Source organism: Scyliorhinus torazame, chromosome 13, assembly GCF_047496885.1.
Source record: "Scyliorhinus torazame isolate Kashiwa2021f chromosome 13, sScyTor2.1, whole genome shotgun sequence".
NCBI classification, from domain to species: Eukaryota; Metazoa; Chordata; class Chondrichthyes; order Carcharhiniformes; family Scyliorhinidae; genus Scyliorhinus; species Scyliorhinus torazame.
In genome coordinates, this window is record NC_092719.1 from 19,023,435 (window position 1) to 19,250,379 (window position 226,945).

Genomic DNA, 226,945 nt, shown 5'->3' on the forward strand with positions numbered 1-226,945 from the left:
ATCTCAGCCTTAAATATACTCAAGTCTGAATTTTATTTCCCGGTGGCAGTTGTACTGGATGTAAACATCTCCAAATTAAATCAGATAATATTAAAGTCACCTACCAGAGTCTGCTGTTGTGTGTCAAGAATCCTTTGTATTATGGTATATTGACTAGCCACTGAAACAAGAAAATAAAGGAAATTCACCCTGAAAATATGATTGCATGAAACTTAAAGGCTCTTTGTGGCCAGGAGTAGTTACAGGGCCAGCCCCTTCGAAGGCATGTTTCCTTAAAGAATTGAATATATCACACAAGATTCAGCATCTTTCTAATTGTTCCACCACTGCCAGATCTGATATTTTGCAGCTCAGGGTCAAGAGGGTCTGCTTTATCTGATTTTCCGGCTGCCTACATTGTTAGATTAAGGTCTTAAATATGATTGTTAGTGACAAAATGCTGTTTTAACAGAAGCATTCACAATTTTATTTTGAATAGGTTACAACTTCTGTTAAAGTGGCAGGAATTGTATAGAAGCATGTTAAACATGTGTCCATGAATTTAACCAACAGTAATTGTTCGGCATAGAAGTCAAAATGGAATAAATTGCTCGCATATTTAATATTCTGCCTTCAGATATCTTAACAGCTATACTTTAGGAGAGCTAAACTTTTTGCAAGAGCATACTTAACATAAATTTATGAAGCTTTATTTTATGCTAGTCGCCTCTGGCCATTTGGTAATAAACATTTTTTATGATTTATTCCATGCCACCATAGGAGGGATGTGATATATGTAATAATAAGAAAACTAAGCCCGAATGGGAATGTTCTAACTGCCACTGGCATATTTAGCAAATATTGTTGCAGAAGTCAATGTTGTTCAATACAAAAAACAATAGATTGGCCATTCATCTAAAGTTCAAACCACTGTTGTTGATCCTGTGCTAGTCTTGCCACTTAATTAATATTTATTACAGAAAAAAGGGACTTGCCAAAGCTTTTCGCACTGCACTCATCAGGACGCTTTGCAAGAAGGCCAGTATAAGTGGAAAGCATCAATTAATACTGTTTGAGAAGCGAATGCTTATTGGTTGGATTGGATTGGTTTGGATTGGATTTGTTTATTGTCATGTGTACCGAGGTAGTGAAAAGTATTTTTCTGCGAGCAGCTCAACAGATCATTAAGTACATGGGAAGAAAAGAAAATACATAATAGGGCAACACAAGGTATACAATGTAACTACGTAAGCACCGGCATCGGATGACGCATACAGGGTGTAGTGTTAATTAGGTCAGTCCATAAGAGGGCCATTTAGGAGTCTGGTAACAGTGGGGAAGAAGCTGTTTTTGAGTCTGTTCGTGGCAAGTTGACTCTGGTAGAAGTGATGCCATGCAGAATGCACCAATTGATGGTGACTGACAGATAATAGCCTTTACCAATCAGGGTCCATTTGCCAACCAATCAGTATCCTTTTGTCATACAGTATAAATCGCTGCCCCCCCCCCCCCACCCACCCCCACCCCCCCCAACCCCACCCCTTATACTGGTATTCTAGCAAAGTATCCTGCTGAATGCAAGACTGAAAGGTTCAACATATCTCTTTTTTCAGCAATACTCAATGTTTTGTACTATCAAATACCGAATAATTGTTTCACAGATTTGGGCTAAATTACAGCCACTGGCAAAGTTCCAGATGTGAAATAGTAGCTTTTCCTCTTTTAATAAATTCTTGACTAGAATTTAAAACCTGAGAAAACAATTGAGCAAGTAAAGGGTTAACAATAGTCCAAGTAGTCTAGCTTTTGCCTTCAGGCCTGAACAATATCGACCAAGGCAATCTGCTATTATCTTTCATTGCTTGAATATACCATTGTATTTAAAGAAGATGAAAAAGAGTGAAAGCAGTTACACATGAGCTTTTTACTATTTAATCTTGAAAAATTAATCGAAACCTTAATAATCAAAATAAATTTGCCCAAAAAAGCCCTTCTCCCTATTCAATTAGAGTGTGGCCGAGAAACAGATTTGAAACATTCCAATTCTCTGTAAGCATTACAGAGCCATCAGGTGTGCAGAATTGTCAAAGGTGCTGAGCGCCGGGGCAGCACGGTGGCGCAGTGGTTAGCACTGCAGTCTCACGGCGCCGAGGTCCCAGTTCGATCCTGGCTCTGGGTCACTGTCCGTGTGGAGTTTGCACATTCTCCCCAAGTTTGCGTGGGTTTCGCCCTCACAAGCCAAAGTTGTGCAGAGTAGGTGGATTGGCCATGCTAAACTGCCCCTAATTGGAAAAAAATAATTGGGTACTTCAAATTTTTTTATTTTTTTTTAAAAGGTGCTGAGCGGGATTCTCTGAACGACGGCGAAATCGAGATCGGCGATTGGGCAGAGAATCGGTTTTGACATCAAAATCATAACGGCGTCGGGTTCACACCAAATCGCAATTCTCCCATGCTTCAACAGCAGTGTCAATGTACTCTACTTCACACATACAGTAAACTCCATTCGCATATCATTAGCGGGCCTGCTCCGGGGGCCTCCGCAATTCCTGACCTCCACTGGGGGGAATTTCCAACGGCGAGGTTCACTTCTGCTTTTAAAAATCAGGAAACAGGCGCCGTGGCTGATGAAGGACAGAGAGGACATGCAGAGGTGAAACCGTGGGTGAGCTGCTGGTCTTGGTATTGGCTGTGGCTGGGGGACGGTGATGGGGGGCTGGGGCTGGGGTGAACCCCCACGAGACTGGGACGGTGTTCATGCATGGACCGCCATTGCCACGGCCTGCAAGGCAGCCATCTTGCTGCGCATCCCACTGACCACCCATCTTGGTCCCTAGTTCTGCAGAGTGCCACCGGCCGTATGGGTGTCCCAACCCCCCACCTTCCACATCACCAACTCACCACCCCCAACACCACCAACCCACAATCCTCAACTGGCCGTCACCTGCAGTCAGGGCACCAAGCTGCCCTCCCAAGGGTAATGCTCACAGTAGCCACTGCAAGTGGGTGCCGCGAAGTGTACTGCTGACATGGGTAGCACAGCCTCCGGTACAATTGGCAGCAGGGACTGGTGCCAGGGCCAGAGGCCCCCACAATGTCGTGCACTGACAGGGCCAGGGGTGCAGAGAGTGGAGTGCCAAGGGGAATGGCTGGGTGTAAGTGTGGGAATGGGGGTGTAGGGGGACATACGGGGGGCAGTGTCTGTAGTGCAGACGGGGGCCACCGTGTAGCCCAGTTACGGTCCATGCTAACATGTCTGACTTTCATCCCCTGCAGACAATGGACTTCGGAATTCAACCAGGTATGGTGGCCTTCATCCTAGTCGCTGCAGCCCTGGGGATGCACTGAGTCTGTATGAGCTGGAGTTGCTCGAGGGGTACCCAGCAGCAGCAGAGCTTGCCCCAGAGGAACAGGAGGCAGCCGGGTATGGGAGAGGACACCCGCTCACGGTGGCCGTCAAGGTGATGGTTGCCCTGACCTTTTACGCCAAGGGGTCCTTCCAGGTGCTGAGTGGGTACATGTCTGGAATCTCACAGACCTCGGTGCACACGTGCCGCCATGGAGGCCCTATATGCCCGGTCAGCGCAATATATCAAATTCAACATGGACCGAGCCAGGGCAGCGGGGTTCGCAATCATTGCCAAGGTGCCCCATGGTGATCGACAGGATGCATGTCGCCCTTCGAGCACCGGCCCATGACGGGCCAGTCTTCACAAATTGAAAAGGATTCCACTCGATGAACGTGCAGCTGGTGCGTGAGCATGAGATGCACATCGTGCACGTCTGCGCCCGATACCCGGGTACTTTGCAAAATGTCTTCATCCTGGCACATTCAACGGTACCTGACCTCTTTGAGGGGCACCCCGACTGGATAGTTGGCACCTGGCCGACACGGGTTATCCGCTGTGGTGATGGCTGGTGATGCCTATTCGGAGGCTGCAGACCGATGCAGAGATCCGCAACAACGACGCACATGCTGCGACCAGGTGCATGATCGAGGAGTGCTTCGGTATCTTGAAGATGTAGTTCAGGTGCCTGGATCACCCTGGAGGGGCCCTCCAGTATAGTGCTAGGAGGGTCTCTCACATTGTGGTGGCCTGCTGCATCCTCCTCAACATTGCGCATCAGAGGGATGATGTCCTGGAGGAGGGGGATGAAGCCAGGCCTCATCCAACGAGGAGTGGGGGAGGAGGGCAAGGATGGGCAGAACATGGGGCACGGACAGGCACAGGAGGCCGCACAATATGTGCGGAACGCTCTAATCGCCTCCAGGTTCACCGACTAGCGAGCCTGGCCAGCAGCATGGACATCCCTCTCCCCCTGCCACCACCAGCCGGCCAGCCCTTCCCATGAACACCCTCTCTGCGCCCCACACCCCACACCCTTGCAAGACCCTCTGTGATTTCTACCTGCCTCACTACAGGGTGCAGGCCTTCGTTGGCAGTAACAGCAAGTCTGGTCCATGGGGAGGAGGATGATGATGACCTGTTTAGGAATGAGCTCTGGCGCACAGCACCATTTGACAACGCCTGACTCCTGCCCATGGAGCACTTTCCACCATCCACCTGGGTGATCCCTACATGCGAGCTGGTCATTCCATCACACTGCCCCATCGACCCCATGGGGTGGGGGGGGAGACGCAGAGTGATGGGACACCAGAACGGTGAGCGCTGGCTGAACTGGGGTCCTGGCCCAAGCAAAACGCCAATATGCTCCCCCCCCCCCCCCGCTCTCCCTCAGCGTCCCTCTGCGGCCAGCCCAGATCAGCCCACCTCTCACACCCTTCTGACAGAGCACTGAGGCACGTTGTAACGTCATGAACATGGGTATATTGTGAACATATACATATATATATATATATATATATGTTTGTGCCCTGGCCCCTATGTGCTGCACCCATGACAACTTAACTGATGACTACCTTTCTGGCCTTACTGGCTCTAATGCTACACCTAGGTGGTTTCAATGGTACATCAAGAATGGAGGCAGCCTGCAGCAATTCCCGCTTTGTGATCTGGGTCCTCTTTGGCGGCCATCTTCTCGGGCTACCGGGCCTGGATAGGCCCGGCTGCTGCTCGGGTGTCCCAGGTGGCATGGTGCTGCCTGATCTGCCCACTGCCCACCAGATGCACCAGGAACAGGAAGGGGGGAGTCTGAGGCGCTGTGCTGTTCTGGCACCTTTCCTGTGGGAGTCATCGACACTGACCCCATCACCTGCACCTCCCGCGGGCTACTCCATGGAATGGGGTGCTACCAGAGCTAACCACTGAGGCTCCCCAGCCACCTGGGACAACCAAGCACTGTGACTGGGCCATGCTCTGGAGCGTTGCTGCAATGTCCAGTTGGCCCTGGCACATGGCTGCCTGTGAGAGGACAGCCCTGTCCTGGGCCTCGGCCACTGTCAAGGTGCCCAGGCGGCACTGCCAAGCCAGCAGGAACACTGCCAGGGTTGCAATGCAAGGGTACCTAGATGCCAGGACCCAAGGGGGCCATGCCCATGAAAGGAGGGTGGAGGTGTGCATGGAGGATGCGAGGGTGAAGCCTTGGTATCCTGGAAGCGGGGGCCTGTAAGGGGGCATGGGGGGCCTGAAGAGGGGGGCCCTAGGGACCTCATAGCGGGATGTCCTCATTTGGGGATAGTTGTGGGGTAATGCCCATGGGTGGGGGGTTGTGGGGGATCCACAAGCTCACTTAGAGATCGGGGCATCCTTTCAAAATAACAGCCTGATCTCAGAGTTCAGCTCCCCAGTGATGAAATTATTCGAAGTGAGGGTTAAACCGGTGAGAAACTCCCCAGGTCCCCAAAAAGTGACTAAGGCCGGAATTCTCCGGTTGTTGCAATTCAATTTTCCCGCCAGCACCGCAGCCCGCCAGTGAGTTTCGCGGCGGTGTGGAGTGGTTACAATGGGAAATCCCATTGACAATTGGTGGGAAGTGGAATCCTGCTGCCAGCAAAGGGCATGCGGCCGAGAAACAGATGACTGGCGGACGGAGAATCTCACCCTTAAGTGTCGTTAGATCGCGCGGGGAACACGCCGGCAGAACTGGCAGGTAACTCCCAACAAAACCCCGCCACAAATGACACAGGACTTTACCATTAGATTGTGTCCCTTATTCTCATTTGTTACTGTGGACATTGCTTTCAGTCATTCTTCATCCTAAAACATGTCGCTTTACTATTATTAACAGTGGTTAGTACTTTTAAATGAATTTTGTTCCACTATACCAGACAGGTTAAGGTGAGCTTTGTCTTTCCAGTTACACTTCAATAAACTGAATGATTGAATAATTGTGGTGGAATTTATTCAAAGCAATCCATTATTCTCTTTATTTTACATGACTGTAAATTGAGATGTTATCGAGAACTCGTAAATGTAGCTCTTTTACATAAATCTGGTTAATTGCAAACTTTTTCCTTCACTCTGGCTTGTATGTCACAGGATTTAACTTCAGATTCTGCATGAGATATTTAATTTATTTGATTCCATTAATGTGTTTTTGTAAAGCCTATTCCGCTGAACGCCTCCAGGTAGAAGAAGTAAATACATTAGCTAAGATTTCTACAATAACAGGTGAAATTTTCACATATGTCAAAGTGCCATATTTGGTGAGAAAATTGGTGCGATTCCCCCCGGCCCCAGTGGTGCAATCCAGATCGCAATCCCCACGTGAAAAAAAACGCATCTGAGGCACAAAAGCCGGGTTGGAGAATCCCCGGGGGGAAGCGCGAATCCCGCCCCGCCGCCGGCTTCTCTATTCTCCGGCGCCGTTTTTCGGACACCAGTGGGATTCCCGTCGCTCCAGTCGGGGGCCGTTGACAGGGCCCCCCCGGTGATTCTCCGGGCCGAGTGGCCGATGGGTTTTGGCCAGTCCTGTCGGCGTGGATTACTCACCTCACACACGACGGGACCAGGAAGGTAAGTGTGCGGGGGCCTTCCGGGGTAGGGGGGGGGGGGGTGGGGGGCGCGGGGGGATCCGACTGTGGCGGGGGAAAGCTCCCCACGGTGGCCTGGCCCGCGATCGAGGCCTATTGATCTGCAGGCGGGCTGGTTCCGTGGTGGCCTACTTTACTCCACGCCGGGCCCCTGTAGGTATCCACCATATTGCCCAGGGGCTGGCGCGGAGAAGGGAACCCCTGCGCATGCGCGGAAATACGCCGGCCATTCCGCACATGCGCGAACCCGCGCAGGCCGTTCGGCGCCGGCTGGAGCTGCGGTAACCACTCCGGCACCAACCTAGCCCCCTAGAAAGGGGAGAATTCCTCACTTTCGGGGGCTGTTGATGCCGGAGTGGTTGGCGCCAGTTTTCATGCCGGGATGGGGACATAGCCCCATTATTGGAGAACCCCGCCCAAAATGTCTGATTTGCCAGCCCCGGGGGCCATCTGAGCACTTCAATCAAGGGGGTGCTGCATTTAAATAGCTCCACAGTAGTTGCTCAGAGTCAAGCCAGGAGGATGGCGGCCAAGAAGCCAGCTCCACAATTCACCGAGGGGAGCCTCACAAGAATGTTGGATGCCGTGGAGGAGAGAAAGACAACTATCTCCCCTCAGACAGACTGGAAACCATCCAGCAGCTCCACTTGAGAGACAATGACAGCACTGGGACGGAGTGCATTGTCAGAAGAAGATGAATGATCTACTCCAATCAGCAAGGGTAAGTGCTCCCTCTCTCCTCTTGGCACTCTGTCACCCCCAGAATATCACCTGGAATCCGTAAGCTTCCATCTCACTGGTTTCCAGCACTCGATCTCCTTGAGCACCATGGCTGAAGGGGTTCAACACCATGGTTCAGACAATGATGGGCCTCCAAGACTGGCAGCGCCAGACGACACAGGCTTCCGGAGCTCACTCCAGCTCTCCCCCATCCCATGGAGTAACTCAGAGGCCCAAGAGCATCCGGAGGGAGGAGTAACCATTGGAGCACCTCCACTCAGGAGAGCATTGGAGTGACCAGCCCTTCTGAATCCCCTCTTCCTGATCCTGGTACTGGCGCACCTCAGACGGAGCAGGCAGAACAGGGTGATGCTGGAACACCAGTACTACCCAAGAGCAGGCCAGGGCCCAACAGGCCCCGACACTTCAGAGGACACCTGCCAAGGGTATCTCAGGCAACAGGACCTGGAAGACAGAAGGTCACCTACACTGATGATTTGCGTCCTGGGAATACACCTGGATGTACTGGGAAGGTTTGCAAGTCTCAGGAATTGTAGGGGCACAAGTGCGCATAGATAGCTGGGGGTCTTTATCAAATGTCACAAGTGCACATGTTGTCACATTAAAAACTCTTGTTCTTCACAACCTTTTACCGTCATTAACCCTCCTCGTGACATAGTGCTCCACCCAATCTGGACACAGCGTCTGGCACAAGCTTGGAGGTCCGATGGGCCTGTTCCTGTGCTGTATTGTTCTTTGTACAGCTCTTCTCTCAGGCCCTCAAAGTCAGGCAAATGGTTGGGCCCACTCAAAGTGAAAATAGCAAAATTCTTGAATGGACTTGGGCATTAATCAGTGAGCCCTAGATTCTCACCCCCTAATCCCCCTCTAGTGCTATGGAACAAGGGGATCTAGGGCCTAAACTCACTCGCACATGAGCCAGTGAGTCTGTGTTCTGGCAACAGACCAGGCAACATAAGCAATAGCTGAGGACCATCACAGAGCTTCCTTCACTGTGCGTCATCACCCTCTTGCATTTTCTGATCAGTCGGCACAAGAATTCCCCAGGCCAAGCACCCTGATGAATAAGATTTACTGCGACCCACAAAGCGATGCGGGCAGCCCTGGTCCTTCTGCTCATGCGAACACTTGCTGCCACCTATCCCCTGGTTCCTCTCTAGCCTCTCCCTTCCCTCCCTCCTGGTCTTCCTCATGAGCAGGGGTAACTGGACGGTTCTGTCCAGCTCGAGGGCTAATGGATCGTCAATGGTAGGCGCTCCCTACCCCCATGAGGCACTTTTACATAAATCTCGTTAATTGCAAACTTTCCTTCACTCTGGCTTGTACATCACAGGGTTTAACTTCTGACACTGCATGAGAATTGGCACCATATTGCCTTCTCTTTCGGGGTCTCATTCACCCCTTATGTGCACCTCTTCATCCTTTTCTGTCTTCCCCCTCTCCTTTTAATTGGATCGTAATTTCACATGGTCTTATCAACCATGTAAATGCTCTGGATTTTCTCAGGTACTTAGTTCTAAGCTGAGTTGTATGTATCAGTTTCTAGAAGCCAGTTGGACTCGTGTCTCCTAATAATACAATGTCGCAATCTTTGATCCTGGAATTATCAAACACCTGAATTAAAGCATTAATGAATTATCCTGAAAGCATGAGGGTTGTCAGCTTTTTTACCGAATGCTTTGCCAGTGTGGTTGGTCTTGGAAATTTTATAAAATAAAAGAAATTTTATAAAATAAAAAATAAAATAAAGTGTCACAGAGGCTGTTCAACACTGCACTTAAAAGGCTTGACTGTATTTATAACTATACTTTTTTTATAAAAAGTCTTTGAAAGTAAGGATTTCCAAATTATTTTGAATTTGCAAGACCATCTTTTGAAATATTGTTTGGTGCCTGTAGTTTTAGAATTGTGTGGCTACTGTGTACATCTGAAACAAATAGCTTTGTTCTCTTTATGTCAGTTTAACCAATTTGTACGAGGACATCAGTTTTCCTTTGGTTTCAGCACCTTTTATGGCCAGAAAGCACAGTAAAGTTTCTTAAAATATAGGTGCTGAGAAAAGACAAAGGAAACGAGTGGTTCAGTGGGTTCAAGAATCAAAACTAGTCCACATTAATACAATGAAAGTCTTCTCTCTTTATTCAAAAATGTATAATAATAATAATCTTTATTGTCACAGATAGGCTTACATTAACACTGCAATGAAGTTACTGTGAAAATCCCATAGTCACCACACTACAGCGCCTGTTTGGGTACACTGAGAGAGAATTCAGAATGTCCAATTCACCTAACAAGCACGTCTTTCAGGCTTGTGGGAGGAAACCGGAGCACCTGGAGGAAACCCATGCCGACAAGACTCCACACAGACAGTGACCCAAGCCGGGAATTGAATCCAGGACCCTGGAGCTGTGAAGCAACAGTGCATGGAACAACAGCCCAACACTGCCCATAATACAATACTAATTGACAGCAAGATAGCATGCAGATGATTTGTGCAGAAAGTAAAATGTTGCAATTGAAGTTATGGCATGTTGTGGGACTAATTCTTCTGCCACTACATGTGGCAATATTGTAAATGTGTTCTTCTCTGTTTAGTGCTTGTTTATTTTTTCATTTCCGGGAAGACAGAAGTCAAAGTAAATCTGATTTCACCAAATACATGCTAACCAAAGTTATCACTTTTTAAAATTATGCACATACTCACCCTAATTACAATTTTTAGGCAAAGCTTTTAAAAACCAAAGTGTTTATTAGACCTTAATTTCAACACTATTTTCGATGAAGCACTCTAATAATGAAAAATCGTTTTCATTATGCTTTAGAATTATTACTGCTGTGCCCATAGAATCGTAACTATATTATTTTGAAATGCATTTACAATGTGACTACACATAACAACCAGGGCATTTTGTCTCTCTGCATTGAGCTGAAACTGCCTGATAGCAAGGAGCATTGGCTGCAAAAAAACCAACAAATATCATCATCCTTTTTCCAAACATTTGCTGAGTATGAAACTCACCAAAATATAAATTAAGTTGATAGTTCTACAGGAGAAAACAATCGAAGCTCAGGCTGCTTTTTTCTGTCAGTATTTGTCAAGATATCTGGATTTTTAAACAAGCTATTTTCTTTTATTTTTACATCTGTTACATAGATCCATCTGGTATCAAGTACCTTCAGAGCTGCTTCTCTGATGAGGCAGATCCGGAACAGGATCCTGTATTAGCAAAATGATTTATGGAAGCCTATATTTTAACTTTTCTAGTATCTGTCACACAAGCCGAAGTCCATATTTTGGAGAAGAGGATGGATGTGATTATCATTTTGTAACTGAGCAAACATTTCAAGAAATGATTCAACTGGTAAGAACTCTCTTGACATTGGAGACCCATGTAAGGAATTGGACATAATGAATTCATAATGTTTTTTTCTTTAACACCTTGGGAATTCCAGAATTTTTAATAAAGTGGAATTGGTTGTGGGTTTCAGTTCAAATGTGCCAAATACGCTTTATTGCATTTCCTTAAACAATGAGGACATCTGTTTGAATGCCTTGAGTTTATCTCTCATCATTCACTTTTCACTTCCTGTCAGCCTTACACAGCACCAAGACTACTTGGTCAAAGATGCCACTATTTGACTCCAACTCTGGTGCCTTATCCTTTTTTGTCCTTTTCAAAACCTCTCTTTGATTTGATACACCACCTCCATCCTTCTGGAGTCTTTCCATTCAATGTCTACCTCCATGGTACTACTTTTTCATGATTTCACTCATATATGTCTCAGTTTGCCAGCACATTTGCAGTGGTTTCGTTGCCTATGCTGATACAGTCTTTGCTATCACGCCACAATGCTCCACCCTCCTAGCTTTTCTATTCCTCCTAGCTTTTCTATAACTCAATAACAATGCAGCAATGTTGATTGTTACGATCCTAGTTGATGTTATAGTTGGACAGGAAGATCCCAGAATGGCTCATAAGACCATAACTTTTATTATTTTTATAAAATATGGAAGAACAGAATCACTGGACTGCTAATTAGTTTTAACAACAAGATTTTTAAAAATTAAACATGAAAAAATTGGACGATGATATAATATGCGTGTCATAATATACACCAGTATATCATGGTGCAGACACACACTAATGGACACACAGTGGGACCAATCAACATACACAACACCGCAGACAATCACCAGTGAGAGCACATGCACTATAAAGACAGGAGACATCAGAGTTCCCGCGGATTCGAGTAGCAGCTAGCTAGGAGCTCACAGCCTGCAACACAGACATTCCCCATGTGCTGAGTGCATTAACAGGTTAGGACCATGCAAAGGTCTTTAGATAAAGCTGGTATCGTATTTACCCACAGTTCAAGTATGTTTAAATAGTTAACTTTTTAATAAAATAGTGTTGCATTACTTCAAGTGTTGGTGACCTGTATGTGACCCAGAACACCCAACACATCATGATACCAGGAGTGGTTGCATACTAGCACTTCTTAGACGGACCTGCAAGTGATCTGCCTTCCGCCAGCATTCCGTCATTCTGCAACATGGATAACATCAGCCCACCGCCGCCGCTCCGCATCGCCGGCAACCTTGGGGCCAACTGGAAGATTTTCAAACCTCCAGCTCTACCTCGAAGCCACTGTGGTGGTATGTATTAGGGGTATTACGGTACCCTGTGATGCCGAGAGGCTATTGGTGGACAGACACTGGATCCTGATTGGATTTCCCGTCTACTGGCTCCACCCAGTAAGGTGGATGGCTCCACCCAATAAGAACCCGGGTTCTCCCAGCAGCCGCATTCTGTAACCAAGCTGCTGGGGAACAAGTCTGCGTAATAAAGCCATCGATTGACTTCATCTCATCTCGGCTCGTGAGTGATTGATTGTGCTACAATTTATTATGCACAGTTTAAAAGACTATGGAGCTCCAGATCGCCCCGGAGTGTCTGCAAATTAGCCCCCATGCGGCAAACTCAGAGGCCACTTTTAAACACTGGCTAGCGTGTTTTGAGGGATACCTCCGAACAGCCACTGGCAGACCTACAGAAGACCAGAAAATGCAGGTCCTGCATTCCAGGGTGAGTCCGGAAATCTACACGCTCATCAAAGATGCGGAGGATTTCCCGACGGCGCTCACCATGCTGAGAGGGATCTACAATCGGCCCGTCAATCAGGTCTACGCACGCCACCAACTCGCGATGAGACGGCAAATCCCCGGGGAATCACTGGACGAGTTCTACAGCGCGCTGATAATACTGGGAAGGAACTGCAACTGCCCACCGGTTACGGCTAACGAACATACGGAACTCCTAATCCGGGATGCTTTCGTAGCAGGTATGACCTCATCCCAAATTCGCCAGCGACTGCTGGAAAGAGACTCAGTGGGGCTCACGGAGGCACGGGCCCTTGCTGCCTCGCTCGATGTGGCATCGCAGGACGCCCGCGCTTATGCCCCCGACCGCACAGCATCCCCTTGGGCTCCATGGACCCCCGCCGCGACTGACTCCCCGGCACCCCCCATCCCCCCGCAAGCCTGCGCGCCAGAGCACCAGACCACCTGGGGGGGCATGCTGCTACTTTTGCGGGCAATTGAAACACCCCCGGCAGCGCTGCCTGGCCCGCTCTGCCATCTGTAAAAGTTGCGGCAAGAAGGGGCACTATTCAGCGGTGTGCCAGTCCCGGGGGGTCGCCGCAATCTCCAAGGGCGAACTGGGACCACAGACTCAACCCCCCCAACGATCCATGTGCGGCCAAAGGGGGCTGCCATTTTGGGTCCCGGACTTCATGCGGGGGGGATGGGCGCCGCCATTTTGTCGCCCCCGACCGCGTGCGATCGATGGACGCCGCCATCTTGGCTGACAGCCAAGGACCCCAGCATGGACGGCTCCACGGGGCCTGAAGAAAACGCCCCGATGCAGCAACCGCGACTGGCTTGGTGACCCTGGACCAGTCGTGGCCCCGGACGCTCCAAACGGCAACGACGACGGTGCTGGTTAACGGGTACGAAGCGCCATGCCTGATCGACTCTGGGAGCACGGAAAGTTTTATCCATCCGGATACGGTAAGACGCTGTTTTCTTTCGATCCACCCGATTACCCAAAAGATTTTCTGGCAGCGGGATCCCATTCCGTAGAAATCAAAGGGTTCTGCATCACGAACCTCACGGTGCAGGGGAGGGAGTTTAAGAATTACCGACATTATGTCCTCCCCCACCTCTGCGCTCCCACACTCCTGGGGTTAGATTTTCAGTGTAACCTCCAGAGTTTAACGTTCCAATTCGGCGGCCCTATACCCCCACTTACTATCTGCGGCCTCGCAACCCTCAAGGTTGAACCGCCTTCCCTGTTTGCGAACCTCACCCCGGATTGCAAACCCGTCGCCACTAGGAGCAGACGGTACAGCGCCCAGGACCAAACATTTATCCGGTCAAATGTCCAGCGGCTGCTGAGGGAAGGCATAATCCAGGCCAGCAATAGTCCCTGGAGAGCTCAAGTGGTAGTTGTAAAGACCGGGGAGAAGCAGAGGATGGTCATAGACTATAGTCAAACCATCAATAGGTACACGCAGCTGGATGCGTACCCTCTCCCGCGCATATCCAACATGGTCAATCGGATTGCACAGTACAAGGTCTTTTCCACCATGGACCTTAAGTCCGCATATCACCAGCTCCCCATCCGCCCGAGCGACCGCAAGTACACTGCCTTCGAAGCAGATGGGCGGCTCTACCACTTTTTAAGGGTTCCATTCGGCGTCACTAACAGAGTCTCGGTCTTCCAACGGGTGATGGACCGAATGGTTGACCAGCACGGTTTACGGGCCACGTTCCCATACCTCGCCAACGTCACCATCTGCGGCCATGACCAGCAGGACCACGACGCCAACCTCCGCAAATTCCTCCAGACCGCTAACGCCCTGAACCTTACCTACAACAGGGAAAAATGCGTGTTTAGCACCGACCTTCTAGCCATCCTCGGCTACGTAGTGCGTAATGGAGTCATAGGACCCAACCCTGAACGCATGCACCCCCTTATGGAGTTCCCCCCCCCTCACTGTTCCAAAGCCCTGAAACGCTGCCTGGGCTTTTTCTCTTATTCCGCCCAGTGGGTCCCCAACTACACGGACAAGGCCCGCCCGCTAATTCAGTCCACGATCTTCCCCCTGTTGACAGAGGCCCGTGAGGCCTTCAGCCGCATCAAAGCGGATATCGCAAAGGCCATGATGCATGCGATCGACGAGTCCCTCCCCTTCCAAGTTGAGAGCGACACATCCAACGGAGCTCTGGCGGCCACCCTAAACCAAGCGGGCAGACCCGTGGCCTTTTTCGTCCGTACCCTCCACGCTTCAGAAATCCGCCACTCCTCAGTGGAAAAGGAAGCCCAGGCCATAGTAGAAGCTGTGCGGCATTGAAGGCATTACCTGGCCGGTAGGATATTCACTCTCCTCACTGACCAACGGTCGGTAGCCTTCATGTTCGATAATGCGCAGCGGGGTATGATCAAGAACGACAAGATCTTGAGGTGGAGGATCGACATATAACTATGAGATTTTGTATCATCCCGGAAAGCTGAACGAGCCGTCCGATGCCCTATTCCACGGCACATGTGCCAATGCACAAGTGGAACGTCACTCCCGGCCTGGCTGGCAGTCCCGGGACCCATCTTGCTCCAAAAGCATGTGCAGGCGCACAAATCGGACCCGTTGGTCGAGAGGGTTCATCTCCTCCATGCGAACCCTCAATACGCCTACGTGACATACCTCGACGGCCGACAGGACACGGTCTCCCTGCGGGACCTGGCTCCCGCCGGAGCTCCCAACAACCCCCCCCAACACCAATCACCCACTCCCTCCCGCCGGCGCACCCCACAGCCGCTCCCTTCTCGGGTGGATCGGTCCTTCTCCCATGCCCGCCCACGAGTAGTGAAACAGGAACAAACATCGCGACGCTCCCAGAGACGACAGTGCCCGAGCCAGGGCCTGCACCACCACCAGGGCTGAGATGATCGGCAAGGATGACCAGGGCATCCATTCGACTCATTGAATCTGCGTGACAAAGCAAGAGCTGTAAATAATTCCATGGCCCAGTAAAAGCGGCATTGTAAATAGTTAACAGTTGATATCGATGCATAGCTACTGTATTAAAGGAATCCCAGTACCGACCTTGTAAACCCCTACCACCATACGACCCACCACCCCGCCGGGTTCTTTTTTAACAAGGGGTGAATGTGGTGGTATGTATTAGGGGTATTACGGTACCCTGTGATGCCGAGAGGCTATTGATGGACAGACACTGGGTCCTGATTGGATCTGCCGCCTACTGGCTCCACCCAGCAAGGCGGAGTATAAGAACCCGGGTTCTCCCAGCAGCTGCATGCTGTAACCGAGCTGCTGGGGAACAAGTCTGCGTAATAAAGCCATCGATTGACTTCATCTCATCTCGCCTCGTGAGTGATTGATTGTGCTACAATTTATTATGCACAGTTTAAAAGACTATGGAGCTCCAGATCGCCCCGGAGTGTCTGCAAATTAGCCCCCATGCGGCAAACTCAGAGGCCACTTTTAAACACTGGCTAGCGTGTTTTGAGGGATACCTCCGAACAGCCACTGGCAGACCTACAGAAGACCAGAAAATGCAGGTCCTGCATTCCAGGGTGAGTCCAGAAATCTACACGCTCATCAAAGATGCGGAGGATTTCCCGACGGCGCTCACCATGCTGAGAGGGATCTACAATCGGCCCGTCAATCAGGTCTACGCACGCCACCAACTCGCGATGAGACGGCAAATCCCCGGGGAATCACTGGACGAGTTCTACAGCGCGCTGATAATACTGGGAAGGAACTGCAACTGCCCACCGGTTACGGCTAACGAACATACGGAACTCCTAATCCGGGATGCTTTCGTAGCAGGTATGACCTCATCCCAAATTCGCCAGCGACTGCTGGAAAGAGACTCAGTGGGGCTCACGGAGGCACGGGCCCTTGCTGCCTCGCTCGATGTGGCATCGCAGGACGCCCGCGCTTATGCCCCCGACCGCACAGCATCCCCTTGGGCTCCATGGACCCCCGCCGCGACTGACTCCCCGGCACCCCCCATCCCCCCGCAAGCCTGCGCGCCAGAGCACCAGACCACCTGGGGGGGCATGCTGCTACTTTTGCGGGCAATTGAAACACCCCCGGCAGCGCTGCCTGGCCCGCTCTGCCATCTGTAAAAGTTGCGGCAAGAAGGGGCACTATTCAGCGGTGTGCCAGTCCCGGGGGGTCGCCGCAATCTCCAAGGGCGAACTGGGACCACAGACTCAACCCCCCCAACGATCCATGTGCGGCCAAAGGGGGCTGCCATTTTGGGTCCCGGACTTCATGCGGGGGGGATGGGCGCCGCCATTTTGTCGCCCCCGACCGCGTGCGATCGATGGACGCCGCCATCTTGGCTGACAGCCAAGGACCCCAGCATGGACGGCTCCACGGGGCCTGAAGAAAACGCCCCGATGCAGCAACCGCGACTGGCTTTGGTGACCCTGGACCAGTCGTGGCCCCGGACGCTCCAAACGGCAACGACGACGGTGCTGGTTAACGGGTACGAAGCGCCATGCCTGATCGACTCTGGGAGCACGGAAAGTTTTATCCATCCGGATACGGTAAGACGCTGTTTTCTTTCGATCCACCCGATTACCCAAAAGATTTTCTGGCAGCGGGATCCCATTCCGTAGAAATCAAAGGGTTCTGCATCACGAACCTCACGGTGCAGGGGAGGGAGTTTAAGAATTACCGACATTATGTCCTCCCCCACCTCTGCGCTCCCACACTCCTGGGGTTAGATTTTCAGTGTAACCTCCAGAGTTTAACGTTCCAATTCGGCGGCCCTATACCCCCACTTACTATCTGCGGCCTCGCAACCCTCAAGGTTGAACCGCCTTCCCTGTTTGCGAACCTCACCCCGGATTGCAAACCCGTCGCCACTAGGAGCAGACGGTACAGCGCCCAGGACCAAACATTTATCCGGTCAAATGTCCAGCGGCTGCTGAGGGAAGGCATAATCCAGGCCAGCAATAGTCCCTGGAGAGCTCAAGTGGTAGTTGTAAAGACCGGGGAGAAGCAGAGGATGGTCATAGACTATAGTCAAACCATCAATAGGTACACGCAGCTGGATGCGTACCCTCTCCCGCGCATATCCAACATGGTCAATCGGATTGCACCGTACAAGGTCTTTTCCACCATGGACCTTAAGTCCGCATATCACCAGCTCCCCATCCGCCCGAGCGACCGCAAGTACACTGCCTTCGAAGCAGATGGGCGGCTCTACCACTTTTTAAGGGTTCCATTCGGCGTCACTAACAGAGTCTCGGTCTTCCAACGGGTGATGGACCGAATAGTTGACCAGCACGGTTTACGGGCCACGTTCCCATACCTCGCCAACGTCACCATCTGCGGCCATGACCAGCAGGACCACGACGCCAACCTCCGCAAATTCCTCCAGACCGCTAACGCCCTGAACCTTACCTACAACAGGGAAAAATGCGTGTTTAGCACCGACCTTCTAGCCATCCTCGGCTACGTAGTGCGTAATGGAGTCATAGGCCCCGACCCTGAACGCATGCACCCCCTTATGGAGTTCCCCCCCCCCTCACTGTTCCAAAGCCCTGAAACGCTGCCTGGGCTTTTTCTCTTATTCCGCCCAGTGGGTCCCCAACTACACGGACAAGGCCCGCCCGCTAATTCAGTCCACGATCTTCCCCCTGTTGACAGAGGCCCGTGAGGCCTTCAGCCGCATCAAAGCGGATATCGCAAAGGCCATGATGCATGCGATCGACGAGTCCCTCCCCTTCCAAGTTGAGAGCGACACATCCAACGGAGCTCTGGCGGCCACCCTAAACCAAGCGGGCAGACCCGTGGCCTTTTTCGTCCGTACCCTCCACGCTTCAGAAATCCGCCACTCCTCAGTGGAAAAGGAAGCCCAGGCCATAGTAGAAGCTGTGCGGCATTGAAGGCATTACCTGGCCGGTAGGATATTCACTCTCCTCACTGACCAACGGTCGGTAGCCTTCATGTTCGATAATGCGCAGCGGGGTATGATCAAGAACGACAAGATCTTGAGGTGGAGGATCGACATATAACTATGAGATTTTGTATCATCCCGGAAAGCTGAACGAGCCGTCCGATGCCCTATTCCACGGCACATGTGCCAATGCACAAGTGGAACGTCACTCCCGGCCTAGCTGGCAGTCCGGGGACCCATCTTGCTCCAAAAGCATGTGCAGGCGCACAAATCCGACCCGTTGGTCGAGAGGGTTCATCTCCTCCATGCGAACCCTCAATACGCCTACGTGACATACCTCGACGGCCGACAGGACACGGTCTCCCTGCGGGACCTGGCTCCCGCCGGAGCTCCCAACAACCCCCCCCAACACCAATCACCCACTCCCTCCCGCCGGCGCACCCCACAGCCGCTCCCTTCTCGGGTGGATCGGTCCTTCTCCCATGCCCGCCCACGAGTAGTGAAACAGGAACAAACATCGCGACGCTCCCAGAGACGACAGTGCCCGAGCCAGGGCCTGCACCACCACCAGGGCTGAGATGATCGGCAAGGATGACCAGGGCATCCATTCGACTCATTGAATCTGCGTGACAAAGCAAGAGCTGTAAATAATTCCATGGCCCAGTAAAAGCGGCATTGTAAATAGTTAACAGTTGATATTGATGCATAGCTACTGTATTAAAGGAATCCCAGTACCGACCTTGTAAACCCCTACCACCATACGACCCACCACCCCGCCGGGTTCTTTTTTAACAAGGGGTGAATGTGGTGGTATGTATTAGGGGTATTACGGTACCCTGTGATGCCGAGAGGCTATTGATGGACAGACACTGGGTCCTGATTGGATCTGCCGCCTACTGGTTCCACCCAGCAAGGCGGACTATAAGAACCCGGGTTCTCCCAGCAGCTGCATGCTGTAACCGAGCTGCTGGGGAACAAGTCTGCGTAATAAAGCCATTGATTGACTTCATCTCATCTCGCCTCGTGAGTGATTGATTGTGCTACAGGGAGGGCGCCTCGGACACCAGAAAGATTGCTCTTCTCCTCTCCACGGCTAGGGACCATGCCATCCATATTTTCAACTCTCTCACCTTTGCAGATGACGAAGGCATTGACGAAGTTCAAGATGGTTCTCCTCAAATTTGACACTCACTGCAGCGTTGAGGTGAATGAAAGTTTTGAACGCTATGTGTTCCAGCAGCGTTTGCAGGGTAAGGACGGACCTTTCCAATCCCTTTTAACGCACCTCTGCATTCTTGCGCAATCTTGCAGCTACGGGCCCACCTCCGACTCTGACGTGGCCAGATCGTTTTCGGTGTTCAGTCAGACCCCCTACGTCAGCAGCTCCTCAAAGTAAACCAACTCACCCTAGCGACCGCCATCGAGACCTGTGTCCTACATAAAAATGCCACCAGTCGGTACTCCCATTTACAAGCGGCTGAAACGGTGCGGCAAGGTCCCCATGAGGCGGAATGGGTCCAAGTGATTGAGCACCTCCAGGGCCTCAGCCTGGATGAGGGCGGCCATTTTGCGCGCTTTTCGCGGACTCCCGCGCTTGTACGCACCAAACGAGGGGACGGCGACATGGAGGAACGTAATGCGCAGGCGCGCACCACGCAGGACCGCACCGTGCATGCGCGGTGGCGCAGCGAACGTGCTGACGTCACGACGTGCGGCAACTGTGGCTCCGCCCATTTAAAGCGGCAATGCCCCGCAAAATCTCGACAATGCCTACGATGTGGAAGACTTGGCCACTATGCTGCCTGCTGTCGAGCAGCTCAGCCTTCCAAATCATATCGCTTCAGCCAGCCTCGCAGGAATGTTCGGGCAATTCAACCCACGGTCACCGAGTCCAATTCCGACCTCCCACACAGCGTGACACCGAGGACCCGAAGGAGCCTTTTCGAGTCGGTGTCGGAACGAAAAACAGGCTGTCCCCGAGCAAAGACACCAGCCGCTGTCGGTATACAGCATCGATCCAGACGATGAGTGGTGTGCCACCCTGACGGTCAACCGGTCCCAAATACGATTCCGCCTGGACGCTGGTGCCTCCGTTAATCTCATGGCGTTGTCTGCTTTCCAAAACCTTCGTGTCAAACCAACCATTCTCCCATCGGCCTGCCAGCTATTGGACTACAATGGCAACATCATTCCTGCTACCAGCTCATGCCAACTCGAAGTGACGCACAAGTCACAAAAGCCATCCTTCCTTTCGGGTTTGTGGGCTCCTCGAAGGACTCTGCTTGGCGCACAGGCGTGCAAATTGCTAAACCTCGTTCAAAGAGTTCACTCTCTCTCTCCTGATGACACATCTGCCTTCCAGGATGCTGACTTCAGGGCGCAACTCAACGCCATCATCGTCCAGCACCGCGACGTCTTCGAAGGCATGGGCACGCTCCCATTTACTTACAAGATCACACTCAAACACAACGCCACACCTGTGGTGCATGCACCTCGCAGAGTCCCAGCACCCCTCAAGGACCGCCTCAAGCAGCAGCTGCAGGACCTCCAAGACCAAGGATTGATCTCCAGAGTTACGGAACCAACCGACTTGGTCAGTTCCATGGTGTGTGTAAAGAAGCCTTCCGGCGAGCTCAGAATCTACATTGATCCAAAGGATCTGAATGGCAACATAATGAGGGAGCATTACCCAATCCCCAAGCGCAAAGAGATCACATGCGAGATGGCTCGGGCCAAGCTCTTCACCAAACTTGACGCCTCGAAAGGATTCTGGCAAATTTAATTAGACAGATCCAGCAGGAAACTGTGTAACTTTAACACCCCTTTTGGGAGATATTGTTACATCAGGATGCCGTTTGGGATCATATCGGCGTCAGAAGTATTCCACAGGATCATGGAACAAATGATGGAAGGCATTGAAGGTGTTCGCGTCTATGTTGACGACATAATCATTTGGTCCACCACCCCGCAGGAGCATATCAGTCGCCTCCAGCGTGTGTTCAAACGCATACGGGAGCAGGGCCTACGCCTCAACAGAGCTAAATGCTCCTTCGGCCAGACGAAACTCAAGTTCCTAGGGGACCACATCTCCCAGTTGGGTGTGCGGCCGGATGCAGACAAGGTGGCTGCCATCACAGCCATGAAAAAGCAAGAGGACAAGAAGGCAGTACTCCGATTTCTGGGCATGGTCAACTTCCTGGGGAAGTTCATCCCTAACCTCGCCTCTCATACCCCAGCTGTCAGGAACCTGGTCAGGAAGACGACAGACTTCCAATGGTTTCCTGCTCACGAGCGCGAATGGAGAGAACTTCAAACCAAACTTACCACGGCCCCAGTATTGGCCTTTTTTGATCCAGCGAAAGAGACAACAATTTCGACCGATGCCAGCCGATCTGGCATTGGGGCAGTGCTCCTGCAACGCGATGAGGCCTCATCATGGGCCCCGTTGCATACGCGTCACACGCCATGACCCCCACGGAACAGCGCACCGCAAATAGAAAAGGAGTGCCTGGGCCTGTTGACCGGTGTCGTCAAATTTCATGATTATGTGTACGGCCTTCCCCAATTCAGCGTCGAGACCGACCATCGCCCGCTGGTCAATATAATACAAAAAGACTTGAACGACATGACGCCTCGTCTCCAGCGCATTCTGCTCAAACTCCGGCGATACGACTTTCAGCTCGTATACACCCCGGGCAAAGACCTGATCATAGCCAACGCTCTGTCCAGGGCAGTCAACACCCCGTATGACCCAGCAGGATTCGTCTGTCAGGTTGACGCCCATGTTGCCTTTGTGGCCTCCAATCTACCGGCCATGGATGAATGCCTTGCCCAAATTCGCCGCGAGACTGCGGCTGACCCCCTGCTACAGTGTGTCATGCGCCACCTAACAGACGGGTGGCTCAAGGGCCAATGCCCCCAGTTCTACAACACCAGAGACGATCTGGCGGTAGTCGATGGTGTCCTCCTGAAGCTGGACCGCATTGTTATCCCGCACAGCATGCGCCAGCTCGTCTTGGAACAGCTACACAAGGGCCATCTTGGCGTGGAGAAGTGCCGCCGATGGACCCGAGAGGCAGTGTACTGACCCGGCATCAATGACGACATCGCCAACACAGTGCTCAACTGCCCCATCTGTCAGCGGTTCCAGCCGGCCCAACCACGTGAGACCCTATAGCCCCATGAGTTGGTCACGTCCCCTTGGTCCAAGGTCGGCATCGACCTGTTCCACGCGCTGGGCAGGGACTATGTTCTGATTGTAGACTATTTTTCAAACTACCCGGAGGTGGCACGTTTGCATGACATCACATCGTCTGCAGTCATCCGTGCCTGTAAGGACACCTTTGCTCGTCACGGCATCCCACTCACTGTGATGTCAGACAATGGCCCCTGCTTCGCAAGCCAGGAATGGTCCATCTTTGCCAGGAGGTACAACTTTGTGCATGTGACATCCAGTCCCCTGTACCCCCAATCCATAGTCAAACGGCTCCTCTGCAAGGCTGCCAATGCGGGATCCGACTTCTACCTCGCCCTGCTGGCCTATTGCTCAGCCCCACTGTCCACTGGCCTGTCGCCAGCCCAGCTGCTCATGGGTCGCCCCCTGAGGACGACGGTGCCATCCATTCACGTCCCAGACCTCGACCACGTTCCGGTCCTTCAACGAATGCAACTGTCTCGTGCACAGCACAAGGCGGCTCATGACGCCCGTGCAGCTTATCTCCCTGCTCTGGCTCCAGATGACAATGGCCGCATCCATCTTCCGGATGGTGGCTGGTCTGCAACTACTGTGGTTCTTCGGCAGGTGGCTCCCCGCTCGTTCCTGGTTCGTCTACCGGATGGTTCCATTCTGCGCCGTAATCGGCGTGCCCTTCATCTCGTTCCGCGCTCACTACGTGATCCTCCGTCAGTGCCACGCCCTCCTGTTGCCCCTGACCTGGACTATGCAGAGATTCCAGTTACTCTGCAGCCTCCTCACTCTGACGCAGTCCCGCCCGCTCCTCAGCTGGTGGCTTCTGACCCACCCTTGAGGCGGTCAACCAGAATTCGTCACCCACCTCAGGGACTTAATTTGTGAACTTTGCACTCATGGACTCTCTGGTCTGTTCTGTTCTTCCGTTTAATCGTTCAAGTGGTTTGTATATAGTGTTCATCTCGTTATTTGTGTGACACACTGTTTTTTTTCTGCACCAGGCACCTTCCCATGTAAATAGCTTAGTTTTATGTACATAGTCCTGTAAATATTTTGCACACACGTAGTCAGGAACATTCACCACACACTATTTATTGTCACGCAGGCACATTTTTTCATATAAAAGGGGGATGTCATAATATGCACCAGTATATCATGGTGCAGACACACACTGATGGACACAGTGGGACCAATCAACATACACAACACCGCAGCCAATCACCAGTGAGAGCACACGCACCATAAAGACAGGGGACATCAGAGTTCCCGCGGATTCGAGTAGCAGCTAGCTAGGAGCACAGAGCTCACAGCCTGCAACACAGACATTCACCATGTGCTGAGTGCATCAACTGGTTAGGACAAGGCAAAGGTCTTTAGTTCAAGCTGGCATCGTATTTACCCACAGTTCAAGTATGTTTAAATAGTTAACCTTTTAATAAAATACTGTTGTACTACTTCGAGTGTTGGTGACCTGTATGTGATCCAGAACACCTAACACATCAATGCGTTAGCTTAATAATTCCACAAAGGTTTTATGATTATAACGGATTAGAAAGTACATCTTAATCAGAATCATCTCATCAACACAAAGTCCCTTTTAAGCATACTACACGACTGTGGGCGAATAAACTCTCCATTCTGAAACACAAGGACTGTTTCTGGATACCGCCTCAGAATCCCCCGCAGATCAGTGTCACATTAGAGTTTCCAAACTCTACTTCCAAAAACATGCTTTAAAATCTTCTCTCATAATTAGCATTTTGCATTCCGAATTCCAGAAAAAGTTTTCTAAATGACAACAAAGCTTACGCTCCACTTTTACCACCGAATTCAGTTCAGGATTTTACACCAACTGCTGCGCAAACTGCTTATAATTGCGGCAACTCTCGATTCCCAGACTGTGGGCATGATTCAGCGGACTTCAAACTAAGTCCGCTGTCAAGTGCATTTAGCCGGATGTTTCTTGGCGGCTGTAGTGTCCTGAAACATCTTGCAGTCGAATGGTTACCTTTGGCCTCAGGGTGTTTCTCTCCACCAAGGCTGCACTTTTTGCTGGCAAGCTTTGATTGGGGTGCCGTTTTGACCTTTGGGAGGTCCCTGGGCATCCTCCCTCACCCACCTCCCCTCCAAGTGGCAAGGCCCCCCTGGGCCTGACCCCAGGCAGTGCCACCCCTGGTGCTGCCAGACTGGCACACTGGCAGTGCCAGCCAGGCACCCTGGCAGTGCGAGGGTGGCACTGCCAGAATGCATAGGTGACACTGCCAGGGTGCCTGGCTGGCAGTGCCAAGGTGCTATGGGGAGTGCCAGGGCATGATCTGGCCCTGTCCCCAACCACCCAGGATCTCCAATGGCCCAACAGACCAGCTCAGGTGCCGTTACGACTGGTCCATGTTTGTGTGGGTCGGTAATAAACGGCATCCTGGCGTGGTTTCTCAGGTGCTGCTGTTGAGTACTGGGCGCCAGATGAATCTGGTGTCCGGGTATTTAACTGAGCAAGCGAGGGCAAGATCCAGATTGTGCTGGGCAGAGTAAGTCGGGTGCCCGGCGCGGATCCCGATTTGGGGCTCTCGCGCGATTCCCCCATTGCGCCTGGCTCTGAAACAGGTGCAACTGTTTCTCCCTGAATTGCTCCCTGTATTAAAATGGCATCAGATATTTGATTTGAAGGCTGCTGTCTCATTTTAAATCTGGTTATTGCAATTGTCTCTTTAAATCACAACACTTTATTTACTCATCCTTGAATTCTTCTGAATACCTTGGTCCCTGTTCACTTAACTCCAGTCATCTTAAACATTCTGTCTGCCCCAAATCCCTGGTTATCTGGTCTGTAACCTGTATTTTAGGAAGCCTGCGTCTTTGCAGCTCCCTTCCTGCCCAGTTTTTCTTCTGGTGGAGAGGAGAGATGCTCACTCCCCAAGGTTCTGTCTCCAACTGTCAACAAATTCAGCTAAAACAAAAACTTAGAACCTTTTTTAAGATCTTTACAAGGGCCTCTAGTTGCTAAGAAACCCCTGCTAGCTCTATTTATTCTTCACACTGTAACCCTCACTAAGCACAATAGAATCACATGTTGGAATTGAAACCAACCCCCACACATACAACATCTTTGTCCAGCATGAATCTAACTATGGGTTTTACACTTCCAGGCACAGAAACATAGGGTGGAATCTTACCATATTTTTCAAAGTGTCAGGCGCAGACTGAAAATCGACATGACGCTCTCCAGTTGCACTGACCAGTCTTCACTCCAGACCTTGAGCCTCTTTAAAGAAAAATATGTGTGGGCATGGTTCACTCTGGCGGGACGAAGCCTGATATAACCGGCACCCGGCTCCACAGAGATCGGGGCACCATTTTAAAGGGTTCCCTGATCAGAATAAAGTGTTAATTTCCCCCTCCCACTATGAGAGTAGCGGGGGCACTCCTCCCTCCCCCCTACCCCCACCACCACCACTACGGAAGTATCGCTTGCATTCCCTCCTTCAGTGCCCGCTTCCCCTGTGCCTGTAGGTGTTCCCCCTCATTGCACACTCTTCTTGCATCACACACAAATGGAAGCCCTCCCATTGGGGCTTACACCAGGGCCCACTCTGGCACAGGGTGGAAGTGCCAGGCTGGCATGACCAGATTGGCATTGCCAGGTTAAAACTGATGCCCCAATCTCTGTGGAGCCGGGTGCCGGTTATATCAGGTCCTGTCCCCCAGAGTGACGGTGTAAACCTGGTGTTATATTCCTCTTTGCTTTTTCTAACCAGAATGGTATGATGGTGTGATTCTCAAGAAACCACCAATCTTCAAATTAAAGCAAAATAGATTTAATGAATAACGAATAGATTAATATTGAGTTTGCACACTCAACAGAACTAAAACTAGTAATCAAGTAATTCAGAATAAAGTATCAACTATTTTAAACTACATGTGCTAACTATGCTGTGATCTATGTCTCTAACGCTCTGCTGTCTCGTCACTCCTGGTTCGAAGACACCCAAGATCCTTTGAGTTCTCATATTCATACAGGAATCTAGTGTTGCCATCTAGTGGTTGTGTTACACTAAGATGTAGTCATTAACCCTTTGTATGTCTCTCTATATATACATAATCACCAAACCTGGCAGTGCCAACCTGTGCCGGGGCAATGTCAGGGCATTGCCTGGGCATTGCCTGGGCATGTCCCACTTCCCCGTGGGCTACATTTACTTTCACACCCTTAGAGGGATCCCCTCAAACGATTCACGTTTTTAAAAAGCTGTTGTAAACCTCACCAACTTGACATCCTGTGAAAAAATATCTGCTATTTGTGCAATAGGCCCCCATAATATAGGGAAACTCACTTCGTTGGGAAGGTTACACTTAGACCTCAGTCCTTGTGACCTGGAATTCAGCGTTTTGAAGTGACAGTTTCCTGTGACTCTTCTTGAAATGAAATGAAATGAAAATCGCTTATTGTCACAAGTCGGCTTCAAATGAAGTTACTGTGAAAAGCCCCTAGTCGCCACATTCCGGCGCCTGTTCGGGGAGGCTGTTACGGGAATTGAACCGTGCTGCTGGCCTGCCTTGGTCTGCTTTCAAAGCCAGCGATTGAGCCCTGTGCTAAACAGCCCTTCCATTCTTTTTCATATTTTAATTCTGTTATTGAAAAGGGAAAACATGACTAAGTTGTATAATGTAATGTATAGAACTTTTTAAATTGCACTTTATAATCCCAGTGTTGCTGCTTCTTATTGGGGCATGCACAATTTTTTCCCTTTGATCATTTGCATTCCCCTTTTATTTAGAAAACAAACCACATCTTCTCTCTTCTTGTCCGTACACAATTGAGTACTTGAGAGACCAGCTCAGCAGGTGGTGCTTTGTCATATCTCCAGGATGTAATAGTTGGGCTGTTTTGATTCTTCATACCTGCTTTTTTGAATCTGCTAACCATCTAACTGACCATGCAATACCTATGTTCAGAGGTTGTGCATGAGACTTGCTACTAGGATTCTACTTGGGCATCTTTGAACAGGAGATGAGCCTGAATTAATGCAGACATGATTCAGCCTTTCTCACCATGAGATAGCACCTTGTATTGCCTGCCTTTATAATTCTCTATTATGGTAGAGCATGGTATACGCTTAGTAAGATAGGAGAATTGTATGTCTAACTCTTAGCATTGCAATACCTGATTAAAATTGACACCTGAGCCCAATTCTGGGGACAAATGGGCGTGGGCTAACTCTCCAAAAACTGCGGTGAAGTGTATCCACAAGTGTCCAGCAAACGCTGTGGGGTGCTCTGTCTTCTTTTGCCAACACTTATTTAGGCCTTCTACGGGGTCTCCTCTGTTAAAGCCGATCGCATCAAGGATCGCTGTGTGCATCTCTTGGAGTGTGCCTCCTCCTACATTCTGTGGGTCGGGAAGGGCTGCTACGACTGAAGGGTCGAGGCTTAAAACTGTGAGCTTCACTTGGGTAGCCTGTTGTTTGACTTTCGCGAAAAATTGGTGGGGGTCTGATGTGGGAAGGAACGGTGTAATTTTTCCACACGCGTCCCGTAATTGGGTTACGGTTAACGGGGTTGTGTAAAAGAAATCTGCTTCTCCTTCTCCTGCGGCCGTGCGGTGTGTGGTTACAGGGTTCATGGGGGGGTGTTCTGCCTGTTCGGTTGGGGGTTGGGGCGCTTTCTTTTTCTGGGGTTTTTCCTTCGTACATGTTCCATATACGTGTCTATGGGCAGTCTCGTTTAATTCCTGCCAATCGGGGCCGTTTTCTTGATCTAATTGGGGTCCGAATGTACTTTGAAATCCATTTTGAACGGAAAGCAGAGATTGCAATTCTGCAATTTGCTTCCGGCACTTTGCGTGGCCTACAGAACTATGCCTTTGTTCCGTTGTGGAAGTATGGAGTGCTCGTAGGGCTGCTTTTAAATCATTGCATTGTTTCTGCAATTTCTCCACTTGCTGTTCTGTCTCTTGTCTTACCAAGACCGCACGTTGCGTGTCCTGGTAGGCCTTATCATATTGCGCCTGAAAACTGTTTAAATGCGGGAGACAAGACTGATGTGCCCTCTTGGCATCATCCACCTTTTTGTCCCTTGCTGCTAACTGCTTTTAAAAATCTTGATTCTCCTTCTATACCTCACTCAGGTCTACCTCACTACTTCTGTCTCTCTCCTCTATCTCTCTATGGAGCGTCCTAACGACCTCCTCTGTGCCTCGCAATTGTGCCAAACAGGACACGATTGCCATCGGCTTGCGAGCTTTTCCCAAGCTCTTCTTGTGGATCTCTGACAGGTTCTCCCACCAAGTATGTCCTATACTCCCAGGTCCTGTTTCCTGATTTTTGCAGAATTCACTCCAAAGGGGCCATCCTTTCCCTTTGAGATATTTCCTGATCTCATCTTCCCAAATGGGTCACTGTCCTACTCTACTGGTCGCTGCAACCTCAAATTCCTGGGGGTTCATAAGGTGTTCCATTGCCTTCATTGCCATTTTCTCTATCTAGGTTCTCTCCTGAATTTGGAACAGGGGGTGATAAAGTGGTGATGTAAACACGGGTACGGCTTACGCTAATTTCCAGCCTACAAAACTCCAGACAGTTTTACGCAACAAAATCTCTCAGGTTTACCTTATATCTCTGTTAGAACGTATGCATTTACACACTTCCGAATCTCAGAGGCTTGATCAGTACTGTTTTGAGGCTTGTGGTTTTTATGTTTTCAATTGGATTCTCAATTCAAATTTTGGGTTCTCTCGGAGTGGTTAGGCCACTTCTAAGTCGAGTCCCGTCAGATGTCGCCAGTAAATGTTGCTAACTTTGGCTGTTTCTTCATTTGGCTCTGTTTAATTACATTTGCTCAAGAGTCGCCAGGTATCTTTCGACACCGCCACAAGGTTCAGAACCGAATACTCGATCAATGACTTGATACACCAGTTAGTAAGTTCAAAAGCAATGCTCATTTATTTACACACAGTCAAATCTACTCATGCATAAACTCTACAAACTAAACTGCCACTATTACTAAAGCCTATACTTAGCTTTGGGTGCCCACTCAGTCAGAGGAACAATGGCCGTTGCTCGGTTCTGAGGCTGCTGGGTTGAGCTGTTTACAGGGTAGCAACTAGGAGCGTCTATCTCATAGCGTGCGTTGACTTGGAACTTACTTGGTCTGATGCAGCTGCTAGGCTGGTCTCTCTCTTCGTTGAGAGCCAAAGCCAAAGGAGGAAGATTCTCCCTTGGGGAATACCTTTTATACTATAAAGGACTTCGCACGCTTTTGGGCGGGCCTTGAACTTGGCCCCAATTAATTAGGTCTTTCCCCAATCATTCGTATCAATCTTCCTCCAATAGAGGGGTGGTTCCCTGATCGCTGGGCGTGTCCTAGGGGACTGTTGGTCTGCTTTGTTTTAGTCTCTTATGGCGCTGGGGTGCCTGCCTTAACATTGTGTATCTAAATGTTTCCCTATTGTCCCCGGAGATGGCTCATTAGTATGTAGATTGCTTGGCAGTTTCTGTCCTGTCTGAGAGCTTAAGGTTCTAATCAACAGACAGAGCTTGCACCTGCTTGTTTCTTAGTATTGTCCAATTTTCCCTGCATTCTTTGCGAGTGTCCATTTTGTAACCGGGACGTGGCCATCCCAGATGGCTACACTTGGAAGCTTACTTTTTTTAAATTTCAGCCTGGCAAATTGAGGATGGTGTTGGTGGTCTCATTGCTGTATAGGCTTAAAGCAATTAATTAGACATGGATTAAGAATCTGAAATAAAAACAGAATATGCCAAAGATACTCAGCAGATTCGGCAGCATGTGTGAAGAGAAAAACAGAATTAATGTTTCATGTCAGTGACCTTTTGCAAGAACTAGTGAATAGGAATCTAGAGGAATATGGAATGGAAGTCAATCTGGGGGTTCTTCTTACTGTGTTTGGGACAGTACCACGCCATGTATGCACTTGCCAATTTTGAAGTCACAACATTTGGCACGAAATCCACTGGCCTTTAGATGGCTAGACTTGTTGGGGAATCTTTTTGATCACACATCGCAATGATTGTGTAATGAAAATGAATGAAATGAAATGAAAATCGCTTATTGTCACAAGTAGGCTTCAATGAAGTTACTGTGAAAAGCCCCTAGTCGCCACATTCCGGCGCCTGTTCGGGGAGGCTGGTACGGGAAGGCTTTGGTGTACACATGGCGATGACTCATAGCTTCAAAAGAGTTTCAAAATTTATCTAATTTGCTTTTATTCGTTTTCTATATCATTGTTTGGTATTTGTCCCATGTATCTGAAGGGTCTAGGGTTATTTATTATTGTTAGAAGTACTGAATAAATGCAAGTTCTCACAGCTTGTATGTTTGGCTATTGACTTGGGTTAGTGGTGTTAGTTTGGTCTAAGTGGTAACTGTCAGCTCCCTTCAGAAGGTTATGGATTCAAATCTCACTCAAGGATAATCTGGGCTGGTAGTCTAGTTCATTACCAAGGGAATGCTAAATTGTAAGAGTCGCTTTTCCCTTCAGGTAAACCTAAATGTTAACGGTATAATGGAAAGGTCGTAGAGTTACGTACTCTGAAAATACAAGATCAAATGCCCCCCCTATCTGAATGTATTTTGTGACCTAGTTTTCCAAAGTGATATATTTAGAATCATGCAGACTTTTGTCTACATCACAAGCCTGTATGCTAATTTTCAATAGACGTTTATCATTGGTGAAATACTTAATTTTCAGCCTCAAGAATTTTTTTCTTTGCCATATATAAAGTTAATATGCTGCTCGGCTTTGATTTTATTTTGGATGTCTCTCCATCCCAACTAAAATTAACCTTTCTTATTTTTGTTTTTTTTGCTGATCAAATGAGGTGATTTAATTATTTTCAAGGATTACCTGCCCAGAATAAAGAATAGGTGTTTTGTTAACTTGTAATAAATTGACTGAATCTTGAATTTCAGCAAAATATGCATAATTAATGCAGACCCTGAGGCTATTCAAATAAATACACATATATATTTTAAGCAGATTGGCACTGAAATCACACATGGGATTTTTCCAGACACTCAGCTGAAAGTCTGCTTTATGGGAATGTTACCTACCTTAAATGGATTAATCCCTCAGCTGAAATTGTAGAGAGAGTGGATTTTCAGATAAATGCTGTGCTTTTGTCCCCTCATATCTTACTGAGTACTATTAGGGCCTTTATGTCAAACTGTTTTTTGCCTCCTGGTGCCAATTGCAGAGTTGCCAACGAGCACAGATTTTCCGTATTTTGTACAGAAAATCCATTTGAATATGGAAGTACACTTTCTCTCATTGCAATACGGGAAAGGAGACAGCTGACTTGCAAGCCACCTCCTGGAACAGGTTATTTGGTTTCCTTGGTGACAGGGGCCTGCACAGAGGCCCCACCCTCTCTCTTCTCCACACACAAACAGCATATGCATGTCTGACATATGCAAGACCGTGCAAAGGGCAGGATCACTTGAGGTGATCACCTGAGGCTTTTTGCTGTGAGCGTGAGACAAAAATGCTGAAAAATCGAACCTGAATCATCATGCATCTAGTTAAGCATACCTTCTGCTTTCTACTTCTTGTGGCCATTCTTTCCTTTGTGCTCTTTCACCTTGACTGTCATAAACCCTGATTTGAACATCAAATCTGTTAGTGCTACTTCATGAAAATATTTTTTGAAAGAAGGAAATGCACTGGATTCCTTTTGTCTATATACAGTTTCTTGTAAGAATTCAATTCTGTCAACCAGCGTTCAGGACAATTTTGAACTTCATGTAAAAAGGTGAATGTTTTGTTCACATTTTTCATTCTTAGATTTACTGAATATTTGAAACTTAATTTGAAAATACCCACTCATGATGATGTACATGTATGAAGCATTGGATTTGCATTTTCCCTTTGTGTTTTAGATTTGTGCAATAAAGATGTCAAGCTATACTTCAGATTGGTGGGCATTTTTACGTTGAAATTAAAATCCGGATTTTCCTGCCAAAACTGATTTTTGGTATCTGGAGTACTGATTTCTGTTGGGAAAGGTTGGCAGCTCTGTGGATGGGTGCAGCTGTACCATACTTTTCTGATCAGAACCTTCACGTTTTGGTGGATTCCAGGCGAGAAGACCAGTCCTCTACCTGGCTGACTGGCATAATCCATTTGCAGCAATCAAGAAGACCTGGATTCAAATTGTGGCTGCAGTGAGCACCCAAGAGACCATCAACGTTCATAGATCTAGTGCCGGGAAAGGTTCAATGACTTGCTGCTTTCCTGCAATATGATTAGCTCCCCTCATCTACAGAGAGGAGCAAAGGAACCTTCCCTTGCATTTCCTCCGAGTGACATTCTACGAATAAAAATGTAAGATGAAAAGGGTCATAATCTGCAGGCAATATATGGCGATTAACTCTGCTTCAACATTGAGGCACATGCGAATGAGCACTATTACGCACCGACACAATGAAGAGCAATATTCCTCCATGCACCTCTTTCAGGCTAACAGAAATTCTTGTTTTGGTTGCAGACCATAAGGGCGAAGAATAGCATGGAGATCATCCAGGCTGGGTGCCCGTCAGCCTTCTTGAGATGCCTAATTTGATGAGATGACCATGGAGATTGCCAGGGTGCCTGACCAGTTGTTTGTTGGCGTTTAGCATGTAGTAAAGGCGTTGCTGAAATCACCTAGGCGCATGGTAGTAATGGTGGAGGTAATGCTGCCATTTCTCTGAGCACAGTGGGATGTTGGCATGAGAGGGAGTGCAAGGATGCGGTTGTGACATATGGGCAATGGCATGCATCAGAGCGTGTTTCCACTATGAGAGCGGCTATACCTAAATAACCCTGCGTCTCACACAGATCTCAGTTCTGCTAACACACCACCTGGGTCAGATCCTCTTGGGATACAAGAGGCGAAAAAGATGCCCAAGGAGGCAGTGTCATAGAATAGAATCATAGAATTTACAGTGCACTTCTGAGGGATGTAGCACATGTGTAGAGTCGGTGGCACAGCGTTAAGGGCACCACACTAGAATACATGGGAAGGTGTCAGAGACATCTGTGCATATACCCCCTCAGAGGAGGGGGAAAGGTCAAGGTGATGCTCCTGTGAGCAGGAACATGGAGCCTCAGAAGTCACTTTTGGGTCACAGTATTTAGATAATCAGCAGCCATGTGCCTCACCCCCGACATGGTCATCACGACTGTTATTCATTTTTGAAAACAGTAGTGATTCATGTCAGCATGACATCATGCCAACTAGGCAGGAGGATAAGGTGTGGCAGAGGTAACAGTGTCAAGGCCGGAAAGTAAATGTTTGGAAATCTGGGGTATGGGCAGATCACAAACTGAGATCTTGCCAGTGCAAATCCCCTTTTGGCCCTCGCGGGATGTAGCGGCCATTATGGAACTTACACCCTAGGCTAGCGTGGCCTCTGGATCATGGCCAAAAGTGTTCCTAATAGTGTTCTGAAAACCAAACTGCTGCAAGAAATAGAAAGAAAGATTTGCATATATACTGCCTTTTTACGACTTCAGCATGTCCCAACGCACTTTGAAGCCAATGAGACACTTTTGAAATATTGTTATAATGTAGGAAACATTGAGAGCCAATTTGCGCATGGCAAGTGATTAACTTGAATGTTACGTTTTTCCCATCTATTTTGATTCGATGAATCCTTTTGTTAAATAATGAGTGCTGTTGGCTCCATTCAATGAGAATTATTGAAGTTACATACAGTAACTTTTTCAGAATTGTAGATGCAACTTTTGTTCTTGGCTTGCAGCCTGAAATAAAATTCTCTGTGCGAGTATTAGTGTATAAACACGTTTGTATGTAATTCTTTGGTCCACTATTTTAACTTAAGAGTTAATCTGTGTAAATAGCAGAAACAGACAGTTCAAACATTCTAATATCTAGACATACTAATATCAAGACATCATAATGATGTTTAATTGATTTCCCACATGGCATGGTTCACTGTTTCTAAAAGCCAAGCCAGATGTTTAGAACCATATTAACTTACAGCACAGAAGGGCAACACTTCATCCATCCGTGTCTGTGCTAACTGATTCAATTTAAAACTAACCTGACTTCTTGGTTCCTCCCCCCCACCCTAGTTCTTCATCTAGTACCCCTTAAAAGATACAGTGGTCTCTACCTTGACTTCAGTCCATGGCAAAGCATGCCATGCAGCAACAGCAGCAACGAAACAGACCAGTTCGCATCTTCAACCTGTTTCAGAATTCAGTGAGATCAGGGCTGATACTGATGAATCTACAAGGCACTCTCTTCTGACTTTAATGCCCTTTCTACAATGGGGCATTTTAAAACTGTTCCTCAGTGTAAAAATATTTGCCCCAGAAATGGATGTGAAACAAACGTAAGAATATTAGATGATCAGGTGTGCTTTTTAATTTTGACTGATGAATCTGTTTTCTGAAGTTGAATTACAGAGCCCAGTTTATCCTCACTTAGCTGGTCCGGCCAGGGATGCAGCACCTTGTTCCCGGTTTGAAGCATGAAAATACATCAAATATCTTACCTGGCCATATCTCTGGTGTTCCAAAGGTGTTCAAATTCCAAAATAGACAGTGTGCAGAAAGAAGAGATGGGATTAATAAAATGTTTTAAATGTGATCTTTTAAGAGTAAAAGCAAACATTGTGGCCAAAATGTTCCTGCCCTTCCCACTGGCGGGATCTTCCCATCCTGCCGATGGCGACCTCCCATCACAGTTTTCCCGGCGGCGGAGGATGCGAGCAACGGGAAAACCTTTTACAGCAGTGGGACCGGAAGATCCCACCACCTGCAATGGTGGGCTGCCTCCGCCACTGCAAAACGTGCTGTGGAGGCAGCAAAAAAAATCCCACCCCCTATAGGGTAGATTAAGAAATATTTTGCTCTAAATTTCCCAAAATTATTGTTGCATCATAGTGGGGAAAATCCCATTGTCACTTCATGTGATTATACAATACATTGAGATGTTGGCTGCCATCTCCATTTTAATCATTTTGTCTTTTTGTGCAGGGGAAATTTATTGAGACAATAAAGTACAATGGAAATTATTTCGGGCTCAGCAGGGAAGCATTAGAAGCTGTCGCCAGAGAGGGCCTGGCTTGCTGTATTCATATGGAACTAGAGGTAGGTGTGAAGGCTATATTTCAATTGATTTGTGGGCTTCTTTGTGAATGATAAAGATGCCTGTAGTAGTGCTGGATACTAAATCCCATCACAGAGAATATTAAAGATAAGCATTTTGCATGGTTGTAGAGATCTTGTGTTGCAGTGGGTAGCGTCCCTGCCTCTGGGCTGGAAGCTCTGAGTTCAAGTCCAACTTCAGGACTTAAAGGCCACGGAAGATGCATAACATGGCCAAACTGATTATCAGCCTGCAAATCCTTCCAATATGCCCAATGGCAGGCAGCAAGAGTGGAAGAATTCTTTGGTCAGCCATACTGCAGAAGGCAATGGCAAACAATTGTTGCGAAGCATAATCAAGGATCAATCCAATGGAAGTCCATAGTCGCCAGTGCCTTCTTCGGGTATGGTACCAAAAACAAGAGGAGGATTCTGCAGTAAACAGCGTTTTGTCAATAAAAGTATTTCAGATTGTGGTAAAGCGGGAAAGGCAATCAGGCCAAAACACATTAAAGTTATATGGCTTTACTTGTGTGATACTAATTCATCACTTCAAATTGCTTCTACCACCACGTACTGATGATGGACCTGCAACAGCTCAAAATTCTCCCTCTGAAAACAACTTTAAAGTTCAGAGGGAATATCCCTTTTATTGCACTGCTAAGTTTTCCCCACATCAGAATTTTATAGTATGAAAACGACGCTAACTTACCACTATGGTCCAGTGAAATTATCATGGTGACAATGGTAAGCACTTACACTTGAGTTGTCCCAAAATTTTAACTATCCACATTTACAGTACTCCCCCAAAACAGGGGGGGGGGGGAGAAGTATTTTCAGTGTACCCACTTCCTCACATCAATCTGTTTTCAGGAAATCTTTCACCCTCCATAGAGTTTTGCTGCATGACAAGCTAGTCTCTGACATACGACTCCCGAAGAGTTGACAGAAATAGAAGTTTGTTTTAACAAGTGAAGATGGATTAAGCAGCCGCCTGTTTTTCACGAGATGGATTAACAATATAAAAGGCTGAGATTTGGGTTTTATTTATGAACAACCACACTTAATTGGTGTCAGGTTACCAGTTTGAGATTGCCATTTAAAGTTAACAACTTGATTCAGTGAGATGTAGGTTCCTGTGATTTCCTATATCTCAGCTAACCTATGCGTGAGAGATTGGAAAGAGAAATCTGAAGAAATTATGAGCGAAGGCCAAACTAGACCACTTTTGCTGCCAATTGTTAAGATAAGTTTCAGTTTTTGTCAACTCTAAGGCAGAGCTTTACTTGATGTCAGTGATTAGATTGCAATACAAAAAACTCTGGGGGCACTGAAAGGATAACAAAAATTTCTGAAAATTGATTTACATCTCCACTCCAATATGAGGGAATTGGTACCATTCCTTTAAATGCATACCAACCTCTGTGCCCAATTCATAGCTTGCACCATGTCCTGTTTACCCATCGGCCTAGTGTTCGCTGACACCAACTTCTGGTCTGGCTTCACCTTGATTTTAAAATTCCATTATTTTTTTTAATTCCCTCCATGATCTCACCCTTCCCTATCTCTGTGGCCTCCTTGAATCTTGCAACCTTTCAAAATTGCTGCACCCGACCAGTTCTAGCCTCTTGCACCATCCTGATTTTAATTGCTCCACCATTATTTACACACAAACTTCCTGGACCAAGGCTCTTGAATTCCCTTTCTAAGCCCCGTGCCTTTCTATCTCTCGTCAGAAATGGGTGTTTATCAAATAGCTGCAGTGATGTCAGTGTGTGGATGGAGCTGGGTTCTGCTTTGCTTTTTATTTTTGTTTTGTGCAGAAAGCTGCTTTTGGCTCTGTGTTTAGTTTCGCTTTCAGTTAGAGAGCTGCATGTGAACCAAGCAGATGTGTTTATTGATCTTTCTCACTACAAGCTAAAGAAAGTCTTCAGCTCATTGATGATTTCAAAGTAATACCTGTTTCTGTAGAGAATTTAAACCTGCTGTCTTTGTTCAAAAGTGTTTTGGGCTTATGGATGTTGTTAGGAAAGTTACTAAGGGTTACCTATAGAATATTGTATTTAGGAAAATATCAGTGTCTGTAGTTGATAAGATGTTTACTGTGTGTTTATAAAGTGTTGACTGAATTCAAAGAATAAACATTGTTTTGTTTTTAAAATACTTTAGATCTCTGTTGCATCACACCTGTAAAGTGGGCCCTTTTGCTCCCCATAATCAAAATCTATTAAAAGTTGTGGGTCAGGTGAACTCCATGATATACTTTGGAGTTTTCTAAACTCTGGTCCATAACACTCTCTCCTCATTTAAGACACTCCTTAATAACCTCTTTGACCAAGCATTGTACCAAGATCTCCTTGCATTGGCCTGTGTCAACATTTGTTTGATACTGCTCCTGTGAAGCACTCTTTATCAAAAATCTTAATACAGTTACAATAAGATTAGTGCATAATTTCACTATGATACTGAATTTAATCACGTGCTGATATGTGTAATTTTTACTTCTCTGTCAACAGATGGAAGGTGAGCTAAGTTAAAGTATTTAAGTTAGTTAAAAATTAGGCTCATGGTGGAGAACAAGTAAAAAATGTGCATTGAAACAGAAAAAAACCTGATTAGGTGACACCATACTTCGGTTTAAAAGTCTGATGTTATACTGGGAAAGATAGACAAGGAGTTCCATTGTGTTGAGATCCAGGTTGAGAAAAAAAAACATGCATTTATAAAATACGGTAACTCATCCCCAGGACATTCCAACACACTTTATGTTCTATGAATTATATTTGACCTATGAATTATATTTTAAATGCAGTTACTGTTGCTATAGCACCACTGTTGTTGATGCACCACTGTCAATGTACCCTGTCGAGTATATTTTTTGTGTACAATGTATGTACTGTGTATGTCCCCTTGGCCGCAGAAAAATACTTTTCACTGTACTTCGGTACTTGTGACAATAAATATCAAACAATCAATCAACACACCAGCCATTGTTTTGGTTGGTACGGTCCTACATGAGATGATTGTTGTTTACTGAATTGTGTGTGAATTTCAGAGTCGTACACTGTTCAAACATCTCTATAGATCCATTGAATCCCTACAGTGCAGAAGGAGGCCATTCGGCCTACCAAGTCTGCACCGACCCTCTGAAAAAGCCTCTCACACAGGCTCACTGCACCGCCCTATCCCCGTAACCCCAGTTAACCTGCAGATTTTTTGACACTAAGGGACAATTTAGCATGGCCAGTGATATCCTGAGCTCTCACCCAGACAAGAATCATCCGCTCCCGCCAGCAATGGGAATCATGGTACTCGGAGCACTTAATTTGCCGTGAGTGAAAAAGTCAGTTTCCTAAAGCTGGGAAAAATCTTTGGAACTTTGTTGTCCGAAAGTTAAAGGAGGACTAAAAGCGAGTCGAGCTTCCCAGTGAGCAATGTCGGGAAGTACATTTGCATTTGTTAGCATGTCAAGAATGCTCATTAAAAAAACAACTTGCTGGAATGATATGTCTTCCTCCACTCTTCATTGAACCGCGGTTGATCCCTTGGTTTGGTGGAAATGATAGAGTGGGGGACATGCCAGGCCATGAGGTTACAGAGTGTGGCTGAGTACAAGTATTCACCAATTCTCACCCATGTGAGGCCTAGCCATCGACAGCTCTGCTGCCCTGTCCCACTTTGCCATTAACCCCGCACCAGCCCCTTCACCCTGGAGTACTGTGTGCAGTATTTATTTTAAATATATATATTTAGAAGCAGTTCAGAGAAGGTTCACTGGACTCATTCCTGGGATGAAAGGGTTGTCTTATGATGAAAGGTTGAACAGGCGAGGCCTATATCTATTGGAGATCAAATGCCTTTTGGAAATCCAAGTACACCACATCTACCAGTTCCCCTTTATCCATCTTCCATGTTACTTTGTTATGGGCCAGAGTTTAGAGAACACAAAGTGTATCATAGAGTTCACCTGAACCACAACTTTTAATAGATTGTGGTATGGGGGGCCCACTCTACAGGTGTGGTACAGCAGAAATGAAAAGTATTTTTTAAAGCAAAACTATGTTTATTCTATGAACTTAACCTTTCTAAAACAAACAGTGAACATCTTAGCAACCAGTAAATCAAATACACCCCCAAAGAATACAACACTAAGTAATCTGTATGCTGTTCTTTTAACACCCAGAAGACTTAACAAACCTTTAAACAGAAGCACATCAGGGTTTACATTCACATGTATACATGTATAATTCTGAATTCACCAAATGACCAAGAGATAGTCCTTCGTGGCAGAGGGAACAGTATTACAGCTGCTTTGTCTGCCTTCAGCTGCAACACACTGAAAAACGAAACCAAAAAGACAGACACACCCAAGCTTTTCTCAAAGTGAAATTAAAAGCAGAGCCAGAGCTCAGCTCCACCCACACTCTGACATCAATGCAGTAACATGAGCAGCCAAACATTTCTTAAAGCGACATTCTCATGACACAGTTATGATTTCCCTTTCACAAAGTCTTGAAAGCCCTGTCTGATCAAATCAGGATTATTTAAGTGTCCTATTTTAACCTCTTTACTAATGCCTCCTTAAACCCAAGACTGGTAGCATCTAATGAGTATTTTCTCTTCCACCACATCTCTTTACTTGCTGTTCCACACCATGAGCCTTGGCTCTTCACCATACACAGCTGCCTTAATTTAACTGATCTTCCACTTTTTAAAAAATAGAAATCTATCCATAAGAATTAGGAGCAGGAGCGGGCATTTGGTTCTCGAACCTGCTCCACCATTCGATAAGATCACAGCTGAAGTGATTACAACTCAGCTTTTCTGTCTGATTTCAATAACCCTTGACTCCCAGGTCGATCAAAAACTTCAGTCAGCTTTGAATATATTCAATGACTCAGCTTCTACTGCTCTATGGGGAAGTAAATTCAAATATTGACGATCCTGAGAGAAAATAATTCTCCTCATCTCACTCTCAAATGAGCGAACCCTCATTTTTAAACTGTGTCTACAGTCCCCACAAGGAGAAACATCCTCTCAAGTGTCCTCAGGATCTTCCTTATACATTTCAATAAAATAACCTCTCATTCTTCTCAATTCCAATGGACAAAGGGACAATCTGCACAATCTTTCCTCATAAGAAAGGGGCTGAGTGCTGTATAGAATTGTCATTTGTTCCTAATTCCACCATTGAATAGGGAGTACGCAGCTTGAAGAAAACATACTTAGAGCCTCGATACATTCTGCTGATCCCAATGAAAACAGAAGAGCACCAGAGAAGATTGCACCTGAGAGGACTGTACACCAAATCACAAATCGATTTTGCCACATCCAGAGTTGAGAGCTATATCAGCATGAACCAGGATTACCCAGGATACTTTGATGCTGTTATTAGCAGTGGTAAGAGACTTTCTCTTTGTTACCTGATTATTGAAAAGAAACAATTGCAAAAAATATTCGCTCCGAAGCAGTTCTTTCAAAACCCCGTATGCCACTTAATAACCTGTTGGATTTGTCTCACTGCTGTCAGTTCAACATCTATCAGCCAGTACTGAATTGCAAAAGTGTTAAGAGTTGAAGTGTGTTATAACAGAAATTCTCCACTTTTCATTTTTTCAGAGTATATTTCTTTTATTCAGTTGTTTCCTCTCCCTTTCCCCAGTAGGGTCATCCAGTGGCTAAGAGATCTTTTCCAGGCCTCTGCTGATGCGATTCTAAAGCTGGGTCACCAGGATATCACTTCGTATTTTCTCATCCCAATAGTATTAAATCGTGAATTTAGCATTTATGTAGGTGTCACTGGTTTACTTATTAATTTTTAAAATATTTCATAGTTTATATTTTTTTGTTATAGATGCCATTCATGGGTCATTTTCTAAATGGGAGGTGAATGAGTACCCTTTTACAGATCCCTGCCTATGATTACTGCCTGGGATGATTGTCTCCTTCTGAAAGATCGACGGCAAAATAGTTATTTTTCTCCCAAGGTTATGGCCAGAATTTTACTTTTGAATGTCAGCCGCATCCTCTATCTGAGCAAATGTAAAATAACATCAAATGACGCTGGCCGTTTTCCCGACATTATCGTGCACAATTTCGAGGTCCGCGGACGCACGGGCTTCCAACAATTACGGCCATTAAAAAGGCAATAGACAGCGATTTTACACTGCTCTTGCGACTTTTAGTTCATCACACAGGCAAAATGGGTGGATGAAAAATACGTTTTTATTATTTCCTCACCCAAGAGTGAAATAAAAGGCCCCTGGAGCACAAACACTTTTTCTGTCATTGCGGTTTCGTCGCTGTGTGACTGCAGTTATCCCAGAGTTTCTTGAAGTTTTGGTAGCTTTTCAAGCCTGCCTTCCTGCATTTGAGAACCTAATCTTCCCTGGAAGGTTTCCCTATGGATTGCGGCACGGTGCTCCCTCTTTTGCAAGACACTGGTCCTTTGCATCTCATCCAGTGGAGATAATGTACTCAGCTGGTGGGACCTCCTCTGAAGAGGAAGAGAGGGGGAGGAGGCCAGGTGAGCATGGCCTGCATCCCAGGGAGAGACATTCAAGAGGAGAGGCATTACCTCAGTTAGTGCAGGGCGAAGAGGGAGGTGAAGGTGTGAGGGTCTGCTGAAGGCGCCATTATCCAGCAGCTAGAGTCTACAGAGCACTCCAGCAACCTCCAAATCTCCGATGCCCAGTACTTTACCAGTTCGTTCCAGGGCTCAGTGGGGGATCTGTGCGACGTGTCTCAATCAGCTGCACATAGTTGTGCCAAGCTGGTTATCTTCAGGCATGTCCACATATTTATCCACTACCGGACAGATGACACGAGCCAGGCTATAATAGATTGCACTCAGGTGGCCATCAAGGCACCAGCAGGTGAGTGTGAGCTTTTGTTAACCGAAGGAGTTGCACTCATGGATGTGCAGATTGTCTGTGAGCACAGGCCACAGATTCTCCAAGTTTGTGTCCATTACCGTGGCAGCTCACAGGTACCAAGGCTGTTCATGGCTCCTGCACAATTGGATGGATGGCTGTTGCGTGACAAGGGCTATCTCTTTCAAGGTGTCTCATGACCCCACTTCGTCACCCAAGAACAGGCAGAGGAGAGATACAGCAGGAGTCATGCCTCCACAAGGGCAGTACTGGAGAGGACCATCAGACTGCTCAAGATGTGTTTCTGATGCCTAGACCAATCAACAGGAGCATTGCAGTGTCTCCCTCATAGCCGGTGGCATGTTACACCCTGCACAATCTGGCTCTGGCAAGGGGGCACCCAGCGGTGGCTGAGTAAAGTGAGGCAGTTCCACAGGCCAGGCAGGAGGACTCCAATGATGGGTCTGAGGAAGGGCCGAGGGAGGTGTAGGGTGAGGATGTCAAGGTAGATGACAGGAACTTTCACGAAGGCAGCGACACCAGAGACGCTTTGATCCTGCAAACCTAGAGCTAGCCATCCAAGGCATCAATGCTTTCTTATGCCAATGGCAGTGTCTCCTTTTCAAACAATTGTTATATAATAACCCAGCCCAACAGTCCAGCACCACACACGCCATAGTTACAAGCCTGTGTTGCATTTGGCACCCAGGTACTCAGCCCATTAAAACTAAATAAATGTTTGGGTTGGGTTTTCTGGCGACGTCATGGCGATGTCTTTTGGCCAGCAGCGGGATCTTTCGGTCCCACTGATTTCTATGGGGCTTTGTATGGCCTCCATCTTCAGCTGCCAGGGAATCCGCCACGGGGGGACGGTTGCCATTGGCTGAACTGGAAGATCCCGATGGGGGGAAAGGTGAAAAATGCCACCCTTTATGTTACTGTACATGAACAGGTAAAGAATGTACAAGGTTGCCATCCCTAACACAAATGTCAAAATAATGAACACAAATAACGTCACCGGTGTTGTTCTCAAATTGACTTAAAGTTACACCTGTGGATGTTACATCTTTGTGCCCCCCTCCCGTGCCTCGCTGGCAGTGGCATTGGAGGCAGCCTGCTGATTTTACTGTCCAGGTAGCCATGATAACGTTGACGGTCATCCTCTGGTTGGCAGAACCTGAGCCTGAATTTATCTAGTTCCTTTTTTCTTAAACTGAGCCAGCGGCCATTGCAATGAGTTGCAGACTGTCCCAACTCTAAGCATGAGTTGGCTATTCCTCAAACTGAGTTTAGTTGATTGCTTCTTCAGCCAATAATCACGGCCTCTGGTTCTTCTATAAATATATCTTCATATCCACAGCAATGATCTCCTTCATTATTTGAAAAAACATGCACCTGCCCTTGTTTTTGTTTGTCCTTGGACCTCTCATCATAGCTCAATGATGTCAATCCAAATTATCTACAGGTCCTGAACTGCCATAGTTATTTAAGTGTGTTCACCTCTAACAGGTAGTGTGTTGCTGTTAAAGTTAAAGGGCCGTATCTTCCTCGAAGTGGTAATCGGCGTCAGATTGGCTCTCTGTGCCCAATTACTTCACATGGATTTTTATTTTCTGCTCCCGTCTTGCCAGACCGTCTGACTCAGGCCGGGAGAGATCCAGGCAGTGCAGCACGTCTTTGAGGCCATAAGACGTAGAATCAGAAGTCAGCCAGTGGGCCATTGAGTCCGCTCCGCCATTTTATGAGATCTTGCTGGTCTGATATAATCCTCAACTTAATTTTCCCGCTTTACACCATAACCCCTGATTCCCTTACTGATGGAAAATGTGTCTACGTCAGCCTTGAACATACTTAATGACTCAGCCTCTACAGCCTTTGGCGTTAAAAAATCCACAGATTCACTGCCCTCTGAGAGAAGAAATTCTCCCTCATCTCTGTCTTAAATTGGTGACCCCTTACTCTGAGATTATGCCCTCTGGTCCTAGGCTCTCCCACAAGGGGAAACAACCTCTCAGCATTGATCCTGTGAATCCCTCTGAGAATCCTGTGTGTCTCAATAAGGTCACCTTGCATTCTTCTAAACTTCAATGAATACAGGCCCAGCCTACTCAACTCTCCTCATAAGAAAATTGCTCCAGACCCAGGATCAACCTAGTGAACCTTCTCCGGCTGCCTCCAATGCCAGTGTATCTTTCCTTAGAAAAGGGGACCAAAACTGTTCACAGTATTCCAGGTGTGGTCTAACTTGGCCCAGCACCGAAGTGCAGCTTAGTCAAAGTGAAGGAGTCCTGTTGGTCTGGGTCTATACAATTATTACCAAGAAGGTAGAAGTGGTTTTAACTCTTCTAACATTTTCTGGGTAACTACTGGTGTAATCCAGTGGAATCCATCCAAAGTTTGAGATTTAAATTGCATTTTGCATGGTTCCCAGTGCAGTGCAATTGCCCAGGGGAAGTTTGCAGTTTGGAGCAATTGCCGTGCAAACTTTACCTGGAACCTCCAAAAGGGGATTCTTCATTGAATTTTTGGGATACCCTCCCAATTTGATGCTGGGAAGCTTGGAAGCTATGGCCCAATATTAAAAATCTGCACAAAAAATGAGGAATATGACATGGTAAACAGCTAAATGCTATTACTAACTACAAATTTTATATACTTAAATAATGTTGGAGAATTAAAGTGATAGTGTTATACTTACTTTTCTGTTTTTCTATGCAGATAATCTTATGCATGCATACTTGCAGCTGAGCCAGCTGCTCAGGGAGTACCTGAGCCTCAGTAATCAAGCAAGCAATGACATTGACAGAGTCATAAAAGGGGACAAATGGCAGGCGTCTGGTGAGTGTGCGCTGGGATGTCAGAACGCTGATAAATAGCTGAGTTTACAGTGATGAATTGAGGACCTTGTACTTCTGTTGTTGCAGTTCCGAATCTCAGTGGTGTTTCTGCTTGCACCAACAGAAGTCTAACATTTGGTTTAAAGATAACTCTTGCATAACATAAATGATATGGTCAACCATTGCATAACACTGAATGCTAAAATATATACAAGACCTTGCAGGCTGCAAAGCCTTTCTCCTTCCTGTCATGTGGTGCGACATGGCACTTTTTGCCTCAATGCAAGTTTTATACTTGTTCCTCCTGTGTGATTAATTATTCTATTCTCACGAGGGAAAGTTCATTGTAGCTTTTTCCTCAACCCGCAAAGATAATTAAGCAAATCTTTAAAACATTTATCTTTATTCAGGCCTCTACTATTCAATTCCAATTGGTACCATGTCCTTTGCTCCAATAGCACAGAAATCATCGCGTTAGGGACAGCACGGTGGCGCAGTGGGTTAGCCCTGATGCCTCACGGCGCCGAGGTCCCAGGTTCGATCCCGGCTCTGGGTCATTGTCCGTGTGGAGTTTGCACATTCTCCCCGTGCTTGCGTGGGGTTTGCCCCCACAACCCAAAGATGTGCAGGGTAGGTGAATTGGCCACGCTAAATTGCCCCTTAATTGGAAAAAATTAATTGGGTGCTCTAAATTAAATAAATAAATAAATCATTGTGTTCCATTCAGTATTTGTTTGACTGCTCTATTTATCCCGGGGGCCTTAAGTCCCAGTCACAACTTGGTATTTACCAAGCTCTTTTTGAAGTAATTACTTGCTGCAGCATCAGCTTGTATTGCTGGCATCCTGTTTCATAAGAAGACCACTCTGTGGTGGAGTAAAAGATTTCTCATCATTGGTCTAAGTCATTTAATACTTCTGTCATAACAGAAATATGACAAAGGGAATAAACCATTAGCTTGTAATACCGAAGATAAAATGAAAATCATGTTTGATGGAAATCTGAGATAGAATCATAGAATTCCTACAGTACAGAAGGAGGCCATTTGGCCCATCGCATCTGCACCAACGCTCTGAAAGAGCACCCTACCTAAACCCACTTTACCCGCCCTATTACTGTAACCCCATAGCACCACCTAACCTGCGCATCTTTGGATTATGGGAGGGAACCAGAGCACCTGGAGGAAATCTATGCAGACACGGAGAGAAAGTGCAAATTCCAAACAGAACGTCATCCAAGGCTGTAATTGAACCCGGGACCCTGGAGCTGTGAGGCAGTAGTGCTGACCACTGTGCTATCTTGCCGCCCCAAAAAACTCAAATATTCAAAATGCTGGAATTGTAGGGCCAGGCCGATCAGTACCTGAAAGAAAATGGGCTATCATATTTGGCTGTACACTTTCGCCATTGTTCATTTTCAGGCCAGCGCTACTTTGTTGCAGCTCTACTTTGTTGGCTATTCATACATAGGGCCAGATCTTGTCGGAGCTGGGCATTTTGTGATATCACCTTGACAACAGCTACCTTCATGATCATCTTTGTTTTCTTCTCTGTTGATCCACAATTAGAACATGATTAAATTAATCTTCATAACTGTTTTGAACTCAAGAGGGCTTAATTTTTGCTTCTAGATTAGGTGCAGAGTAAGGAAAATTCTGAACTCCCCAAAGTCGACTCCACATATTTTCCCCTGGGTGGTGGGGCCTAACTGTGGTCAGGCCTGCTACCACCAGAAATAGTGCGGAGGCGGCCTTGGGCTGCCAAGTGTTGTGGCAGGCTGTTTAAAAGGTTATCCTTGGTTCTCTGATTGAGTTGTTTTATTGTCACATGTACCAAAGTACAGTGAAAAGTATTTTTCTGCGCCAAGGGAACGTATACAGTACGTACATAGTAGACAAAAAAGAATAATCGACAGAGTACATTGGCAAATGGTACATCGACAAACAGTGATTGGTTACAGTGCGGAACAAGGGGCCAAACAAAGCAAATACATGAGCAAGAGAAGCATAGAGCATAGAGAATAGTGTTCTTATTGGGAACAGATCAGTCAGAGTGAGAGTTGTTGAGGAGTCTAGTAGCTGTGGGGAAGAAGCTGTTCCTATGTCTGGATGTGCAGGTCCTCAAACTTCTGTATCTTTTGCCTGATGGAAGGGTCTGGAAGAATGACTGGATGTGAGGGGTCTCTGATAATGCTGTCTGCCTTCCTGAGGCAGCAGGCGGTGTAGACAGAATCAATGTATGTGTGGCAAGCTTGTGTGATGCGTTGGGCTGAGTTCACCACATTCTGCAGTTGCTTGCGATCTTGGGCCGAGCAGTTGCCATGCCAAGCTGTGATGCAGCCGGATAGGATGCTCTCTATGGCACATCTGTAGAAGTTTGTGAGAGTTGATGCAGACATGCCGAATTTCTTTCTCTTCCGTCGGAAGTAGAGATGTTGTTTGGCTTTCTTAACTGTTGCATCAACGTGAGTGGACCATGTCATGTGAGAGTACCTTTAAGAAATGGGTGCTAAAGAAATGTACTTTAAGACATGGGTGTTTATCAGTGATGTCAGAGTGTGGCTGGAGCTGGGCAGTCTGTCAGCTTTTTACTTTCGTTTTAGGCTGTTGCTGCAGGGTGCGTTTTAGATCGTTTTCCGTATTGGAGCGGAAGCCAGACCAAGCAGGTGTACTGCTGTTCTCTCTGACATCAAAAGACTATCTCTTGATCATTTGATGAATTCAGAAATATAAATGTTCTCAATAGTGAATGTAAACCTGATGTGCTTCTGTTGAAAGATGTTTCTTTTGTCTTCTGAATGTTGTTTGGGAAGTTATTAAGCATTACTTAGTGTTGTATTCTTTGGGGGTTGTATTTGAATTGATGGTTGCTAAGATGTTCACTGTATGTTTTAAAAAGGTTAACTTGACACCATAGAATAAACATTGTTTTGCTTTAAAAAATACTTTTCCATTTCTGCTGTACCACACCTGTAGAGTCTGCCGTGTGCTCCCCATACCACAATCTATTAAAAGTTGTGGGTCAGGTGAACTCCATGATACACTTTGGGGTTCTCTAAACCCTGGCCCATAACAACCAGGACACACTGTCGGTGATGGTGACCTCTGGGACTTGTCCCAGTTATAATGAAAACAGCCTGGTGATATGCCTGTGAATAACATTGTGTACACTCAGCATTGCGACCTCTAACCAGCAGGTGGCGTTAGACATCAGTGATGTGACGTCTGGCTCTCGGCAGAAGATTTTGAGGCGTACACCAGGACAGTCGCACATAGGGATAGTTCCAGCAGAGTCCATGTAACTCAATCAGTAACATAGTCTGTACAGCATTCTGATTGTTTCCTTACCACGTGTGCATCAATAAAACATCATTCTAGTTAAGTCACCAGCAGTTCTTTACGAATCACTGCAAAAATAACGCCACAGAATATAACAAACAGTAAGACCCTCTAACCCTCACACCTCCTCACATTCATGTCACCTGATGCTTCCACCCATCCCCATGACTCCTCATACTCTCCATATCAACCTCTGCCCCTCTACCCACCCCTATGGACTCTCAAAGCCTCCATGCCAACTTAGTGCCAACTCATGCCAACCCATAACTCCCACTTATCCCCATGACCCTTCAGCCCTATGCCAACTCATGCCAACCCATTCAACCATGTCATCCACCACCTTTTCTCCTTACACCCTCCATATTAACTTTAAAAGGGTATCTGACCTCATCAAAGAATGCTGGTAGGTTTAGACCTCTTCCTCAAATTCGTAAAGCACACAAGCTTAATTTCAGAAACTTGGGTGATGAAAAGTGCCTCTGATTGAAGGCAGTTGCACATTTAAGTGCTCCATGAACTTCAAATGTATAAAATACATCCTTCCCCTTCCACCCCCCCCCCCCTCCCCCACAACCATATACTGTAAGCATATTGATCCTAGTAACAGCATCCATTGAGACGGTGTCAGTTTCTATATACACGTTGAAACTGAAGACAACTACTTCCACCTATCCACCACCACAATCAGTTGCATGACCTCCGGGCTATTTGGCTGCTTCGCAGAAAGTCATTTGGATGAACAAGGACTGTCTCCAATTTCTATGCCAGGTCCATGATTAGGTGCTGAGTGCCTTTTAATGAGGGGCCCCTTCCCCAGGAGCCTGACAGGGTTTGCTTTTTTGGGCTCCCTGCATTGGTGAATGTCAGTGGCAATGGAATGAGGCACTTAAGTGGGCATTAATTGTCATTATTGTCCACTCGAGGGTCTTAGTTTGTGACAGAACAGGGAGGCCATCAACGCCATGGACCTAATTGGGCAGAGGGGAGAAGTTGACAGGATTCCCACATACCTGCCTGTCTGGTTAAATGTCCCCCACCACCAAACTTACTTTGGGAGAGGGCATTCAATTCTACCCTTACACAGGGCTGTGTTCATGACTCATTAAAGTTAACCCCCAAATTCTGCCTGAAGTGGAAGGGTATAGGTTGTGCCAGTCGCATTACTTGTTTGCTTTTAAAATTCCAACACTTTCTGCTTGTATAGATTTGCCAAAGAGCACACCAACCGAAAGTAACCATTCAAACTGGAGTAAATCATCACCATCCAATGGATTGTCTGTTGGATTTCTGGACTCCTCTACAAGGAACTACTCTTCCAGAATACAGGCTAGACTATCAGCAGAAAAGACTCACTTGGTAAGAAACAAAACATGTGTTTTACATCGAAATCCATAACTGCCTTTACAGCAGGTAAGCTAATTAATTCTTGTCACCAAGAGGTGAACTAACTCATTTTTGTTCACTTTGATTCCTTAACTATTCACGTGTAGATCAAAATGAAACCTGGTAATCTGACGTGTTTGGCTTGTATCTGTAGTGCACATTGAATGAGATGAATTGTACACTTTTATAGTGTACTTCAGTGGACATTTGTATCCAACATTGGGGTGGTTGGCAAAAAGGGAAAGGGGGTGACTTGAGCAGCCCACCCCCTTTCTATGCCAGGTCCGTGATTCGGCGCTGAGTGCCTTTTAATGAGGGGCCCCTTCCCCTGGAGCCCGCAAGCCACGCTGGCAGGGGTTGTTTTTTTTGGGGCTCCCTGCATTGGTGAATGTCAGCGACAATGAGATGAGGCACTTAAGTGGGCATTAGCACAGGGCTAAATCGCTGGCTTTGAAAGCAGACCAAGGCAGGCCAGCAGCACGGTTCAATTCCCGTACCAGCCTCCCTGAACAGGCGCCGGAATGGGGCGACTATGGGCTTTTCACAGTAACTTCATTTGAAGCCTACTTGTGACAATAAGCGATTTTCATTTTCATTTCATTTCATTAATTGGCGTTAATTGTCCACTCGAGAGTCTAATTTTGTGGCAGAACAGGGAGGCCATCAACACATGGATCTAATTGGGCAGAGGGGAGAAGTTGACAGGATTCCCACATACCACCTGCCTGCCTGATTAAATGTCCTCCACCACCAAACTTACTTTGGAGGAGGGATTAAATTCTGCCCTTACACAGGGCTGAGTTCATGGCTCATTTAAGTTACCCCCTAAATTCTGCTGAAGTGGAAGGCTATAAGATGTGCCAGTCTCAGTCAAGGTGAAGCATACTAATAATGGATTCAGGCTAAGGGTAATTTTTTTCACCAGGTGCAGACTTTGGGCAGCCAAGATGAAGAAGACCTAGGAGGGCTAAAAACAGCTGTGAAGAGAGTGCCTCAGGCCACACTCATCAGAGAGACTTTCAGTAATGTCTGATATATCTATGCAACATCTGTAATAACCAGGTTGCAGCACATAATTTAAACCTACAATTCTTTGCAATACATCATTGATCATCACGAGTAGAATTCCCCTTGGGGAAACATTCCTTCTTGTTACAGTGTAATTTCTAAGTTTCCAACAAACGTCATAAGCAAACTCAATATATATATCACAGAATCACAGAATAATACAGCGCAGAAGAGGCTCTTCGGTCCATCGAGTCTGACCTGTCTACCAAATCCCATTTGCCAACACTTGGCCCATGTATGATGTGCCAAGCACTCATCCAGGTACTATTTAAAGGATGTGAGGCAAACCACCTCTACCACCCTCCCAAGCAGTGCATTCCAGACCGACAACATCCTCTGGGTAAAATAGTTTTTCCTCAAATCCCCCGTAAACCTCCTGCCCCTCACCTCGAACTAGTGTCCCCTCATGACTGACCCTTCAACTAAGGCGCAACTCTCTGCGCTGGAAGACCAATAAGTTTCGGGCATTAGGTTGAACTATGTTTTTTTTTGTTAATCATTTATTTTGTTATTTCTGATGACATGGTCTGGGACCGAGAGCTCTCTCCCTCTCCTAAGGTCCTCCTTAAAGCAAGTCTTGCTGTAATTGTACAGGGCTTTGGCGAGACCACACCTGAAATACTGTGCACAATTCTGGTCTCCATATTTAAGAAAGGATATTCTTGCCTTGGAGATGGTACGGAGAAGTTTCACTAGATTGGTTCCTGGGATGAAATGGTTGCCCTACGATGAGAGACTATGTAAATTGCGTCCACACTGTCTAGAGAGTAGGAGAATGAGAGGTGACCTCATGGAAACATACAAGATTCTTAAGGAGCTAGACAGGGTGGACATTGAGAGGTTGTTTCTCCTGACTGGGAGATCTAGAATACTGGGCACAGTGTCAGGATACGGGACAGATCATTTAGGGCTGAGGTAGTGAAACATTTTTTCACTGAAAGAATTGTGAACTTTTGACATTCTCTACCCCAGAAGAATGTGGATTCTCCATTGTTGCATATATTTAAGGCTAAGGTGGACAGATTTTTGGTTTCTCAGGGAATCAAGGGATGGCGGGAATAGGCGGGAAAGTGGAATTGAGGCAAAAGATCAGCTATGATCATATTAAATGGCAGGACATGTTCAACAAGCCATGTGCTCTACTCTTGTTTCTGGTTCCTATGTTCTTAACCCACCACTGGGACTAAGTATTTGACTCCCCATCCTAATTTTTCCTTCTTTGGCTCTGTGTCACTATTTTCTTATCACTCTATGGGGAACCTTGGATAATGTTTCTACATTAAATGTGCTTTATAAGTACAAGTTGTTGTTGACATGGTTGTGATGCTGTTGCTATGCTCCATGGTACATTAATATTTAATTAACATAGTTTAAATGATATGATTACTAGCATACCCTGGGTACATGACTAGTAATTAAGCTTCTTAATGTTGGCAACCATATCTTTTCACTGCAAAGTCCCCTGTTTATATTTGTCATCAACATCAGTACTTAAATACAGTAGTTTTTATTTCTGCAGAATGACTTTGAAGTACATCATATCTCTCGCAAACTCTTTACTGCCCTCTTTCCAGCTTTCGTTCTCTTTGCTAGTCTGTCAGTCTCTTTCGACTTGTATTTATACAGAACGCTTAACATAATTAAACACTCTAAGGCACTTCACAGGAGCCTTACAAAGCAAAATATGATACTGAGGCACAGTAAGGGATATTAGGTCACTGAACAAAAGATTGTACAAAAAGGTAGGTTTTGAGGAGATTTTAAGGAGGCAAAGAATTTTAGAGAGGGACTTCCAGAGTTTCGGGCCTAACGATCCTGAAGGCACAGCCACTGATGGTGGAGCGAATAAAATCAGGAATGCTCAGGGGCCATGATTAGATGAGTGCAGATATCTTGAGTTGCAAAGCCAGAGAAGAATAGGAAGGGTTGAGGCCATTTAGGAATTTGAAAACAAAAGTGAAATTTCAAAATCAAGAGGTTTCTTGACCAGGATCCAATGTAAATTAGCGAACACAGGCATGATAGGCGAATTAGGACTTAGTGAAGATAATAGAGGCAACAGAGCTTCAGATGACCATACGTTTATGGAGGATACAGCAGGGGAAATCAGCCAGGAGCCCGTCAAGTCTAAAAAGTATTGTAACTGTGCTGTATACTCCTAATAGATCTAATGTATTTTTGCTAACTGCTAACTGGGTGATTGCAACATATATTAGTTTAACATATGGTTCAAACCAGTGTCTTATCCAAATTTGCATATTCTCTTTGCTCTTTAGCTCTACTTTAGAGATTATGTTAGGACCAGTTGCACACTATTCAGGTCCAGTATGGTTATCTGGAGAGCTTTATACCCAAATAATGTACTTCAAGCCCATTCATATTTAATCAATTTTTCCATTTTGCCCCGCAGTCACCTTGGAGCCTCTCTGGGTGAGATTGCAATTGGTTTGAATTCACAACAGGTTGGGTCTTGTGCCTTTTCCCACTAAGGATTCATTACAGGCAAAGGAAGCATTTCCCTTTTTTGGGTTTAGAATTGGGTGGCATTATAATTGGGTCCAATATCCATATGCATATTGATGCACGATCAATTGCACAAAGACTAAAGTTGGGTACAACTGTGGCTTTATTACAGTCAGATATGTGGCCCCCTGCTGCAGCTGGCGAAATGGCAGGGCACTGGAGGTCATGCATATTTATACAGTTCTCCGTGGGCGGAGCCAGCCGGCAGGAGCTACCGGCGAACCTGTAGTGCAGGTCCTACCTTACATCTCCTATTACCATGGGCAGCACGGTAGCATTGTGGATAGAACAATTGCTTCACAGCTCCAGGGTCCCAGGTCCGATTCCGGCTTGGGTCACTGTCTGTGCGGAGTCTGCACATCCTCCCTGTGTGTGCGTGGGTTTCCTCCGGGAGCTCCGGTTTCCTCCCACAGTCCAAAGATGTGCAGGTTAGGTGGATTGACCATGATAAATTGTCCTTAGTGTCCAAAGTTGCCCTTAGTGTTGGGTGGGGTTACTGGGTTATGGGGATAGGGTAGAGGTGTTGACTTTAGGTGGGGTGCTCTTTCCGGGAGCCGGTGCAGACTTGATGGGCTGAATGGCCTGCTTCTGCACTGTAAATTCTATGATAATCTATGATTACAGTGGTTCACCACACATATTCCCTAGCGTGGGTCATAAATGGGGATCAAGCATGGCAATACTGATCAGTGAACACATCAGAGACAATTTGGATTAAACCTGGCACCTTTAGTTCTTCTGGTTCAGTTTATGACAGTGTCTTAGACAACTGGGATACTTAAACCTTTTCAAATAATTCTAGCCTTATAGAAGGTTCAGAGGGGAATTAAAAGACAAATAATAGAAGCAAAGAGGGATTATGAAAATACACGAGCAGCTAACATATGGGAATCCAAAAGTCTTTTATAGACATATAAATAATAAAAGGATAGTAAAAGGAGAAGTGAGCCAATCAGGGACCAAGAACAGAATTTATACATGGAGGTGGCCATAGCTGAGGTATTAAATCAAGGAAGAAGATGCTTAGCAGGGCATGGTGAAAGAGGAGGTAGTTCATGCGCTTGGAGGGTTTTAAATTGATAAAGAGAAGGTACTGTCTACGCTTTCTGTACTTAAAGTTCATTCGGACCAGATGAGGTGCATCCAATCTTACATCTCATAATTTTCCAGTTTTCCTCAGACTCAGGGGTGGCAACAGAGGATTGGGGAATTGCAAACATTTCACCCTTGTTCAGAAAAGGGTGTAAAAATAAGCCCAGCAATTACAGGCCAGTCAGTTTAACCTCAGTGTTGAGGAAGATTCTTGAAATGATAATTTGTGACAAAATTAAACAGTCACTTGGAGAAATGCGAAGTAATTAAGGAAAGCCAGCAAGGATTTGTTAAAAGCAAATAATGTTTCAGTAACTTGCAAAAGTTTTCAAACTTTTTTCTTGAAGTTTTTAATTTTAACAAATAACACAACAAAACCCCAGGAATGGTACAGTTCAGCAAAAAAAAAAAAGGCTCAACATGTATATGAATGCAGGAGAACAGCAATATAATTGGCTCAGTGCCATCATTAGACTCAACTTGGTGCCTCTATACACACCACCAGAAAACAAGAGAGAGAAGGATAAGACCATAAAAACATGGTAAAATGGTGCACACCTTCCCACGTGGTGATTTCTCGTAATGACAACGAGAATTCAGCATAATTTGTTCATGCCATGTTTGGGTGCGCACCATTCTTAAAATCCACCATAACAAAAATATAAAAAAACAAAGAAAATACGTGAGAAGCCCAGTTCTAGAAGGGTGTTTTACATATACCACACAACATCACATTATCCCAACCGCAGTCACAGTAGGGAATGATCATCATTCCACATATTTATACAGAGAGGACCAGCAGCTATAAACTCAATGTTATGGTCAGTGTAGTCAGCACTTCCCACACATTAAACAAGAGAAGATAAAAAGGGAGAGCTACAAAATCAAAAGTTCTCAGGATAAAAGAAGACCAAGATACAACCATAAGTCTGTTTTCCTGCATCCCACGCCCACCCCCAAGGATGGAGAAGAGAAAAAGCTGCTCATTCATATAAGGGAACGTCCCAACCATAAGGGAGGCAACAGGATATCAACCACAGGACAGGACTCAGCTCAATCCCATGCCCTTGTACACCCAGGAATAAACCAGGGATATTCAAGCACATCAAAAACCTCAACCTCTCAGGATGTCCCTAATAAGTGCCTTTGAGAAGGGAAGTCCCAAGCATAAGAGGACAACAGGATATCAATCAATGGACTTTGCCTAGTCCAGCATGCTCTGAATCAAACGAGTCAACTTCCCCAAGACACCCAGCTCACGCCAGGAGTCACCACCCAGCCAGCCCTGCACCTCACTAACCACACAAAGGACAGCCCACCGTCCCACCGACCAAAACACCACTTATAACACTTACTCACCCAGATGAAGAGAATAAAAACTCCCCCAATGGAGGAATGCCCAAGTAAACCCAAAAACGTAGGCACAGACTAGCACTGTATGCATTTTAAAGATGTATATTAGGGGACAGGGCAGCATTTCCTCAACAGAGACGAATGCACTGCCTCCCCATGGAAGACCCAACCGTAATGAAGAGGACATTCAGGAAACCAATACATAAGACCACCCGGAGGAGGCCGCCCAACTCTCCCATCAAGCCAAGCACCAAACCGAAGAAGGGTTCTGACAATGCAAAGGCAGAGCATACAGACTCTTGCTGAAACAAATCAAACAGGGCGGTATGGTGGCAAAGTGGTTAGCACTGCTGCCTCACAGCACCAGAGACCCAGGTTCAATTCTGGCCTTGTTTGTGTGGACTTTGCCTGTTGTCCCCATGTCTGTGTGGGTTTTCTCTAGGTGCTCCAATTCCTCTCTCAGCCCACAGATGTGCAAGTTAGCTGGATTGGCCATGCTAAATTTTCCCTTCGCATCCAGGGATGTGCAGATTAAGTTACAGGGTTATGGGGATTGGCCGGGGGCATGGACCCCTCTTTCGGAGGTTTGGTGCTGACTCGATGGGTCAAATGGCCTCCTTCTGCACTGTAGGATTCTATGAATAAAGTGACCATGCCCTGGCATGCGTCACCACTCATTTCTCCCTCCTATCCCAATAGCTCTAAAGATGCCAACCTCAAAAAAGAATCCGAAGCAACCCAGTCCTCTCCAGGTTATTGATCTGCACAGGCCTTCTAAGGAGAAAAGTATGGATTCTCAAAATTCAACAAAATAACGCAATACAATTAGCTCTAACTGGGGGCCTGCCTCAATCCAAGTGAGGACTTATCCACCCACCTCCACACCAACCATCCATCCAACATCCCGCTGAGGCTCCACTCAGCTTCCCTATAAATGAGATAAGAGGTGTCTAAAATGTACTCTCTTCTCATGGAAGCAAGAATTACAGCACATAAAAAAAGGATAAAACTGTGCACAAACCACATCACTTGACCGATTCAGTATGGTTTTTGCTGAAACATGATAACAAACGACCCTCGTCTTCATGCTCAAACATTGTACACCCTTGTCAGGAGGAAAGACAACAACATGAAATTAACAAGAAATAAACTCCAGGATTACTGATGAATTGTAGGATAATAACACCATCTATGTCGCTTGGAATAACCAAGGCCATGACAGGATCGTCATACAACACTCAGGATCTCTCAAAGGTTCCATTGGCCAAAGTGTCTTCACCTCCACCACGCGTCACCCTGACACCCAGGTGGCCAGAAACCCAGGACCTGGTCGAGTGGGCTGACTCGTCATGGCCAGCCACTTCCAACCCCTCACGACGAGCATCGCGGACAGGACAGTATAAGACCAATGGTCTGGGCCACCCCACTCGACCCCAGGCCTCAAAGACCGGATACAATGTGCTCCGTTGAACCTCTCAAGTATCCTTCGCAGTTCTTCAAAGTGAGCACCAAAAACCTTCACCACAGAGCCGAGATCATCATCCAGAACATCATTCGCAATGTGGTCATCATCCCGATGCATGAAGCACCGCCGAGGTGTCGGCCTACTCACCAGCAAAACCACCACTGCCAGCTGGGGCCCCACCCCCGCCATCTCCGGCCACCCAAAACAAATGAGGATTCTGTCTGGTTCAACTCAGCTCTTCACCAGCAAAACTGACCTGGATCGTCCAGGGACATAGTGCAAGACATATATTCCCCCAAAAAGATAATTATGCAATGTGCATTGAGATAACAAAAAAGGATTAAAAGACGAGTGGAGCCAGAACGCAGCTGCCCTCGTGCTCACATTTCATGACCCCCCCCCCCGGCCAACTTGCCAGAGATTACTGATGAGATAACAGAGAGGGTTGATGAAGGTAATTCTGTTGATCTAGTGTACATGAACTTCTGGAAGGCATTTAATAAAGTATTGCACAACAAACGTATGAGCAAGTCAGAGCTCATGGAATAAAAGAAACAGTAACATGGCTACAAAATTGGCAGCGTGACAGGAAACTGAGGGCCGATCTTACCAAAAGGAATAAAGTTCCCGAGCGAGCCGAGAAACACATGGCTATTCAACGAGACTCACTTTGAATAAGGGGACTGAACGGGGAATGCGCGGCCAATGCCACACATATCCCTGTTTTTTACAATGAAGTACTCCACTCGCCATAACTCCCCATTTTAGCGAGAGATCGGGACGCCATTTTTGAGTATAAAAATTGGCAAATCATGTTGCAACTGTATAGAACCTTAGTTAGGCCACACTTGGATTATAGTGTTCAATTCTGGTTGCCACACTACCAGAAGAATGGAGGCTTTCGAGAGAGTGCAGAAGAGATTTACCAGGATGTTGCCTGGTATGGAGGGCATTAGCTATGAGGAGATGTTCAATAAACTCGGTTTGTTCTCACTGGAACAACAGAGGTTGAGGAGCGACCTGATAGAGGTCTACAAAATTATGAGGGGCATAGACAGAGTGAATAGTCAGAGACTTTATCCCAGGGTAGAGGGGTCAATTACTAGGGGGCATAGGTTTAAGGTGCGAGTGGCAAGGTTTAGAGGAGATGTACGAGGCAAGGTTTTTTACACAGAGGGTAGTAGGTGTCTGGAACTCCTGGCGGAGGAGTTGGTGGAAGCAGGGACGATAGTGACGTTTAAATACATGAATAGGATGAGAATAGAGGGATACGGACCCCGGAAGTGTCGAAGATTTTAGTTTCGACGGGCAGCATGGTCTGCGCAGGCTTGGAGGGCCGAAGGGCCTGTTTCTGTGCTTAACTTTTCTGTGTTCTTTGTACTTTGTTCTTTTAAATGGTATCCCGACTTCCCCCCCCCCCCCACCCGAACGCAACATGGGAGGGTCCCCGCCCCCCCTCCCCCGACATTCCCTAACACCCACAGCAGGCAATGCATCCTGATTATGCGCGTGCAAAAAGTGGCAGCTTGGTATCATAGAATTTACAGTGCAGAAGGAGGCCATTTGGCCCATCGAGTCTGCACTGGCCCACACCACCACCCTACGCCCGTAACCCCACATACCTTTTATTTTGGATACTCAGGGTAATTTAGCATGCCCAATCCACCAGAACCTGCAGTGTAGTTGAGTATATGCAATAGGTTTCTCATTTGGATTAATGTCATGCACCAGGTCCCGCAGCATCTTCTTGCTTCAAACCTGATTGCCTTCCGGACTCATACGTCCTCCTGTGTTCCAAGTTCCAGGTATCTAAGAAAACTTTATCCTTCTTTCCGGCTAAAGAAGGAAGCAGAAACAGCCGCCTGAAGTAATTTGCAAGCAGCAAACACAACCTGCAGCTGTGAAGTGTTCTCACAAAGAAAAAGGCCAATTCCTCATTAGAAATAGCCTTCAGCTGTGAAGATAGAGGCTGCTCACAGTCAAAGGGAGTTAAAGAGACCTTCAGCATAGAACCAAGAGCAGGGTTCTGTCCTGGAAGTTTTTTGTAGGACAGACCGGCATCAGCTGCAGTTGCCCCTGTTATGGGTCTCCATAATATTTACAGATGGCTTGAAGACTTCACAGACACAAAGCCTCTCAAGCTTCAGCCCCCTGACCAAGTCCATGCCCCACCCCGAGTGCATGCCAGAATATGGAAATAGCTACTCGCCTCCTCACTTCCCCTCAGCAGCTATTGTTTTTAAAAAGGAGTACTAAACGACACCCACGTGATTTGTCGCTGGGGAGTCAGTTAATTCCTGGGAGGCGTTGCATTCGTCTTCAATCTTGCTAATGAATCATAGAATCCCAGAATTCCTACACTGCAGAAGAAGTCATTCAGCCCATCGAGTCTGCACCGACCATGTGACAGACCACCCTACCTAATCCCCCACCCTTTTTCTGTAACCCCACCTAACCTTTTGGACACTTGGGGGCAATTTAGCATGGCCAATCCACCTAACCTGCACATCTTTGGATTGGAGATGGAATGAATGCAAATGAGGGTTAATGATATGCACAAATTGTGATTTAAAAAAAAATTTTTTTTTGGCCTTTCCCGCTATTCAACCGCTGCAGCCAGATCTGCGCCGGATGCAACGCGGTGGTTAAATCATGCCTCTTGTGTCCAGCTCTGGATGTAGTACTTTAGGAAGAATGTGAATGAACTACAGATAGTGCAAGAAAGATTCATGAGAATGATTCCAGGGAAGAGCAACTCTAACATAGGTAGATCGGTGAAATTGAAACTATTTTCCTTGGAGAAGGGAAGGTTGAAAGGAGATTTGGAATCATAGAATCACGATAGTGCAGAAGGGGGCCATTCGCCCATCGAGTTAGCACCAACCCTCTTAAAGAGCACCATACCTTGACCCGCACCCCCACCCTGTCCCCGTAACTCATTAACCCCATCTAATGTTTTGGACACTAAGGGGCAATTTAGCATGGCCAATCCACCTAACCTGCACATCTTTGGGCTGTGGGAGGAAACCAGAGCACCCAGAGGAAACCCACACAGACACGGGGAGAAAGTGTAAACTCCACACAGGCAGTCACCCAAGGCTGGAAATTAACCCAGGTCCCTGGTCGCTGTGAGGCAGCAGTGCTAACCACAGTGCCACCCCAGGCAGGGGGAATAGAGGTATTCAAAATCACTAGAGGTTTGGACAGAGCAGATTGAGAAAAACTGTTCCATTGGTGGAAGGATCGAGAATGAGAGACCACGGATTTACGGTGATAGGAGTAAAGAAGTGTCATGTGAGAGTACCTTTAAGAAATGGGTGTTTATAAATGAGTGTGTATATAAATATCTGTAGTGAGAGTACCTTTCAGAAATGACTGTTTTTTTACTGCAGTGATGTCTGAGAGTGGGTGGAGCTGGGCTGTCTGTCAGCTTTTTACTTTCGCTTTAAGCCATTTGCTGCAGGGTGCGTTTTAGTTTTGTTTTCAGTGTTGGAGCTGAAGCCAGACAAAGCAGGTGTACTGTTGATCTCTCTGCCATGAAAAGACTATCTCTTGATCATTTGGTGAATGCAGAATTATAAATGTTCACAGTAGTGAATGTAACCCTAATGTGCTTCTGTTAAAAGGTGTTTCTTTTGTCTTCTGGATGTTGTTTGGGAAGTTATTAAGGATTACTTAGTGCTGTATTCTTTGGGGGTTGTATTTATATTAATGGTTGCTAAGATGTTCACTGTATGTTTTAAAAAGGTTAACTTGAGTTCATAGAATAAACATTGTTTTGCTTTAAAAAATACTTTTCCATTTCTGCTGTACCACACCTTTAGAGTGGGCCGTGTGCTCCCCATACCACAATCTATTAAAAGTTGTGGGTCAGGTGAACTCCATGATACACTTTGGGGTTCTCTAAACCCTGGCCCATAACAGAAGCAATGGTGACATCATTAAAACATTTTGACACAGCTGGTGGTCAGGGTCTGGAATGCACTGCCTCACAATGTGGAGGAGGTAGGTTAAGTCGAAGCATTCAGGAGGGAATTAAATTATCATCTGAAAATAAAATATGTGCAGGGCTACAGGGAGAAGATGGGGGAGTGACACATGGTGAATTACTCCTTCGGAGTGGCAGCACAGACATGGACCGAATGACATCCTTTGGTGCTGTAACTATTCTGTGAATCTGTGATACTTTATTCCCCATTCTCAGAATTGGGATCGGACTAACCCTGCAGACTCGCTGTATTTCCTATTTCTGCAGCCCCTTCAGCCCTACATATCAGCCTCTTTCACCGTCCCACCCACCTGTGCTGCAACCCATAAAACCTTTAGCCAACTTGACTCTGAAATACTCTCACTGCCATTTCATATTTATCACAGCTTCAAGCCTTTCCAACCTATGTTTTGGCCTCCAACCTACCTTTTGGCCTTATCTTTGGTTATCTTTTCCAAATCTCCAGCCCAGCTTCTGTTCTCACCTTTGTGAAATGCCTAGGGCTTTAACCACTTTAAGGACACTATATATGAAAAATGTGTTTAGCTGATGCTGGGATCCATGCAACCATATCAAAAATATCATGGCATAATTGGGGCAATTTATATAGAATCACTGCAGTGCCGGAGGCTATTCGGCCCATCGAGGCTGCACTGACCCTTCGAAAAAGCACTCTACCCTTGTCCACACCCCTGTCCACCCCACCCTGTCCCTGTAACTCCATCACCTAACCTGCACATGCCTGGACACTAAGGGGCAATTTATCATGACCAGTCCACCTAACCTGCACATCTTTGGACTGTGGGAGGAAACCGGAGCACCCGGAGGAAACCCACGCAGACACGGGGAGAATGTGCAAACTCCAAACAGACAGTCACCCAAGGCCAGAATTGAACCGGGGTCCCTGGCACAGTGAGGCAGCAGTGCTAACTACTGTGCTGTCATGTCGCCCCTTGTGATTCATTTTATTTTCACTGTGTCTTATACTATGGAGTTACCTTCAACTTCCAGCACTCTGACTTGCTTATTTGCTGTTTTTTAATTGTTACAGTTGTTAGTTTGTCCTTTAATTTATGTATATTAGTTCAGACAATACAAGCACGTACCTTCTTTGAGCCCCCGAACTTGCTTATCTCATGTCACAGTGGTCAAAAAGCTTTAATTATGATAAAATTGCACTCTGTGTATATGGACCAGGATAGAAGCACAGCTGTCACAGTTGTAGTGATATCATTGGTAGCCACAATAAAATTTCCACTTATGTGAGAGATTTATTGGGTTTATGTGGTCATAAAATCTGCTTTTTCCCCCATTGTTTATGAGCTCTACTTTGATTTGGTTACCTCTCATTTAGAGACCTTTTGCGATATCTTAAAGATGATTTTCGTTGTTATTTAGGAACAATGTTCTATTGAACGACGTCAGAAGATGGCACGGGAAGCTGTGAAGGGTCAAGCTGCAGGTCCATACACCTCCCTGTTCAAAAGGTGACCAGCCTTTCCTTCTTTTAATACATGAGATTCAGCTCAACGTGTTGACCAGAGCTGCAGCTCACTATTTTGACATTGCTATATTCCTAATGGAGAGAGTAAGACAAGTTCTGGTTTCACTAGACAAATTAGCAATTTATTTCAATGCGGCAAGAACTGCTGATTAATCTGTCGATATTCTATTATAAAGTCTCTGCCCATTAGCGGCAGGATGCGAGTTTTCTTCCTATTTTTTTGTATGTGGGGCCAAGGTTGTGTAATTTCCCACCCCTAGCATCATTTTCCTTCTTTCTCTGAATATGATAACTCTCACTAGTGAATCAAACACAAATAACTCTGGTAGCAATCTCCGCTCCTCCCATCCTCACTGCTCTTTTGTGAGCCTATACAGCAAATGGTGGCAGGCTTTCCAACAATGAGGTGCTTTGTAAATTATCCTGTTTATTAATACATGGATACAAAATTAACTTTGGATACAAAATTGGCTTGGCCACCAAAGCCAAAGGGTGGTTGTGGAGGGTTGTTTTTCCAACTGGTGGCCTGTGACCAGCGGTGTGCCTCAGGGATCGGTGTTAGGTCCACTGTTATTTGTTTTATATATATATATATATATACATATATATATATATATATATATAAATAATTTGGATGAGAATGTAGGAGGCATGGTTAATAAGTTTGCAGATGACACCAAGGTTGGTGGCATAGTGGATAGTGAAGAAGGTTATATAAGATTGCAAAAGGATCTTGACCAATTGGGCCAGTGGGCCGATGAATGGCAGATGGAGTGGATAAATGTGAGGTGATGCATTTTGGTCGATCAAATCAGGGTAGGACCTACTTAGTTAATGGTAGAGAGTTGGGGAGAGTTACAGAACAAAGAGATCTAGGAGTACAGGTTCACAGCTCCTTGAAGGTGGAGTCGCAGGTGGACACGGTGGTGAAGAAGGCATTCAGCATGCTAGGTTTTATTGGTCAGAATATTGAATACAGGAGTTGAGACGTCTTTTTGAAGCTGTACATGACATTGGTAAGACCACACAATGAATACTGTGTTCAGTTCTGGTCACCCTATTATAGGAAGGATATTGTTGAACTAGAAAGAGTGCAGAAGATATTTACGAGGATGCGACCAGGACTTGATGGTTTGAGTTATAAGGTGAGGCTGGATAGGCTGGGACTTTTTCCCTGGAGAGTAGGAGGCTTAGGGGTGATCTTATAAAGGTCTATAAAATAATGAGGAGCATAGATAAGATAGATAGTCGGCATCTTTTCCGGAAGGTAGAGGAGTCTAGAACTAGAGGGTTTTGGGTGAGAGGGGAGAGGTACAATAGAGACCTAGGGGGAAATTTCTGCACACAGAGGGTGGTGAGCATCTGGAATGGGCTGCCAGAGGCAGTGGTAGAGGAGAGTATAATTTTGTCTTTTAAAAAGCAGTTAGGCAGTTACATGGGCAGGGTGGGTATAGAGGGATATGGGCCAAATGCGGGCAAGTGGGACTAGTTTAGTGATAGAAACTGGGCGGCAAGGACAAGCTGGGCCGAAGGACCTGTTTCTATGCTGTAAACATCTATGACACTATGACTCTATGGCGCTGCCCAATATGATGTTGAAGAATAATGCTGTCGCAGTGCCTCCCCTCAACTTCCTGGGTTGCATGCACAGTAGAGGGTTATTATCCCTGTGTTGTAGCAAAAGCATCAATACAGTGACCCGTAACTTCCTCAGAGCGGCAATCACCGCCAATTGTCATTCCAGAGGGACTTACCTTCGCTCAGATTACAAACCCCTGTCTCGCCAAGCCTTCCTCACCTACCAGGCAGCTTTGTTAACCCATCCACTGTCCTTAATTAGACAGCGAGCATGTTCTCTCTCGCTACTAATTGATCAGATCAGGGAAAATAGTGTGGGAAAGAGCAAAATCCTGCCCCAGAATTTCAGAGGACAGTAATTTACTGATTAATTCATAATGTGTGGCGATGTGTAGTGCAACACCAATGTTGTTGCAATCAGCTATAAATTTAACCGATTTTTCATATAATACTGATGGGTAGTATTTTCCTTTTACTTATTGGATCAATTTTTACAATAGAGGGAATATATATTTGAACATAGAGTGCTGCTGATGGTTTTCAGTTATATGTTGTGGTATGGAGAGATAAGATACAGATTTGAGCCTGTAGTTCAACGATGTGCAAGTTAGGTGGACTGGCCATGCTAAATTGCCCTTTAGTGTCCAAAGATGTGCAGATTATGTGTGATTACAGGGTTGGCGTGGGAGAATGGGCCTAGGTAGGATGCTCTTTCAGAGGCAGACTTGATGGGCTGAATGGCCTCCGCCTGCCCTGTAGGGATTCTGTGAAATCTGAGTTCACTGTATGTGTACCAATAGTACCGCAGGATCTTTTACACCTCTCTCTTAGGTCAGCTATTGTACATTTAAATGCAGTGCAAAGCTTGAGACAGAAACTAAAGGAAGGAACATCTTACATGAGTGTTCCCTCAGTACAGCACTGAAATACCAGCCTAGATTCTCTTGTGGATTAACAGGGACACCCAAAACATTTGTGAACAATTTAATGTACTTAAGCTATTCCATCATCTCATCCATCTCCTCCCTTCCAAGACATCCCAAGTCCATGCCATTCCATCCTCCTCCCACTTATCCCACGATATATCCATTGATAGGAGTAGGCTATTCGATCCATCGAGCTTGCTCCATCATTCAATGTCATTGACTGATCCTCTATCACCTGCTCTCTCCCCATACTCCTTAATGCCTTTAGTGTCTAGAAATCTATTTCCCCAGCCAGTGGAACATCATCCCTGCATCCAGTCTGTAAAGCCCTGACAGGATTTTATACATTTCAATGACATCCCCTCTCATTCTTCTAAACCCCAGTGAATACAGGCCTAGTTTTTCAAATCTCTCCTCCTCCAACGATTTTGCCATCCTAGGAATAATTCTGGTGTGCTTTCACTCCACTTCCTCTATGGAAAGTATGGGCGTGATTCAATGGCCTCATTGTGCCTGCCTTGGTGACACGATGAGGATGTTGAATCATGTGTGAGGCCTTGCACAAAATTCACGATGCCTGAAATGTTTCGCGAGATTTTATGAGATCTTGCACGATGCTGCGATCTGGATCTCGCCCTCGTTGAACGAGGTCCAGATTAACGTATTTAAATGATCCATTCCGCTCATTTAAATACGTCTGTGCCAGATTCTCCCAGGGCCTGGGAACCAATGGGGGACCTCACCAGGGAGCCATTTAAGTCCATAGACCGACCGTAACGGCATCTGGGAGGGTCGCCCAAGCCTTAGAGACCCCCAGGAGGTCAGCTCTGGGCAGAGTGGTACCTTGGCACTCCAGATGGCACCTTGGCACTGCCTCCTGGGTACCCGGGCAGTGACACCCTGGCACTGTCAGGAGTGCCAGGCTGGCAGTACGAAGGTGCCTCGAGTGTCAGGTTGACCGAGCCAGGGAGCATTGACCTTGAGAGGTGGGGTGAGGCGGGGCCGAGGACCCCCAAGAGGTAAATTGGGTGCAGTGGGGGGTCCAGAGGCCGTGGTGGGCTGGCTGAGGGGGGACAAAAGATCGGGGCGACATTTAAAAATGATACCTGCGGACAGCAGTGGCGCAGTGGGTAGCATTGCTGCCTCACGGCGCCTAGGGCCCAGGTTCGATTCCGGCTCTGGGTCACTGTCTGTGTGGAGTTTGCACATTCTCCCCGTGTTTGTGTGGGTTTCGCCCCCACAACCCAAAGATGTGCAGGGTAGGTGGATTGGCCACGCTAAATTGCCCCTTAATTGGAAAAAATGAATTGGGTACTCTAAATTTATTTTTTTTAAATGACGTCTGATCCGCGAATATACTTTCTGCACTGGCGAGCTGTGTTTGTCAGTGCAGAAAATTATGTAAATACAGCCTCGGCGGGGCATTCTTTGTCAAGGCTAAAAAAAAAGGCAAAGTCCTGTTAAATAGCAGGATCATTCTTAGCGCTGCAGAGCCAAGAAACAACCGCTAAACGCACCCAAAACGAGACACTGTTTTGTCCCGTTAAATCATGCCCGACATCTTTTCTTCGATAAGGAGACCAAAACTGGACACAATATTCCTGGTGTGGACTCACTAAGAATCTGCACAGCTGCAGTAAGACATCCTTGCTCCTGTACTGAAATCCTCTTGCAAATGATTTGTTGGCCTTCATTGCCTTCCTAACTGCTTGCTCCACCTGCATGCTTGCTTTCAATGACTGGTGGACATCTCATATCCAATTGTGGGCAGCACGGTAGCACAAGTGGATAGCACTGTGGCTTCACAGCGCCAGGGTCCCAGGTTCGATTCCCTGCTGGGTCACTGTTTGTGCGGAGTCTGCACATTCTCCCCGTGTCTGCGTGGGTTTCCTCCAGGTGCTCCGGTTTCCTCCCACAGTCCAAAGACGTGCAGGTTGGGTGGACTGGCCATGCTAAATTGCCCTTAGTGTCCAAAAGATTAGGAGGGGTTATTGGATTATGGGGATAGGGTGGAAGTGAGGGCTTAAGTGGGTCGGTGCAGACTCAATGGGCCAAATGGCCTCCTTCTGCACTGTATGTTCTATGTTCAATTAGTATGCTTATCATCTCCTCCACCTTCCCATGCCAGCCCTACCAATGCTGCCCCTTGCCTCGCTTGCCATTTCTATCCTATGCCATTACATTCTTCCCATGCCAATCCCCATCCCACCACATCCATATTGATCCTGACCTGCCCAATACCCACCCATACAGCGGTTCATTGGCTGGCATCTTGAAAACCACCCAAACCAAATTTAGTAGGATTGGTTAGGATCATTCACAGAAGGCAATTCTAACTTTCAAAGTGAAACAGGCTTCGCCAGTGATTGTAGTGGAGTTCCCAGTGTGCTGGATAATCCATGTGTCGGCCAAAAAACAGGATCGGCCGTTCCAATGCTCTAGTCCCCCGCTGGTGGCAGCATTGACCCATTTGCATCCAATTAGTGGGCTGAGCACCTGATACTCCAATCTCTGGGCCGAGATTCACATGGGTGAGAATTGGTGCAGGTATTTTCCAGTATGACCCTGGCGTGGTGGACCTCACAGTGGTCCAAGAGGCCAACTCTTTTAAAGAGTTGCCCCAAAGTCCATCGGAGGGCCACCCACCCCCCCCCCTCCCCTGCCACAATGCAAATCCAGCCCACCCCACTTCCACCAGAGACCCCGCCCATAAGAGATACACCACCTGAAACCCTCTATAAGAGAAACTACCCCAGAAGCTCCTCATAAGAGAGACCCCCACGAGAAACCTCCACCATAAGAGAGACACCCACCAGAGACCACCCCATGAGAGAGACCCTTACCTGGAAGTTCCAAGTAAAGGGGACCCTGTATAGTCCCCCTGCCTGGAAGCCCCCCATTACAGAGACCCCTGGCTGGAAGCCCCCCATTACAGAGACCCCTGCCTGGAAGCTAGAGAGCAGTCCAGACAGAGACCGTGAAAAAAACGGGCCAGATTCTCCATCCCGCCAGCCCCGTTTTCTGGCGTGGTGCGCCCCCGGCAGCAGCGGGATTCTCCACTCCTGCAACCGACCAATGGGGTTTTCCATTGTGGCCATCCCTATGCGGTCAGGAAACCCACAGCGTGGCTGCACTGCCGGCAAAGCAGAGGATCCCACCGAAGGAGAACCCCCCAGCACTGCTTTAAAACTCACTTGTGCAATACACCTGCTGGCTCAGGCAGAGAAAGCAACACCTGTAAATTCCTCGAAAGGGAAATCTCATCAACTGGAATGAACCCCCCTCAGATCTTTGAACTGCAAGGCTTTCTTTCATATCAATGTGAAATTGATTTTACTAGGCTGTGATTGCCAGCTTGCACACACAAACTGCCTGGATTGTTTAATCTAATTTCCCTTCATGCTTCAGTAAATTTCAAGTAGCCTGCTGTGAAAGTAACCACAATGTTATAAACATTGCCATTGTCTAGCTATGATTGACAGCTCTTGGACCACATCAAAGTCAGCTAAGTGTTTTCTGCATAGAAAAAGAGGAAGTAAGAGCACTTAAATGGCTTTGATGTGGTCCCAAGAGCTGTCAATCATTGAATTCTTCCTATGCTGCCTCCTCTCTCATGCCATCCACATTGTATACCATTCAATCCTTCCCATACCATCACTCCGATGTCATGAAGAGGTTTACACATTAACAGAGAGATACCTATACACAACTGAAATGGATTTACCGAATAAGCCTTCAAGGAATCATTATTAGCCAGTAATTTATTGTAACATTTTGGATTTTGAGTATTGAATATAACAATATTTTGATCCATCTGATAAAAGGCACTTGCAGTAAGGTCTAAGGTCCATTGTCTGACATGCCTCTGTGTGCACCAGCCTCCTCCCACCAAATCAAATGACCGACCAATCAGAAAAGCATGGACAGACAAAAATTGCATATTATTTATATTATAGATTGTTAAAAGTAAACATGAAAGACTGCTACAAGATTTCTGTTTTGATTGAAAAAAAGGGTTGGAAACATTTGATTGATGAATATTTTGAGATATTTTAAGCGGAGAGGAAATTAATTAAGTGTTAATGAATTATCTTACTGCAGGGTTCAAAATATCTCGTACATCACGAGCACCAGCGGTATTATATCAGATTTCACATCCTACACGTCTCTTATCCCCATTGCCAGTAGCACTGATTATGACCAGACCTCACGCAGTTCATCTGATTTGACCAGGTATGCCTATTCTGATTTAGTTTTGAGTTCTTTGTCGAGAAGGGGTACATTCTTGAAGGTAAAATATACTAATGTTAAGGAATAGAGCTTCACGTATCCCTTGGCCAGGAATAGCACTTTTAAATTCAGATAAAAGCCTTGTTGTTGTAGACAATATCCCAATCTCACAATAGCATCACATACACAACGCCTCCCCCCCAACACGCACACACACATCATACTGGTTGCTGGTGGCAGCCGAGACAGGCAAGAGAAGGCAGCAGCAGTGACGATGCAGGTTGGAGGTGGCACCCCATGTGCAGAGGATCACCGCACACCCTGAAGACCCGGCTGCCCATTTGAATCCAGAGGGGGAGGCCAGCGGCAGCCCAAAGTGTACAGGCATCATTGGTCTTTCGATGAAATGATGGACAGCATGTGCCACAGGAGACTGTCTCAACAAAGAGACAGTGCGGCACCTGTGCTATGTCCTCGCAGACATGGCACCCTGTGGAGAGGACATCCACTCCCGGTGGCTGTGACGGTCACCGCAGCCCTGAACCTTTATGTAACCGGATCAATCCAGGGCTCAAGCAGGGACCCATGCGGCATTTCTCAAGTCACAGCCCACAGGTGGATTTGGGAGGTCATCCAACTGCATCACCTTCAACCTGGAACCAATCCTATCAAGAAGGCTGGGCTGCAGTTCTCCGCTCTTGGCCTGTAACATTGTAGGTAGCAGATGAGGCACACATCAGCCATGATAGAATGGCAGAGCAGACTTGATGGGCTGAATGGCCTAATTCTGATCCTATATCTTAAATTATGAGAATCCCAGTCTATTGAATCATCTTTACGCTCTGCTCCCCAAGTGCTGCACTAAATTGCTGCCATGAGTTGCTTGGGCCTATTCAAAACAAAAAAAAATTCCAAATAGCTGCAGCTGGATTCTCCGCCAGCGGGATTCTCCGCTTCGCCGGCAGCACACTCATGCCTGTGGATTTCCCGACGGCGTGGGGGTGCCCACAATGGGAAATCCCATTGGCCGGCTGCTGGGACGGAGAATCCCAGCGGGGGCGCGCCGCACCAGAAAACAGGAGCGGCAGGACGAATAATCCCACCCCTGGTGTTTCTGAATAATAGATTTCCAGACGGTGGAGGTATTAATTCCGTATTATTGATTGGCTCAAATGAAAACTTACTGTGATTTTAAATTTAATAATTTGATTGCATACAATTTGATTATATGCAAGTTTCTCAGAAAAATGTAGAAAATCTTTATCATTGACAGTAAGACTGATCATTTACTGAAGACTTGCAGTTGAGTGGACTTGTATAATAGTACATGATTTATTCTGTTGTAAAACAGTGTATCTTTCGATTCACCATGGGTAGTGCCTTGCAGCGTTTCTGTAAAACTTGTGTGCCACTTTATCATTCTAACCACAACCTTCCCCAATATCATCACACCATGAGCAGGTTGGGAATTCATCCAGCCCTTAAAACAATCATTGCCAGGAAAAACCATTTGTATTTTCCAACAGCAATACTCTGGCATCACAGACAGTGAACAAAGTCATCTTATACAACATAATGGTACCTCCCGCTGGAAGCCAGCACAGCAAGTTGATAATCATTCATGAACGTTATCAGAAAATCTGAAGTGGGTGTGATGTGTAACGCTCAGTGAAGAGAAAGGGATATTCTCTTTTCATTTGAAGGGAACACTCTCCTTTCATTTTATTCAACCCTCTTGACATCCAGCATCCCAAGAGCACTGCCTCTGCTGTCTCATATTCATTGCGGGTACAGGCTGCTTTTGGGAGGCAATCCAAGTTTAGGAAAGATGATTAATTACACCTTAACGAGATGTCCTTAAAAATATCAAATATTCTCACACATCTCACAAGCCCAGACTGTGAGAGTTATAGCTTTTCACTGACAATGCCAAACAGCTGTAAATATTCTCATGCTATTTTAGACATCAACTGCAAAGATTTTTGTTCTTCTGCACTGCAATTCTGATCTTTATGGGTCCTTCTTTGTGTAAACTATATTGTGATAATATTTAGCATTTCCCCAATTCTGATAAATGAATATTTTCTCCAATGGCCTCTCCTTTGAAAGGAATTGGATTTTGGAGCTTCCAATGACACTGGGGGGATTCTCCAGTCCGCCAGTCACGTGTTTCTCAGCCACACACCGTTCGCTGGCGGTGGGATTCTATCTTCCCTCCGATTAGCAATGGAATTTCCCATTGTAACCACCTCAAGCTGCCGTGAAACCTACTGGCGGGGCTGCGCTATCGGTGGGAGAATCGCAACGACCGGAGAATTCTGGCCACTGAGTTTATTCCAAGGTGCAATTCCACAGATACTACCAGAAGTGCCTTTCCTTCATGTGCTGGTCCTGCTAATGGGCTTTGGTATCACAACCCAGCCTAATCCTATTAACAACAGCAACACAACAACTTTCATTTATAAAGCATAATAAAAACGTCGCAATGTGCTTCACAGGCATGATTATCAAACCAAATTTGACACTGTAGAGGGTGGTTTTCCCAATGGAATCAGAATGCATTTCCTGATTCTCGCCATATATTGCGCCCACATCGCCATTCTCGCTGATAGCTAATGCAAAAATCACCGCCAAGGTGTGGCTACTCTCCATTGCGCACAGAACAGGTTCAATTTTCTTTCTTTTTTAAAAATTATTTTTATCGAAACAAACTTTTTTACATAACCATTAACAACATTTAACAAAAGAAAGTGAATGTTAACATTATATAAAGAAAAAAAAAGCAAGAATATGCAGTGAATGAACATTTCCCCCCCTCCCCGGATTGCTGCTGCTGCTGACATTTTAATGCTCTCCTAGAAAGTCGAGGAACGGCTGTCACCTCCGAGAGAACCCCATCATGGACGCTCTCAAGGCAAACTTTATTTTCTCAAGACTGAGAAACCCAGCCATGTCACCAACCCAGGTCTCCATGTCAAAGTCAATATTTTCGCTTCTGTGGTAGAAAAATTCAACACACTCGTTAAGACAGAATAACACGCTTTATTGTCGAAAACAACCATGCAGTAATGGCTGAAACTTGAAGTAAGAGGGCAGTCAACAAAACTGCTCAGTCTTTCACAAGTTCCGCGCTTTCGCGGAGAATTAAGTCAATATTTATACATTATCTTTATCAAGATTATGTGACAACAGTATGGTCCGGAGTTTGATCGGAAATACAAACGGAAGCAAAGACCAGACCATGTTTGGTCATATCACTCATACCATTATTTAGTCCTCGGAGGGAACATTGAAAGGTCAGAATAGATTTGTTTCTTCCTGAACTTATCTTTGTTTTAAATTCCTACGGCCCTGGGTTATGACGAGTTAGTTTTATCAGGAGTTGCCGAGGTCCAGTGTTTTGGAATGGCTCGACCTTCGCTGATCTTTTCAGACTTCAGGTTATGCAGAGTTGGCCTATGGCCATACTAGTCAGCCAAGTTCCGCACACATGAGTGTGGCCTCAACCGGGACCTGGGATTCATGTCGCATTACATTCATCCCCCACCATCTGGCCTGCAAAATCCTACCAACTGTCCTGGCTTGACACAATTCACACCTCTTTAACCTGGGGTTACCCCATCTCTGGATCTGTAAAGATTTAATCACCTGCGAATGCTCGCATTCCAAGCATTGTCTGGCATCTTTGAATCTGTCTATATATATGTTTCTGGAACATACCTCTTCATTCACCTGAGGAAGGAGCAGCGCTCCGAAAGCTTGTGACATTGAAACAAACCTGTTGGACTTTAACCTGGTGTTGTAAGACTTCTTACTAGTCTGAAAATGGTTAGGGCAGCATTCTTTACCTGGGCCTGGGGAGCTGAAATGAGTAGTTTCAGTCCTTCGGGTATATTGACCAGTCTTCCCATTGACCAGTTTTCCCATCATGCCATTACTTCATTCGTACCATATCACATCCACGCTCGGGGGTTTCGAGTCTCTCCCCATTAAAAGGATCCGTCTCTGGGCTACCAGGGAGGCAAAGGCCAAAACCTCGGCCTCTTTCGCTTCCTGAACTCCCGGATCGTCTGACACACCAAGGATCGCTATCTCTGGACTCGGCACCATCCGCGTGTTTAGGATCTTGGACATTGCCTTAGCGAATCCCTGCCAGAATCCTTTGTGAGCCGGACATGCCCAGAACATATGGACATGGTTCGCTGGGCTTCCCGCACATCTCGCACATTTATCCTCAACCCCAAAGAACTTGCTCATTCTCGCTGCCGTCATGTGTGCCCGATGGACCACCTTAAACTGAATTAAGCTAAGCCTGGCACATGATGAGGAGGAATTAACCCTGCTTAGGGCATAGGCCCGCATCCAGCTCCCCGCCTAGCTCCTCCTCCCACTTGCCCTTAAGTTCTACCACTGGGGCTTCATCCGCCTCTTGTAGTTCTTGATAGATGTCCAACACCTTCCCCTCCCCTTCCCAGGTGCCAGAGACCACCCTATCCTGAATCCTACGTGGGGGTAACAACGGAAATGTCACCACCTGTTTTTTTAGAAAGGCGCGTATCTGAAGGCATTTCCAGGGGGCAGATTACATTTCTCCTCCAGCGCCTACAAGCTGGGAAAAGTCCCGTCTATGAACAGGTCCCCCAGAACAGGTTCAATTTTCATATAGTCCACTAGAACGCAAGGCCACTGTTGGGTCATCGGGACAGTATCACATTAGGGATGATCCAACTTGATCCAGAGGTCCATGCTTTGAAACACCATGCCCCAGAAATGATCCCGTATAAAGACATCCTCCACTGTGATGCTATTTGCAAGATACTTGTAATCTACCACATGAGACTAGATGGCTTGGTACCACTAATGGTTTGTTCTCTGAGAAGAGTACCAATAGACATGAAGCAGAAAGTAGTCAATGAACTTAATTGAATGATGGCACTGTGTCATAACTCCCATAGACGAGGCTACAGAATGGTTTGCAGCAATGGTGGCTGCAGTAGAGAAAAATGGTATGCTCAGGATTGTTTTCTGAAACAAGGTGCTGCTCAGACCTCATCACCCTATGGAGACAGAGGAACAACTGAGAGCAGACATGCTTAACTCCAAGGTGTTGAGCATCCTGGCTGCAAAATGTGGGCTCTGACAGATCACGCAGTTTACTTCAAAGGAGTTTGAGGACTACTTGAAAGAGAAAGGTATACACCATATCAAGTCAGCTCCATATCATCCAGCAAGAAATGGATTGGCCGAACGTTTTGTGTAACCATTAAAGCATTCTATCAAAGCATTGAAGGACCAGGATACATTATCAAGAAGAGTAAACAACTTTCTAATATCTTATCGGAACACTGTACATGCTAACACCGGCAATGCTGTTGTTCAAGAGGAAACTTCACAACAGTTTGATTTGTTAACTCCACCTGATACTTCAGAAATTATCAAACGGAAACATTAAGCTCAAATTGCTACGAGGGAGAAAATCTCTTTTTAAAAATAAAATTAGTATTCCACCAGCGAGAAAATGTTAGCTTGGAATTACACCACTAATGAGAAATGGGTACCAGCTATGAACCTCACGAAGACCGGCCCAATATCAGACGCAGTACAGATGACGGGAGTTTGGCGATGTCCTGCTGTTTCAGAAACCTCTCAAGAGGTTCTACCTTCTAGAAGATCTGGAGAGCTACACTTTGGAATGGAGACCAGAGACAGTGATGAGTTCAGATTCTGTTTCTGAGGACTTTTCAATGTTTATAGTGACAGATATCAAAATGACTACTGAAGAATTACCATCTACAGAAAGGAATGAGGACACTTCTGAGGTCACAAGTTGAAAAACTCAGAATGCTACCAAAAAGCAATAAACGTTCCACCACAGATGTCCACCTCATGGAAATGTATACATATATGTATCAGGGGATCTGTTGTATAAATGTTAATTGTTGACATTGCACTAATGAAGAAAAGGGGAAAGTGTATTGTGTATCTGGGAATATATTCTTGCGTCCCGTGATGTGTAGTGACATCAGCAGTGTTTGCATGGGCTTTATATAGATCACCATCTTGATTGTATTGAGCAACACGTTTATTAAACTGCTCATCTGTTTTGCAAGAATCCAGAGTGTGGCACCTCCATTCCTTTTCCCTTTGCGGCAACAGAAAAATATAACACACTTACAACATTCATGTCTCTGATCAGCAGATATAATTTGATTCTCTCCAGAAGCTTCCCACACTGAACCGGGCATTCGCCATTCTCGCACTTTAACACCGAAAACTAAAATCAAAACCATAAAAGCATATGCTTTTTAAAAAATTCAAGTAAAGGAATAATTTAAACCTTGAGCCTCGGTTATTTCTTCTTTCTTCAAAGTATCTTCTCAAACAACGGTACGTAAAAACTGAAGTAAAGGTGACTTTCACAGCGACCTCACATGGGGAGAGGAAACAAAAGAAGTCTTCAAAAATTCACTTCCAGAACAATCAAAATGACAAAGCTTTTCTTTATAAAAATTGAGTACCCAATTCATTTTTTCCAATTATGGGACAATTTAATGTGGCCAACCCACCTACCTTGCACATCTTTGGGTTGTGGGTGCGTAACCCACACAAACACGGGGAGAATGTGCAAACTCCACACAGTGACCCAGAGTCGGGATCGAACCTGGGACCACTGTGCCGTGAGGCAGCAGTGCTAACCACTGCGCCACCATGCTGCCCAAAATGACAAAAGCTTACAATCACAGCCACATTGCCACGTTACTTTAATGGTCCACAACGAATCAGTACATTCAAAAATCCCACTTTGAAATCACATCAGTTCGAATGATTTTCTTCAATACAAAGCCATCAACAAATTCAAAGTTACACAGGATATAAATGCACCTAATTGTTGAGAACAGTTAATTGCTTATATGTAGTATCTGATGTGACAGAACAGGAAGAACACACAATACTGTACCAGAATCTAGCGTGCATTGCTTTACTTCCAACTTAAGATGCTGAAGAAACATAACAAGCTTGTCACTATTATCTGAAGATCAAAAGGCTGCTGGATTACAGACTTTCTTCGGTTCTTTCACATTGGTTGGATAGGGGAAGGTGTTATTTTCACCACCCTGCTTGGACAATAAGCTGGTGGATCAAAATCAATGGAAATGAAATTCAGGAGAGTTCTATAATGGGCACGCGATCTGCTCTACCAGGTTTGTATCCTATTGATAAAGGAGAAAAGATGCTCTACCATCTCCCACAAGCATTGAACCAAAATGTTTCAGTGTTCAGATGCTGATGGGCCTACGATGCATTTCCAATATTCATTTTAGATTTTCCATGTTTTCTATTTGGCAAATGGAACCAGAAATACTGAGTAATCCCTTTGGATTTGACATGTTCCTTCAAGGTCCATCTCATGAAATTCACCCTTGATGCTGTTGACCCAATTTTTATTTTTTGCCAGCACATTTGTTACAAAGGATGATGGGGGATGGTGGGATCTGAAGCTCCCAATGGTCTTGTGGTTGAACACACTGCCAAGGACACTGAGGACCATTCAGTCAGCAGGCAGAGGCCCATCAGTCTCGGCTGTTTCCAAACACAAAACAATGTTTGGTTCCCATGAGTGTTTTTGCTCTTGTAAATAGAGATACTGATGAAAGTTGACTACTTCCATGTTATCCTGGCTTCTAAACATGTTACTGCTTTCTCCACCAGCTCTGAAGCAACACACAGCACTCCTCGAGTATCATCATTTTCGTCAGCTGAAGTATTTTCAGAAATAATCAAGCCTATAGACCTAGATACTGACTCCTCGACGGACATTGTCTCTCAGGCATTACTATCCGAGTATAAATTCTTGGCTATTCCAGGTATGAAGAAGTCAACAGAAGGTTGGTTTACTCACAAAAGCAAAGGTAGCTGTCAAGTAAGGTATGGTAGGAAGAATTGAGGGGGTAAAGAAGAAAAATTAAAGGAATTTTGTGTATTTTTTTTATATATGGGATTTTTAAAAAAATTAATCCCTTTTTACATAAAAAATTAAAATTACAAGGGAATGTAAGAAATGAAAACTGCTATCTCCTGGCTCATGTGGTACTCAAAACACTTTCAGGAGCGGAGCTGTTGCAGTTAAGAACTTCTTCATCAGTTTTGTGTTGGGCTGACCGTTAGCACATCATCACTAAGAATTACCTCAGCTCTTGGAAAGAACACATGAAATAGCTTGTTGTCTGAAAGGTAATTCTATGTAAGCACTATCCCCTAGGTGTCTCTCGCTCTCCATAGCAGCTCCATTTTGTCAATACGACTTTGGTCATTGCCCTTCTGATACTTTGCTGCTTGATCCTCCTCTTCCATGGCACTATTAAAATCAGACTCCTTGAATTCCACGCACAACTCAGCTCCCAGTAAACGCTGAGGATAATTAAAATATCCTATTCAAACTTTAATTCCCGAATAAATATCAACCAGTGCTCGGGTCTTCAGCACAGCGTCATGGGATCACTGACGACAGAATGAGAAGGTGGATTTGTGACTGGATTCAAACCCCAAATCCTATCACAGTTTCTTTTCAAATAAAGGTGTCGGCTGCATGAAAATGCAGCAGTTAAAATTCCTGCTTGACCATGAGGAAAACTAGGGAGACACTTACAAAACAAAATCCTTCAAATAAAACTTTACCTTAAATTCTCTCGAGGCCTGAACAGGAGAACAGCTTGATCCGATGACAGAAAACAAGAAGGACCCGTAAATCTGGCACTGAGACCGGACACACAAACACCACGATCCTTCTGACCCACACACTGAAAAACCCTGATTTTATAGTGGGTGACCTGGATAACTCAATTACACACGATAGTGTATGAAAATTTGTCTTTTGTTCTTTATGAAAAGAAGGGATGTTTGACTTTTGAAATGCAATTGTTACTATATGTCCTCCCTGGCTTGCTTAGTCGTGTGAGCTCTGCCATTAGGGACTCCTTGCAAGCAGCTTTATTGCATTCAATTCAATAAAGACACTTCATTGGAAAGGCTTCTTCAAGCTCATAAAAGAGCCGATGCCAGCCCATTGAAAGAGCTATAAATTTAGTCCCATTCCTTTGCTTCTCCTATAGTTTGCACATTTTCACAACAGAGTGTCCACGCCGAAAACCCAACGGCGTGATCGGGCCGCTGCCAGGAGTAATTCTGGCCCCAACAGGTTCGCGCCGCTCCAGCTGCCGATCCCGGCGTGAACTGGGCGCTGCGGGATCTGCGCATGCGCAGTGGCCTCCTTCAACGCGCCGGCCCTGGCGCAACATGGCGCAGGGCTACAGGGGCCGGCGCGCAGGAAAGGAGGCCCCCAGCTGGAGAGTCCGGCTCGCCAATCGGTGGGCCCCGATCACGGGTTAGGCCACATTGGAGCCCCCCCCCCCTCCCCCGGGATCAGACCCCCCTCCACAGGCCGCCACCTGACCCTTCAACGTCGAGGTCCCATCGGCTGAGCAAGTTAGAACGGCACCGGCGGGACTCGTTTTTTTCATGGCCGCTCGGCCCATACAGGCCGGAGAATCGCAGGGGGGGGCGCATAGAGCGGACCGCGACTGGCGCCGCGCCAATGGCGCTGATTCTCCGCTCTGCGGAGAATCGCATGCCGGCATCGGGGCGGCGTGGCCAGGTCGCGGGGATTCTCCGGCCCAGGGCCGGGAGAATCCCGCCCGATATTTCTCCTCATCTGTCTCAAATGAGTGGCCCCTTATTTTTAAACAGCAATCCTTAGTTCTAGATTCTCCGACAAGAGGAAACATCCTCTCCACATCCATCCTGTCAATACCCCTCAGGATCTTAAAGATTTCAATCAAGTCCTCACGTCATTCCTGTTTTCTCCATGAATCACCCTAAATGTGTGTCATCTGGTCACTGACCCTACTGTTACCAGAACACCATTTCTCCTTATTTACTCTGCCAAAGCTGTTCATTACTTTGAAAATCTATCAAATAACAGCTTCTTCTCCAGTCTCTCTACATAACTGGAATCCTCCATCCTGGTACCATTCTAATCTCTTCACTGCTGATTTGGCCAAGTTAAAATCAACCACGTCTGAGTGTGAACACATGGAGCAGACTGCCAGGTATATGGAAGTCTTTGCACCATTTAATGCACAAGTGAATGTCTTGATTGGGGACAGGGAGGAATAGTAGGCCTCTTTGTGTCGGTCTTGCTCTCCATGCTGATGTTGTTACTGTGTCCAGCACCAAATCTGGGTTCTTAATCCATTGCTGCACCAAAGCAATTCTGTATCAAAGAATATAAATTTTTATATGTGCGATTGGGAAGGGGAAGCAGAAGAGGGAGTGGCGAGATGTTTTAACAGGTTCATCAGAAAGATAGCTGATTGTTAAATGACGTTGAAACATTTGCTTTAATATATTGCAGGTGATCGGATTTCTTCACTCACTCTCGAGGAAGGATTGGAGTCCTATAAAGAATTAAAGGTTACTTCCAAGTATCCTTCAGTCCAAAATATTCAGATTCCTTCTCCTCGACTTGGATCTAATAACAAGCCCATTCTACCTCCAATTCCATCAGGGCGAACAAGAGCTGAGATCCCAGAAGGCCCACAGCAAGCTGCTTGTACAGCAAAATGAAAGTTTATTGTTTCCAGATTTTAAACTTTCTCTGAAATACTGACATTAAAAGTTTTATTATTGACGTTTCTCTTTTTATTTATCTCTTACTACCTCTGTCTCCACCAGTAATAGCTCATTTATCTGTTGACTTTAGAATCATAGAATCTGGGACTTTCGGTGTCGGTGATATGCTGAGTGGAAGCACATCAGGTGGCTCTCCTCCAAACCAGAACCAAAAAGCCTTTTTAGTCGATTTTACCCAAAATTCAAACACCAAACTACCTCAACAGCACCTGGAGACGGATGGAAGAACTTCCTTATGAAGGAGCTGACCGCCATGAAAGAAACAATCAAGATAGAAATCCAGGTGGCGGTCACGGTGGCGAAGGCGATGGCCACCATGCTGAAGACAATCGAAGGGCTGGGGAAGAAAGTGGAGACCCAGGAGAGGACAATCCTTGATCTGGCAAAGGCCTCGATGGACCAGACCGACAGAATGGTCACCCTGGAAGCAGAAGTGAAAAGGCTGGTGGCGGCCCAGGGGAACTTAAAGGGGAAAGTCAAGGACCAAGAAAAAAAGTCCCGATGGCAAAATATTCAGATCATGGGTCTGCCGAAAGGCATCGAGGGCAGAGATCCGACTGGCTATGTCACCCAAATGCTGGGCAACCTAGTAGGGAGAGACAGCTGCCCCAACCCCCCAGAGCTTGACAGAGCACACAGGTTGCTCAGGCCGAAAGCCAAAGCTGGGGAGCAGCCGAGGACAATCAGCGCAAAGCTCCACTGATATCAGGATTGTGAGAGGATCCTGCGGTGGGCACCTCAGACAAAAGCAAGAACCTGGGAAGGATACAAAATCCGAGCTCATCAGGATATTGGGGCAGATATAGCAAAACGCAGGGCTGAGTTTAACCAGGTGAAGTCGGCCATGTACAAGAATTGGGCACGTTTCTGTATGCTGTTCCCAGCCAAGCTCTGGGTCGCGTACCAGAAGAAAGCAAATTAATTTGTACGAACCAAAGGCCTGGACAAGGGACAGGCAAGGCAATGAGTGTTGAACAGAGAACGATTGCGAAAGAATCAAAGACTCATTGGACAGTGAGCATGTTTCGGCGGGACTGTGCTGCCTCACTCTGATCATTAAAAAAAGACTGGTGCACAGAAAGAAGCGAGAACAGAAGGCAGGTGAGGGTTTAGGCAGCGAAAGCCAACCCAACTCTCCCTTACCTACCCTCAAACCCCTTCCCTGTTGCCCTGTGGTCCTTGACGTGCTTGACCCTCCTAGCTCTATCACTACGTCTTGGTGTTTCCCCAGGATTCACAAGAGGTGGAGGCAGCCAGCTGCTTACCTCATCTCGTGGACTTGGATGTCCCTGGCGGGAGTGCTCTGGGGACTCTAGTGCCTGAGGGCCCCGGCTCAGTTGTCCGCGCATGCTGCCCTGCCCAGTGTGCTGACTACGAGATGCGACCTCATCAAAGGGGTGGAACTTATGGAAGCTGATGCCCACCATCGCCACTTCATGAGCGGTCCGGCTTGGCACCCGGCACCCCCTCCTCCCGATTGGTGCCCTTAGGGAGCTGTGAAGTTCAATGAACAAATAATCTATCTCGTTTGCCCTTGCAGATACCTTACTCATTGAATCGCAACAAGAATCAGAGGCCTGTAAACAGGGACAGCTGTTTATTGCATCTTTGTCTTCAGCTATGGGTGAGAAGGCCTGGACCACATGGGCTTGACATAAGTTGCTAGTTGCAGCAGGGCTTAGTTGCAGCAGGGCTTTGTGTGAAGATGTCCCACATATGGAATTTCTGTCCCTCCCTCCAGTATGTCATCCACAAAACATGGGGAGTGACTGCGTTTCTCAGGGAATATTTCCAGACTTTTCATTTATATAAAAGTCTTAACAAATTAAAATGACAGCAGGGCAATTATTTTGCTGGTGGAAATATTCCTTCAGGTGCACTTCATTGGGTGATGGATAATTCCTGCCTGTTGGCAGCATTGACAAATATTTACAGGTTGCATACAAACACATTCAATTTGTTCTTGGGAGGTGAGCATTGCTGTCAAGTCCAGAGGTTATTGGTCACCCCTATCAGTCCTTGAGGTGTTCAGTTTGTGTGATGAAGGTGCAGTGACCCAGCAACAATGACATATGTCCAGGTTTGGCGAGTTTATGACTTGAGGGAAAACCAGGTGAACAATCTCTCATTTCCCCATCCAATTCCTGCCCACTCAACCTATCAAAATTTCTTTGTAGGCTAAATTGTAGGAGTTTTGCCAGCTTGTGTTTGGAGGGGAGGAGGAAGCCATGAAGCATAAAAAAATGCACTGGTTAGTTTGCCGGTATGTTCCTGCCTCCAGCTCCTTTTTCCAAGGGCAAGCTTGTTGAGGGTGCAATCATCAACAATTTTCTCAACAATTTTATCAGCTTTGTTCAAGCCCCATGCCATGTCAACAGCCAGCAAACTCAGAGGAGGCGAAGCTCAGTAAGATTGCAATGCTATTGAATGTTTACCACCATAAAATGACAAGGATGATAAAATTGCATGTCAAAAGTTTGCATTGAGTGAGGATTTCCTAGTGTCCAATATCTCGAGTAGACTTGGGCCTGATGCAACCACCCTCCTGACAATGATAGTGCCTCCACCGTGGCCATGCTGCTTCTGTTGCCTGGCTCTCAGCAGCATTCTCACTGTGATAGTGAGGGAAGTTGAGCACCGTATAAATGGGGCTGGCTTCTCCTGAACCTATCTGCCATCCCCAATTGGCTGCATCCTATAAAACCTCGCTGGAAGATGCATTGCTTCTTTCAATACGATCAGGATCCAGAAACCAGCTGGCTCATTCCCATTGTGGCTAACATCATCTCCGAAAATTTAATTTCATTCTTCCTATTTGAGTTTCTGCCTTTTCATTCTAACCGGATACTCCACACATAGGGATGGATTCTCCAGCCGCAAGAACACCACAGGCGAGCCCCGTAGAATGGAGAACTCCATGGACCTCGGGCGGGATACTCTGGCTGCCTGGCGGATCCGGCCGGAGAATCCCGCTCATGATGTACACACACCATATGGATTTATTTATACTGTTGACCATTATTTTATACAGCAGCATTTCCATTTCATTATTGTGACTTCACAAGGGGCAGTAGGGTTGCCAACTGTGATTGGACGCATAGCTGGAAGTATAATCACATGACTATCCCCACGCTCCAACGTCACCACATCCATCCTTGTGACACACTGCCTCACTAAGCCAAATGGAAAGCATAAAGACTCATTACCAATTGGATGGTGCTGGACAGTTAGTCAAACAGCACTTTTTCAATCATTTTTAACACCTGGTAAAAGGAAATATTCAAAGAAAATGACAGAATAAAACCAATTTAAAAAGAAATGTCCTGATGATTTTTCTCTAGGGTTGCACACAGCAGTGTCCTGGAGTTTGATCTTCAATTGCTGGATACTCCGAAAGAGTTGGCAACCACATGTCATTCGACCCACTGCGTCACTCAATCCCTCAGTGTGTTTAACTCCTAACTGGGTTTGTCCAAGGATTTGGGTACATTGGAGGCCCCACCCATACCATTGTGTGGGATACTAAAACAAACATAATGCTGAAGAAAAGGTCATGATGTGGAGATGCCTGTGGTGGACTGGGGCGAGATCAGTAAGAAATCTTACAACACCAGGTTAAAGTCTAACAGGTTTGTTTCGATGTCACTAGCTTTCGGAGCGCTGCTCCTTCCTCAGGTGAATGAAGAGGTATGTTCCAGAAACATATATATATATATATATATAGACAGATTCAAAGATGCCAGACAATGCTTGGAATACGAGCATTAGAAGGTGATTAAATCTTTACAGATCCAGAGATGGGGTAACCCCAGGTTAAAGAGGTGTGAATTGTGTCAAGCCAGGACAGTTGGTAGGATTTTGCAGGCCAGATGGTGGGGGATGAATGTAATGCGACATGAATCCCAGGTCCCGGTTGAGGCCGCACTCATGTGTGCGGAACTTGGCTATAAGTTTCTGCTCGGCGATTCTGCGTTGTCGCGCGTCCTGAAGGCCGCCTTGGAGAACGCTTACCCTGAGATCAGAGGCTGAATGCCCTTGACTGCTGAAGTGTTCCCCGACTGGAAGGGAACATTCCTGCCTGGTGATTGTCGCGCGATGTCCGTTTATTCGTTGTCGCAGGAAAGGTGGAAGACGATGAAGAAGGAAAGACTAAAGGATGATGATGGCCTCAAAACTGCTTTTGCATAACATACTGGTCCGGTACCAGTAATTTGGACGTTTTACTGTTTTTCACCTGTGAGTCTTAGGCCAAAGTCAGTTAGGCTTCTGATGATAGGTTGGACACAAGCAAAATGAGAAAAGGAAATTGAACAGCATGAAGTTTATGGAGGCAAGAGGTGGCACAGTGTATTGCACCACATTCGAGAGCACGAATGGACAGGGAGCTCAAAAGAGCAGCCATATCAATGCCTATATTAAATAGCACAGGATTTCAGACAAAGAGATACTCTGAAAGCAATAGTAGCCTCATTGAGATAAAGGCTCTTCTACCGTTAATGTTGCGGAGTTGTTATGACGGCAAACATCTGCATTTTAATCACTCCGTCTTAAGTCATCAGTGTTAATTGTTTTATGCTTTTGAACAGCCAGAGGCAAACAATGTGTGTAACTTCACCTGGTTCCATAAATGAGGATACCTCCTACTTAGCAGTTTATGAAGGGAGGGCAGCACACAAAATACCTATCCCCAGGCAGCAATTTTAAAGCATATAAATCATGGTAACGGAGCTGGAAAAGACAGTCTTGCTGTTGCTCTTTGGTTGCAGATTTTGCACTATGATTTAACAAGCAAGTTTTACTGCGATTGGGGGGGGGGGGGGGGGGCAGACAACATGAGCTAGTGAGAAATAATTTCCCATTTCAGAAAACTGCCTATTACCAAAATCACAAGTGGCAGCATTTCTGAAGATCCCAGGATATCGACAGGTGTAAAACAAACCATTATAATTATACAGCCCCTTTCGCCGTCATAAAAACTTTAAAGCCCTTCATATTATGAATTTCCTTTCAAGCGCAGGAAAGGTAGTGTGGATATTTACACTATTTCTTTAATGAAATGAAAATGAAAAATGAAATGAAAATCGCTTATTGTCACAAGTAGGCTTCAAATGAAGTTACTGTGAAAAGCCCCTAGTCGCCACATTCCGGCGCCTGTTCGGGGAGGCTGGTACGGGAATTGAACCGTGCTGCTGGCCTGCCTTGGTCTGCTTTCAAAGCCAGCGATTTAGCCCTGCGCTAAACAGCCCCTGCCTACGTACAAGAATTATGTGAGCATTCGTTGAGTGCAATACATCTTTTATCATACATCTTCAACACAAAAATAATAAACTAAATCAGTAAGAGATTCTCTCCAACAGGAAACAATATATTCAATTCTGTTTTTTTCACTATCTAACTCGGCCAATTCCATAATATATATATATATATATATATACACACATAGTACATTCATTATTTTATCATGTTGGATCTTTATTTTATACAATAAAATGTGCATTTCATAGTTACTTGATACCGTTTAAGATATAGTAGGCCCACTGCACCATCGCTCAATCTGTCAGTGCGTTATATCACCACATCGCCCAATCTCTCAGTGCGTTAACTCACCGCAGGGCTCAATCTGTCGGTGCATTAACTCACCGCAGGGCTCAATCTGTCAGTGCGTCAACTCACCACACCGCTCAATCTGTCAGTGCGTTAACTCACCACCGCTCAATCTGTCAGTGCGTTAACTCACCACACCGCTCAATCTGTCAGTGCGTTAACTCACCACCGCTCAATCTGTCAGTGCATTAACTCACCACACCGCTCAATCTGTCAGTGCGTTAACTCACCACACGGCTCAATCTGTCAGTGCGTTAACTCATCACACCGCTCAATCTGTCAGTGCGTTAACTCACCACCGCTCAATCTGTCAGTGCATTAACTCACCACACCGCTCAATCTGTCAGTGCGTTAACTCACCACACGGCTCAATCTGTCAGTGCGTTAACTCATCACACCGCTCATTCTGTCAGTGCGTTAACTCATCGCACGACTCAATCGGTCACTGCATTAACTCATCACACGGCTCAATCTGTCGGTGCATTAACTCACCACACCGCTCAATCTGTCAGTGTTAACTCACCACACGGCTCAATCCGTCAGTGTTAACTCACCACACGGCTCAATCTGTCAGTGCGTTAACTCACCACACCGCTCAATCTGGCAGTGCGTTAACTCACCACACCGCTCAATCTGGCAGTGCGTTAACTCACCACACCGCTCAATCTGTCAGTGCGTTAACTCACCACACCGCTCAATCTGTCAGTGTTAACTCACCACACGGCTCAATCTGTCAGTGCGTTAACTCACCACACCGCTCAATCTGGCAGTGCGTTAACTCACCACACCGCTCAATCTGTCAGTGCGTTAACTCACCACACCGCTCAATCTGGCAGTGCGTTAACTCACCACACCGCTCAATCTGTCTATGCGTTAACTCACCACACCGCTCAATCTGTCAGTGCGTTAACTCACCACACCGCTCAATCTGGCAGTGCGTTAACTCACCACACGGCTCAATCTGTCAGTGCGTTAACTCACCACACCGCTCAATCTGGCAGTGCGTTAACTCACCACACCGCTCAATCTGTCAGTGCGTTAACTCACCACACGGCTCAATCTGTCGGTGCATTAACTCACCACACGGCTCAATCTGTCAGTGTTAACTCACCACACCGCTCAATCTGTCAGTGCGTTAACTCACCACATCGCTCAATCTGTCGGTGCGTTAACTCACCACACCGCTCAATCTGTCAGTGCGTTAACTCACCACACGGCTCAATCTGTCGGTGCATTAACTCACCACACCGCTCAATCTGTCAGTGTTAACTCACCACACGGCTCAATCTGTCAGTGCGTTAACTCACCACACCGCTCAATCTGTCGGTGCGTTAACTCACCACACCGCTCAATCTGTCAGTGCGTTAACTCACCGCACCGCTCAATCTGTCAGTGCGTTAACTCACCACAACGCTCAATCGGTCAGTGTTAACTCACCACATGGCTCAATCCGTCAGTGCGTTAACTCACCGCACGACTCAATCGGTATCTGCATTAACTCACCACACCGCTCAATCTGTCTATGCGTTAACTCACCACACCGCTCAATCCGTCAGTGCGTTAACTCACCGCACGACTCAATCGGTCACTGCATTAACTCACCACACCGCTCAATCTGTCTATGCGTTAACTCACCACACCGCTCAATCTGTCGGTGCATTAACTCACCACACCGCTCAATCTGTCAGTGTTAACTCACCACACCGCTCAATCTGTCAGTGCATTAACTCACCACACGGCTCAATCTGTCAGTGCGTTAACTCACCACACGGCTCAATCTGTCAGTGCGTTAACTCACCACACCGCTCAATCTGTCAGTGCGTTAACTCACCGCACCGCTCAATCTGTCAGTGCGTTAACTCACCACACCGCTCAATCTGTCAGTGCGTTAACTCACCACACGGCTCAATCTCTCAGTGCGTTAACTCACCACAGCGCTCAATCTGTCAGTGTTAACTCACCACACCGCTCAATCTGTCGGTGCATTAACTCACCACACGGCTCAATCTGTCGGTGTTAACTCACCACACGGCTCAATCCGTCAGTGCGTTAACTCACCGCACGACTCAATCGGTCACTGCATTAACTCACCACACCGCTCAATCTGTCTATGCGTTAACTCACCACACGGCTCAATCTGTCAGTGCGTTAACTCACCACACGGCTCAATCCGTCAGTGCGTTAACTCACCGCACGACTCAATCGGTCACTGCATTAACTCACCACACCGCTCAATCTGTCAGTGCGTTAACTCACCGCACGACTCAATCGGTCACTGCATTAACTCACCACACCGCTCAATCTGTCAGTGCGTTAACTCACCACACGGCTCAATCTGTCGGTGCATTAACTCACCACACCGCTCAATCTGGCAGTGCGTTAACTCACCACACCGCTCAATCTGTCGGTGCATTAACTCACCACACCGCTCAATCTGTCGGTGCATTAACTCACCACACCGCTCAATCTGGCAGTGCGTTAACTCACCACACCGCTCAATCTGTCAGTGCGTTAACTCACCACCGCTCAATCTGTCAGTGTTAACTCACCACACTGCTCAATCCGTCAGTGCGTTAACTCACCACACGGCTCAATCTGTCGGTGCATTAACTCACCACACCGCTCAATCTGTCAGTGTTAACTCACCACACGGCTCAATCTGTCAGTGCGTTAACTCACCACACCGCTCAATCTGTCAGTGCGTTAACTCACCGCACCGCTCAATCTGTCAGTGCGTTAACTCACCACACCGCTCAATCGGTCAGTGTTAACTCACCACATGGCTCAATCCGTCAGTGCGTTAACTCACCGCACGACTCAATCGGTCACTGCATTAACTCACCACACCGCTCAATCTGTCTATGCGTTAACTCACCACACCGCTCAATCCGTCAGTGCGTTAACTCACCGCACGACTCAATCGGTCACTGCATTAACTCACCACACCGCTCAATCTGTCAGTGTTAACTCACCACACGGCTCAATCTGTCAGTGCGTTAACTCACCACACCGCTCAATCTGTCGGTGCGTTAACTCACCACACCGCTCAATCTGTCAGTGCGTTAACTCACCGCACCGCTCAATCTGTCAGTGCGTTAACTCACCACAACGCTCAATCGGTCAGTGTTAACTCACCACATGGCTCAATCCGTCAGTGCGTTAACTCACCGCACGACTCAATCGGTATCTGCATTAACTCACCACACCGCTCAATCTGTCTATGCGTTAACTCACCACACCGCTCAATCCGTCAGTGCGTTAACTCACCGCACGACTCAATCGGTCACTGCATTAACTCACCACACCGCTCAATCTGTCTATGCGTTAACTCACCACACCGCTCAATCTGTCGGTGCATTAACTCACCACACCGCTCAATCTGTCAGTGTTAACTCACCACACCGCTCAATCTGTCAGTGCATTAACTCACCACACGGCTCAATCTGTCAGTGCGTTAACTCACCACACGGCTCAATCTGTCAGTGCGTTAACTCACCACACCGCTCAATCTGTCAGTGCGTTAACTCACCGCACCGCTCAATCTGTCAGTGCGTTAACTCACCACACCGCTCAATCTGTCAGTGCGTTAACTCACCACACGGCTCAATCTCTCAGTGCGTTAACTCACCACAGCGCTCAATCTGTCAGTGTTAACTCACCACACCGCTCAATCTGTCGGTGCATTAACTCACCACACGGCTCAATCTGTCGGTGTTAACTCACCACACGGCTCAATCCGTCAGTGCGTTAACTCACCGCACGACTCAATCGGTCACTGCATTAACTCACCACACCGCTCAATCTGTCTATGCGTTAACTCACCACACGGCTCAATCTGTCAGTGCGTTAACTCACCACACGGCTCAATCCGTCAGTGCGTTAACTCACCGCACGACTCAATCGGTCACTGCATTAACTCACCACACCGCTCAATCTGTCAGTGCGTTAACTCACCGCACGACTCAATCGGTCACTGCATTAACTCACCACACCGCTCAATCTGTCAGTGCGTTAACTCACCACACGGCTCAATCTGTCGGTGCATTAACTCACCACACCGCTCAATCTGGCAGTGCGTTAACTCACCACACCGCTCAATCTGTCGGTGCATTAACTCACCACACCGCTCAATCTGTCGGTGCATTAACTCACCACACCGCTCAATCTGGCAGTGCGTTAACTCACCACACCGCTCAATCTGTCAGTGCGTTAACTCACCACCGCTCAATCTGTCAGTGTTAACTCACCACACTGCTCAATCCGTCAGTGCGTTAACTCACCACACGGCTCAATCTGTCGGTGCATTAACTCACCACACCGCTCAATCTGTCAGTGTTAACTCACCACACGGCTCAATCTGTCAGTGCGTTAACTCACCACACCGCTCAATCTGTCGGTGCGTTAACTCACCACACCGCTCAATCTGTCAGTGCGTTAACTCACCGCACCGCTCAATCTGTCAGTGCGTTAACTCACCACACCGCTCAATCGGTCAGTGTTAACTCACCACATGGCTCAATCCGTCAGTGCGTTAACTCACCGCACGACTCAATCGGTCACTGCATTAACTCACCACACCGCTCAATCTGTCTATGCGTTAACTCACCACACCGCTCAATCCGTCAGTGCGTTAACTCACCGCACGACTCAATCGGTCACTGCATTAACTCACCACACCGCTCAATCTGTCTATGCGTTAACTCACCACACCGCTCAATCGGTCAGTGTTAACTCACCACATGGCTCAATCCGTCAGTGCGTTAACTCACCGCACGACTCAATCGGTCACTGCATTAACTCACCACACCGCTCAATCTGTCTATGCGTTAACTCACCACACCGCTCAATCCGTCAGTGCGTTAACTCACCGCACGACTCAATCGGTCACTGCATTAACTCACCACACCGCTCAATCTGTCTATGCGTTAACTCACCACACCGCTCAATCTGTCGGTGCATTAACTCACCACACCGCTCAATCTGTCAGTGTTAACTCACACACCGCTCAATCTGTCGGTGCATTAACTCACCACACGGCTCAATCTGTCAGTGCGTTAACTCACCACACGGCTCAATCTGTCAGTGCGTTAACTCACCACACCGCTCAATCTGTCAGTGCGTTAACTCACCACACGGCTCAATCTGTCAGTGCGTTAACTCACCGCACCGCTCAATCTGTCAGTGCGTTAACTCACCACACCGCTCAATCTGTCAGTGCGTTAACTCACCACACCGCTCAATCTGTCAGTGCGTTAACTCACCGCAGGGCTCAATCTGTCTATGCGTTAACTCACCACACGGCTCAATCTCTCAGTGCGTTAACTCACCACACCGCTCAATCTGTCAGTGTTAACTCACCACACCGCTCAATCTGTCGGTGCATTAACTCACCACACGGCTCAATCTGTCGGTGTTAACTCACCACACGGCTCAATCGGTCAGTGTTAACTCACCACACGGCTCAATCCGTCAGTGCGTTAACTCACCGCACGACTCAATCGGTCACTGCATTAACTCACCACACCGCTCAATCTGTCTATGCGTTAACTCACCACACCGCTCAATCCGTCAGTGCGTTAACTCACCGCACGACTCAATCGGTCACTGCATTAACTCACCACACCGCTCAATCTGTCTATGCGTTAACTCACCACACGGCTCAATCTGTCAGTGCGTTAACTCACCACACGGCTCAATCCGTCAGTGCGTTAACTCACCGCACGACTCAATCGGTCACTGCATTAACTCACCACACCGCTCAATCTGTCAGTGCGTTAACTCACCGCACGACTCAATCGGTCACTGCATTAACTCACCACACCGCTCAATCTGTCAGTGCGTTAACTCACCACACGGCTCAATCTGTCGGTGCATTAACTCACCACACCGCTCAATCTGGCAGTGCGTTAACTCACCACACCGCTCAATCTGTCGGTGCATTAACTCACCACACCGCTCAATCTGTCGGTGCATTAACTCACCACACTGCTTAATTCCTCACTGTTAATTCACGTTGCAGCAGGTGCAGAAATTGTCTGCGATAAATGTCCCAATCTGGAAGGAATTGGAGATATTGGGCAGCAATCCAGAGAAAGTGAGATGCTGCACTGGAGACCTTAGTGCTTGTGGTGGAAAGGATCAGAGGGATCATAATTTGACAGTGGGCCTGGAGGTGTCTCAAATATATACTGGCAAGGCAGGGAGCATATAGCCACCGAGGTGAATGCTAGGAGTCTAGCGCCAGAAACTTGGCTGCAGTGTCACAAAAACGTCAGATGACCGGTGAATGCATCTGCAAATGCCATCTCCTACCAACTGCACCACAGTGCCATCAACAAACTCTAGACATCAGGCCTCATACCTAACATTCATATGATCCATTTCATTCTCGCACATGAATACAGCGGCTGCAAACCTCATTCTCCCAGCTATATGTGGCTGGGAGTCATTTAAGTGTGTGGGACATTTGAATTTTTGATAGAGCTGCACGCGTGCGGTAATTTAGAGGCCATTTTCTGCTCAGTCTGCATGAGAACCTCTGGATTGCTTTGCAACTGCTCACAGCCTCCACATACCTCCAGGTATTCAGCTATGACAGGCACATCACCATACACAATGCAATCCACTGACCAACATTCATTCCTCGCTCTTGCCGGATACAAGGGCACATAACAGGAGGAAGCAGCAAACAGGCATAGGCACATGTCCTCAAATGCAGTCAGTACTCAGCATTATTGGTGCAGTTGTCAATGAAACCATCCGGGTTGCTCCTGCTTTATGCACCTTCTGAAATCCCACTTTTACCTACATCCCTCAATTTGGTATTATGAATAAACTGCAGATGGTGTAACCGTGCCCCTCTTACTTTCCACCCACCCACAGCCCCACGCCTTTGTGCTTTCAATTACCCCAAGACCTGCCATCTGGCCAGTCAATGCTGCCCAAGCATAAAGGCCCAGAGGAAGAGTAGACTTAGGAAGCAACAATCTCACTTGACCAGTCACGCACAGCCATCAGCTCAGATACAGGCACAGCATGTACCGTAAAACAGAATTTCGATGCAGTGAATCATTGGGCTGCCAAAGATCAGGAGGAAGGCAGCACATGTGCCAGCTCACCGCTGGGTAAAGTCACAGACCAGCTGTGCTGCAGAGGTCTCAGACAAGGACTTCAATGGGGCGTTGGGACAGAAACAGCAAATGGCACTGGCACAATGCTTTGTGTATTGGCAGGCATGGCAGACAGCCTACTTTCACTATCAGTGAGTGTGGAGGAGTCCAGTTTCAAATTGACACGGAGCTTCGTACAGACCTTGGGTGTCCATTCTTTTCACTCTGGAAATAGTGGCCAACTCCAAGACAATACTCACCTAAGCAGACACGATGTAACACCTGATGGTCAATGTCTCTGCTTCTAATACAGCACAGACAGAAGCCACCCAATAGATATGTACACCAATTGAAACAAGACAGCAGTTTTCTTGTTGCCATGCAAGCCCAGCTTGGTGCCATGGCTGCAGATATCAGTGGTCAAATGAGTGTGCAGGGTCTCACTGCAGATTAATAATCTGTTTGTCCAATAGATGATGAGGATTGTTGAAATGCCACTTCAGGGAATTTCCAGCATCTCCATGAAGCTCAAATCTGTTGTCCTCTCTCACAAAGACAGTATATGTGCTCCTGCCATTCTGCCACGGTCCCGATTGTTACCTTTCAGCAAAGACTGATGCAGAGCTGGTACAGTCTGAGGCCAGGCCCTCAAAGGCAGCTGGAGGGCATCCTGCATAGCCATCTGCAGTCTCCCCCAATGTAGGTTAGCAGCCTTCCACCAGCTATGCACCCCAGTGCTGTAGTCACTGGGACAACACTGTGTCGGCGCACTAGGCTTTTAAAAATTCTTTCCCAGGATGTGACCGTCGCTGGCCCAACATTTATTGCCCATTCCCTTGAACGGAGTGGCTTGCTCGGCCATTTCAGAAGGCAGCTAAGAGTCAACCACATCGCTGTGGGTCTGGAGTCACATGTAGGCCAGACCAGGTAAGGACGACAGATTTCCTTCCCTAAAGGGAAATCAGTGAACCAGATGGGTTTTAACGACAAAATCGACAATGGTTTCATGGTCATCATTAGACTTTAAATTCCAGATTATTAAATTCAGATGTCAACATTTGCCGTGGTGGAATTCAAACACAGGCTCCCAAAGCATTACCCTGGGTCTCTTGATTACGAGCCCAGTAATATTACCAATACACCACCGACTCCCCAAAAATAACTGCTTGTGGAGCAGGGGGGGGGGGGGGGGGGGGAGCAGGGCAGGGATTGGTTACCAGTTGGCTGGAAAGCGGTTTCATTATGCGGATCGGCGGCAACAGCTCGGGATCAACAATTCCCGCACTGGCTGAGGTTATTCATGAAGGCCCCACCTTCTCCACCTTGCCCCTTGTTTGAGGTGTGGTGACATTAATGTTAAATCACCACCAGTCAGTTCTCTCTCTCACCGAGAACAGATCAGCCTATGGGCCTCTGGGATATTGGTGAATTTCATTCATTTTCTGTTCGTGTAACTGCTTTAGAAGCAATTCAGAAGGTTCACTGGACTCATTCTTGGGATGAATGGCTTATCTGATGAAGTAAAGGTGAACAAGTTTGGGCATATCCATTGGAGTTTAGAAGAATGAAAGGTGATTTTATCGAAAGATGAAACATCCGGAGGGGACTGGGTGGAGTGGATACCAGGAAGATGTTTCCACTAGTGGGCGAGACTAAAACTAGGAGGCACCGTTTAAAGACAGATGTGAACAATGTTTTTCTCTCGGAACAGTGTGGAATTCTCAACTCAGGAGGTAGTGGAGGCAGGGTCTTTAAATCTGTGCAATGGCAAGCAAGATAGATTTTTGAGACAATGGAGTCAAGGAGGCAGAGTGGAGCTGAGATCACAACCAGATTAGCAGTGATCTTATTGAATGACGGAGCAGGTGAAGCAGGCTCGATGGGCCAGATGGCCAACTCCTGCTCCCAAATCCTTATGTTCCGATCGAGCTTCACAGTTTGCCCACTCTGCATGTTTCTAGCATATGGACAGGGTGCCAGTGCTATTATACTTCAAACCGTGGTGGTCAGTGCTGGTTGTGCCAGAAACAAACCTCTGGCCATTATTTTCTCGACCCAGCTCCTGTGGCGTCGGAAGCAACAGCACTGCAAAACAACATTTTACAGTATTTTACAAAAAGCAGCTAGGCACAGCACAAAATTTCCAAACTCATCACTAAGTTACTTAGAAGCATTATTTTAAAAGAAACCTTCACATGGTTCGGGTCCTTTTTCAATGGCAGCAACTTCATATCAAACACAGACATGATCAGATCAGAAGTTCAGAAAGGAAATGAGGGAGGAGGCAAATTATACATTTACAAAAATAGAGTTTTCACAGGAAATAATTAAAATTTATTCCTCGACAGTCGCTGATCTTTCTAAAAGGAAAGCATTCAGGATGAATGCCCGAACCTGGCTCCGCTGCTATGGAGAGGATTATTGCTCTTTTCTCTTCCTGTGGAACAGTGGCATGAAAGTTTTCCAAATTTCAGCATAAGTAAGAGTCCCGATAAAGACCACTAGTGTCCCGATCCAATGCCAGAAGGTGAAAGGGTTCTTGAAGTAAACAATGGAGAAGATGAGACTGATAAATTTGCGAAGTGTCACAACGAGCGTGACTGTCAGGGACGTGCACTCTGTTGTGAGGATAAAAACACCACGGATGCAAACGTATCTGAGGAGGCAAGCAGTTAAGGACTGTTGCAATGCCACACAACTAGATTCTTCCACCTTCTTACAAACTGGTGTTTGTTTGGGAATAACCTATTTCTTGAAGTTAATTTGGCAGTCAGGAGTATTTATTGAAAAGCAAATCATATTCAGTGAAGCTGTGTGGCTCAACCTCAGCTGTGCTGAAAATTTAGCTCATATAACATAAGGGGCCCCCATTGCATCTTTCCCTCTATTCCTGCAAATTTCTCCTATTTATCTAATTCCCTTTTGAAAGGGACTATTGAACCTGCTACCAGCCTCTTTTCAGGAAGCCTGCAACAAAAATTCCCATCTCCCCATGATTCCTATGCCAGTCATCTTTAATTGGTGTCCTGCCCTCTGGTCACTGACCCTTCTAGCAGTGGAAACAATTTCTCCTAGTCTATCAAAACCACTCAATTAAATCTCTCCTTTACCACATTTGCTTTGAGAACAACATAGTTTCTCCTCTCTTTCTGCATAATTGAAGATCCTCGTCATTTTGGTCAATCTCCATTACACCCTCTCCAAAGACCTTGACACCATTCCTTAAGTGTGGTGTCCAAAATTGGATGCAATATTCCAGCGAAGGTATAAGTGACGTATAAAAAATTACCACAAGGATTTGGCAGGGAAGTCTAGTCGATTTGGAGTTTCCCTATGGTGGATTCTGAGAGGATACAAACTTGGGGGTAAAAATATAAGGATATGTGTTTCGGTAATATTGGGATGGAAGCGGATGACATTGTGGAGATGGAATGTCTCAAAGATAAGACTTATAGCTCAGGGTCAAACAGAAGACTAAGCTGGCACAGAAGTGGCACAATTGTTTTATCTGTGCAAATCACATGAATTGAGTGTGTTAAAGGACAGAGACGAGGGGATATTTCGAAGACCAGACAGGAGGATGGTGGGGGCTGATGGATTCAGTTTAAATGGGGGTTGGGGATGGAATGGGAGACTCAGTTGCTGGTGAGTATCAGGGAAGATTCAAACCTTTAGCTGGAGGATGTTGCAGCTCATCTCAGACATAATGCTCAACGCTCTTGGATGAAGACAAGAGGTAAGCGCAAGCATAGTGCACACGACAGAAATTAATTCAATGCTTGCAGATTTTTGATAGAGGTGTCATGTGAATGAGGAACACAAGGAATAACCTTGGAATAACAGAGTATACCATATGGAAGGAGAAGCCATTGCAGAAAATATGCTCACTACTTTGGGGCAGGTAGGAATGAAGGAGAGAGAGAGAGAGAGAGAGATTCGGGAGAGGTAAGGCAAGTGTTATGTATAATGTGCAAGAGATGGGAGCGGATTAATATAATTTTCCACTTCATTTAATGTCAGGCAGAAATTTTTGTTCTATCCCTAGTACCAGGAAACTGCAGCTCCAAACTTAACTCCCAGGGATGGAGACACCTCCCCTGTGAAGACAATCACCGAGGTATCAGAATGGATTCTTGGCAGTGGAAAGGATACTGAGTTAGAACATTCATCATCAGATAAAACCACATGATTGGTACAGCGATTCCTAGGAGTGCAATATCCATCTGTTCTGTGGGAAAAAATATGAAAACAAAACACAGGATCACACACCGACATCAAATTTTTAATATTACACAAACATACACGGTGATAGTGTAAAACACACAGAATTATACAGCACAAAAACAGACTATTTAACTCAACAGATATATACCGCTTCTGCTCAATGAACCTCCTCCCACCCATACTTCACCTCACCCAACCAAGATAACATTTTCTCTTCCTCGGGTCTTGATCTTGCTTCCATTTAAATGCATTTATGTTATCCTACTCAACTACCCTTGAAGGAACGCATTCCACATCCTCAACACTTTCTGGATACAAAAAGTGTTTCTCCCACATTCTTATTGGATTTATCAATGACCATCTTACGTACCGTAAATCACAACATACAAGTCGACATTACGTATTGGACAATCGTGTTTTTCTGGCCTCAAAAAACATGTTTTTGCATATACGCCGACCCCCTCCAAAAAAACCTTTCTCAGCCATGACATACTATTCTTCTATTCGTAGTCGGCCTCAATTTCTCACCCCTCAATGTTTTATTTACTGGTACCTTATAACCAGGCATAAGGGATTATGGGCTCTGTTGTGAAGACACACCCACGCACTATGTTAGAAGCAGGTGACATTTCAAAATGGTGACCACCTACACCATCATTTCAATTTCATACTTGGTGCACAAGTTGACTTCTGTTTTTGGGGCGATTTTGAGGCTTCAAAGGTCGACTTGTATGGCAACATCTACAGCATATGGGCTCTGATTCCAGATGATGCCACCTCCTTTATGTCTGTTATATCAATCACCGTCATAATTTTAAAGACCTCCCCTCAGCCTTTTCTGAAAAACAGAACATTACAGCGCAGTACAGGCCCTTCGGCCCTCGATGTTGCGCCGACCTGTGAAACCACTCTAAAGCCCATCGACACTATTCCATTATCATTCATATGTTTATCCAATGATCATTTAAATGCCCTTAATGTTGGCAAGTCCACTACTATTGCAGGCAGGGCATTCCACGCCCTTACTACTCTCGGAGTAAAGAACCTACCTCTGACATCTGTCCTGTATCTATCTCCCCTCAATTTAATGCTATGTCCCCTCGTGCTAGCCATCACCATCCGAGGAAAAAGGCTCTCACTGTCCACCCTATCTAATCCTCTGATCATCTCGTATGCCTCTATAAGTCACCTCTTAACCTTCTTCTCTCTAACGAAAACAGCCTCAAATCCCTCAGCCTTTCCTCATAAGATTTTCCCTCCATACCAGGCAACACCCTGGTAAATCTCCTCTGCACCCTTTCCAATGCTTCCACATCCTTCCTATAATGCGGCGACCAGAATTGCACGCAATACTCCAAATGCGGCCACACCAGAGTTTTGTACAGCTGCAACATGACCTCATGGCTCCAAAACTCAATCCCTCTACCAATAAAAACTAACACAACTGTACGCCTTCTTAACAATCCTATCAACCTGGGTGGCAACTTTCAGGGATCTATGTACATTGTCACCGATGTCTCTCTGCTCATCCACACTACCAAGAATCTTACCATTAGCCCAGTACTCTGTCTTCCTGTTATTCCTTACAAAATGAATCACCTCACACTTTTCTGCATTAAACTCCATTTGCCACCTCTGAGCCCAGCTCTGCAGCTTATCTATGTCCCTCTGTAACCTGCAACATCCTTCCGCACTGTCCACAACTCCACCGACTTTAGTGTCAACCGCAAATTTACACACCCATCCTTCTACGCCCTCCTCCAGGTCATTTATAAAAATGACAGACAGCAGTGGCCCCAAAACAGATCCTTGTGGTACACCACTAGTAACTGAACTCCAGGCTGAACATTTCCCATCAACCACCACCCTCTGTCTTCTTACTGCTAGCCAATTTTTGATCCAAACCGCTAAATCACCCTCAATCCCATGCCTCCGTATTTTCTGCAATAGCCTACCGTGGGGAACCTTATCAAATGCTTTACTGAAATCCATATACACCACATCAACTGCTTTACCCTCGGCTACCTGTTTGGTCACCTTCTAAAAGAACTCAATAAGGTTTGTGTGGCACGACCTACCCTTCACAAAACTGTGTTGACTATCCCTAATCAAACGATTCGGCCTGTTTAGCCTTTCTTGATGGTTGTACCTTCTTGGTTCTGGCATCATAAGACATTGGAGCAGAATTAGGCCATTCGGACGATCGAGTCTGCTCTGTCATTCGATCTTGGCTGATATTTTTCTCATCCCCATTCTCCTGCCTTCTCCCCATAACCCCTGATCCCCTTATTAATCAAGAACCTATCTATCTCTGTCTTAAAGACACTCAGTAATTTGGCCTCCACAGCCTTCTGCGCAAAAAGTTCCACAGATTCACCACCCTCTGGCTGAAGAAATTCCTCCTCATCTGTTTTAAAAGATGATCCCTTCATTCTGAGGCTGTGCCCTCGGGTTCTAGTTTCTCCTACTAGTGGAAACATCCTCTCCACGTCCACTCTATCTAGGCCTCTCAGTATTCTGTAAGTTTCAATGAGATTTCCCCCCACCCCATCCTTCTAAACCCCACCGAGTACAGACTCAGAGCCCTCAACCACTCCTCATATGACAAGTCCTTCATTATGGGGATCATTCCTGCGAACTTCCTCTGGACACTCTCCAAGGCCTTCCTTAGATATGGGGATCAAAACTGCTCACAATACACAAAAAAGGGGTCTGACCAGAGCTCTATTCAGCCTCAACAGTACATCCCTGCTCTAGTATTCTAGCCCTCCCGACATGAATGTAAACATTGCATTTGCCTTCCTAACTGCCAACTGAACCAACTGTTAACCGTGAGAGAATCCTGAACTAGGACTCCCAGTCCCTTTGTGCTTCCGTGTTCTGAAACAATCTCCCATTTAGAAAATAGTGAATGCCTCTATTCTTCCTACCAAAGTGCACAACCTCACTTTTCTACATTGTATTCCATCTGCTTCTTCTTTGCCCACTCGCCTGGCCTGTCCAGGTCCTTCTGCAGCCCCTCTGCTTCCTCAACACAACCTGTCTCTCCTTGGTGATCTTCTTTTTGAACCTAAGCCACTGCTTCTAGATCTCTTTTGTAATATAGGGACCAGAACTGTGAAAGTATTCTGAACTGTAACTATAACGGAAGTCTCAATTCTATTCTAGTTGGTAACTCCACAATTTCCATAACTCCAAACTTAAACTTCCCAAACCCATTTAATTAGATTCCAGTCTATAGTTCACTCCTGGGTATCCAAAATTATTCTCATCAACAACCATCTGGTCCCTTGGATGAGTTGTCAGTCTGTTATTCACTCCCAGGTAGCCAGAATTATTTTCTATACAAACCAACTCATCCGCTTAAATTAGAATACAGCCTGCAATTCACTCCCAAGTTGCAGCATTGTCCACTTTGCTGTGCCTCTCTGCTTCAACATCCGCTCACACAAAATGCCCCAATTTCCCTGCAGTGTCTTTGCCACAGACGCAGATCAGATTGACGTCCAACTTTCATCGACCTCTGCTTGGTAGCACCTGGGGACACCTCCATAACACTTACTGCACTCAAAACCACCTCCTTCACTGTTTCCATAAGCATTTAACTTCATATACACCACTGTCTACATACCATGAGAAATTGAACTTATAAAATAGATTAAAGTTTTAAAAGTATTTTATTTTTTAAAAAACAGTACTCACTGGATTGGTTGAAGAGAACTCCATGATTGTAAATGTCAAATGCAAACAAGAGGAAGGCTGGTAATGGTAGGAAATGCTGAGTGAAGATTAATAGACAGTGAGCATCTGAATCAGCACAAGAATATTTATTGACAGCCCGAGAGTGACAAGTTGACTTTCGCCGAGAGTGTGCTTATCCAGTGTTCTCTTGCAGATGCATGTGACCTTGGCTTGAGGAAGGCATGTTGGACTGAAAAGATGGAATGCCTCAAACTGCTCAGAGACATACAATGACAGGGAAGTCTCCGCAGGAGCATCAGGATTGTGTCAAATTACTTCACAGCCAATTAAGTATTTTTTAAAGCTTAGTCCCTGCTGTAATGGAGGAATTGTGACAGCCGGTTGGTGCACAGCCAGCTCCCAGCAAGAACAATGAGATACTGAACAGTGGATGTTACGTTTGGCCAAAATACACCAGGCAGAAACCTCAGCGCTCTCTTCAAAACAGTACTTCGGATCTTTTACATTCAGCAGAAAGGTTTAACTTCTCATTTGAAAACCAACATTTGGGACAGTGCAGCCCTCCACTAAAACATCAGTCCGGATTGTGTGCTCCAGCTTCTGGAGTGGGGTTTAAAACTACAAGCTTCTGGAGAGGCAGGCTCAATAGGTTCAGGGATACCACACATGGAGCATGCATGTTAAAGACACATGCACACCACACATGGCATTCCGGTTGGTCTTGTGTTCTGGAGCATATGTTAATACTGAACTTAAAATAACTGGCTAAACAAGGAGCCTAGGGCTATCACAACATTTACTTGGTCGATCAGAATGGTAACTTACATTTTGCTTCTTAAACTAATTAGATTACGAATCGGATCTGATTACTATAAAAGTTTGCAGTTATAGGCTTCAAGTTTGACCACATTTACCACCCACAGTTCCAATAAGATTTCATTTTTCCTGGTTAGTTACAAACTCGTGAAGTCCTTACTAACTGCAGAAGGAGCATCTTCTCAATACTTCACCAAAATCAGGAGCAAGCCATCATTAGTGTGGAAATCATTACTCACATTATAAAACAATGCTTCTTTGGCGTGTTTCCCATACTGCTTATATAACGTCTCCTGAAAGAGTCCCATTCTGGCTGACATGAAGAGTGCAAAGGTCAGCATAGCAATACCTCAAGAAAGAAAAGACAAGTGATTTCAATTATGTTTTAGTGGTTAAAGGAGAAGATTAATCCTGCTACAGGAGACAAATTGGAGGGTAGAGCACCAAGCTAACAGTGGATGAAACCTAAGATGCACGAGTGGATATCAGTTAGAAAAGTCTTTGAAATCATAAAACCTTGGACAATCTTTGATTTAGTGAACATGTACAGGTTACAATGGGATATCCAAGCTTTTGCCTTCATGGGTGCACATGCAGTTGGGAGCCACATATAAAAGGTTCAAACTCACGTTCCCACTATTTTGTATTAGCTCAGCCTGTTGATTATCAATCTTTGAAGCTCTCTAAAGCAGGTACATTAGATTTTGTTCTTTGCCAACCCAATCTGACTGTTTTCTCCACTTACCTGAAGCCATTGCTGGGGTTTGGCGGCAGGGGAAGGGGAGGGTGGGGGAAGAGAGAGAGAGAGAGAGAAAGAGAGAGAGAGAGGGGGGAGGAAGAGAAAGAAAGGCAAGGGACATTATCACACAAAAGGAGGAGATATGTCCTCAGCTGGCCAAAACCTATAGGTTTTAAAGAGTGTCTTAAAGAAGGGAAGAGAGGTTTAGGGAGGAAATTCCAGAGCTTATTGCCCTGGCAGTTGAAGACATGGGTAAAAGTAGGGGTGCCCAAGAGAACAGAATTGAAGGAGTGTAGATGTCTGAGGGTGGAGGAATTTATAGAGATAAACAAAGATGAAAACTTTAAAATCGGAGCTTGTTTAACAAGGACCCAATGTGGATCAGTGAATGCGGCTTGGTGCTTGTTCGGTCACAGACTGCAGATCTTTGGATGGCTTGGTGTTTATGGACTGCATCGTAGCCTCAGTCTTGCCTTCACCCATTTTGCACACTTCATTGGTACCCCTATGAGAAGATCAAGAACCTTGGCACATGGTAGGACACTGGGCCAATCAACACCTCCCAATTGCTGCAGTCAAGGGCAGCTAACAGTATAGAAAAATACCCAACCCTATGACCTACAAAAGCTATCTAATTCAGTATACAGGCATTGCATTCTTCCAATGAACAGTCAGGACACGCCCCTCATTAAAATGTCACAAGGATGGTTGGTATGAGAAATGGAAATGGCTGTGACATAGAGTGCACCTCTGAGATTAAGGTTCAGGTACCTTATTGGGATTGGGTACAGGTAGAAGAACCTTTATACCATATCTTGGGGCAGCACAGTGGCTAGCACTACTGCCTCACAGCGCCAGGGACCTGGATTCAATTCCATCCGTCGGTCACTGTCTGTGTAGAGTTTGCACGCACGTTCTCCCCGTCTCTACGTGGATTTCCTCCACAAAGATGTGCAGGTTAGGTGGGTTGGTCATGATAAAATGCCCCATAGTGTTTAAAAGGTTCGGTGGGGATAGGGCAAAGGGTGGTCCTGGGTGGAGAGCTCCTTCCGAGGGTTGTTGCAGACTCGATGGGCCGAATGGCCTCCTTCTGTACTTTAGGGATGCTATGATCCAATCCATAACGTACTCTCACAGGGTTTGGATTTGATTTATTGTCACATGTACAGAGGTACAATGAAATGAAAAATATTGTTCTGCTTCCAGTCCAGACAGATCGTTGCATACATGAAAAAACATCGATAAATACACAGTGTAACTACACAGACACTATGTGAAGCATACAGAGTGTAGTACTACTTAGTAGAGAAGATGTGTGGAGAGATCAGCTCAGTCCATAACAGGGTCATCCAGGAGTCTGGTAACAGTGGGGAAGAAGCGGTTTTTGAACCTGTTAGTGTTTGTTCTCAGACGTTTGGATCTCCTGCCTAATTGGGTGAAAAATATGCATTCCCAAACTCAAATCGACTGAGATATTCAAAAGATCCTCAAAAATAAGGGTTGACAGACAATAAAGTAGCAAAATTGAAGCAATGCAATATTGTTACCATGTCACGGTGCTCCGACCCAGGCAGCTTTGTTTCAGTGAAACTCAATCCAATTAGTCGGACTGGACTCCACACTGATTTCAACAACTTCATACCATGAGCACTGTTCTTCATATATCATTTCTTTTTTTGCCAAGTGCCAGTTTGTATCTCGTTTTCATGTCTTGCTTTCACACACAGCTGTCTACTAACACCTACTTTGGACCAATGCTCTATTTCTTCATGACAGCCATTACTACTCCCCATGCCTTTTGTTCCAAAACATCTTTTGTCTCTCGCGCCTTCTAACCTATCCCTGAACTTTTTTAATTGTCCCCGACCCGCTCCCCAACAGCCCCTTTCCAACAGCATAAAATCCATCACATTTCTATCTCTTTTTGGTTCCAAAGTCATAGAAGACTCTAGACGCCAACTCTATCTCTCTCTACAGATGCTGCCAGATTTTCCAGCACGCTCTTATACCAGGCAGCTTTGACCTTTTTGATGGTCCAGACTGAGAGGTCAGTTCTCAGCATGCTCTTGGAGGGGCACTCAGACCCAACATGGCCAATTCATTTGAACTATTGAGTAAAAAGAAAATTCCATCCGTCAGCTCAGCAGTGGTGCAATATCTGAATGAATTTATTCCATTCTGTACCAGCCTGTCATCTGCATCCCTTTCTGGGACAAGTGACTCTTGACATTTTCTATCCTTGGTATTCCTTGGCTTCTTGTTCTATGTACCTTGGTGTGACGGGCCATGAAAGCTATTCCTGTTTCTACCATTCTTGAAATGTACCAAGCGGTCAAAATCAGCTTTCTTAGATCTTCTGTATAAGCATTTGTTTCTTTTTGCACCATTCTTGTTTCTTTACATTCTGGGTACGCAACACTATTCCTCTTAAGTTTTTGTCTTTGATATCTTTTGCCCATCAATCATTCTCATGTCCATATAATATGGGATACCACTGCTTCATAAACTCTTGCTTTTGTTCTTATCGAAGTATCTTTAGCCCTGCCTATCCTGCGTAATCTTCCAGAAGGATATGCCCAACACTTCATTTGGTGTCTTCATCACAACTCACATCTCTGACATTAATCCACCCAAAGGTCAACTCCATCCCCTCCAATTATAATGTGGACATATGCTGTCACTATTGTAAGATATATCTGTAAGTTGTGACTCAAACATTCTTTTTAATTACATAATTGCTGGCTTTCCAAAATATACAGCCAAAAGAGAAAAGTTCTCGTTCTGCACTTCTCTCCTGTGGTCTCTGCTGACAGTCCAGATCTTTCTCAATCAGCAATTTTCCCTTTTAAAAATAAATCGTTCTCCTGTGACGTCAGTCTCTACAGCATATGGTGCAATCATCCACCTCATGTTCCACGTAGATTGCCTATCATCCTCAGAGAGACTTGTGGCCTTTCTCTCTCTTCTATAGTCCTTTTTTCCCTTGCAACACCTGGGCTATCACGTCACATCGATCCTAGCCCATTTGTCACACTTTCGCAGTCTAGGGCTTGAAACTGCTTAAAGTCAGAAGCTCAACAATAATCACTGTCCTCGCGGAGAAGGCCTTGTACTGGGTAGAGTGGGAGTATCTCTGGGAAGTGCTGAAGAGGTTTGGGTTCGGGGGAGGGTTTATTAGTTGGGTTAAGCTCCGGTATAAAGCCCCGGTGGCGAGTGTGGTCACGAACCGGCGGAGGTCGGAGTATTTCCGGCTGTACCGAGGGACGAGGCAGGGGTGCCCCCTGTCCCCCCTGCTGTTTGCATTGGCAATTGAACCTTTGGCCATGGTGTTAAGGGAGTCGGGGAAATGGAGGGGGGTGGTCCGAGGGGGAGACGAGTATCGCTGTACGCAGACGACCTGTTGCTGTATGTGGCAGATCCAGTGGAGGGATGGTTGAGGTCATGCAGACCCTAAGGGAGTTTGGAGACTTCTCGGGCTATAAGCTCAATGTGGGAAAGAGCGAGCTCTTTGTGGTGCATCCGGGGGATCAGGGAAGAGGGATAGACGACCGACCGCTGAGGAGGGCGGAAAGGAGCTTTCGATACTTGGGGATCCAGGTAGCTAGGAGCTGGGGGGCACTGCACAAACTTAATTTGACGCGGCTGGTGGAACAGATAGAGGACGACTTTAAAAGGTGGGACATGTTGCCACTCTCGCTAGCGGGTAGGGTACAGTCGATTAAAATGGTGGTCCTCCCGAGGTTTCTTTTTGTATTCCAATGCCTCCCAATTGTGATTACCAAGGCCTTCTTTAAGAGGGTAAGCAGGAGCATTATGGGATTTATGTGGGCGAGTAAGACCCCGAGGGTAAGGAGGGGGTTCCTGGAGCGTAGCAGAGATAGAGGGCGGCTGGCGTTGCCGAATCTGAGTGGCTACTATTGGGCAGCCAATGTGGCGATGATCCGTAAGTGGGTGATGGAGGGAGAGGGGGCGGCATGGAAGAGACTGGAGATGGCGTCTTGCAAAGGAACGAGCCTGGGGGCGCTGGTGACGGCACCATTGCCGCTCTCGCCGACAAGGTACACCACGAGTCCGGTGGTGGCAGCAACGCTAAAGATCTGGGGGCAGTGGAGACGACACAGGGGTGCGATGGGAGCCTCGGTGTGGTCCCCGATCAGAGATAACCACCGGTTTGTCCCAGGAAGGATGGACGGGGGGGGGGTTCAGAGCTGGCATCGGGCAGGGATTAGAAGAATGGGGGACCTGTTCTTCGATGGGACGTTTGCGAGCTTAGGGGTGCTGGAGGAGAAATTTGGACTACCCCCGGGAAATGCCTTCAAGTACATGCAAGTGAGAGCGTTTGTGAGGCGGCAGGTGAGGGAATTCCCGCTGCTCCCAGCACAGGGGATTCAAGACAGGGTGGTTTCGGGCGTATGGGTCGGAGAGGGCAAGGTGTCAGTGATATACCAGGAGATGAAAGAAGAGGGGGAGGCTCTGGTAGAGGAGCTGAAGGGTAAATGGGAAGAGGAGCTGGGGGAGGAGATTGAGGAGGGTCAATGGGCTGATGCCCCAAGCAGGGTTAATTCCTCTTCCTTGTGTGCCAGGCTTAGCCTGATACAATTTAAGGTTGTTCACAGAGCACATATGACGGGGGAGAGGCTGAGTAGATTCTTTGGGGTGGAGGACAGATGTGAGAGGTGCTCAGGAAGCCCGGCGAACCATGTCCATATGTTTTGGTTATGCCCGGCACTGGATGGGTTCTGGAGGGGAGTTGCGAGAACAGTATCTAAGGTGGTGAAAGTCCAGGTCAAGCCAAGTTGGGGGCTAGCACTATTTGGAGTAGCGGACGAGCCGGGAGTGTAAGAGGCGAGAGAGGCCGGCTTTCTGGCCTTTGCGTCCCTGGTAGCCCAGCGAAGGATCTTGTTAGTGTGGAAGGATGCGAAGCCCCCCAGTGTGGAAGCCTGGATAAATGATATGGCAGGGTTTCTTAATTTGGAAAGGATAAAGTTTGCCTTGAGAGGGTCTGTGCAGGGGTTCTCCAGGCGGTGGCAACCGTTCCTAGACCATCTCGCGAGCGTTAGATGGAGTTCAGTCGACAGCATCAGCAATCCCGGGGGGGGGGGGGGGGGGGGAGGGATAGGGAAGTGGGGTTCTTCGGGGGGGCATCTGAGCAAGAAAATACATAAACGATCTGGAAAACTGATGTGTACGGGAGGAATCCAATGTACAAAATTCTGTATCATATTAATTTGCCATGTTTATGTCTTGCTATGCGAGTTTTTTCTTCTTTTTTGTTACGGGGGGGGGGGGGGGGGGGGGGAGGGATGTTGTTCATAAGGTTGAAAATTCTGTCAAAAATTCTTAATAAACATATTTTTTTTAAAAAAATCACTGTCCTCACATGGAATCATCACCCGTCTGTCTCAGGTACCCTGGCAGAAGTGCTGAGGCACATATTTAGTTTCTTGTTTAAGGAATAATTTTACCTGGCACAAGAACATATGGGGAGAACAAGAAATAAAAAAATGAATCCTATGTCAGAGTGTTTGAGTTGAAGCGTGCCTTCAGCTGCTAGATTGCAAGCTCTAAACCTCTCTCCCCTTAAGGTGCTCTTAATACCTTCCTCTTCGACCAATGTTTTTGCCAGCTGTCCTAATATCTCCTTCAGTGACTTGGCTATACCTAATAGGCAATTCACAAGGGCATTAGGCACATTATACTATGTTAAAGGTGTTGTACAAATATGGGTGTTATTGATGGAATCAACAATATTAAATGAAGAAATTGGAAGAAATGTAACAAAGACCAATGATGAAGTGAAGCGAATTAATTGAAATGAGAGGAGCCCAATTTGACTGTGCTGAAATCAGCTCAATTTATATTTGGAAAGCAATGGAGGTAATTGAGCAATCAGGTAAAGATTGAACAGTATACATTGGACCGATAGTCTGCTTGTCTTTGTGTATGTGGGATGGAGCAAGAGAATTATTGGTAATTCGCCTCAAGATTAAGAGTTTCTTTTGACAAACCCAAGTTTTTGTATCTGTGTGGAAGTACTCAGACATAAAGCATGTTTCTTGGCAAACTCAAATGCCAAGCAATTTACAGGATACGTTGTATAGGTCCTGAATAGAATTTACTGCATAGAAATTGGCCATTCGACCCAACTGTTCCCATGCTAGTGTTTATGCTTCACGGGAGCACTCTCCCACCTTATTTCATCTAATCCAATTGGTATATGCTTAAATCCCTTTCTCCCTCATGTATTTAGCTAGCTCTCCCTTAATCTATATGTGTATCATTAAAATCAAATTGCACCGAATGCATCAGCTTACCCATCAGCCACTGTATAAATACATAGTAACTGTCATCGTCAGAGGTACCTATACGTGAAGACTGGAACAGAAAAGAAAACGAACAGTAACAACAGCAGTTGAATAGTGTCATACTAAACAGTCTGAATCATAATGCGGAGGAGCATCTCGCCAAGTAGGGCCAACAAAGCTCCCTAATGCCCTTCAGTTCAGTAAACTGCCAACATCATCATCTTACACGTGATGAATGGCCACTTGGGTCAGGTGCAAGAGGAATGTTGTGCCCATGGTGTTGCACTTCAGCGTTTGTACCGCCTAATTCCGGGCCGTGCAAACTGGGAAGGGTCTCTAGCCCATTTATTTAGCTGAGCTCTTTGGGTCAATAAGTGATGCTGCAATTGGCCTCAGCCACATGGTTTACAAAAGGCACGGTGAGGCGGCGGCAGCTGAAGGATATCCAGGATGAGTCCGGGATCACTGTCTTCGCTGCTGTCCAGTGATCCCGGCTGGAACATGCACTTACACACCTGACAATTAGAACACAAAGGGGTCAACAGAAGCAGTAAACAGGTGGGCAGGGACGAGTCACCCGCTATGTTCCCTGCCCGATGCCACTAAGGAAAAACTGGGAAGGATTGGTTGAGGAAGGGAACATGCTGCAATTGCTGCCTATTCTGCTACTCTACATTCCAAGAGCACAAATTCTATAAAAGGGTGTGGGATTGGTGGAACAAACTGCAGAACAGAAAGGTTCTTTTAGATTAATTAGTCAGCAGTAAATATATGAAACAACTGCCTAGGTGAGGGGCAGAGAGCATCAGCAAGTTCAAGGGTGAATGTAATAAATAGTTATCAGAGAAATGATTGATGGATGTGTTGGAGCTTTCAAACTTCAGGAGTGGCCTGGGGGGGTTAGTGGTCTCTCCTGCTTCTTTATGTTTCGAAGTTCTTATCTTCAGGGGAAGTCTGCTAGTTGCAGATAAGCCCTTGCTGTTCATGTAATAGAGACATGTACACAATTCACACATAGCAAACTAGTTGCGTTATATTTTAAACCTGGGTCAAAGGCTCTTATAATTTCAACCACACATACACAGAAATTCCTAGAATTAACAAAATGACGGATCCTTATTCATACAGGAAAGAGGTGGGGTGTATGTGAAAGAAAGATAAATTAGACAGTTATCCAAACAACAGGCATTAGCGCAGAGCATTAATACGATAACCAAACAGCATGACCTTGTTGAGCGAGGATTGAGAGTCAAGTGCACAGTAGTGAAAGACACCTGGAGTGCCAGAGAAAGACTTTTTGCAGATGTTCAAAGTGCGGGGCAACAAACATGTACAATTTCAAAAATCCTTAAGTGTATCACATTCACCTCCTCTACAATCCTATTAGTGACAGGACACACACCTCCTTGTCAAGTGGGTGTAAAGAGGCATCATTTAATTTGAGTAAACCCTCTAGCCAGCACCTTTGGTAAATTATACGTCAAATCCACAGCAATGCATTAAATCTTCTACACATGGCAACACAATGGTTAGCACTGCTAACCATCGCCAGAGACCCAGGTTTGATTGCGACTTTGGGTGACTGTGTGGAGTTGCCACATTGTCCCCATGTCTGCCTGGGTTTCCTCTCAGTCCAAAGATGAGCAGGTTAGGTGGATTAGCCATGATCAATGCACAGGGCTACGGGGATAGGTGGGGTTGGGCTTGGGGAGGGTGCTCTTTCAGAGGGTGGGTGCAGACTCGATGGGTCGAAAGGCCGCCTTCTGCACTGCAGGGATCCTATGGATTATGGAATCTTACAGCACTAAGGTCATTAAGCCCATCATGTTTGCTATCATCCTTTTAAACAGCTGTCCAATTTGACCCTCACTAGGGAATTCCCATAATTCTTCAAATTTTTCCTTTTCATGTGTTGACAATGCTCCTGTGAAGGAACTTGGGATTCTTTCCCTATGTTGCAGGTGCTATTTAAATGCAGCTGATTGATGCTGTACCCAAATATGTTTTGCAAGTCAGTATTAAGTCGGCTTGCACCACCCCTTCAAGCAGCGAATTCCAGATAAATTGTCATGCAAAGGCTTCAATAGATAGACTGCCGTCTTACCACTTGTTTTGCCGACATGAACGTACAGATAAAAATTCCCAAAGAGATCAGGGCAATCGAAATGTACTTTGCCACTGCGTATCTGTGAAGGGTGGAAAAAAAAATAGAATCCTGCTTAATGATGGATGAGTTTGCAGGTTGAAAACTACTGACAGCGACACTAGGTGGAAAATGGGTTCTAGTTTTTCCCCACAGATTGGACGCAGCTTCTCTACCTCATTAGCGGTTAGCAGCTTCTGTTGTTCCGCAAGTACTAGGAATCTCAAGTTAAAGGGGCTCGGTCAATCTAGCGAGACCTGTGGACGTTGGGCACTCAGAAAAGCTCAGATCACTGAGCTATATAGATAGGTCCAACCTTTAGATTTCAGTAATTCATTCTCATGGCGTGGGCATTTCTGGCAGGGCCAGTGTTGGTTATCCATTTCCTTTTCGCTCTTGGGAAAATGGTGAGCCTTCTTGAATCAGTTACGCACAAAACTGTTGCATACAACCAAATGGCTTCAGAGGAAAGAGTTGGACATGTTGGTGTGGGATTGGGGTCACACATAACCTAGATGGGTAAGAACTGTAGGTTTCCTGCTATGGGGAACTCTGGTGTCCTGGTATTTATCCCCCTAACTTTGGATACAATGATTCCTCACATTACATCAGAAACTACACTTCAGAAGTGTAGTTCATTGATTGTATAATACTTTGAGATGTCCTGGGGACCTGAAGTAGATGTTTTAGTGTCTGCCCTTTCTCCCTCCCTGGTTTTCTTTAACGGAGCACTGTGCTGACAGTCTTGTTTCCTTTTTGTTCCGATTTAACTGCATGAAGCTTTTGCTTTGCCACCTACCCATTTCAATCACCTTCAGTATTCACCTGCCCCTGCCTACAATCTTGTGGTTAATGTTGACTTTAAAAAAATGTTTTAAATTACTTTTTCTGAGGTACAAAGCCAGGGCTCAGAGTGTGGGTCAGGGGCGAACCCCTAATCCAGCTCCTCGCCTGCTCCAAAAACCAATTCAAATTGAATCCCATTCATGGTCCCCACAAGAGAGACACACCAGATCTGAACCAAAGGCTCAATCTACATCACACTTGATGTTAGCCAAAAGGCCGAGAAGCGATTGGTTAATGTTGACTTGATCAAAACATAAATCGAAAACAGACACAGCACCAAATAACTGACCTTTTCTTTAAAATGATAATTCCCAATACCATGCTGGCTATCAGGGAGCCCTGAAAAACAAATGTTTTATGTTACGCAAACCAGTTGCACAATTCCTTCATCGGCATCAGTTGCATGCATTCAATCATAAGTAATTGTCATTAAGCTAAAAGGCTAGGAAAGATGGCACAGAACATGGAAAGGTCATTTAGCATTCAACCCATTCCTTGCACAGGCCATTTTCAGTTATTTGTACACCAATGATCTGCTTCCCTGATTACCCACCAAGTCTTTCATTTATTTTTTAAAAATTTTTTAGTTCTCCTCCATTTTCACATTTTCTCCCACATTTACATCCATCAACAATAAACAATAATCAGCAAGATATGTCAGTCCCCATAATAACAACAACGATCCCATCTACCCACCAACCCTCAACCCGCATGTTTACATAAACAAATGACAAAAATAAATCAGGGATTACCCGTAGTCACCCTTAATCTTACACAGCTCTCCCCCCCCCCCACCACCCCAGGTTTCCAGCTCCTCCCGTCCACTGCCTCTTGTAAAACTCCTCTCCCTACCCTCAGTTCCTTCCCCCCCAACTTTCCACCCCGGCTAGACCACTCGGACCCTGTTCTGCCAGGCTCCGATGGCCGCAGCCCCTCCCCCACCTCACTCCTGTTCACTGGCCGGCACACACCTGCCAGCGTGGAGGCCCCCGCCTGGGTCCCTTTCCCACTTGCCCGGCCCCAGGAAAGCCCAAAGATCCCCTTTTAGCACACAAACCCCGCCTATCCACCTACACCCCAAAGAACTCTCATTTTGAGTGAAAGTCCCGTCCCTTCCCTTGTCCAAATATATACCACCTTGGCTCCTTTAATCTCTACACCCGCGCGCAGTGATACAAAAAAGAAGAAAATACAGTCATGAGATTACATCGGCACATGGCCATTCCTCAATTTGTCAGTTCTGCCACAGTTCTTCTGCTTTCGCAAACTCCTCCGCTGCTTCCGCCGTTCCAAAATAAAAGTCCCTGAGCTTGTAAGTCACCCTCAGCTTCGCTAGATATACAATGCCGCACCGCACCTTGCTAATGTACAGTGCCCTCTTCACCCGGTTGAAGGCAGCCCGCCTCCTTGCCAGCTCCACCGTAAAGTCCTGGTATACATGTATACCAGCTCCAGCCCACTGCACCACCCGCTTCTGCTTGGCCCAGCTCAGACCTTCTCCTTCACCCTGTACCTACGGAAGCACAGAGTCACTGCCCTTGGCGGCTCACTCGCCTTTGGTACAGGCCTCCACGACCGATGAGCCCGATCCAGTTCATATCGGGAGGGGTCCTCCCCCTCCCCCAGTAATTTTGCCAGCATCGTGGCAAAATACTCAGTCGGCTTCGGTCCTTCAACTCCTTCGGGCAGCCCCACAATCCTCAAATTCTGTCGCCTGGATCTATTTTCCAGGTCTTCCATTTTTCCTCAGATTCTTGTTAGTATCCATCACCTTCTGCATCTCTTTCCCCATCGAGGCAAGTTGATCACCGTGCTGCAATAACGTCTCCTCCACTTCCTTCAGCGCCTCCCCTTGCTCTCGCACCCCCGCCACTGCGCTCGCCACCTCCGTCCTCACCGGGGAAACCGCCTCCTCCAGCAGCACACTCAAGACCTCCCTCATCTCCTTCCTCACCGTCTCCATGCATTTTGCAATCTGCGCCAACTGCTTTGCAAATTTTGCAGCCATCACCTTGGTTATTTCTTCAGCCGTAAGCAGTGCGGCCTTCCCTGGTGCTCCAGCCTCCATTTTTCCTGGTGACCCCGCGGTGACCTTTCCACTCCCCGACAGACCTCCAGCTGGTTTTTTTTCGGCCGTTTTTGTGCTCACCCTCGACATTTTTCTTTGGGGTTTTATTCCCTCCTGTGTCTTCTCAGTGCCTCCTCCGTGCCTTCTCCCTTCTTCTGCCGCCTCCGCGGACCCTGGGACTGGGCTTAAAGCCCCGAAATTGCCATTCCCGAGCGGGGGCTCTCCATTGTGCTGCCGCCTCCTGCCCGCCATCACCAGAAGTCCTACCCACCAAGTCTTAATTGAATAAAACTTCAAGAGTTTTGTTTGTTTCCTATCTTCACACAAACTTTTTTCCCCTTTAGGGAATTGTGGAGAAGTGTTGGAAGGATTAGCAAGCAGGTTGAGCTACAACATAAATGTTCCTTCCATAGTCAACAAGTCCTGAAGGGGACCTGATCCAGGAATTACTTGCTCTGAGGGGACAGACGTGCTACCTGAGTCACAGGACCTCATTCTACCCTAGAGATGACACAAGTACTTTTCTTTTTGGGGGCGAACGGGGGTAATTTGCCTTCATTGCAATAAACAAAAGATAATGCTGCACTGTACAAGACCAACAACTAATCATTCACTGGTGGTGGAGGGGGGAGGTTCTTCCCAAATTAGTGGACAATAGAGTTCCATTGTATTCACTTTATTTTAGAGAACCAGGTGAAAGGGACAAAGAGAGGAAAATCGGCCAGGGCTTTCATGCCTAATTAATAGTTTTAAGGGATGGGCGAGTAAATGCTCAGTCATCATGAGTGCGAGTGGGACTTCCGGGTGCGGCGATGACCAGCTAAGCCACACGTTTCGGCACCTCCCGCTTCAACGGACATTTGGGCTCTTATCGGGAGCCCCAACGGAAATTTTTTGCGGCCAAACCCAGTGTGAGGTGACAAAGGAAGGAGTCCCTCCGGGTGTGGATGGAAAGGAGCGACAGTAGTGGCCAGATTGCGGAGGATCCTTTGGAGCAGCGGCAGAGAAGAGAAGGGAGGAGCAAGATGGCGGCCGAGGGAGCCCAGATGGTATGGGGCCCGGAACAGCAGGAGTTCCTCCGACGATGTGTGGAGGAGCTCAAGAAAGAGGTGCTGGCGCCGATGTTACTGGCAATCGAGGGACTAAAGGAAACACAAGAGGTCCAGGCGATGGAGCTCTGTGGAGTGAAGGCAAAGGCAGCTGAGAACAAAGACGAGATACAGGGCCTGGTGGTAAAAACGGAGACGCACGAGGCACTACACAAGAGGTGTATAGAAAGGCTGGAAGCCCTGGAGAACAGCTTGAGGAGGAAGAACCTAGGGATTTTAGGGCTCCCCGAAGGAACAGAGGGAGCTGATGCTGGGGCGTATGTGAGTACAATGCTCCATACTCTAATGGGAGCTGAGGCCCCAACGGGCCCCCTGGAAGTGGAGGGAGCGTACCGGGTCCTCGTGGGAAGATCAAAGGCAGGGGAAACACCAAGAGCAATAGTGGTGAAGTTCCATCGCTACAGGGACAGGGAGATGGTTCTGAGCTGGGCTAAGAAGACACGGAGTAGCAAGTGGGAGAACGCGGTGATACGCATATATCAAGACTGGAGTGCGGAGGTGGCGAGAAGGAGGGCGAGTTTCAACCGGGCCAAGGCGGTGCTCCATAGGAAGAAGGTCAAATTCGGGATGCTGCAGCCGGCAAGATTGTGGGTCACACATCAGGGCAAACACCACTACTTCGAGACGGCGGAGGAGGCATGGACATTCATTCAGGAAGAGAAATTGGACTAGACTTGAGAAATTGATGCCCGGAGAGGGGTGGTGGCACGGAAATGTAAAGTGGGGAGAGGGGAGGGCTAATGTATAATACTGTTGGACGGGGAATTTTTCTCCCCCCGATGTGGGGGACATGAAGAAATGTGGGCGCCGGTGGAAAAGGGGACAGGGAAGGGGAATGAGGGAACTGCGCCATTAGGGGCGGGGGCGAGAGGAAGGCGCAGGTATTCTCCCATGCTATGGAAACTATGGCGGGAAAAAGGGCGCAGGAAGGAAGATGGCCTCACACGCAGGGAGGTCAAAGGATGAACGGGGGAAGCCGAGGTCAGCCAGAGTTAGCTGACTACCGGAAGCAATATGGGGGGAGTAATCAAGCTAGAGGGGGATCTAGGGGGGGAGGATTAACTGGGTTGCTGCTGCTGAGAGTAAGGGGGAGCTGATACGAGACGAGGTGGTCGGGACGGGAGGGCGCCGTCTGGGGGACAGACGGGTGCGTGAGACCTGGGTGAGGAGATGGTTTAAAAAAGGGGATGGCTAGTCGACGAGGGGGGGGGGGGGTAAATGGCCCCCCAACCCGGCTGATCACATGGAATGTGAGAGGTGTAAATGGGCCGATTAAGAGGGCAAGGGTGTTTGCGCACTTAAAGAGACTGAAGGCGGACGTAGTAATGCTCCAGGAGACACACCTGAAGTTGGCAGATCAGGTTAGACTAAGGAAAGGATGGGTGGGACAGGTATTCCACTCAGGGTTGGATGCGAAAAACAGAGGGGTGGCAATACTGGTGGGGAAACGTGTATCGTTCGAGGCTAAGACCATAGTGGTGGATAGTGGGGGCAGGTATGTGATGGTGAGTGGCAGATTGCAGGGTGAGGCGGTTGTGCTGGTGAACGTATATGTCCCGAACTGGGATGACGCGGGATTCATGAAGTGAATGCTGGGACGTATCCGGACCTGGAGGTGGGACACTTGTTAATGGGGGGGGGGGGGGGGGGGGGGGGCTTTAACACAGTGCTTGACCCAGGGCTGGACCGGTCCAGATCCAGGACCGGGAGAAGGCCGGCAACGGCCAAGGTGCTTAAGGGATTCATGGAGCAAATGGGGAGAGTAGATCCGTGGAGATTCGCCAGACCGATGGGTAAAGAGTTTTCCTTTTTCTCCCACGTCCACAAGGTATATTCCCGGATAGACTTTTTTGTTTTGGGAAGGGCACTGATCCCGAAAGTGGCAGGAACGGAGTACTCGGCCATAGCCGTTTCAGATCACGCCCCGCATTGGGTGGAGCTGGAACTAGGAGAGGAAAGGGACCAGCGCCCACTCTGGCGATTAGACATGGGACTGCTGGCGGACGAGGGGGTATGCGGAAGGGTGAGGGGATGTATCGAAAGATACCTGGAGGTCAATGACGATGGGGAGGTCCAGGTGGGAGTAGTATGGGAAGCGCTGAAGGCGGTGGTTAGAGGAGAGCTGATTTCCATCAGAGCCCACAAGGGGAAACAAGAGGGTAAAGAAAGAGAGAGATTAGTAGGGGAAATTTTGAGGGTGGATAGGATGAGGTGATCAAAGGAATTGGGAACATGCAAGCAGGGAAGGCCCCGGGACCAGATGGGTTCCCGGTGGAATTTTATAGGAAGTATATGGACCTGTTGGCCCCGCTTTTGGCGAGAACCGTTAATGAGGCTAAGGAAAGGGGGACATTACCCCCGACAATGTCGGAGGCGACGATATCGCTAATTCTGAAATGAGACAAAGACCCGCTGCAGTGCGGGTCATACAGCCCCATCTCCCTCCTAAATGGACGCCAAACTGCTGGCCAAAGTGATGGCGACAAGGATAGAGGATTGTGTTCCGGGGTGGTACATGACGACCAGACAGGGTTTGTTAAGGGGAGACAACTGAATGCCAATGTACGAAGGTTGCTGGGGGTGATGATGATGCCCCCACCGGAGGGGGAGGCAGAGATAGGGGTGGCGATGGATGCAGAGAAGGCATTCGATAGGGTGGAGTGGGGCTATTTGTGGGAGGTGCTGAAGAGATTTGGGTTCGGGGAGGGGTTCATTAGATGGGTTAGACTCTCGTACGCCGCCCCGGTGGCAAGCGTTGTTACAAACAGGCAAACATCGGGATACTTTCGATTACATAGGGGTACAAGACAAGGGTGCCCCCTGTCCCCGTTACTGTTCGCGTTGGCAATTGAATCATTGGCCATAGCGCTGAGGGACTCTAAGAAGTGGAGGGGGGTGCTTAGAGGGGGAGAGGAACATCGAGTGTCACTATATGCAGACGATTTGCTGCTATATGTGGCGGACCAGGTAGAGGGAATGCCAGAGGTGATGCAGATACTCAGGGAGTTTGGAGAGTTCTCGGGATACAAATTAAATATGGGAAAGAGCGAACTTTTTGTGATGCATCCCGGGGAACAGGGCGGGGGATAGATGCTCTGCCGCTGAGGAGGGTAGCAAGGAATTTTCGATACCTGGGGATTCAGGTGGCCAGGAACTGGGGAACCCTACATAAACTCAACCTGACGCGATTGGTAGAGCAGATGGAGGAGGACCTTAAGAGGTGGGATATGGTGCCCCGGTCATTGGCGGGCAGAGTACAGGCGGTTAAAATGGTGGTCCTCCCGAGGTTCCTTTTCGTGTTTCAGTGCCTCCCCATCCTGATTACAAAGGCCTTCTTCAAAAAAATGGACAGGAACATTATGAGCTTCGTGTGGGCGGGAAAGACCCCGAGAGTAAAGAGGGGGTTCCTGCAGCGCAGTAGGGACAGAGGGGGATTGGCACTGCCGAGTCTGAGTGACTACTATTGGGCCGCCAATGTGTCGATGGTCTGTAAGTGGATGAGGGAAGAAGAAGGTGCGGCGTGGAAAAGGTTGGAGATGGCGTCCTGTAAGGGAACGAGCCTAAAAGTGCTGGCGACGGCGCCGCTACCGTTCTCCCCGAAAAGGTACACCACAAACGCAGTGGTGGTGGAGACCTTGAAGATCTGGGGGCAGTGGAGACGACATAGGGGAGTGACGAGTGCCTCGGTGTGGTCCCCGATAAGGAATAACCACAGGTTCGTCCCGGGGAGGATAGATGGGGGATTTCAATGTTGGCAGCGAGCAGGAATTAGGAAGCTGAAGGACCTGTTTGTGGACAGGACGTTTGCGAGTTTGGGAGCATTGGAAGAAAAATATAAGTTGCCACCAGGGAATGCTTTCCAATACATGCAAGTGAGGGCATTTACGAGGCAACAGGTGAGGGAATTTCCGCGGCTCCCGACGCAAGGGGTCCAGGATAGAGTGATTTCGGGGGCATGGGTTGGAGAAGGTAAAGTGTCCGAAATATACAGGGAAATGAGAGACGAGGGGGAGGCGATGGTAGAGGAGCTGAGGGGAAAATGGGAAGAGGAGCTGGGGGAAGAGATTGAGGAGGGGCTGTGGGCAGATGCCCCAAGTAGGGTAAATTCCTCGTCCTCGTGTGCCAGGCTTAGCCTGATTCAATTTAAGGTTCTACACAGAGCGCATATGACGGGAGCAAGACTGAGCAGGTTTTTTGGGGTGGAGGACAGGTGTGGGAGGTGCTCGGGAAGCTCGGCGAACCACACTCACATGTTCTGGTCGTGTCCGGCACTGCATGAGTTCTGGGAAGGTGTGGCAAGAGTGATCTCAAAGGTGGTGGGGGTCCGAGTCAAACCAAGCTGGGGGTTGGCTATATTTGGGGTTGCAGAAGAACCGGGAGTGCAGGAGGCGAAAGAGGTCGACGTCTTGGCCTTTGCGTCCCTAGTAGCCCGGCGAAGGATTCTACTTATGTGGAAAGAAGCGAAGCCCCCGGGCGTGGAGGCCTGGATAAACGACATGGCAGGGTTCATAAGACTGGAACGAATAAAATATGCGTTAAGAGGATCGGCTCAGGGGTTCACCAGGCGGTGGCAACCATTCCTTGACTATCTCGCGGAACGATAATGGAAAAACAGAAAAGACAGCAGCAGCAACCCGGGGGGGGGAAGGATTATTCCGTGTTCTTGTTTTTCTTAGTTAGTTGTTGATATTTGCTTTTTGTTTATTTCTTTTTCCATCTGTTGATAGTTTAATATATTATTTAAATAACGTTTAATGTATATTCCTTTATTAAGTTGTAAAAACGGAAAATCTTTGTTTGAAAAACTTCAATAAAATATATTTAAAAAAAAAAAATGAGTGCGAGTGGACAAGATAATTTACTGTCCTATATATGCACTGGCCCATGCTGCGTGCACGTGCAGGCGAGGACAGAACCGAGCTTGAATGTGGTCCTTTCCATTGTAGAAAATTCTGCTGTCATGTGCTGTCTAGGTTCATGTTTGGGCGAGGTACCTTGAGGGATAGGGGGCAGACCAAAGGCAGCAGTGTTTTTTTGGGGGGGGTTCATTGTTGCTGCTGGGTGGGGAGTAAATTAAACAATGAATTGTAACAGGATTGAAGACTGCAAGAGATCAATCAGCACTGGTTGAAAAGTTTATAGTCACAATCCCAGTGAAATCGCAGGAACATAGTTTGTGGAACAAAAATTGCTCGGAGTTGTACAATATTCCTATATTGTAAGACGGGGCTCCCAGACATTTAACTCAATTTGAAATCATACCGAAAGTATGCAAACCTATATAAGGTGCCACTTAGGTATAAGGTATAAGGATCAACATAAGGAATGAGCTTCATGGGCCAAATGATCCTATTCATTTGTTACCCGTATTCTCTTTATGGTTAATGATGCATGTACAGTCCATGTACAAACCTTTTTACAATATCACAAGCTTTAGCTCAGTTAATAGCTTTTGCATTGAAAGAAGATAAACTCAGTCAGTGTGTGTCACTTACTGATCTGAAGATCATGTGCAACGGCATTGGGATGTTGAAGTTGAGGGCATAGTTATTGACCACACTTACGACAAAAAACATGGACACCATAATGAAGTAGTTCCTATGTGAATAAGAAAAAAGGAAAAGTTAATTAGAGCTTAATCTGCAGAGAGATGACTGTCTTGCAAAAGAATATATCAGTAAGCATTCAAACAAAATCAAAAGAATTTTTTAAAAAATGTTCCTGAGTAGAAACCAAAATTTAAAAAAAGAGCCAGACAAGCGATCTGGCCAGCTTCTCTGAGCTGTTCTGAGGGAACCCCCCTCCCACACAACCACCACCACCCCTAACCCTGATATGACGGGTTTTAACCGCAGAGGGAAGGAATTTCAGAGCTCAGAAATGAAATGAAATGAAAATCGCTTATTGTCACAAGTAGGCTTCAAGTGAAGTTACTGTGAACAGCCCCTGTTCGGGGAGGCTGGTACGAGCCTGCACTACTGAAGGCACGGCTGTCAGTGGCGAGAACAACTTAAATTGGGGCTGCGCAAGAGGCCAGAATTAGAGAAGCGCAAAGAATTCTGAAGGGATTTGAAGGCGAGGTCCACTCTGAAGCCTAGGTGCTACTAAACCTGAGATGATGCTGGTTAATGCAGATGAACACCGTGCATCTTTAACAACAGAATTTCTTCATTACCTTAAAGGAATTGCCCGAGGCTCCGTTAAAAAGCGAGCTTGAAAGATGAAACCTTCCAGTGCTATGAACAGAAACTGCCCAAACGTAACAATGTTTCCGCATCCTGGAAAATCTCTGAAGAAAGAAAAAATTTTTTTTTTTTTAAATTGTGTTTAATACAGCTGATGATGTAACAGTATCACCCTATTTCCAAAGGTTTTTCCTACAAGACAAGCCACACAAATAAAACCAACAGGAACAAACGATAAAACAAGGATTAAAGTTTAACTGAATGACTAAACAAAAGTGCCTGGACAGGACAAAGAAAGGCCTTGGCTTGAGACTAACTATGATATACAACAGGGTGGTCAACATATCATAGATCGCAGCATAAAAGTCAACCCGATGTACAAAGCAACCTTACTATTGACACCAAAATCGATTATTAGGTCTATAGACGGCGTACAAGTTCTTTTCTGTTGAGAATTACTATATTCACATTAGGAGGTGGCCTGAATTTTTCACCTCAGAAATACACATTACACTCACCTTATTTTGGGGCATAGGATCCACCAGGCAACACGCCAAGAAGATGAGTGGGAGCTTAAGAACGCACACGCACACCAAGTAGACTGTGCCTGGAGAATGATGAACAGAAATGGTTGCCCTGCCAAAGTCAAGTGCGAAGCTGACACTCAGAGCATTTGCTAATTTGTTAAATGACTGTTGCAGCAAGGGAATTCAGTGCTAGTGGAAAGCTGGTGTACGAATGGAAGAAAAGATCAGATGTCCAAGACGAAATGGGCCACGAGAACAGGAACCATGGGCCTGATCTTAAGAAACATGTATCGGAATGCATCTTCAAAAAAAAAATCGAACATTGTCACCGGAAATGCAATGTGTATATACGCACTCAACTGGGCCAAATCAGACCTGGAGTCAAGCAAAAGATTTCAGAACAGGCAGTTGTTGCTTCCTTTTTAATCAAGTTAAAATTACTATTGGTATGGCAGAGACCAAGTTTGTTTAGAGACGAGATCACAATGCCAAAATTACCAGTTTCCAACGATCGAGCAGACAATGGCAAAAGACCCAGTACCCTTATGTCACATGGAAAACATCAATGAAATGTCCATGTATTTTGGTGATCGGCAACCGAATGGTAGAGTGGAAAGGTTAAAATAAAACCGTTCCAGTGAAAACCACAGGACACCAGAAGACAAGTTGCACCATGGTACTTCCCTGCAGGATCAACAGAAAAGCCTTTTTTAAATTTTCAAATGTAAAACCATGCTGAAAATCAACTTCCTTGCAGGAGTTTTTTTTAAAAAACACACGTTCATGGTGACGTTTGGATGGGTGAGGATGGAGTGAAGTCGTGGATGAAATATCCTGGTAGCCCATGCAAAGAATGCAGCTTATTAGTGTGTTCAATCAGTGGAAATATGCGTGCTGCCCCCTTTGATGTTTTATGTGGTTTCTTCATCAAATCATGGGATGCTATTACTGTACAAACTGTCATCAGATCGTTCAAAAAATGCAGAATGTGACTTCCGGGTGCGGCGATGACCAGCTAAGGCTGCCGAGAACGAGGACGATATACAGGGCCTGGTGGTGAAGACGGAGATGCACGAGGCACACCATAAACGATGTGTGGAAAGACTGGAGGTGCTGGAGAATAACGCGAGGAGGAATAATTTAAGGATTCTTGGTCTTCCTGAAGGTGCAGAAGGAGCAGACGTCGGGACATATGTGAGCACGATGCTGCACTCGTTAATGGGAGCGGAGGCCCCGGCGGGTCCGCTGGAGGTGGAGGGAGCATACCGAGTGATGGAGCGAGGACCGAGAGCAGGAGAAATTCCGAGAGCCATAGTGGTGAGATTCCTCCGTTTTAAGGACAAAGAGATGGTCCTTAGATGGGCAAAGAAAACTCGGAGCAGTAGGTGGGAGAACGCGGTGATCCGCGTATATCAAGACTGGAGTGCGGAGGTGGCGAGAAGGAGGGCGAGCTTTAATCGGGCCAAGGTGGTGCTTCACAAAAAGATAAAATTTGGAATGCTGCAACCGGCAAGACTGTGGGTCACATATCAAGGGAGGCACCACTACTTTGAGACGGCGGATGAGGTGTGGACTTTTATTGTGGAAGAAAAACTGGAATAAGCGGGTTATTAAAAAAGAACGTTTGAAACAAAGTGGTGGGGCGAGTATGGGGGGCAAAGAGGGGGGTAAAAAGGGGGGGAAAAGATGAGTTTTATGTTATTAATCCTGCGATGCGGTAACTTTTCTCTCTTCCACAGGTGGTGGTGGAGGGAGGAAGGGAGGTGGAGGAGGTGGGGCGTTGGCCATGGGGGGCGGGGCCAAAAGGGAAGCACGGGCTTTGTTCCCGCGCTATGATAATCATGGCGGGAATAGGGAAGCAGGAAGGAGGGGGCGTCGCACGGTGCGAGCCGAGGTCCCGGGGGGAAGCCGAGGTCGGCCAGAGTTTGCTGACTTCTGGGAGCAACATGGGGGTGTAACTACGCTAGTGGGGGATCTAGCGGGGGGGGGGGGGGGGGGAGTTACTGGGTTGCTGCTGCTGGGGAGAGGGGGGAGCCGGAATGGGGTGGGGTGGGCGGGGGGGCACCGCCTTGGGGGGACACAGCTGCGTGGGAACCGGGTGAGGAGCTGGAAAAAGGGGATGGCTAATCGACAAAGGGGGGGGGGGGTAAAAAGCCCCCAACACCCGGTTGATCACGTGGAATGTGAGAGGGCTGAACGGGCCGATAAAGAGGGCACGAGTACTCGCACACCTTAAGAAACTTAAGGCAGACGTGGTTATGTTACAAGAGACGCACTTGAAACTTATAGACCAGGTTAGACTACGCAAAGGATGGGTGGGGCAGGTGTTTCATTCGGGGCTAGATGCGAAAAACAGGGGGGTGGCTATACTAGTGGGGAAGCGGGTTATGTTTGAGGCAAAGACCATAGTGGCGGATAGCGGGGGCAGATACGTGATGGTGAGTGGCAAATTACAGGGGGAGGCGGTGGTCTTGGTAAACGTATATGCCCCGAACTGGGATGATGCCAATTTTATGAGGCGCATGCTAGGACGCATCCCGGACCTAGAGGTGGGAAAGTTGGGAATGGGGGGAGATTTTAATACGGTGCTGGAGCCAGGGCTGGACAGGTCGAGATCCAGGACTGGAAGGAGGCCGGCTGCAGCCAAGGTGCTTAAAGATTTTATGGAGCAGATGGGAGGAGTAGACCCGTGGAGATTTAGCAGACCTAGGAGTAAGGAGTTTTCGTTTTTCTCCTATGTCCACAAAGTTTATTCGCGAATAGACTTTTTTGTTTTGGGAAGGGCGTTGATCCCGAAGGTGAGGGGGACGGCGTATGCGGCTATAGCCATTTCGGATCACGCTCCACATTGGGTAGACTTGGAGATAGGGGAGGAAACAGAAGGGCGTCCACCCTGGAGAATGGACATGGGACTAATGGCACATGAAGGGGTGTGTCTAAGGGTGAGGGGGTGCATTGAAAAATACTTGGAACTCAATGATAACGGGGAGGTCCAGGTGGGAGTGGTCTGGGAGGCGCTGAAGGCAGTGGTTAGAGGGGAGCTGATATCAATAAGGGCACATAAAGGAAAGCAGGAGAGTAGGGAACGGGAGCGGTTGCTGCAAGAACTTCTGAGGGTGGACAGGCAATATGCGGAGGCACCGGGGGAGGGACTGTACAGGGAAAGGCAAAGGTTACACGTAGAATTTGACTTGCTGACAACGGGTACTGCATAAGCACAGTGGAGGAAGGCACAGGGTGTACAGTATGAGTATGGGGAGAAGGCGAGCAGGTTGCTGGCCCATCAATTGAGGAAAAGGGGAGCAGCGAGGGAAATAGGGGGAGTGAGGGATGAGGAAGGTGGGATAGAGCGGGGAGCGGAGAGAGTGAATGGAGTGTTCAAGGCATTCTATAAAAGATTATACGAAGCTCGGCCCCCGGATAGGAAGGAGAGAATGATGTGCTTCCTGGACCGGCTGGAATTTCCTAAGGTGGAGGAGCAGGAGAGGGTGGGACTGGGAGCACAGATCGAGATAGAGGAAGTAGTGAAAGGAATTAGGAGTATGCAGGCGGGGAAGGCTCCGGGACCGGATGGATTTCCAGTCGAATTTTATAGGAAATATGTGGACTTGCTTGCCCCGATACTGATGAGAACCTTTAATGAGGCGAAGGAAAGGGGACAGCTGCCCCCGACTATGTCGGAGGCAACGATATCGCTTCTCCTAAAGAAGGAAAAAGACCCGCTGCAATGCGGGTCCTATAGACCTATTTCCCTCCTAAATGTAGACGCCAAGATTCTGGCCAAGGTAATGGCAATGAGGATAGAGGATTGTGTCCCGGGGGTAGTCCATGAGGACCAAACTGGGTTTGTGAAGGGGAGACAGCTGAATACGAATATACGGAGGCTGCTAGGGGTAATGATGATGCCCCCACCAGAGGGGGAAGCGGAGATAGTGGTGGCGATGGATGCCGAGAAAGCATTTGATAGAGTGGAGTGAGATTATTTGTGGGAGGTGTTGAGGAGATTTGGCTTTGGAGACGAGTATATTAGATGGGTACAGCTGCTGTATAGGGCCCCGATGGCGAGCGTGGTCACGAATGGACGGGGGTCTGCGTATTTTCGGCTCCATAGAGGGACGAGGCAGGGATGTCCTCTGTCCCCATTATTGTTTGCACTGGCGATTGAGCCCCTGGCAATAGCATTGAGGGGTTCCAGGAAGTGGAGGGGAGTACTCAGGGGAGGAGAGGAACACCGGGTATCTCTTTACGCGGACGATTTATTGGTGTATGTGGCGGACCCGGCGGAGGGGATGCCAGAGATAATGCGGATACTTGGGGAGTTTGGAGAATTTTCAGGATATAAGCCGAACATGGGGAAAAGTGAGCTGTTTGTGGTGCATCCAGGGGAGCAGAGCAGAGAAATAGAGGACTTACCGCTGAGGAAGGTAACAAGGGACTTTCGCTACTTGGGGATCCAGATAGCCAAGAATTGGGGTACATTGCATAGGTTAAACTTAACGCAGTTGGTGGAACAGATGGAGGACTTCAAGAGATGGGACATGGTATCCCTGTCACTGGCAGGGAGGGTACAAGCGGTTAAAACGGTGGTCCTCCCGAGATTCCTCTTTGTGTTTCAGTGCCTCCCGGTGGTGATCACGAAGGCTTTTTTCAAAAGGATTGAGAAGAGTATCATGAGTTTTGTGTGGGCCGGGAAGACCCCGAGAGTGAGGAAGGGATTTTTGCAGCGTAGTAGGGATAGGGGGGGGGGCTGGCGCTACCGAGCCTGAGTGAGTACTACTGGGCCGCCAACATCTCAATGGTATGTAAGTGGATGGGAGAAGAGGAGGGAGCGGCGTGGAAGAGATTGGAGAAGGCGTCCTGTAGGGGGACTTGCCTATAAGCCATGGTGGCGGCGGCGTTGCCGTTCTCACCGAAGAAATACACCACAAGCCCGGTGGTGGTGGCTACTCTGAAAATTTGGGGGCAATGGAGACGGCATAGGGGAAAGACGGGAGCCTCGGTGTGGTCCCCGATAAGAAATAATCATAGGTTTGCTCCGGGGAGAATGGATGGGGGATTTGGAACATAGCAAAGAGCAGGAGTAACACAATTGAGAGATCTGTTTGTAGATGGGACGTTTGCAAGTCTGGGAGCGCTGACCGAAAAATATGGGTTGCCCCAAGGGAATGCATTCCGGTATATGCAACTGAGGGCTTTTACGAGGCAACAGGTGAGGGAATTCCCGCAGCTCCCGACGCAGGAGGTGCAGGACAGAGTGATCTCAAAGACATGGGTCGGGGACGGTAAGGTGTCAGACATACATAGGGAGGTGAGAGACGTGGGGGAGATTATGGTAGACGAGCTGAAAGGGAAATGGGAAGAAGAGCTGGGGGAGTAGATTGAGGAGGGGCTGTGGGCTGATGCCCTAAGTAGGGTAAACACATCGTCCTCGTGTGCCAGGCTAAGCCGGATACAATTTAAGGTGTTACACAGGGCGCATATGACTGGAACACGGCTTAGCAAATTTTTTGGAGTAGAGGATAGGTGTGCGAGATGCTCGAAAAGCCCAGCGAATCACACCCACATGTTCTGGTCATGTCCGGCACTACAGGGGTTTTGGGTGGGGGTGACAAAGGTGCTTTCGAAGGTAGTGGGGGTCCAGGTCGAACCAAGCTGGGGGTTGGCTATATTTGGGGTTGCAGAAGAGCCGGGAGTGCAGGAGGCGAGAGAGGCTGATGTTTTGGCCTTTGCGTCCCTAGTAGCCCGGCGCAGGATACTGCTGATGTGGAAGGAAGCCAAGCCCCCGGGTGTGGAGACCTGGATAAATGACATGGCAGGGTTTATAAAGCTGGAACGGATTAAATTCGTCCTAAGGGGATCGGCTCAAGGGTTCACCAGGCGGGGGCAACCGTTCGTTGAATACCTCACAGAAAGATAGAGGGAATGGAAAAGAAGAAGACAGCAGCAGCAGCCCGGGGGGGGGGGGGGGGGGGACCAGAGGGATTCTCAGGGATGTTAATATATAAGTATATGTATAGGTTGTTGTTATAGATAATTGTATATTGGACTGTTAAAACATATTTTTGGAGAATATTTATCTGGGACAGGGCAGTTGCCATTTAGTTTTGTTTTTGTTTATATATTATTTATTTCTTGTTTATAAAACTGGCTATTGTTATTTATATTGTTATATTACTGTGTAAAGGATACACAATGTACGGTGATGGTTGGCCAAAAATTTTCAATCAAATATTTTTTTAAAAAAATGCAGAATGTCCAATTCAATGGATGGAGAGCGCGCGGTGGTTAGCACTGCTGCTTCACGGCACTGAGGCCCCGGGTTCGATCCCAGCCCCGGGTCACTGTCCGTGTGGAGTTTGCACATTCTCCTCGTGTCTGCATGGGTCTCACCCCACAACCCAAAGATGTGCAGGTAGGTGGATTGGCCACACTAAATTGCCCCTTAATTTATAAAAAAGAAACTAAAAGCGCCAAATCTGACCCAGAGTGCGATCCTTTTGATGATGCCATAGCCAAAGTGACTCAGAATGAATTTAATGCCCAAGACAATTAATTTGGTGGTTTTTACAACATTGTGGTTAAAGATATCCCTTTAGAATTAATGAATTCAATAAAACGTGTTGCATTGATTTAATTTGAATTATTGGTGTTATTTCAAAATGGCAATCACCTACACCAACATTGGCGGTTCACATTTTATATTCAACTTACACTCAGCGTATAAGTCAACCCTGTTTTGGGGAAGATTGAGGCTTCAGAGATTGAGTTCTGCATTGCAATCTACGGCAGATGGAATTAATGGCTCGAAGTCTCAGCCTCATATTGTGGGGTGCTAGAAACTACTTACAGGTCCTATCATGACCCAGACAAGAACCAAACGGCTCTCAGTTAAGTCCAGGACTGGTCATTCTATCTTTCAACACTGAATCTTCGAAATTACAGCACGGAAGGAGGCCATTCGATCATCATACTTGTGCTGGCTCCAGCATTCCAACGGGAGCTATCTATTCCAATTCCATGTAATTTACTTATAACCTCTTGCTTCACAATTCCCAGCTTCAAAGCGACTTGTGCTAAAGTGACCCATGTTCTAACAACACTGTTGGAGAAATAATTTATTCCAATTTCCCTCGCTTTTGCTTTAGGGATAATCATTTGCCTCAGACACTGAAACCCTCCAGCCCATTTGTCTTTTAATGGCCCTGTCTTTCAACACAAGGTTTGAATTTTTCAGCGGGGGAGGCATCCCACCAGTAGGATCTACTGATCCTGCCGTTGTCAACGGGATTTCCCATTGACAGCACCCGTCATCGCCTGGAAACCCGTGCTCTGGCGTGGGACCGGAATTTCCCGCAGGCGTGGTCAACCGGTAAATCCACCTAGATCTTTGTTTTTGTACATCACTCTCCTCTGCAACACCTTTACCACATTGCGCCCAAAATGTACTATTTCGCACTGAACTGCACCTGTTATTTTGCTAACCAGTTTACACCCTACCGCAAGTAACTGTAACCTCCCTCACAATGTGCCAAGCTTTCCAATTTGATTATATACATAAGGTGGAGGGAGATGGGAACCAGATTAGGAAGTTAGAGGTCAGTAAAGAGGCAGCAACTAAAGCCAGTAAGGTACTAGATAATAAACTCAATGTGACTAAGGGGAAGAGTAAACAGGAAAGAGATGATGAACGCAAAGGGACATGTGATCTGAGGTGCATTTGTTTCAATGCGATAAGTGTAGCAGGTAAGGCAGATGAACTTAGGGCTTGGATTAGTACCTGGGAATATGATGTTATTGGTATTACTGAGACTTGGTTGAGGGAAGGGCAAGAGTGGCAACTAAATATCCAAGAGTATAGATGCTTCAGGAGGGATAGAGAGGGAGGTAAAAGGGGTGGAGGAGTTGTCAGAGATGATATCACAGCTGTGATTAAGGAGGGCACGATGGAGGATTCGAGCACTGAGGCAATATAGGTAGAGCTAAGAAATAGGAAGGGTGCAGTAACATTGTTGGGACTTTACTACAGGCCTCCCAAAAGCGAGCGTGAAGTAGAGGTACAAATATGTAGACAGATTATAGAAAAATGTAGGAGCAATAGGGTGGTCGTGAAGTGAGATTTTAACTTCCCGAACATTGGAATGGGACTCATGTAGTGTCGGAGGCGTAGATGGAGCAGAATTTGTAAGGAGCATCCAGGAGAGTTTTTTAGAGCAGTATGTAAATAGTCCAACTCGGGAAAGGGCCATACTGGACCCGGTATTGGGGAATGACCCCGGCCAGGTGGTTGAAGTTTCAGTCGGTGATTACTTTGGGAATAGCGATCACAATTCCGTAAGTTTTAGAATACTCATGGACAAAGACGAGAGTGGTCCTAAAGGAAGAGTGCTAAATTGGGGAAAGGCCAAGTATAACAAAATTCGGCAGGAGCTAGGGAATGTGGATTAGGAGCAGCTGTTTAAGGGTAAATCCACATTTGAAATGTGGGAGTCTTTTAAGGAAAGGTTAATTAGAGTGTAGGACAGACATGTCCCTGTGAAAATGAGGGATAGAAATGGCAAGATTAGGGAACCATGGATGACAGATGGAATTGTAAGACTAGCTAAGATGAAAAAGGAAGCACACATAAGATTTAGGCGATTTAAAACTGCTGATGCTTTGGAGGAATATGAAATGAAATGAAAATGAAAATCGCTTATTGTCACGAGTAGGCTTCAATGAAGTTACTGTGAAAAGCCCCTAGTCGCCACATTCCGGCGCCTGTTCGGGGAGGCTGGTACGGGAATCGAACCGTGCTGCTGGCCTGCAATGGTCTGCTTTTAAAGCCAGCGATTTAGCCCAGTGTGCTAAACCAGCCCCTATCACTGGGGCTGGGGAACATCGGGAACACTGGGGAATATCGGGAAAGTAGCACAAATCTCAAACGCGCAATAAAGAGGGCTATAAGGGGGTCATAAAATATCTTTGGCTAACAGGGTTAAGGAAAATCCCAAAGCCTTTTATTCGTATATAAGGAGCAAGAAGGTAACTAGAGAAAGGACTGGCCCACTCAAAGACAAAAGAAGGAATTTATGCGTGGAGTCAGAAGAAATGGGTGAGATTCTTAATGAGTACTTTGCATCGGTATTCACCAAGGAGAGGGACATGACGGATGTTGAGGCTCGGGATGGATGTTTAAATACTCTAGGTCAAGTCGGCATAAGGAAGGGGGAAGTTTTGGGTATTCTAAAAGGCATTAAGGTGGACAAGTTCCCAGGTCCAGATGGGATCTATCCCAGGTTACTGAGGGAAGCGAGGGACGGAAGAGCTGGGGCCTTAACAGATATCTTTGCAGCATCCTTGAGCACGGGTGAGGTCCAGGAGGACTGGAGAATTGCTAATGTTGTCCCTTTGTTTAAGAAGGGTAGCAGGGATAATCCAGGGAATTATAGACCTGTGAGCTTGACGTCAGTGGTAGGCAAACTGTTGGAGAAGATACTGAGGGATAGGATCTATTCACATTTGGAAGAAAATAGACTTATCAGTGATAGGCAGCATGGTTTTGTGCAGGGAAGGTCATGTCTTACAAACCTAATGGAATTCTTTGAGGAAGTGACAAAGTTAATTGATGAGGGAAGGGCTGTAGATGTCATATACATGGACTTCAGTAAGGCGTTTGATAAAGTTTCCCATGGCAGGTTGATGGAAAAAGTGAAGTCGTATGGGGTTCAGGGTGTACTAGCTAGATGGATAAAGAACTGGCTGGGCAACTGGAGACAGAGAGTAGTGGTGGAAGGGAGTGTCTCAAAATGGAGAAAAGTGCTTGGACCACTGTTGTTTGTGATATACACAAATGATCTGGGCGAAGGTATCGGTGGTCTGATTAGCAAGTTTGCAGATGATACGAAGATTGGTGGAGTTGCAGATAGCGAGGAGGACTGTCAGAGAATACAGCAAAATATAGATAGAATGGAGAGTTGGGCAGAGAAATGGCCAATGGAGTTCAATCCAGGCAAATGCAAGGTGATGCATTTTGGAAGATCTAATTCAAGAGCAGATTATATGGTCAATGGAAGAGTCCTGGGGAAAATTGTTGTACAGAGATCTGGGAGTTCAGATCCATTGTACCCTGAAGGTGGCAACGCAGGTCGATAGAGTGGTCAAGAAGGCATACGGCATGCTTGCCTTCATCGGACGGGGTATTGAGTACAAGAGTCGGCAGGTCATGTTACAGTTGTATAGGACTTTGGTTAGGCCACATTTGGAATACTGCATGCAGTTCTGGTCGCCACATTACGAGAAGGATGTGGATGCTTCAGAGAGGGTGCAGAGGAGGTTCACCAGGATGTTGCCTGGTATGGAGGGTGCTAGCTATGAAGAAAGGTTGAGTAGATTAGGATTGTTTTCGTTGGAAAGACGGAGGTTGAGGGGGGACCTGATTGAGGTCTACAAAATTATGAGCGGTATGGACAGGGTGGATAGCAACAAGCTTTTTCCAAGAGTGGGGGTGTCAATTACAAGGGGTCACGATTTCAAGGTGAGAGGGTGAAAGTTTAAGGGAGATGTGCGTGGAAAGTTTTTTACGCAGAGGGTGGTGGGTGCTTGGAACACCTTGTCAGCGGAGGTGGTAGAGGCGGGCACGATAGCATCATTTAAGATGCATCTAGACAGATATATGAACGGGCGGGGAACAGAGGGAAGTAGATCCTTGGAAAATAGAAGACAGGTTTAGATAAAGGATCTGGATCGGCGCAGGCTGGGAGGGCCGAAGGGCCTGTTCCTGTGCTGTAATTTTCTTTGTTCTTTGTTCTTATTAACAATCGTTGACACTGTCCCGTCTCCTGCCAATGACCAAATCATAGCCTAAGTCTGTGCATTATCTCATCTGTCCAGTGGGAAAACAAATTTTCACACTACTGTGTGATGGCTGTTGGTGAGCTATTTCTCTACCTGTCTCATTACATTCCCTTTTATATGAACAGTAAATGTTGGAAATACTCAGCACATCAAGCAGCATCTGTGGAGAGAGATACCAAGTTAACCCTTCAGGTCCATGACTTTCGATAGCGCTGCCAAGAGATGTAGCAAGTTTCAAGCAAGTACAGGGGCAGGGAAAAGGGAGGGAGGTCGGCAAAGAAAGAACAAAAGAAGACCTTAGATAGGTTGGAAGGCAGGAGTGATTAAATACAAAAAAGCATGAAGGTGCAGTGGTAACGGGACAAGTTTGGGGCAGCATGGTAGCACAAGTGGATAGCACTGTGACTTCACAGCGCCAGGGTCGATTCCCCGCTGGGTCACTGTCTGTGTGGAGTTTGCACGTTCTCCCCGTGTCTGCGCGGGTTTCCTCTGGGTGCTCCGGTTTCCTCCCACAGTCCAAAGACGTGCAGGTTAGGTGGATTGGCCATGCTAAATTGCCCTTAGTGTCCAAAAAGGTTAGGAGTGGTTATTGGGTTACGGAGATAGGGTGGAAGTGAGGGCTTAAGTGGGTCGGTGCAGACTCGTTGGGCCGAATGGTCTCCTTCTGCACTGTATGTTCTATGTTAAGTAAAGAAACAAAAGAAGAGTCTACGAGAGGTGCAAATGACTATCAAGTCATTGTTGGCACCGGCCACCTAAACAAAAAATGGAAGCACTGATTTTTTTCTGAAATTGTTGAATTCATTACTTAAATAAAAGCAAAATACTGCAGATGCTGGAAATCTGAAATGAAAACCAAAAAAAAGTTGGTTAAACTCAGCGGGTCTGGCAACATCTGTGAGAGAGAAACAGAGTTAACATTTTGAGTCCAATATGATTCTTCAGATGACAACGACTCGACTTCAGAAAAAGGACTCGAAACATTAACTGTGCTTCTCTCTCAGCAGCTGCCTGACCAGCTGGGTTTTCCCAGTAATTTCTGTTTTTATTGTTGAATTCATTGTTCGGTTCAAAGGCTCTCAAGGACTGAATCAAAATAGATGAGATGCCATTCATCGCGTTTCAGTCAAACTATATAAAAGAGGTTGAGGACAGAGAGGTCAGAGAGGAAATGGGATGAAATTTAATTTCCTTTAATACCCTGTGCCTCAATTTTCATAAAATGTCTCTTATATGGCACCTTACCAAATGCCTTCTGAAAATGTTTATACATAACATCCATTACATTCTTTTTATCTGTACACTCTGGGATTTCGTCCAACTCCTCCAGTAAATTAGCCTAGCATGATAAGCCAATGCCGTTCTAAATGCTCACTAATTACTTAATGGGTTTAAAAGAGTTGATTTTAAGTGCTTGCCTGGTAGACAAGGTTCCTTGCCGAGAACACACCTTCCTAAAGTTAGAAATTTGTCTACCACAGGCAAGATTTCACATTCTCAGCTTATCCCTTTTTTCTTTTGTTCGACAGTCTTTATAGTATCCTGAAAATAAGAGACATGCTGTTGCAGCAATACTCTGCTGACAAGTGACATGCAATATGCATCCGGGACGCCTTTTTTCTCGTAATTCAGAGTTTTAAATCTTATGCGTGTATAGTACCCGCTGTTTCCATTTGCGCCTCTTGGAGCCCTGCAACCCACCCCCAACGAACCCCTGTTTTAATGGAACCACATGCCAATTTTTTCAGCGAGAGTTGGTCACCCTGTGCACAAATTCCCTTCCGTAATGTTCACTCGGCAAGTACAATTTACACTCAGCAAATAATGTCTCAAGGGTTTGTGTGGCTATCCAGAAATTATGCAGTTTGTTACAAAATGTGCTATACAGAATATTACTTTGCAATTTTTTAGCTGGTCATATACATAATATATGGATATATAAAAACTGACATTCTAATGAAAGATGGGAGACTGACTTGCAGCTGCTAATTTGCACCTACAAAGTCATGTTCCATTCCATAGAGATGAAAAAGCTACAGAAACCCCGACAGAGACAATGGCAGCCCTGAAGGCATTAACAGCTCCGTTCTATCTCATCATGATGGAGGATGGATCATTCAGGAGTTAAATGCATGGGACATTAAAAAATTATGTTGAGTAAAAGAAACTGGGTAACATTCAGCTCAGACACGGGTGTGATGAATGTAGGATTTTCAGATATATTGTATTATGTGTAGTTGGTGCAGAAAACGTTAAGAGCCTGGGTTGTGTGTGACTGCTGCAATCATGTTTTTAAAAATCCTGGTTTGAAAGGCAGCAGGATTTTGAGAGACAGGGGCGCAATTAAAGCATCATAAAAGATGGGCTAATGGAATTTGTAGTCCCTGGGTAGCATATAATTAGAGACATTTTGTTTAGCTCAGTAAGATAATGTAGTTAATGGGAGGAGCCAGGAAGTGCAGCAGTCAGGTATTGAGTTTTCAGTTTTGAAATTCAGTTTTAGATTGGGATGTGGACAGACAAGCAGCTTCTCTCAAAAGCGAGTTAAAAATTTTGCCTGTGAACAGGGCAGGAGCAGTTTCTCAAAGCTGACAAGTTAAACAGTAGTTTGAGACAGGCAAGAAACTGCAATCTGGGTGCTGAAAGGTATCTTTCTCAAAGCAGAGTATTCAAGACATCTCAATTAAGCTTTTCACAGTAACTTCATTGAAGCCTACTTGTGACAATAAGCGATTATTATTAAGCAAGTATTCCTGGGTCTGCTAACTGTATTTTAAAAGGATTTTGACCGGAGATGGGTGTTATTCGAGTGGAGGTAAATATAGCCGTTAGGAGTTATTTCATTCTATTGTTAGCCATTGTTTAACTGGTAATTGTAAGCTATAGTCTTTATGATTTTAAAGTTAATGAAGTTTGTTTTGATATACCAAATTCCTATTTGTGCGTAGAATCACTCTTGGAGCAAAGTTTCCTTTTCTCAGAGTCTTACAAATTAAATAAAATATTGGGGTAAATAAAAATAATCTTTATTGTCACAAGTAGGCTTACATTAACACTGCAATGAAGTTACTGTGAAAAGCCCCTAGTCGCCAATTCCGGCGCTTGTTCGGGGTACACAGAGGGAGAATTCAGAATTCTCAGCTGGTACGGGAATTGAACCCACGCTAATGGCCTTGTTCTGCATCATAAAACCAGCTGTCTAGCCCACTGAGCTAAACCAGCTAAAAGGTTTCTCAGTATTCTAGCAATTGCTGGGGTCTGGTCCGGGATCGTAATAAAAGTAATTAGCTTTATTTTGGAATTCCGAATTAATTTCTTTGATAAAGGCAAAATACTTTGGTTGCTGAAACAAAAAGAGCAAATGCTGAAACAAATCTGCAGAGAGAGAATATAGAGTTAACGTTGAGTCGTAATGACTCCATCGAATCCCTACAGTGCAGGGGGCCATTCGGTCCTTTGAATCTGCACTGACCCTCTGAAAAGCACTCTACATTGGCCCACTCCTCCACCCTATCCCCAGCTAACCTGCACACATCTTTGGACACTAAGGGGCATTTGGCATGGCCAATCCACCTAACCTGCACACCTTTGGACTGTGGGAAGAAATTGGAGCACCCGGTTAACCCACACAGACACGTGGAGAACATGCAAACTCCACTCAGACAGTCACCCATCAAACCCAAGTCCCTGGCGCTGTGAGGCAGCAGCGCTAATCACTCATCATAGAATTTTTTACAGTGCAGAAGGAGGCCATTCGGCCCATCGAGTCTGCCCCGGCTCTTGGAAAGAGCACCCCACCCAAACCCACACCACCCTATCCCCATAACCCAGTAACCCCACTCAACCAACGCAAAGGGCAATTTTGGACACGAAGGGCAATTTATCACAGCCAATCCACCTAACCTGCACATCTTTGGACTGTGGGAGGAAACCGGAGCACCCGGAGGAAACCCACGCACACACGGGGAGAACGTGCAGACTCCGCACAGACAGTGACCCAGCTGGGAATCGAACCTGGGACCCTGGAGCTGTGAAGCAATTGCGCTAACCGCTATGCTACCGTGCTGCCCACATGTGCTGGCTCTTGTTCATAGCTAAAGAGGAGAAATGTGTTGGATTGTATACTGTATAAGGGTACAGCAACTGGAACAGAGCTATCAGTGAGAGCTAGGAGTTTGCAACAAAGATGTGTAGGTCACGAGACAGAGGAGGTTACTGGCTGAAGGTGCTGGCCGTTGTATTAAGATAAGATGTCAGAATGTACAAATGGGAGATCAAGGTCAGTGCTCAGGTGAAAGCAAAACTTCAGAACAAGTGGCAGATGGCCCGATGGGAGAGGGAGTTCTTGCATTAGGACAAAAAATATTTGGGATTTTTTTTTTTTTTAAAAAGGTGAAAATGGAGGAGAAAAGTTGTTGAACTCAATGTTGAGTGCTGTAACCGGGTGGATCGGAAGATGAGGTGCTGTTCCTCCAGTTTGCATTGGGCTTCATTGGAACATTGCAGCAGGCTGAGGATGGACATTTGGGTATAAGAGCAAGATGGTGAGTTGCAATGGCAATAACAGGAAGGTTGGGTCATGCTTGCGGGTTGAGTGAAGGTGTCCAGCAAAGCGGTCACCCAGTCTGTGTTTAGTCTCTCCAATGTAGAGATGACCAAATTTGGAGTAGCGGATACAGTGGACCGAATTGAAAGAGGTGCAGATGTTTCACCTTTTACAATTACAAGGGAATGAGCTGTGGAAAGGGGGTGAGGAGTTGGGGTGGTGGAGGAGTTGACCAGGGTGTCAGAAGGGAGGAGCCCATGTGGAATGCTGACAGACGAGGGATGGGAGGGGTGAGTGGAAGATATGTTTCATGGTGGCATCATGCTGCAGTTGATGGAAATGGCGGAGGATGATCCTTTGAATGCGGAGATTGGTGGGATGGAAAGTGAGGATAAACGGGATATTATCATGGTTCCTGGTTCTGGTCCATTTCTTTGAACTTCTGTGACTAAATGAGAGAGAGGTTATGTGAACCAGCTCTCGCGTGCAACTGCTTGATTTTTGAACTAAGAGACAGAGGTTAATCTGGCTGCAGCAATCTACCTTCTCCCCCCATTTCTGCTCAATATTCATCTCAGCTTCGAAACCTGTTTTACAGAGTTAAAAGTGTGTCGATATTCCTACAGCAAACAGAGATTCTCTACTGTACCAGCCATTATTTTAAGCCAATAATCTCGGCTGAAGAACTAATGCTCTGGATACAGTGAATTTTTATTAACTTTTTTTTTTTGAATTGACATTTTAACTTGGCCAAGTTTAACCTTTGATACTCTATAAAGTTGTATTTAGCTCTGCATGCATGGACTTTTTGAGTGTGCATTTGCACATGTTGGATGTATTTGTAATTTTTAATATTTGTACCTCAAGAGTACCTGCCTGGCTTAATTATTTCGAACTGCAGAGTCAGGCATGTACTAAGGTACACAGGATTCTTTTGAAATTAGGTGGTTTAGCTCAGTTGGCTGGACAGCTGGTTCGTGAAGCAGCAGCATTGCAGGTTCAATTCCAGTACCGGCTGTGGCTCTCAACCTTGCCTGAGGTGTGGTGATCCTCAGGTTAAACCACCACCAGTCAGCTCTCCCCCTCAAAAGGGGAAAATAGCCTATGGTTACCTGGGACTATGGCGACTTTACCTTACCTAAAATTCAACACCGCTGCTCCAACCAGACAAGGCATAGTAAAAGAGAGAGGTCATTGCACCCCTTCTCACCTGCTCGTAACAAAGATAATATTGTCTATTACATCTTGTGGACCAAGTGAAGGTGAGAGAAAAGTGGAAGCAAGGTAATGGAAATGATCTAGTTGAGGCTGGCAACAGGAATCGGCATTGATACAATCAATGTACCTGAATAAAGGGTGAGAGAGTGGGTCTTGGTAGGGCTGGAACAGAGAATGTTACACATATACATAAAAAAAGACTATATGACCCATCAGGGTTTCCATAGCAACACCTTTTATTTGCAGGAAGCGAATGGAGTTAAAGGAAAAGTTAGTCAAAGTGAGAACAAGGTCAGTCAGGCAGAGGAGACAGGCAGTGGATGGCAACAGATTGGCCTCTGTTCAAGAAAAAAAGCAGAGAGCTCTCAGGATTTATTGGTGGGGGATGTTGGTGGGGGATAGAGCAGAGGCACGAGATATCCAAGGTCAACAGGAGACAATTACCGTCAGGGAAGCATGTTTCCAATTTCCAACCTTCTCTTGCCTTCACATATATTAAGAATCTTTTTTCCCCCTTCCTCCACCACTCTTTCTGAGGATAAGCTATCAACCAATAATCACTTCAGCTCACTAATTCCTATAATTACTGTGACTACACTTCCTCATACCTTGTTTTCTTTATGGACTCCATTCCATTATTCCAGTTTGTTCATCTCCATCGCATTTATTCAGGCATTGCAACATTCTGGCACTTTTGACATGTCTTCCTTTTTCCTCAGCCAAGGACAACCCCCACTGTCATTGACAGGGCCTTTACCGAGTCCAATCTGGCTCATGCAGCTCTGCTCTCACCCCTTCCCGCAACCGAAACAGGGTGCACTCGCCCTTATCTTCCAGCCCACAAGCTTCCTCATTCAACAGATCATCCTCCGTCATTTCTGCCACCTCCGGAGTGATGCTGTCAACAAATACATCTCCCCACCTCCCTTTTCAGTATTCTGAAGAAGCCATCAGTTCAAAAATACCCTGGTCCATTCTCTACAACACTTCCTTTCCCATGGCACCTTTTCATGCAAGCACAGGCGATGCACAGCAGCCCTTTTACCTAACCCTCCTCACCATCCAAGGCTGAAAACAGAAGGAATTGGAGACCATATGGCCTATTGAGCCTGCTTCAATAAGATCATGGCTGATCGATTGTGGCGCTAACTCCATTTTCCTGCCTTATTCACATATCCGTCAACTCCCTTGTAGATCAAAAATGTCTAGAACTCAGCCTTGAATATATTCAATGACAAAACCTCCATTGCTCTCTGGGGAGAGAATTCCAAAGATCAACGAACCAAAGAAGAAATTCTTCCTCATCTCCATCTCCATCTACACGTCATTTTGAAACTAGGGGAAACATGCCAGCATGCTCCCGATCAAGTCCCCATGTTTCAATAAGGACACCTAACTCCAGGTCTTCTAAAATCCCAATATAGCCACAAACTGCTCAGCCTTTCATCGCAGGCAACCCTTTCATCGCAGGATTCAACCTTGAGAACATTCTGTGAACGTCTTCCAACGTAAGTACACCTCGAATAAGGAGACCATAACTGTACACAATACTCTAGATATGGTCTCACCAATGCCCTGTATTGCTGCAGCAAGATTTCCTTACTCAGTTATACTGACATCCCCGCAATAAAAGGTAGAATTCTATTTAATTTCCAAATTACTTGCTATACCTGCACACCCTAGTTACAGTTTGCTAATCTGAAAACAACCTATTCATCCCAACTTTCTGTCCTTGTTAGTTTATTCTGTTAGTTAGCTAATCCACTAACTATCTTAATACATTACTCCCAACCGTGAACTTTATCTTGTGGTAACCTTTGATGTGGCAACATATTGAATGTCTTTTGGAAATCCAAATACACTACATTTACTGGTTTGTCCTTTATACAGCCTGCTTGTTACATCCTCAAAGAACTCCAATAATGCTACCAAGCACAATTTCCCTTTCATCAACCACGTTAACTCTGCGAGATTGTATTATGATTCTCTAAACATCCTGATAATGAGCCGGTTAGTTTAGTTGTCTACATGGTTCAGAATAAAGTCAACAGTGAAAGTTTGATTCCCATTCCAGCTGGGATAGAGACTTGGGACCTGCTGCCTTGGCTTGCCTGAGAATAGAGGGCAATGGCAAACCACGAGTGACAAAACGTGTCAAGAAAATGACTCGCATTGATGTATCAGCAGACAGTGAGTCGAGGACCTGTCTTCAGACAGAGCACACGTGACAATGATGCAATGTCCTGCTACTACTTCCTTAATAATGGATTCTAGCAATTTTCTAATGACAGATGTCATGAAAACATGCTTTATGCTAAGTAGCGATTTTTAATCCAACGGCTAGAAAATTGAACTGCAATTTTAAGAGACTTATTAAAAACAAAAGCTAAAAGTGATTTATGCTTGAAACAAAGGCGACCACCCTATTTTCATCACCAAATCTTCTACATTGTAACTCACTAAGATAAAGACACCACATTTGCAAAGACCAATAAAAGACTATGGTCTCAGGAGAATATTTGAGTGAGCCATATATCCTGTCCATCAGCAAAACGTCCAGAGAATTGCCTTAGTAATGGCCTCCCTTTATGTTTTAAGACACTAATTTTAGACCCACGCTTCTTACCCTCAAACATAAGGCGAAATTCTATCATGCTATGATCACTATTGTCTAGAGGATCCTTTGCTGTGAGATCATTAAAAAATATATATTTTAGCAAAGGATCCTCGAGACAAGAGCGATCATAGCATGATAGAATTTCACCTTCATTTTGAGGGTGAGAAGCGTGGGTCTAATCCCCCAATAACTTCCAAAGGGTTTGATATATAGAGCAACAGATCGTCAGCGTACCGAGAGACCCTATGATCCACATCCTCACACACTATCCCCTGCCAATCCTTTAACGCTCTAAGCACCATTGCCAATGGCTCTATCGCCAAGGCAAAGAGCAATGGGGAGAGTGGGCAACTCTGCCTCGTCCCAGGGTGCAACCCAAGCTCACCCCATTCGTTCGCACACTTGCTGTCGGTGTCTGGTACAACAGCCAGATCCAATCCACAAATGCCTGCCAAACACAAACTCCCCAACACCTCCCTCAAATAGTCCCTCTCCACCCGGTCAAAGGCCTTTTTGCATCCATGGCAACCACTACCTCCACACTTCGTTCCTCCAGGGGCATCATTATAACATTTAACAACCGCCCGATGTTAGCCGACAGATGCTTCCCCTTTACAAACCCTGTCTGATCCTCCTCGCCTCATTGAACACCATTACCAGCAGGGGCCCCAGAAACGTTTGATAAAATTCCACCAGGAACCCGTCTGTGCCTGGGAGCTTCCCTGCCTACATCGCTCCCATGCCCTCCAACACCTCTACCAGCCCAATGGGGCTTCCAGTCCCTTCACCAGATTCTCCTCCACCCAAGGGAACTCCAACCCATCCAAGAAACGCCTCATTCTCTCCACCCTGGCTGGGGGTTCCGACTCATATAGTCTCTTATAAAAGTCCTTGAACACCCATTCACTCCCACCGGGTCCAGGTTCATACTCGCCTTTTCCCCATATTCATAGAACCGCCCCTCTAGCCCTCCTCAACTGCCCTACCACCTTACCCATAGATATCAGTCCAAACTCCATCAGGAGTTTTTTGATTTATTATTGTCATATGTATCAGTATACAGTGAAAAGTATTGTTTCTTGCATGCTGTACAAACAATGCATACCGTACATAGGCAAGGAAGGAGAGACTGCAGAATATAATGTTACAGTCATAGCAAGGTGTAGAGAAAAGATCAACTTAATACGAGGTAGGTCCATTCAAAAGTCTGATGGCAGTAGGGAAGTTTCTGCCGCTCCCTCAACAACACCGCCTCCGGGCCTCGGCATACCTCCTATCCAAGTGCAGAATCTTATCCACTAACCTCGCCATCTCCGTCCGCTCCCTCTTGTCTCTATGCATCTGTATTGAAATAAACTCAGCCCCCTCACCACCGCTTTCAGTGCCTCCTATACCGTGGCTGCCGAAACCTCAACAATGTCATTCAACTCCACATATCCCCGAATAGCAGCCCTTACCCACTCACAAATCTCCTCATCTGCTAACAGCTCCACATCTAACCTCCACTGCCGGTGCTGCCCCCCTCCCCCCGATCCACCTGCAAGTCCACCCAATGCGGCGCATGGTCTGAAACCACAATCAGCGAGTACTCCGAACCGACCACAACCGCCAACAACATCCAGTCCATCACAAAATAATCGATCCGGGAGTACACCCTATGTAATGGGAGAAAAACAAAAATGATTTCGCCCTCGGCCTACCAAACCTCCACGGGTCCACTCCTCCCATACGCTCCATAAACCCTTTCAATTCCCTGGCTGATATCCTCATCGACCTCAGGACTTGACAGATCCCATTTTGGCTCCAGAACCGTGTTAAAATCCCCCACCATTATCAGCCGGTGCGAGTCCAGGTCAGGGATCGTCCCCAGCACCCGCCTCATAAACACTACATCGTCCCAGTTTGGGGTGTAAACATTCACTCACACCACCAGCATCCCCTCCAATTTCCCACTTACCATACCAGACCTTTCCCCCATAGTCTGCCACTATGTTCCCCACTTCAAACGTTACCCGCTTATTTATTAAGACCACCACCCCCCTTGTCTTCAAATCTAATCCTGAATGAAAGACCTGACCTACCCACCCTTTCCTTAGCCTAGTTCGATCCCCGATCTTCAGGTGCATTTCCTGCAAGAATGCCACATCCGCCTTTAAGCACCTCAAATGCGCGAACACGTGGGACTTCTTGACCGGCCTATTCAACCCTCTCACATTCAATGTGATTAGCCTGTTGCTATGAGATCATTAATTAACCCCATCTTATTACACATTGGCAGGTCTAAAGTGACACGTCTAAAATAACCTTTTCCTTAGTTGCTTCCTGAAACATTGTTCTCAGAAGCTGTATCTAATACTCTTGTGAACGTATTCCAAAGGCTACCATTGCCAATTTGATTTGTCAAAAAATTCCTTCTGTTTGAAACAGCAATTTACTACTTTGTTCCAGTTAGTAAACTGTATTCACTGGTCTCAACATGGCCTCCTTAACATTGGGGATACTAAATGCAGACTGGGTGACCATTCTGCAGGACACTTCCATTCAGTTCACAGACCGGATCTGCCACTTTAATTCTCTACCTTCCTCCCATTCTGAGTTTCCTGTCCCTGGCCTGCTGTAATGTTCTAATAAAGTTCAACACAAGGTTGAGGAACAGCACCTCATCTCGTGACTAGGCTTTTTATAGTTTTCTGGAATCAACATCAAGTTCAACAATTGTAGATCAATCTCTGGTTTCATTTTGGGGGGTTTTCCTGCTCGTTTCTCTCTCATTTCCTTTTCATTGCTTTCAGACAGCAGCTACTCAGAATACTACCAGTCACACCGGTCATGTGAGAGTACCTTTAAGAAATGGGTGTTTATAAAAATATCTGTAGTGGATGTCACTTTAAGAAATGTTTGTCTGCTCAAGTGGTTGAAGAGTGTGGGTGGAGCTGAGCTCTAGCACTGCTTTTTAGTTTCGCTTTGAGGAAAAGCTTGGGTGTGTCTGTGTTTTTTAGTTTTGTTTTAGTGTTGGAGCTGCAGCCAGCCAAAGAAGGTGTAATTTTGATCTCTCTGCCATCTAAAGACTATCTCTAGATCATTTGGTGAATTCAGAGTGAATGAACGGACATCGCGCAACAATCACCAGGCAGGAATGTTCCCTTCCAGTCGGGGAACACTTCAGCAGTCAAGGGCATTCAGCCTCTGATCTCCGGGTAAGCGTTCTCCAAGGCGGCCTTCAGGACGCGCGACAACGCAGAATCGCCGAGCAGAAACTTATAGCCAAGTTCCACACAAGAATGCGGCCTCAACTGGGACCTGGGATTCATGTCGCATTACATTCATCCCCCACCATCTGGCCTGCGAAATCCTACCAACTGTCCTGGCTTGATACAATTCACACCTCTTTAACCTGGGGTTACCCCATCTCTGGATCTGTAAAGATTTAATCACCTGCTAATGGTCGCATTCCAAGCATTGTTTGTCATCTTTGAATTTGTCTATATATGTGTTTCTGGAACATACCTCTTCATTCACCTGAGGAAGGAGCAGCGCTCTGAAAGCTAGTGACATTGAAACAAACCTGTTGTACTTTAACCTGGTGTTGTAAGACTTCGTACTGTGCTCAACCCAGTCCAACGCCGGCATCTCCACATCACACATCCTCTGGACACACATTTACTTTCTTTACCTGTCCCATTACAACTTGATTTGTCCACACACCATGAAACATTTGCTATTTAATCTCTCTTGCCTTCTGCCCTATCGTAGACCTTCCCTTTCGTTCAGTTTCCCCACTCTCATGCCTTCACTTTTTAAATGCACATGACATTTCTAACTTTTCGCTGTACTGATTAAATGTCACAGACCTGAAACATTAACTCTGTTTCTCTCTCTCCACAGATGCTGCCAAACCTGCTGGATATGTCAGCATTTTCTGTTTTGATTTCAGAGTTCCAGAATTCGTAGTAATTTGTTTCAAGAATGGTCATATCCCTTGTGCTCACCTGCATTAAATAAAAGGCAATCATCAGATCCCTGGTCTCAGTTAGATTTAAGTAAATGCAATGTTCAGACCCCTGGTTATCGCTTAGACTGAAGTGAAGGCAGTGGTCATCCTGGTTCTCACCTAGATTCAAGTGAAGGCAGTGGTCATCTTGGTTCTCACTCACCTGGCCAACAGTTCCAGAAACACAACGTTGCTGGTGCAGCCCAGGAACACCAGGCCAATGGCGAAGCCCGGGTGCATTTTGCCGCACACCTGCAGGGATGGGGTGACGATACCCCGATCGAGCTGGCCCCGCTCGCTCCTTCTGCTCCACTCACTGGGCCCGGGGCCGATCCGTCCACCGCCGAGCCGCCATCCCGTATCCCCGCCGGACAAGGCCCGCTGCGCATGCTCGCCGCGCAATGCGCGCCGGGTGTTGAAGTTCTTGGGTGGCAGGGCGGACACTGCGTGCGCCGCGCATGCCGGGGGTTGCAGTGCAGGCGGGGCGGGCGGCTGCGGCCCGGCTGACGTGACTACAGTTCCCGGCGGACATTGCAGGCTGCCTGGGAAACCGTTGTGGTCACGGTGAGTGAACCAAATGTGAGGCAATCGGAAGGGTGGATGGACTTCACGAAAACTATCAATTGTTTCGTTTCCTCTGTTTTGGGGGATATGGTGTATTTTAATCATAGAATTTATTGTTCTCCGTGGGAGCCAATTTTACATTCTGGCCATTCTGGGTCGAGTAAGTTTCTGCCGAATTTCCTATTCAGGAGAAACATCTTTAGCAGTTAAAGTATGCCGCTTGCTGTGACAAGAAGCTGGATAAATACACAAGGGACAAAGAACAGAAAGTGGATGATGAGGAGAAACTATAGCGAGAAATATAAAAGCAGCCGATAATAGCTGAGGTATATACAAAAAGGAGGAGAGTAGCTAAAGTAAACGTTGCTCCCTTAAAGGATGAGACTGGGAAATCAATGGAAATAAGTACATATGGTAGAGACTTTGTATAAATATTTATGTCATCACAGAAGAAGACATTGAATGCATTCCAATAATGATAGAAAACCAGGAGGCAAAATAGAGCGACAAATTTAATCTTACCACTAGAGAAAGGTACATGGCGAACTAATCAGGCTAAATGATGACAGGTTCGCTGGACCTGCCATCCTGCATTCTGGGGTCGCCAAAGCTCTCAGTGCACACCCCTGCTTTCCATTGCTGAGCCCCTTAATCAGGCACTGGGCACCTGACAGGAGGGACTATCACCCCTCCCATCATGAGCCCACAAGCAACCTGGACAGAAAGAATGGGGATGAGAAACGTATCAGCCATGATTGAATGGCAGAGCAAGCACAATGGGCTGAATAGCCTAATTCTGCTCCTCTATCTTATGGTCTTGTGGATTGCTTTTCAGGTTTCCCTCATGGCGAATCACTCACCAATGTGATGAGGCCCTTAAGTAGGCAATCCTTGCTCACTTAAGGGCCTGTATTAGTGGCAGGACAGGAAGACTTTTCATGAACCTTCTCACCCTGGATTTAATCAGGGCAAAGGCTTTTTATTCGGAATTTCTGTCTTTTCCCCTTAATTTGCTGACTTGAGTTTCGGTGGCATAGTGGTGTGCATTGCTGCCTCACAGTGCCAGGGACCAGGTGGCACAGTGGATAGCACTGCTGCCTCACAGCACCAGAGACCCTGGTTCAATTCCGGCCTTGGGTGACTGTGTGCAATTTGCACATTCTCCCCGTGTCTGCGTGGGTTTCAAAGAACAAAGAAAAGTACAGCACAGGAACAGGCCTTTCGGCCCTCCAAGCCCGTGCCGACCATTCTGCCCGACTAAACTACAATCTTCTACACTTCCTGGGTCCGTATCCCTCTATTCCCATCCTATTCATGCATTTGTCAAGATGCCCCTCCAATGCCACTATCGTCCCTGCTTCCACCACCTCCTCCGGTAGCGAGTTCCAGGCACCCACTACCCTCTGTGTAAAAAAACTTGCCTCATGCATCTACACTAAACCTTGCCCCTCGCACCTTAAACCTATGCCCCCTTAGTAATTGACCCCTCTATCCTGGGGAAAAGCCTCTGACTATCCACTCTTGTCTATGCCCCTCATAATTTTGTAGACCTCTAACAGGTCGCCCCTCAACCTCCGTCGTTCCAGTGAGAACAAACCGAGTTTATTCAACTGCTCCTCATAGCTAATGCCCTCCATACCAGGCAACATCCTGGTAAATCTCTTCTGCACCCTCTCTAAAGCCTCCACATCCTTCTGGTAGTGTGGCGACCAGAATTGAACACTATATTCCAAGTGTGGCCTAACTAAGGTTCTATACTGCTGCAACATGACTTGCCAATTTTTACACTCAATGCCCCGGCCAATGAAGGCAAGCATGCCGTATGCCTTCTTGACTACCTTCTCCACCTGTGTTGCCCCTTTCATGTTCCCCAGTTTCAAAGAACAATTCAGCACAAGAACAGGCCCTTCGGTGCTCCAAGTCTGCGCCGATGACATGTCCTATCTATACCAACTGCCTGTATCCTTCTATACCCCGTCTGGTCATGTTTCCTCCCACAGTCCAACGATTCGCAGGTTATGTAGATTGGCATGCTAAGTTGCCCCTTAGTTTCCAAACGTTTTGATGGGATTACTGCATTACGGGGTTGGGTGGAGGTGTGGGCCTAGGCAAACGTGCTCTTTCCTAGGGTCGTGCAGACTCGAGGGCCTCCTGTACTGCAGGGATTCTATGATGGAGCATGCTCGAAGGGCCGAATGGTCTACTCCTACTCCTAAGTCCTATGTTCCTATGAATCTGGACCTGGTCTTTCCAAAGTCTATATTATCTAGTTGGATAATGATTAGGAGCAGGAACCCAGCTAATTGCTTCTCCTATTTCAGGTTGCCAACTCTGGTCAAACATACTTCTGAAGGTGTCATTCCATGACCAACTGTCTCCAAACACCACCCCCACCACACAACTTTGCATTTACACCATTGTTCACCCAACATGCCCATTCTCAAGGTGCATCAATGGGAAAGCAAATATTTTATAACTAGTAAACAGAACAGCTCAAAGAAGATTTTTCAAAGAACAGGCCACAGAAACTAATTGTAGCACTCTCTCTGCCACTGAGGTAAGATCAGCAGACTGAGATACAATCACGGTCTTCCTGGTCATGAAGTATCAGAGGTACATCCCATTGCATTAACCCATGGGAATTTTATTACCTATTTTTCAAGCGCTGGCTAAATAAATAACCGTTTTTTATTCTCTCATGGGCTGTGGGCATTGCTGGGAAGGCCAGCATTTGTTGCGCATGCCTAATTGCCCATGAACTGCCTTGTTGTGCCATTTCAGAGGGAAGTTAGGAATCAAACACATTGCTGTGGGTCTGGAGCCACATGTAGGCCAGACCAGATAAGGATGGCAAATTTTCTTCTCTAAAGGACAATGGTGAACCAGATGGGCTTTTATTACAATCAATGACAGTTTTATGGGATTACCATTACCAAGACTATATTTTCAATTCCAAAATGATTAATTAATTGAATTTAAAATTCTACCAACAGTTGTGGTGGGATTCAATCAATGCCCCCAGTGAATTAACCTTGTGCCTTTGAATTAGTAGTCCAATGACATTACAACTATCCCACCATCTCCCCTAAGTTAACTGCCCATGAGTTAACATATTTCTTCTTTCAGTTAGAAGGCAAGACCTTGATAAGTTATTAAGGATGGCTGGAAATATGATTCAACATCAGTTCATTGAAGACCGTTGCACTGAAATGACCCTAATTCCTTTCACCTGGAATGTTGGAAAAGATGGACCACACTTCTTTCTTGACATGAAAATGTCTCGTCTGAAAGAACTAGTATTGAATTCTATCGTTGGAACAAGAGCCCGCAGGTACATTTTTATAAGGAATTGTGGAGAGATACATTTTGCTGTATTAATTAATTAACTTTTCAAGAGTAGAATAGATATCACACATACAGTGGGTTATATCCACTTACCTTTCAGGATAAGAAAGGAACCCTCCCTTGTTTTTCAAGTTTCAGAATGTTTTAGTAATTATAATTCTGGATCTCATCATCCAGTTTACAAGTAAGAGTTCCTGTGGATTTTTGATTTGATTTTAAACTCACACTCACCCATCTATTAAATAATAACTCAATGTAAAATTAATCCATGTCAATGTAATGGTTTATGTGATGCTCATACCTTAGTAATTGCAACCGAAAACGGAATACATTTTCCCCAGTCTGTACTAAGTTAATTTACTTGGCCCAGGCAGAAAATTGGGAGATTTCGGGCACGATTTGTGCTGAGTTGGGATGACTCAGTAGATCTTTGAAAAATGGAAGGCAGGACACTATTTCTGGCAGATCCCACTCTCATCAATGAGAGGAAGGGGGGATGGTGAATCAATAGGCATGAAACAAGAATCTTCTAACCGTTTTGAGTTCAAACAGACCCCGTTTTCACTGTTCCAAGGGCCTTGACCCACAGTGTAGAAATTACGATTTAATAAAGGAGGCATAAAAGATTGTGAAAGGTGTGTTTAAGATGTGTTTAAGTGGCATGATTTGAAGTGATTTAAATCCCCATTCGTTTAAAATTATAGGGAAATAAATAGTCTGCAGCTTTCACTGCGAGTAAAAAAAAAGACATCTGCTGCAGTGCATTGATTGACAGGTCTTCTGGTATAGCTTTAAAAAACTATTAGCCCCGTTTTTGCAAGTTCAGTACACTTTATTGTTTAGATTTTCTATATTTTGTTATTGTAGCTGAGCCCTTTATGAAAGTTTGGCTGGGTTTCAAACGGTTTCACCTCTGGGTGAACCCTAACAGACACCCTCTCGTGGCAAACTTAATTTTCTCCAGACAGAGAAAGCTAGCCATGTCAGTTAGCCAGGTCTCCAATTTCGGGAGCTTCGAGTCCCTCCATGCTAATAGTATCCACCTCCGGGCTACCAGGGAAGCAAAGGCCAGAACATCTGCCTCTTTCTCTTCCTGGATTCCCGGATCCTGCGACACCCCGAAAATCGCCACCTCTGGACTCATTGCCACCCTCGTATTTAATACCTTGGACATGACGTCGGCAAACCTCTGCCAAAATCCCCTCAGTTTTGGACATGCCCAGAACATGTGGACATGGTTCGCTGGCCCGCCCCGCACACTTCGCACACCTGTCCTCCACCCCAAAGAATCTGCTCATCCAGGTCACCATCATGTGAGCCTGGTGAACGACCTTAAAATGGATCAGGCTGAGCCTGTCAAATGTTGCGGTCGCATTGACCCTACCCAACGTGTCCGCTCAGAGGCCCTCCTCTATCTCTCCCCCCAGCCCCTCCTCCCACTTACGCTTCAGCTCCTCGGTCTGCGTCTCCTCCGAACCCATAAGCTCTTTATATATGTCCGAGACACTCCCCTCTCCTATCCATCCTCTAGAGACCACCCTATCCTGAATCCCCCTCAGCGGCAGGAGTGTGAAGATTGGTACCTGCCTCCACAGAAAGTCCCGCACCTGCAGATATCAAAATTAATTTCCCCCGCCAATACAAACTTCTCCTCCAGCGCCTTCGTATTCGGGAAGCTTCCTTTTATAAACAAGTCTCCCATCCTCTCAATCCCCGCTCTCCGCCAAATTCGGAAGCCCCCGTCCATCCCCCCCCCCGGGGCAAACCGGTGATTATCGCAGATTGGGGACCACACCAATGCCCCGAGATTTGTGCCCTTACAAGAAGCCGCCTCCATGCGCACCCACGCCGGCTCCCCCCCCCCCCCCCCCCCCCACACACCAGCCACCTCCTCAACATGGCTATATTAGCCACCCAGTAATAATTGCTGAAATTCGGCAGCGCCAGCCCACCCTCCTCCCACTCCGCTCGAGCATTGCCCTCTTCACTCGCGGGGACTTTCCCCCCCGGAAAAGTTTTTTTTAAAGCAAAACAATGTTTATTCTATGAACTCAAGTTAATCTTTTTAAAACACACAGTGAACATCTTAGCAACCATCAATTCAAATATAACCCCAAAGAATACAATACTAATTAATCCTTCAGCTGTCCTTTTAACATCCATAAGACTTTAAAAAAACCTTTGAACAGAAGCACATCAGTTTAAAGTCACTACTGAGAGCAGTTATTAGTTTTAAATCACCAAAAGATCGATTTACAGGCTTTAGATTACAAAGAGAGAGAGACTCATACACCTTCTGGCTGTGACTGCAGCTATGCAGCTCTGAAAATGAAACTAAAACACACCCTGCAGCAAACAGCCTAAAACAAAAGTAAAAAGCTGACAGACAGACCGGCTCCACCCACTCTCTGACATCATGATAAACACCCATTTCTGAAAGGTACATTTCTTCAACACCCATTTCTTAAATGTACTCTCACATGACAACGGGGCTCATTTATATGGAGAGTGCTGCCTTATTAGTGAAAATCTGGCCCTAGACGGATTCAGTCTGAGTGGATATAAATAACTAACAGCCTGATTCCCCTGCTGACCTTTCCTTTGCAAGAGCCTCTAGAATATTTGAGTTTAAAATGTGCAACACCAATTACTAGCGTGAAAATGAATCTCATTCTGTTTGCAATGCAGGATTCTAAAAATCAACATCTCCTTAAATGAATTGAAAGAACTGCAGTGTGAGAGCCTATCTCCCTTTGTGAATCTACATGAGCTAAATGTGTCACTCAATTCACTGCGCAGGTAAATGCTAGTTTCATTGATAATCATCAGTAAGTTACCTGAATGGCTAAGGGCTCATGAGCCCTCATGTTCCTGTGAGGGCTTCCTACCTTTTCTTTCCACTGATTTGCAACATTTTAGTTTCAAAACTTACCATCGTCATTGATTAGTCCTTGAATTAGCCAGGGCATCTGCAATCCTCAGACTGACACAACAGCAGTACTGAACAAGTCAATGAAAGAGCGACAATGGATAGGCCGGCACTGTAGCACAGTGGTTAGCACTGTTGTTTCACAGCTCCAGGGTCCCAGGTTCGATTCCCGGCTTGAGTCACTGTCTGTGTGGAGTCTGCATGTTCTCCCCGTGTCTGCATGGGTTTCCTCCGGGTGCTCTGGTTTCCTCCCACAGTCCAAAGATGTGCAGGTTAGGTGGATTGGCCATGCTAAATTGCCCCTAGCAAAAAGGTTAGGTGGGGTTACTGGGTTACAGGGATGGGGTGGAGATATGGGCTTGAGTGGGATGCTCTTTCCAAGAGCCAGTGCAGACTCGATAGGCCGAATGACCTCCTTCTGCACTGTAAACCATGTACTGTAGCATAAATAACATGCACATTACAACTTTAATATATAGACAAAAGGTTTAATTTATTTGCAGGTTCTCAGCCAACATTTATTGCTTATCAACTACTAAGTGGCTTTCTAGGCCACTTCAGAGGGCAGTTAAACATCAACCACATACTCTGGACCTGGAGTCACACATAGGTCTGAATCGGGTAAGAACGGCAAATTTCCTGTCCTAGAGGACGTCGGAAAACCACATGGTTTTTGAGAGAAATCCAGTATTTTATAGTCCCTGGGTGATATTTAATGGCGGTGGTTGGGGCCTCGCCTCACCGAGGTGCCAATGAAAGTCCTAGACTGTCTCTTTTTGGGGGAACGGCAGCTGAGAGCTGCCAGCCAATCAGAGTCCATACCCTTGCCTTGAAACGGTATGGAGGATAGTGAAAGGAATTCCGAGCTAGTTAGGGTTGAATTATGTCAATTACAATGTTAGACTAGAGCCTAATATCTCATTAGACTATTTTGTATCTCAGGGAAGAATTTCACAAAGGAATAACTCCTTGAGTATTTTACTTTTGACTTAGCAGATTCTGCTGGAGTTTAAATAAATGGAGAAAAGAATCTGCAGAAGGAATGTAACTGATGGACTGAATGGCAGTTCCCTTCTACATTGTGGGCCTTTATTTCAAATTATTTCATTCAGGCCACTGAGACTTTAATTCTAAACATAAACTAATCCAGCACTGTACCATCCAGAATTCACTATTAGAAGAGATTTCTGACAGCCCGATTTTGTTTCAAATGTTGCTCTGAAGATCAGAAGGGGAAAGTCAAATGGCATTTTTCTGAAACACCAATATTGGGGTTGGTCTTCAGTTGTAGTGGTGATCTGTTTGGTTCCAGCCAAAAATCCATGAGGCTGCACAAAGGTTAGAAGCAACAGATACCACTCAGAGCAACTGTCAGCAAAACTGACAGCTTAATTTGTTGTTTAGAAAGTCATTCAGCGTGGTCTTCAGTTGTGGTGGTTTTACTGTATTGCTCTGCAACAGCTCAGCAGCTTTCCCTCACCCCCTCAAAGACAGGCCCTCACCTCTTCTCGGTCTACAGTAATGTAACTCCTTGTTAACCGGCATTTTTGATGAATGGGCATCATCCATTCCTGGAACATTCAGGTAACAAAAATGTTACTGTAATGGAAAATATATAAGAAATGAATGTAAGGAAAGCTTTGTCCTCAAATAATTGTGTTTGGGGGTTTTGCCAGAATAAATAGAGAGAAACTATTTTCACCTACAGGAGGATTGGTAACCAGAAGGCACAGACATTCAAAAACACCCAAAACGTTCACTCCCTCCACCACCGACACACAGCAGCAACAGTGTGTACCATTTACAAGATGTACTGCAGGAACTTACCAAGTCTTCACAGACAGCATCTTCTGAACTTCCAACCGCTCTCACCTTCAAGGACAAGGGCTGCAGATACATGGGTGCACCAACATCTGGAAGAAGCCGCCGTCCTCCCTTCCGCCCCCCAAGCAACTCACCCTTCTGACTTAGAAATGCATCACTGTTCCTTCTGTGTTGCTGGGTCAAAATCCTGGAACTCCCTCCCTAACAGCACTGTGGGGTATACTTGCACTAGATGAACTGCAGCAGTTGAAGTAAGCTGCTCATCACCACCTTCTCAAGGGCAATTAGAGATGGGCCACAAATGCTGGCCTAGCCAGCGAAGCCCACATCCCATGAATTAATTAAAAGAAATCGCAAATGGGGCGGCACGTGGCACAGTGGTTGGCACTGCTGCCTACGGCACTGAGGACCCAGGTTTGAATCCTAGCCCTGGGTCACTGTCCGTGTGGAGTTTGCACATTCTCCCCGTGTCGCATGGATTTCACCCCCATAACCCAAAGATGTGCTGGTTAGGTGGATTGGCCACACTAAATTGCCTCTTAATTGGAAAAAAAAAAAATAATAATTGGATACTCTAAATTTATAATAAGAAAATGGCAAATGAACCAGAGGGAGAGGAGGAAATGTATTTTTATGCAGCAGGGTGTTATGATGTAGAATGTGCTATCTGAAAACAAGCAGATTCACAAATAACTTTCAAAAGAGAATTGGAAAATTACAGGAAAAATAATATTTTTAGGGCTATGGAGAAAGAAAATTCCATGGGACTAATTGGGTAACTCTTTCAAAGAGTTGACACAGGCTTGATGGATTGTATGGGCTCTTTTGAGCTATAACATTCCATGAATTAGAGTACAGATAGTGTCTGTTTCAAACTGTAATAAAATTGGTGACTGAATATACTCTGCCTGTCCCTTGCTGGTGTAGTGTGCAAGCTAGCGTTTCCAGACAGCAGTTATGTCCTGCAGATACAACTTTCTTCCCTCAGTTTAATAAAGTTATTACTTAAGTGCACCTTTCTGTTCATACTTGCTGCGGAATTCACTTACAAGGACAAGTATTCCAACTTTACATGCTCTTTCTCCTCACTGAACGTTTACTGAGTTAAAATCAGTTGATACATCTTACTGCACTCTACCCTTAATTCCCTTTCGTTGTGTCATCAGATGTGTGTCATTCGTTCCCTCAGTCAGAGTTTACAGGCTTTTAATTGGAGTCAGTTGAATTAAATATTGGTTATATTATGGGCAGGCAATGCAATATCGCCCATTCTGCAGTACTGCCCAAGATGAATTTCTACCTCTAAGTATCTGAAAATTGCCAATGAAATGATTAACCTCAGTTAGTAAATCACCAAGTACTTGTGTTGAAGTTTATTCTCTCTCTTTCTCTTGATATGTGTGTGTGTTTTTTATTGCAGTATTTCATGGCTCAGTGCCTTACCTCACCTGATGGTATTGAACCTGGCGCATAATGATATTGAAACTCTCCAAGGGTTAGAAAGCTGCAAGACGCTGACAGTTCTGAACCTCTCACACAATGGGATCAGGAGCGTTGCCAACCTACCCTTTCTCAACAGCTTGATGGAATTGTATCTCAGCGGCAATCAGGTAACAATTTAGTGACCACCTTTCCAACTATCTAACATTGCGCATTGCCTTGGGATGTATTTACTGTGTTAAAGGTTCTGTATAAATGCAAATTTTGATGGAACGAGCTAAAGGCCAGAACTGAAGATGCACAGATCTCTGGGAGAGTTGTATGGCTGGAGGAAATTAGAGAGCTAGATAGGGTGGCACCATGGCGGATTTGAAAACAATGATGAGTGCTTTAAAGTTGAGGTACAGATCAACACTATTGAGCGATCAGAAGAGACTGAGCGTGAATTGTGTAATGCAGTTTCCGCCAGGATGTTAACAGTTGTACTTGAGGGGACATTGGGTAATCGCACTGTACAATCCTGAAACACACACTCTAGGAAATGTTCCAGGCATTAGCCGTGTCCTTGACCACAACCAAAAGTGAAAGTTTTAGTGGGGGGCTGGTGAAAGAATCAGCTAGTCAGCTTCTGATTGCTACCCATTGAAACCTGTAGGAGAAAGTGAGTGTGTATCAGGTAAAGACAGGATTGGACTTGACTGTGCAGGAAATAGTAGCCTGTGAGGGTTGCTATACAGGCACAGACATGAAGAGCAGATAATTAGGCAATATGGGAGCTGCATGTGACCATCCATCTGTACCATAGCACAGATTGATGTATTAGTCAATGAAATTCAAAAGTCTTCTAAGTACATTTAAATGGTAAAAGGGTAGCAAGAGATAGGGTGGGCAATTTAGGAATCCGATTGCATTAAGATTTTCTAAGTCCCCAGCTATAACCTACTTGATTATCGTTTCCTGAATATTCCTCATGACAGATATTAGGCTAACCAGTCTATAGTTTCCTACTTTATGTCTCCCTCCTTTCTTGAAGAGAGGGGTTACATTTATCGTTTTCCAGGACGGTACGGTGGCGCAATGGTTAGCATTGCTGCCTCATGGCGCCGAGGACCTGGGTTCGATCCCGGCCCCGGGTCACTGTCTGTGTGGGGTTTGCACATTCTCCCCGTTTCTGTGTGGTTCTCACCCCCACAACCCAAAGATGTGCAGTGTAGGTGAATTGGCCATGCCAAAATTTCCCTTAATTGGAAAAGAAAATGAATTGGGTACTTTAAATTTAAAAAAGCATTTACTATTTTCCAATGCGATAGGACCTTTCCAAATTCTATGGAATTTTGGAAAATTAAAACCAATGCATCTGCTTTCTCAGCAGCCACTTCTTTTACGATGAAGTCCACCTGGACCTGGTTGGTCAGGTTGGACCTGCATACATTGGATTTTAGGAGAATAAGATGTAATCTTATTGAAACATACAAGTTCCTGTGGGAACTCGATAGGGTAGATGCTGAAGGGATGTTTCCACTTATGGGAGAGACTAGAACCAGGGGACACAGTACAAAACTAAGGGACTACCCATTTGAGATGGAGATGATGAGAATTTATTTCTCTCAGTGGGCCATTATTCTGTCCAGTTCTCTTCCCCAGAGAGCGGTGGAGGCAGGATCATTGAATATTATTAAGGCTGCATTATATAGATTCTTGAATGTCAAGGGAACCAAAGGGTATATAGATGGTAGACAGGAAAGAAGGGATCACAATTAGTTCAGCCGTGATTTTATCAAATGTGGAAGTAGGCTTGAGAGGCTGAATGGCCTACTCCTACTCTTATTTTATATGCTTGCATGTTCATAGAATCAGATAGGATGCATCTGGTTAGCACTGCTGCTTCACAGTGCCAGGGACCCAGGTTCGATTCTGGCCTTGGGTGATTGTTTGTGTGGTGTACAGGGTCGCTGGTTGGACAGCATGTGCCGCAGGAAGCTCTGCCTCAACAAGGGTACGTTGTGGCACCTGTGCCATGTCCCTGCGGACTTGGGACCACGTGGAGGGGGATACCCGCTACCGGTCAATCATGACGGCAGCCCTGAACCTTTACGTCTCTGGTTCATTCCAGGATTCAAGCAGGGACTTGTGTGCCATATCCCAGCATGGAAGTCACAGATGCCCTGTTTGCCCAGGAAGCTGAATATATAAAGTTTCACCTGGATCCGGCTCATCAAGATGCCGGGGCAGTAGGATTCTCTTCCATTGTCGGGGTGCCCCAGGTCCAGGGGGTAATAGATAGCATGTATGTCGCTTGCGCTCACCGGGTGATCCAGGAGCACTCTTCATCAACAGGAAGATGTTCCATTCCCTGAACGTTCAACCTGTGTGCGACCACCACCTCTAGATCATGCACATGTGTGCACGCTTCCCTGAAAGTGTGCACAGCAGCTACATCCTGGGGCAGTCAGAGACCCATGTGGTCACCCAGGCTGTCGTTGAGTGGTGCATCGGACTGCTTAAAATGTGGTTCCAATGCCTCGACCGCTCTGGTGGTGCACTGCAGAACATTCTCCGGATGGTCGCCCGCCTTGTGGTGGTCTGCTGTGCTCTCCACAACCTGGCACATCAGTGGGGCAACGTTCTGGAGGTGGATGAGGAGGAACATTTAGCCTTGTCAGCGGAGGAGGATGAGGAGGAGACGGTCCAGGAGGGGCTGTAGGACAAACCCAGGGGAGGACCGGCAGGAGCAGCCAGAGGATGGAGGACAGGCAACAGCGGCGAAGATACGGCATGCCCGGCATAGCTTCATCTGTCATCTCACCTCCTCCCCTATTCCCACCCGCTGTCCCTGCCCACCCATCCCCCCTCTCCCGGTTCCACCCTCCCAGGACCTGTGTTACATCACTCAAGGGTGATAGGCCTGTGTCAACAGTATACAAGGCAAGAGGATGGTAATGGCCCACTGTGACCTGAGCTGTGCTGCTCCTTAATCTATGCCAGAGTCTGACTCCTGTTTGTCTGCTGACAGTGCGCTCACACCCGCCACCTGTATGTGGTATGCCTGGAGGAGGGAGGGGCAAATCTAGGACCACCTTACCAGGGGGGGGGGGGGGGGGGGTGTCCTGGGGCCGGGGCTGGCGGAGGGCAAATGGGGGATGGGTTCAGGCCTGCCCACAGTGTAGAATGATGTGACAGAGCTTTCACATGTCTCGCTTGTAAAGTGTTTTACTGGTTTACAATCATGACCCTAACTGTCCCTAGCTACCGATGGTGCCACACCCCTCCCCACCATTCCCCACCAGTGATCTTCATTCTTCTTAGCCTTCCGTGCTCTGCCACTACGTCTAGGTGTGTCCCCAGGATGCGCATCAGTGGTGGAGGCAGCCTGCTGCTTCTGCATCCTGTGGCCTTTGATGCCGCTGGCGGGCGTCCCCTGGAGCGCCTAGGGCCAGAGGGCTCCCTCTGACTTGCTGGTGGCACATGGCTCACCCTGTTCCGCCCGCTGACCTGAAGACGCGCCATTGTCAGGTGCAGGGCTGGTAACTGCCGGCGACACCCTGTAGGGCGGCTCTGGGTCGGCCTCCAGGGCTCCCTCCTCCCGGTCAGTGCCTTTAGCGCCCTGGGGGGTCACCTTAGGATGTATGGGCAGCGGGTCGGCCAGTTCCTGCCCACTACCACACTTAAAAACCTTACCGTTAGATCGCATCCTCTATGTTTCCATGCAGGACCTGGCCTGTGCTGTAAATACCATGAAATTTAATGTATTCAATATAATTCTGTCTTGCTGTCCTATGCTGGAGCTTTGATCACCATATTTTGTGCTTTTAATCTGTTTCAGTTGGAGTCCCTAGAAGGTATTCAGCATGTTCCCCAACTCTGCGAGTTATACATCCAGGGTAACCGTATTTACAGCTTACTGCCTATGTCCAGCTCCCTGGGGCTGTGTGTCCTTGATGCTTCGGAGAATATGATTCCATCCCTCACTGACACCCTGCATGTTCTCGGAAACCTGAGGAGACTGAAGCGGCTGAGACTCAAAGTAAAGATAGCTTTTTTTCCACCAAACTTGCTTTTTAGATTCAATGTTGGGGAATTTATTGAAGTCCATGGAAATAAAAACCAGGAGCGATATGAAATTGACTACCCATTCACTTCCTGGGAAAAACAGACTTGAGGGGCTGATTGACTTACTGCTGTGTTCCCATTTTTGTATCGCCTGTTTTGCACTATTGCACAAAGGCAAAATTATCTCCAGTGACAATTAGCCATTAGTAGTAATACATTGTGGTCAAGCATCATAGAAAAGTCAGTGTCTTTCTACTGTAGCCATTACCCATGTATATAGGAAATGGAGAAGTAGTAGCACAAATTTTTCAAAAATCTTGTTCAGTCAACACTCCAGTCCCTAAAATGCCCACCATTTGTAGACGATAGTAAGCATACCAGCAGATACTGCATGCTCCTTCTCCTATTATGTATTTTCTTTTTATTTTATTTCATTTTCATGTACTATGATCTGTTTGAGCTACTCGCAGAAAAATACTTTTCACTGTACCTCGGCACATGTGACAATAAACAAATACATCCAATCCAATCCAGGAACATCAGGCATAAATGGAACTGTGCAAGAGAGGCAGACAGCCAGAGGGACCATCCCATGAGCTGTATCCAACTTGGACCTGACTTTTATGGCAGCCACAGATTTCAGATTTGTGCTGCAATTCAGTCTGTCAATTTGTACTATACATGCTTTCACTGTGCAGTATCGATCTCTTTGAAGACAAATTTCTGTATACCACACTAATTGTTGATGTTGAAAGATGATGAGCTGAGGTTTCCTATTCACTGTAAACTTGTCGATTAAACATTTATGCGTGTCCAGCAACTGAGCACATTCCAAAACAACAAGCAACCAATGAGGTGAGAATATAAGGCGAAGTAACCTGTAACAGAGGTCTGTAAATTTATGAAAGGGTTTGATAGAGTAGGGCACAGAGAAAGTGTAGAAATACTTGTGCGGTCTTTCTGAAATCGGGGGACGTAAGTATAAAATAGTGACTAACAAATTCAGCAAGGACCTAAGGTGAAACCTCTTTACCCAGAGTGGTTGGAATGTGAAACATGCGACCACAGGGAGCATTTGAGGCAAGGAAGTACTTTGATAGCACCTTCCAAACCCACAACCATTACCATCTAAAGGGACAAGGGAACCAGTGCATTGGAATGCCTGCAGGTTCCCCTCCAAACCGCGCACCATCCTGACTTGGAAATATATCGCTGTTCCTTCACTGTTGCTGAGTCTAAACGCTGGAAATCCCACCCTGAAAGCAATATAGGTGTACCTACGCCACATGGACTGCAGCGGTTCAAGAAGGTAGCTCACCACCTTCTCAAGGGCAATTATGGATGGCCAATAAATGGTGGCGTAATCAGCGATGCCGGGTCCTCGTGAGAAGACCAAAGGCAGGTGAAACACCAAGAGCAATAGTGGTGAAGTTCCATCGCTACATGGACAGAGAGATGGTCCTGAGCTGGGCCAAGAAGGCACAGAGTAGCAAATGGGAGAATGCGGTGATACGGGTGTATCAGGACTGGAGTGCGGAGGTGGCGAGAAGGAGGGCGAGCTTTAACCGGGCCAAGGCGGTGCTCCATAGGAAGAAAATAAAATTTGGGATGCTGCAGCCGGCGCGATTGTGGGTCACGCATCAGGGCAAGCACCACTACTTCGAGACGGCGGATGAGGCATGGACATTCATCCAAGAAGAGAAACTGGACTAGATTTGAGAGTTTGATGTTTGGAGAGAAGCCGCGAGGTGGTGATACAGAAATGTAAAGTGGGGAAAGGGGAGGGCTATTGTACAGCAATGTTGGACGGGGAATTTCTCTCCCCCCGATGGGGGTGACACGAAGAAATGTGGACGCCAGTGGAAAAAGGGACAGGGAAGGGGAATGAGGGAACTGCGCCATAGGGGGCGGGGCCGAGAGGAAAGCGCGGGTATTTTCCCGCGCTATGGAAATTATAGCAGGAAAACAGGCGCAGGAAGGAAGGGAGCCCCACACGCAGGGCGGTCAAAGAGTGAACGGGGAAGCCGAGGTCAGCCAGAGTTAGCTGACTTCCGGAAGCAATATGGGGGGAGTAACCAAGCTAGAGGGGGATCTAGCCGGTTGGGGGGGGGGGGGGGGGAATTAACTGGGTTGCTACTGCTGAGGGCAAGGGGGAGCTGGTAAGAGATGAGGTGACCGGGGCGGGAAGGCGCTGCCTGGGGGACTGGTGCGCGGGACTTGGATGGGGAGATGGCCTAAAAAAGGGGATGGCTAGTCGACGAGGGGGGGGGGGGGGGGGTGAATGGCTCCCCAATCCGGTTGATCACGTGGACTGTGAGAGGCTTAAATGAGCCGATTAAGAGGGCACGGGTGTTTGCGCACTTAAAGGGACTGAAGGCGGACGTAGTCATGCTCCAGGAGACGCACCTGAAGGTGGCGGATCAGGTTAGATTAAGAAAAGGATGGGTGGGACAGGTATTCCACTCAGAGTTGGACGCGAAAAACAGAGGGGTGGCAGTATCTGTGGGGAAACGTGTATCATTCGAGGCTAAGAATATAGTGGTGGCCAGTGGGGTCAGATATGTGATGGCGAGTGGCAGACTGCAGGGAGAGGCGGTTGTGCTGGTGAATGTATATGCCCCGAACTGGGATGACGCGGGATTCATGAAGCGAATGCTGGGACGTATCCCGGACCTGGAGGTGGGAAGCTTGGTAATGGTGGGGGGGGGGATTTTAACACACTGCTGGATCCAGGGCTAGACCGGTCCAGATCCAAGACCGGGAGAAGGCCGGCAGCGGCCAAGGTGCTTAAGGGATTTATGGAACAAATGGGGGGAGTGGATCCGTGGAGATTCGCCAGGCCGATGGCTAAAGAGTTCTCTTTCTTCTCCCACGTCCATAAGGTATACTCCCGGATAGACTTTTTCGTTTTGGGAAGGGCACTGATCCCGAAAGTGGCAGGAACGGAGTACTCGGCCATAGCCGTTTCAGACCACGCCCCGCATTGGGTGGATTTGGAACTAGGAGAGGAAAGGGAGCAGCGCCCACTCTGGCGACTAGATATGGGACTACTGGCGGACGAGGGGGTCTGCGGAAGGGTGAGGGGGTGTATTGAGCGATACCTGGAGGTCAATGACGATGGGGAGGTTCAGGTGGGGGTAGTATGGGAAGCGCTGAAAGCGGTGGTTAGAGGAGAGCTGATTTCCATCAGAGCCCACAAGGGGAAACAAGAGGGCAAAGAATGAGAGAGATTAGTGGGGGAAATTTTGAGGGTGGATAAAAAATATGCGGAGGCCCCAGACGAAGGGCTATACAGAGAAAAATGAAGACTACAGACGGAGTTTGACCTGCTGACCACGGGAAAGGCAGAGGCACAGTGGAGGAAGGCACAGGGGATGCAATATGAGTATGGGGAAAAGGCGAGCCGGCAGTTGGCCCACCAACTTCGGAAGAGGATGGCGGCGAGAGAGATCGGGGGAGTTAGGGACGAAACGGGAAATATGGAGCAGAGAGCAGGGAAAGTGAACGAGGTGTTCAAGACCTTTTATGAGAGGCTATATAAGTCCCAACCCCCGGGGGGAAAAGAAGGAATGTTACACTTTCTGGACCAGCTAAGGTTCCCGAAGGTGAAGGGGCAGGAGGTGGCAGGTCTGGCGGCGCCAATCGAGGTGGATGAGGTGATTAAAGGACTGGGGAACATGCAGGCAGGGAAGGCCGCGGGACCAGACGGGTTTCCGGTGGAATTCTACAGGAAGTATATGGATCTGTTGGCCCCGCTCTTGGCGAGAACCTTTAATGAGGCTAAGGAAAGGGGGATGCTACCCCCGACAATGTCGGAGGCGACGATATCGCTAATCCTGAAACGAGATAAAGACCCGCTGCAATGGGGGTCATACAGGCCTACCTCACTCCTAAATGTAGATGCCAAACTGCTGGCAAAAGTGATTGCGACAAGGCTAGAGGATTGCGTCCCAGGGGTGGTGCATGACAACCAGACAGGGTTTGTAAAGGGGAGACAACTGAATGTTAATGTACGAAGGTTGCTGGGGCTAATGATGACGCCCCCACCGGAGGGGGAGGCAGAGATAGTGGCGGCGATGGATAAAGAGAAGGCATTCAATAGGGTGGAGTGGGACTATCTGTGGGAGGTGCTTAAGAGGTTTGGGTTCGGTGAGGGGTTTATTAGATGGGTCAGACTCTTATATGGGGCCCCGGTGGCAAGCGTAGTCACAAACCGGCAAAGATCGGGGTATTTTCGGCTACATAGGGGTACAAGACAAGGGTGTCTCCTGTCCCTGTTACTGTTCGCGTTGGCAATTGAACCACTGGCCATAGCGCTGAGGGATTCTAAGAAGTGGAGGGGGGTGCTTAGAGGGGGAGAGGAGCACCGAGTGTCGCTCTACGCAGATGATCTACTGCTATACGTTGCGGACCCGGTAGAGGGGATGCCAGAAGTAATGCAGATACTTAGGGAGTTTGGAGAGTTCTCGGGATACAAACTAAATATGGGGAAGAGCGAGCTTTTTGTAATGCACCCCGGGGAACAGGGAAGGGGGATAGATGCTCTGCCGCTGAGGAGAGTGGAAAGGAACTTCCGATACCTGGGGATCTAGGTGGCCAGGAACTGGGGAACCCTGCATAGACTTAACCTGACGTGACTGGTGGAGCAGATGGAGGAGGACTTTAAGAGGTGGGATATGGTGCCGCTATCGCTGGCGGGCAGAGTGCAGGCAGTTAAAATGGTGGTCCTCCCGAGGTTTCTTTTCGTGTTTCAGTGCCTCCCCATTCTGATCACAAAGGCCTTTTTAAAAAAAATAGACAGGAGCATTACAAGCTTTGTGTGGGCAGGAAAGACCCCGAGAGTAAAGAGGGGGTTCCTGCAGCGTAAAGAAGGGACAGAGGGGGACTGGCGCTGCCGAGTTTGAGCGACTACTACTGGGCCGCCAATGTGTCGATGGTCTGTAAGTGGATGAGGGAGGAAGAGGGAGCAGCGTGGAAGAAGCTGGAGATGGCGTCCTGTAAGGGAACGAGCCTAAAAGCGCTGGTGACGGCGCCGCTGCCATTCTCCCCGAAAAGGTACACCACAAACCCAGTGGTGGTGGCAACCTTGAGGATCTGGGGGCAGTGGAGGCGACACAGGGGAGTGACGGGTGCCTCGGTGTGGTCCCCGATAAGGAATAACCACAGGTTTGTCCCAGGGAGGATGGATGGGGGGTTCCGGTGTTGGCAACGAGCAGGAATTAGGAAGCTGAGGGACCTGTTTATAGACGGGACGTTTGCAAGTCTGGGAGCGCTAGAAGAAAAATATAAGTTGCCCCCGGGGAACGCCTTCCGGTATATGCAAGTGAGGGCATTTGCGAGGCAACAGGTGAGGGAATTTCCGCAGCTCGCGACGCAGGGGATCCAAGATAGAGTGATTTCTGGGGTATGGGTCGGAGAGTGCAAAGTGTCCGAAATATACCGGGAGATGAGGGACGAGGGGGAGGCAATGATAGAGGAGCTGAAGGGAAAATGGGAAGAAGAGCTGGGGGAAGTGATTGAGGGGCTATGGGCTGATGCCCTAAGTAGGGTAAATTCCTCGTCCTCGTGTGCCAGGCTTAGCCTGATTCAATTTAAGGTTCTACATAGAGCACATATGACGGGAGCAAGACTGAGCAGGTTTTTCGGGGTGGAGGACAGGTGTGGGAGGTGCTCGGGAAGCTCGGCGAACCACACACACATGTTCTGGTCGTGTCCGGCACTGCATGAGTTCTGGGGGGGGCGTGGCAAGGGTAATTTCAAAGGTGGTGAAGGTCCGGGTCAAGCCAGGCTGGGGGTTAGCTATATTTGGGGTTGCGGAAGAGCCGGGAGTGCAGGAGGCAAAAGAGGCTGATATTTTGGCCTTTGCGTCCCTAGTAGCCCGGCGTAGGATTCTACTCATGTGGAAGGAAGCGAAACCCCCAGGCGTGGAGGCCTGGATAAACGACATGGCAGGGTTCATAAGATTGGAACAAATAAAATTTGCGTTGAGAGGATCGGCTCAGGGGTTCTCCAGGCGGTGGCAACCGTTCCTTGACTATCTCACGGAACGATAATGAAAAGATAGAAATGACAGCAGCAGCAACCCAGGGGGGAGGGGTTGAGCACTATTTTGTGTTTTTACTATTTGTTTTTTCCTTTTTTTTTAGTTGTTGTTAGTTCATTATATTATTTAAATAATGTTATTTACCAGTTAATGTATGATCCCTTGTTGAGTTGTAAAAATTGAAAATTTTTGTTTGAAAAATAATCAGCGATGCCACATCCCACGAATGAATTTTAAAAAGCACAAATCGAAAAATTTAAGAGGAATCTAGATAAGTGGGGTGGCACTGTGGTTAGCACTGCAGCCTCACAGTGCCAGTGACCCGGGTTCAATTCCGACTTCGGGTGACTGTGATGTTTGCACTTTCTCTCCCTGTCTGCATGGATTTCCAACGGGTGCTCCGGTTTTTTCTCACAGTCCAAAGGTGTGCAGGTTAGATGGATTGGCCATGCTAAAATTGCCCCTTAGTGTCCAAAAGGTTTGGTGGGTTACTGGATTACAGAGATAGGGTGATGGCGTGGCCAAGGGTCTTTCCAAGGGTCGGTACAGACTCAGTGGGCCAAATGGCCTCCTTCTGCACCGTAGGGATTCTATGATTCCATGAAGTGCATGAAGGAGAAAGGAACAGAAGGTTATGCTGATGGGGTCAAATGCACCAACATAAACCAGTTGGGTCACATGGCCTGCGTCTGTGCTGTCAATTCTATTCAATCTAGGAAAGTGCAGAGGCTAGTTTATCAATCCCAGCTACAGGAATAAGAGTGGTGCACCACAGTACAAACAAGGTACGGTAATACTTGTGCAACCCTGCCTAACCGGTACTACCTTCTTTACCATGGCCTCTATCAGTAAGTGTTACTCCAAATGCCTTGGAAGCAAAACAACAGCTGCGCCAGCACAGAAGCCCTGTGAAATTCAGATGCTCTTCTGAAACTGTGTTCTCCAGGAATGGAAAGTGACCTTTGCATTTTTAAATTCTTGCTTAGGGCAATCCCTTAACCCGAGACAAACGTTACAATACTGCCATCAGGCAATCCACAACAACTGAAATCCTGGACAATGTCCTTCTACGGGACTGGTACGCGGATGGGTCAATGTTTGCACCTCATGCAGATGTACAAGGCCAGACAAAGGAGGACCTGAAAGGGTTAGCACGGTTGACATTCCAGAACAAAGTTCAGGAGAAACGAAGTGATACTGAAAGTGCCATACATTACCTTCACAGCAAGATACTGTAAGTAAATATTTGTACTCCATCCGTAATCCTTTATTGATGCTCTTGCTTACTGTTCGGAAATGAAACTCCCACATCCCTGAATCTGGCTCCAAGTTGTTGACTTATCTCTTATGTACCAAATAATTATTTTCTGCTCAAAAATCTTTAACTCTCTATAAAATCAAAGTCCATCAATTATGGAACGATCAATATGTGTCTTGGGAGGCTCTTCAGACACTTCCCTTGCTCTTACAATAGGTCAATAGATGCTATTTACTCATCTCTAGCCTCAAGTCTCTGTCATAATCATTTTTTATTCTGTTGATACCACTAAGGTCATATTGCTTTTTTGACCTTCCTCCTCCTATTTCATTTAAGCTCCAAATACACTTTCTCCCTGCATCACCATTGTATTAAAATAAAGATGGATTGCCCCAACTCAAACTCATTCCTTTTGAGGACTTCAAAATTACTTAGAATTACAGTGGGCGGAATCCTTACCATATGTTTTCAAGACTCAGACTCAAAACCAGCGTGTGGCTCCCAGCTGCACAGATGAAATGAAATGAAAATCGCTTACTGTCACAAGTAGGCTTCAAATGAAGTTACTGTGGAAAGCCTCTAGTCGCCACATTCCGGCAACTGTTCGGGGAGGCTGGTACGGGAATTGAACCGTGCTGCTGGCCTGCCTTGGTCTGCTTTCAAAGCCAGGGATTTAGCCCTGTGCTAAACAGCCCCTAAAAAAATAATGGGCAGGATTCTCCAGGAATTAGCGGGGCGGGCAGAAACGGCGCAGTGGAGTGGCAGGAACCACTCCGGTGTCGGGCCGCCCCAAAGATGCGGAATCCTCCGCACCTTCAGGGGCGAGGACGGCGCCGGAGTGGTTTGTGCCCTGCCGGCCAGCGTGGAAGGCCTTTGGCGCCGCGCCAGACGGGGCCGAAGGGACTCTGCCGGCTGGCACGGGTCCGCGCATGCGCGAGAGCGTCAGCGTCTGCTGACGTCATCCCCGTGCATGAGCAGGGAGGTTCACCTTCGCGCCGGCCATAGGAATAGAGTGCCCCCACGGCACATGCCCGTCCACGGATCGGTGGGCTCCGACCACAGGCCAGGCCACCGTGGGGGCACCCCCCGGGGCCAGATCGCCAGTCGCCCCCCCGAGGACTCCGGAGCCCGCCTGCGCCGCCAGTTCCCGCCGGTAAGGGACCAACTCCAATTTACGGTGGCGGGACCGGCATAGAGCTGGCGGGACTTCGGTCCATCATGGGCCGGAGAATCGGCGGGGGGAGCCTGCCGACCGGCGCGATTCCTGTCCCCGCCAAATCTCCGGCACCGGATAATTCGGCAGCCAGCCGGGGCGGGATTCACGGTGCACCCCCCCCCCCCCCCCGCCAAATCTCCGGCACCGGATAATTCGGCAGCCAGCCGGGGTGGGATTCACGGTGCACCCCCCCCCAATGATTCCCCAACCTGGCGAGGGGTCGGAGAATCCCGCCCAATATCTTGTTGTCACAAGTAGGCTTCAATGAAGTTACTGTGAAAAGCCCCTAGTCGCCACATTCCGGCGCCTGTTTGGGGAGGCCGGTACGGGAATTGAACCCACACTGCTGGCCTTGTTCTGCATTAAAAGCCAGCTGCTTAGCCCACTGTGCTAAACCAGCCCCAGATCAGAATCTGGATTCTCTGCCTTGCCGCTCCGGAAACGTGAATCGCGATTGGGCTGAGAATCGATGGTAATCAAAAGATTGAGGTTTGGGTGGCAGGGTGGTTAGCACTGCTGCCTCAAGATGCTGAGGACCCGGGTTCAATCCCAGCCCCGGGCCACGGAGTTTGCACATTCTCCCCATGTTTGCGTGGGTCTCACCCCCACAAAACCCAAAAGATGTGCAGGTTAGGTGGAGTGGCCACGCTAAATTGCCCCTTAATTCGAATAAAAAGAATTGGGTACTCTAAATTATTTTTTTTTAAGATTGAGGTGTGTGCCCGCCACCTATTCCGACGCTATGCTCTGGTCCCTCGCTGATGCCAATATCAATGTTTGCGCACCGTGCTGGTGGATCCATGCAAAACCATCATTTGCATGGATTTCAATATGTGGCTTAGACACTTCATGCTCCAGCCTTCTATGGTGCAAATTAGTGCAAGTATTTACAAGCGGGGCCTAGACGTTATGGCTGCAGAGGGAGAGTGGGAAGCTAAAAAAAAACCTGACAAACCCTCAAAGATTGACAGGCTTGCTGGAGGGTGGCTGCCCGGGCTGGGGGCAGTAGCAGGGATTGGCTTGGTGGCACATCCGTGCCCTCAGGTTGTCTCCCTCGGTCAAGGTGGGCGGCCTAAGCCATTGTTACAGTCTGTCTTTTAAACACACCCCTTTGGTGCTACTTACAGGCTCCTGGCTGCTCATGCTGCTGAGTGCTGCCTGTGTCCTTTGAATGCTCAGAAGGCCTTTGGTCATCTGGGAGCCCACCCAGACCACCCCTCTGGACACCATCAGACCCCAGCTGTTGCATCAAGGGGATGGGCGTGGTCAGACTCAATCAAGGGTCCACCAGGTGTTGCCACTCAGAAACGCTTCCCTACTACAGAGGAAGCAGGGGATCAACAGAGCTCACACCAACCAGAGGACCCCTGCACCATGGCCTTTGGAACCCTTCCTGGTTCTCTGCCCCTCTTAGGGCAGAGGGCCTCACCAGTAATCCCCAACCCTCAGAATCACCAGCTGTCTCCTGCTGGTGAGGCTGACAGCGCTGACTAGTTCTGCCACTACCTCCCAGGCAGTGTTTAGGAGGACAGGCTTGAGTCTACGGCCCACCCGGGAAAGAGGGTGTCCCTCCTTCCCTCACTGGCATGGGACTGTGGGTTCACTGAGTGTTTGGTAAGTGGAGCGCTTAAAAACAGCTCCAGCTGCCAAGCTCTTTAGCGCTAACTCCGGCCCCAGTGGTTACAGCGCCTGCTGGGCAGGGAATTGCCGGCAGAGTGCTGGCACATTTGCATGTCTTGACTTACTTACTGAATAGTGCCCCCAGTGAAAATGCGCTTCGCATGCTATTCAGTCCCGGTGGCAATACTGGGGGTGGAATTTACCAGCTGTTCACGCTGGGGGGGATATTCCGGTACCCCACCACAGAGGCATCACCAGTGTTTTCTCCCATCATTGCCCGCTCCGCCAATGCCTACATGTTCCCTCCTCACTGCCCAATGCACCCCGTGCCTGCAGGTTCCCCCCCTCACTTGCCTTGGCACTCTCCCCCTACTTCACATAATGGGAACCGCTCGTCCCCCAAATGTGGCTCCCCAGAGGGCCGCCCCTAGCACTCCCCCGGCACTGCCCTTTGCACAGGTTGGCACTTCCAGATCAGCACTATCGCTCTCCCCCCTGGAGCCATAATTACCTTTGTGCTCCGGGGTGGATCACCTCAACTGATTCACATCTCCAAATAGCTGTTGTAAACCTCGCCGACCTGATGTCACATCAGCAATGTTTGAATATTCAGTGAGGGGCGATCATGTGGCAGGGAGGGTGGGTAATTACATTCAAATGCATTCACAGACAGTAAAATTAGGTTCTCAGTTTTTTGTGTGTGAAACGTGTGACGTCACTGGCGAGGAGCGTGCAAAATTGGGAAATGCAATCTCCTGGGGAGAATCTCTGGATTTTCCTCCAGCATCGGCAATCGCACGGACCACTAACTCAAAATCACCCCCATAGCGTTTACTTCACAGAAACTGCCCATTCAGCCCATCTGATCTATGTGGACATTTGTACTTTAAACAAATCTCCTTACCTCACCATGTCATCATTCCCACCTCCCTAAAGTGTAAATTTAGCTTTCCAATTTCTTCAAACACTCCTTATGGTAGTGAGTTCCACATACTAACTGCTCCTTGGGTAAAAGCTTTCTCCAGAACTTAACATTGGATTTATCCATGATTATTTTATTTTTATGGCCCCTGATATTGGTTTCCCTGCAAATGGAAACATCCTCTCTCCCTCTGACCTATCAAATTCAATCATAATTTGAATTGTTCAGTTTTTCCTTCCTTCCACAATATTCAGTGTTTCAAAACCCAAGTTTGCAGCCATCCCACCCCACATTTGTTGATGTACCTCTTCTTTCCTAGTCTTCCCTTCCTTCATAGTATTGTGCACAGTGGACCTTCACTTTTTTTCTAGATTTCTTACTGGGGGTGGGGGGGTGAGGAAGGGTGGTTGAGTTAAAGCAATTTTCAAGATTTAGATTTGAACCATAGTTCCAGACATAAAGAACTAAAATATAAACACATTTGCTGCAAATTTGAAAGAGAAATTACAGATTAACGTTCCTGGTTTAACCTTTATCTGAACTAACTATGAAAGATTGAACCATTCTTATTTAGATACTGATTGTTCTGTTGCCCATTTTCCAACATGTTCTATTGATACTTAAGTGTATGAATCACTATCGGGGAGGGGGTGGATTAGTGGTATTGTCGCTGGACTAGTAATCCAGAGACCCAGGATAGTGATCTGGGGACCTGGGGTTCGAATCCCGCCACGGCATGTGATGGAAATTAAACTCAATAAAATATCTGGAAATGTGAGGGCGGCATGTGGTGCAGTGGTTAGCACTGGGACTGCAGCGCTGAGGACCCGGGTTCGAATCCCAGCCCTGGGTAACTATCCGTGTGGAGTTTGCACATTCTCCCCATGTCTGCGTGGGTTTCACCCCCACAACCCAAAGATGTGCAGGTTAGGTAAACTGCCCCTTAATTGGGGAAAAAAAATAATTAGGTACTCTAAATTGAAATTAAAAAAAATATATATATCTGGAATTAAATGTCTAATGATGACCATGAAACCATTGTCAATTGTCAGAAAAACCCACCTGGTTCATTAGTGTCCTTTAGGGAAGGAAATTTGCCATCCTTACCTGGCCTACATGTAACTCCAGGCCCACAGCAATATGGTTTATTCTTAACTGCCCCCTCAAAGGCAATTAGGGATGGGCAATAAATGCTGGCACAGCCTACGACGCCCACTAAACACATACACAGTTTATGGAGAACGTACCCCTTGTTCCAAAATTTATCTATGATCCCTGTACTCCTTAAGACTTTCCTGTTAGCCAAACAACATTCAAATTAAATAAATCTATAAGTCAAATCCAGCTTATAGTTACCACATAATATAGGGCTGATAATCAAGTCTGAGAAACAACTTTTCCTGGTCCAATGAAGACATTCAAACTGCCTCTCTGAAGGTTTTTATACGGCCTTGGCCCTAAGACCTAGATGCAGACCTATCCTGGCTGTGAGTTGTGGACTGGCCTCTCAGGCTGTTAGATGTAAAACTGGCCTCTCTGCTTTTGAGGGTGCTGGCTATTATACCATGTTTCCCGTTTGATTCTTCATTCTGTATACTTGGCTACCTGCTTTTCTCAACTTTCTTGATTAGCATGTGTATACCTCCACTGATGTCTCAGTCCTCTAGGTAAGCTGTTTCAACTAATAGGTCGATTTACAACTGATTCTGTCCAGATTCTTGCATCTCATCATGCCTTTTAAATGCTGGCTACTGCTGTCACTAGGCAGATTTCTACCTGTTGCTGGAGATCACATCCTATCATTTCTTGTTACATCCATTTTACGGCTGTTACGTAGCCGGTCCATGACAGAGAGGAATTTGTTTTGTAATCAAGGGTAGTTTCAGCAGTTCAGACTGAGAAATGAACCTGAGACCTTCTTGGGCTGAACAGCCTACTGCCATTGCATTTAATCACAGAATATTTTTCTTCTATTCAAAGGACTTTATTGCTATTATTTTACACAAAGCAACAGGAGAGGTAATTAAGATGTTTGTTTTGTTATATCAATTGTTGATCTAGAAAGAGACTGCCTGAAAGCACTCCAGAATCCCACAACCGGATAGATATTCCCAGTGCTGTACTAAGGGAATGCTGTATTGTCAGAGGTGCCGTCTTTCAGCTGAGCTGAAATCTCGTCTGCTCTCTCAGGTGGATATAAAATATCCTATGGCACTATTGTGCAGAACAGCTGGGGAGTAATCTGTGATGTTGAGTCCAATATTTATTGACCCAATAAATATTAGTGACGCTGTTAACAGCGTCACTAAAAAAAACACGATCTGGTCATTGTCACATTGCTGTTTGTGAGAGCTTGATGTGTGCAGTTTTGGTTGCCGCATTGCCTCCCTTCACTTCATTAAAATACTTAGTTGGCTGCAAAACTGTTTGTAAGGTAATGATGAAAGATGCCATTTCAATAAATGCAAGTTCAGTTTATGCAAATGTTTTGGAAACAGATTGAGTTGCAAATTTAAAAGTGAGACTGAATATAGACTCGAAAAGGTCTAGAGGCTATTCAGAACCACAGAACCAGAGAACAGTTACGGTGCAGAAAGAGGCCATTCAGCCCATCAGAAAAAGAAAATTAGCCACTCACTTTAATCCCATTTTCTAGCACCTGGTCTGTAGTATTTCAGAGGCAGAAACAGGTGCCTTTTAAATGAGTTGAGCGTTTCCGGTGCCACTCAAGTGGATAGAGCTGTGCAGAAGGCCTATGGTGTGCTAGCGTTCATTAGCAGAGGGATTGAATTTAAGAGCCGTGAGGTGATGATGCAGCTGTACAAAACCTTGGTAAGGCCACATTTGGAGTACTGTACAGTTCTGGTCGCCTTATTTTAGAAAGGATGTGAAAGCTTTGGAAAAGGTGCAAAGGAGATTTACCAAGATGTTGCCTGGAATGGAGAGTAGGTCTTACAAGAAAAGGTTGAGAGTGCTAGGCCTTTTCTCATTAGAACGGAGAAGGATGAGGGGCGACTTGATAGAGGTTTATAAGATGATCAGGGGAATAGATAGAGTAGACAGTCAGAGACTTTTTCCCCGGGTGGAACAAACCATTACAAGGGGACATAAATTTAAGGTGAATGGTGGAAGATATAGGGGGATGTCAGAGGTAGGTTTTTTACCCAGAGAGTAGTGGGAGCGTGGAATGCACTGCCAGCGAAGTAGTTGAGTCGGAAACATTAGGGACCTTCAACTTCAAGCGGCTATTGGATAGGTACATGGATTACGGTAGAATGCTGGGGTGTAGATTGATTTGTTCTTAATCTAGGACAAAAGTTCAGCACAACATCATGGGCCGAAGGGCCTGTTCTGTGCTGTATTTTCTATGTTCTATGTTCTAGATAGTGAATTCCAGATGCCCACCCCCTCTGGGTGAAAGAGCATTTCCTCATGTCCCCTGTAATCCTTCAACCGATCACCTTAAATCTGCCCTTGACCCCTCACTCAGGGAAACAAGTCTTTTCTGTCTACCCTGTCTCAGCCCCTCATCATGTTGTGTCCCCCAATTAGCTCACCCATTAGCCTCCTCTGTTCTAAGGAAAACAAGCCTATCCTATCCAAGCTCTTCTCATTACTCATAGCAGGGATGATGTGGAGATGCCGGCGTTGGACTGGGGTGAGCACAGTACGAAGTCTTACAACACCAGGTTAAAGTCCAACAGGTTTGTTTCGATGTCACTAGCTTTCGGAGCACAGCTCCTTCCTCAGGTGAATGAAGAGGTATGTTCCAGAAACACATATATAGACAAATTCAAAGATGCCAAACAATGCTTGGAATGCGACCATTAGCAGGTGATTAAATCTTTACAGATCCAGAGATGGGGTAACCCCAGGTTAAAGAGGTGTGAATTGTGTCAAGCCAGGACAGTTGGTAGGATTTCGCAGGCCAGATGGTGGGGGATGAATGTAATGTGACATGAATCCCAGGTCCCTGTTGAGGCCGCACTCATGTGTGCGGAACTTGGCTATAAGTTTCTGCTCGGCGATTCTGCATTGTCGCGCGTCCTGAAGGTCGCCTTGGAGAACGCTTACCCGGAGATCAGAGGCTGAATGCCCTTGACTGCTGAAGTGTTCTCCGACTGGAAGGGAACATTCCTGCCTGGTGATTGTTGCGCGATGTCCATTTATGGTCGCATTCCAAGCATTGTTTGGCATCTTTGAATTTGTCTATATATGTGTTTCTGGAACATACCTCTTCATTCACCTGAGGAACGAGCTGCGCTCCGAAAGCTAGTGACATCGAAACAAACCTGTTGGACTTTAACCTGGTGTTGTAAGACTTCATAGCAGGGGAGTAGATCTAATTGGAGACTTTTTAAAGAGCCAGCTGAATGGCCTCTTTGCGTCCTGAAAGATTCTATGATTAGGCTTTAACAATTCCCTGTCTTGCGTTCCTAATCACAAGATCTCCAGACCAAGAGGTAGATATAGATGAGGGAAGCCATGAAGTCCATCAGACCACATCTATGCAATACAAACCTTCAGTACTCCTACAGTCACACCATCTGTCTCCCATGCGATTCCTGGATTTTCTATCTTTTCTACTCTACCCATTCCAATGAGTTCACTCATCTTGAAGTGAAGAGCTGTGGTCAAAATTTTGGTTTTAAATTTGTGCCATTGTGCTGTGGCATACTCTATTCCCCATTTTCTAACCCCACGCTGATGCACTTCACAGGAACCTTCAAGAAGAACAGCAGGATTATGAAGACCACTTAACAATGGAGTTGGAAGCATACAATAGGTACCTATAGCAGATGTAGCTTCAAATTCTTCAATAATTTGGTGTGCACAACTTAAGTAGATTTTTTATGAATTTTGCAATGATTATAAATCAAAATTGGGTTTATTTTAAACAAACAAACAAATAATATTAAATAATAATAATCTTTATTGTTGTCACAAGTAGGCTTACATTAACACTGCAATGAAGTTACTGTGAAAAGCCCCAAGTCGCCACACTCCGGCACCTGTTCGGGTACACAGAGGGAGAATTCAGAATGTCGAATTCACCTAACAAACACGCCTTTCAGGACTTGTGGGAGAAAACCGGAGCACCCGGAGGAAACTCACAGACACGAGGAAAACGTGCAGACTCCGCACAGACAGTGACTCAAGCCGGGAATCAAACCTGGGTCCCTAGCACTGTGAAGCATCAGTGCTAACCACTGTGCTACCTTGCCATAAACTCTGCTGAAATAAATTCAGCAGGTGACGTAACCTCCAGTTAAATTTAATAGGATTTGTCTTGGATCCTTTAATAATACTCTTATTTAAACACCACTTCCACCCCGTTCCCCCCCCCCCCCCATGCCCCCCAAACCCACCCACTTCCTTTCCTGGAGAAACTGGGAGTAACTAATCAAAGTTGTGGACAGCAACTGGCAGGACCTGATTATTTGCCCATTCAACAGGCATCTTGATTTTACTTTAGGTTAGGTCGCACCTGCCCTTGCTGCGCCATATGGGTATTGTTGCAGTGATGTAACAACAGACTTGTTTTTCACTGGTTTATAATGTTGTTCCCTCCCCGATCAATCCAACAGATGCGCTGCTTCAAAATATAGTAGGTGCGCCCCCGTGTAACCTGGTGAGTTTGTTAACTACATTGTGCCCATTGTTGCAGCTTTTTTTGCCTCTGAACCTCACTGACCTATCCCTGTATATATCGGGGCCTGAAGTTCCACACAAAATGTAATCATCTCCATTTATACTTATCCCTAGATATCTGACCAGATCGTTTTGTTAAACTGACGTATCATTATTTTCTTTCATTGAAATTCTATTCAACTACTCTGGGAAATAGAATCATTTTCATCCATAGTTTTACTTCAGGTATGCTGATGTCCTATACATTGATGGTGGCATTTTCTGTTCCATATTTATCAAAAGTTATGCCCTACCAGCCTGCAATTTTCAAGCTATTAATTTTAATAGTTGGAAAATGGGAGGCTGGAGAAGCTGGATTTTGTGATGGGTTTGGTTAGGTCTTGGAATGGGTAACTTCCTTGCTTCTGCATCCCCGATCCCATTTGCCACCAGGAGCACTGTGGTGAAAAATCCCAGCACATGACTTATAATTCTACGAGCATAGGAACTGGATAAGGCCATTCAGCCCCTCAAGCCTGCCCCACCATTCAGTTAGATCATGGCTTATCTGTACCTCAACTTTATTTGTTTGTCCTTGCATCAGGGCCAGGAGACTTGTCTACCTTTAGCCCCATTAGCTTGCCCATCACTACCTCCTTAGTGATAACAATCATCTCAAGGTCCTCAGCTGTCATAGCCTCATTTCTATCAGTCACTGGCATGTTATTTGTGTCTTCCACTGTGAAGACCGACCCAAAAAACCTGTTCAGTTCCTCAGCCATTTCTTCATCTCCCATTATTAAATCTCCCTTCTCATCCTCTAAGGAACCAATATTTACCTTAGCCACTCTTTTTTATTTTATATATTTGTAGAAACTTTTACTATCTGTTTTTATATTCTGAACAAGTTTACCCTCATAATCTATCTTACTCTTCTTTTTGGCTTTTTTAGTAGCTTTCTGTTGCCCCCTAAAGATTTCCCAGTCCTCTAGTCTCCCAATAATCTTTGCCACTTTGTATGCTTTTTCCCTCAATTTGTTACTCTCCCTTATTTCCTTAGATATCTACGGTCGATTTTCCCTCTTTCTAACCATCCTTCCTTTTTGTTGGTATAAACCTTTGCTGAGCACTGTGAAAAATTGCTTGGAAGGTTCTCCACTGTTCCTCAACTGTTTCACCATAAAATCTTTGCTCCCAGTCTACCTTAGCTAGTTCTTCTCTCATCCCATTGTAATCTCCTTTGTTTAAGCACAAAACACTGGTGTTTGATTTTACCTTCTCACCCTCCATCTGTATTTTAAATTCCACCATATTGTGATCGCTCCTTCCGAGAGGATCCCTAACTATGAGATCATTAATCAATCCTGTCTCATTACATAGGACCAGATCTAGGACCGCTTGTTCCCTCGTAGGTTCCATTACATACTGTTCTAGGAAACTATCACGGATACATTCTATAAACTCCTCCTCAAGACTGCCTTGACCGACCTGGTTAAACCAATCGACATGTAGATTAAAATCCCCCATGATAACTGCTGTACCATTTCTACATGCATCAGTTATTTCTTTGTTTATTGCCTGCCCCACCATAATGTTACTATTTGGTGGCCTATAGACTACTCCTATCAGTGACTTTTTCGCCTTACTATTCCTGATTTCCACCCAAATGGATTCAACCTTATCCTCCATAGCACCGATGTCATCCCTTACTATTGCCCGGATGTCATCCTTAAATAACAGAGCTACACCACCCCCCTTACCATCCACTCTATCCTTCCGAATAGTTTGATACCCTCGGATATTTAACTCCCAGTCGTGACCATCCTTTAACCATGTTTCAGTAATGGCCACTAAACCATAGTCATTCACGATGATTTGCGCCATCAACTCATTTACCTTATTCCGAATACTACGAGCATTCAGGCAAAGTACACTAATGCTAGCTTTTATACCTCTGTTTTGAATCTTAACACCTCGATCAGTAACCTCTCCTAAGTTATATTTCCTCTTAACGGTTCTCCTAATTTTCCTTGTCGTTGAACCCATATCTTCATGTAACAACCTGCCATGGCGCTTACCATTTATGTTTTTACTTCCCGTTTTATTCCTTTTAGTATTACTGGGTCTATTTAATGAGCTCCCTCAGTCACTGTACCTTGTACTGTCGCCCTTTTTGATTTTTGACTATGGCTTCTCTGCCTTACACTTTCCCCCTTACTGCCTTTTGTTTCTGTCCCTGTTTTACTACCTTCCGGCTTCCTGCATCGGTTCCCATCCACCTGCCACATTAACCCTCCCCAACAGCTCTAGCAAACAACCCCCCTAGGACATTGGTTCCAGTCCTGCCCAGGTGCAGACCGTCCGGTTTGTACTGGTCCCAACTCCCCCAGAACCGGTTCCAATGCCCCAGGAATTTGAATCCCTCCCTCTTGCACCATCTCTTGAGCCATGCATTCATCCTCTCTATCCTGACATTCCTACTCTGACTAGCTCGTGGCACTGGTAGCAATCCTGAGATTATGACCTTCTGGTCCTACTTTTTAGTTTAACTCCTAACTCCCTAACATCTTGGGGTTTGTGGGGGTGAGACCCACGCAGACCCGGGGAGAATGTGCAAACGCCACACGGACAGTGACCTGGGGCCAGGATCGAACCCCGGTTCTTGGCGTCGTGAGGCAGCAGTGCTAACTACTGTGTCACCGTGCCACCTCTCTACTTACTCTTCTTCTCAAGATTCATTCCTTGCAACAATGTTCTTCTAAGGACAGGTAATATTCAGAATTGCTCTCGAAACTAGGTGAAGATAGTTGATTTGTGTCCCTTGTAAGAGACAGAGAAGCTTTGCACTCATTATTCTGGTGGTGATCTTCATAAGGATTTTGTTTTGACGAGATGTATAGCAGAAATTAAACAAATGCCCTGACTTCTTCCTCTCAGGTATTTGGACATTATTCCCACTGAAGATCATCACAGCATTGATTCCAAGAAAATTCCCTGTGCCATGGAAAGGTACATGTTCACCAAGTTTTGGGAAAAGTGGGATCAAGGGAAGCGAAGACAAGAAAATTGTCCATTCAGAGACCTGGCAAAACCGGATGAGGTAAGACCCAGACTCCGGGCCTCCTCAATCTTTATCTGGGCAGCAAGTTCAGTTTTTACTTTCCCCCTGAAAACTTTGCCAGATATACTTATTATCAAAAGTAGCAGAAGTACTGAATGAATGTATTTGATACATACAGTTGCACATTCCTTCCTTAGTTATATTCTCCAGTGAATCACATAATGATTCAAATACAGTAATTACATTGTCCTGAATACATCCTTGTTGACTCTCAAAAGGCCTGCTGCCATTTAATGCTCTAACGAGCAATGATTGCCAGCAGACGGAACTCCCATCCGTTATGGGGAGGAAGTCCTGCCTTGGAGAGCTGCTGACCAGTCAGATTGGCAGCCAGCCCTCCAGGCACAGCCCTGCAGTGGCCGGAAGAGGCGGGTTTTCCCACAGCGGAGGCAGCTCGTCATTTGTCGCCGGCGAGATCTCCGGGTCCTGCCGAAGTCAATGGCATTGCTCACCATCCCACCACGGTGAAACCCGTGCAGGGGCCAACTATGGAAGAACCAGAAGATCCCACCTTAAGTGTCGGGACATAGAGGCCGGTTAAGTTGTACCGGTCCCGTCAAGCGTGGCGCGGGGATACCTGGGGAAGTTATGAGGTTGGGGGAGAGGGGGAGCAATTGGTGTTCCAGCGGATTCAGAAGGTGCTTCTGTTGGAGAAGCTACTTCCCTTTCCAGGCCAGGATGTAGGTTTTTGAAATTTCCTTATCCTCCCAAACCGATCTGTCATCCTCCGACCAGGTGAAAAATTGAGGCTGGGTGGGAAAATGCTCTTAATTGGCCATTAAGTAGAAAAGAAGGGCCTTAACTGGGGCAAGGGTGGGCATCCACCCAGAGTCCCTGCTCCCCCACCATAAAATTGCTTTCAAGTTGAGGAGGTGGGATCCTGGACGAGATCTCTTCCATGCAATTTCATGCCCCTCCCCTAGCTCAAAACCTGCTGGGGAGAGGATAAAATTCAGGTCATTAAGCAGCTCCCCCAGAGGGTAATTTAGCAAAGTCCCACACTCCCCACATGGAGTTGGCACCCAATGAAACTTCTCAATCATGCCACCTGAAAAATTACTGTCCAGTGAAATTAATGGTTGGAAAATCTTGTGGTTTAAAGATAAACTGTGCCATTAAGCAGGGGCCGACTAGTTTGCCGAGAGCTCTTGTGAATGGTTCCATAAAACTGCGACATCAGCATCCCTTTTTTCCTCCAAACTTGCCAAAGAACCATACACCCTTTTAAAGGAAACCAGTTCTCCCTTGACAGTAGGACAACAACCTGTGAATTTATATAGCACCCTTAATTTCGTAAAATATCCCAAGGTGCTTCACAGGTGCAATTATCAAATGAAATTTGGCACTAAGCAACATAAGGCGATAATAGGACAAATAACCAAAAACTTAGTCAAAGAGTTAGGTTTCAAGGAGTGTCCTCAAAGAGGCGGCAGGATTTAAGAAAGGAGTTTCAGAGTCTATAGCCTATAACTGAAGACACGGCCATCAATGTGGAGTGATTAAAATTGGGACTGTGCAAAAGTCTATGGATGAGAAATTCAGAATCGAGTGTTGCCGTATGAGGAACCAACATAGATTAGTGATTGAGGCCTGGTGCAAGTCAGGATAGGACAGCAGAGATTTGGATGAGTCCAAGTTTATAGGTGAAATATGGAGGTCATGCCTGAAGGCAACACAGGGTCAAAGTAATAAGCGTCAAATTTAGGAATGATGTGTTGCAGTTAATGTAAAATGTGGTTGGTCCTTGGAATAAATTCCATGTGAGCTAGTTACGGATTAAACTTTAAACTTATTTAAAAGATGTTTGGAAGGTGTGGTAGATGGGTGTGAGCTTTTCTAGATGTTTGGGTCTGGTTTAGCACAGGGCTAAAGAGCTGGCTTTTATAGCAGACCAAGGCAGGCCAGCAGCACAGTTCAATTCCCGTACCAGCCTCCCCGAACAGGCGCTGGAATGTGGCGACTAGGGGCTTTTCACAGTAACTTCATTTGAAGCCTACTTGTGACAATAAGCGATTTTCATTTAACTTTTCATTTCATTTTCATTTCATTTCATGTTTGAGCTCAATGATATCCTCATCTTCTGATCTAATTTGCTTCTCATGTGCTTAAACCTGTCACCTGCTAGGAGCTGGGTCCTGTACCTATATTGGTGCTGCAGATTCCTGCCTTTACCTGTGCATTTTCTGTCACTGCCTGTATGTGGAATTTAATAAAAGGCTAATTAGGCACATCAATTCATCCAGTATATTTATTACCTTCAAAAGTTCTGCTGACAGAGCCTCAGGCCCCCTGGTACTTATGCACTTTCTAAGGAATGAGCACAAATGTGGGTCATAAGTCCTTAGTTCACACCTTCACTGCTGATAAACCCTTTTTTGATTAGAATCTTGGAGGAATATCGTGCCAAGATGTTTTTCCTCCCATTTCTCTTCCATCTGGAAAGTGGACAATGAGGTCAAAGTAGAGGAACAGGTAACACAAAAATACTATGGTATAAAGAGAGCCAGAAGAATGGTCTGGAGACTGGGTCTGGGTCAATGGGGTGAATAGCACAGTGTGTTTCGGTGGTTGGAACACGCACCCAGACGTGGGTGGATTGCTGACTACCGCCCTGCCCTCGTTGCACGTTGAATAAAACAGCAATAAAGCAGCTAATGGCGACAGGGCGCGTTTTCAACCTGCAACGTCACTGGATTGTTGTTCTCCTGCCCAATTGGAAATGGAGAGCGGGATGTCCAGCAGCCAAAATTGAAGGTCGTGACCCGGAAGGCGGTCATTGCCACTCATTTAAAAGGGCACCTGACATGGGACAGTGTCAAGTGACCCAGTGAATTATTGAAGTCCAAAATCAGAAGGTGGTTTTTGTTTTGAGCAAGATTCTCCGGTATTGACTGAAGTAGGTATTATTCTGAAAAATGTGTCAAATTCTGCAGAGGCTTGGAACTAAGTGTTCTAGCCAGTGAACACGCATGGCATGAATTCTGATCATTTACGTAATGTCAAGATCTGAATCTTGAGCAGCTGCTGAGTTCTAACATGTTTTCCCCCATACCTGGCTGAGAGAAGGGAGCCAGGGGAGAGGCAGGGAAGAAGGTCCTGAACTTCCCCACATTTCGATGTTGACTCCCTCCGTGCCCTTCTCCAGGCTGTGTCCACCTGGTGTGAGATCCTGATACCAGCTGACGGGGGAAGGCGACCTCGTTCAATCACCCAACCAGTCTGGATGGAGGTAGCTGCGGAGGTCAGCAGTGTTTGGTGTGGTCAGAGTGAGGGCATCCCACCTTTTCAAATCGGCCTTTCACCAGGCTAGCAAAGTTAAGTTTATGGAACAAGGTCCAGTCATGGGCCACCCAGATTCCCAAATAACGGAAGTCAGTCCTGGTCGGACGAAACGGCAGCTTTCCCAGATCAGCTCTGACATTAGTGGGAAGGGTACAGATGGTGAAGATGAATATTCTCCTGAGGTTGTTGTTTTTGTTCCGGTGTCTCCCAGACCTTCTGCCCAAGGCTTTCTTTTGCAGGGTTAATAAATTAATACCTATTTTTGTTTGGTCTGGTAAGACCCTTTGGGTTCGTAGGACATTTCTGCAAAGGGATAGGCAGTCGGGGGGGGGGGAGGTCGGCACTACCTAATTTATTCTGTTACTATTGGACGGCAAATATTGATAAGGTGTGTGGGTGGTTTAGGGATGCGGATTCTATATGAGGATGGACGGAGGAGGTTTTGTGCATAGGGTCGAGTCTGAGGGCCTTGATTATTGCCCCACACTTGTTTTCCCCTGCAAGATTGACTTCGAGCAGGGCAGCACGGTAGCGCATGATCCAGTTCAAGGTGGTGCACAGGGTGCACCTGACTCGGGCCCGTATGAGTTGGTTCTTCTCGAGGGCGGAGGATAGGTGTAAACAGGGCTCTAGGGGGCCGGCGAATCAAATGCACAAGTTTTGGTCTTGCCCCAAGCTTGTTAGTTTCTGGGTTTCCTTTTTTGACATAAAGTCAGGGATTTTGTGCGTTCAGCTGGAGCCATGCCATTGGTGGCTATTTCTGGACTCGCCGATGCTGCAGCAGGGATGAAGGCAAATGTTCTAGCCTTAGCCTCGCTAATGACCCGGAGGCGAGTTCTGCTAGGGTGGAGGTCCCCGGTGCCACTTAAAGCTTTGGCCTGGCTGGGGGACCTGAAGGAAGTTTTGTATCTTGAGAAGATCAGTTATACCATGAGGGGTTCGGTGGGAGGATTCTACTCGAAGTGGCAACCTTTTTTAGGGAACTGGTTATCGTCAGCTATTGGAGGGTGGGATTTGTCCTTTTGTTAAGGTTTTGCTTTCTTTATGGAGAGTGAGGGGGAGGGGGGACTGGGATTGAGGTGTCGTTTGTGGATAATATTGTGTTGGGATTTGCTGTATTGTTATTTTTGTTATAATGAAAATCTTGTTTGAATGAAAATATATTGTTAAAAAATTCATTACCTGCCTATATACTCGATTGGCAGGATCAATCCTTAAGCTCTGCACTTCTGTTGGTGCAGCATCATGCTTCCATCAGCTACTTTCTCTGTCGTATGTCTTTCACCCTGTGATCCTGCTCCTAACCAACTGCCCTTCTTCCACTTCTTCTCAATCTCCTCCTTGTCTTCACTGGAGGATGAGTCTCCCACGGACACCACTTATCCCCATGTTTTTACAACCAAACAGAATGAGGTGCAGTTGAGGCTCTAAATGCATTTTTCTGCAGGCTAAAGAAAGCCTTAAAATAGCAAGAGATGTCTTCTAGAAACACAACTTTCAAAGGCAACTTGCCAGCAGCCTGAACTGCTGAGGTCAAACTAAGAGCCCAGCTGGTGACTTTTAACCCATTCTTACAATCTTTCAGTGCAAGAAATGAGATCCCCACCTGGTATGATGCACATTCCCTAAATGTTTTATTGCTCTCAGCATGTATCATTCCAGTCAATTGCCACTGTAACATGCTTACCAAAGCGATTAAATTCAATTTGAATAAGATGGGCAGGCTCTCGATTCCGAGGCCCCGCCTGCCTAACATGGCGCTGTGATGATGTCGGGAATGCGACCCAATGTCATTGTGCTAAATAATACGTTGGCGTGGGTATGGTACAGGCCACATATTATTTAGCTCAGTGACTTAGCCTAGAGTCTGGTTTAATGACATAGCCGAGGGCCTGAGCCAGCGACACGACTTGAGTAAAATTGTGCTAAGGGCACATGTACATTTTCAACCGTGTTTTTGTCAGGCAAGCCTCCCCACAGAGAAAGCAAAGTGACAGAATTGAAATTGCAGGCTTGGTCTCCCACCATTCATCTTCACCGTCGACGGGTGTAAAGCAAAGCATTTACAGTATCATTGCCTAACCTGCACTTCCAAAGATTTGCATTGATATAGCTACAAAAGAACCAGCAAAAGTCAAAAGCTGATTTGGAACTGCTGCAATCACAGAACTCAGTATGGCATCAGGTTCTCTTTTGTCAAGTATTTCCCATCTTCATGCTTTTTTCTGTCTATCACCACCACCATATCAAATACTAGAGGCTTGCCATTAAAATTTCATATTAGATTAACACAAATATTGCCACGATATACACTGTGAGTCATTGGATATTTTTCTGTACGTTTCTCAGTACATTAAGGTGAGACTTGCCCAAGCGACACTTTCCCCATTTCAGGCATCAGAATCATAAACAGCCCCAAGCCATTGAGTGAAGTAGAGAACAAAGCTTCTGCTACTGCCCCTGAACAATATGCTCAAGTAGTCCCTAACTTAGCAGATGCCAGTGACAGCAAGTTTGACATTTCAATCAACTTTGTGATATCTTGGAATGAGATTATCAATTAGCACATGAGCAGAAGCTTGGAGCTGCTGTTCACTCGGTAAGTAAGTAAATTAAAGTTGCCAAAGTCCCAGATGACCAAAGGCTGCTTTCCCCTTTAAGGGGGAGAGCTGACTGGTGGTGATTTAACCTGATGATCACCACACCTTAGGCGGGTGGCCAGGTTGAGAAGACGGGCTTTCATGAATAACCTCAGTCAGTATGGGGATTGAACACCCGCTGTTGGCCTTGCTCTGCATCATAAACCAGCTGTCTAGGCAACTGAGCTAAAAGTAGATTTAGTTTGTAGTTATTCTGTGCTGCATTGAGCTTGGGGGCACTGGGTGGGAACTGTCCTGTTCCCAGCACTAACATTCCAGATAGAAATGAGCACATAAATATAAAATTTTAATAATAAAACAATTGACAACAACTAAGGGGGGGGGATTCTCCCAACGGGCGGCTAAGTGCCGACGCCGGAGTAAAAACGGGAGTGTTTTACTCCGGCGTCGGCGCCCGTTCCGGGACCCCATTCTGCGGCCCACAGGGGGCTAGGATGGCGCTGGAGCAGCCTACACCGATCCCGGCCTGAACCCGGCGCCGCGGGGTCCGCGCATGCGCAGTTGGGCCAGCGCCAACTAGCGCATGCGCAGTGGCCTTCTTCCCCGCGCCGGCCAAAACACCAAATGACGCAGGACTACAGGAGCTGGCGCGGAGGAAAGGAGGCAGAGGGGCAGAGAGGCCGGCCCGCCGATCGGTGGGCCCCGATCGCAGGCCAGGCCATTTCAGAGCCCCACCACCCCCCCGGGGTCGGACCCCCCCCCCAGGCCATCCCTGGATCCTTCAACACCGAGGTCCCGCCGGCTCAGAGGATGTTAGAACGGCACCGGCGGGACTCGGCTTTTTGACGACGGCCGCTCGGCCCATATGGGTCGGAGAATCGGCGCGCTGGCCCGTGCCGGAGAGTCGCGGCATACCCCGACCGGCGCCGCGTCGACCATACTGGCGCCGATGGTGCCAATTCTCCGCACTGCGGAAAATTACATCCCGCCGGCGCGGTGCAATTCGCGCGCACCAATTCTCCGACCCGGCGGGGGGGGTTGGAGAATTCCGCCCAGGATTTTTGTGGCTTCAAACATTACAGGACCAGCACCTCCTGAACTGCCTCATTGTGAAAGTATATCACTTGCCTCCTGAGGCACTGGACTGTGACTGAAATATTTCCAAAAATAGTGACCATTGATACGCTGTTTATTGGCCAGGTGCCCAGAGGAATTTAACATTTGGTCAGAAACTACACATTGTTTAGGAATTTGTAGAAAAGTTATCTATTGTTTGTGTTTGTAATATAATTTTACACATTTTTGGATGGTTTCTACACCTTCACGACGTTAGGGAGTGTTTGTTTATATCTTGATGCTGTTATATTGAAACCTGTAAGGTCATTATGCCCAACAAGCATGGCTACTGTTTCATTGATTAATTCCGCCTCTCCATCCTCTCAAGATATCCCATAATCCTTCCTTTCTCTAAATCACAAGTGTCTCTCTAACCCATTTCTTACTCTTTTAGAAAGAAAAATAAACTTGGATGTATCTAGCATCTTTTACAATCGCAGGATACCCCCCAAAGCACTTTGCAGTCAATAAAGCACTTTTGAAGTGTGGTCAGTAGTGTAAGAAAAGAGACAGACAATATGTTCACAATAAGGTCCTACAAACAGTAATGTAATTAGGACCAGATCATTTTTTCTTAATGTTGTCGGATGAGGGATAAACATTGGCCAAAATGCTAAGAAGAACTCTCATGCTCTTCCTCTAAATAGCATCCTAGGATCTTTTACGACCACCTGGTATTTGAAGCTTGCACGAAGGTGAGCAATGTTCCTGAACATTTGCTAATTACATTTTTCAGCTCTTTTCATCTTCTCAGATAAGCCCTTTTAACAACAACCATTGAGTTCATAATATCTAAGAGTCGGTTAAGGGCATGAAGGTGGGCTAATGATGGGTTGGGACGCGATCTATAGATGGATAGGCATTTATTGGTCTGGAACTATTTGTATTTAATAAGTAACAATTGCAGTGAAAGCCAGGACCCAGTATATAGCGATCAATAAAAGAACAAGGAAATCATAGAATGGCAGATTACAGTCGAGCCAATCTCTGTAGAATCTCCTAATGGCTGCGTTCCGATTAATCTGGCCAAAACCCAGTTTAAAATGGCTAACCCGAAAGACTGCTGGGAAAAGCAGCCAAGAAGACACAAGCAGGCAGCTGCAGACAGGTTTGCATATTCAGCTCTGGGAACGTAGCCCAGATCGATACTCAGGGCTATCAACAGCCCATAAACCCAGGTATCCGCAATTGCATTCAGGACTGTTTACACCTAATCTATTCAGACATCCACAGTTAAATCGGCTATCCCCGGGAACAATTGCAACATATTAGCAATTGAATACCGGGCCAGACCTGTCGGCGCCTGCAGTGGCCGAAACAAAGACAGGTGAGCGACCACCCCCCCCGATCGAGGAATCGCCTCACCATTGGACACATCGACCCCAGAGACTGGGGACAGAATCCAATCACTTGGGACTCAGGGTCAAGGGTCGCCCCAGGAGGCGGGAAGCCCCTGGGCCCTATAAAAGTAAAGGTCCAAGTTCAGATCTCTCTCGCTCTCATCTTCGCCTGCTCGAGACCTTCGCAAGACCAGCCACCGGCCACCGTAGGTTTGAATCCAACGATCGCTATCCGGTAGAGACACCTAGCCATCGACCTGTAGCAGCATTTTGAATCCCGCGGGCCAGATTTGATTGGACAAGCCATTCGTTTCCCTGACCTGGTGGGCTTTTCCTAAGTTAAGTATTGGCCAGTAGTGATAGGTTTATTATATAGAAAGTGGTATTAGGGTATTAATATTGCTCGTTGTATATAATAAATGACCGTTGTTTTAATCCTTACTAAGCGGTGTGCTGTGTTATTAATCATAACCTGAACTTGAACCACGTGGCGGTATCATAAAGATACCTGGCGACTCATGAGCAAAGGTGACCTAAACAGAGCAAATAGACTAAGGTTAAAACGAGCAACAACAGTACTCTTGGAAGGGTACAAGATGACATTGAGCTGAAAATTGGGATGAAAAGGGAAACTCAACAGTCATTAAAGGGAATCTTTAAAATGAGAAGGACTTAACACATGGGTTAGCCTTGGGAGCAGCCATAGGGTTACACATCACAGATGCCCTGTGTGCCTATTCTTTGAAATAACTATCCAGTTAACCCTACTTCCCTGCTGTTTCCCCTGCATATGTTTCCTTTTCAAATATTTATTCACTTTCCTTCTGAAAATTATAATTAAATCTGCTTCCACCAGTCTTTTCAGGCAGTGAATCCCAGATCACAACAACCTGCTGCATTAAAACATTCTCCTGAACTCCACACTGGTTTTCGTACCAGTTTTCTTAAATCTGTGCCTTTCAAATTCTGTGTCTGGACAAGGGTGTGTAGATAGCCTGGGTCACATTGAGATCCAAAAAGACAAGGTGTTGGGCGTCTTGAAAAATATTAAGGTAGATAAGTCCCCAGGGCCCGATGGGATCTACCCCAGAATACTGAAGGAGGCTGGAGAGGAAATTGCTGAGGCCTTGACAGAAATCTTTGGCTCCTCACTGTCTTCAGGTGATGTCCCAGAAGACTGGAGAATAGCCAATGTTGTTCCTTTGTTTAAGAAGGGTAGCAAGGATAATCCAGGGAACTACAGGCCGGTGAGCCTTACATCAGTGGTAGGGAAGTTACTGGAGAGAATTCTTCGAGACAGGATCTACTCCCATTTAGAAGCAAATGAACGTATTAGTGAGAGGCAGCATGGTTTTGTGAAGGGGAGGTCGTGTCTCACTAACTTGATAGAGTTTTTCGAAGAGGTCACAAAGATGATTGATGCAGGTAGGGCAGTGGATGTTGTCTATATGGACTTCAGTAAGGCCTTTGACAAGGATCTCATGGTAGACTGGTACAAAAGGTGAAGTCACACGGGATCAGGGGTGAGCTGGCAAGGCGGATACAGAACTGGCTAGGTCATAGAAGGCAGAGAGTCGCAATGGAAGGGTGTTTTTCTAATTGGAGGGCTGTTACCAGTGTTCCGCAGGGATCAGTGCTGGGACCTTTGCTGTTCGTAGTATATATTTGGAGGAAAATGTAACTGGTCTGATTAGTAAGTTTACAGAAGACACAAAGGTTGGTGGAATTGCGGATTGCGATGAGGACTGTCAGAGGATATGGCAGGATTTAGATTGTTTGGAGACTTGGGCGGAGAGATGGCAGATGGAGTTTAATCCGGACAAATGTGAGGTAATGGATTTTGGAAGGTCTAATGCAGGTCGGCAATATACAGTGAATGGTAGAACCCTCAAGAGTATTGAAAGTCAGAGAGATCTAGGTGTACAGGTCCACAGGTCACTGAAAGGGGCAACACAAGTGGAGTAGGTAGTCAAGAAGGCATACGGCATGCTTGCCTTCATTGGCTGGGGCATTGAGTATAAGAATTGGCAAGTCATGTTGCAGCTGTATAGAACCTTAGTTAGGCCACACTTGGAGTGTAGTGTTCAATTCTGGTCGCCACACTACCAGAAGGATGTGGAGGCTTTCGAGAGGGTGCAGAAGAGATTTACCAGGATGTTGCCTAGTATGGAGGGCATTAGCTATGAGGAGCAGTTGAATAAACTTGGCTTGTTCTCACTCGAACGACGGAGGTTGAGGGGCGACCTGATAGAGGCCTACAAAATTATGAAGGGCATAGACAGAGTGGATAGTCAGAGGCTTTTTCCCAGGGTAGAGGGGTCAATTACTAGGGGGGATAGGTTTAAGGTGCGAGGGGCAAGGCTTAGAGGAGATGTACGAGGCATGTTTTTTACACAGATGGTAGTGGGTGCCTGGAACTCGCTGCCGGAGGAGGTGGTGGAAGCAGGGACGGTAGTGACATTTAAGGGGCATCTTGACAAATACATGAATAGGATGTGAATAGAGGGATACGGACCAAGGAGGTGTAGAAGATTTTAGTTTAGACGGGCAGCATGGTCGGCACAGGCCTGGAGGGCCGAAGGGCCTGTTCCTGTGCGGTACTTTTCCTTGTTCTTTGTTCTTTGTTCTAATCACTGATCTTGCTGCCACCTCCTTAGTCTCTCAGTCAAAACCCATTTCATTCTTTTTTTCCAATTATGGGACAATTATAAAAAAAATTTAGAGTACCCAGTTCGTTTTTTTTCAATTAAGGTACAATTTGGCATGGTCAATCCACCTACGCTGCACATCTTTGGTTTGTGGGGGTGAGACCCACGCAGACACGGGGAGAATGTGCAAACTCCACATGGCCAGTGACCCAGGACCGGGATTGAACCCGGGTCCTCGGCGCCGTGAGGCAGCAGTGATAACTACTGTGCCACCAAACCCATTCCATTCTTTAAAGTCAAAATGCTTGTAGTGCTGGAATGGATATGGCACTTTATCATGCTACAGTGACTCCAAACACGTTGAGCAATAATTTACTTTGACGTGCATGCAATGTTTTTACACATCACAAAATGGTGTAAAACACATGCAATTTTTCAACCTGCATTGAGAGCGGACAAAGTATTTTACCATCAGCATTGAGATAGATTGAGGTTTGAGCATTGAGGTTTATTTGTATTTACAATCATTTTTGAGAAATTAATTGAATGTCCATCAACCATCGAGCGGGACATCACTAAAGTCAAACAGAGTTGAAATGAAGATTAAATACATTTAAAAGGTGTGGATCAGGCTAAGGTTTAATGGCAGAAGGAAGGGAAGACTGAGGAGATGAGGAATTCTGAGAACTCTAACCAACCCCTTAGGTTAGAATAGGAGTTGGCAATGAGTCCGAATTTCAGATTAACGTAATGATGAATTTTGTATTCATCAAAGTGAAAGACATCTGTACTGAGGAATAAAAAAGAAAGAGAGACTTGAATTTATATAGCACTTCAGGATGTCCCAAGGCGCTTGACAGATAGTGAAGTTCTTTTGAAGTGTTCTAATGTAGAACGTGTACAGCCAATTTGCTCACTAACAGTAATGTAATAATAAGCAGTTAATCTGTTTTTAGTGATATTGATTGAGGGATAAATATTGGCCAGGACACCAGAGATAACTCTCCTGTTCTTCATCTGAGTAGTGCCGTGGTATTTTGTTATGTCCTCTTTAGAGAGTAGATGGGCTCTCAGTTCAATGTCTCATTTGAAAGCCAACACTTGAGTGTCAGCCTATGGCCAGAGTTTAATGCATCCCCATTGACGGGTAGCATGAAACTGAAGGGACGGGATTCCCTCCGGGTTCCCGTCCCCCCAATCTCGCACCAATTATACGCTGGGATAGGCAAGGCCTCAGACAGGAAGACAGCCCTTGCCCCAATTGAGGCCCTTAAGTACAAGACCAAAAGACTTAGGAGCAGAAGTAGGCCATTCGGCCGATCGAGTCTGCTCCGCCATTCAATGAGATCATGGCTGATCTAATATAATCCTTAACTCTACCTTCCCACCTCATCCCCATAACTCTTGATTCCCTTACTGATTGAAAATCTGTCTATCTCAGCCTTGAACATACTTAACGAGCCAGCCTATACAGCTCTGTGCGGTAAAGAATTCCACGGATTCATTAACCTCTGAGAGGAAATTCCTCCTCATCGCTGTCTTAAATGGATGACCTCTCACTTTGAGATTATGCTGTCTGGTCCTCAAGGGGAAACAACCTCACAACATCTTCCCTGTTAAGCCCCTTGAAAATATGTCTCTAAGGTCATTTTTCTAAACTCCAATGAGTACAGGCCCAACCTACTCAACCTCTCCTCATGCGAAAAACCCTCCATTCCCAGGATTAACCTAGTGAACGTCTCTGGACTGCCTCCAATGCCAGAATATCTTTCCTTAGATAAAGGGACCAAAACTGTTCACGGTATTCCAGCTGTGACCTAAATAGTGCCTTGTATAATTTTAGCAGGACTTTTATACTCCATTCTCTTTGAAATAAAGGCCAACATTCCATTTGCCGTCCCTATTACCTGCTGACTTTGCATGATAGCTTTTTGTAATATATTCACGAGGACCCCCAAATCCCTTTGTGCTACAGCTTTCTGCCGTCTTTCCCCATTTAAATAATATTCAGCTCCTTTATTATTTCTATTAAAGTGCACAATTTCACATTTTCCTACTTTATATTCCATCTGTCAAGTTTTTGCCCACTCACTTAACCTTTCTATATTCCAACATAGGATGGCACGGGAGCGCAGTGGTTAGCACTGTTGCTTCACAGCGCCAGGGACATGGGTTTGATTCCCGGCTTGGGTCAATGTCTGTCCAGAGTCTACACGTTCTCCATGTGTCTGCGTTTGTCTGCGTGGGTTTCCTCCCCCAAGTCCCGGAAGACATGCTTGTCAGGTGGATTGGACAATCTGAATTCTCTCTCAGTGTATCCGAACAGGCGCCGGAATGCGGCGACTGGGGGATTTTCACAGTAACTTCATTGCAATGTTAATGTAAGCCTACTTGTGACACAAATAAAGATTATAAGACTCTTTATGTCATCCTCACCACTTGCCTTCGCACCTATTTTTATGTCATCCGCAAACTTGGCAATAGTACATCTGCTTCCTTCATCCAAGTCATTAATATATATTGTAAATAATTGTGGCCCCAGCACTGATTCCTGTGGCACTCCGCAAGTTACAGGTTGCCATCCTGAAAATGTCCCTCGTAACCCAACTCTCTGTCTTCTATTAGTTAGCCAATCCTCTATCGATGTTAATATACTACCCCCAACACCATGGACTCTTACCTTATTAAATAGCCTTTTGTGTGGTACTTTAACAAACGCTTTTTGGAAACCCAAGCATATTACATCTACTCGTTCCTCCTTATCTATTATGCTTGTTACCACCTCAAAGAATTCTAATAAACTTGTCGGGCATGATTCCCTCTTCATAAAGCCATGCTGACTCTGCTTGATTATATTATGCATTTTAAAATGGTCTGATAGTACATCCTTTATAATGGACTCTGACATTTTTCCAATGACAGATGCTGAGCTAACTGGCCCATAGTTGCTGTTTTCTGTCTCTCTCCTTTTTAAAAAATAAATTTAGAGTGCCCAATTATTTTTTTCCAATTAAGGGGCAATTTAGCATGGCCGGTCCACCTAACCTGCACATCTTTTGGGTTGTGGGAGTGAAACCCATGCAAACACGGGGAGAATGTGCAAACTCCACACGGACAGTGACCCAGAGCCGGGATCGAACCAGGGATCTCGGCACCGTGAGACAGCAGGGATAACCCACTGTGCCACCGTGCTGCCCTCCCTCCCTTTTTAAATAAGGGTGTTACATTGGCAGTTTTCCAATCGCTGGAACTTTTCCAGAATTGAAGGGTTTTTGGAAAATTACTACCAGTGCATCCACTTTCTCTGTGGCTATTTCCTTTAATATCCGAGGATGCAACCCATCAGGTTCAGGACATGTATCTGCCTTTAACTTCACTAGTTTCCCTAGTACCTTTTCTCTAGTGATAGTGATTATTTAGTATTTTTGGAATGCTATTAGTGTCTTTTACTGTGGAGATTTACGCAAAGTATTTATTTACCTCCTCTGTCATTTCCTGGATTCCCATTATGTCGAAGGGGCCTACGTGCACTCACACTTTCATTTTTATATTTTTTAAAAAGCTCTTACTGTCTGTTTTTATATTACTTGTTAGTTTACCTCATGGTTTATCTTCTCCCTCTTTAGTTTTTTTGGGTCATTTTCTATTGTTTTTTAAAACTTTCCCAATCCTCTGGTTTACCACTAATTTTTGCCACATTGTATGTTTTTTCTTTCAGTTTGATACTATCCTTAACTTCATTGGTTAACCATGGGCAATTATTGGCCATTTAAGGGCCATTTCTCACCCAGCCTCAATGTTTCTGCTGGCGGAGGGATTGATCTGACCTGGGGGAAACCCGAAAATCAACAGACCTAGATCTTGGGTAGGAAAGGAGGTGGGAGAGGGAGTGCGCCTCTATCAGAAGCCCTCTGGACTTCTTCCCCCTGGCCTCTCCCCCGACTCCCCACTTCATGCCCCCCTGGCCTTCCCTACCCTCCTGTAGCACAATCAATCACTCACGAGGCGAGAAGTGATGAAGTCAATCGATGGCTTTATTACGCAGACTTGTTCCCCAGCAGCTCGGTTACAGAATGCGGCTGATGGGAGAACCCGGGTGCTTATACTCCGCCTTACTGGGTGGAGCCAGCAGGCGGCAGATCCAATCCGGATCTAGTGTCTGTCAACCAATAGCCTCTCGGCATCACTGGGTACCGTACTAACCCTAATACATACCACCACACCTCCCTGCCCTAGGATCCCTTGAACATGCCTCGGCCTCTGCTACTCGGACTTGGGCTGCAAAATCTTCCTGAACTACTTCTGTCCATTGCCACGCTGTTGTTGCAGGGACTAGAGGGCTGTCAGCCAATTGGATTGAGGTAGGACATCCTCGCCAGTGAGGGGCATAAATTGGATACAGGACATTCGGAGTTCACAGGGATGTGTTCTCTGCCGACTCTTCGGATGGGCAGAAGGGATCTGAAAAATTCATGCTGATATTTTTGTGCTTGTCTCTGCAGTGAAGTTATGAACCCACAACCTTCTGATTTAAAGGCAAGAGTGCTATCAAATGAGCTATGGTTGAATCCTGCAGACACAGGCACACTTTGGCAGAAACAAAACTATAAAATGCTGGAAGGATTAAGCAGGCGTCAGATATAAGCTTTCATATGCAGTATGCGTCAGATATCAGCTTTCATCAAACCTGTTGCGGCAAAGGGTTATTATACCTATAACGTTAAGTTTTTTTTCTGTCAATACTGCTTCATTGACTGAGCATTTGCACTATTTTCTGTTCTTGTTTCAATTTTCCCGCACCTCCACTACTCTGTTTCTCATCCCGCACTAGATAAACATTTAGATGGAGATTAGTGAAGCCATAACTTTAGAAGAACACACCCAACTACGCCAGTTAAAAAAGAAAGACTTGCATTCCTAACGTGCCCTTCATGATTTCAGAACATCCCAAATTGCTTTGCAGACAATGAAGTATCTTTGCCCTGCAGAAAACGTTGCCAATTTGCGCACAGAATGCTCCCACAAATAGCAATGTGATAACAACCAGATGATCTGTATTTTGGTGTCATTCGTTGAGGCATAAATATTCTCCAGGGCATTGGAGGAAACCCCCCTGCACTTCTTCAAAATAGTGCAATGGGGTCCTTTTTTTTTTTAATAATATTTTATTGAAAATTTTTGGTCAACCAACACAGTACATTGTGCATCCTTTACACAACATTGTAACAATACAGATAATAATGACCTTTTTAAATTTAAACAAAAACAACAACAAATAAATAAATATTAAATAACAAAAAATAAAAACTAGCCCTAATTGGCAACTGCCTTGTCTCAGGCCACACACCAATGTGTGCCACATTCCATATCCCCCATCCATTCCCCCCGGGGCGAACCTATGGTTGTTTCTTATCGGGGACCCCCCCAGTGCTCCGGTCTTTCCCCTATGTCGTCTCCACTGTCCCCAAATCTTCAGTGTAGCTACCACCACCGGACTCGTGGTATAGTTCCTTGGTGAGAACGGCAATGGGGCTGTCACCATAGCCTGCAGGCTGGTCCCCCTACAGGACGCCCTCTCTAATCTCTTCCACGCCGCTCCTTCCTCCTCTCCCATCCACTTACTCACCATTGAAATATTAGCGGCCCCATAATACTCACTTAGGCTCGGTAGTGCCAGCCCCCCCCTATCCCTACTACGCTGTAAGAATCCCTTCCTCACTCTCGGAGTCTTCCCGGCCCAAACAAAACCCATGATACTCTTTTCTATCCTTTTGAAAAAAGCCTTCGTGATCACCACCGGGAGACACTGAAACACAAAGAGGAATCTCGGGAGGACCACCATCTTAACTGCCTGCACCCTCCCTGCCATTGACAATGCTACCATATCCCATCTCTTGAAATCTTCCTCCATCTGTTCCACCAACCGCGTCAAATTTAGCCTGTGCAATGTGCCCCAATTCTTAGCTATCTGGATCCCCAGGTAACGAAAGTTTCTTGTTACCTTCCTCAACGGTAGGTCTTCTATTTCTCTACTCTGCTCCCCTGGATGCACCACAAACAGCTCACTCTTCCCCATGTTCAATTTATACCCTGAAAAATCCCCAAACTCCCCAAGTATCCGCATTATTTCTGGCATCCCCTCCGCTGGATCCGCCACATATAGTAGCAGATCATCCGCATATAAAGATACCCGGTGTTCTTCTCCTCCCCTAAGTATTCCCCTCCATCCCTTGGAACCTCTCAGCGCTATCGCCAGGGGCTCAATCGCCAGTGCAAACAGTAATGGGGACAGAGGACATCCCTGCCTTGTCCCTCTATGGAGCCGAAAATATGCCGATCCCCGTCCATTCGTGACCACACTCGCCACTGGGGCCCTATACAACAGCTGCACCCATCTAACATACCCCTCTCCGAACCCAAATCTCCTCAACACCTCCCACAGATAATCCCACTCCACTCTATCAAATGCTTTCTCGGCATCCATCGCCACTACTATCTCCGTTTCACCCTCTGGTGGGGCCATCATCATTACCCCTAACAACCTCCGTATGTTCGTGTTCAGCTGTCTCCCCTTCACAAACCCAGTTTGGTCCTCATGAACCACCCCCGGGACACATTCCTCTATTCTCATTGCCATTACCTTGGCCAAGACCTTGGCATCTACATTGAGGAGGGAGATTGGTCTGAGATTTCCTTCTTTAAAAGAAGCGATATCGTTGCTTCTGACATAGTCGGGGGCAGTTGTCCCCTTTCCTTTGCCTCGTTAAAGGTCCTCGTCAGTAGCGGGGCGAGCAAGTCCAAATATTTTCTGTAAAATTCAACTGGGAATCCATCCGGTCCCGGGGCCTTTCCCGTCTGCATGTTCCTAATTCCTTTCACCACTTCTTCTACCGTGATCTGTGCTCCCAATCCCATCCTTTCCTGCTCTTCCACCTTGGGAATTTCCAGCCGATCCAAAAACTCCATCATTCTCTCCCTCCCATCCGGGGGTTGAGCTTCATACAATTTTTTATAAAATGTCTTAAACACTTCATTCACTCTCTCCGCTCCCCGCTCCGTCTCTCCATCTTCGTCTCTCACCCCCCCTATTTCCCTCGCTGCTCCCCTTTTCCTCAATTGGTGTGCCAGCAATCTGCTCGCCTTCTCTCCATATTCATACTGTACACCCTGCGCCTTCCTCCATTGTGCCTCTGCAGTGCCTGTGGTCAGCAAGTCAAATTCCACATGCAGCCTTTGCCTTTCCCTATACAGTCCCTCCTCCGGTGCTTCCGCATACTGTCTGTCCACCCTCAAAAGTTCTTGCAACAACCGCTCCCGTTCCTTACTTTCCTGCTTCCCTTTATGTGTCCTTATTGATATCAGCTCCCCCCTAACCACCGCCTTCAACGCCTCCCAGACCACTCCCACCTGAACCTCCCCATTGTCATTGAGTTCCAAGTACTTTTCAATGCATCCCCTCACCCTTAAGCACACCCCCTCATCCGCCATTAGTCCCATGTCCATTCTCCAGGGTGGACGCCCTCTTGTTTCCTCCCCTATCTCCAAGTCTACCCAGTGTGGGGCATGATCCGAAATGGCTATAGCCGTATATTCCGTTCCCCTCACCCTCGGGATCAATGCCCTACCCAACACAAAAAAGTCTATGCGTGAATAGACTTTATGGACATAGGAGAAAAACGAGAACTCCTTACTCCTAGGTCTACTGAATCTCCACGGGTCCACCCCTCCCATCTGCTCCATAAAATCCTTAAGCACCTTGGCTGCTGCCGGCCTCCTACCAGTCCTGGACTTCGACCTATCCAGCCTTGGTTCCAACACCGTGTTAAAGTCTCCCCCCATTATCAGCTTTCCGGTCTCTAGGTCTGGGATGCGTCCTAGCATTCGCCTCATAAAATTGGCATCGGCCCAATTCGGGGCATACACGTTTACCAACACCACCATCTCTCCCTGTAATTTGCCACTCACCATCACGTATCTGCCCCCGTTATCCGCCACTATAGTCTTTGCCTCGAACATTACCCGCTTCCCCACTAATATAGCCACCCCCCTGTTTTTCGCATCCAGCCCCGAATGGAACACCTGCCCTACCCATCCTTTGCGCAACCTAACCTGATCTATCAGTTTCAGGTGCGTTTCCTGTAACATGGCCACATCTGCTTTAAGTTTCTTAAGGTGTGCGAGTACTCGTGCCCTCTTTATCGGCCCGTTAAGCCCCCTCACGTTCCACGTGATCAGCCGAGTTGGGGGGCTTCCCACCCCCCCCCCTTGCCGGTTAGCCATCATCTTTTTCCAGCTTCTCGCCCAGTTCCCACGCAGCTGTATTTCTCCCAGACGGTGCCCCCCCGCCCATCCTTTCCCGTACCCACTCCCCCCTTTCCCCAGCAGTAGCAACCCAGTAATTCCCCCCTCCCCCCCCCCCCCCGCTAGACCCCCCGCTAGCGTAATTACTCCCCCCATGTTGCTCCCAGAAGTCAGCAAACTCTGGCTGACCTCGGCTTCCCCCCGTGATCACGGCTCGCCCCGTGCGGCGCCCTCTCCTTCCTGCTTCTCTATTCCCGCCATAATTATCATAGCGCGGGAACCAAGCCCGCGCCTCTCCCTCGGCCCCGCCTCCCATGGCCAACGCCCCATCTCCTCTCCCTCCCCACCTCCCCCCATCACCACCTGTGGGAGAAAGAAAAGTTACCATACCGCAGGATTAATCATACAATCCCTCTTCGCCCCCCCCCCACTCGTCCCACCACTTTGTCCAAACGTTCATTTTCGTAGTCCAATCATTCCAATTTTTCTTCTACAATAAAAGTCCACGCTTCATCCGCCGTCTCAAAGTAGTGGTGCCTCCCTTGATATGTGACCCACAGTCTTGCCGGTTGCAGCATTCCAAACTTCATCTTTTTTTTGTGAAGTACCGCTTTGGCCCGATTAAAGCTCGCCCTCCTTCTCGCCACCTCCGCACTCCAATCTTGATAGACGCGGATCACCGCGTTCTCCCATTTACTACACCGAGTTTTCTTCGCCCATCTAAGGACCATTTCTCTATCCTGCAATGGGGTCCTTTACATCCACCTGAAAGCACAGGTGGTGCTTCAGTTTAACACTGCATTCGAAAGACAGATATTATTATGACCCTTAACTAGACCGCCAAGTTGTTAGAGAGATCTGGGGCGAGATTCTCCGACCCCCCCGCCGGGTCGGAGAATCGCCGGGGGCTGGCGCGAATCCCGCCCCCGCCAGTTGCCGAATTCTCCGGCACCGGATATTCGGCGGGGGCGGGAATCGCGCCGCGCCGGTTGGCGGGCCTTCCCGCGTGATTCTCCGGCCCGGATGGGCCGAAGTCCCGCCGCTAAAATGCCTGGCCCACCGGTATAGATTAAACCACCTACCTTACCGGCGGGACAAGATGGCGCGGGCGGGCTCCGGGATCCTGTGGGGGGGGGGACTCGGGGCGATCTGGCCCCGGGGGGTGCCCCCACGGTGGCCTGGCCCGCGATCGGGGCCCACTGATCCGCGGGCGGGCCTGTGCCATGGGGGCACTCTTTCCCTTCCGCCTTCGCCACAGTCTCCACCATGGCGGAGGCGGAAGAGACTCCCTCCACTGCGCATGCGCGGGAATACGTCAGCTGCCGCTGACACTCCCGCGCATGCGCTGCCCGGAGATGTCATTTCCGCGCCAGCTGGCGGGGCACCAAAGGCCTTTTCCGCCAGCTGCCGGGGCGGAAATCAGTCCGGCGCCGACCTAGCCCCTTAACGTTGGGGCTCGGCCCCCAAAGATGCGGAGCATTCCGCACCTTTGGGGCGGCGCGATGCCCGACTGATTTGCGCCGTTTTGGGCACCAGTCGGCGGACATCGCTCCGTTTCCGGAGAATTTCGCCCAAGATTCTGGACCAATAATGCTTTGTTTAAAGTAGACAGATTCAAGACACTCACTAATATAATAAATCCACAGATTCCATAGGTTTTGGCATAACAAAGATAAACTTGCAACACAAAGTCAGAAAGGTAAAACAATTTATAATGGTTGGAATTCTCTGCTTGTGAGACTCTGGGCTGGATTCTCCGATTTTGAGGCTATGTCCAGAGGAAGTGTCTAGTCTTATACTGAAAAAGTTGTCGGCACCCCCACACCGATGCTCCGCCCGGTGGGGGGCTAGCAGCCGCACCACGTGAAGCACCCGGCTTTACCTGCAGATATGGATGGAGAATTGCCGGGTCCCTGGCTGCACATATGCACGGCGGCGATCTGCAACGGCCGTCAGCGCGCGGACCCGTTCTGCCAGATAGTGTCCCCTGTAACCCCCCAGCCCCGCCGAAGCAACCCCCCCCTCCCCCGACCAGCAGAACCCCCCCCCCTCCCGACTGTGGTGCCGCTGGACACAGTCCGCAGCTGCCACGCGAGGTCCCCGAAATCTGAGGACACACAACCGACGCCGTCGGGAAGTCGGCCCATCGGGGAGGGCCTCAGGTGACATCCTGAGACCTTCCCAACGGTGTGCGGTGTACTCAGCAATTATGCTGTTTTTGAGGGGGCGAAGCATCCGAAACACAGCACCGCCCCTGATTTTGGTGTAAAAACGGATTCTCCAGCCAATCGCCGAATGCAATTTTGGCGCCGGCAATCGAAGAATCCCACCCTATGTCCCCCCGCCAGTGCCGAATTGCTCAAATGAATAAGCGATTCCCAATCCTTAACCATGCAAATTTATGCATGGTGTAGATTGCGAGGGATTCCCAAGTGATTCCCACTATCAGGCCGCCACATTGAGTGGGCAGCCCGGTAGCGAGGTCCCACGGCTGGACAACCCACCCACATCGAAATGCAGCCCCTACAGCGCAATTCAGCCCCCCACCCCTGGATATTCTGGTTCCCCCCCTACCCCAGTACGGACTTGACCCAACCTGCCCCACCCCCCAGACGCTCTAAATAAAGAGCCCCAAAGAGACCCTCTAACTAAGGAGATCGCCCCCACAGGAACCCCCTAAATAAATATACCCCCCACAGACACCTCTTAAATATGGAGACCCCTACAGACCCCCAAAAGTGAGACCTCTGTCAGGAAGTCCCCCAGACCTCTCACGAAGCCACCCAGTAAAGAGATCCCTGTCATAAAAGACCCCGAAAAGAGATCTCTGTAAGGAAGCCCCAGAAGAAAGACTCTGTCTAGAAGCTAGAGAGCAGTCCAGATAGAGGGAGTGAAAATAATTAATACTTTAACACTCACCTGGGCAATACACCTACTGGTTCAGACACAGGAAGCACACGTGTCAATTCCTGGAAAGAGAAAACCAGTCAGCTGTGTTTAAACCCCCTCATAACTTTGAGCTGCAAACCATTCATTCATTTTTTTTTTAATGTTGATTTTACTAGGCTGTGATTGACAGCTTCCACACACGCACACACAGCTGTCAGCATTGCTCTATTCATCTTCCTTCATGGTTGATGAACCCTGAAGTGCTCCAACAGCAATGTTTATAAACATCAAGCTTTTATTGACAGGTCCTGGACCACTTCAAACAGAATTAAATGCTGTCAATTTACAGCTGACCATTTCAAAATCACTCAAGCATGAAGGGAGGTGATGAGAATCAACAGGCAAACTGTGGTCACACACACCATCCTGCACAATAAATGGCAGATGCGATCAGAACAAAATTCCATGGACTTCTCAACAACAGACCCAGACATTAGTCACACTTGTGAGTCAATCAATCTCACTGGAACTCTATTTCCAATCTTCACCTTCAGGGATCTCGCCTTGGAATTCTATCCAAAGGTCGCTCCAGCTCGGCCGGCTTCAACGACAGCCCACCTCGCAGGATTTCCATCTCACCTGAACTTCAGTTCCCCTGGATTCCCGAGTACACTCAGGCACAGATTCGCAAGCAAAATTGCAGCTTTTTGGCCATGCCAAGCAGAACACTACTGGTCCAAAAGGGTATCTTCGCCTCAGTGGTCCGTAGCGTGGAGTCACCAACCATCAGCTCCCTTCTTGGATCGTCAGGGCCTCCTTTTAGCCCTCAGGCTTCCCCTGAACCCACTTCACTGAAGGTCTTCTCCCCGCAGCCCTTTTCTGTAATTGGAACTAGTTTCTCTGTTCTTTCATTTTAACTGAACTTAACTGGAAACTGTTTCTGTCTCCCATCTTTGCCCCTTATCTGCAACTTTTGGGACCTCTCCATGTCCCCCTCCCTTGATTGGGTTCTCTCCAGTTCCTCTCCCCTGTCCCCTGCCTGACGCTTGCTGGCTGTGGCGCTCCACACCTAACTTGGGTTTTCACATGAATCTCTTTCTATACAAGGGCACTGGGCCTGTCCTCAGCCCAAAGAACATAAATATGCCGATTTCTGAGCATGTGCAACCTGCTTCTGCCCTCCACATCCACGGGTGGCCTGAGGTTTGCTGGGACTTGGAATTCTCGACCCCCGCACTCAAGTTTGAGGTAAGTTGGGTCTCGTAACAATGTTAAAAGTTTATTTCTAGCCCGTTCCAAAGGCACCTGAGATGCAAAAAATTAATACTAACCCACAATCCATCCAGCATGCTTGAACATACTTTCATTTGGCTTCAAAGTGTGGGTTTAGGCTTTGGATGAATTTCTACACCTTGTCCTGGTGCTGTGCATGTTTGGAATAAGTTTTGCTGTTTTCCCTGGAGAGGAGTTTGAAAGAAGAGGCGGCATTCAGGAAAGCTCAAAAAAGATTCTGCTTTTAACTTTGTTGCTAGTAAATTTTCCCTCCAACTCCAACAGTAACTGAATAGTTTCAATTATGGGTATGGAATAAATTCACCTTAAACATGCAGGTTTTGGCAGCTTGTTGCAGCGAGACATCATTTAGATCAATTCTCCGACCAGCATGCCATTAATGGTTCTGTAAATCTCAGCCACTGCTTGTAGCCTTGGGCTTCATTCTTGTTAATTGGAAGACTGGTTTGGTAAGACATTTGTGGACTGAAATTATTCTTGGAATCGAATTTTTATATAGCCTGGTTATAAAAAAGGAAGTTTTATGATAGTTGTCCCTCAGCCTATTTAATCCTTCTTTATGTGAGCACAACACTGAACAGACTGAACCCAAATATAAACGATCGGCAGTCCATCCAATGACTCCATTGGTTTAAATATTGATCAAACATAGAAACCATGAAGATCGACATCCCATTGGGTGTTGCCATCAGCACTCCTAGCAAAGTGTGCAGTGATAACGATAGTGACCACGGTACTTATTGCTTTATCCCAACTACCTGACACGAATCCAACACCCCTTCTTGTGCATCAAAGGCGTAGTCAAAGTAGACAATTCCTGTACCCGCAGAACCGTACATATTTACATCAAAGAAGGAGGCCATTTAACCCATCATGTCAGTGCTGGCTGTAGCAATCGAAAACAAATCCTGCTGCACCCCTATTGGTTATTGGTTTGTATCTTCCCTTGCTTGCTTTACTCTTTGCTGAATAGCTGCACTCTGCACTATCTCAACTGTGGAACATCGGAACAGGAGCACGCCACTCAGCCCCTCGGGCCTGTCGTGCCTTTTAATGAGATCATGGCTGATCTGTGGCCTAACTCCATATCCCTGACTTTGGTCCATATCCCTTAATATCCTTGCTTAACAAAAATCTATCTCAGATTTAAAATTAACAACTGTTCTCGCTTCAACTGCTGTTTGTGGGAGAGAGTTCCAAATCTCTGCCACCCTTTGAGTGAAGAAGTGCTTCCTAACATCTCTCCTGAATGGTCTAGCCCTAATTTTTAGACTATGCCCCCTAGTTTTAGAATCTCCAACCAGTTGAAAAAAGTTTTTCTTTATCTACCCTGTTTTTCCCTATTAATATCTTAAATACTTCGATCAGATCACCCCTTAACCTTCTAAATTCTAGCAAAAACAGTCCTAATTTGTGTAAACTCTCCTCTGAGCCCTGTAACTTGACCCCTGTAGTCCAGGTATCATTTTAGTAAACTAGCATTGCACTCTCTCCAAGGCCAAAATATCCTTCCTAAGATGTGGTGCCCAGAACTGCTCACAGTACTCCAAGTGGGGTCTAACCTAACCAGGGGTTTGTGTAGCTGCAGCATAACTGCTGTATCTTTGTAGTTCAATCCTCCAGCTATAAAGGCTAACATTCCATTAGCCTTTTTGATTATTGTCTGCACTTGATCCTGGCATTTTAAGGATCCATGCACCTGAAACCCCAAATCTCTTTGGGCATCTACTGTGCCTAACCTCTTTCCATTTAGAAAGCACCCTGCTCTATCCTGTTTTGAGCAAAATGGATAACCTCACACTTGCTTACATTAAATTCCACCTGCCACAAATTTGCCCATTCACCTAGTCTGTCAATATCACCTTGCAATTTTATGCTATCATCTAGGCTGCCTACAATACCACTTAACTTTATATCATCAGCAAATTTGGATATATGACTTTCTATGCCATCATCCAAGTCATTAATGAATAGTGTGAATAATCGAGGCCACAACACAGATCCCTGTGGTACACCACAAGTCCCCTTCTGCCAATTAGAGTAATTACGCATTATCCCCATTCTCTGTCACCTGCCACTCATCTAATTTCCTAACCATGTCAATAATTTGCTCTCCCAACTCCGTGTGCTTCCACATTATTTAACAGTCTCTTAGTTGGCTTTATCAAATGCCTTCTGCAAGTCCAGATAAATAACACCCATAGATCCATGTCCACTACCTTAGTCACCTCTTCAAAAACTTCAATAAGATTAGTCAGGCATAAATCCATGCTGGCTCTCCCTGATCGACCAAACTTTTTCGAGGTGTTCAGTTACCCCGTCCCTGATTATAGACTCCAGCAATTTCCCCGCCACAGATGTTAGACTAACCGGCTGTAACTCCCTGGTTTCCCCCTCTCACCCTTTTTAAAAAGTGGAGTGCCATGTGAAATTTTCCAACCCAGAGGGACTACACCTGAATCTAGAGAACTCTGAAAAATTATAGTTAGGGCTCTACAATGTGCTCCCCCACTTCATTCAACACCCTCAAATGGAAACCATCAGGTCCTGGGACCTGTCACTCTTTAGCTCCATTAATTTTCCAGTTACTGATGCTATATTAATGTTAATTGTATTCAGTCCCTGTCTTGTATTGACTGTTAATTTTTTGGAACTTCTGGCAAGTTATCTTCCTTTTCAACTGTAAATACTGAGGCAAAGTAATTGTTCAACATGTCTGCCATTTCCCCATTATCACTGCCAAAATCTCAATTTTCAGCTTTTAGTGCTCTAGCCCACCCACTTTCCCTGTATATAACTATAAAATTTATTCTTACTGATTTTGATGTCCCTTGAAAGTTTCCTTTCATAATCCCGTTTAGTAGCTCTGATACGCTGCTTTGTGACTCTTTGCTGATCTTTGCATCTATTCTATTTGTCCGGATCTGTACTTGCATTTTTGTAAGCCCTTTCTTTTCGTTTTATGTTGTCCCTAACCTCTTTAGTTGTCCATGGCTGTTTTTTTTGTGAAGTGGAGCTTTTTCTCTCAGGGGTATATACTCGCTCTGTATCTTGTTAAATGTTTCTTTAAATGAGACTTCCGGCGGTGACCATGGAGGAGTAGGTCGCACATTCGATAGCTCCCGCCTGACTTTCGGACCTTTTTCCCCGACTTTTCTCGGACTTTAGGGGATAGATCGGTGTGGTGGATGATATTAAAAAGGATTCCCCCTCCGATGTATGGCTAATTGGACTAGAAGTGGCCGTGTAAAAAGACTCAGCCCGGATAGAGTGAAGCAGTCGGAGCTGGTACCGCGCAGCATAGCGGAGGGTCAGGACCAGGGAGCGGTGGCTCAGTGGTCTAAGGAGCAGCAGATGAAGTTCTTTAAGGACTGGTTCGCTGAGCTGAAAAAGGAAACGCTGGACCCGATCAAGGCTGCGACCGATCAAAGTGGTTTTGAATCAGGCGGCCCAAGGGAAAGCGATACAAGAAATTGAGCTGAAGTTGTCTAGCCAGGAGGACTATCAAACCGTGCTGGAGCATAAGGTGAAGGTGTTGGATGAGCGCCACAAGAGAATGCAGGAGATGTTGGAGGACCTGGAGAACACGTCCAGGAGGCAGAACTTAAGGATCATTGGCCTCCCCGAAGAAATTGAGGGGTCGAATGCAGGAGCATATATGGCGAGCATGCTGGAGACACTGATGGGACCCGGGGCGTTTTCTCGGCCCCTGTAAGTGGACGGAGCGCACTGAGCCCTCGCAAGGAAGCCTAAGGCGAATGACCCGCCGAGGGCCATGGTGGTGTATTTCCACCGTTTTTCGGACAAAGAACTTGTCTTGCAGTGGGCCAAGAAGGAGCGGAGCAGCAGATGGGAGAACAGCGAGGTGCGCATCTACCAGGACCTGGGAGCGGAGCTGGCCAAGAGACGTGCTGAGTTTAACCGGGTGAAGGCGATCCTCTTCAAGAAGGGGGTGAAATTCGGGATGCTGTATCCAGCGCGGTTGTGGGTTACGCACGAAGACCGGCACATTTACTTTGAGGCACCGGACAATGTATGGTCTTTTATCAAAGAAAAGAAGTTGGAAGCGTCTTAAAGGACACTTAAGTCTTGAAGGAGTTATGTGGCGGTGGTTTGTAATTTTTGTATTGGTTCAAATAAGACTGTATGTGGTTCTGGGCTAAGTATTGGGCTGGGGTGGTGGTTTGAGGGTGCTTTGCTTTTGCAGAGATTGGATGCGGAGGGGGGGGAGGGGAGCCCCGAAGTTGGTGCTATTCTTTGGGAGGATGGGTTTGGTTCCAAGCGATTGTTTCTGCATTGGTTTATGTTTTTATGTTAATTTCTTTTACTTGTTGTTTACTTACTGGGGGCTGCGATGTTGTTAAATGGTTTATGCATGTCGGGAGAGGGGTTTGAACAATAGGGAGCCAGACTGTTTGGCACCAAGGGTGGGGGCTGTCGGGGTCAGCATCAGTTAGCTGACTCTCAGAAGCGTGGTGGTGGGTGAACATGTGCTAAGATGGTGGTTGACCTGGGGGATTAGATTTTTTATGGGCTGCTGTGGGGTGGGGGGGGGGGCGGTGGGGGGGGGAGGCTGCTTCGCTGGCAGGGGAGGAACTATTATCGGGGAACAAAAGGGAGGTCGAGGGCGGTAGCTGCTTGAGGGGGAGCTCGGGGAAGCGGGGGGCGCGGGTTGTGGGTTGGCCAAAAGAAGGTTATGACTAGTCGGCTGGGGAGGGGGGCGGGTGCAGTGGCAGCCCCCCGTCCAGGCTGATTACGTGGAATGTGAGGGTTTTGAATGGGCCGGTCAAAAGGGCTCGTGTTTTCGCACATTTAAAGGGGCTGAAGGCAGGCGTAGCTTCAGGAGACACATCTAAAGACTATTGATCAGACGAGATTGAGAAAGGGGTGGGTTGGTCAGGTGTTCCATTCTGGGTTGGATTCAAAGACCAGGGGGTAGCAATATTGATCAGCAAGCAGGTGGCGTTTGAGGCTGGAAGAATTGTGGCAGATAAGGGGGGTAGATATATTATGGTGAGTGGGAAGCTGGAGGGTGTACGGGTGGTGCCTGTAAACGTATACGCTCCGAACTGGGACGATGTGGGATTTATGAGACGGGTGTTAGGCAAGATCAAGATCCCGGACCTAGAGTCTCATCGCTTGATCATGGGGGGAGACTTTAACACGGTCATTGATCCCGATCTTGACCAGTCAAAATCTAGGACAGGACGGAGGCCTGCCGTGGCGAAGGAGTTGAGGGGTTTTATGGAGCAGGTGGGCTGGGGGGGGGGGGGGGGGGGGGGGGTGGTAGACCCGTGGAGATTTGAATGGCTGAGGGCAAAGGAGTTTTCGTTTTTTTCTCATGTCCATAAAGTTTACTCCCGCATTGATTTTTTGTTCTGAGCAGGGCGCTAATTCCGAAGGTGGCGGGGCTGGAATATTCGGCAATTGCAGTCTCTGATCATGCCCCACATTGGATGGATTTGCGGTTGAGTGAGGAGAGAGGGCAACCCCCGCTGTGGAGGCTGGATGTGGGGCTGTTAGCGGACGAAGCAGTCTGCGGGCGGGTGAATAAGTCCATTCGTAATTACCTGGATACAAACGATATGGGTGAGGTGTCAGCAGCGGTGGTTTGGGAGGCTCTGAAAGCAGTTGCAAGAGGGGAGCTAATTTTGATTCGGTCCCATAGAGAAAAGGTGGAACGAGCAGAGATGGAGAGATTAGTGGAGGAGATACTTCGAGTGGTTAGGAGATTTGCGGAGGCCCCAGAAGCGGGGCTCCTGAGGGAGCGTCGGAAACTACACGCAGAGTTTGAGTTGTTGACCACGGGTAGGGCAGTGGAGCAATTGAACAGGGCAAGGGGGGCGGTCTACGAATATGGGGAAAAGGCGAACAGGATGTTGGCGCACCAGCTTAGGAAGAGAGAAGCGGCCAGAGAGATTGGGGGAGTAAGGAATAGGAAGGGCAACATGGTCTTGGACCCAGGGGGGGGTGAACGACATTTTAAAAGAATTATATAGCAAATTATATGAGTCGGAACCCCCACCTGGTGTAGAAGGGATGAGGCAGTTCCTAGATCAGTTGAGGTTTCCGAGGGTGGGGAGGACCTGGCCGAGAGGGTGGGGGCCCCGATTGAAGCAGAGGAAATTGGTAAAGGACTGGAGGGCATGCAGTCAGGCAAGGCTCCGGGGCCAGACGGTTACCCGGTAGAATTCTATAAGACGTTCTCAGAGGTGTTGTGCCCACTGTTGATGAGGACCTTTAATGAGGCTAAAGAGAGGGGAATCCTCCCCCCAACAATGTCGCAAGCCTCGATTTCGCTCATCCTTAAACGAGAAAAGGACCCGGAGCAATGTGGGTCATTTAGGCCGATCTCGCTTTTGAACGTAGATGCCAAGCTGCTGGCTAAGATTTTGGCCACTAGGATAGAAGACTGTGTCCCGGGGGTGATAGGGGAGGACCAAACCGGATTTGTTAAGGGTAGACAGCTCAATGCTAACGTTGCTAACGTTCGGGGGCTTTTGAATGTAATTATGATACCCTCAGAAGGAGAGGAGGCAGAGGTGGTGGTTGCGTTGGAAACGGAGAAGACTTTTGATCGGGTGGAGTGGGAGTATCTTTGGGAGACGCTGGGAAAGTTTGGGTTTGGTGAGGGCTTCATCGACTGGGTGCGATTGCTCTACCAGGCGCCGGTAGCGAGTGTGTGCACAAACCGGCTGAGGTCGGGGTACTTTAAGCTACACCGAGGGACGAGGCAGGGGTGCCCCCTTCCCCGTTGCTGTTCGCTCTGGCTATAGAGCCGTTGGCCATGACACTGAGAGTATCAAGGAAGTGGCAGGGGCTGGTTCGGGGGGAGGGGGGTGGAGCACCAGGTTTCGTTGTACGCGGACGACCTGCTCTTGTACATTCCGGACTCGGTGGAGGGGATGGGGGAGGTTATGCAGGTCTTGGGGGAGTTTGGCAGGTTCTCGGGGTACAAATTGAATTGTTCGTGATCCAGGCAAGGGGGCAGGAGAGGAGACTGAAGGAGCTGCCACTTAGGATGGTAGAGAGGAGCTTTCGCTACCTGGGTATACAGGTGGCTCGGAAACGGGAGGCATTACACAGGCTCAACCTAACCCGGCTGGTGGAGCAAATGGAGGGGGACTTTAAAAGATGGGATATGCTCCGCTGTCGCTGGCGGGGAGGGTACAGACCATGAAAATTACGGTGCTCCCCAGATTTTTGTTTGTCTTCCAGTGCCTTCCCATCTTCATCCCTAAGGCCTTTTTCAAGCGGGTAAACAAGATTTTTTTCAGGCTTTTTATGGGTGAATAAAATCCCGCGGGTGAAGAAAATGTTGTTGGAGCGCAGTCGGGGGGAGGGTGGGTTGGCGCAGCCGAACTTCTGCAACTACCATTGGGCGGCGAATATAGCGATGATTAGGAAGTGGGTAATGGGGGAGGGGTCGGCATGGGAGTGGATGGAGGCGGCGTCATGCAAAGGCACCAGGGGTTTGCCAAGGCAATGTCCAAGGTGCTAGGTAAGCGGGTGGTGCCGAGTCCAGAGTTAGCGATCTTTGGAGTGTCAGAAGACCCGGGAGTTCAGGGAGTGAAAGAGGCCGACGTTCTGGTCTTTGCCTCCCTGGTAGCCCAGAGACAGATCCTTTTAATGTGGAGGGACTCGAAGCCCCCGAGCGTGGAGACCTGGATTGGTGACATGGCTGTGTTTGTCAAGCTGGAGAAAATAAAGTTTGCCTTGAGGGGGTCAATGCTGGGGTTCTCTCGGAGGTGGCAGCCGTTCGTCGACTTTCTCGGGGAAAATTAAAATGTCAGCAGAAGCAGCATTCTGAAGGGGGGGCGGGTAGGTGCAATATGGTTAAAGGATGTACAGAAGGGGTTGGGTGGAAAATGTCTAGTTTACCATGTTAATGTTTATGTTATTATTGTTTTGTTTGTTATTATAAAAATTTTGCAAATGCTTCAATAAAAATATATATTTTTTAAAATGTTTCTTGAATATTCTCCACTGATCTTCAGTCATTTGACCCATTGGCAGATCTTCCCAGTTTACCGTCTCCAGTCTCTGTCACATCCCGTTAAAGTCAGCCTTACCAAGTCTAAAATTCTAGTATCTGAATCATGTTTTTCACTTTCAAACGCTACACTGAATTCAGTCATGTTGTGATCACTATTTGATAAATGTTCGCGTACAGTTAGGCTACTAATTAAATTTGACTCTACTCATAGCTAAATCTAATATTGACTGTTCACTTGATGCATCTGGAACATATTGCTGGAGGAAACTATCCTGGACACATTCCAGAAATTCACTATCTTCCTGACAGGTGCTTGTCTGCCTCTCCATGTGTAAGTTAAAATCCCCGATTAATATTACTCTGCCATTGGTACACACTTGACTAATTTCTGCATTTATACAATCTAACATTTCAGAATTGCTACCAGGGGATCGATACACAAACGTGGAAATGCCCTCACAATTCAAATTGTAAATTGAAAACCCCTTGTCGCTGATTCTCCAACAAGAAAAAAATAAAATTTCCGTATCTCTCCATCAATCATAGAATGATACAGCCCAGTAGAAGTCCATCTGGGCCATCTGTTTGAAAGTTCCACCAGAATTTTGATAATTTAGATTTAATTTCCTTTTAACCATCTTTGCTCCAGTAGAAATAGCCCCAGAATCTCAAGTCTCTCTTTAATAATCCCCCATTCCAGGCACCATCCTGGTGAATCTCCACTCTGTATGGTCCGGAATTTACAGAGCACTGTGTTCCCTGCCTGCCCCCCACACAAATAACATTTTGGTGGAAGCCCACTCACCAGAAGACCAGCTGTCTCAGTCATTTTACTCCAGAAGGAGTTTGAATTGCCTCATGTAGAGACTTCTGCCCCCATCTGGGGAGAAGGTCCCGTCTTAGCTAGTGACCAATCTGATTGACCAGAAGCTCTGTACTCCCAGCAGCGCCAGGTTCAAGCGGTGGCCGCTGTTGTGACTACAGGCAGTCCCCAAAGAAGAGGAGGTTGTGGAGCCAAACTTCGCTTTTTTGATTTGAGGGCTGTGACTTATGGTGTTCCGCAGGGACCAGTGTTGGGACCTTTGCTGTTCGTAGTATATATAAATGTTTTGGAGGAAAATGTAATTGGGCTGATTAGTAAGTTTGCAGACGACACAAAGGTTGGTGGAATTGCGGATAGCGATGAGGACGGTGAGAGGATACAGCAGGATTTAGATCGTTTGGAGACTTGGGCGGAGAGATGGCAGATGGAGTTTAATCCGGACAAATGTGAGGTAATGCATTTTGGAAGATCTAATGCAGGTAGGGAATATACAGTGAATGGTAGAACCCTCAAGAGTATTGACAGAGAGATCTAGGTGTACAGGTCCACAGGTCACTGAAAGGGGCAACACAGGTGGAGAAGGTGCTCAAGAAGGCATACGGCATGCTTGCCTTCATTGGCCGGGGCATTGAGCATAAAAATTGGCAAGTCATGTTGCAGCTGTATAGAACCTTAGTTAGGCCACACTTGGAGTATAGTGTTCAATTCTGGTCGCCACACTACCAGAAGGATGTGGAGGCTTTAGAGAGGGTGCAGAAGAGATGTACCAGGATGTTGCCTGGTATGGAGGGAATTAGCTATGAGGAGAGGTTGAATAAACTCGGTTTGTTCTCACTGGAACAACGGAGGTTGAGGGGCGACCTGATAGAGGTCTACAAAATTATGAGGGGCAAAGACAGAGTAGATAGTCAGAGACTTTTTCCCAGGGTAGATGGGCCAATTACTAGGGGGCATAGGTTTAAGGTGCGAGGGGCAAGGTTTAGAGGAGATGTACGAGGCAAGTTTTTTACACAGAGGGTAGTGGGTACCTGGAACTTGCTGCCGGAGGATGTGGTGGAAGCAGGGACGATAGTGACGAATAAGGGGCATCTTGACAAATACATGAATAGGATGGGAATAGAGGGATATGGACCCCGGAAGTACAGAAGATTTCAGTTTAGACGGGCAGCATGGTCGGCACGGGCGTGGAGGGCCGAAGGGCCTGTTCCTGTGCTGTACTTATCTTTGTTCAAGGATGTCCAGGGTATCTGCAGGGCCTGACTGGCAGATCTCAGTGAGTTGGGGGGCGGGGGGGGGGGGGGGGGCGGGGGGGGGGTGCTGAGTTTGTGGGACTGGGAGTGGTCAGAGGAAGGTTAAAGAGAGGATATGACCTCAGAGGAGTGCCTCTGATGAGTGTCAGGGACTCCCAATAGAGGTTCCCCCACACCTCCATTTGTCACATAAGCCATTTTGCTGACCCTTCTCATCATTTTCCATCCATTGTGGAGACTCAAAACCTCTTTCATTGATTTTTGTCTGAAAACAATGGCCAAAGAAAATAATCTAAAATGCCTACTATTGAGGATTGTGAATGTGGATGGACTGTTCCTGACAGAAGAAGTCAGCAAAACATCTGAGGAGAGCGAATAAAAATGCACCAGGGGGTCAAGTTGACCTTGTGCGTTATTTGTTGAAACACTTTGTAGACTGTGGACGCTGTGATGACCCAGCTAGTTAAGGGGTCACGTGACAGTAGCACAGAGGTTCTCCCCATAGTACAGGCAGAGTTACACCGTAGAATACTTTAGTCCCAAGGGTCAGCACGTAACACTCTACCGCCAAGTCTTGCACGTCCACTGCCATTTAACACACACTTGAGCATTGATCAGCAGTGGGCGAGGCTTCCATCTGCCCATGGAAGGAAGTCACGCTCATGAGAGCTGTCAGTTAATCTGATTGGCCAACAGCTTAACCCAGCCAGACACCGCCCTTAATTGGCCAGAAGTGGTACTGTGGCACTCTGCCTAGAGCTAAGTCCCATGGTGGAGTCAGGAGTGGGGTGATTGCGGCATCGGTGTGGGGGGCGGGGGGAGTCGAGGAGGAGGCCCGGAAGGGAAAGCATTCAACTTTGAAGGGGCCCCTCCCCCAGCACAAGGTGGAGAAAGTTTTTTTTTTTTCCTCTGATCCCTACCCTGCCCTCATCCACCAGCCTAAAAATTGAGGCTGGGCAGGAAAATGCCCCGAATGGGTGGCAGGACGGGTTTCCCACCTGAGGCCCTGCCCACCCATGCATGAAACTGAGTAAGGGTATGGGCAGGCGCGACCTCAGGGGGCTGGGGAATTCCGTCCATTCAACTTTTAAACTCCCGCCTCAGAACCTGCCTTGGGGGGGGGGGGGATGCGTAAACTTCTGCTCATGGTGTTGGGTCCGTTTTAAAAACTTTTTAGCTGAATGTTCTCCAACATACTGGCCCCATAAAGAGATCATTCTAAACTGAAGAGGGAAACAGGTGACTGAAAAACTCCACCTGTCAGAAAATGGCCTGCTACCTGTCATAACCTGGGATTAAGCAGGTTGTGCGACACTAATGAAACCTTAATCAGGTCATGGGACGCTTATGAGACAATGGGGAATATGCACTCCCCTACTGAGGGGCAGGGCTCCCCCTTCTGCATCCTGTATAAAACCGGACGGCCATGAACTGTGAGTGGCTCCTGTAGTAGAATAACTGCTCTGTACTCTTGTTCTGTTGCATTAAATCTTTTTCCTTTTGATTCAACCTGTTCGGCTCAGAGTGGAGTCCTTTTCAGACCTTATAATACTGGTGATGAGGAGTAAACTCTAGTCTCTGTACGACGCTGCAGCCTTTGGCCTCTGTTGCCTCCAAAGCCCCGAGTTCCAGTTGGGTTATTCCGCACTCCAGGATGCCATTGTTTGGTTAGTTGGATTCATTTGATGTGGCTTGGGTTAGTTGGGTCCTCTACGCTGAGCACATTCGCTTCTTCCTTCAGGCCAATGCCATTGCTGAGAATGAGCTGCAAGTCATGGTATTCCTCACCGCGGTGGGGGCGGAGACTTACAGTTTGATCCGAGACTTGTTTTTTCCCGCCGCCCCCGACTCCAGCACATTCGAACATCTGATTGAGGTGGTCAGCAGTCATTTTAACCCACCACCTTCGGTAATAATGCCGCGATATAGACTTTGGAATGCCTCCAGCAATCCAGGGGAGTCAGTGCCGTGTTCGTGGCCTGTTTGCGCCTAATGGCCAAATTCTGTTAGTTTGGAGAGTCCTTATCGGAGGCCCTGAGGGACCGGTTAGTATCGGGTATCAGTGACATGGAGACGCAGTGGCAGCTGCTGGTGAAACCTTCTCTGACATTGTCACAGGCCATCCAAATAGCCCAGGCAAAGGAAGACGCAGACCAGAGAGTCCAGGAACTACAAGCAATGGAGGTGAATGCAGTAGGGCGTGGACCGGGGCATGTGGACCCCTCCTTTTTGTTGGATCAGCGGCAGGTCCCTGAAATATGGCTACGTACATCACCAGGTCTCCCGGGGACACCACCTACCCTCATCACGAGTGTTGGATCTCGGTGTCCTACTTGTGGTTGCTCCTACTGAGGGGCCCGTCGACAGACTGGGACGTATTGTCCCCAATGATCCAGCCGTGGCTGGCATTCTCCTAAGGCCGGGTCTCGGGCCAACTGTTTAGAAGATCTGGAGGAGGAGGAAGAGCTCCTTTTACACTGTCTTGGCACCTCAAGTAGCCCCCATCACTGTTCCCACCCAGGTAAATGGCCATCTGTTGCATATGGAATTTGACACCGGAGCGGCGGAGTCGGTGGTAGGTTTTAAAACCTTTGAAGATATTTGAAAGATCACCCAGGTGCTGGACCTATCTAAGACTATGGCGCACTCGCTGCCTATACTGGAAAACAGCTACGCATTGCCGGAACAACAAAGGCCCCCGTTGTGTACGGTTACTAGGAGGCCCAATTGCCTTTTACAGTTGTTAATGGGGACGGGGCTAGTTTGTTGGGCTGCTATTGGTTCCGCCATCCACACTTAGATTGGAGCTAAATTCTACAGGTTGGCTCGGGCGGTTTATGCGCTGGTTTGGGGAAGTTTCCCAAAGTATTCCGCCCAGGGCTTGGCACCATCAGAGGAGCGGTAGCAAGGATTCACGACGACCCTCTGGCCCAGCCTCGGTTTTTCCAGGCCAGCCCTGATCCGTACGCCACAGTTGACAGAGTTAATGCAGAATTGCATCATCTGAAAGCATTGGACATAATCTGGCCTGTTCGTTTTGCCGATTGGGCTGCTCCCGTTCCTGTCCTCAAGCCAGACATCTCCGTCTGCATTTGAAGGGATTATAAATTAACCGTGAATACCGCTTCCCGCCTGGACAAATATTTGCTTCCACAAATAGAAGACCTTTACGCCAAACTGACCGGTGGCGTTACATTCACAAAGTTAGACATGAGCAACACTTATCTGCAGCTGCCATTGGATGAGGCTTCATGGCATTATATCACCATCAACACCCAACGAGACCTATTTGAATAAATGCATTTGCATTTTGGGGTATTTTCTGCATGCGCCATTTTTTAGCTCACCATGGAAAGTGTGCTTTTTGGGTTGCCGCGAATGGCCGTTTATCTGGATGATGTTTTGATCACCGGCATCTTGGGAGAAGAACACCTGACAAATCTGGAGACAGTGTTCCACAGGTTCTCGGACGTCGGAATTCAACTGCACCAAGAGAAGTGCGTTTTTCATGCGTGCAAAGTGGTCTACCTGGGATACCGAGTACATAGCGCTGGCATCCACCACATGGTGGACAAGGTGAAGGCCATCCAAATGGCTTCGGCTCCCACCGAAGCCATGACTCTGAGGTCGTTCTTAGGCCTTGTTAATTATTATGGAATATCTGTTCCACACTGGCTGTATATCTGACCCCTTTACATTCTCTTTTGAAGAAAAACTCTGAATGGCATTGAGACCCCGACCAGGAAGCTGCCTTCCGGCGAATGAAGAGGCTCCTGGCAACCTCGGGCTTGCTGAAGCACTATGACCCTCGAAAACCATTGATCGTCACCTGTGATGCTATCCTGTATGGGATCGGAGCGGTGTTGGAGGATCAAATGGCAGATGGCTCAGAACGGCCTATTGCCTTTGCTTCTAGGACCCTATCAGCGGCCGAGCGCCGTTATGCCCACATCGAGAAAGAAGGCTTGGCGGTGATCTACGCCGTCATGAAATTCCATCAATATGTGTACGGATTGCATTTCTTATTGATCACCGACCACAAACCTCAGAAAATTATGCCGATCGCCTCGGCTTGAATCCCACGCTGGGTGCTGCTACTAGTGGCTTATGAATACACGTTCGACCACCGCCCTGGGACCCAGATTTCCCACGCCGATGCACTGAGTCGCCTGCCGTTGCGGTGCATCATCACCGTGTTGACAGATTATCGGCCATATTAAATTTTATGGATACTCTTTCTGTCACGGCCTCGCGTATCCACGAATGGATGCAAAAAAAATCCCGTCTTGGCGAAGCTGCAAAATGATATCCTCGTTGGTGGCACTGCAGATCTGTTATCTGGGGAACTGCAGGTCATCGCCACCAAGTTGACCGAGTTAAGTGCGGAAGATGGGGGTCTTACTCTGGGGATGGGGTCTCTCCGGGTGGTGATCCCGGAGAAGGATCAGTCATTAGTTTTAAGTGACCTTCATAGTAGCTACTCCAGGGCCTCGTGGATGAAGATGTTAGCTTGGAGCTATGTCTGGTAGCCTGATGTGGACACAAACATTGAGACGGTGGCCCTCCAGTGCGACGTCTGTCAGGAACACCAGAGGCTACCCGCCGCTGCACCCCTGCACATGTGGGAATGGCCTGGCCATCCTTGGGCCTGTGTCCATGTCGACTTTGCCAGTCCCTTTCTGGGTTCAATGTTTCTTCTAATCGACGTGCACTCCAAGGGTATGGAGGTCCACTGAATGCCATCTATCACCATGTCAATGATGATCGAGAAACTCCGCCTCTCCTTCTCCACCCACAGGATTCCGGAGGTCCTCGTGTCCGATAATGGGCCCTCGTTAACGAGCCAAGGTTTCTCGGCCTTCTTGTGCTCCGACAGGGTCCACCATGTCAGGGCAGCGTTGAACGGGTTGGCTGAGCGGCTGTACAGACCCTGAAGCACGATTTGAGGAAACATGGCTTGTTGGATACCAAGTTGGCCCGATTTCTGTTTGCTTAGCGGACTACCCCACCTTGCAGTTACTGGGATTGCTCCTGCGGAGCTTCTGATGGGTTGACGTCTATGGACCAGATAGGGTTGCTGTTGCCCTACATGAAATGAAAATCGCTTATTGTCACAAGTAGGCTTCAATGAAGTTACTGTGAAAAGCCCCTAGTCGCCACATTCCGGCGCCTGTTCGGGGAGGCTGGTACGGGAATTGAACCGTGCTGCTGGCCTGCCTTGGTCTGCTTTAAAAGCCAACGATTTAGCCCAGTGAGCTAAACCAGCCATAGGATCTTACATAGGAGCTATGGTGCACAAGGCACAGGATCTTCAGACCATAGTTCCGCATGCCAAACATCCGGTTCGTGTTTTTGTCCCAAGGGGGCGAGATTTAGATCTGTAACCACGCTCTGGATGACCATTGGCTTATGGCACTGTTCTGCGGTGGACCAGGCCGACCTTGTATTGCCTACGAGTGGGAGGCCACAACTGAAGTGTCATGTGGACCACCTTAGAGCCAGGCGCCCGTCGGCGCATGTAGGGTCGGCTCCTCTGACAGCCCCGCAGGCCCTGTTGGATGCCTACAACGTCTCTGACCCAGCTGTGCCACATTCTGCCCGCCTCCCCGTTGAATTCCTCTGATTCGGAGCTGGGCCCGACTCCCTCGGTACCGGGGCCGTCGGTGCCTCTCCCGCCGACACTACAGGTGCCCAAAATTCCCCGTCGGTCTGGGGGCCTCTTGCACCCCACTCCGCTACTCGTCGCCGGACCCTCCCCCGTCTGCCCCATTGAGGGAAAAATTGTTTCTTAAAGACGGCAGCGCCCGCCCTCGCTTCCTGCCTCCCCATATCGGCCCAACCGCGACGGTGCCACCACGAACTTCGGGGGGTGGGGGGAGGAATGTCATAACCTAGTGTTAAGCAGGTCATGGGACATTAATGAAACCTTAAGCACATCATGGGACACTTATGAGACTGTGGGTTTGATATTCCCATAGGACTATGGGGAATATGGACTACTCCACTGAGGGGTAGGGCACCTCCTTCTACATCCTGTATAAAACCAGAGGGCCATGAACTGTGAGTGGCTCCTGTAGTAGAGTAACTGCTCTATATTCTTGTTCTGTTGCATTAAACCTTTTTCTTTTTGATTCACCTGTTCAGCTCGGTGTGGACTCCTTTCCGGATCTTATTATACCACCCATGTTGTGTGTTTGGGGGCTCCTTACTCTATTTGCTGCAGATATTTTTGCCTTTCCAAAGCAACATTATACAAAGGTGCAAAAAAGAACCCCTCACCATTCCTGTCCAGTCCTCCTCATCAGCCTTATTTTCTTTTTTGATATATATTTTTGCACCTCCGTCCGATTGAACACCTGGCTAGAAAGACTTCCTGGAATGTTAATTGTTGTGATTCTTTTGACCTTTTTGTAATAAGAAGAGAACATGGGAGGGTTACTTTGGGTAGCTCATTCCCAAAGGCATAGCCACGCACAGACACCCAATCACTCATTCATACAACATTAGCACACTTCTGTTGAGATCATTTCACACTTTGCTTTTTTCCACTTGACCTGTACAATGATTGAAAGTCCTTTGGGACTACAGTGTGTTGCGGTATCTTTGCTTTGATCTCACTCCTCAAAAATAATCTCAGCTGTAACAGACTGAAAAACAACTGTTTGGTTTGGAACAAGAAATCATTGGGTTATCTTTTCGATAAAAGTACAGTTTTCACTTTTTGGGTCATTTTGTGAAACTCTAAAGTCATGAATCGACTATCTGAACATTGGAATACACAACCATATATTTACAGAGGCTAGCTGTTCTGATAGTAACATTGGACATGTACCCACATACTGCAATGTGTCACTGGCAAACCTGAGTTTGATAAGGTCCCCACGGTAGGCTACTACAGAAAATACGGAGGCATGGGATTCAGGGTGATTTAGCAGTTTGGATCAGAAATTGGCTAGCTGGAAGAAGACAAAGGGTGGTGGTTGATGGGAAATGTTCAGACTGGAGTCCAGTTACTAGTGGTGTGCCACAAGGATCTGTTTTGGGGCCACTGCTGTTTGTCATTTTTATAAATGACCTGGAGGAGGGTGTAGAAGGATGGGTGAGTAAATTTGCAGATGACAGTAAAGTCGGTGGAGTTGTGGACAGTGCGGAAGGATGTTACAAGTTACAGAGGGACATAGATAAGCTGCAGCACCGAGCTGAGAGGTGGCAAATGGAGTTTAAAGCAGAAAAGTGTGAGGTGATTCATTTTGTAAGGAATAACAGGAAGACAGAGTACTGGGCTAATGGTAAGATTCTTGGCAGTGTGGATGAGCAGAGAGATCTCGATGTCAATGTACATAGATCCCTGAAAGTTGCCACCCAGGTTGAGAGGGTTGTTAAGAAGGCGTACGGTGTGTTAGGTTTTATTGGTAGAGGGATTGGGTTTCGGAGCCATGAGGTCATGTTGCAGCTGTACAAAACTCTGGTGCGGCCGCATTTGGAGTATTGCGTGCAATTCTGGTCGCCGCATTATATGAAGGATGTGGAAGCATTGGAAAGGGTGCAGCGGAGATTTACCAGAATGTTGCCTGGTATGGAGGGAAGATCTTATGAGGAGAGGCTGAGGGACTTGAGGCTGTTTTCGTCAGAGAGAAGAAGGTTAAGAGGTGACTTAATTGAGGCATACAAGATGATCAGAGGACTGGATAGGGTGGAGAGTGAGAGCCTTTTTCCTCGGATGGTGATGTCTAGCACGAGGGGACATAGCTTTAAATTGAGGGGAGATAGATATAAGACAGATGTCAGAGGTAGGTTCTTTACTCAGAGAGTAGTAAGGGTGTGGAATGCCCTGCCTGCAACAGTAGTGGACTCGCCAACACGAAGGGCATTCAAATGGTCATTGGATAGACATATGGACGATAAGGGAATAGTGTAGATGGGCTTTAGAGTGGTTTCACAGGTCGGCGCAACATCGAGGGCCGAAGGGCCTGTACTGCGCTGTAATGTTCTATGTTCTACTGGTTTCTGCATCAGTCTCGGCCAAGCAACAACAGAACTAACCAGCTTTTGAGTGAAATGGTTAATTATTAGGAGAATGCTGATGGGTCTTTGTGTTTTTCATGGTGTTGTCTGAATTTTGTTTTTAGTAATCTTTATTGTCACAAGTAGGCTTACATTAACACCGCAATGAAGTCACTGTGAAAATCCCCTGGTCGTCACATTTCAGTGCCTGCTCGGGTACACAGAGGGAGAACTCAGAATGTCCAAATTATCTAAAGTCTTTCGGGACTTGTGGGAGGAACCAGGACGAAACCCAGGCAGACACGGGGAGAATGTGCAGACTCCGCACAGACAATGACCCAAGCCGGGAATCGAACCCGGGTCCCTGGCACTGTGAAACAAAGGTGCTAACCACTGTGCTACTGTGCCACCCTGGGACATTGAATTCTCCAGCCTTTCGCTGGCAGCGGGATTTATTTACTGCTGGCAGTGCATCCTCACCCGTAGGTTTCCCGGCGGCGCAGGGTGGCTTCAATGGGAATTTCCATTGACAGCAGTGGGAACAGAGAATTCTGCCTCCTGCTGCCAAGAAACAAACGGCTGAGAGGCCGAAAAAACCCACCCATTATCAGCAGACACATAATGAATTTGCCTAAAACTAAAACGTCTGCGCTTCATGAGTAATTCATTATGAAGAGTCTTTTGAGATATTTTGATGTGAAAGGGGCTATAAAAAAATAAAACAAGTATTAATATACTATTAATAAAATTCTTTAAAATTAAGTATGACAAATTCATAGATGGTCTAAAGGATGACCTGGAACCACTTTTTGCAAACTTCTGAGAACATAAGAATAGAACACTCAAGAAACCTCTGAATACCAATATCCCGGTCTCTCACCATGTAATAAATGGCCTGCTTTTCTATTTATTCTATCAAGGTGAATAATTTTGCACTTCTCCACATTATATTCCATCTGCCACATTTATGCCCATTCACTTAACCTGCGTATATCCAAAGCAGCCTATCTGCATCCTCGTAACAGCTAACATTTCCACCTGATTTTCTATTGTCAGTAAATATAGAGACATTATACTCAGTTCCCCCATCTAAGGCATTGATATAGATTGTAAATACACAAATCACGTATCCTTATTAGTTACCGCCTGCCAGCCTGAAAATAAACCGTTTATTTTGGCCCAATTTTCTATTATCAATCCTTAATTCCTGCTAACATGTTGCCCCAATCCCGTGAGCACTATTTTTATGCAATAACTGGCACCTATTAAATTCCTTCTGAAATTCCAAATATACTACATCCACTTGTTAGCCCTTATCTACCTTGCCAGTTGCACCCTCAGCTAAATAGATTCTGTCCCTGGTCCCTCTGGGACATCGTCTTTCTCCAGCATCCCAATGCTCTCCTGAATCAGTACCCTCACTCTTCCCCTTTTCGTCCTTTCCTATCTTACCTTGTATCCTGGAATATTTAACACCTAGTACTGCCCTTCTTTGAACAAGGTCTCTGTTATCGCCACAGCATTATTATTCCACAGGGCAAATTTGCACCTGCAACTCACCAATCTTTTTTGGTACACTCCACCCATTCACATGCATGCACAATAATCCTGATTTAGAATTTATTACTTTCCCCCTTACTCTGACCCAGCCTATTAATTTACTATTCCCTACTCTAGGGCTTCTATCTTTCCCAGTATTCTGATTTTCCACTCTGATATTATCTCCTGGTTCCTGCACACCTGCACTACAGCCAGTAGGGGGATCAAACCCACAACTTTGATGTTATGACCGCCACATCCTAACCATCTCAGCTAACCAGCTGCGCATTTTACATTTACAATTACACACTTTTCACAGGATATGCACAAGAAGAAATGCTTGTTAACGGGTAATAAAGTTCACGTGATGTAAATCCATGTGTTCCTGCAGCAGTTACTAGATTGCTTTATGTACAATTTACACGATCAATAATTATTACGATAGAGTAGGATAGATTAAATTATATTCTTTGATATTATTTACTGGCTCACAGTTTTGGAACAGTGATTTATAAAACTGTCGCATGAACAGATTGAGGAATATGTTATAAAACTTTGGGAAAGATTGCAATGTAAATACATGCAAATTTATATCAACGTCAGTATATCTGGATAAAGTATCAGTAGACATTTCATATCCAGCACTGAAGCCTGTTCATGCAATTGGATGAATATTAAATTCAGCTTTTTGCCCCGAGAAGGCTGCTAATGCTTATTGTACCCCAAAAGGAGACGGGGCGATGGTGGTGGTGGTTGGGGGGGGGGGGGGGTTGTTGTTGGTGGGAGAGAAAAGCAAAATAAATAAAATAACAGATTAAAAGCACAAGAATGATGGGCTTCTGTGCTGCATCATTTGATGGGCTTCTGTGCTGCATCATTCTGTGATTCTAAGTGTATATAAAAACGCATGCATTATTTTATTTGACCATGTTTTGCAGGTGATTCGAACAGCAGCACGGCTCCTTTCGAATCCACATGCCCAAGACCCTCAGTCAAGCAATACCTGACAAAGGCTGTGGTTCTGGAAAACATCAGGAAACCATCTGCAAAGTTGAGGAGGCCCAGAGGACAAAATATTTTCTGAAAACTAACCCCCCCCCCCCTCCCCCAATCCCCCACCGCCCCCCGAATGTCCTTCAAATCAATCTGCTCATTTGTAACTATTTCCAGCTGCTTCAGAGGTTTTGAACTGTTGCAGGAAACCTGTGACTAATTACTACTGTACTTCTGATTTAGAGGCAGTGAATTCTCATGTAGAAACTGTAGAATGGGTCAAAATTATCCTTCAGATATTCATTGGACTGTTTAATTCCTTACCATCAACTTGTGGATGTTGCAGTGGATTGAGCCCTTGGGGCTGGATATGCCGGTCCCCCAGCTGTGTGTTTCTCGGCGGCGTGCCGTTTGCTGACAATGGGACTGTCTCTTCCTGCCGCTTCTCAGTGGGATTACCGATTGAAGCCACTCCATGCGACAGGGGAACCCGCGGGCAGGGGTGCGCTGCCAGCAGCAAAAGAGAATCCCGACAGCCGGAGAATTCTGGCCTCAGTGTCTGACGTGATTCCTGTCACCGACAAAGCCAAGTGAACCTAAATAAAACTGATCTCTACTTGGCTCAATAGGTGCAATCCCCACTATTGAACTGAACAGACAGACTACGTCTGATCACTATTCAGCAAGGGTGTTGCAGGCAATACTGGCAAAGCAAGACTTGTCGTGACTCCGAAAGGCATTGAGACATAACCAAATAGTGTAGGGAAGATCAGGTGGGGATGGCAGGTTTCCTTCTCTGAAAGGACATTAATAAGATAGCTGAATTTGTATGATGTTCCACGATTATTTTCCTGGTGCAAGTCCGAACTTTAGAACATTTTTAAAAATTACACTTGTTGTGGACAGATTTGAATAAAGCAATCTCTAGGTTACTAGTCCAGGATTTTTAACCACTTGGCCAGCATATTCACAAATAATGACCATGCATGCTGTAGCCACCTAAAATGGCTGATTCCCTATTAATTTGGCCAAAACCCGATTTAAAATGGCTAACCGAAAAGGCTGATGGGAAAAGCAGCCAACAGGACACAAACGGACAGCTGCAGACAGAATAGCGTATTCGGCTCTGGGGAAGTCGGCCCAGATCGATACTCAAGACTATTAGCAGCACATCAACCCAGACATCTGCAGTTTAATCGGCTATCCCCGGGAACAATTGCAACATATTAGCAATTGAATGCCGGGCCAGACCTGTCGGCGCCTGCAGTGGCCGAAACAAAGACAGGTGAACGACCACCCCCCGATCGAGGAATCGCCCCGTTATTGGACGTATCGAACCCAGTGATTGGGAACAAGTCCAATCACTTGGGACTCGGGGTCAAGGGCCGCCCCGAGAGGCGGGAAGCCCCTGAGCCCTATAAAGTGAGGGGCCAAGTTCAGATCTCTCTTTCTCTCCCTTCTTCTGCTCGAGACCTTCGCAAGAACATCGACCAGAAACTGTAAGTTTGACTCCAGCGATCGCTACCCGATAAAGACTCCTAGCCATTGACCCGTATCAGCCTTTTAAATCCCGCGGGACAGATCCGATTCGATAAGCCATTCATTTCCCTGACCTGGTGGGCCCTTCCTAAAGTTAAGTATTGGCCAGTAGTGGTAGGTTTCGATATAGATAGTAGGATTATTGTGTAAGCATTAATTGTTGTATATAATAAATGACCATTGATTTCAATCTTACTAAGCTTATCATGACTTATTAATCATAACTCGAGCTTGAACCACGTGGCGGTATCAGAAAGATACCTGGCGACTCGTGAGCAAAGGTGACATAATCAGAGCTAATAAACTAAGGCTAAAAAGAGCAACAAGGCGACAACCTGATCACTGGCTTGCGCTCGTGATTGTATGTTTTTTTTCCCCCCAATTGTTTTCAGTATTTGTTCCCACCAGTTTTCTCTTTTCCCTAACTGTCCTGGGATATTGACCCCTTTATGATAAGCTTCTACCCACACCATAACTTTACCCAAGGGGCCATTTCTTCAATTGTGAGCTTAGTGACATGCGCACACACATTCAACTATGGTGTAGTGGCAAATTCTGAGGCACAGGAGCCTTAAGAAAATGTGTTGGCCATATTATTTCTAAATCTACGATTGCATTGTTTTCTATGTATTAATCATTTGAGTCTTCAGAAATGTTTTTTTAAGTGAAAAAATATTAGTGCCTGTAGGCAGTAGACATTTTATTTTGAACCATGTGATATTTGAATAATTAGTCTTTAGCAGAGCTACAATTTCATTTTGTAACATTTTACAGGTTGAGCATCCGTTATCTGAAATCCTCGGGATCGATTGCCTTTTGGATTTCTATCATTTTAATTTTCAGATACTACATATAGCACTAGGCCAATATACATTACAATATCCTGAGCCAAAACTGGCTGCATTCTAACAGGAGTAAAATGACTAGAAAAGTTAAATGTATGTCCGAATAATAAATGCAGGGTACCTGTAATAAGTTCCCACCTGTGACACCACCTTCGATTCTGCTTGTAGGAGATGATTCAGAATGTTGATGTACTCTGCTGGAAGGCATTACTGAATAGTTCTCCCAGCTTCATCTGCCTCATCAACATTTGTTTTTGCCTCATAAGTTTGTCTTTTATTTTATAGATGACATTATTTCATGCTCACTTATAAGTGCATGTTGTTCGAGTGCATCCATCAACCCGTCACACGTCTTAATAAAATTGTTCATGAGCACTTTCTCTACCGGATTCACTATGTCATCCTCGTCATCACTAATTTTATCATTTACATTTCATGGGCCAAAAATTGCTTTGGTCCATTGGCTGAATTCATGACGTTAAATTGGAGAGATGTAGAGCAGGGTGGTTCTGAGGGTGTGTGTAGTTTGTGTGGGGGAACGTGGAAATAGACAGCAAAAACATTGGGTGGGAGTCTCCGATTGCCAACGCCGAAATCGTGTTCAGCGATCGGCCGGAGAATCCCTCTTTACGCCAAAATCGGGGGCGGCACCAATTTTTAGATGCCCCGCCCCCTCGAAAACTGCGTAGTCGAGTACGCCACACGCCGTTGGGACGGCCTCACGATGTCACCTGAATCCCTCCCCCGAAGCTCTGCCCCCGATGGGCCAACTTCCCGATGGCATCGATCGCGTATCCTCTTAACCTTCGTAAACTCTAAAATATCCAATAAAAAACATTTACATTTTTTTCATAAACTTGGCATGGCGGGGGTGGGTTGCCATTCGGCTGGCAGGGGGGGCTTCGGCGGGGGCTGATGAGGGGTGGTCCAGGAGTGGCGAGGGGGGCAGTTTCTGGCAGGCTGGGCCCACACATGGCTGGCGCCATGTTGTACAGCGCGGCTGCCGCCGTGCGCATGCGCGGCCACGGACCAGGCCATTCTGCGTCTGTATCATTAGGTAAAGCCGGGGCTTTACGTGGCCCGGCTGCGAGCCCCTCACCGGAAGGAGCATCGGTGCGGGGGTGGAGCCGACATTTTGGTG

The 226,945-nt window shown here is 46.9% G+C and overlaps 3 protein-coding genes across 4 annotated transcripts in view; 2 read left to right on the plus strand and 1 right to left on the minus strand.

Annotated features, from left to right (window-relative positions):
- Positions 1-80,799, plus strand: part of lrguk (leucine-rich repeats and guanylate kinase domain containing) — a 192,487-nt gene extending 111,688 nt beyond the window's left edge. For both annotated transcript variants that reach the window (XM_072471117.1, XM_072471118.1), the window contains 9 exons: positions 10,920-11,016; positions 35,846-35,959; positions 41,155-41,356; positions 45,547-45,666; positions 50,207-50,358; positions 63,273-63,361; positions 69,984-70,115; positions 77,823-77,977; positions 80,524-80,799. In XM_072471117.1, coding sequence (XP_072327218.1) covers positions 10,920-11,016; positions 35,846-35,959; positions 41,155-41,356; positions 45,547-45,666; positions 50,207-50,358; positions 63,273-63,361; positions 69,984-70,115; positions 77,823-77,977; positions 80,524-80,735 — 1,273 coding nt within the window. In that variant the 3' untranslated portion in view covers positions 80,736-80,799. The remainder of the gene's footprint in view (positions 1-10,919; positions 11,017-35,845; positions 35,960-41,154; positions 41,357-45,546; positions 45,667-50,206; positions 50,359-63,272; positions 63,362-69,983; positions 70,116-77,822; positions 77,978-80,523) is intronic.
- A 14,875-nt stretch (positions 80,800-95,674) lies between these two features.
- slc35b4 (solute carrier family 35 member B4) lies at positions 95,675-145,769 on the minus strand. Its single transcript, XM_072471119.1, has 10 exons — positions 145,547-145,769; positions 121,642-121,755; positions 120,962-121,064; positions 112,579-112,628; positions 111,405-111,486; positions 109,310-109,370; positions 102,496-102,605; positions 101,441-101,516; positions 97,667-97,742; positions 95,675-96,170 (listed from the first exon to the last, which is right to left on the minus strand). The coding sequence occupies exons 1-10, from the start codon at positions 145,621-145,623 to the stop codon at positions 95,933-95,935; spliced, it is 987 nt and encodes a 328-aa protein (XP_072327220.1). The 5' UTR covers positions 145,624-145,769; the 3' UTR covers positions 95,675-95,932.
- A 3,309-nt stretch (positions 145,770-149,078) lies between these two features.
- LOC140387866 (uncharacterized) lies at positions 149,079-226,103 on the plus strand. Its single transcript, XM_072471120.1, has 8 exons — positions 149,079-149,278; positions 151,981-152,091; positions 155,466-155,655; positions 159,309-159,509; positions 166,565-166,812; positions 175,315-175,380; positions 179,163-179,325; positions 223,366-226,103. Exons 1-8 carry the CDS (start codon positions 149,106-149,108, stop codon positions 223,432-223,434), a joined length of 1,221 nt encoding a protein of 406 aa, XP_072327221.1. The 5' UTR covers positions 149,079-149,105; the 3' UTR covers positions 223,435-226,103.
- Positions 226,104-226,945: the final 842 nt, after the last annotated feature.

Coding starts and splice junctions, on each gene's coding strand:
- LOC140387866 (XM_072471120.1), top strand. CDS start 149,106: ATGGCTGGAAATATGATTCAACATCAGTTCATTGAAGACCGTTGCACT. Junction 149,279..151,980: donor GTTGGAACAAGAGCCCGCAG/GTACATTTTTAT, acceptor TTTGCAATGCAG/GATTCTAAAAATCAACATCT. Junction 179,326..223,365: donor ACCTGGCAAAACCGGATGAG/GTAAGACCCAGA, acceptor CATGTTTTGCAG/GTGATTCGAACAGCAGCACG.
- slc35b4 (XM_072471119.1), bottom strand. CDS start 145,623: ATGCACCCGGGCTTCGCCATTGGCCTGGTGTTCCTGGGCTGCACCAGC. Junction 101,517..102,495: donor AAGAAGCATTGTTTTATAAT/GTGAGTAATGAT, acceptor ATCTTCACTCAG/CATTTCCTACCATTACCAGC. Junction 96,171..97,666: donor ATGATGAATGTTCTAACTCA/GTATCCTTTCCA, acceptor TTGCCTCCTCAG/ATACGTTTGCATCCGTGGTG.